The sequence below is a fragment of the Thunnus thynnus genome, chromosome 18, assembly GCF_963924715.1.
Source record: "Thunnus thynnus chromosome 18, fThuThy2.1, whole genome shotgun sequence".
NCBI lineage: Eukaryota > Metazoa > Chordata > Actinopteri > Scombriformes > Scombridae > Thunnus > Thunnus thynnus.
Window position 1 is genome coordinate 22,971,535 of NC_089534.1, and position 253,119 is coordinate 23,224,653.

Below are 253,119 nucleotides of genomic sequence, written 5' to 3' on the forward strand. Positions count from 1 at the left end.
TGTTTGTTTTATTGGTCAACTACTGCAGCAGGTCAATGATTTGCATCATTTCTCAAAAAGGAATTATACAAGTACAAATCAGATCAAATTAAACTCATTTCATGTTGAAAAGGTTCATGCCAACGATGAAATTCTGCATTTGAGTTTGTATTTCACTGTTCATATTAGTACACACAGACTCACTTTTCACAAAACTGCACAGACAGACAATGAGCACAGGTTCATTCACAAAGCACTTTTGCCTCTGAGCAGAACAAAAGGCACAGAGTTTAGGGCGATACATTTGACATTACATCTTAAAAGACAGAAAAGTGCAATAATTTACAACAGCATCACTCATCCATCAGAGAGACATGGTGGTAGTTCAATATGTAAAGTTTAACTTTAAATACCATGTGTCTTGAACTTAACACCTGACATTTAATTCAGTTTTTTTTTTTTTTTTACAGTTATATGAATATTGACGAGCAGAGGTGTGATCCATAAACAATCTCATATGTCATATTATCACTGTGAAACTAATGCAGCTGTAAATGCACAGAAATGTACAGATTAGCCCTTGAACACAAGATCAATTGCAACTGGCAAGATAGAAAAACAAAAGATAAAACATTAAGTAAACACTGATACACACTAAGCAATTTACATATTTTTAAAGTGTAAAATGCAATAGAATCAACAAAATGTGTCCTTCATACAATAAATAACTGTCAAATGTGTAAGTCTACAGTATGTCCTTTATATACAGTGCAAGTGAGCAATAGAATAAAAGAGGATTATGTGAGGTTTAACCTAAAATCATGTATAAATATGTTGCCACCTTCATGTATGGAGGTTGAAGTGTACCACTGGAATAATTAGAGACTTTTAAAGTGTTTAATTATAATATATTATCAACATTGATTGTTGATCAACACTATCATAAATTGGTTAATTAGATGTTCATTTGAATGATGCATTAATAAACTAATATAAAAAACAATAATGAAAAGATCATTAAATTTGCCAGTTAATAATTCCTTAATAATCATCTTATTTTATCTCATTATGATGGATTAACAGAATTTTAAAATGTAACCCAAAAATGAATTTTAAAGAGGCTTTAAAATTTTACTTTTTTAAAAATTCATTTACATATGTGTCTGCCTGGTATATGACAGACACATAATAATAGAAGCCTTTTCATAATGACTTTTGTGATTCCATTTTATTTTAATCAATTAAAATATGTATCATAAAAATAATAAATCATAATCATAAAAAGACAGAATAAAGAAATTGAATTATTAACTGGCTATTTTAATTATCTTTTAAGTTTTTTTTTTGCAACATTTCAATAAAAAATGTAATTCATTAATTCATAATATCTTTTTTTAAATTAATCTATGTATTAATGTACTGTGATGAAACTGGTGGCACACTCTGAGCTCCATATCATGAGATTCAGACAAGGTTTTCTTTTCTGTAATAATCTGGAACAGCAGTTTAAGTGCTGTGTCAGGCTCAGCTCATTTTCCACTAACATGTACTTTAACACAAAAATCACATGCAGCACTTCATGCTGAAGATGACCACTAACTATACAGTAGATCAAGAAAATTCACAAGTGGGCAAAAGCTGCAATAATATTGCAGTGCCACATCAAGTCATTTTATTGTTGACATTTGGGTTCTGTCCACACCAGTACAGCTTGTCCTCGCCTCTCCTCCTCCTCCTCCACTGGCAGAGCAGAAGCATGCGGAAGGTCTTCTGGAAGGTCTTGTTGCAGAGGGCGTAGCACATGGGGTTGATGGTGCTGTTGACATAGCACAGCCAGTAGCCCAGGTGCCAGAGGGTTGGAGGGATGCACTTGGCGCAGAAGGTCGAGATGAGCACCATGATGTTGTACGGCGTCCATGTGAGGATGAAGGCCAGGAGGATGGCACTGAGGGTCTGGGCTGCCTTCTTCTCCTTCACCAGCACCATTCTCTTCCTCTTGGTGATCTGGCTCTTAATGGCAGGGTCCATAGGTTTGGAGGTGGTGGAGGAGGAAGGGGAGGCGTTTTTGGCGGGCTGCTCTGCTTCAGGTGGGCAGGGGGACGCAGTTGTAGGATTGGCGTTTTTACCCTTTGAGCCTGGTTTGAACTTATATGAGATGCACTTTTTGCTGTTCTTCTTTGGAGGAGTGGAAAAAAACTGATCTTCTGTATAATCAGTTACCTGCCCGTTTTTATTACTCTGTCCACTATCTTGATCTTTGAAAGAGCCCTGTGGGGTTTCTATTGAAACATGATGCTCCTCCTCTTCTGAGGAGGTGTCGCTGTTAAAAGAGGTGATCTGGTCTGCTTTTGCCCATGCGTCATCTGACCTAGTGGTAGTTTTGGTGGCGTTACTTTGGTTTGATGAGGACCAGGAGGCCTGACTCCGGTCTCTTCTCTCTCTGGTGAAATGAAAGCATGAGTGAATTATCGTTTTCTGTGGTTTCGTCCCCTCTGGAACATTATCTGTTGTGAGCCCTTGCAGCTCTGCCAGATCCTTTGTCCGTTTCTGAGTCTCCTTGTAGATCCTGCAGTAAAGGATGGTCATAACAGAGACTGGGATGTAGAAGGCAGCAATGGCTGTCCCAAATGTGATCACCGGCTCCGTTAAGAACTGGATTTGGCACTCGTCCGGAGAGTCTTTTCTTTCTCCTACAAAGTACTGCCAGCAGAGAATGGGTGGCGCCCAGAGGATAAAAGACACCAGCCACGCAAGGCCTATCATTATAGCAGCTCTCTTTGGAGTTCTCTTTGCCCTGTAAGTCAGTGGTCTTGTAATGGAGAAGTATCTGTCAAAGCTGATGACAAGTAAGTTCATAACTGAAGCATTGCTGGCTACATAATCCACTGCTAGCCAGAGATCACATGCAAGGTTCCCCAAGGACCAGTAACCCATCAGTATGTATGTGGTGTACAAGTTCATGGACAGCACACCTATGATGAGGTCAGCAAACGCCAAACTCAGTAGGTAGTAGTTGTTGACAGTCTTCAGTTGGCTGTTGACTTTGAAAGACAGCAGGACCAGCACATTACCAACAATAGTTATCAAGCTGACAATGGCAGACACTGTAGCTATGGTGATAGCCTCCCAAAGGCTGTGGGGAGCAACATGGACATGTGACGTGTTACCAAAAGTGCTGTTTGGAGGATCTACATCCATGGTGCTGTGTTATCTGTCTGTGTTGAAGTGGTGCTCTGTGACTCCACGTAGAGTTAAGAGTTTTTCTGAAATGAAAAGAAAAACAGTTATATAACACAATTATTATTATTTTATTGACCATGTTTTGGAAGCAAAAACATCACATGTCAAGTAGAACCTTTTAGTATAATGTTGTTTTGTAATAATTAAGCCACTTCATTTTTGATTAAATTGTATTAGCATTTTTAACTTTGGCTTTTTATCTGTGTTAATATAGAAATACAGATTAATCGACTGAATTGTGATTTTTGCATTTTATTTGCAAATTTTGCTGATCCATAAGAAAAAAGTTGCGACCTCAAATTTCAAGTTCAATCAATGGGATGTATTGGGAAAAAATATGGCTTTTTATGTTTATTATTTTTTTTATTATTTATTCCTTTTTATGATACACAAAAACACACCAGACAAGAAAAACCTGCCCCCCCAAAACAAACAAACAAAATTAAAAAAAATGTTTTTGTAGGTTTAATTTATTTTCATTATTATTATATATTTATTTATTTTAATGTACACTGTATCCACTTATTTTTTATTCCTATTAAGATAAATCCATGATGTAATGGATCATAGAATGATAGTATGATGTTGAAATGTTATATTATTGATGTAATTAGTAAAGGTTATTAAGGTATAATGCTGAAATACAAACTTGAAAAGTAAAATTGTAATATTTTCTGTTTTGTTTTGTTTTGTTTTTTACACTTTTATACTCAATATTTTGGTCAAAATGAGACCTGGAAGAGAGTTTTCGTTTCCTAGAATGGTGACGGAAGTTCAGAGCCAGGGCAGGGAAGGTCTTGGCAGAACAATCCGTCTCCATCCTAGGAAACGAAAATCTGCGACCCGGAACCGTCAAATGCCAACTTTATTGGACGACAACGTTCACGGTAACACTCATTCCCTTCAACTATGGGGTGCAACATGCTAAACTGTCCGGGCTCAGTTGACAGTAATGGAGGTTAGACCTAGCAGAGGCAGAGGAGGCAGCTGGAGAAGAGGTGGCCGGGGTGGACACGACGGCGACAGTTTCGGCGGCGAACACCGGGGCAGAGGGAGAGGAGGCCACCACCGCGGCCGGGGCAAGAGAGACCACTACCGCGGCCGTGGACGCGGAGGAGGAGGCCGAGGAGCGGACTTCCATCACCGGGTGAGGGAGCGTGGAAGTTGCGTCCCACAGACAGCCCCGCTATCCCGCTCTGCCAGACTGCATTGAAAATCTAGTAAATTTAGTTGTTTTCGTCACCAAAAACAAGCACAAAATTACTTGAAGATAATATAAAAGTTAATATGACTTCATCTTCAATTCGGCCTAATTAGCTTCAGTTTTAGTGTAATGTCAGCCGGTGCCACGTCTCTGTGGCACTAAACTACATTGTAGATGTTTATAGCGAGGATTAAAACCATCCCAATATTATATATTTTAGAGAAACCGAGTTTTACATTGTAGATAACATGAATGCCAAGTTTAGGCAATGTTATGACGTCAAGACGTTTGCTGATAGATGACTTTTCCTACATGTTTACAATCAAGGCACAGCCTCAGTCTGCAGTAAAATTCAAGTTGTACAGATAGATATATAGATAGATAGATAGATAGATAGAGCACTTTATTAATCCTTAAGACAAATTCAAGTGTTACAACAGATACTTGACATAAATGAAAATACAAAAAAAAAAACAAAGAGGTAGGCAAAAGAAACAAATGCTAAATGCTAAGTATTGATATTCGAATAATTTACACAATGTATATACATATGATAATAGTATATACAGACAGCACTATACAATGTCTCAAGCATCTTTTTCTCACAATTGTACCATTGCTGTGCATTAAAGGAGTAGGTTGATGTCAGCTTGATCACAACCAAACCTCTCTACTGTATGTGTGTATCTGTCTTTTATGTATGTAATGAGATCCAGATAGCATGTTTAGATTTAGATGGAGAAGAGTTAAGCATTTTTGGTGTGCATCATCAGATCAAGAACTCGAAATATTCTCCACAGCCACTTTAATGTTATCATAGCACAATCTGGGCCTTGGATATAACACTAGAGGGTTCAGCTTAATTTCCAATGGGATGCTCTGTCAGTCGATGCCTCTGCCATGGTAACTACAGCGTTAGAAGGGAGACAATAGAGACTCTGTGATTGCAATCACAGAAATCTCCTTTGGTACATACAGGCTCCTTGATTGCAATCATAAAAATCTCTTTTGATGCATCCGTAGCTACCATGTGGTCTTTGGTGATATTGTCGAGAAAAATAATTAGCACTGTTATGGTTTTTTTGTGTTTGTTTTCTGACAAAAAAACGCTGAGCAAAACCACACTTCACCAGTCTGACACATCCCATGTCACACATTTCCATGACAGCATTATTAAAGGTTTGAGCAGCTGTGTGACAAAACAGGAAAAAAAAAATCTATGACTCAGACAAATTTAATGAGTTGTGTGTTGTTTGTCATACAGTCGGACATGCCATTTAGCTTGACCCTTTTGTTACGCTTAGCAACCAATCATGAATAAGAGCTATGTGGTAATGACCACTTTACAAAATGCTTTTTGAATTATACTTTGTTGAGCAGCATCGGTAGAAGTATTATTTTTTTGTTACAGTTACCAGGACATGCTGGCTAACAATTTAGACCTTTTTAGGTGAGTAAAAAGGACTCAAACAAGTCTGAATGACTTTTTCAGACGATCTCTTCTGTCATAATCTACACTAAACATAAACACCAAAGAAGTCAGTATCAAAATGCTGTTTCCTTTGTCCCTGGAAAGATGGTATATTTCAGAGAGTATAGTGTTCCAGTTGATACGTATGAAATTTCCAACCAACTTTTTAAGTGTCCCTCTTCACCTCATCCATCTGCTGTTTCACCACTTTATAGATGCATCCAGGGGAGGACAGTACAGTTGGATAACACACAAAAATTCCCCAATATGTGGTCAAAATAGGGTCATGTCCATGTAAAATGAAAGAAGGATTGGGAACGAGCTAGCATTATGTGGGTATTGTTTTGTCATTTTATGCAGATAATTGTTACCCAACCCCTTCAAACTTGTTATAGACGTGCATGTGCCTCCTGATTGTTGCAAGTTGGTAGGTTTTTGTGCATTGTGCATCTTTACATTTTTAACAGTTTGATTGTGTGCACTGGATTTTTGAACCCACCCAACATCTTGTTTCAAACAGAAAATTGTAGAAGGCTTTTTGTGGCTTTAAGTATACAAATTTAATACCCTGCTCTTGGCTCACAGATGCTCCTTATGAATTATTGGAATTAGACCTGCCCAAATAGAGTAAAGCTAAAAGCCTCAGTATGCTTTAAACAAACTGCTTGTTGGACTGTTTTGCAATGTTTACGCGTGTTTCCAAACCTGTGTTATTCAGCCTGGCTCAACTGGACTCATTCTCCCCCTTGGCATGATTCATTTGGAAAAAAAGTTTTCCAACTTATCCACTGAATTGGACCAGAACAAATGAACTATAGGTTTGAAAACACCCTAAAACCCTCTCTCTGATGTCAGACTGTATTTGACAATTTTTCTAACTTTCTGAATCTGACACTCCCATGTCACACAGGCAGTTGGCCAGATGTTAAGAGGTGTAAAGGTAGGCAGGGTTTGGACATATTTTTCTTTCTTGATTCTTCACACAACTACGCCCGTCACTTTTTATGTTTACAATTGAGTGCAGCACTAAAAGAGCCTTATAGGACAGACTGTCTGAAAATGTGCACCATTATTCCCATTTGTGAGTGTCATCATGTCTCACCTCGCTTTTTGCCCAGTTTAGCCATTTGAAACAGATGTAAAGACTTAAGACATTGTCTGATGAAGACATGTGTGTCCTAGTTTGTTTGAAGTACAGCGAGCAATATGAAAAGCACTCCTGGTACAGGTATGACTTTAAAGTCACTTAAATTGCACATTTCTCACTGTGAATTCTCCCGTGTTCTTTCAGGATCAAGATGAAGGGGATAACTTTCATGAGGATGACGACAGGATGGAGGTTTTCTCCAGGAGGAAACTGGAGTCAAACTGGGATCGTTATGAGGAGTCAGAGAAGGAGCAGCCCGCTGATGACACGCCCACTCAGAGAGGAACCAACTACCATGTCCTGCTGGAGTCTGCAGGTAAGATCTGGCCACAAAAGACGGGAAGAGTCTCAGTCTGCCCTCAGCTGGAGAACATACTCACACACGAGAGCTCCGCAAAAATGGAAATACTGCTTTAATCCTAAGTGTTTTGTGACTAGATTTGTGCACATTGCGTTTCTCTCAAAGGTTGAAACAAAGAAGTGAAGTTGTTAATTTGTGATCTTGGTCCTGACAATAGAGCTTTTACATTTCCAATTAGTAGGATGAATCGTTTTTGGACATGTACATTAATTTTCTGGGATAGCGGTACAAAGCATCACAAGCAATGAAGACAAAGGCTCAGGCGATAATCTTATTTTCTTGTGTTTTTACTTGTTGGTATACAATTTGCCTCAGTCTGCACAGATTAATGTTTGCTCATTTTTACCAACCATGATGAGACCATCACTGCATTAAAGGAGTGGTGCAAGAGTTTAATGCTTTTGTGTTGACTTTTTTCCATTAAATAAACATCAATTAATTTGTGCATTAGCCTTTTTTGTGTAATAATGACATGGAAATTGACTTGGTGTCAAATACTCCACTGAGTGTAACTGTTCTTTTCTGAAGTTGTCTCTGTATCCTAATTAGTTAAAAGGAAATGTTTGTTGTCTTAAGGGACTTTAATTGCTCTGTATGGACACTGCTGTCAGATAGCTGCAAAAAGAACATCCTTGTTTGTCTTTGTTTGCCAATTTCAGCCTCGTTGGCCAGTGTTTGGCCCTCTGGGCTCTCCACAGTCTCTTCCCTGTTTCTGTTAATATTTCTTCCCCCAAAGGAAAACAAGTAAGAGAGCTCAGTGCCATCTTGTTAGACAAGAGCTCAAGATGTTTACATATATGGGGCTGATCAATCTTTCCAAATGAAAGCCCCAATATGAGACTGTCACATTTAACTCATATCTCAAGTTGGGATAAATAAAGAGAGACATCCTCAAAGTTGTCAATTTTTGTTTTTAAATATGACAGACAGAGATGAAGTCTAATTTTAGCAGCTACCAAGCATGCAGTAATTTAGCCAAAGTAGCTCATGTGTGCCCACACTTGCAATGGCTGTTGGCTTTCTAGCAATTATTAATCATTACTGATTTTGCTGCTGATTATATTAGAAACCATCTAAAATTTAAACCTGCAATGCGTAATTTTTACATATAAACAAATGTCCATTACATTCAAGCCTTTACCATACGAGTTCACACAATGCTGATTAAGCCTATCACCACCAGATAAATCTCTCTGTATTTCACAGTATACAGAGTTTTTAATCTGGTGTCAGGTTTGACATTCCTGTGCTGGCTGGATGAATGCATATTGTGCATGTCTGTATGGGCAAAGCATGCGCACTAGAGACTTCTTCTGGCTGAGCTGGCTAACTTCCTGTTAGCTCTCTGCTAACTTGAATGGGGATAAAATAATTTAATCGTGCAGCTCTTCTACACTTTCCAAATGTTATCAGACCGAATGTATCAAATTCTAATAGTGAAACAAGTCATTTCGTGGGGGTTGTGACTCTAAAAACAATTTATCCACTGTTTTACAGCCACAACAGTAGTGACAGAGCAGGCTACAGTGGAGCCTATGACGTAAGCACAAATTGACAGTGTTTTTGTAATGACTCTCACTGCCAGAAGAGGGAGACTAAAGTCCTGCACTCCAGCTTTAATTCAGTTTCAGTGAGCAGCTTGTCTTGTCTGATTTTTAGCAACATCCCAAGTTTCCAAAATGCTGTGTATAATGTGAAATATGAAACATGTTTTTTCTGGTGGCAGTGAATGTAGTTTTCATGACCTGAAACTTCCCTCTACTTTCAGATGTTCATGATACATTTGCCTCTCATTTACATGACTGATATTTGTGTCATCTTTCTTCAAACACAGTAGCAACATGCACCCCTGGTTGTTTGTTAGTTAGAAGTTTAAGACTGATGTGCATCTCTTTAAAAATACGGGGGATGTGGTGATACCATGTGGAGACTGAAATAACTGTCATTGGTTAGCTTGAGCTGCTTTTGTTTTATCCTACATGTTGCTGATACCTGTAGGGATTGTTGATGGTGAAGACAACAAGAAATGAGTTGAAGAAAGGCTCGGTCATCTTCTACTTGTCAGACAAATTTACAGTATACTTTGTGATTTAGCGAGGCCATTTCCAGTCAATCCTTTTCCTCACTGTGATCATTGCTCTTGATGTCAAAGCAAATGGAATAATATAAACACTCATGTTATAAACTAAAATGCAGTTATTCCAAAATAGGAGTAAGGGGTACTTAAGCAGTTGCCATGAGAAATGGAGAGACTGTGGGGTAGCTCAGCTAATTTGAAAAAAAAAAAATCATAATTTGATTAAAAAATACTTTACATATTTGTGTTTAGGAGGAAAATAAACACACAAATGGGAATAAAAATTAGCATGTTGATCTCTGGCATATTTATCATCACAATAACCAATAAAATGCCAGGTACAATTAGCATAGCAAAAAATCAAATAGCTTTCCCACTAACCTAAATCAGTTGTAACACCATGTGCTGCCATTGAGAATTGAAACTAGTGAAAACTAGTTGGCGTGCCAATAGAGTTAAAATACAAAGATTCAAGTAATGGATAAATGATATAATCAGCTTCTCCAAGTCATAGTAGTACGAATACAAACTTGACCAAACCTACCCTTGATAAAAGAAACCAATATGGAAGCAAATTATTGCCACAGTTATTTAAATTTGAATTATATCAGCAACTGAATATTTAATGTTGAAATTTAAAAACAGCTAAATTTATTGCACTGAAATATTTGACTTTGAAAACCATCTTTATGAATTTATATTGTCTCAAAAGTCACTTTGTGCAATTTCAAAAACTTTATTTACCCCATGGGCTATATCTATTTTAGATAGAATTCAGATAGAAAATTAATGTTCCTAATATTCAAAAGCTTTATTAAAGTTACTTTATTTCAATAAGCTCAATTCAGATCTAAAAATTCAAGTCAAGTTAAAAACTGGCAGCTCAGACACGCTTAAAATCTGGTCTAAAGTGTGCATCGACCCAAGTAAAGTCCAAAGTACCAGAAATGTTCTTGTGTTTTCTCTGCAGTGAAATACTATTGAACAATTTCATGAAGCCATCCTATCTATTGAAGGGGTACTTGAGCCCACCTGATGGGGCTGTTGGGGTACGTCAGACAAAAATAGCTGTAAACCACTGCTGTTGTGAATGCACAACTCATCTCTTCTTCTCAGTAGCTAGACAAATTTGTATTTATAATCTGGCTGCATTTTCAGTGCAAACCCTCCCCTAGTTGAAAGACTGTAAACTTGATCACTTCCTGCATATAAGGAATGCACAAGCAAAGTATTTAATAGTACTTTATTGTACTACTAACAGGTGTTGTGGTTAAGAAGTCTGAAATGTTTGGCTTCATATTATCTAGTGTTAGATCATTTGAATTTCACAAACCAACACGATGTGATATGAAAAGTGATATGAAAAGTAGGGTTACGTAACGTAACCATGATGTAGCTGTAGCGTAGCTGTTGGTGTTCCACAGTGTGTTTCAGTTTCAGTTCATGAAAGTTAATTGGAACATTTTGGTCGCCTAAAAAAGTCTTGTTCAGGGTTTGGTTTTACTAAAAGACCCTCTAAAGAGTCAGCTGTTCAGTTTTTCCGGTAAGTACATTTTGTTTTATTGGTTTAGGCCTGTTTTTTTGCTAGCAACCATGGACTGTAAATGCACCGTGCTAACCAAGCTAGCAGCTAGCGCCAGGGTCAGTTCCACCCTCTCGTCCAAATATGGTCACTTCTGGCTCCAAATCAAAGATGACGATGGTTAAATCATTTAACTCAAGGCTTTTAAAAGGCAGTCCACAAACCAATGGGGGACGTCATGGTGACTATGTCCATATTTTTTTTTACAGTCTATGCGTTGCCCCCAAGTGGCAGAAGAAAATCAATTAATGCAGCAATACATGTTGCTTCAGAGGCTTGGGGTTATACAAGCATAATATCATTACGGGAAGAACACTAATTATCACAGTCAAGTTAAATAGGCCATATTTGGATGAAAACTCTAATCTGTTGAATCCTACATGCTACTTATTAACTGTTTGATAAGTACAGCATATTACTCAGCATAAAGTCTGATCAGATTTCTTTGATCAGCCCCAGTTTGACAGGGTTTTAGCCTAATATCCAGGAGTTCACACTGACAAGCTGTGGAGGACTTACACTTGCATTTGTTTTTGGAGAAAGTTATGAGGCCATTTTTAACTTAGGATAAGTGTTTAAACTGTTTTTATAGGACTGTTTTTTTTTTTCTCACGTCATTAGAGAGTTGGAGAGTGTTGCAGTGCCGTGTCGTTCTCTCCCTTCTCTTGTAGCGTAAATGCCAAAGGTGCTCTTGTGAGTTGTTTGACTCCTATCTCTCGTCTCTGTGTTTTGCCCACATTGTCAGATTAGTCATGCCGTACAGCAAGAGGCTGCCGCTCTCTAGAGGATACTTAATTGTACGTGGGAGGCGATGCTTTCAAGAGTCGTTTTTCTGGCCAATTAAGGTAGCCATGAAATCAGGAATTCGCCATAGAAACCTCCCTTTACCTCTTGGCCAAAGTTATTACAGAAGACTTCTTATTGTGAGGCTTATACTGCCATCACTTTTGTATCCAAGGTGTTGAAGTGTTGAGAGTATTCAGTTTCTTTTATTGGCAAGACTGGGCAGAATGTCAGAAAGAAAGTCAGAAGGTGCTTCTGTTTCCTGTAACTTTTTCATATGTGCAGATGTTATATATTTCAGGATAGAAATGCCCTAGAGCAGTGTTTCACAACCTTTTGTAACGTATCTTGCAATTCTTTCGAGATACAAAATCCCAGGGCAGAGAGGTCGAGAGCGCAGCTTTACCTACAGTGTGGTGGAGGCGTTAAGCACAAGTGAGATTAAAGGCTGATTTTACAGCATTTCAATCAAATAGATGCATTGTCTTTCCTTTGCCACAAGCAGTATGTGATACTCTATGGATGCACTGTCAGAACAGGACATTTTTTATGGTTGTGCTGCCATACAGGGGTGTTAGACCACTAAAATGAAACTGTATATGTACTTTATATTCAGGGGGAGAAATGATTGAAGCTTTGTTAAAGTGAGACTATATAACTTTTCAAAGATCTACCTTTTACACATGACAGGTTAGTAGTGGAAACCAAGTACATTTACTCAAGTACTGTACTTAAGTACAATTATGAGGTACTTGCACTTGAGTATTTCCATTTTTATGATACTTTATACTTCCACTCCACTACATTTCAGGGGAAAATATTGTACTTTCTACTCCACTACATTTATTTGACAGCTTTAGTACTTTTCCGATGAAGTTTTGACACAATGGATAATAAAACAAGCTTTTAAAATACAACACATTGTTAAAGATGAAACCAGTGGTTTCCAACATTTTTGGCTTTTGACATCTTACAAAAAGCAGTGTGTAGTCGGGGTCACATTTCAGATGTCTGAGTTGTTAACAGCTCCACCAAATAGTGATTTTTCCCTCTAAACTTCTCACCTGGTTTCATTTCAATAAATGTTCAAATGATCCAATATTTCACCGAAAACCAAAGATTAGAGAAAAAGTCCAAAAACTGAAAATAATTTTGTGTATCAGAACTTTGTTTTTTCTTCTTCCTTCTGTCATTAATCATCTCACGACCCCTCAGATTTATCTGGTGACCCTTTAGAGGGGCCCAACCCCTAGGTTGGGAACCACTGGACTAAACTAGCTAACTGTATATAAAGTAGCTAAAACTAGCTCCAACTCCAGCAGCTACAACAGTAACATGCTGCTCTAACACTGATGCTTCACTATTAAGAATCTACCAATGTCATATATAATAATATATCAGTCAGAGGGGCCAAACCACTACTTTTACTGCAATACTTTAACATTACATTACATTTGCTGCCAATACTTTTGTACTTTTACTCAAGTATGATTTTTCATGCAGGTTTTTTTTTTTTTTACTTGTAATAGAGTATTTTTACATTATGCTATGCTATACATGGCTCTTTGGACTCCATTGGATCTTTAAAGTAAAAGATCTGAATACTTCTTCCACCACTGTGAAAGGTTAAATTCAGAATTAAACGCACTCTTGCTCAGTTCAGTACACACTGGGGTTTTGCTGTTACATCCTTACTTGGTCTGGTATGACCGGTAGCGTATGGTGACTAATGTTAGATGTTGCTGTGTAACTAATGCAGCGTTCATGTCCTATCAGAGTCACTGTAATCACAAGTTTCCAACTTGTAAATGTGTTCACATTAACCTCCAATTCATAATTACGACTAGGATACTGGGATTTTTCTGAAAGCTCCAATAGGCCATATCCAGCTTGGCACTTAATAATATGGAATTGCCTGAAAACGAGCACACATGGATGCTTTACGTCAGCCAAAGTCCGTTATTGAACATAATTAAACCTAACTTTAATTAAACCTAACTTTTAATATAATGTAATTTTGCCAGTGCACAGTATTTTAAACCCTCATACGACCACCTTGGTTCCCAAACAACCTTCCATGATGTGAACGCTCGCAAGTCCTTAACATGGCCATCTTTCCAATCCTTTCCATTCATCCGACATAGCGTGAACGTGGCAAAACATTACTGAGTCAATTTGTTGATTTAACAACTCTGTTGTACTTGTGCTACTGTTACATTATAACTTAGTATTTAACATGACCCTAGTGCAGGACACCTTGAGAGCCTGCTGGTTACTATGTGTACTTTTTTTTAAAATTCATTTTGTTTAACCTCTATTTTATGAGGCAAGACATTAAGAACAGTTCCTTATTTACAATGACGACCTGGCAAGTAGGCTATACCACATAACCATAACCACAACACCCATGATTCAATTCTGGCTACAGACCTTTGTTGCATGTCATACCCCTCTCTCCACCTCAGTTTCCTGTCTGTCTGCACATAACAAAACTCTCAGATAAAGGCTTAAATGGAGGGGAAAAATCATCTTTAAAAACCATTACCCCATTGTCATTTGTGGCCAGTGTGGCTGCTGTTTAACATAAATTACATACACACTGTAGGCTCATTTAAACCAAAATGGTAAAAGTGATTACTATACATATCTTTACACTGTAGTAAAGAGCTGTAAATAAATGAGACTAATAAAGAAATAAGGTGGCGTCAGTCTTTATACTGTATTTTAGATGGTGAGTTATTAGGATCAGATTGGGCTCAAAATGAGTTTGTTTACTTTATATTTAAATGTAAAGTAATTAGAAATTGCTTTACTGTACAAAACAAAGGGAGGTGACGTTCATCCAGCAAAACTGAGTTTTTGGCAATGGCAGAGGGTTGAAGGAAGGCTGAAAAAATATCACTTTCATAAGCAGCCTGGGAGAGTGGAAATGCACCTTTAACACTAACTTGGTTCAAGACCTACCAAATTGCTGCACACATCACATCTACTCACCTTTTTAACTATTCAAATGTGGAAATGAAAATGTCTGATTATCACTCTACTCTAAAAACAAAACACTTGTGAAAAAGTTCCATTTTAACTAGTGAGAGCTGCTTTTGCTTCACTGCTCCACGTAGCAGATGGAGAGATGCAGTGATTGTCTTAGTAAAAGTGCTCAATAGTAGGCCAGGTTACTGAGGCTTTAGATGCCACTTTTAAAGCTTTTAAAGCTCCCACTGAGGCACAGCCCACAGCTGTCATGCAGGAAACATGGTGTTACAACATGTCATGTTAGAATATGACAAGGTCAGAAAATCAGTTTCACACAGTGAGGGGAAGTCCTTGTATGGTCGCAAAACCAAACGCTTCCTACAGCCCAACAGGATAGGGTGAGAGTGCATGACAAAAAAATTGGATGAAAGGACACCTGTTTTCATTTAAAATTATGATTTCATGTTCACCTTTTTTTGTTTAGATAACTCAGTAAAAAATTTGGATTCTGATCTGAATATCTGGGCCATTATTTTATAGTCTACATCTTTAAAGTTAGGGCTGCAACAATTAATGAGTCGATCGATAGAAAATATTTTAATGATCAAATAATCATTGCAGCATCTTTTTAGAGCAAAAAGTATAAAAATTAATTGGTTACAGCTTCCCAAATGTGAATATCATCTGGTGTTCATACTCCTGCAATTATCTTATTATCTTTTGGACTGTTAGTCAGACTAAACATGACATTTTTGAAAAGTAACCATGGGCTCTGGGAAGTTGTGATGGACATTTTTCACAATTGGCTGACATTTTACAGAACACGTGAATAATTAAATAAATGAGAAAATAACCTGTAGATTATTTTATAATGAAAATGATCATTAGTTGCAGCCATGTTTAGTCAGTTGCAGATCATGTGATATAATTGAAGGCTACAGAACAAAATGGCCCTTGAAATGTGATTGTTTTATTGTTTCAACTACAATCCTAAAATTTGAAATGTACTATAGATAAAGAGGATGAAACAAGTTCAAGATTTTAACTAATTTGTTTGAGAAATGACCCCAAAATGATTTTTCCAAATGTGATAGAATTCAAGCTTGAGAAAATGTTGTGAGTTCATATATTTAGTGTATTCTCCATCACACAACCTTCTCTTTGTCCTTGTACTTTCTGCTGCAGTTAGTTTGCACTGTAATAATGCTGCAGTCCATACATCTCACACTCATTCATTCTATCTAAGACATTCTGCTGGAGAACCTGTCACTGCTGTTTATATAATCTCCATTTATATAACCTCAATTTGTTTATATATCAACTTTTCCTTCTGTTTAATGTATCCAAATGCATGTGCTTCTGCAGTGACTCACAGAGAGCATTAAAGTTTCAACTCGTCTCTGCATGTATTTATTCATGCAATAGAAATAAACGCACATAAAGACAGTGGCTGACTCTCTGTTTGCAAACCCTGTATTGAAAGCTGAAAGCTCTGCTGTACTGTGTGTGATTTGGGAAAAAAAAAAAAGGACCCTGACAGGGAAATTGTGTAAACAGACTGTTTGATTTGAATTGAAGGTCATGTTGATTTCTGTTGTTTCATGGCCTTGTGGATGGCTATTATGTAGCCTCGCTCCTTGTCCAAACATCCCAAGTGCTTTAAGCATTCATGTGTTTTGATTGACTGTGATTACATGTACTATTACATTCAGTGTTAAGAATCTCGGTGTCAGGAGGCGAAAATTCACTGACTCCAGACTGAGGTTTTTTTTTTCAAGAATGAAACCTTGATGCTTTTATGATTCTTGAAATATTTCACAACCAGCGCATTTTGCTTTTGCAGGAAGGTTGTCATTGCCATGAAAACTTAAGTGGTCATGAACCAGAGTGGGATGTGTTTGAACTGCAGGTGAATAAAAACACATCGTTCTGCACCGAGCCTCAAGGAATTAATTGTTTCGTAAGCCTAAGGCATTTTTTTATTTTGTCAGGGTCTCGTCTTGGTCCTTGCATTGTTGGGGGTTGATTGTGCTGTTGCTACGGGTAATGGCACACATGGTGCAATTCCCTTGTTCTGTGTGTGTGTGTGTGTGTGTCCATGCGCCTGTATGACTAGGGGGAATAGCTGGGCAGTTATTTACATCCTAACACGGTCATCTATCTGTACACATTAACACAAGGATCAATCCTCCTCCCCCGCAGCCGTAGTTTACCAAGGTCACTAATGGGCACCTATCAAGGTTCAATCATAATGAGACAAAAGGAAATCGCATTAGAGCTTCAGTGATTCAGCTAACTAGATTGACAAACACAAGGACGTTTTCCTAACTGAGATGAATAGTCTCAATCATACCATTAATTTATATGTTCCGGTGTCGTTATGGATACTTGATTAGCCATCTAGGCTGGAGGAGACTGGCGTCAAAGCAGAGGAATGAGGCTGGTGATGTACTGTCTGGTTGGCAAGTATAGGAAACAAAACATTACAGGTGCTTGGTTTGTTTCCCTGCATTCACTGATTATGATTAAGCTAGTGGAGGATGGAGTGAAGCAGAAGGTAGATCATAGGCACTTCACGAGGCAAAACAGTCTGCCCACTTTCATCCTTAAATTCCTGTCACTGAGTCCCTGTAACTGGGAGATCAGTTTGGAGCTGCAACAATCAGCAACAACTGACTATTTTCATCATTTTTTTTTTTTTACGATTAATCATTTAAAAAATATCAGCAAATAATTGAAAAAAAAAATGCCCATCACAATTTCCCAGAGCCCTACGTGATGTGTTCAGTGCTCATTTTGACCGACCAACAGTCCAAAACGCACATTTAAAATGATATAAAATAGATTTGAGCCATTTGAGAAGCTGAAATTAATGAATGTTTGACATCCTTGATGATCAAAATTAGGGCTGCAACTATTGATTATTATTACTGACCAATAATCTGCCAATTATTAATCTATATAATTTCAGAAAATTGTCACAGATGCCCATTACAGTTACCCAGAAGTCTTCAAAATTGCTTGTCTTCTCTGATCACCAGTACAATTTCTCAAATATATCCAGCATACTACTATCCAGTATCACTGCAGACACAGGAAAGCAGCATATATTAAAATTTAAGAAGCTAGAAGCATTGAATTTTTGGCATTTTTTAAAAAGGAATTTTATCAAAATAGTTTCCAATGAATGTTCTGTTCATCCATTAATTGTTTCCAGCTCTAGTTCAGTTTTAATACTTATTTGCACAAAGCTCACAGTGTTTACACCTCCAAGAATAGAGTGGAACAAGTGTTGGGATGCCAGTCATGTGACTTGTCTTCCCATTAGTTTTTAATGATGCCTTAAATCAAATCATCTCCCTCCTCACACCTCCCACTATTTCCTGAGTAAAAAATAAACACACACAGCACCCCCACACCTCTACACAGAAACTTATTTAAACATATTCAAGATTTAGGATCAGTTTAATAATCTTTGAGGTGCAAAACGCTTCTGTTTTAAATCCACAGTGTACAAAATGTACAGTGCATCTCTGAACTATGAAAGCTCTGGTGACAACTGATGAAGCCCAGCACTTGTTCCATGATTCATTTATATAGTAGTAAGTCAGGCTACATTTGCTATTCAGTAATAAATATTTTATAATGTTAGAATTTGCAGTCTGATTTTACTGAACAAGAGGGTTGCTGCTCTGAACTGTTTAATTTCCTGCCATAATAGCCACTTCAAACAGAATATATACTCACCTCTTGTGGCTCTTTCAACAAAACACGATCCTCCAGCTTTAAACGGGCATTTAGCCAGTTCTTTGATGCGCTGTTTTTTCTTTTACTCCTTCAGTCCAGCAGAGTTCTCTCAGTTCCCCACTCCTTGTATTTTTCTCAGCTCTTTACGCCTTTCTCTTTCTGTAGCTCTGTTTCCCTCTCACAACGTTTTTGCTTCACACCTTCCCTTGCTGGCTCTCTCTTCCCCTCCCCTGTTCCCTCTCGCTGACTTTTTTCCTCTGTGCTCCTCTCTCCAACGAGGTGAAAAACACACTTGTCAAATACAGGTAGGTCATCACACCGTCTCTCATCCTCATCAGTTGCTAAGTACGAGGCGCTTTGATGCAAACAAGTTTTTCAGCATCATCGTGTAGGTATAGCTCCTAAACAGTGCGGTCTCTTCCTGAGGCGAGATGGTAAATGCAACAGCTGTTTAGTGTCAATGTCCATGTGACAAAGCAGCTCAGAAGCCTCGTTGGTACTGTTCAGACCCTTTTAACAGGAGGGTGAATTACTGGAAGCGGCTGCTCGTCCTCAGCTCTGATAATCAAGTGAAGATGTCGTCAAAGCCGTTTCTTTTTTTTTACCGAAGACAAACATGTGAGCTCAACATCCTCTCAGAAGAAGACAGAGTTTGTCACTCACGCTGCAAAGTTTGAGCTACTCCACCGGCTGTGCAAGGATCCTGAAGGCTGCGTAGGTTGAGTTTTCGTCTCCTATGAGGCTTCTTCTCCTGCTTGCTTGGGATGCTGCTCAAACATCCTCGCCAATGTGCAGATTCAACCGTGAGCCACTATTAGGAGAAATTCCCACATGGCCGGAAGCCTCATCCTGTATCAGGGCAACGAGCAACATGGAAGAGGAGGTTGGAAGAGGTGAGGAGGTGGAGGAGTAGGATGAAGCAGAGGGGTTGGGGGAGGAGGAGCCAGAAGGAGGAGTCGATGTGGGTGTCTGCAGCAGTTCAGAGAGGGCCGACTGTTTGTCTTTGCATCAGCAGTGCTTACAGCTGTACGTCTTCAGCAGAGAGTAGATACATTCGTACAACTGCTGGCTCTTCAAACAGCCACACACACGTCCCATTTCATGGTGATTCAGTTAATCCCCAATGCGTATGCCCTCTTTAAAAGCAGGGAGAGCGACAGTGGAAACAGACACTGGTGATTGGCAGAGTTTTTAAACTGTTCGCCTGGCAATCCTAACTGCCCCTATCGACCTCCATAGTAAGTGCTTTCTGTTAAAGCTGCAATAATTAGTCGATGAATCCATTAGTCGATTAACAGAAATTAATCGCCAACTATTTTGGTTAATGATTTTGAGTCATTTTTTGCAGAAAAATATGCAGAAATTTTCTTGTTCCAGCTTCTTAAATGTAAATATTTTAGGTTGCTTTGGGAAATTGTGATTGACTGATTGATTGTGATTTTTATAGTTTTTTGACATTTGATAGACTGATTAATTGAGAAAATAATCAACAGATTAATTGATAATGAAAATAATTGTTAGTTGCAGCCCTGCTTTCTGTTCCTTTTGTATGTAACCCTCCCTGTCCAGATAAGCAAGATAAGGCTGAAATGTAAATTAATTCAGTGGATAGAAGAGAAGAAGGGCCTATGTTGAGAGGGTATGAATAGTTTGGTAACAGCTTTTATGGACCTGGCAGCACAGCATTATTAGTGGTAGTAATTGACATAAAAACTATCTATCTTTTTGGGAGGCAGAATTACTTCTGTGATTTCATCTCCCCAGAGCCATGAAGCATTAGTAATGAGTTGGGAGTATATAGTGTATATCATTATTAGAATGAGAGGAAACATGGGAAAGATCAATAACGAGAGATTGATCTACTATTGACATGAGGTTAGCCAAGGATAATAGCCTTTTAACAACCCAAGCAAATACTCAGCATCCTTTCAGTCCTACCAGTTGCATTTGAATATGTGCTGTGCCTGGTGTATTGTTTTATTGTTTAAAATCACTTTTGAGCCCCTTGTTGATAAAGCCGAACAAATATATGCATGCCAAAGATTCTTTGATATGATTGGGTATGATATGATTTAACAGGCTCATGATTTAAAAAGCTCATCTGTTTCCTGTTTGTTGCTGGATTCATGAGCAGCTATTTGTATCAGTAAGCAGTGTCCACTCCAGTGGAGGACAGCTTGGAGACTGCTGTTGACTCAATGAGACTAACACATTGTCACGTGTCATGGAACATGTCATCAGCACACACCACACTTGTAATGACTTGAAGCCTCATCCAGGTGAGCAGCAAGGATGAAGATGTTTGTGTTACTAGGTGTCATTTTTGCTTAATTTTAGCTTCAAAGTTATTTATAAATCTTATCACCAGTTGTCCTCAGAGCAATATTTCGACAAGGTTTCTCAGCATTTTCTAGCCCATTTCAAATGTTTTAATTTAAAAAAAGATCTAGTTTATGAAACCAGTTGTGTGTATTTGAGTATGCAGTATTTTTTAGGGAACTCTAAATGGAAAATATAAAAACAAAATCCTTTGTTACCATTTACAGTTACAAGACTTTTTTTTAATGGAAGCCTATTTTTTTTTCTCTTTAATCAGCCACTGTGTAATGTGGAAAATGCTCCAGCTAGTAAAGTGTGATGGTACTAGGATGTATGATGTTGATTTTAACACATGAAATGATCAACAATATGTGAAATAGGTCATATATATATATATATATATATATCAAACAAATATGAATATTCCTGAATACCATGGTGGAAATGGCCCTCTTGAAATTGAAATCTTGAAATCAGCCTTTTTACCACAACAAAGGTATTAGCATTGAAAATAGTCGCTGTATTATGCCACTATTATAATGGAGGGTTTGGTGACCACTGCTCATCGTCTCCCCACCCATCAGCTTAAAGGAGGACCCATTGAAGCGCCACTATTTGTCTGGCTGCTTCAGAAATCACATCTAGCCTCAGCATCCTGAAAGGACCACAGCTGTTTCATCCTCACTGTGTGTGATTGAACCTGTCAAGTAGAGTGGGTAATCTGCATTTCTTTGAAATAGTTTTTCTTTCATGTGAATATATCATGCATGTTCCCATCATATTCACCATAGTTCCCTCCAGGCTCGTCACAAAGCTTAAGGACCTGGGATTAAGCACCTCACTGTGCATGTGGATCCTTGACTTCCTGATGGGCAGACCCCAGGTGGTGAAGGTAGGCAGACACACCTCTTCTACCCTCATCCTTAACACCGAAGCACCCCAGCGCTGTGTTTGAGCCCCCTGCTGTACTCCTGTACACACACAACTGTGTAGCCTCTTTCGACTCCAACACCATCATCAAGTTGGCTGACGACACAGCTGTGGCGGACCTGATCACAGATAACATGGCAAAGGCCTACCTAAAGGAAGTAGAGGACTGGACCCGCTGGGATCATGACAGTAACCTACTTCTGAATGTCAGCAAGACCAAGGAGCTGATAGTGGACTTTGGGAAGAAGCAGGAAAGAAACTATGCCCCCCTTATCAATGGGTCCTCGGTGGAGAGGGTGGACAGCTTCAAGTACCTTGGTGTCCACATCACTGAGGGCAGGACCTGGGCACGGCATACTGACTCAATGGTGAGAAAGGCAAGGCAGAGAGTGTTTCACCTCAGGCGCTTGAGGAAATTCTGAGTATCCCCTCAAATGCTGAAGAATTTCTACTCCTGCACCATCGAGAGCATCCTGACAGGGAACATCACTGCCTGGCACAGAAACAGCACCGAATAGGACCGCAAAGCCCTGCAAAGAGTGGTTCCTTTGGCTGAACATACAATAGGTGGTGCTCTAACCTGCCTAAAGAATATTTACACAAGGCGCTGCAGGAATAAGGCTAGGAGAATCATTAAGGATCCCAACCACCTGGATAATGGCCTTTTCTCCCAGCTGCAGTCAGAAAGAAGGTATTTTAGGTATTGGATATTTATATTTAAACTATTTTTAATGCACAAATTGAAGGAACTGGTGGGATTACATTACAATGTGATTGTACCTCATATAATTAAATGTGATAAATAAACTTGATTCGTTGACCGCCAAGCCTCAGGCTCGCTATTGATTATCAGGAGAATGCAATACAAAGGATATGAGGTATTTGTAATGTGTCCCTGAGGGATTTCATATAATGAGGCATACAGATACAGATATGACAGCTCGATTTCTTTAGTTTGGGCACATCACAGGCTTCCACCTACACAGTTGGCCCCTGTGACATCAGCACTTTAAGGTGCTGTTAACCACCACTGTTATTGTGAATAGAGATTACCATTGGCTTAAGTGATTGATGGGAGAACATCACAGTAACCATCAATTATTAGCTTCTCATTATTAGTTTCTTACAAGACAGTGGATTTATTTTGCAACTGAAATGTCATGTATTTTATCAGTTGCATCAGTTCAGTTTTTCAAAAGCGAGAGGAAGGAAGAAACAGGAAAAAGAGATAGAAAGTAGTGTTTCATTCCATCTATGTGCTAATGGGGAGCGAAATAGTCCTTGCCGTTGGATAAATGTGTCCTCATGCTGAAGTGATGGTAATTTGATGCCCTCACAGTTTTGGAGGAAATGTTGGTGATGGGGCCTTTGTCTCAATGCCATCCTCTGTCTTGTTTGGATCTTTGGTGTCTGGTTTGGGATTTTAGTTTGAGAATCTCTTGAGGCTTACGGTGTCCCCCAGCTGATTGCCTTTTTGTTTGGGTATTTCTACAAAAAATGAGAGTCACTTCAGTATGACCAAAAGTTGCAGAGAGTAGTTGTATCTTGGAGTTTGTAGGTGGGGTCTTGGCATAGGGCGATTGGGAGGAATGGCTGGCCTCATTGAACCCAATGCTAGTAATTAGCTGCCTATAACATACACCATGTTTGAACTTCAGGAATTTCATAAATATACCTGGTACCAAACCACTGTATGTCAAAGTTGGATGATTGAATTTGAAGTTGTATCATCTTATTTGCAATTGTATGTTTTGGACACTCGAGTGAAGACCGGAGAAGAGCTGTCTAACTGGTCACCTACCTGGGTAAAGTGACAGGGACGCCTGTTGGACAAAACCCAGTAAACCTAAGCATACATTGAAGGTGTACTCGGAATATGTGGCTAAGTGCCTTGTCCATGAAGTCCTGCATCCAAGCAGTGGCTAGATGGTAATCTTTACCTTGTTTCCAGTTATAGAAGAAATACAAACAGGACAGCAATGTGCAGGTATTTTATGTTCTTTTTTTTTTTGCAGATTTTTGTTACCCAGCACCTGCAAAAGTTAGTGGATGTGCGTGTGGCTCTTGATGATATGATGGTCATCTGTGCCTGTTGTGGAAGCACAAACAGTGAAGAAGGCCATTGAGCTCAAACACGAGGCCTTTCTTTCCCCATTTCTCTGAACAAACTAATTGAAGTAGTCAAAATTGTCAACAAAATACAGGGAGTGGAAAAGATTCACCCTGAGATACTGATACCTAGCAATGTGACATTGAAAAGGGAACCAACTGTGTGCTCCAATTATTGGACTATCTCACTGTTCAGCCTCCCAAGGAAAGCTTATAGCAGGAAACTGGAAAGGAGGCACTGGCCAGTTGTTCAACTTTACAATGTGGCTTCTGTTCTGGTTGTGGAACAGTCAGCAGTATATGGACTTTGGCTTTTCTCAGTTGGGTGAAACAAGTGGAAAATTACCTTTTAAACCCTTTAATCCAATGTATAAGTGAAATCTAGTCTTCTCTTATTATCTGTGTGCAGCCGTCAAAGCTGTCAAAATATTGATATTGAGGTTGACTATTGATTTTTGTCCACAGATGATATATTATTGTGTCAGAGCTGTATGTTCAAATAACCTTTAATTCCCAAAAGCTCAGCCAATTATTTCAGAAGAGTGCGGTTTAGAAAGAAAAACTAAATTAGTCATTTAATGGTGTGATTCTCTGCCTCAATTAAAGATAATTGCTTTGTGTGCTTCACACCTCCCACACTGTGTTGCTTGTCCTGTGGTAAATAACAATAGCCATGCTGATAATAATGGCACACAAAGCTTTCCACCAGATGCATGGCTTCCAAAAGCATTTGGTTGTCATCGTCCTCCTGCCTCAACAGTTTCACATTTAATGTCACGTCAAGCTGCTCATTAACTGCGACCAACCAAACGTAACATGTCATCAGTCAAACGGCCTCTATTCAACAAGTATTTGAACAAACACCAAAGAGTGTGCACCCAGTTCTCTGTAAGCAGGCATTACATACATGAGCAAAACAAGATGACCCTCGTTTAAAAGTAGCATCTGAATGAACTATTACCACTTAGACCACTGATGTAATATTCTCTTCAAATTAGATAGTGTATCCTACAGGTTCATGAGGGATCAGTGACATTTGATAGACAGATTCTAACTGCCCCTCCTTGAACTGGCCCCATTATTCAGGTTTGAGAGTGTCTCTCGTTCCTCCAAAGTCCCTAAGAGCCTGCCTTTTGAATATGAATGTGACTTCAGTTTGCAAATGGTGGGACTAAGATGAATGAATGTCATTAAAAAGCTCCAGCTGGAACACAAGCACTGTGGTGCATTTGTGCTTCAGCATCTCAGCAAGACAGTCTTGAAGAAGAAGGCTAATGGGCTCTTTAATTTATGAAACAGCTCTTGTTTTTATCCGGTCCAGTTTGTCATTTTGCAATATGGCAATCCTACATTCCAGAGTAAAAATATGAGCAAGGAAGTCATAGAGAATAAGAAGTCTGAGAAAGAGATAGACACCTGGGATCATTTAGTTGGACATTTATTCACTGACCCATACTTTTTGACCTTTCTCTGGCTGTCCGCTGTCTATTTGTGCTATGTGGGCATGTAGATAAAGTTGTCAATAGCCCATGAATGCAACAATGCATCTAATGCCTTTATGAATCAAAATGAAATGGTTCTTCACATTAGTGCTGAATAGATTTTAAACTCGCAATTGACATCTTCTTGTAATGGTCCTCAGTTGGCATCTGTAAGACTACTGAGTGATGTCGATATCACACGGGTCCAGCAAATGTGTCTCTGGGTCATGTTAATTTGAGGATGTGTTAGTAAAATGTTACCTCCCTGTGGGCTTATTGACTCAAGTTGTTGATTTCCATGATGCAACCTCTCTGCATGTGTAATTTAAGGATCAGAACTATGGTTCAGTAGTTGCTGTTAAAGTACAGATATATTGGTATTTATCTGATTATCTGCTTGTAAGGAACAAGAAATTGCAGCACAGAAATGCCAAACATATGTTTGAGGTGACGTAGAAACCATGTTCCCATACATAGTTAAGTTCATTTAAGAGCAATGACAGGTATGTTTTGTTTTGTTTTTTTAATATGAAAAATGTCCCGCTCTGTAAATGCCTTGGTCACAACTCTTTGATGACCAAATTTAAGGAATCCTTATCAAAAAATTGGATGTTTTAAACTCTCAAATATTGACATCAGCTTCAAAAATCCAGTATCAGTTGAAACATTTAGTTGACAACAATTTTGATAATCAATTAATAGTTTATTATTTATATTTATTTATAATATTCATAATTGTAAATGCATTTTTAATATTTATAGTTTTGTCATTTATTAAGATAAAGAAAAACAAAAACAATGTGAGGATTTGCTGCTTTTCTCAGTTTATAAATGTAAATTGAAATAGAAATAATATCATATTTTTGGGTTTTGGACCCTGAGTCCATTTGAAGATGTAATTTCGGGCTCTGGGAAATTGTGATGGGGATTTTTCACTATTTCACAATTTTTTGACTTTACATGAACTAAACGATTTATCAACTAATAGAAGAAAATTATTGTCAAATTATTTGAAAATTAAAATGACAATATTTGTAGCCTTAATAGAAGCTTGAACTCATCATTATCATCATGAAACCTACCACCACACCACCCGAGACTGAGGGCTTGGACACATTTGTTCATTCACATTGTCTTTGTTTAGCTACGAGCACAATGAATGATTCCACAAACTGTATTTGTCTTGAAGTGTGTCTTTACAGAGTGCAGGTGGCGGTGGGTGTTTTGTGTCAGACTGCAGCATTATGATTCAGGCAGACTCCAACAGTTTTGAGTGTCTTTTGATGAATTTTACTACAAGAACGGGGAAACTTGGTATTTCTGGAGTGAGTGAATCACCGGGGTGGCTGGTCTGGATATCTTGTTTGGATTTAAGCACTGTGGTGGCTGTCACATCTCATCCGCTCGAGTCTTCAAAGGATTGAAACATTCATGCTTTCTGGCAGTTTTGTGCTTATTTAAGGCAATCCACAGGTCTTTATTTAGCTGCCAGTGGGTGCATTGTTCTTATCTTCCTGCGGCCTTTGAGTGCCTTTTTGTAAAGAGAGAAGAAATGCTTGCAAGGCTTTTTGCCATCCCTTTCCCATTGATTTAATGAATTTAACAAAGGCTTGATTCTTGGTTCTGTTTTCAAATTTCTGTTTTCAATTGTGTCTGATTCTCATTTATACGAAGGTGAATAACAGCATCATCTAAATAACAAAAAGGTTCTGTATGCTCTTGATGCATCTGTGTTTTTGCATCAAACAATTCAGGAGTAGGCTGCTTTTTTCACACACACGGACCTTTTTAGCACAGTGTTGATTACTATTAGTGGTTTACAAGGGGTTATGTGATATGGTTTTTTCAGGGCTGATATCAGCACCAATTATAAGTAAGGAGACTGATAACCGATATTTGGAACCAATATACATTTGCAGTAAAAATGATGGTGTCAAAATTTAGAATAACACAAACTCTAACACAAAACTTTGTTGAAATGCCTTTAAGCATGTAACATGTAACTCATCCTCAAGACAGATTTTTGCCAATGGCTCACCTGTGTGGGGCCGTAGCAGAGACCTCAATGCGGCTATGACAAGTTTTCTGTTCTCTACGTTGCCTTTTGGGAGTTCTGTTTTTCTCATGGGTCCCTTCTGCAGCAGCCTGCTCTTCCTCACTGGCTCCCTCTTTTTGACTAGTCTCTTGTGTAGCACCTTCCACATCCCCTTTCAGCCATTCTTTGGCCTTGGTCAGTATAGCGCCAGAGGAGAATCTTATAATTCGGATCTAAGAGACATGCCGGCACCACAGTTTTTGTTCCTTCTAGTTTTGAGAAATGTTTGAGCAGGCTTTCCCTCATGACTGGCCTGAGTGTTCTGATGCCTTGTGTCGAGAGCCCTTCATCATCTTGAAATAGCATCTTCAGCACGGTCAGACAGGGAATGATGCGGGACGCTGATGAATAGTTATGGCTCACCTCTAGTGTCACTTCCTCCATTGGGGTGAGAGTTTCGACCAAATTGGACACGATGTCCCACTGGTGAGCAGCAGGACATGCAAATCCTCCATGTTCGCTGGAGTAGATGTTAAGCTTTTGCTTGAGCACTCTTTGCAGCATGTGGAGCGTTGTGTTCCACCTTGTTGAAACAGCCTGGATTAGGTTGTGCTGTGGCGGGCCAAGGTCCCTCTGAATGTCCCTGAAATGCTGCTTGGCAAGAATTGAAATGAAATGACCTATATCAGGATATGAGATTTTGGTCATATCGCCCAGCCCTACCATTGGCTACCTATAACATGTAAAAACACCAACTCATAAGGAACAATAAGGAACAGTAATGTCACATTTGCGATATGGTAGCTAAAATAAGTTCCACCAACGTTACTCAAAGATATAGCTATTGCTACATCAAGAAACTCTATAATCTTGTTAGAGTTAAGTGTATATCACTGCAACAAAATGCATTATTTGGACATTTTCAGTGATGTAACTGGGAAACTGGGCATACTTGTCATCATAGAAATAGATCATAAAATTGTGGTATTTTTGGAATTTCAGCTAAGAGGCTTGCAATGTTTATTGCAACTTCACTACAACTCCACTCACTCACCAGAGCTGCTCCAGTCTGCAAATATGTTCCTCTGTCTAAAAAGGTCAAAACTCCAGCAACACTTGTAGTATATAGAACAACTTTATTACTTGACCAACACATTGAGAATGTTCCGTTGTGCCTGTCTGTAGCACAGTAGCCTTCAGTGTTGATAGGTCATTACTCATGACGTGTAACCAATCAGATTGTGCTGTCAGTGGGACATTGCTCAAGACCACAGAGCGATGACTACAGACAGACAGAGGCAGCTGCATCAGTGCCAAATAGCGTATATTTAAATTAATTTATTTTATCGGCAATCAGATTTAAAAAAAAAAAAAAAAAAAAATTCCGATAATTGTAAAAATGCTGAATTTCGGATCCGATAACCAGCCGACCACTATTGTTTACTCATCTATTCAGCTAATCTTATAGCTGAGGCTGCTTGCGTCTGTGTAATGAGAGACCCAGATGTGGCGGCACTCTCAGTCTGATGGTTATTTCAGCCGCAGGGACCAGTGCTGGGAGGTTACATGTGAGCTTAAAGCACACATTCATTCTCACCTGATTAGCCTGCTGTTCCTCATCAGCTCTTTGTTGGTCCAGAGCATGGCTGTGTTACTGTAGACAGCATGAAGAGAACAGCTATCGTTCAACATTATTTGTTTGATACAGAGGAGTGATAATAGACTCTTATCTCTGAAATTGATGAATTGTAGTAGAATATTCATGTGCCTCCACTAGTAGAGGGAGGATTTAGTACACCACATATTTCTTTTGATCAAAGCAATCCCTCATTTCATGTGTACCTTGAAAAACAACACACACTGCTACCTAAGGACGTCTAGGAAACAACCTAATGTGCAAATTAAACTGGACGTCCACATCAGATGTTGGAATATGATCGATTAGATCCCAGGTAAGTGGTGCCTGAGCCACAGCCTCTTACCTCGGAACAAGCTGCAGGCCAGTAAAACACATGCCTAATGAGAACAAGGCCTCGGGTGGATTGGAGCTGTTCTGATATGACTTTGACATAAACACAGCCCCACACAATCACCATTAAAAGTTAAGAGTAAATAGCTTCAGCGGTCTTTATTGTCTCGCCTGGTTTGCTCAGGATTTTAATTGCAATTAGCGCAGACAGTGATTTATCGATGCACAGTGGATTTCAGCAACGTGTCGTGTTGGGCTAATTGGTTTGGTTAAAAAGGCGTGACAGGGAGCATGCTGGAGGTAGTGTAGCTCTCGGAAAGAGGATCAGCTCCACAGATCGCAACAAGTTTCTCTGAAACAGTCTTCCCTGTATTTTGTCTCAGCTCTGTGTATCTTTTTTCCCCATTTTATCCTTCATCCCTTCAGTCTTTTCCTCTTTTTTCCTTTTCTTTCGTATATGTTCCATCCTGTCCCTCTTCTTAAGGTTGCACAGTATAGTAATAGCACTCAATTGCTCTTCAGTTTTCAATGAGCCGTCTTGCTCCATCTCCTCTCTTATTGAGGATCTGCCACGACAGCCAGTTTAAAAGAGAAGTAATCATTCACTGATCACACACCATTACTCTACTAGCAAATGGAAGAGGAAGGGGGAGTGGGGAATGTGTGTGTTCCTCTTCCAGTCAGATAAAATATCAACATTTCAGTGCAGCTGTTACTGGAGACTGAGCAGCGATACTGTTGCTCCTTATATGTCCCTCCTGTTTCTGTTCAATCAATCACCGCTCCAGGAAAGAAGACTAACCAAGGTTACGACCAGACCGCAGCCGTATACAGCGAGTGGACTGCCTCTGTGCAGCAAACTGTATACCAAAGGTGTGGCCCAGTCAGCAAGGGTACACCCTTGTTGACTGGGCCACGCCATCACAGATGCACATGGTGGCGTGTGCAGCTCTGTGAGCTCAGCAACCGACAGGGCAACAGCAGCATGCTCTGGCAAACAGGATGAGAGGGGTTTGGCAGAAACACAACCCAGGATACTTTTTATGATCGTATTTGTATATACACATGATATTCACTGTAATTGTAAACTAAACTAAATATTAATACCAACTTCCAGATGTTGAGTTGCCCATATTAAGTAGCACAGTCCTCATGTTAACAGTTTCAAAGCTTCAAATTCCTTCTCTAACTGAGGCTCTTTAGTTTGAAAAGGAAATCAGTGAGGGATAATCGCTGTTAGGGCTGCAACCAACTATTATTTTCATTATTGATTCATCTGTGGGTTATTTTCTCAATCAATTAGTTGTTTGGTCTATAAAATGTCAGATAATGATGATAAATGTCGATCACCTTTTCCCAAAGCCCAAGATGTAACCTCAGTTGTCTTATTTTTGTGCCAACTAAGAAGTCCACAACCTAAAGATATTTAGTTTACTGTCATAGGAGACTAAAGAAACCAGGAAATTTTTTGAGTCATTTCTTCTTAAAAATATGACTCCAAGTGATGAATGGTGATTCATTTTCTGTCCATCGAATAATCAATTAATTGACTAATTGTTGCAGATCTAATGGCTATAAACGAGAGCTTATGTAATAGATTTTGGTTAGAATTGCTAATATGTTGTGCGAGCATTGTGAGATTCCCTCCAAGATTTTTTTTTATTAAAATTTCTGCAAAAAGAGATTTTTCATTTTCCGTTTCCTGAGGTTTCGTTACTGGTTTCCTGGGAAACCAACAGGTAAATTACGGATGATTACGGGCTATTAGAATAAAGAAAATCTTCCCTAATTATTTTCCCTAATTTAGGGACAAAAATCTTCATTGACAGTATCACATTTATAATCTGTATCTGCTGGTTCTAGCACTTAATTGAAACTATGTCAAACCTACATTGAGTGATGTAGTGGGTGAAGAGTAGAACCCAAGATGCAAGTTTTTCAGTGTGTCTGTTTGATATGTTTGTGTATGGTGAGACTTCAGGTGTAAAACAAGACTAGGTCAAAACCTAGTATATGGCTGGACTGTGTACGGTCAATGTGTGACATTGTAACCAATGTGTTACAGGGATAGTCAGTGTTTGTGCCTATAATGTGAAATCCTGGATATTAAATTTTCATCTGCAATTTTCTGTAGTGGTCCCGGTAATATTTGTTTTTAAAGTGTACTGAAGTAGCATGTCACATGACATGGTTAAGCTACGTTTGAGTTAACAACAACAACAAAAAAAATGAAGTCCCCCCCCCAGGACATAATAAAAACTGATTGCGCCAATTTATTTTGAAAGAGCAACAGCCAATGGGGAAACTCCAACAATGGGCCAACTGACCAAGGGTGTAACTTCATCACTCAGTCAGTAAGTGACAGACATTCAGGGTTATAGGACTGGTCCATGGCCGTTCCAGCCAATAATAAAACCCTTTAGAAATGATTGTTGTCATTATCAATTAACCTTCTGATAATTGTCTACATTAATCAATTAACTTAACAGATTGTCTGAATAGTGAAAAATTCACAGACCAACGTGACGTCCTTAAATGTCTTGTTTTGTCAGACCAACAGTCTAAAACCCCAAAATATTTCATTTAAAATGATGATAAACAGAGAAAAGACTGAAATTAAAACAGTTTCATATTAATTTTCTGTTGATGGACTAATTGTTTCAGCTTTAATGATTGGACTCATAATGAGGAGATAACAAAGATAGAAACTCCTTTACTGCTTAAAAAAACCCCCAGTTGTTCTGACTCGTCATAAACTTGCAGTAAGCTTACAGTTTGTATGCATTTCCTCGATCCCTCACCCTGTTCATCGTGACGTGATGCAGATCCAGCGTGTCTTATCTTCATCCTGACTCCGCGCCAGTTCTAGACAGTCTCGTAGAGCAGAACGGAGGAGAGGGGTGAAGATGAACAGCGCCGGGGTGAGAGCAGAGTGGAGTTGAGTGGAGCAGGAAAAGAGCAGAGCGGAACAGAAAGGCAGGAGCGAGGCCAGCGAGAGCGCACAACACATCCCGATATAAAAGATGAGAGCGGGACTCGGCATTAGCGAGCCATAGATAGCTCAGCAAAGCCGGGGTTGCAAGCAAAAAGCCACATTTGTTAATATGGGGTTCAGCCAGCAAGATGTCAAGAGACAGGATACCACATTATACAGGAGTTACACAATGCCAGCCGAGCCACTTAGCCCACAGCATGAGTAATGCAGTGTTTATTCACTGTGGAATAACTCACTGAGGTTTACCGGCCCAACTGCCACTGACGCACTTAGACAATCATTTTAACTATGAATTGATCTATAATCAGTTCCGTATAGTGAGGTCAGGAGCTTTACTGGCATGCAGTATTATTATTGTATATTTACCAGCATTCCCACACCTGACAGGATGAGACTCAAGAGTTTCTTGGATATGTGAATTGTTTGGGAATGACAGGAAATGTCTGGAAAACTGTGGAAGAATTTGCTGATAAACACATAATGACATAAATGGAAATGGTGGATAACTGCATTTATTTGCAACTTTTTCATTAATTATTCATTCATGAATTGAATATTTGGCAATTAATTGATACTCTGTGTTATGGATGCATTTCAGTCATTACCAAGGAAGAATTTGGGTTTGATATCCAGCTCTGACTACAATCTTTAAATCTAGCTGTAGTGTAAGTGCTACTTCTTAGAGTGTCTATACACAGTTTTTACATATAGGAAACCACATGGCCTGTTTTTCACACAGATTTATGATTTGAAGTGACAGATCCTCTGTAGATGTCAAACTCTGCTCTTAAAACAGTGTCAGCCAAGACCGCGGAGAGGATTTAAGTCTCAGATCTGTTTGGACGAGCAAGTATGAAGAGCCTGCTTTGCTCTCTCTCTCTCTCATTCTTTCATTTTTCTTCATCGCCTTCTCACTTGCTCACTCCTTTTTTTTCTTTTTTTTTTTCTTTACTCCTCCTCCCAACCCGTCGTCTTGTCTCTGTCTTCTGGAGGTTTGACAGAAGTGTCTCTCATCCTCGCTGGCAGCTGTTGCCATGGTTGTGTCAGCGCCTCCGAACTACCTGGGATGGTATTTCCATGGACACAGATCAGGATGACACTGGGCTCCGGGGTGTAGGAGGGAGGCGGTTCACCGGTGTCAGCAATTCTGTGTGTTGGAGACCGAATGAAGGAGACAGAGCAGGAAGAGGAGGAGGAGGAGGAGGAAGAAGAGGATTAGGATCTGAGAAGATATTAAACAGAGAGTATCAGGAGCCGGAAAAAGAGTGAATGTGAGAGTGAGAGGCCGGGGTGATTTCCTGTAGCCACTGCTGAAGGGTAATTTCACCTCAATGCAGGTTTCCCATTTACCTTTTAACACAGACTCATTCCATTTAGTTTCATGAACAAACAACAAAGCAAGAGAAATGAACAGAGGCACCCTGAGGACGTCATGCACTAAATCCTGGAACTGCTCCGTTAACACTGGAGTGGAGATGATAACATTTCAATGGCATGATTATACAGGTTTTCTCTCACTTCATGATAAATCACAAACTATGGCCTAATTGAGAAATGGAGTTTTTAATGCACTGTTCTCTGATTCCATTAGAGGCCAAGAATCACTGGATTTTTTAGACTGATACCGACATTGATATTTGAGAAAAATACAAATCCTAAAAAGTGCTGTCAATCACAGCTTTTAATCAACCCCCACATGGCAGACATCAAAGCCCATTATACGTCTTCAAATCTTATTAACGGAGCGATAATTTCCAAAATTACCATCAGCACACTTAGGGGGCCCGAGTTTAGCGATTGAGACCATAGTGACTCATGGGAAAAACTTATTAACTTAGTATTTCTTGAGAGAAGTTGGTGCTTTTTAAATGGGAGTCAATGGGAGTCTGGGATTTTTTTGGAGCCAGCATCTAGTGACTGTCGGTGGTTTTGCACTTTAACGAACTTCTGCATTGGCCTCAAGCTGTGTTGGTTGCCAGTTGATTAGAACATCATGGGCAATGCTTTCAAATGACCCCCTCCCCCTAAAAATACTATATTAGAACAACAAAAAAAGAAGAAAGTGGAGGTTAAATATTCATAATTAACTGTATTTATTTCTTCAATTTACTGCAATGTAGAGTTTCAGCGATTATTCAGTTCATCAATTAGTTAGTTGATTGTTATTGAACTATTTTAATAATCGATTAATCGTTTCAGGTTACAGATATTTTTCAAGCAAAAATGCTAAACGTTCTTTGGTTCCAGCTTCTCAAATGTGATTTGCTGTTTCTGTCAGTCATATGTGTCTGTGAATTGAATATCTTAAGGCTCTTGACTGTTAGGTCATAGACATATGCAACCTGTGAAGGTTCATATTATTACATGCATGTGAAAACGAGTATGTTGACAAAGAAATTAAGGCTAATGAATAATTCAACTGGGTTTATTAGTGACCTAACAGGTGTAGGAGGTAATGTTGAATAAATTATTGTAAGTGTAGGACAAGATGCATCTCATTTTTGTTTCATTTTAGTGTGACTGGCCTCATGTTCGCCTATGGATTATGTTGACCTGTTTGAAGCTTTGTCGATGTTATCACTCAGTAATGCTGCCATGTTTTCTTAGTTTGAAGGTAAGCTGCTCAGAATATTGTTAGTAAATGATCTGTTTAAGATACTAGCAGCTCTGAATCAGGTGTGAGATCTGGTTTTCGATTTCCTGTCCACTAAAGTCAGGTTTTATATGCCCAGATTACCTGGGAAGGTGGAAGTGAGTCGATCTTACCGATATCAGACACCCAAGGCCGTTCAGCATAAAGGCATCCACCCCCTCACCCGTCACATAAAGCTGACATTTCCATTCCCTTCCCTTATCTGTCTGCCTCGCAGTCATTGTAACCTCGATAATGCTCCTATTCATAAATCATCTTTTCTCTGCCTGTTTGACAGCAGGCCTGCAGACAAAAAGCCCTCCCGCATTCTCTCCTTTTTGACCCCCGTCACTTCCCGTACAGCAAAACAATCAAGGACAACTGCAGATGGTAGCGAGCATCCCGCCTGAAAGACGGCGTGTCTTTAATATAACCCACACAGGGCAGAGGAACAAAGTGAGAGGCTGTGACTGACTGTGGCTCCTCTGTCAGGTCTCCCACTGACTGTCCATCTGTGTGTGGCAGACTGACCTGTGTCTGCTGTTTGTGACTTCACCCTGTAAAAAAATCTCTGATGCTGAGCAGGTGAAGCAGCACTGGAGGATATCAGAGTGCTTTGATTCAAACCAGTGAGATGAAGCCTGTCGCGGGTATATTTTTCTGCTGCTGGCTGAGTGGCGACAACCACTTAAACTGCTTCAGGAAGCAAACTCTGCTGTTTTCTGAAAACCAGAAAATTGCTTGTTTTTCATCCACAGTGCACTAAAAATAATTTATAGGGCATGAGTTGGTGGCCTGCATTCATGTATGCATTTTTTGATAAGTAGTAAAAACATGTAACAGGTTAAATTCTTTAAACAAAACAACAAGAAGTTCTATTTATTGGGGAATATTCACCCTAATTTTTAAAATTTGCTTGATTGATCATTCCTTTAAAAACAATAAAGCAATTCCCCACCTTTGTTACCTCAAAAAAGAAAGATCAACTACCTGTTGCGTCAGCGTCATGTAGCATTTGAGAATTTTTACATCCATGTTTGAACAAAGTTAACCTTTCATTACATTCACATCTGACTCTGTGTGTCCTTGTCGAGCAGATGTGTTGGATGTTGTGTTGTGACTCAGCACTCTTCATATTCAGTTTCCCTCTGTGCCTCTCTTATAACACAAGTTTTCTCTCGTGTTCGTCTGCAAACTGCCGATAGCTCTGAAAAAAATGCTAACATGTCGAGTCTGTCTGCTGAACGCGTGTCACCGCTGCTGTTTGTGCTTATTAATCATGCAGCTTCAGTGGAGAGCCCTCAGGCGGTTGGTGTTTTGGCAGCAAAGTGGCGCCACATGTTAGCACTGCTTTAGCTCTCATACTGATCAACTGTTTACACAAAGTTATTGCCTGCTTTCCAGAGAAACACTGGTTTACCATTTCGGACATCAGAGGTGTGAAAGCCGTTCACTCAGCTTACATGAACAAGAGAATCAATCACACAAAGCCTAGAGATGTCTTTGTATTTAAAATAAATGAACAAACTGGGGATAAGTTTGGATTCAAAGTGGTATACCAAGGCTCTAGTTACTAATAATACTGTAGGGAGTTGACTATAGCACTGATATGTCAAACTCTGTTTCTGTGTGTTTTTCTCAGGGGATTCGTTCACTCAATTCCGGTTTTCAGATGAAAAAGACTGGGAGATGGATTCATTTGCAGCCAATCAGGTAAATCTATATTCTGCCCTGTCTCCACCACTCTGTATTGCTTCTTTTTCTTTCATGGATTTAACCCACTTTGTGAAGTATGGATCCCTCAAGCAGGCATTACATCCGGGTTGCACAACAGTTACAGTAGGAAGCAGCATGGCTCTATGGAAGGTAATGTCTGATGGGCGATTTGTTGGTCAGTTAACCACTTAAGTCCAGATAAACTGTAAGAGGGATTGGTATGAAATTTGGAGCAGATATCCACAGTGCCCAGAGGACTTTCCATTTATAATATATTTATAATTTTGTACAGATATTTATGGTTCCCAAACAGTGAATCCCTCTGACTTTTCCTGATTTGTTTAATCTAATGCCATCATCAGGTCAAAATTTTAACTTGTCCAATGCTTTGATTTATAACCAAATACCTGCAAAACAAATTACCTTCCCATCAGCTTCAAAATGAATGGCCACCACACAAAGCAGTGAAACAAACAGATTATGTAATGGTTCCTGAACTCTTTCTTCTTCTTGTGTAGTCAGAACCACATTGTTTTCTTTCACTTGTGTACTAACGCAAAGGAGTCCTGACCTATTCATGTTTGAATAATGATCCCAATATTTTACTGATATTATGACCTCATATCAGTGTTTTTATATGCCCTATAAACGTGAATGGCTATCACTGACTGACTGACTGACTGAGGAGTCAGACTGGGGAGTGTCGCCACTTCCTGTAGCCGCTGTTTCATATTGAAATCCTTCTAGTGTTTGATACACAGTCCAGCTATATACTAGATTTTGACCTAGTCTTGTTACTTTATATCCTGAAGAAGATCCAGTGGAATTAAAATGTGTCTGTAAATTTTAAAATAAAAGCTACTGTTACAGCTTTATACACATTGAATCTGCCCACACAAACACATGTGGAGCCTGTTTGCAAACCGCTGCGGTTAGACTTTTTTGTTTTCTCTCTAGATGTCTGCAGTGTTTGTGGACCTCCCTGCGCTGGCCCAGAGCCTTCAAGAAGTGCCTCTCCATCAGAGACTGAACCTGGAGGCTGAGCTGGTTCAGGTAGGCAGTTTGACTACTGCACATATGCCCTCATCATTAGACTTCCAGCAGGCTGTGGTCACTTGAAGCTCAAGAGAAAATTCTCAAGAATCTTAATTGTTAAGAGTTCAGCTGTCTTGTCAGGGATTGAACTGAGAAAATCAATTACTGCAAAATTAATTTCTATACATTTCTTATAGAAATAATTGGATATTTGCTTTTTCCTGGTAGTGTGTGAAACATTAAAGAGACTACAGACTGGATTCCCTGATGGAGATTAAGCCTAGTCTGAGACAAAAAACAAATCAATAGCAACAAATCCTTAGACAAGGATTAGGCTAAATCTTTATCCAGGAAACCAGCTCTTAGGATTTTAAATTTAAAACCTTTGTCATCATTTTGCTGTCCTGTACAAAACCAAACACACTTTTGTACAGACCAAATTTTACTGGCATTTGCTGCTTGGAAAATTCTAATTTCAGTAATTGGCTGCAGGATTGTACCTCACAGTATGTCCTGTCAAGAGTGGATTACAAATCAGGCAAAGTCAGCAAATGCCCCAGGGCCCAAAACCCCAAGGCGCCCTAAAAGCCAGCCAGTGTCATTTGATTTGCTGTAATTTAATTAGTTGTGCATTTGTTTTCCAAATTCTTCAACATGCTTCACTAAATGTCAGTTGCTAAAGGCAGAGATTAATTCTGCATCATAACCTATACCTTACCTAACTGAATTCTAGTCTTTTTTTTACCTGTTGGTACCATGTGTAAGTGGGGCAGATTTCTAAATAAAATTGTAATAAATCAAACGACTAACTAAGAACTAACTGACATTCAACAAACACAAGTGGTGCAAGTAGTACTGGTAGTTTAGATTTCCATGTGAAATATGTTTTGTCTTTGTTTTTGTATAGTGTCACTTTATTGGTGTTTGGAGGTAACAAGGTGCATAGTGGACAGAACACAGTAGGGAATGGGGTTGTTAGGAGCCCAACAGCTCCTTTTGCCCCATACTGGGTTAATCCAGCCATGTTTCTTGTTACAGCCATTTACACTTACCCTGCTGTTTCAGGTCTCAACACCAGTAGAGTTGCCCACTATGACCCTCGCACCTAAACAGGAGATACCCAAAACTGCCACATTCACTCCACCGTCCGCAACTTTAAAAGTCCTCAGCACCAACCAGAAAGTCCCCGTTGCTTCAATCCCAGTGTCAGGATCAGACTCTCGGGTTTCCGTAAGTGCCGCTGAGCCACAGGTGGATGATGTTGATGAAGAGCTGGACCAGCTGCTCGGTTTAGAGAAACCAGTTTCAGGAGACCAGTCTGTCAGTGTTGCAGACGAGAAGAGTGATGGTCCAGAGAAATGTGAGTACATTCAGCATGCTTTGAAAATGTGATTATATTCACTATATTTCTCCCAGACTTAAATACACCAAAGTCATCAGAACTTAAATTAAAAAGTTAGTCTTCAAATTGCTGTCCATTTTCAAACCTTATTATAACAGTAAGAGTCACAATCTTCCCTTCATGTGTTCTTTTAATCTGCAGCGTGTGAGGAAGTGGTACCGGAGGTGATACAAGAGAAGATGGAGGAGGTGAAAGACGAAGATGTCACGCCTCCCAAGTCTGCTTCCATCAAACAGGAAATGACAGAGGAGGACCTGGAGGACTGGCTAGACAGCATGATCTCCTGACCATCACCCATCAAGGACACAGAGTTGATTAAAAAACAAAAAAGAGGAGGTATACAAAGGAACCTGAACATTAAAATTTAAAGTTGTAATCCCTAAGATTTCAGTCCTGCTTGATTTGGCAACACCTTTGGTCACCATGGTAACAGCGAGTGCAGTTTAATAGTACAGCAAACACTCCTTGAGCAGCTTCAGAAATACAACACCGGAGCAACTGGTGCATCGGTTTGCAGTGCAGCTTAACAAACTTGCATAAAAAAGATGCCAAAATTGCCTGTTGTTTTGATGAAGGAGTGTGATCAGTGATGTTTATGGAACTTGGCGCAAGCGCGTCGTGCCAACAATGACGGTAAAGCACACCCTCTTGTGTAATATTGCTTAATTGTGTCCTTGGTAAGCTATGTTTCGGCAGGTCAAAGACAAACAGGCATAAATGACCGTAACAGTACTGATATCTGCAGATATTTTTGTAAACAATCTGTTATTGGTATCAGTAATTTTCATAGCAGTGCATCCCTCACATTTTTGTCTGTTTGACTGCTGTATGTATGCAAATTATGTACAATAATTCATTGTGCAAACAGTGACTTGCATCTGACACATCTAGGTTGCCGAAGTGGTACTCGAAAAATTCATCCAGGGTTGACAGGTGTGGAGAAGACACACTGTGTTTTGCCAGTCGAGTGCTCTTACTGTGAAGCAGCAGCAGTACCAAATGTTCAGTTTGCATTAGCAGCAACTTAATACAGCTCTGATACAGTGTGTACAGGAGAGTCAACAGTAAACAGTAAGGCTGGTATCTAGGAGATAAAATTAGAAATGGTATGGCTTGATAACATACATGCATTGTTTCCTGTGAATAGCTTGTGCGTAGTAAAGCATTTTGAAACCGGCGTGGGAATGGTGGTCTCTGCCACCAACAATAAAAACTACTACACAGAGAGGTAATTACAGAATGGAAATACATTGAGTCGCTTTTGTCGCTGAAAGAAATGCCGTCCATAAATAGTATCCACTACGGGGACTATAAGGATTTTAACTTTAATGTCTTCATTGGGTTTAATCTGATTTAAATCCTCTGCGCTTCAACTTTTGTCCTCCAAACAGAACTTGAGTTGAAATGTCTCATAAAGACATTAAGCCTGAAAACCAAATTTTCAAGTTTAAATACTTGGCGGACACTCAAAGGACTTTAGATTGATGGACTTTCTTTCACTTTGGCCCGCTATTCTTTGCTTATTAAAAAGTGGTGGTCAAGCTATGTTTTTTGTCTAGTTTCCTCAGCTGAATGAGGGACAGTATGTTCGAAGGTGTAGAGATGGGACAGAATGTCTTGGACATCTGTGAGAATATGTCAAAATGTTCCCGCTGTACATGTTTCAGAGAAAGAATGCTCTGTTCCTTGTGAGATGGTGAAGGTTACACACCGCGGGAGTGTCGCCATCAGACGGATCCCAGCTGCTAAAGGGACGGACAAAAAGTGAAACAGCGCTCGGGTGACACGTTTGGTTTATTGCGTCAATTACTTTATTCATTTCCTCCCCCTCATCAAAAGAAATGCGGTTTACCAAAGCTACTACATACATACAAATGGCCATACAATAGCTGTTATCCATTTTGTTGTCAATAAATCCTTGAACCAAGCTGTGTTTTTTTTTTTTCTTTTCCTCTGCTTTGTGGGGTTCTTCTACTGTGGAAAGAAGTGCAGGCGGGCAGGACACCACAGCTTGGGAATAAAACCAAACTAAGCAACATTTACACAAGGATCATCTAGATTTTATACAACAAATGTTTTCTCTTTTTCACTTAAAAGCCACAAAACTAGCTCGAGCTAAATCTGCTTGTAACTAATCCAGAACTAGAGCACTGCTTGTGTCAGGAGGGACAAAAAATTAGTTATCTTGCATAGTTTCTCATAAGGCACGTTGGCACTTGATAAACACTTAAAGCGAGTCATCTCTGGTCCTGGAAGAACCATCTTCTGTTAACAACTCATGTCATCTGACAGATTTCAACCAGCTTTGAAAGGCAGATCAGGTCTCACTCATTATATTCGAGTTAACTGGATTGGTAGTGATCAATACTAGCAGCACACATCCATTCAGTTGGTTTGGTAATAAGTGACGCTAACATCCTGGCGTTCATCTAGAAATTGTGCATATTCAGACATTCAGCTGTCACGCTGTAACCCTTCACACATATCAAATGTCTACACACAACAAATTGTGCAACAGGTTGGGGTTAAGCAAGTGAAAAGGCAATGTGAATCAGAATCAAAAGAAGAATTTTCACAAAAGAGGCGCCGTGGCAAGTGACTATTTTCAGTAAGAGGGAAGAGGACTTGGACGCACAAACCTGAAATGTCCAATCATCTGTTGTTAGTCTTAAAATCATTTTCTTCAGATTACGTTTTGTATGTATTTGAATTCAAAATGAATGATTTTTTTTTTTTCTTTACATTTTTTTCAACACCATGGCAGCAGAGAAAGTCCAGCGAGTGTTCAGGTTCTGTTATCAGGGTGAAGTCAAGTTCAGAGTCTCTTTCATAATAGAAGGAGAGTAGAGAGAGGAGCTAAGCAGGGCTGCCTTCTCTAGCCCAACTGGTCCTCATACTGCTTACGGAAGCAGTCTCCAGTAGGGAAGAAGTCCCAGCATCTCTCCTGGTACATCTTCCACACAAATGACTCCTAGAGAGGTAGGAAAAAAAAATGGCAGTTGTAGATCAGTTGATGAAGCTTTAGCAGTGTTACACATATGTTTTTATTATGACTACTAAAAATTTTGACAATGACATTAAAGGAATTCTATTCTATTGAAACGGTGACAGGGCTGTGAGTGAATCGTGGGGCAGACGGATGCTGTGGACATAAATGGTTACACTGAATGACACTTAGGGGTTCAGAAACCAGAGACCAGGGTCCTATTACATTAACCTGATTTGTGAGGACTGTTTCCATGCAGATCACAAATGGTGACAGCATTATCACTTCATTTGATTAGTCAAATGTGTTTAAATGAGCAAGAAGAAATTATCTTATATTGCAAATTGCAGCTTGCATGTTGCCAATTTGGTGAAATGGGCCACAGGATTTAAAAAAGGCTAAAGGACATAGAATACTGTGTAATACTGTAAGAACCCGAGATGCTGCTGTAAATTAAGACATCATAAGTACATCTTATTGATTATTTAGATCAAGACCTAAAATGATTGTATTTCTGCAAAAACTAAAGAAAGGTTTTAAGATCAAAGAAGTGGAGCTGTGAAGCTACAAAAAGCTTTTCTTGCATTTCCTGTGTCTGCTATTTGTGTCATAAGGACCAGTGCCTGAACATCAAATAAACTTGAATCTCAGGTGCAGGACAATAACAAGTTAATATCAAAAAAGTGAAAGTAAACCCACGCATTGTTTCTTCCTCTTGCAAAGCTGTACTTATGCAACATGAAGTGGGTTGAAATGTTGCACAAGTAAAACCTACTGAACCAAGAGTCAGAAACATCACTTCCTTTGCTGTCTTGAGAATGTCACATTTTGTACTGTAAGATACTGCAGAGCATTTATCATCTCATGTCTGTGATCAGAGAAAAGAGCTCTGAAATTCTTGTCACATACCTGACCCGTGTGTTCAGTCTCATCTTTGTTAATCAGGTACATCAGGAAGAACCTGTACAGTGAAGGACATTAATATTGTTCACAAACATAAATGCTGGAAATTAGAAATACCTCAACTAACTGAGTTTGATCATTTTCTGTGTCTTGTTGCTGCACTCACAGGTAGTTAGCTAGGTTGTGCTCTTGTAAGGTGTGGGTTTCAAACCCGTGAGGTGTCCGGTCAAAATAGTCATTCCCAATGCCACAGATGAAGCATTTGGTCTGAAAAAGGAATGAGAGGGGATTAGGACTGCAACTACTAATGATTTTCATTATTGATTAATTGATTTATTTATTTATTGAATGGGACAGTGTGCAGTTTGAAACATTAAAGATGCACTGCACCAGAGTTAGCTTGAAGCTAATTTGCATCTGTAGTCCCTGACAAAAAACATACAACAGCACAACAACAAACAGTAAAAAGCAAAAAACAAACAAAAAAAACACACCATATAAACCCACAATGTCAATTAGAAATAATGTAAACTAAACTCAGCTGTGTGACTAAATGGTCAAATGCCTTGTTCAAACCTCTAAAACTCAAATATATTCAATTTATTATCATAGAGGACCAAGAAAACTAGCAAATATTTACATTTGATATGCTGCAACTTAACTAGTTTTGGCAAATTGCTGCACGTTAACATTTTTTGATCCACTAATAGTTTAACATCTAGAAGGGATGTTGAAATTTTTTAAACAGAGCTTTACTGAACTGTCAACTGACACAACAATCATTTATTTTGTGGCTGTAATATTTCTCCTTATACAGAAAGTCTTACCTCCATGTCCTCCTTCACCTGCTCCTGCTGGTCTCTCAGCTCACCAAAGGCATCAATGATCAAACCTGAATGAGGGTGCAAAAGTCTGTCAGAGTAGCACTAAGCAAAACACGTCTTATAACACAACTATCAAGCTGTTATCAAATACAGAAGGAATGAAAAGGAAACAGTTGTGCACCTGGCAATCAATAGAGATCAAATTTTTCTGTTGTGTTTTTGTTTTTTTAAGGTAGCACATTGACAAATATGATCTGTGTTATAGACCACACAAGTAAGATTGTGTACCCTGAATGATGGCCAGCAAGATGACAATGACAAAGAAGAAGAAGGTAATGTCAAAGAGGATGCGGTAGAGTTCATAGGGGTCTCCAGCTGGGTCCTCCAACTCGTCTCCAATACCACCTCCAGCTCTCACACCCACATACATGTGAAACAAATAGCACTGTCAAGAGAAAAAAGGGAAGAATAAGTTAAAAGATTCAGTCATTCCACATGTATTTAAGGTGAACTGATGAGTAGAGCAGCTGTATTTTATTGTGGTAGATAGAAATGAAAAATGTTGTGGTCTAAATTCAGTCCATGATGCTGCTGAGAGTTCAGTGTCATTTATTGTTAGCAAAGGATTTGAAGCATAAAGCCTTGAAGGTATACTATGCAGGATTTGTCAGTTGGCCCCTCCTTCCGGATCAACTAGTGAGAGAGAGCAGCAGTGGTTGAGCGAGCTAGAGAGTGAATGAAGACAGGGAGTGGCGCTGGCAAGAACAAAGCCATGAATCAGATAAATTATTACATTATTTTCTGATTGTTTCATTGCAGTTACATTCTAAAGCACAAATAAACACGCCCACACTTCTGCACAACCCTGCGGGAAACTGCCTCATTGCTTCATCCTGTCCGCTGTGGCCTCTCTGCTCTGTGTGTGTGTAGTTCAGCCCCACCCTCAGTCAAGCAGACACACAGACCTGCAGCTCTTTATACATCCATGACAGAGAGCGGATCAGAGGAGAGAGATGGAGACAGCGATGTAACCTGGTCCCTACATTACGAGTCTCGACCTCACACCCTGTGCGCTGTTATTAGCTAGGCGCTACACACCCACAGTCCATGGGTTGACACCCAGAAGTGTCCCGAACAAAGCAAAATAATGAGAAAATACAGGCAGAGGGCAAAGTGTCTGCAAATAAATACACCACCACACACTAGTGGGTCCTAAGTGATTATTGAGAGGGATTATTTTTGTATGAGTCTATACATTGTTTTTTTTAGAAAAATCCTGCATAGTATACCTTTTAAGTGGTGTAGGATGTCTCATAAAAAATGACTATACTCTGATAAGTGTATGAACTCCCGAGACTCGGTAAGTAGTTATTCTGAAGGAGGGCAAAGTAAAGTTAATAAACTATTTATGCAGTGTCTCCTCTTCAGAGGCAGAAAATATTTTGAAAAGGAATAACTTTCAAAACCTTAACCAAGGCACAACTTTAACAAATGAAAAATATCAAAGGTTACTAATGAAAAATACTTTCTAATCAGCCCATTAGTCACCTCCTGCATTTATAGACTGATGAGGGCCAGAAGGCTAAAATGTTCAAGTAAACCATAAAGAAGGAAGCCAAAGTAATCCTTTTCATCTCCAAACATTTGCCCTTGGAGAGGGCTGCAGCCTCTTTTTTACTTCCACAAAAGGAAGACATTTTCAATTTCTACTCATTTTTCATGAATGAAAAGATATCAGGGGTGGCCAGACGTACTGTCATCATATCGTCACACTTCATGTCGGGCTCATCTTCATCCTCACTCTTATTGTAGAACCTCCTGAAGAAGTTGAAGGCCACCACGGTGTACAAATAGACGACTACCGCCAGCAGACCCACAGTCAGTACAAGCTACAAGGACAGAAAAAATTCATTAAGATGTGGTATGTGCTCTGAAACCTTTTGTTTGACCTTTATTCATTCCCAATGACAATTTGTGCTGAGAATATTTGGTTCAACAGCCTCCTTGGAAGCACAAATGGTAAATGGACTGCACTTAGATGGCACCTTTCTCCTCTTCCGACCACTCAAAGCGCTTTACGCTGCATGCCAACATTCACCCATTCACACACACATTCATACACTGATGGCAGGGGTGCCAACCTGCTCATCAGGAGGAGAGTTTAATGCATTCTCACACACATACACACACACACACACACACACAGGGAAGGTGGAGCACAAAGGAACTGCAATATTTTCAAGGCTTCCATGTTGTAGCTGTATTGAGGATTTTAGGAGCAGCTTTCATCAGTATTCAATGACTTTTGAGACCTTCAGGAAATCAAATTCAGGCGTTTTTTATGCTCCATCATTTAAAATGGATGTAATTTAACACTTGATTAATAAAAGCAGATATTCATTCAATGTTTTTTTCAGATAATTGAACTGTCAGTGTTTAGGTCCAGTTGATCAAGCCTGCATTCGTACTGCTCACTACCTTAAAGTAGCAGAAGCCGAGTGTTTCAACTATTTATCGTTCACTTTTAGCAAAATATTTCAACAATTTTTCCATCAGATTTATCATCATTTATCTGATACTTGTAGCCGTTTCAATCATTTATCCATTACTCTAGCCTTTTCACCAGTTATCCAACCCTGTTAGCTTACAATTTCAACCATTTGTCCATTACTTTTAGCTACATATTTCAAATGTTATGTTACTTTAAACTATCTATTTAACTGTTGATCCATTTCTTTTATCTGTTTCATTGATTACAATTTACCTTCATTCATTACTTTTCTCTATCTATTTCAGGCATTTATACAAAACTCTTCGCTAACTATTGAGAGAAAAAATCCAAATCATTTCTTATGCTTCTCTATAACTGAAAGTTATTGCACTCAATTATATTGCACTTTTTTTTTTTTTTAAACATAGAATAAGTTTTCTTCAGTTTCACACAACAGCCCATTAAAGTAAGAAAAGTGTGCACAAGCCTGACTCCCAAAAGGTCAGGAGAAATGATTGGTGAAACAAGAATAAAACTGAAAATCCAGCCACCTTAAGTTTTTATGTCTATTTATTTATCCATTAATTTGTTTCTCATGACTGCTTATAGTTATCCTGTGACCTGGATGACTGATAATCTTCGTATCCATCCTTTCTTCCACAAATTAATTTCTTGATTTGATTATGTTGGTGTTCAGAATGAATCACGATGCTTGTTGTTTTGTCCCTATTATCTTTCACTGACCACGTGTAGATTCAGATTATTTGCAGAAACAAGTATCTCAATGTTAGATGAGAGTTTAAAAAAAAAAAAAAAAAAATCAGTCTATCCAGACAGTTGTACATTTCCCCCACACTTCAACCAAGTGTTCTTCAACTACTTCAACCCAATTCAAAACCCGTCATCATATTCTTTGACTTAAGCGTTTTCTAGGTCATTGCAGAAACCGTGACAGAAAAAATGAAATTAGAAAGCTGCTTTGACAGTTGACAGCCATAAAATGTGGAGTGTGGAGTAACTGTTGCTCTGTACTCTGGCTCTCTCTAGTGGTAAAAGTGCTTGCCTGCTTTCCGTTGTGAGTGACAGAAGACAAGATGGTGCGAAGGGTCTTGAAGCCCATGGCGATGTCCAGCAGATGGGCAGCAAAGAAGAAGTTGTTGAAATGTCCAAAAATGGACATAACAGTGTACCAGATCAGATACAGGAAGTACTGCAAGAAAAGAAAGACCATTCAATATTGACAAATAATGGTTTTAATATAAAAACCCATCAGTTTGGATATTTCTAGTATCAGAGCAGTGTTCATAGGAATAAACTTAAGAGTAAACATTAATACTTCACTCCACATGCAGAAAGAGCAACCACAAATCAAACCTCTTTATAGCTTCTTTTGTTTTTTTCACTTTATCTAAGATCACTGATTGTTCCACTGCCCTCAAACTGCTTTTATTCCACATGAACTAAACTTACATTGTCAGTCAAAACAACTCCCATTTTCCAGATGTGGTACTTTGTATCAATGGAGCTCAGCCTGTCAATGAGAAAACAAAAGTGTTGAGTCACAGTAGTGTTGTTACAGTGGTACAGCTGACATGCAAACATAAACAAATACTAACTTTATGTATATAAATATAATGTTATTAGTTCAGTCTGGTTTTCTATAAATCTACTCTGTTAAATTTGGACTGAGAGCAGATATTTCAATCATTCTATCCATGTCATAATAATTACATGTAAAATGGAAATATTGGATTGTGTGTGTTTAAACTCATGGATTGACTTGAATCCATTCAACAACACCGGTTTTTAACCTGCTTAGGACAGGTAATGCTCACACTTTCAGGCCTGAGTCAAGCCCTAAATTAAAAGGCCTTTAAGAACAATTTTGACACTTGATGGTGGCTATTATATATATTCAGTGGTTGTAAACGGGAGTGTTAAGCAATTACTTAGCTTGATGCTGAAATGTGTTGCCTTGAACATTAATTTTCCAGCCACTAGAGTCTAAAACCCCTCCCCGACTGCAAATGTGTGAACAGGTCCGCCTACAGTATGCAGACACCTGATGTAACAGAATCACGTCCACATCCACTGTCCGTGTCTATATTGGAGTATCTCACCAGGAGAGCAGGGAGGCTTCCCTCTCTTCAGTCTCCACTGTGGGGTCAAAGTCCAGAGCGTTCTTATCCAGGCCTAAGAGCTCAGCGATGCGTTCAGCTCCGTACAGGTCACCATATTTGTTGATCACCTACATGTACAGACATCAGCTCTGTCACTTAATATCAAACTGTGAGAAAGAAGTCTGCAGTATGTTGTGGAGAAACTGTAGCGACAGAGAATATATTTATATTTAAATAATTTAAAAGTGGATTCGATGAGGGGGATTCACAGGCATATTACAGGATCAATGTAAATAACTAAACAATGGAAAACTAAATTATAAATGACAGCAATGTTCTGAAATGGTTTCCCTAACTCTCACCTTGCGCTTGATGAACTTGTCCCAATAGTTGCTGGGGAAAGATCTGCAATGGAAAGTGAAGAATAGAGACTAAGTTCAGTTGTTGTGATAAATTGAGATTGATAAAATGCATCTAATGAAGAAACTGTAATAATGCTTCCATAAAATCTGATATCATCTGTTGCAAAACCAGAAATGCTTTTGATCTCATTGAAATCCAATGTAAGTGTAATATGTCTCCCATTCAACATACATCATTAGTAGCTACTAGGGCTCAGGCTATGGCCTTTCAACTCTTGTTTTAAATATATTTGTAAATATATTTAAAAAACACTTAAAATTATCAACTGAAGTCTCCTAATAGATAAACTGGCTCATTTCAGTCAAAGGAAATAAATATTACTAGAAAAAGTGATACGTGTGATAATCTGTGCAAGGAGAAGTTTGATGCATAATAAAGACAGGTTGTAAAATCCAGATAAATCAGATTTAGACAAGTTTGAGATCCATGTTAATGCCGTGATGATGCCAGGTGTGAACGAGGTCAGTGACTCACGGGGTGTTGATGACGAGTCGATCCCACTGGCCTTTGATGTCATCATCAGACGGCTGCTCAGTGATGTAAAGACCATCAAATTCAAGCTTCCTGGCAATCTCTTTCTCCCTCTTGAACACCACCAAAGGAACCTAAAGGCAAAACATTCAGATGAGTAAAACTGCAACTCCAAAACAACACATAGCAGTGTTATAATCTGCAAAGACATGATTCTCAGCTCTGTTGAAGCAGTACTAGTGTGGTGAATATCCCTACCTTCAGACAGTAGTACCCGACCAAACAGACGAGGGAGATGACGGTGTGGAATATAGCCAGGAAGCGCAGGGTTGGTAACATGTAGCCGGTGCTTTCTTGGAGCACAAACTCATCCATGTCGAAGAGTGTGTTCTCCTCACTCTCTTCCTCGCCACCCCAGCCGTTTTCATCATCTGTTTCATCATCACTTTCACCAGTAACCTAAAGAGCAAAGAGTATATACCATGTAAACAATAAATTATCTGAGCTAACTGGAGTATATTTTTTCACATTACACTTCTTACACCTCTGTCACAGCACAGCAATAAACAGAAAATACCCATTTCAGGAAGCTAAATCAGATATCTGATAAGCTTTAGCTGAACTTTTGCATGCATTTTTGCATGGAATGAAGGTTGTTGGCATTGAATGTCTGGTCACATTAGTAGTATTGTTTGAGTTGTGACATATTATTTGATCAGACAGTACCTGATTTAAATCAAAACTTTGTTCTTGTAGGGCTTTTTGTGTTAAGACACATTTAATAGTAACACTTCAAGTCCCCCTATTTAGCATTTATAAGCAGAATATAAATATTTCAACATGTTACATAATAATGTACTTATAAGCAGATATAAAAACATTTTTAAGTGTTAATTAATGTCAACAATTATCTTGTCTCCTTTGAAGACATATTTCACATTATTACAACAGTTTTTTACTATATTGTATATACTGGTATAGTCATATCTGCTTATTTTTATAGTGTGTTACAAACTATTAACAGTTTATATACTGCTATAAATGCTAAATAGGGGGACTTAAAGTAAAGTGTTACAGTGTTAACATGAAGTTTGGCTTCTTTAGTTAAATGAAAAAATGGTTTTGTACAAACACAATTATATTCCTGAAATTGTACCTCTGCTGAAACCTAGCCCTAGTTCATATAGTGGGCTGTTGGTTAGCTAATACTACATGGCATCTATTGAAAGGAAGAAGAAGAACCAAGAACCCTACCATGTACTTTTTAGCATAAAATCCAGATATAAAAAAAATATATAATTCAAAAAATACTAAACCATCTATTAAATGGTGCTACTGATGTCTGAAGAAGGACCAGAGGCTAAATGCCAAACTGTCTAAAGTACCTCTGAATCCTTTGTAATGCTAGTATGATGATACAAGCTGATCAGACAATCATGTTATGAAAAGAAGGACTGAGTTTTATCTTTGGTTACTGTGTTACCTTGTAGAAAAGTAGAATGAAGTTGATGGCAAAACACACAAACAGAGCCAGGAAACGCAGATTGTAGAAGTTACGAGCCAGATAGTTCTGTAAGGAAAAAGGTTTTATTAAGAGTGAGATCAACTGCTGACTGCTTTAAAAAATATATCTCTGTGTTTGAACGAGGAATGAGTGCCAAAACAAATACTAAAAAATTTTAATGAAACTTTTTATAAGACGGAATATGTTGTGCCAGGACTCACCAGCATCTTGTTCATCCACACATCCAGAGCAGCAAAGATATTTGACATGAGGGCAGGCGCCTCCTCTTTAGGCTGATTCGATCTTGCTTTGGGCTTCTCCTCGGCCACTGGCTCCTTAGCATTCTCCTCTTTTGGTTTGTCCTCCTTCTCCTGGTTCTCTGTGCTGTATTAGTCATATTTGTTTTTACTTTACAGTTCTTTTTGTCTTGTATTATGATAATTACTTTACCTATCTCTCAATATTACTCACTCTGCTTTCTCTGGTTCACTTTCAGGGGTTTCGACAGGCTTGGCAGCAGCGCTCTGCATCAATGTGAAAAGAATACTAATGAGCTGAGGAGGACTGAATGGAGGTGATAATAAAAAGCAGATATCTACAGGATTTCAATATAATTCATTAGAGAGATGTAAACAGTTTTTTGAAACCTGTGACCACAAACCTTTTTCTGATCCGTAGTGGAGGTCTCTGCACTCAGCTCAGACACATCACCCAGGCCTGGCTCCACATGTTTTCCAGTTTCCTTCTTAGGCACCGTCAGCAACTCTATCATTATGTCAACCTCTCCTATGTCCCCTGGTGGTGCCATGGCTATGTCTAAGCTTCCTGATGACTCTATGGCCTCCACTTTCTCTCCTTCAATCACATCTCCGTGGATGCCAAACTGGGTTGGGTCAGGCATGTTTCCAAGGATATCTGTCACTTTTATGTTCTTGGCTCCCTCAACAAGGCCACCGCCAAACATGGACGACCAAATGACATGGAAGAAACCAAAGATGAGGCCATAGATTCCCTTAAAGAAGCCGGTGAAGAGCATCCAGAAGAAGGAGAAGAAGCCTGTAAAAATCTCCTTGATGCTCAGGTTCTTGATTTTCTTGAGCTGCTTGCGAACGTTCTTAAGAGAAACAATATGGCGGACATGTCTGAGTTTCTTCTTGACAGAGCGGCATGCAGTGGTGAAGGCTGAGGCAGACTCCAAGGCGGCTTCTTCCTCTGCAGCAAGTTCTTCCAGGATATTGTATCCATCCTCCTCTTCTTCCTCCTCAGGTTGTTCAACTATGTCTGGCTCAGAGATCTGTGAAGCCAGCTGCATCTCAAAGATAGTGTCCTCACAGAAATTAACAAACATTTCCATCTTCTCACTCTCGCCACCCTCGTTGACCACATCAAAGATGAACTGACGCTTTGACTCTTTGACTTGCGGCTTCTCCCACTGCTCCCGGCTGGACTCACTGATTTCAAAGTAAACCCTCTCGATGCGCTTTGCGCTGCCCATGATTTCAATACGCCCCAGATATGGCTCGAAGTAGCAAAGCAAGCTTTCTGCCAGATCTAAGAAGGTGGTAAGTCGGGAGTCGCGCGGCATGTGTTCAGAAAGGTTGGTCAGCAGCACTGCCACATTGAAGCCAATATCTTTGGCCGGCTCGTGGAATCGCTCTACAAACTCCTTGTAATTGAACATGTCATTCTCATCGGTCTCCGCACAGGAGAGCAGGAACTCGATCTCTGACTGGCTGTACTGCTTCTGGCTCTCCATGGACTTCTGGAACTCCTTCTTTGAAATAATTCCCTTACAGTCGGGGTCATACTCCCTGAAGTTGTCAGAGGTCGTCAGGTCCTTCAGCTTGAGGAACATATCGAAGAACTTGAGTATCATCTCAACATTGCTAGAAGACTCCACTAGAGTGTCAACCATCTGCTTTCCAATTGTCCCATTCACCACATTACCTGGGCAGGGAACACAGTCATTTGAGTGATTATATACAAACACTATGCATTATGTATTTCACAACTTGTACTTAAAATAATCCAGACATTTACTAGAACTGTCTCAACATTTGTGTTTTAGTCTGAACTTTTAGAGCAACAAATATACTAAAACCTTCAGCCATCAATGATCATTATTGTCTTTCGTCTTTTTTTAAATTCAGCTTCAGGCTCTTACCCTCTAGCAGAGACAGCAACATGACAACCATGTCCTTCTGTAAATCCATCAACTCCTTCAACAGCTCAATCTGACTGGCGTCCTACAAGGAGATCAGAGCCTTTTTCTTAAAAGCTTTGCTCTGGAGGAGTTTTCCCAAAGCAAGAACAGTTGTTAACATTCCAAACATCCTCCCCAAAGTACAACACTACAAGATTACACCATAGAAGAGTGAAACAAAAAAAAAAAAAGTATATCCATGGTCAAACTTGTTAACATCTTTTTTTTTTTTTAGAATCTAACTAGTCACACATAAACAACATAGGCTCTTTACAAGACTGCAACTCCACACATGTAACCTGAAACAATCAGCTCAATATTAGTTTTTGTTTTAATGTGTTTCCTAATGTTCTATGCTTTCTTTAATGTGTACAACTACACACCTGCATATTTCCTGTTACAACATACTATGTTAAAGCCACAGTGGGTTACTTATTAATGTACTTCATGACATGAGATGGTGGTGTGTTAAGTTATTTGACTGACCCTTTCATTTTTTATTTGTTACAAGACAAGGCCTTATACGCAGAAGAGATGAACGGTTTATTGTACCTGAGATAGCTTCATCTGCATGTTGGCAAATACATGCAAGAAGCCAACAACTGCATCCCACAGTCTGCTGTGAGCCAGACTCTGCTGGTTTCCAATACATGGGCCCTGGAGGAGATGATGCGAGAGGGTAAAAAACACATCATAAAATATTCGATTAAAGTAATCAGTGTCTCTTTACTGTGGATTTAACATTGTTGACTGAGGGCTCAGTGTCTTACCTGAATATACTCAGTCAGTGAGTTGAATATCTGCTTGGCTACAGATAAAGCTTTGGAGAAGTTAACCCTTCCGGTCTCATCAATGATTTCTTTGCCAGAGTAGTACCAGTAGAAGTCACTGATAGATTCCTGAAGAGGAGGATGAAATTAGTAAACTGTTGAAAATAACAATGACCACAAACAACGTCAATAATGACGGTGATGATAAAGATGGTGGTGGTGGCGGCAGTTTATATGGCTTTACATTTGTGTTTCACACACCTGAAGACGGAGCAGATAGTCGACAGTGCTGATAATGATGTTGACTGTGGTTGTGTTTCCAGTTTGGGTTCTCAGGAAATTCTGGAAATCTGACAGAAAGAAATGTTTTGTCATCCTCGTTGTCAATATTTTTGAATTCTTCTTTGGTTGTCTCTTAGAGCAGTGCACAAACAATGTAAAGACTTTGAAACACAGAATGACTCACCTCCATTGTGCCCCTCGCACAGTAGTTGCAAAAACCTGAACAGATCTTTAGTAAACTCATCATTCTGTAGCACCTTAGAACCTTGTGAGAGAAGAGACTTTGGTGAATTCAGCTGCGACATCACACAGATGTAAATTAAACATCTTTATTTATTCCACATGTGGAAGTCTAATAATATGAGAAACTCCCCTCAGAAGCAATTCATGAGGCAAGCAGGTAAGGTTTCATGTTCAAAACATTCTTGAAGTCCAGGGCCTTTAGATGTCAGGTTCAAAACTGAATCCAAAGCGTGTTTTGTAAAAATGCTTTTATATTAACAACAGTGAAACACTAGGACATTTCCATAAGCTGGAGGAAGCCTGATAACTTTCACATGCAGGCCAGGATTGGGCCTGATGAAGGGTATCATTTCCGAAAAGAGTAGGGGGACATACAAGGTTACAATAATTCAGTTTAAAATCAACCAGATAATCCAGTCAACAGAGCTATACAAAATGAGTAAAATACATTTCTGTGAGCAGATAAAAACATGTGAAAGTTAGACATCTATAAGAAAACCAGCTTTGTGAAATAGGCCCCAAATCCAAAGCAAGACAAAGCTTTGATTAGGCTGTGAAAGAGTCCACAAACCTTTAGTCAAACCCTTGGGAGGTGGCACTGATAGTCTTAGAATGAGAGATTAGAGTAATAGGATTTGCATTAGTAAATGTTAACGTGAAGGGAATGGGAAGAATAATAACACAAAGAACAGGCAATGGATTCTGAAAATCTGCTTTCTGTGTACACTCTATCAGTCGGCATGCACATTGAGTCCCAGCAGACATCTGGGTATGGGGGAGGGTGGGGCTGGGTACAAAATAAAACAGGAGTATGGACCACAGATATGGAGAAGACATTCAAGGTGGAAGCATAGCCATATCAGGATGATCTTAATTTGCTATTTACCCCGCTGAGTGTGGACTGCCATCGATGGGTTTTTTAAATGAGAGGAAGGAGACAAACAATACACGAAGACATAAGCAAAAAGAGAGGACATTGAGTTACAATACAAAGAGATATGAACATATTGGCTACGAGTGAAAAACAAAGTCATGCAGTTAAAAAGATTGCTTTTTAGACAAGAAAATCATAGGCCTGGGCTGTGTCTATGCCGCATCTAACGAGATGAGTACCAAATTCATAACAATAACAGAGACACGAGTAGTAACAGTGAATTGTTAAACACAGAGCTCGGTGGAGATGTTTCGCAGAGGACTGAATGATGAAAGACGGACATAGTTTGATGTAAAAAGCGTCAGGTGAAGAGTGTTTGTGTTGCAAATTGGAGAGAAATGGGAGGTCTTTCATTAATGCTGGACCATGTCCTCTATGACTGCATGTTTTGTATTGTTGAAGGCCAATGACAGATCATCACTTTTACATAGATGATGGGATAAATCTTACACCACACGTCTAAATACCAGCACACAAGTTGACAAAAAAGTGGGTTTATACTTGATTTTAAATCCCATGCTGTATAGTACACAGTTCGCTATAATTTTTACAACTCACTCTTGATTTTTAATACCGCAAAAAAGACATTAAAGACAGAACGTTGGCATTTCAGTGACCAATAGGCTGCAGCACAAGGAGCAAACTATTTGTTCTCCCAAAATTCACATTGCTAACAGTGAATTTTGATTATTTTATCTACCAGGGCCATTCAGAAACGAATAATTAGGAACTAGCCTTTATTATACATACAGCTTTGTGGACAATGGACACAGGTTATGCAGTTATCATGGTTCAGCATTAGCTACTGGAAGTGGAGAGAGGAAGGTAAGTTCTTATTCAATTTGGAGTAAAATCAGGTGTCTCAACTGTGGCCATCTACTGAACTTCAAAGTAATACTGTGTCAAAATGTGGATCTTAGAAGGCTAAGAAGAAAAGACTGGTGGAATTTCACATAGCGCATCTAATGAGACATCTTTTCACTTACTTGAACCTTCCTCTGTCACCATGCCGAGTCCTTCTGCTTTGTTCTGCCTCTCAAATGCATTCAAGTCCAGGACACTAGGGGAGGAAATACAAATGTCAAATATAAGCACCTGATATCTATTTTTTGTAGCATGGATAATATCACAGAACCTACCTGCATGACTGCATCAGTCCTGAGAGACTCTTGAAAAAGCCTCCATCTCTTTTCTCTTTCAGGTAATCAAGCATTTTCTGGGAAAACGAGAAAAGAAAAGCATTAAAAATCTTCCTTTCCGGTCTGTTTTAACATGGATGAATCCATTATCACATACTTCTTGGCGAGGGATCGAAGAGGGGCTTACAGCTCCGTTGCAGTTGCAAGATACTTTATTTTCCAATTTCTATATTATTATTCTAATTATAAATGTAGGCTTAAGTTTGGTCCAATTATCTCTTATACACTAGCCAATTTTAGGGTAATTGAGAAAAATGTTGAATACAAACAGTCAGGGTCACGCACCACTGTGGCATAATACATCAATTAATTCAGGCAATAAACCCTCTAAATCCTGGTCCTCTAAAGGCATCTTTACGCTGCGTGATATTTGGGGTACTAATGGTATTTCTAGTTTCCAGGAACTTTGTCAGCGGTTTGATATCCCAGGTACATCTTTTTTTTTTGTACTCACAATTGACATCTGCAATTCGTGCTTATGGAGTCCCATGGGGACAGGGGATAGGGAAGCATACAGTCACAGAACGTATTTTAAAATCACCTTTTAGAGTATTTGTGTCAGCTATACATTTGTGGCTTAATACAATTCATCAGACAGTGCTCAATTTTACAAGGTCATGGGAGAGGGACTTAATATCAGGTGAAGAAGGTCTGGTCAAATATGACTCCTTTTCTAAGGCATAGAATGGGTTTAACCTCAAGTGCAAACTATGATTTACGTTGTATGTACATTCTGGAGAACAGTAGTGTGAACCCTTTCTGAGCTGACAGAGAAAAGGATTCCTTTGTATCCTAAGTTGTTGTTGTTGATTGATGACTCAGATGTGGACTTGGAATAGAGCACAGCGCCGGTCGCTGTTGGCAGGCCTAACAGCAGCAAAGAAACTACTTGTTTAAAGATGGATTCCTCCACACAACCTCTCCAAAAAAAGTGGTTACGATACTTTAAAGATGTGGTCATGATGGAACTGTCCACAGCCAGACTACACAAGGCAACGACTTCAACTTTGGGAAGGTGCTGCACTCATCACATAAACATTGTTAATAATACTCCTTATCGCACTCTAGATTAATTAGTCCCTCTCTATGTTTTTTGATATATATGTATTTATGCTCTTATTTTATTTCAAATGAGATGATTTGAGGTGCAGAAATTCCATAGCCGCCAGGGGTGGGTCGGGGAGTGGAGGTTTTGTTGTCTTTTGGGACCTGTTTTTTTTTTAAAAACAGAAATTTTCAATAATAAGTTGTAAAAAAATATCCTCTTTTCAAAACCATGTTACCCATAACAGCATACTGCAGCTGATGCAGATTCATGTTGAATGACAGAGCAATATGACTTCACCTGCTGAACTTGCACATTGCCTCCATTTAGGATGGAGATGCCCAGTTTGAGGGTGCAGGTGACCATGGGGCCCAGACGACCTGATGACAGAGGAAGGTAAATAGTAAAAGTTGCATGTCAGCCAGTCAAAACCTGGAGGGGTTTCACTGGATTTTGCAAAAAGAAAAAAAAAACAAAACACGTGCATATGCATGTACAGTACTATATATATGTAGGTAGTCCACAGTGCTAATAATAGACTACAAGTGATCAAGAACTTCATGAAGAATTTGATTAATCTGGATTAATTTCAATATATTTTGTGAGAAAACTCACAAGTATTCAATGTTTTCCTGTAAATTTTTCTTGTCAAAACTTCTTTAATGCATTCAGACCATAATATGGTGCTAAAACTCCCCATTGAACACAGAATAATTAAAGTAATTTGGGGTGGCAGTTTTTCAATGCAGGGCCATCCACCATATATATTCAGAAGAAAGAATTTCTGATACATTTAGAATGTTAAACAACAAATAGAATAATACAATTAAGTAAAATTAAATGTCTGACATAAGGAACCTTCATGTCTGTGGATAACATTGGTGGATTTTAATATTTCATAAAATCCACTATCAGTCTGTCAGCTTCAAATGCTTGCAGGAGAATGTAGATAAAGGTTATGGCCATGAAAATATTCAGTGCCTACCTGTTCACTGGTGTAACATCGCTTTGCATAAGACAGTAAATTAGCTGCGTAGTTGACTGGGGCAGAAACAATCAGACCACCATTACCTTTAGTGGCGCTAATCATCTGTAGTACCATCTCAGCAGCCCCACGGGCGTGCAGCCTCGCCTGCTGATACAGGATCTTCTGCTTTTCCATCTCCTTTTCCTGAAGGCCAACACGCGGGCACCACACAAGCACACATGTAGTAATTGGCAAAAAGGGACATTTTTAAGAGTCTGACATTGTTAAGAGGAGCGTACCTCAAATGTCTTCTCTTTCCCGTCCTCTTCTTCTTCTTCTTCCTCATCCTCAGCACAGCTCTGAGAACACAAAGATCAACATCCAAAACCTCATATTTTATGCTACTTAACACATGCTTTAGCAGAAGTATTTATGGATAAACAGAGAATAAAAGGCCACTACCTTTGCCATCATGTCTGCATACGCAATATACAAAGGGTCTTCTTCCAAGTGACTGAAAAGGAGTAGAGGAGTAAAATCAAATCACATTGAATCAATGTGTTTTAATGCAAGAGCAAAGAGATTTTATGCTACATGCAACAAAAGCTGAAATGTTTCTCTTTGTGGTTAGATACATCCTCATTGATGATTTCATATCAACTCCTTGTTGAAAACTTACTTAATTTTCTCTGTCAAGCATTTTTTTTTAATTTCAAAAAGCTAAATAAAGCACAGTAATAGTACATTACTTCTTAACTATGTCTTCATCAAACAAATATGGGACAGGATATGAGAAAAATCCTCAAACATGGTCATTGTAACACAAACTTTCTGTCATGCTGACTTATTTCACTTTCTCACCTTCTCTCTGTCAGAGCGTTGTGGCTGAAGTGGAGGATGAGTTGGTGAAGAGGGTCTGGCTGAATCTCAGCCACCTCCTCTTCCTCTTCCTCCACAATCTTCATGGGGGTTTTCTGCAGGAGTTCACAGGTGCAAACAGTTAGCTCTGCCCAAGTTTTATCTGATCACTATTCATTCCCCTCATGAGAAATCATCCCATCACAGCTTCAGTTCATCAACATTTTCAATATCTGAAAATTGTGCCCATTCACACATTTGTTGAAAACACTGAAATGAATCATTAACATTCAACTAGCATCGGCATGCAGATGAGATTTTGCCATGTCCCGGTGATCCGTGGAGAGGACAGGACGAGGAAGTTAAGATGAGAGTGGATAATGAACAGTGTTGGAACCAGTTTTCAAATACATGCAGGTTACAGCAAACAGATGCAAGCAGTAAGCCATTTGGTGATATGACTTTGAACATGAAAAATGAACCTGACAGTACAGGAGCCTGACAAAGAGCTATCAGAGGGCTATCACAACTACTCCAAGAGTCCAAACTACTCTGACAGTTTTCTAGAATTGAACTAATAATAAAAATCTTCCCGAATAAGGACAGTGAATAATCAGATTATTTGAGCAACTATATCTAAGGCTGTGCTTTAATCTTATTCAATGGCAAAGTTGTAGTGTCTTGATGAATTTGCTGCACATCTGCATACAAAGATCTAATATGAAATGTGATCTTCACATGACTACGCAAGCATGCCACTGACGCCACGGCCACAGGACGTACTGTAACGTCACCTTCACACTCACACTACAGACTTACAGAGTACAGCGAAAAGACAACTGATGGGTTGGATCCAGATCTGACAGCCAAACAGCTAGTGACAGTCTCCTAGTGAAAGGCCCTCCTTACCACTGCTGTCAGAAAGGCATAGCCTGCTTTTCTAGAGCTGCGAGCGCCGGAGCTGGCCCTGTGTCTCCTGAGTTGGTCATGCAGCCTCTGACCCTTGACGGATCTCTGTTTGAGGGGTTTTGTACGCCTAGAGCGGGGGCCCCTGGGTGCTTTGGGCGAGGTCCCCACCCGGGCGCGCTCCCAAGGCTCGACAGGCGCGGGGCTAAAGAAGCATTCGGCAGACAGGACTGGCAGAGGGGTGCCAACGCAGGGCACAAGGGGCGAGGGCAAGGCGAGCCCAGTACTTACTGCCAGATCCTGAACTAGCTTCTCCTCAAAGGAGTAATCCTCTGCCTCTATCCATAGTCTCTGATAGGCCGGGATGTAGAAGTTGATAGCGCGATGCCTGGGGAGGGGGGAGGTGAGGGGAAGTGGGGAGGAATGGAGGGGGGTGGGGAGGGAGGTACAGTGGCATTAGGGTGGGTTCTGGTGAGTTTTTGGAGGAGACAGGAAGGAGAGATGTAGGGGGGAGGAAGGGGTTACAGGAAGTGCAGTTCAGGCAGGGTGGTGATTGGTCAATGTGGGACCCACTGGCTCTTCTGACTGGTCACGTATAGTCTCTAAAATAACTGCGGTTATTTCCATCCAGATGTAAAATTCATCAGAGGAACATGCACACTTTAGGTGGGATATGCAGTTTTCTAACACATCTGTGCATCTGCGACAACTTTTTTTTCTTGCTCTTATCAGATTTAAAAATATTTTTCTGAACAGACACACAGATGTGTTGTAAAACTGCACAACCTTTGAGAAAATGTCAGATGAAAAACAAATCTTAAAATCATCATATAGCAGGAAGTAAGATAACATAAAACAACTTTTTATATAGCGTGTTACTGTTACTAAGCATTATATTGTAAATCTACTGATCAAAGTCAAGATTGTATGCAATATATTTCTTTCTTTCTTCTTCTTTCCTTTCTTCATTCCTTCCTTCAGGGTACACCTGAAATGAAACAGAGGCCTGCAGCTTGCAGTGTGTTTCCACTTTCCAAATAAGTTTGTTTCAGTCAATTCTCGGCTCATTCTAGCTGACCAATCAGAATCAACAGTGCAGAAACAATTGGTTGCTAGGCAGAGATCAGTCCACAGCCTGGTGGATGAAGGGGGGGTTGAACAGATGAAGCATTCGCCCCGTAGTTTCACATTACCGTCAGCAGGGAGAACAGGCGGTCAAAGCTGGAGGCTTTGAACGCCCTTTCCAGCCAAACCTCCCGATAGCCATTCAGGAAGTAATTATTATTTTTGTATCTGAGGGAGGATGAGGTAGTGTTATGCAAGAAAACAACACAGAGGAGAGAATGTCATTAGGGAGGTGATGAGGGGTTTACATGGGTACACAATCAAGAAAGAAAATGCCCCGCCCCCACACAACTATTTGGTGATTGCTTGTTATGTACTGTTAGATTGAAACAAAGCAATGTCTTACTGGGTTTCTTAAATAGTTCATGTCAATATAATTATTGACATTGTGCATCAGTGCGTGAGACAGGTGCAACAGAGACTAACCTGGGTAGATTGTAGAGGGGAGCCATGCGGAAGCAAGCCACCACAGCACGTTTACGCTGTTTGGACAGCAGCTTCTGCCACACACACTTCTTATTCCTCAGAGGTTGCTCCACCTGAGACACAAGGAAATAACAACGGTGAAACACAAAGTTGTGCAGTTAACATTTAAGATATTTTGTGTAGCATTTTATCTAGATTATCACAATGTTTTATCTTGGTATAATGTAAAAGGCATTAAGGCTGCAACTACCGTGCTGACTATTTTCATCATCTCATAATCTGTAGGTTACTTTTTTGATGAATAAATTAGCCTAAAACCCAAAGATGTTCAATTTATAATGATACAAAATAGAGAAAAACAGCTAATCCTCACAGAGGGGAGAGAGGAAATGTTTGACATTTTTCAATTATAAATTACTATAACAATTAATCCATTATCAAAATTGTTGTTGATTGCTTTTTGTGTGACTAACTGATTCATTCACAAATCACAACACTGCTACCCAGTATTACTTTGTGTCACCTATTACAGGCAGCTGCTAGATAGGTCTCATCTAATTTTATATCTAATTTAATTTTTCATGCCCTGCGATGTTGATATGTGAGCTGAAATATAAGTGCAAGTTGTGTTTTTAACCTGATCCAGGTGGAAAACTGCAGCAGAGATGCTCTGAACTCGTTCCACTGTGTGTTCTGGGTTTTCTGGTTCCTCGCTCTTCACCACCACGTCTTTGTACAGGTTCAACTGCCACTGGACGGCTGGGTCATCAGACTACAACACAATAACAATTACATCAATAAATAAACCACAAAAAATTATACTCACCACAAGTAAAATCTATGATTACATCTACTGCTGTTGCTGCTTATTCCCATACAGAAAGCCTGTATGATTAAATATGTAAATAAATATACACATTTTGTAATAACGATTCTTATTGAGTGCATTTCTCCATATTTAACTTACCTTTTCCTGAAGATGGAGATTTTGACGCAGGTGCTCCTTCACCTCATCATCTGTGTCTTTCTAAGATGAAAAAAAACACAGAAAAAAATCAAGTTAATCCACCATTGCTATACATTAAAAGGTTATATTTGTAAAATATTTGTAATTCTATAAATATCTACTGCACAACAGAAAAAGACAATTAATTAAAGACATTTAATTAGCTGTATCCTAACTTAAAATGGTTAAGTTACATACAGTAACCATCTGAAGGAAGTATGGTCATTAAAATAGTAATGTTAGGGTGATTAAACCTGTGGTGAAGCAGATCATATTGACTGGAAGAAGAACTGTGAGTGAAAGTACATAGGTCTAGTAAAACAGCACCACCCTGACATACAATAAAAAATGTATTTTTGATATTTAAGAGATTTGCACTTCAGGAACACTTGCAAACATTCTCTACTTATTCTACATTAACTTTGTTACACGCCCAACTTCATTAACATTATCTCATTATCAGTGAATTACATTATAGGTCCTAAAATAAGTTGATATGGCTGAATATAAGGACTGCCTACTAACAACACATCAGTATTTAGTTAAATGCTGAGGGAACTCACCAGACTATAGCGTATCTTGGCCAGGGAGATGAGCTCCTGGTCCCCTGGGGTGCACATATTGAGGCCAATGGGCAGCATCTTCTTCAGGGCAGCCACGATCAGAGAGGTCTGGATGGAGTAGTATTCTCCACGGCGAAGCTTGTGTTTCCTCTCCTGGTCCCCACCTGACTGCAGAGAGACACCAGAGCAGCTTAATTTACTCTACCATGAGTATAGAGAGCAAAAAGAAGCCAACTCACTCAAATTGTGGACTATAACATGTGTTTCTGTTGTTTGTTTTTCATTTATTTAGTTTATTTAAGAAACTCAGATTTGGTCTTCCCCTCAATCAGGGTTGTAACACTTCCTAAGAAAATCAAAAACAGTCCAACAAATGTTGAAACAAACAGGACAGTTAAGTTTGTGCCATTTATTTTATTTATATTATCTTTTGATAGGGGTTTATTGTGTTTTGTATTGCACTGTATATATAATTTTTATATGTTGTGTCCCATCACACAATAATAATAGTTTGATGCTTTTATGTACTGTACTAATTAACCTTTTCTTAACTAACTTAATATTTCAAATGTAGCACTTAAACCAAATTTGGCTGCCAAATCCGACATCTAATTTACAATGACTTTGCTTTCAGGGCACAAAAAGTGTATTTCACCTTCCAGCCACTGATTAAGATGAATCACGTACTAGGGACTGAAGGTGCTTCAACATAAATCACTTAACAAGTAGAATCCTGCAAGATCAAGAGCTGAGGAGCTTTTTCTTCACTGTGAGCGATTATGTCAAAACCCCCCAAGACTGCAAATAAATTAACTGTCCAGCTCTGCCAAAACAAATAAACAACAGTCTCTCCCAGTGACAGTTAGCTGAGTGCCTGCTGGACCAAACACTGTCAAAATCCAAATATATGACCTGACTTTACTACAACAAATATCCACATGAAATGCCATATGTCGTAAACCCTCGGTGTAGAGGTGAATTTAAGAGTTGTGAACTTATACAGATGATTTGTAGAACATCTCACATCTACATATTCTGCTTGTTCAGCATGTCAGGGCATCTATTAAGAACACAAGAAAACTGCTTAGAAGGATTTTTTTTCTTTTCATTAGCAAAGTCTTTGAAATACAGTGGCAAGAATTGGAGAGCCCGGCGATCCTGTCAGGCAAACTATTCAGGTTGTGCTTTTCCAAAGTGCTGACATAGTGAAGGAGAGAGCAAGAGAGGAGAGATAAGTCCATTTGAAACCTAAAGAGAAGTGAGATGTACTTTGCTCATTCTCCAGGGGTCATTAAACGGGACAGACGTCTCTCAGAATGAAGAGGTCTATTTTCAAAGAGTTATTCCTGGAAGGCCTGCGAGTTACCTCAGCTTTGATGAGAATATCTAAAATACAAATTCAATTCAAATTTTTGATTAATAGAGCTCATTTTCTGGTTAACATGAAGGTCAAGATGACAGGAGACTTGTCTGATTTCTAACATTAACTGAAAAAACTCAAGGAAATAGTGACTCAATGCCTGCTTCACTGGGGTGATTTCTCTGATATTTTATAAAGGATAAGGCTGGTATTTTTTATTTCTCTTATTCTCAAAAAATTGCTCAAAACATCAGAAACCATCAATGTGTTAGTCTGTCTCTCAGTACTTTTTCACTTCTCTGCTCTGCCTGTGGCACTCAGCCCCAAGTTCATTGATTCTTACTGAAGATGTATATCTTTAAAAACAGGACACAAAAATATAATTTAGCCTTTTATAAAGCCTCAGTAATTTCCTAAAAACAGCAGTTTTGGTTTTTTTGGGTTTTTTGACAGCTGTAGTTTCTGGGAAAGGTTACTCAAACAGGAGTAAATAGTCTCTTTGTTGAGGACTATTTTCAGCCATCAATGAATATTCATTTGGTGCTCTAGTGAGTATGTGGCAATGAATCAAAATAAACTATCATTAGCATATCATTAGAAATGTCTCGAATTTTATAGTTTTGTATTCACCCATATCCTATGTATTATCCTATGGTTTACCTTGGACATCTTTGTCTTGCCTTCTCCAGTTAGGAAGCCCAAATTGTTGATCTCATTCTGAACCACAAAGTTTTGCTCCTCACGCTTAAAGTTCTGGGTTCAGAGGAAAGATTAAAGAGGTTAATCAGGGAAGAAAATGAAAACTGATATTAAAACTTACATTGTCATATGAAAATTCAACTGAACAAACAGTTTGGTGTACAGTAATAGTAGTGAGACTTACATGTGACTTGCACCAGAGGATGAAGATGTCAGCTACCATTCTGAAGAGCTCAGTGGAGTCTGCATCAGGCCCTTTCAGCCACCTAGACCTGAAGATACAAGACATTTTTGACTAAGTTACAATATGAGCATGTTCCATCTGTGCAGGACAGGGCATGAAAATATCCAGTTTAAGAAATGATCAATTAATAGATTAAACAGTAATACATGAAAAATGTAAAAAGGAAAAAGGAAAATATTCACTGGAAACTGAACAGAAACATGGAGTAAAAATCTAAATTCTCCACAAAAATCCTTAAATAAAAGCTCATGCTAGCTAAGTGTGTATGTATGTTGTACCTGTTGTTATCCACGTAACGGATGAGCATGGGGTAGAAAGAGTACAGGTCTCTGCAGAGCACAGCAAACTCATCCAGAATGAGCAGTTCCGCCTCCTGGTTGTCGACTTTACTGTCGGCCTTTAGCAACTCCTCTTCAGACACAACCTATGTTTGCAGCACATGAACACCTTGTCTCCTTTAATCTGTTATTATTTTGTTAGTATAAATGTCCTCACACATGAGCCCTTCCAACCCCGTGGTGATAATCCCTTCCCCCTCTCAGGATGTGACACACAGGTATTTTTACTCTCAGTAGATGAGGTGTATGAGCATAATGTTGTCAAGTTAGCTCCTCAGACCACTGACAGCTCATATATACGCCACAAGTTCAGCAGCTAATGATGGAGTCAGCAAAACTAACTACTGGTATCAATGAGCAGTGAATGCAATGTCCAACTGTATTACCATATATACATATTTTAAGCTCACCTTCACAGTCTTTTTCTTTAGTTTGTCCAGTGTGGGCAGGAAGTGGGTTCTCAGCAGATCTCCTCCTGCCTTGCAGATGATTGGCTGAGAGTAAACTAGAGACAGAGACAATGGAAAATACATTCTTGCCTGAGAGACCGATGCTTTCAAGAAGAAGATTTGCATGCCAAGTTTGAGAACATAAGGAGCAAAATTCACCCTGTGTCCCTGGATATCTTTGGCTCTGTTACTCTGTTACAACTGCCAAACTACATCATTCAGGGTCATTTTAGTACTTTTTGAGATCAGCATATTTGTTTTCATATGCCGATCTCTCAAAATATAGTATCATATCTAAATTTCCTTGTAGGTAAATGTTTAAGAAGAACAATTACCTACCTCTCAAATAAGGATTTAAAAACTGAAGTGAGAAAGTGCTTCAGGCTACGTGTCCTCATAGCAGCCAATTATATTATCTGGCCTTTCCTGAACTCCCACTAAGGAATGTGCACTAAAATGCAAATGTTCTACCAAAACTCTGCACCTCCTGTACGTGCATATTCCTACAAAGTGATCATTTGTAAAAGTCTGTGATATTACCTGACATACCCAGAGAATTCTTTACAATCAGAGATTCTTAGTTGGGCTAAAAACACAATCTGACTACCAGGAACCCTGTCAGATCACATTTATCAGTTTCTCTAACAGTCTTGGACCTGGCACTTACCTGCAATTCTCTTCATCCAGGGGGCTTGATCAATGCCCAAGTTGCTGTTGAGGATCTTGAGTATGTTCCCCAGGATGACGCCGAGGTGTTCAGAGGTCACCATGGTGCAGCACTTAGCATCTGGGGGTGAGTTCTCCGGACCTTTCTCCCACCAGTGGGACAGATAGTTACACAGCATGGGAAGGATCACCTCAATCACCTGCAGGAAACAGGCTGAAGGTATGATGATGGAAGAGGCAATCAGGAACTAATTGCTATATGATGTTGGGGACCCAAAGTTCTAAAGGGGATTATAAATCCAACGATATATGCCATATCCTCCAGTAATTATTGATTTTAAGATTATAAAACACTAGATTTGTACCTTTGTTTTGCAAAAATATGTAAATACAGTAAAAATGACAGTCTTGGAACATTATGTATATCTGAAGTGGTGCAAAATCCACTTGCTAAATCTACAAATAAATGTATAATGGAGGCTTGTATTCCTACAGTGATACATTTAAACTTCATGTGCACAATTCAAGGGGTCTCTAAAAGATGGTATAAATACAATTTTTAAATAAAGGATGTAATTTCAAAATGTTCTACATCATTTTGATTAGATTGTAACATTATATTCAGCACTCACTGCAAACATTAACATTTCTTAAATTATTTAGCATTTTTTGAAGGTCAGTCTAGTAGTAAGTAAATAAATAAAGCCTTACTAGTGGTAAATGAAGTAAGGAAAACTAAAACATTAAAGGGGTGCTCTGGCAATTTAGCATTGCACTTCCATTAAGTTGGGCAATTTGCCAAGAGACATTTAAAAAAAAAAAAAGAAAAACAAGGTTAAAATTGATAGAACAAACCCCTCAAAATAGAGCTGTTTGCATACATTCAAATATCCAATCAGCAAATTCAGACCTGTGGCATGTCGCTGTAGCGTGCTCCAGACTCTGAGACATCATTGACATCTTTCAGCAGCCTGTCGAGGCGAGGCATCTCTGGACACATCTCCTCCACTGTGTCAGGCATACTGAGGACTACAAGACAAACACCATCAGTATTTGCAACAAAACAGATATTATTTTCAATATTTCAAAAATCAGATATAATTATAATAATGGAATAATGATCATCAAAGATAGACACTCACTGGCCTTCTCACGGGGGGTCTTGGTGTTGAAGACCGAACGCGGGTTGTAGGCGTTTAGGTGAGGCTCCAGGAACGCTACAGGCATGGCTGCTACCAGGGTGGACAGGCTCTCCCCCAGTGCTGGCAGATGCCTGCATATCAACATGTAAATATATACCGTGTGATATAAAGGTGACAAGCACTATGAAAAAATTAACACATCATAAACAGCTTGTTGCAACATACAAGATAGGAAGTCTTCATATGCTTTTTTTTCTTGGAAAGATCACTGCAATTCCTGGTGCCTACTGGAATTACATCTATCTTTAATACTCTAATGTTTTTTTGACATTGGACTTGCGGTCCATAGAGCAGTCATAGAGCTCCACATGGTATGAGGATTGATTTAGACCACACAGCTAAGGTAAGGTTGTGGTCAAACTTTTTCATTGGTTATTTTACTGCTTGACTCGGCTCAAGGTGAGAAAATTTCAATCCATAACAGTTTTGAGAGGTTTTATGGCCGTGTAACAGCCACTCAGGGAATAATCTCACAGAATCATGGTTTTAATGAAAGACATTTCACAGCTCTCAGTGTTTCTGTTGTGTCCTCTCCCCTGCACAACAAAATCCTTTTTTTCTTTTAATGGATTTTCATAAAATATGATCGTTATCTCGACAGCAAACTGCTGTTTCGCATAGTCCATTGGTCACAAACAGTGATGCTAATTCTCATGGATTATACAAATTACTGCACACATTACTCTTTAAAAGGATTCTTAAAATTAATGATCAACTATACAACCTTGCTCATGAATACAACTAAAAGCCATTTTTTATCCTGCTGCATGATTTCAAAACAGGTTGACCTCTTACCTCTCAACAAAGATATTCTTTCCTGTTCCCAGAGTGTATAAACAGGTCAGAATTCGGTAGCAGGACAGCTGCACATCATCCACTGAAACACACATACTTCATTAAGCACACATCTATTTCTAACAATAAAAAAACTTCTAACAACAAAAAAAGCTTAAAGATGATAAGGGGGAAAAGGCAAACTGCAATCGACAGCATTTACTATTGAAATTACAAACTCACACAGCAGGTCAACTGCAAACTCATATGTTGCGATGTGTTCAAACAGGGCAGTGAGGATGGGCAGCAGCGCCACAGTCACGTAGTTGATGCTCTGACTGACGCTCTTCATCTGCGCACGCGACTGCATGAACTTCCCCAGTTTTAGCATCTCCAGCAGCTTCTCCAGGTCCTCTGCCGCATTCTCAAAGAAAGTGCGAACCCCGGCTTTGACCAGCTCTGCACCAGACTTCATCACTGTTCTGAGAGAGGGGAGGGAACACAAGGGCTAATGTGCACGCAGAAGACTGATTTTAATGATCTCTACTTGATGGAATACTGTCTAACGTCTACAGCTACAATACAAAATCATATGTGCTTACCTTGTGTCAAGTGAGTGAGTGAGGATGTGCAGACAGCTCACCATCATCGCTGAGTCACCTCCTGTGAGAGAAACATTTGCTGTAGATATGGGAAGAGATTTAAAGCAAAGAGGCACACAGGCACACAAACAGAGGTCAACCTTACCAAAGAGAGAAATCCTGTGTCTGACAAGAGCTGCCAGCTTACAGAACAGGCTGGAAAAGAGGGAAGGTAAGAACAGAACTGAATAAAAAGTCAAGACAGAGCAAAGAAAGGCTGAAGAAAAGGAAAGTAAAAGGAAAGAAATAAAGTAGAGGTTTATTATTCACTGAGAGAAAACTTTCTTTGAGGGAGGACATCCTATTTGTCAAAAAACAAACTCTGACCTGCAAAAACCTGACTATTAAAAGAGTGAGGTAAACATGTATTTCTACTGCAGAGTACCTGGTGACCATCTCCTTCTCTTTGTTGGAGGCACATCCACAGCTGCTCAGGTTCTTGCTGGGTGTGGACAGGAAGTAGAGAAAGTGGTTCTTAAAGGTTTGATCTGTCAGTGGGAGCAACACCTGGAGAGAGGAAATACAGCTGTGAGACCAAAACTTCAACAAAAGCTACGTATTAAATGTAAATTTGACAGGATTTCAGTGGCTCATTTCAATTTCAGACTTCCAGACCTTTGCAAAGAACTTGATTTCCTGGTCATGAGGTGATTTGTCTGTCTTCCCACTGGTGGCCATAGCCTCTGGATTAAAAAGTTGAGTAGCAAGGTCAGAGTCATATTTTTTTTCCTTCCATTTTTAAGACTTCAATGTACAGCATGTATTACTACTCAGTGTATCTGTGTTTAAAAAATGCCATAAACTCACCAAGATGTGCAATAAACTCCTGGGCAGAGTCAACATATTTCAGCAGCCTCTTGAGAAACTTGTAGGCAAAACGCTTCTCCATGGATGATGAGTCCTGCTCCATGTCCTTCTGACCTCTGTGACATGAAAGAATCCCAAATGACTACAGTTCATTAACAAAGGTTAAGCACATGTAAAAAAAATACGGGTTGCATGCACAGTAGTGCTACAGCAAGGAGATCAACTAGAATATAATTTTCAACCCAGGTTAAATCAGTACCAGCTAAGGAAAATATTGTGAATAAAAGTATATAATAATCACTTGATTTTGCCTTAAGTATACAACACAGTAAACATTTATACACAACTTTGTGCTGTTGTGACATTCTGCTTATTATTTTTTTTACTTATTTCTACAATAAATAACACATGGGAGTGAGAGGAGGTTAACCTTGTGATGGCATAGCCACTGATTTGCAGGAACTTGATGAGATCCTGGGCCTTCTCTCTGTCTCTGTATTTCTCTTTAGCGGTCAGGGTGTCATAGGGAACCAGCAGTGGGTGGGTCCCTCCTCCTGGTAGGTCAAATCGAATTAAAAAATCATTTAAAGTGCATTTTACACAAATAACAGGCCAGAATTACTGCAGGACTTTCCAAAAAATTATGTATGTATTTTACACCTCCAGAGTAAATGATTATTAGACAAGTGTAATGGTGTATTTTTAACCTGTACATTTGCATACCTTTGCTAATGAGTTCAGTTTTTTTCTTCTTGGACCAGATGTTGTGGTAATTTTCTGCAACCACCTCCACCATGCCCTGTGGACACAGCAAAAATGTATCTTTCATCCATTTTGAATGCTTTCATCCTGGTTTTGTGTTTCAAACACATTTCTCTCACTCCACCTTCTACACTATGGTTCTATTTTTAGCCATGCTAGGGGCAGTCCACCACTTTGGTCCAGACTGAAACAGCTATCATATGAGTTGCCATGAAATTTTGAACAGACATGCATGGTCCCCAGAGGATTAATCCTACAGACTTTGGTGGCATGACCTTTCATTTAGCAGCATGATCAGGTCATAATTTCAGTTTCTACAATACTTTGGTTTATTCCTGCAAAATTAATGGCATTCCAATCAGCCCAAACTTTGTGTTCAGGGCTGATTAGCAAATGTTAGCATATTAACATCCTGAACTTAAGATGGTGAACATTGTAAACATGATACCTGCTTAGCATCAGCATTTTAGCATGGTGACGTTAGCATTTAGCTCAAAGCTGTGCAGAAGTACAGTTTCACAAAGCTGTTTGCCTGGCTGCAGACTCTCAATCCCATTTTTTCTGAGGGTAGTGTATATGTGACAACACTTAAAGAGTCAGATGAAAACCAACCTGTAACTCTCTTGACAAAGTGACATTGTGCAGGTCCATTGGAGCAGGACTGAATCCGTTAACCTACAAAGTCAGAAGCAGAAAATACAAGCATAGAGCAATATTTTAATATTAAAAAATGTTAAATCCATCAAAGCTAATCCACAATATTTCCCTTTAAATCAATGTATTTTTATGAACTTTTTCCCCACTGACACTGAATGATATGCAGCTAATAAAACATTTTCTTTGTTCGTCTTTGTTTAGGAAAAATTCTCTGATGCACAGGAAGACATGTGTTTAATGTCTCTGGATTGACCGACATTTCATGTCTTAACAGAGAGGAAATAAGTGCCACCTGCAGAAAATCAACAACACAATTTAGTTAAGCAATACAGTATATCTTTCTATACAATGTGCCATGTGTATTTTTTTTGTGTGTGGGCAACATATTTGCATGTAGCACATTTTTTGTATCTTTTTCTCTTAGAAATGACCAATTGTCAGATTGTAAAGGCATCTACAACTTTACCACTGACTCCTGAGCTGTCCATGGTGCTGAAAAACCACTAAAAGCAAAAGTTTGTATTTTAATGGTATATAAAAGTGACACTAATTTTCTTAATTGATTTGTGTTTATGGTAATTGTGAAATGGGGCCCCATTATAAAATGATATTTTGCGACTAAGAGATGGAGAAAAAAATTAAAAAGAGAGAATCTTGTGGATTCTGTCAATTACAAATCAGTGAATAAGGTAGTAATACTGTATGTCACATCCGTGAAACACAAAGTATTTGGTTTTTTTGTGTTATCATTAAAAAAAAATGCGGGAATTATATATCAGGATGTTACCTGAGACTCTGAGATCTTTCGTTGTTTTTCACTCTCTCGTTGTTGGAAGATGGCTTCTCCCTCCTTGGTCCTCTCAATGTTCCAGCCCATAGCCAGCATGCTCTTCAGTGACTCCTTCACTGGCCACCGGTATGTTTCTCTCTCCTACCGCAACCAAACAAATTACTTTTTGGCTTAAAATCTCTTTCTGTTTATCCCCTTATCTTCACAGCATCTCTGCCTCTGAGAGAAGTTGTTTTTATAACTAAAACTTTCATCTATCAGTAAAAACTGGTGAAGCAAATGTGTCTTAAATTATATATACAGTATATAATATTAATTATTTCTTAAATATTTAAAGATGTATTCTCTTTCAGGTATCAGAGGTTGTTTAAACACTCCCCAAGCAGCAGCTGTCTGTGTACCGGTGTGCATGTACCTTCTCACTCAGAGCTTTATAAGGCTTCAGCAGTGGATGGGTTTTGGCGTGCTCGTCCATATTGTCTCCATGTTTCCAGCCTGCTGACACCTGCAACAACCAAACAATGTAGACCACAATTAGAAGTCCTCAATTCCCATCATTTTGTTCTGCTTCTTCCACATGTCTCTACTGTATATGTAGAAATAAATCAAATGTCAGACCACACAGGGACTGACCTTCTCTGAGGACCACTTATCATGGGAATGCTCTGCATATTTGTTGGCAATGTACTCGAGTTTTTCAGGAAGGGAGATGCTGAAAAATAGAGATAATGTTTGTCATTATATCATGTAAATTGTAAATCTTGTATATTTAGCAGGTAAAAGCTTTGGTTTGTAGTTTTTAACAAAAATCTTATATTTGGCAAAACACAATCAGTTTAAGACTTAAGATTAATTCCTACATTGTGCCTTTTATCTCCTTGACTCTAAATAAGTGAGTGAGTAGGTGGGTATATTTTCAAACCACTCACTTGGCAGTGTTTATAGGTTTGGGATCAAAGTTGCCCTGTGCATCCACTGATGTCTGTTTCTCCAGTGTTGCCCCTAAACTGGCATCCACAAAGTCAGGAGGCAGGGCTCCAGCGATGGCACACAGGCATAAGTTGGCCGTTTTGAAAAGTTCAGAATCATACTTCTACAGAACAGAAGACAAACAGACAAGGGAGAAGGGTTACACACTGATTATCCAACCATTTTCTCTGCAGTTGTTGAGGCCATGTCTCTTTAGCTATTAGATGGACAGACGGAGCAGAGCAGAGCCAGAGAAAGAAGAGGAATAGGAAAGAAAATGAAAGCCAGAGAGCAGGAAAAGTCTGCACCAAGTGGCAGCCTGTCACAGACTGATAAATGATTCATCTGTTTCGGTTTCGCCTCAGCTGCAGTGCTCACAAGCACTTCATTGAGCTTTCACTTCACTACCTCTGACTACCAAGAACTTTTCTCCTCTCAGGAGAGCCATACTTGAGCGGTGAAAATCCAAGATTTTCAGAGAAAAAGAATATTAAAAAAACAGCAGAAAATAGTGTAAAGCTTTATGAGAGCAAGCACCACTACTAGGCCACTAAAACATTATGCAACAGAGAGTGATTTAAGGTAAACACTTCCTCATCTCCTTATTTATTCTCAGAGATGGAAAATGGGCAAGAAGAAGAACAGATACAGAAAATACAGAGAAGTATTATAGCTTTCCAAAATCATGAATTATTTCCTGGTCCATGCACATTCTGTCATCTTATCTTAATAAATAATCTATAAAACATGGTTTCCGGCTGTACCTTCTGAGACAGGGAGTCAAAGATTCCCCAGAAGAGTTTCTTGGTGAGGAGGATCTCCTCGTCTGAGGCTATGCCAAAGCTGCTCATACCAGACGGCAGACAGTAGTACTTCCAGTTCTGCTCGTAGTGGTGGGTCAGCAGCTGGAGATCACAGATACAAGAGAGCATAAAAAGTCAGGTTCAAATGTATTAAATATTGTTACGTCAATGACTGGACAGTGCTTATTCACTGAGAAAACAAGTGAGATATAAAATGCTTTGACAAGGAGACATTTATATTTATTATGAGTGTTGAGTGTGCTGGAAATGAGGATGATAGATGGGTTGTGAAATACGAGATGCCTCTGATTGCTTGTATTCATAAATCAAACACAATATGGTCAACAGACAGTGTCCAGTGTCTCACCCGGAGAGGTATTTTGCAGTATTCGGTAAGCATGGGAACATCAAACACCAGCCGTCTGAGCAGCTGCTGCATCATGGAGGGACGCAGATGCCTGTAAAATAAATATAGATTGTTTAAACATAAAAATAAAGAAGGAGAAAGTAAAGACTAGATATCAAATAAATAACTAACTGCAGATTCAAGCAACGTTCATTTCAGCAATATGCAGAACTGATCTGATATAATTCTCACTTGTGCAATTAATCCAGTTGGAGCATCTGAGTAGAAATAGATTATCCAAGACTTGGTGTAAACTAGTTTAACTGTATGAAGGACAACTCTCAGTAAAGCCCAGAATGTCAGCTGTAATGTAACCATAAATACCTGGCAGACATACTATATGCACAGAGCTGCATGACTCAGAGTCAACGGAGGTCAAACTTTGTCACAGAAATCCAAAATGACTGGCAAATGTTATGTGGTGAAACTCCTTAATTATCAGTGTGATCACTCTGTAATACTAAGTAGGTTCTTAATTAATGATAATGTTGCTGATGCTAACTTTGGCATCAATAGAGCTGAATTTATAACATGTCAATCCTTCCAAAAGCACAGCATGGCAGTTATTCTTTGTTGAATATGTATGAGGTCCTCAAAAACGACTGGGTTTACCAATAATTAAAGTACAAAATATGTCATATTATTTGTTTCTAAAAGTGATTAAAAGCCAGGGTGCTGGTTAAATTAACCCAAATATCAAATTTGCCTTAATTTAATGTGATTAAATCAATGTTTCCTGGTTGTTCAAGTGAGGTGGAAGAGAGGGCTTTTCAATATGTGTTGTACTAAAGCTTGAGGCAAGCTATTTGACAGTAGAACTGTTTTGAATACAACAGTGTGCAGCCTCTGTCAATCTCCAGCTCTTCTTTAATATTTTCACTCAGCAGAGTCTGAGCAAAGCTTGGCAAGCCTTACTTGCAGATAGCCAGCAGACAGTCTTCAATGGCATCCCTTTGGGCTTTAGTGAGTGAGCGGCCTTTGGACAACCGGTAGATGGTGTGTAGCGTGGAGTCGATCAGCTGTGCGTAGTGCTCTGTGTTTTCAAAGAGAGCGGCACAGCGGGTCAGCAGAGGCAGCAGAGCTGATCCGATGTATCTGTTCATGGCCAACGCCGTCTCACTGGTACTTAACACCTCCTGTTGGACAGAGAACAATAGGTATACAATAGCTGAAGGACGGAGAGGCACGCTACAGTCTTGTCAAGATTAGTGGAAGGTTGGAGTGATTATAGGCTCCTGGCAGGAGCAAAAAGAAATAATATGTGGTTCACTGGCAGATAAAAACAGTAAAGCCCTGTTAAAGTGGAGTTGAAAAACATCCATTTCCCCCTGATGTCACAGTTGGTGAATGATTGAAATGATGCCCAAGATTTGAAAATTGACTGAATATGAATGGTTTTATGAAAGATTTCTGTATGTTCTTACTTTTAAATGTGACTTTTATGGGGGACAGGAGATGGTGGTGATAGTGCAAAGTGCAGTTTACCTTACTATATGTATGCAAATTGAAAAAGCAAACAAACCTTACTGGTGAAAAACTAACTCCAGACTTAATGCCAAACAACAAGTCATTATACATTATACATTATAAACTTAAAATGTTTGTCTTGGAGTAATAAAGCCTGCTGAAGACTTGAGATGACTTTATGGGGACAAATATGACTTTTCTTGATACAAGAACACAGATTCTTTTTCAATAATTCAGTTTTTTATTAATCTAAAAAGCTGACAAGGCAACATGAGCCTCAAACATGTTGAGGAAAACTTCCCTGTTAAATCAGATCAGGTAATTGTGGAGTAACACAAGACTGCTCAAAAAATAAAAATCGAACCTGACACCCCTCATTGAAAATTTCTCATTGACAAACACAGTAGATTCACTGCATGTTTGATGTGAGAAACAGTGAACCTGTGGTAAATGATGGCAATAGTAATCATTTTTACACTAATTCAGCTGATAAGTTATATGGAGAGCAATTATATTTCCTCTAGAGAAATTTGTGAAATATTCACAGTGGTTTACTGGTGATTCTCACATTGCCCCAGCAGGGAGTGTTATGTCTCTAAGTATTAGACCAACATGATAAGTCGAACTACTGATCAGACACATAAACTTACAAAAATATATTGAATAAGCTCATTTCTCATTTTCTGTGGATGAGAAGATGTTTACTGTTTCTAATGGGATGATTTTACCAGTGATTATGTTAATGCATCTAACAACTTGGAGGCAGTCATGATGAGGCTTTGTCCTGATTGTATTACTGAGCAATCAGTGTTCATTGTTTGCTGAGATTATCTGACTCTACACACACACACATTTTTAATGAGCAAACTGGGAACGCAAGCATAACTCTGTGCACTGGCATTATTACTAAATTAAAGAACACCATTTGAGTCAGAAATGTAATAGCCATGGAGATGAGAAAGATGATAAAATAAATAGACACAAATGTTTTGGTAGCTATTGAGTCTAAAATGGGTATTTGAAGGCGTAAGGGTTGCTAGGGATTAAAGTTATTTAGTTTTTTTTTCACACTCACTGTGTCCAGAGACGCCGAGGCTCGGAGGTCAGGCAGGAAGCCGACCTCCAATAGGTGGAGCAGGAAGCTCTGGTCCTCGATGCCATACACTCTGTCCAGGAAGAGCACCATGGGGGCCTTGTGGTCCGGACAGAAACAGGCTGACATGTCGGGTTCTGTCACTGAGCCATCTGAAGGTTTTTTAGAAAAGAAAGTCTCAGATTTATGTTTTTTAAAAAAAAATCAAGATATACACTTTGTAAATGTTGTATTTGTTATTTCTATCTCTTATCTATAATCTGATCTGATCTTTCTAGTATTTCAGACTATTTAAGTAAAGAAAAAACAGGCTTAAACATTGGGGATGGGTAGTTGGGGATGAGTTCAGTCATTTAAGATGCAGCTTGCGTTCTTAAAACATGGCACATAGAAAATTGGATATGTAGTTAATTTTCTGGTGTGATTGCTGCTGATGATAGCTTTTTTTTTTTTAGGTAAGCTGATAACTACACATAAAATTATAAGCAAAGCACAAACAGGAGTGTACAGATATTAACTCCTGAATGATTCCTGGCTGCTACAGTAGAACACAGTTATTTACAATAATATACCTCCAGCAGGCAGACCACCATACCTTTATTAACCACAGGCGTTCTGAGGGGGATGCTGATGATGCCAACCAGGTCTTTAGTGGGAACCAGAGAGCGCAGGATAGCTCGGATACGCAGCGCCTCACCTTTACCCGCATTGATAAGCTTTTAGAGATACAAACAGAGACATAGTCGGCATAAACCTTGCTATTTAATTCAGGTCACTGCAGCAATACCACTGTATATAATGGGTTCTGGATAGCTGAGAGTCTGTGCATGATGAAAAGGCATCTAGTAGGCCTATGGCAGGGGGAAAGTGATGAATGTGTAGTAGAATATGTTACCAAATTTAAATCTAGTAGCACAGCACAGTATTGTAGCTGTAATTGAAAAGTTAAAAATGGGTTTATTCTGTGTTTTTATGTTGTGAATCCTCATAAAAGAGGCGCCTTCAACAAAACACAAAAGGAGGGTCTTCCTGTCTCTTTTTATACAGTATGTTTACCAATTTTAGAAGGCAAACAAATACTATAATTACAGTTATATTTATGACAGATGATGTTAAACAAGCACTATGAAGATACTCTCAGAGGAACCAGACTTATGATGATCCAAATTCTACTCCTTTTGATTTATTTTTACAAATGCAGGATGCTGTCGAGAGCCTCACATGCATCTCTGGAGCACAGCGTCCCAGCAGGTCAATAAGAGCTGAGTAGAATGACATGATGGCATTGCCCATGTGGATAATTTCTTCCTCTTCCTCACCAGACCTGAAACATACAGACACACAAAACACAACTCTGTCACTTGGACAATATCTTTCTTAAATATATGAAGAAATATATGACTATCCATGGTAGTCGGAGACTCAGGAACCATAAATTTATAGGTTTAATAAGGTAGTTTGAGAAGAAAAAAGAGGAGTAACAGAGGAGCAGTAGATGGGTAATTTTGTGAGCATTTGTAACAGTGTTTTTGCACAATACATGATCTCCTTACAGGCCACTATGTTATACATATTGATTTTGACCTGCTTCCCAATTCCTCTCCTCACGTCAGGCAATAATAACCTTACCCATTAAAATGCATCCAGTGTATTACAAGCTTTGCATACTGATGTGAGCAGGCAGGCACCAACACTTTCCACAAACTCGCTTCGATCAATATCAACGCTGCATTAATTTTTTTCTTGAGTCTCTAACCTCTAGTATATCTGCATGATGTCTTTATGTTTAACCTGTGTCCTAAAATTTCTCTGATTTAGCCATTCAAGACTCTACTTCTATTCAAGCAAAGTGTGATGTTCACACACACTGACAATAAGCTTTTCAGAAAAGTAGGAGGCATCTTGCATCCAGCAATTAAAGCTGTGAGAGGAAACACATTTGCATATTCATAGATTCTGGATTTTTCCGTGAGGGAGACTGTTTTTGTCAAAACTATGTCAGATAAATTATTATTCAAAGCAGAGCATCTCTACAGTATTTGTCTTAAAATTTGTCTGGAGGGGAACATTAATCTAAACTGACCTGGTTTAATAAAACATTATGTTGTACAGTGGTTAAATAAAATAAATAATTTCCTCTTTAAAGACTTTCCTATTTTGGCAGGAGACATTTTAGTAAATAATTTCAATAAAATTAAACCCTTCATATTCAAACAGAGCAATGACCTCCTTCTCTTTCCTTTGTGCAGGCTTCCACAAAGAAGTAACCTTCAATATCTTCCCAGTAATGTGAATGAACAATATATCAAATTCATACTGACATGGCACCATTAAAGTGTGTACTAACTAAAGATAATGCAGCCCTCGGAAAGACACTGAAATTCCCCACAAAGACACAGATAATGTGAGACTTAATCACTACTGATTGCTTTCGATCCACTGAATGGGTTTTTGTCATGATGATCTAAATGCTGATTGAGAGGCTTTTCCACCCTCACAAGAACAGAAAATGTGTAAGAGAAACTGGTGTGGATTCTTACGCAGTATTGACTGCAGCAGGGGTTTTAGGCAGGTCCAGAGCTGGATCCTCAGAGATCTTGATGGCCTCCTTCATGGCGGCCAGCAGACCCTGGCCTCCCTCTCCCCTCAGGGCGGGGCCAAAACACTCTGGACGCCTGATCAACAGCTTCACCACCACGTTGGCATTTTCCTCCACGCTCTCACCTGATATGCAAATACAAGAAGGCCAATAGACGGGTATTTAGATGAAACTTTCTCACACATTAGGAGATGATTTAAATAATCCCGAAAGGAAAGGTCAGTGTCAGCGAGAGGGCTGAAATCCTGGAAGTGGTATTCAGTGCTCTGCTAAAGGACTATTTAATTTTTTATCCAGGGAAAGCTCACTGACACTTCCACTTGGGTTTCCCAGTCATGGCAACTGAGCAGCACCACAGTTGTTGGTAAAATGTCTTGCACAAGGTCACTTTAGTTAAGTTTTTATAGTTATGGAGGATTAGGGTTAATGAAGGGAAGGTGATTCTGTGATTTCTGCCTGCTTTTAATTTCTCTACCTATTACTGTAATAACAGTGTCACAAAAACATAACCGTGCAAACACCACATCTACACACCACTCACAAAGACAGATTCACAGGGGTAATGAATCCTCTCAGTTGTATTTGTCTCTACATGCAGGATTTCATAAAGCTGAAATGACTTTTTCCAGTTTTGCAAAAACAAATTGTATTCTTAAGGCCTAACAAACATGTTGAATATATTTTCTGCATCATAAAACATTTGCAAGACCTCATTTTGAAACAGCTCCACAAGTGGACAAAAACTCCGAAGTGTATTTTTAAAACGCTACATTAACTGTATTTTCTTGTTGAACTCAGTATGGAAGTCAACATACCGTTGCAGAAGACAGCGAACCTCAAGAAGGACAGATAACGCTCTCCCTCTATGGGGTTCCAGCCCAGGTCTGGGTAACCCTTGGCAACCAATATGGCACAACTCTGAAGACCACAGCCTGCCAAGTATGTCACCACCTACACACACACACACACAAAATTCTGTTTCACTCCTGGGTGTATTATGATGGCACACAGTCTTTTTGACAGTCAGTTTCAGTAACGGTGATGGTTTAAAAGCATTTGCTCTGTTAGCTTACTAAACTGGCAGAACGTCATACTTAATTTTTCACTGGGAAAATGTATGTGGTATGAAGTTTCTATTTCTATCTGACCTTGTTTCACCATAAGTCAGCTGTGAGAAGTTTTAATAAGAAGTCATCTCAGTAGTTGATAATGAAAATTAATGTGCTGATCATTTTGCATTTCAGACCGTTTCCGTACTTCATTCTAATATGACATAAAAAATACTGATATCACTTGAATATTATAAAATCTCAAGGACAAGCAAGACTAATTTCATCTCACCATCTGAGTACTAAGAGTCTTTTTGACTAAAAGGTTGTTTCAGAGCACTTAATCTACATAAAACTAAATTTACTCTTAAAACGAGAATATCTGGTTCTCTAATTTCAGCATGTTTCATGTAATTTGATTCAAATTCTCTTTAATTCCACAGTGCCTGGAATAATATTTAACACTAAAGTAAATCTATCATAGTCAGATCTATCTGCTACAACAACAAATACCTCAGGGTCAGTTTTAATGAACAGAATAAAAAACTGCATGGTAATCTAAATCAGCCTGAAACCACAAAGTGCAGTGCTTTGTGGCTGAGTTGTGGCATGACAGCATTTAAATAAGCTTTCTGTACAAATTGCACATTTCTGCCAACAAAAGAAATGAGTGACACAGCTCAACAAATACAAGCTGATATTTTTGTACTTTCTATTACGCTGAGCTGAAGCAATTTTGCTGGGTTGCTACATTTTAATAGTGGTTTGAGGATCAATTATGGTAAAATTATAACAAATTTCATTACGTCTCAGATTCTTACGCAGCCTCAGTCCTTAAGTTGCAGTCAAGCGTGAAATGACTACTGCACTGAGCTTCAGATTTGAGTCCTGAAGCAACAAACCTTCTCCAGATCAGGTTCCTCCAGGGCCAGAGCCAGGCCGTTGTTGTCCATCACTGAAGATGCAGCCACATCCAGTGGAGTGGAGCCTCGCATAGCTTCAGAGGCTAAACACACAAACACAAAAACATACAGGCAAGTGTCACCAGCAAAGCCAAAAGGCACTTTATATTTGTTCCATACTAAACAACAGGGGGCAGTCTGTCTACATTTGCTATCCTATTATTCTCTGTCTTACTCAGAATAGCAGGTGGTGTTCAAGTGTTAGTGAAATTGATTCAGATTTACAGTTGATCTTTGGACAGAGGCAGACTTCATATTACAAATGACATACTAATTAAATAAATGTTTTTGGAATATTATTCAAACATTTTACATATTTATTGTTAAAGGAGAACAAAATATTATTTCCAATAGATTTCTTGCAAACCCAACAGATTCTCACACATTTAATAAAAGCACTTAAACTCTGAACTTAGTGTTATTGAGGTGATATAGCAATGCAGTGATTGAGAATTTTCTCAGTTTGAATTCCAGACATAATGAAACTTTTGAGAAGCCATTATGAAAAAAATACATAATTATACATTAATACATATGATCCATTGAATGTGAGCTACATCACTTTCATCTGCGACTCCTCGTGTTCCTAACAATTAGCATTAATATAGTAATCAATGCACATTTTAATAGGCAAATCAAAACATTTCAGCACCACAGACATCGAAAGTTTCTTAAATTTTAATTAATGAATCCTTTGTGTTTCTATATGCAAAAAACACTCCCTGACTATGTCAATGGCTCAAAATAACTGTGCACAATTGCGTGGCAATTATTAATTAAACAATTAGTGATAAATATATATTATTTAATAACAATGAATACATACAATAATTGGCTTATACTTAGAGCAAGAAAATTTAGGTGTGCTGGCAACCTGGCACGGCTGCCCCCCAAAGCATGTGCCAACGCAGGTGACTCGCAGGTCAAAAGGCAAAGAGAAAAGTCAAAGTGCGCCAGAAATGGCCAAAAGGCAGTGCAATAAGGCTGATCGTGTTAATATGTTGAGCAGATGGACAGGGGGTGCATGCGTACCAAGTATTGGCCCCATAATGGTAATAGAAAAGCAGGTATTTAAAAATGTAACTGTAGACACCCAATCTGATCCAAGGAATCCACAACGTTTTCTTCTAGGCCTCAGGATTAATGAGTTATTTGCCAAAAAACAAAAAAACAAAAAACATAACTGTCTGACCACATGGTTGCACTGTTGGTGCCATTTTTTATAGGCTGAAGGCATCCACACAGGGACCAAATGTACCAAGTTTAATGACTGTAAGTGACACAGCTCTAGAGAAAAGGTCAAAGTGGCCAATTGCATCCACATATTGCATTGGGACAGATACAAAAAAAAGGCTACTTAACAACTAATTATGTGAAAACTGTGCATCAGACTGCTACCAAAACTCATAGTATACTTATCAGCTGGGCATGCCATCAGTGTACATGTAACTCCAAAATTGCAGGAGGAGTAACTCACTGAACTTTTGGTGGAAGAATAAAAATAAAATGAAAGGGAATAACAAGTATGTAGAATAACAACATTTGTGCACACTTAACTATGTCTGTCATGCAGGCAAACTTATCATTTGGGACAATCAGCTTTGAAATGATCATTTACCCAAAGAAAACATAAAGCCCATGTCCTGTTCACGCTGTGGTTTACAGAAGTGAGCAAATAAATGTTTCACTTTAGGCATCACAATCTGGTGTTTTTGCATTAATTTATTCTCTCCAGACCATGTGACCCTCCCCTCTTTCACATGCAGGTGCTTTAGTTTACAGCAGCAGCAGCCGGAGCCCAGTGACTCATCAGTTCTGCCCTGCATGCCTAACTAACCGCCGTCCCTCATTTCTCTCCCTCTCTCTCTGCCATTCTTCTTTCTCTATCAGTGACCCCTTTTTCACTCTCACACTGATACCCTGGCATTTTGAATCAGAGGCTGTTATTTTTCTTAACCCACCGCTTGTCATAATATGGTTGATAAGTTTGTGCCGACACTTCAATTAGCTGAAAAACTCATCCAGCAAGTAGCACCTATTGGTTTCAGTGAATTTGTCATTATTTTGGGAACAGAACAATGACATTTTTTCAGTTTCTACTTTGGGGCAGATTGTGGTGAAGAAATTCAAAAAATGTCAAGGAGCCCCTTTAACTTATCCTCAATATTTTTGTTTTTCACTGCTTCCTTCTCCAACTTTTACTAGTCATCTCTTCTTTTACTTTTAAAAAGCCAGTTTCATTCCTCTTGCTTATCCTTTATATCAACATTCTTCCATACATTTTTAAACCTCGTCTTCCTCTCTCAGATTGACAACAGCAAAAAAAAAAAAAAAAGCTGTAAAATGACCGTCTCATTTAGCAAATTCGTTGCTGCTTACCCAGCCCAACGCTGCTGTTTTCCAGCAGGTAGCTCAGGTGGTCAAACATGGCTTTCTGGTTCTGGCGGCTAATACGACAGAAGTAGCACAAGAAACGACAGCAGCTCGCCACCATTTTGGGGAAGGCGATCTCCTGTGGATGAAGAAATGAAAACAGATTTAGAAAGATGTGCTGGAGTCAAAGCCTTTAGTTTTATATGAACTTTTCTGAAGTTGCTCTAGAGACAAGAGTATATTTTTAAAGATGAAATCTAGTGTTTTTCCACAGAAGTGACTGCAGGAGCGCAGGCGGATTGTGATCTATTTTGATATGTCTAGAGGCTGCTGAGTCTTATGTGTTTGGCTCTGATAATGGTCTGCGACTATCAATAAACTCATGGTGCAGTCAATAAATAAAATGCTGTTTCTGTTCACAACACAACAACTGGAAAATCATTTCACTGTCAAGCATTTTTGCATTCTATGCCTTTTCTCTGTGTCATCCTAATTTTTGTAGGTTCTAGTATGGGTTGAGTCCAAGCTTCAGTCAGAGCATAAATCTAACAGTGGAGTAATTTTTGTCCACACCAGAGATGAAAGTAAATTGCAAGAGGAATAGATAGATACTAGAGGGAGGGAAATCTTCCTCTTGCCTCCGGCAAATTACACTCTGCAAATATACACAGCGCAAGTTGCCCTAACTGCTCAACTTTCCATCACACCGAATGCTTCCACCTCTATAACCAGCCAAAGCACTTTAACCTTTAGACTGTGTTTAAGGGCAGTGAGAGGTTTCTCAGTATTCATGCTACCTGTAAGGTAATCCTGTGCAGGACTGGGAATCAACATTTTATTAAAGTCTGGGTTGAAAAATAGCAAACCTTGATTATAGCCTTGATTATATTTTTAGATGATTCTGTGAACAAAGCCATGACTAGAAAATTCATTACCCAACTAAATCATGGCTTGACATTATTCTGTACAGTGCCATGACTAAGACAACATTATAGATAATAAAAGAGTAAATACTGCAAACCTGATCTACAAGCTATGCTTACTGCCACTTTATATGGCTACTGTAAGTGAACTACACATATCAAGTGGCAGTAAACTGGTCTGGAATTTATGTCTGAGACTGTGTGATCAGACTGCCAGCGTCAGATGTGAAGGCCTTAATGTCTCCCTGAGGTCTGTCTGCCTGTCTGAGGTTCACTTCATGCTTGGCACTAGCTGTGGCATTAAATCACAACCATCTCCTTCCAGCTTCTGTCAGCGCTGCCCAAAAAGGACACACTTGAGAGGCCTCCCTCTCACGCCTTTCATGCCCACTCCTTTACCTAGTTTACTCCTCTGACCTCTCCATTACCCTTGTGGTTTTTCTGGGTATTGGGTTGTTGCTCTTGGCTTACTTCACCCTCTTAGGATAAAATGTATTTTCCTGAGATCAGTATACTACAGAAGCACATTGCATAGCTATCAGAATAAAGCATGCAGTAAAGTACAATAAACATTTGCAATGACAATATAGCTGATTCCTAATCAGGTCACAGAATACCGTGTAACACCAGACCTCGTAATTATAAGATAGTAAGTCATAATTACAAGATAAGTTCTCTAATGTTTTTTTTTTCCCTTTGGTAAAAACAGATTGAATTCAGGAACAAAAAAGCCAATCTATATATTTGTGTTTGCATTTACCTCCACATCGAAAGAGTGCTTAAGAGTAGGCAAATTAGACTTGTAATGGATTTAAAAGTGACTGCTGTGTTTGACATAGAAAATTTCTCCCAGTTAGTGACATTTAGTACTGCACACTAAACCCTAATACTTCAGGGTCATCAGATTTTATTACTTTGGGATTAAGGATGTTTTGAGGTGGCAGGAATAAAAGGTTTCCTTGTTCCTGTGCAAATTCCTGTGGGTCATGTAAGCATCCATCAACACTAGAAAGTATATTTTTCCAGTATATTTTTTGGGTCAAAGAGAAAGCCAAAAAGCTGCCACTTACAAGGGTTAAATTAAGTTAAAACTACACCTACCTGTGACTTGTCTCCTCCCAGCACGTTGACCATGACCTCCATTACAGTCTCATGCATTCCCAGCACTCTCATCAGGTTGGGATGCTGGTAGAAAACCTTGTTGTTCATGATGTCACTGGAAACACAAGAAAGTGATTTGTGAAGGTCACAGTATATTGTACATCTCAACATTTTGAGGCAATATACTTCCTTCTTTGTACATGTATCTATGTGGATAGGAATGTGTAATGAGGAACAAATGCCATAATTTGGCCAAAAATCATAATAATTTCACGTTGCCACATACATTGCCTTAAAAGAAATACTTCAGAGAGATTTCACTGCATATATTGCATCATATTTTCTTACCCAAGTCCGTCAATCATGAGTTTCTCCTCCTCTTTGCCCATACGCACTGACAGCAGAGACCTGATCTGACCAAGAGATGCCAGTAGGTTAATAGCATCCATCACAGACGCAGCACTGATGGTGTAGGACTTCTTCATAGCCCGAAGCAGCTCCCCGATGCCGTCATACTGCCTCCTCAGCAGGCTGAACATCACTCTGACCAGCTCTGGGTCCTGGATGTGAGACTCCTGGGCCCAGCTCGTTATAGTCTGGGAGATCAGCTCCTTCAGGTTGGCTGGAGAAGTGAAAATTCAACATCCACACGGTGAATAATGGTACAAAGGGTTGTTAAGATAATGGAGCAACCACACTTCACCACCACTGAACAGAAAGTGTGTTCCTGTATGTCTTGCATTGTTTTTGAATTCCTTTAATACTATTTGGAAATAAAGAGTGCAGCTGCACAGGTAGCAAAAAAAAAAAATGTTGCTACTGCATCTATACAGATGATGATAACACAAACATATATATCAGAATAGATCTGACATAGATAGACACATAATCAGTGACAAACTGGAAGGAAAATCCTCTCATCTAATAATAACTTGAAGAAAAATATTCTCATCTAGATGAAGACAAAGTAAAACATAACACTGAAATAAAAACTGTGTCCTAATCAGCATCTGGTGCACTGTGTGGATCAAACAGGACTCCCCAATGAGATGTGTTACATTTTTTAAATGTTCTCATCCCTTTTGGTATGCTGTGGTATAAAATGTAAAGCTGCAACAATTAGTCAATTAGTTGATCAAATTAATTGGCAACTATTTTGATAATTGTTTGTCATTTTTCATGCAAAAAGGCTGAATGTTCACCTTCTCATATGTGAAGATTTGCTGCTTTTCTTTGTCATATTTTAGGTATATAGGTTATAGGATATAGATTTTGGACTGTTACTTGGACAAAACAAGCCAATTGAAGACATCATTGTGAGCTCTGAGAAATTGTGAATGCCATTTATTCAAAATTTTTAAGACATTTAATTGCACTTTCCTCATCCATGCATTTGAAATTAACTCTTTCTCTGTTCCAACAATGCTATTTGTATATACTTTAATTAAAATATTAGTCAAAATGTTTGTTGATTAAGCAGCATCAAACGGCATCATTCTGCCATTTTTAACAAACTGGAACTCACTGAAGCTTTGTAGGGAATAACAAAAATGCCAGACACAGGCAGCAGACTGCATCTCTAGTCAGTTTTTCTCTGTGCCACTGCACCAACAATACCTTATAATATTGTGCTGTGCAAAAATATCCCAGATTTACAACAGGTGTCCAAGGGTGGAACCAGAATAAGTAATGTTTCTGAGTCTGCAGTCCTATTGTGTTTATTTTTACTGGAGGTAAATCAGGCCTCTGTAGCTGTATTTTATCCTATGTATGAATCAAGGCAACACAAACACACATACACACATAAAAGCTGTTAGAAAAGGTTCAAATCTGTGGTAATGAAATGTGGAATTACTGTGTGAGAGCAACAGCATTTCTCTTCAACACAGACGAGCCTGTCAAGACTCATTAGAATGCAAAACAAAACAAAACATTATTTTCTGTGTATAAGAACAAAGTGCTGAGACTGGCTCATACTACAAGATCTGCTCCAGGTCCAGGAATGCCAGTCTTCAAACAATGACTCACAGTCTATTAACTCAGACTAAATACGTTGAAAATGTACATACACCACAGTAAAGTGATGATACGAACACGAGTCGAAATAAGTATGTTTTACCCTTCTTTTAATCTGTATTTGCAAGTTAAATATTCTCTCAGTATTACAGGAGTATTTTACAGCCATGAGGTACAACTTCTGTATTCTTACTGAAGCAGCTGGGTTCATGTTCTACAGGGCATTTCATTGGTAGTCTCATATATCTATATATTTTTATTACTGATTATTTTCTCCATTAATCATTTAATTATTAGGTCCAGAACATGTTATCACTACTTCCTAAAAATCCAGAGATATTCGATTTACTATCACAGAGTAAACAGAAAAAAACAGCAAATCCTCACAATGGAGAAGCTGAAACTAGATAATGTTTGAAATTTCTGCTTGAAAAGTTACTTTGATTTATTGCTTACAAAAGTAGCTGGTGAATACTTTTCTGTCGATAGACTGATCACTCCATCTCTAAACAGAAATAATTCATGGCCGACTTATAATAACAGAGCTGTTCACATTGCAGGAAAACTCAAGCCATAATGCATAAGGCACTCTCAACCCTGACTCAACACCATCTTACATTAAAACATCATACATTTTACATTTGATCAGAAACCTTGGAGGAGCTCCATGGCTGTCTGTGGTTATTACATTTACATTTCAGAAATTTAATCAGACCACACGGTCAGAAATGACTTACAAAATCTTAAAAGGTAAAGAAGCTTAAACTTATATATCACCCACATGACAATCATCCAAAAAGGAGCTCAAGAGGAACCACAACAGTACCAAAGCAGAAGAATAAGTAAAACATTTTGTGCTATCCATGAAATTTTTCTATCACCAGGAGGGTAAATGTATAACTAAGCAAAAAGAGCTTGGATCAAAAATAGAGCCAAGCACAAGTTTAGTATACTGTAAGTATCATTATTCATGTCAGGAGACATGTAATTTGACTTGATGACCCAACCATATGCATGTGCTGGTCATCATGTACACTGATGACACTGTCATTTATACATCAGGAAATGCTTCAGTGCTGTTGCAGATCCATTAAAAGTGTACATTGAAGAAGTATCTAGTAGGTTTGACACCTTGAGTCTGGAAATGCAGTTTGATCTATCACTATAAAAAAAGTATGAATAAATAAAGAGATTAAATAAATGTACTGCTTAAGCCGTCTCAGCTGAGCACTAGAAAGAGAAAAGGTAATTGAAGCATATTTATAGAATGGCTTTTACACATAGTGTCCACTTATCAAACTGGGAGTTTTGGGAGTTACATGTACAGTATGAGGCTGTAAAGCTCTAACAGTCCGGGATCACTGCTCTGCTCCCCCAAGTCCAGTTCAGGGTTAGAAGACAGTGATTGAATTTTTAAGCAAAATGCAGCTACCACTACTTTTTAAAAAGTGTTTTCCTTTGTGCATTATGTTGTCTATGACATATTAATGGTAAGAGTAAAATTGACTTTTGTCCGTCCTTCAAAACATTTAGACTCCAGCAGGAGTACCTTGGATGGAAAGGTCTGCAGAGACACAACTATGGGGTCTGTCAATTTAAAAAGAGTTTTTCATAAAAAAGAATAAAGTTTGTACTCTACCTCCGTGATTCATTTCACCCACATTTACAGCAGTGAAAATGCTCAAATCTGGACACAGTGGACAAACTGACATGAGATGAAAAATAAAAATGTAGCCCACACTGGGAGAATTTCTTCTTACAAAGTTGTTAAGTCTGGGTGAGGCTTTGAACTGCATCTTAAGGTCTCATGAGACTTCAATCTCAGAGATGACAAGCAACAATAAAAGAAGGCACAACTACAGAGGAACTCAGTGACCTGGACTGATAAATGTAGTGGCTACAGCTAAATGCTGCACCACTACTTCCAAATGATAACATTGTTATTCCAAAGCTATCACTGAACTGTGAGTGTTTAAGTCAAACACTCCAACATCTGTAGCAAACAGAGGGTCGGATTCGTGCAGACTTCTAATGAGAGGCGAGACAGATCCAAACAGAGGGAGCCAGATGCCCTGAAGATGAATGTCCCGCAGCTTTACATCTGCTCTGCATCGTCTCGAACAGTAGCTCACATGGGAGTCATCACAAACACAAAACTACCCTGTCTGCAAGCTAATCTCCAAATGACCACACACAATATGGCGTCATTAATAAACACTTTTAGGTTTACAATTAAAATCTTTTGGATTTTGATTCAATAAACCCCCATCTTTTCAGCAATAGCTGTTAAATTTACATTCTGTAATCACCTCTTTATATATTATTTATTATTGTTAGTGGTGGAGTCTGCCATTCCCGTACTGGATTAAAATTGCCAACCCACGCACAACGGATTCACAGGAAACAATGCATGCATGTCATCCAGTGTTACTGTTTTTAATTTTATGTCAGACTAAAAGGTTAACTGTGAGCTGCCAGAGTGATTAGATAAAGAGCTGCAGACGAAAGGCTGTACACCTCCTCAGCAAGGTAAACAAACTCCTGTTGCCAGTACTGGGCTCTGCTGTGAGAGGAAGACTACTCTCACCGTGTGCAGCATGAAATCAGATCACAGTTATTGACTGACTTCTTTATTAAAACAACTTGAGTTTATTTGGTGTGCTATAAACAGATACATCAGTTGCTCCTCTGTTGTGGTTCTGACAAAGCAGCTGCTCAAAGAGTGTTTGCTGTAGTATTACTTATATTGTTATTATAACTGTACAGAATTTCCTATTCTGAAAGGAAAATCGGAAAATGAAAAACAGGGTTTTTATAAAAATGGTTTTATCACTCAATTTGAAAAAAATGATATCAAAGCATTTTCTGACAAAAAATAGAATTTGCAGAAAAAGGCATGAAATTCTGTTTTTTCATTTCTCAAGTTTCATTTTTTCTTGATAAGGAGCCCCCTATCTAGGGTTAATATTAATCCTAACAGTTCAACATTATTAACAATAGCTACAACATTGACAGTTAAGGGTGTCATCACCAACAGGTGTCACCAAGTCAACCAGGATTGAAATCTTAAGGATTATAACTTTAATAGCTGAAGTGCTTGTGAATTAATCTTCAGCAGAGACGGGAACACTGAGTTGGCCATATTGATAATTGTACTATTACAAAATATCAAATCTTTTTTTTGCTCCTGTTAACTTTTTTTTGTAATATTTGTGGTGCCACAGCAAAAGCTGCAGTGCTTGTCATCACTGACAAGTTAATACTGTTTTATAACTAAAAGACTTTTTAAAAAATCTCTCAAGATGCAGATGGTAGATATGAAGAGCACTGCAAGCTGGTGTATGGATACATAAAATGAAGGATAATTTACAAGTACTGCATAGTAATCACATTAAAGCAACCAACCTCCATTACACACCAAATTCAATCATGTGTTCTAAAACCAATTTAAATAGTTACAACATCTGATATTTAAAATTGTACATATAACCCACTCACTCCCTGAGAGAGTTTAAGAACAAAACAACTGAGATGAGGCTGTCAACAGCAGACAAAACATGGAGCTGCTCCACTGACAATGAACCGCAGACTGATTTTGAAGATGACTTAACATTTCTGTTCTGTTCTGTTCTGTGATGGTGCTAATAGCTCTGAAGCTGTAAGACACTATTCTTTATAAAACCACCCTGCCACAGTGCTCCTCCACAGCCAAAAAGCTCTATGCTGGCAACTGTATTGAGAATGTGTTGAATCTTATTCTCGTAGATTTAGGGACAAACCTTGTTCATATGAACCATTTTCTTTGTTATAAAAATTAGTCATAACTAGGGATGCAGCTAACAAATAACTTTCATTATTGATTCATCTGCTATTATTTTCTCTATTCATCATTTGGTCTGTAAAATGTCAAGAAATAGTGAAAAATGACAATTTCCTAAAGCTCAAGGTGATGTCATCAAGTTGTTTGTTTTGTCAGTCAAAATTACAAAAATATTCAGTTTACTATCTCATAAGACAAAGTAATGCAGCAAATCCTCACATTTAAGAAGCTTTAACAATTAAATATTTGGCATTTTTGCTTGGAAAATAACAAATGAATAATCAAAAATATCAAAATAGTTGCCAATTAATTTTCTGTCCAATCGACTTATTGTTGCAGCCCTACTCATAAAAGTCAGTTATGTTTGTATATTTTTTGTAATAGTGAATGATGAACTCAACGGAACTAATAAAATGTTTTGATTGATTTGGTGTTATTCAGATTATACATTAGGGTGCATAATCTTAAATATACAGATCAGACATTCAGACATTTACATGTTTCAAAAATGACAGAATAATAGACTGTAAGAGCAGCTTGTTTCCTCCACTAATCATTTAGCTTGACTACTTCAATATGATGTAGAGAATGTAATGCATTGGTCTCTCAGAATCATCTTGAATCACATCATCTGTCCACTTATAGAGCTGTTCAATAATGCAGGGTAGGTGTGGGAGGCCAGAGTAAGGCATTAAAATTTATAGCAAAGAGTCTTGCAAAGGCTGTCCATTAGTCTTCTATTATTTGAAACAGAACATACCGTGCCTTCAGCAAAACGCATTAGAAAAGAATATTGAAACCACTGACTCAAGGGGAAAGCAAAGACCTTGTCAAACCAGTCGAATGGCAGTGTCTTTTGCTCTGTATCATTTATGATGAATAAATCCATATGACAGATGTGGCACATCAAAGCTAATGTTTTGTAACATGTACAGTATACAGAGATTTGGATTAAAAGATTTCAGATGGCTTATGGCTTATTGCCTTTCCAGCAAACCTTTTGATATTAAATAGATGCTGATAATGATGGTACGCAACATCACTGAAATCCTGTGTAACTGTTGCACAGCACCAAGATGAAAGTTGAGGTGATTAGAGTTAGTCTGCCTCCACTGCATCTGCATCATTTTATGAAACCAGGATCTTCAGACATCAGTTCAAAAGTCACAAATCTGGGTTCATTGTCCCTTAAGAACATGTTATAATATGTTGTTAATACTCTCATGTGGTTTGACAGTTTACTTGTATGTTGTCTTTTCGCCAGCATTTCCATCTTTAAAATGAGATACATACTTCATATATGTATATATGGTGTGAATTCCTTCATCTCTTAGATGTGATCTAGTGCATCTGAATAAGTTAAAGTGTAATTGAAACGCTGTGCTGTGAGATCTTCAGAAACTCTGGTAAAACCTAAGTGTTTAGGTTAGCAAGAATTATTCCTCTTTTTTTCTTAAAGTGACTTACTGGGAGCTGCCTGTTCCATCTCTGTGGGTTCCACCTCCGCCTTCTGAGGTGGGCCCTTGATCTTGTAAAGCAAAGCGAGGAGACGGCCTTTTATTGAAGTGTCTTGCTCTTCCTCATCCTCCTCCACTGGAATTCCTGCAAGGGGAAAGACATTTCTGTCAGACAGTCTGAATTTCCACCTGTTATTTATCTGCCTTCATGTTCAACCATTTAAAAAGGAGCCAAGTTTTTTTTCTCTTAGTCAAAGGTCAAGAACAAACATGTTGGAACTGAATCAGTTTGCGTGACAAAATACTTCACCTTAACTGAAACATAAGCAGCAAGTATGGACATCTGTGAGCAGTCATGAGCAATATTTATATAAGAAATGTACATTATGTATTGAGGAAGCAGTTGGACTCTACCACAGTGCAGTCGCAGTTCTTCATGGAAGCCAACGAGTTCATCCTGGATGTCTTCGGGACAGGGGCAGTCATCCCCTGCATTGAAATTCAACAGGATGTTGATCTGCAGGAAACAGACAAACAGAACAATACAGTTAGAAGGGGAAGGGAACACAAAAATATGTTTTGGGGAGCAGTGGAAGTAGAAGAATTGATAAATAAGCGCACAAGCATGTGAGAGAATGAATAAAAGAAGAATGGCATAGCAGAGAGCAGTGGAAAGACAGAGGATAGCACAATCATTATTCAGAGTCACGCTCAATAGCTGAATTACTCATGTAGTCTCCTGCAATGAGCTCTCACACGGGCTTTTCAGATTGTATCCGTCTGATCAATGCAGAAAGATAGTCTGAAGCATTTTACATCAAGTCTAGGGACAAGAGAAAGTGAAAACCTTTAAAGTAATTCTTCATCATGTGACATTATTTAGCTTTAATGATGAGGTTTCCTAAATGGTTACAAATCTACTGTGTCTGCTGTATGTCACAAGCTAACTATAAAACAGACTAAATATAAATGAGATGCTTACTCAGGCTAAGCAAATGCAGAGTCCAGTTTAGGCTATTCTGAAGTCTATTTCTAGCAGGACTTTTTAATAAACCATAGGAGGAACATACAGCGATACAGCATACACCTGCTGCTGACCACTACTACTTATTTTTCAATGTAGCTGTAGGCTTGTGCTTATCTGCAAGGTTTTATAAGCTCAGAGGGAGTGCAATTAAATACTTTGAACATAAAAGCTTTCCAGTCCTGCAGAGCTTAACTTTGGCTCACTCTTTGCGATGCAGCTTTGTTGTATGCAGAAGTGCTACTCGGCACAAAAACAAGTGATCTGAAACAGAAACAAAACAGAAAAGAAACAACTGGAACCTTTTGGCTACTGGGCAGGAAGAATAATATTATACCTCTATCTCCCTCCTGTCTTTGGCCCCGGGACACAGAAAGAGAGAAATGGGTGTTGAATGAGGCCTAGTCATTAAGTACAACGATCTGAGCCTCTGGCACGCCGGTGTGCTGACGCAGTTATTACACACTGAGCTGAAAAACACTGAAAGCATGCGGTGTACGGGAGGGCACAACTTACCAATACTTAACCAAAGGGTTATGACCACTCTGTCTATCTAGGTCATTTAGATAATAAATAAAGCAAGAAACAAAAAATGATTTTTACGGGAGCACAGAGGAATTTTTTATTCATTAATTTCGAACCAACAGATATATATTCTCTATAGTCTGTTCACATTAGGGCTGCTAATGGCTGCTTGATTAATAGTTGCTCTATAAAATGTCAGAAAATAGTATCAAATGTTGATTAGAATTTGCGGGAGCCCAAGTTGACAATTTCAAATTGATTTGGCTGATCAACACCCAAAATGTTGTTTAATATCATAGAAGATGAAGAAAAGAAATATTCACATTTGAGAAGTAGAAACCAATGAATTTTTGCCATTTTTGCTTCAAATCAATTATCAAAACCGTCGTTGAATAATGACTTTTTTGTCGATCAACTGATCGATTAATCAGCTAATCGTTTCAGCCCCAATACACATAATGCTGAATTTACTAAAGCATGAGTTTAACTTAATATTATTGCCATAAATGTTAGTCACCTTCATTCATTCCCATTTATGGACCCAAAGGGAGAGTATCGTGGATCCAAATAAACAATAAGGGTAACACAGTCTAGTCTGCCCCCTGGCTGACCATCGCCTGACATGGTGCAACGAAACCTGAGTCTGACCTCTCTGAGTAGCTGATTGCTTCAACATCTGCTGTGAAAGTGAGTCAACCCTGAGAGGAATAATTTGGTCTTAAAGGTTCAGATACCACAGACTGCTCCAGTTTGATTTAGGTTTCCTAGCAGCATCTGCTGTACTGTATGTTCTGGTCAAACTAGTAGTTTTGAACATCTAGCTGAGATGACTTTGCATTTTTGTACTTCCTTGTGCTTTTATAGTCAGTTTTCTCTAGCAACCTGCTCTGAACTCTGCAAAGCATTTTAAGGTTATGGATATATTTTCAGTGCTGGTGTGATTGAATATGTTCACATACTCACAGAACTGCTTGTGTGTGTGTCACACACTGCTTCAATCCTGTCCAATTACATTGTTACCATGATGACGAGTTGTTACTGTCGGTGCCATGTACATGTTAATGCAATGTTCAAGGTTCGCAAACAAATGAAAAAATGATCAAGACAACAGAGAACAGGTGAGTTTTGAGAAATCTTTTCAGAACAGTTTTGGTTAATAAATATTTATGTGGGTACATCTGAGAGGATATGATGATATGATATGAGGGCATTGTTATGGACCTCTGGTCTTGTATAAATCCTATATGGTCACTTAATAAAACATTCAGTAACTCTGGTCTATGCTGTAAATTTCACCTCTGGGACTAATAATGATTTTCTAATCTAAATACGAGCAGTTTGACTTTCACTGCACAGTCAAATCACTGTGCCTTACACATGGCACAATTTACCCTTTGGGAATATCAGCTGAAAATAAAGTTTAGGACCAACCAAAAACCAAAAAGGCACGTAAACTGCAAACCTCTGTTCCATTCAAGGTCATTCTTTTTTTTTTCATCCCAAGGCTCAAGTGATCATTCTGGGCTTTTGTGCCAATATAATACTTCAAACAACCTTGAACATACATTACATTTCAAACAGGATATAAACAATTCTTCATACGCCGCTTGTCTCACTGCAGTATTGTACATTACCTGCTCTTGTGGAGGTGAACGAAACTCTTTGGTCTTCTTGGCAGTGACGGCGGCAGACATGTTGAGCGCCTGCATGAGCTCATTGTAGCGGAACTTCTGGTTGAACTGCAGCTTGGCCACAAAGTTGTCAGAGAACGCGACGATGGCCTCGATGCGGTGCTTCAGCTCGCAGTCGCAGAAGTAGTGCAGCAGCTCACACATCTGAAAAACCCATTTAAAGAGGTTAATTCAGCAGGAAGAAAGAAGTAAATTTTGAATTAAAAGTTTCGTTTCTCTTTCTGTGTCTGTATTGTTTGATATGGTTTTTGAATAACTGGTCATTTTTTTTTAATCATCAAATGATTAAGAGTTTTTCAAGTTGAAACAAAGAGATCTCAGATGTATCACAGAGATTATCTGTCCCCATCATTCATGGATTAAAGCTGTGTTTATTAAGTTTGAATGTTTATTGCATTGGGAAGTTTTTGTCATTGAAGGAAACATTAGTATTCAAACACCGCACTTTCCTTTGCACTCATGCGGTTACTTCTCAGTGAGAAATAAATCATAAAAGCTTTGAAATGCTGACAAATGAGGAATGACTGTACCAAACCAGATGATGGCAAATAAGATGGCTAAAATTAAAATTTAATTAAAACCTTGAAAGATAAATTAATGGACTTAGTCTTGTGCAACTATTTTCAGTCTCACATTTAAATCACTAAAATGCGCATGCATGCTTTCATGATCATTTTCATCACCTGGCGTTTGACAGACTCGGGCAGTGATTTCTCCAGCAGACCTTTAATGGGTTGTTTACTCTCCTTTGTTTCCTCTTCTCCTGCCTCCACGGCCTTCTCCTCATTCTTGCTCACCTCCTCCTTCTCCCCGGACACAGACACTTCATCTCCCTTTGCTTCCTCGCCCTCCTTGTTGTCACCGAACACGTTAGGGTCAATCAGGAGGAGAATAAGTCTCACCTCCTCGCTGGTTAGGACCCCCATGATTAACAGCGTTCCAATCAGCTTGAGAATGGGTACAAATTGGTACTCTACGCTTCCGCCCACCGGGTCGCGGATATGAACACCTCCGCCCTGCACGGCTTCGGTGAGCATGCTGATGGCTTTCTCTTTCAGGATGCCAAGGGGGATCTGGGGGCTGTAGAGATACTGTGGGCGCTTGGTGTTGATGATGCTGACGGGGGAGAAGTTGACCCGAGGTTTCAGGGAGGTGCTCAGGCCGACACCGGGCAGAGAATGCTGCTTGGACTCATCAGAGAACATCTTGATGGAGCGTGTCTCTTCTGTCACGGGGATGATGAACTCATTGTTCATCATTAGGCGAGCCTCCTTAGCTGTCTCAAGATGGATGCTGGAAATGAGAGTGAGAATCAGGTAAATTATTGCATAAGTCTGCTGGTGTTGGCCACTATCAGGAAATACATTTTTCAGGTCTGGGTTTAAAATTTGCCTTCTGGAAGTGGTATAAATGTGCAATTAGTGAGATTTCTGCAGTCCAACAGCACAAAATCATCACATTATATCTCTGGAAGGTGGCAGGTTGTTTATCAATACCAATGACTCAGCGATTACCTGACTAGCTGCTGAGATGCCAACTTCTGAAAACTCTTTGTGGCTTAAAGTTAGTATTTTGAAACAAAACTTCCAAACCACAGGAATGCAAACATGATATTGATTATGCACTATATAAGATTTATCCAAAGAGTGTCTGTCTGCGTTTCAGGTTGAGAATTTACTCCATGTGTGAAAAAACAGACAGTCAACTACACTCAATGTCTGCAGGCAATACAAATACATCACAGAGGCATTATTAAGATTTATATGGCAAATTTACTTGGTGGTTTTGTGTTCCGCTCCATCACTCTACCAGTTAATGCTGTTAGAGTTGAAGTTGTAATAAGTTATAATTCTATCATGGATCAACATTAGATTATCTGATGAATTTAAAAAATATATATTGTAAACTTTTTCCTTTCAATGCAAGAAAGTTGAGGTTGTTAAATTTCAACACTTCAAATATTGTAGACTTTCATTTGTATCACTGACAGCAGCCTTTATTATCTTTCCCCACTACACTTTCTAGTCCTTCATATCTCAAACACAAACAAATTTACCAATTTATCAAATTTACCCAAAAAAGGCATGATGGGTAAATTTGCAAGATATAACAGTTACAACACTGAAGTTATTAATGACTATGTGATTATATTATATTTCAACCAAGTAACTAACAGTGCAGCTAACGGACCTGATAAGGACATTGTAGAAGCCCTCCCTCAACATGCCAGAAAGGTACTGGTTGTCGATGGTATAGAGCAGCTGTGATTGGTCCAAATGGCTGCAGAGGGCATGAGCTACGCGGGTGTTCCCCAGAGCACAAAGGGCGCAGTACAGCTTCAGTGTGTGGTAGTGGAACTTCCTCAGGTCTTCATCCTCAGATAACTCCAGGATATCCAAACACCTGGAACAAGACAGAGAAAGAGGTGAGTAATGCAGAAGGGAGGAGTTAAAGCAGGCAGATGCAGGATTATAAAGGTGTCTGTATTTACATTAAAGCAGTATGTACACGCTGGCAAACTAGATGTGCTTTGTTTTTTTATCAAAAAGGAACTACTGTATGTGATTAGACAACATCAATCTGTCTACTGTAAGATTTACCACACTCGCTTACACTGTGGTCACTATCCCTTTAAATGCTTCTTGTATTAGACCATTGTGGGAAATGTAAATCATTGTGGACAGTGCAATTTTCTCAACCTTTTGCATCACAACAAATAGTAATTACCAAATCACTAGCACATTAGTTTTGAGACAATGGGGTAAAATAACATATTTAAAAAAACATCAGACATAAAACCTTGTTTTTTTTATATATTATGTGCCACTGGGTTCGATTTCACATTTGCAACTGAGAGAGTTCATGGGAATTTTGGTCTTAATATTGACAACAGTTGCACTAACAACACTATTTGTGAGAGGTATAGACTACTAACCATCTTAACTATGCTGTTGCTCAGTGTATTTAGTTATCAGGGTATTTAATAGATTGCTTTTTCATGTAGTAATGCGCATGGGATGTCCAAACCACTTATTAATCATAACTGTAATGGCAACAAGGCAGCACTAATGTATTAGACAATGCTGACCTGTAAGTTTTTTTCTAAACATTATAAATATAACAGTTCAGGGCAGAACTAATCACGTTATATACACCATGTGAATCTACAAGTCTGTGTTTTTATCCTTGTTGCAGACCTGTTCTCCTCAGGTATATGTACGGCCATCATCTGCAGCGGTTCCAGACACTGGACCACCCAGCCGTGCCTCTCGCTGACTCGAGCCGTCTCCACGTTGAGGAAGGTGTTCGGCATCCGGCTCCACAGCACGGCCACGATGGTCTGCACATCCATTCGCAGCGGGCACTGCGGCACCGGGTTCCTGTGCTCGCTCTTAAATATGGCAGAAGAGAGCGGCATGGCATCCTGGGAACAGAGCAAGGAGAAGGGAAATAATATGATAAAAAAAGATAGACAAAAACAACGTTAACCATAAGATTTCCTGTTTTAATATTCTGCTTGCTGCAATAAACAAAATCACTCTCTTCTGAGTGATTTAAATATGTAGTGCTTTCAGTGTAGTTTGAAGACCCTGAGGAATCCTTGAGCAAAATTGTGAAGAGTTTTACTTGATTAATATTTCATTCACAGTAATTATTCTTGCATTATCCCAGGTTGTGTACTGTATATATAAACATATGTATATTGGTCATAGTTTAATTCTAACTACCACTACTCACAATGCAGACAGGGCTTAATATTAAATTGATGATATTAAAAACCTTTGTCCAAACCGGAGTCTTCTGACCAGTGTGTGACTCTTTCAGGATGAATAACATGAAAAATATGAGAAGCTCTCTTCAAAAGTGCTCTGTATCATCGTAATAATCTATGAAATACCATGAGTGAGTGTTTTTTACAGCTCTGGCACCAGTTGAGCAAGTTGAAAAACATTTTTTGAAAATTTGTTGTGGTAATACCAAGATCAACTACCATGCATCATATAATGTTCAAGCATTGCTGCATGTTAGATTCGGAAAGAGACGAACCTTGGTCTTGACAAATTCAAACTGGAACAGGTTTGCACTGGTGGGGCGTACAAACACAGCAGGGAACAGCTTAGTATTCGGTTCCACCTGAAAATAAACAAAGTTAAGTCATAGACATCACGTACTAACTTAATCCTACCTGCTGCATGTTCATGGTAGACGTAACAATACACCAACATGCTGAAACATTGCTCGGAGGAGATTAATAGTCAGATCTGTCTTAAACTAAACCCTTAGAGGAATCTTAAGTCTGTGATAATTGTTGTTATTTTCTTTAATGCGGTCCTGATACTCAGCATTGTGCTTCTTGTTATCTAAGACAGCGTTTGCTCTTTGATTCAAGAAGGTTGTTTAATCTCTAAACCCATGACTTACTGTAGCTTATGTTTTAAATTCAATGGGTATTAGTTGGTGTATCGATGACAAGCATCAGACACAAAAGGTAAATACAAAGAGAAAAAAAAAACAACCAGAGCTCTGATGCGGGAACAGGACAAGAAGCTTTTCATCAGGGTAAAAAGCTTCTTGATTCCGTAAGAGGGCTTCCCCTTTTAAAAATGCCAATTCACGACTAAAATAAGGAGTGAAAAAAAGGGAGAAAAGGGAGGGATGGTAATGAAGAGATAAAGTAGGAGAAAGATTTAGGTGATGGAAGCTTCTCAAGGCACCGATTTTGATGTCTAGTCAGGTATTCAATATGATGCGTTAAAAAGCTGAGACCAGTGAGGCGAGACGAGGATTACTGAGCAAATGTCTGTCTTTGTTATGAAACTGGCATTGAAAACAGATGAGAATTCAGCTGTATAATTTCCTAACTTCCATTCTGCAGGTCTAATTTGCTGCAGTGCAAATTTGTTTACATTACCTGAAGGGAAGATGGATCTTTTGAGCGTGTGCAGGAAATACAAATGAATCTCAACGCTGTCAATGCCAAAAATTTATTACGACAGAAAAACTCAAAAGTTCTCAGTTTCTAAATGTAATAGTTATGGAGCCAAGTGTTGTGGAGTAGTAACCCAAATTTCAACCACACTCAGCTTCTTTTTGCATACAATAGAGAAATAATGACATGCGCACACTGCTGTTTATGAACAAGCCTGTCCTTGTGTCTCAGTCCTCTGCTCCTCACTTCTGTGTTCTGTTCTTATTTACCTGATAAGTTGTGGGCAGCTCCTTGCCGTTGGCAGTGAAGGAGACGAGGCCAGTGGCCAGGTCAATCAGACAGCCGATCTCCAGGTCGGAGTTGGAGCGGCCGGTGGAAGACGGGCTGACTGCGTCTGCTCCACACACCATGTAGCAGTTACTCCTCTGGACACTGCGGCAAGATAAAAGCAGAAAATGAGCTCAGCATGCAGAGATCCATGTGAATGTGAATATCAACAGGACAACAAAGATAATTCAAAATCAAAAGATCTTGTGCTCAGTATTTTTTTCCATTATGTGCCACATTCATTGATCTGTGTTGACTTGTGACTCTTGTCTCATTCATATTCATTCGGTTACACACAGACACAACCTCCCTCCTTTACTCCCCTGAATAATGTAGGAGGATGAAAAGGGATGATAAAAGATAAGTTAACATGTCTTTGGTTGTTCAGCTGAATAAGCGGTGTCATTTCAACACTGTAAATAAATTCTGCCACAAGCAGGTCACCATATGTGTAATTCAGAGGTATGTTCAGAAGATGACTGTTATGACTAACTCTAACAGTCATTGAGGAACACAAGAAAGAAATTATTAAACTAAAGTAACTTGTGAATAACTGTATTTGTTTTTTATATGTTATGTTTTTCATAGAAATGTACATGGGAGTATCGGTCTGTATGTGAAAGTCTATGGTTAAATTATTTTCAGAAGTACTGCTGCCTTTCCTTGCAATAGTTTCTGGGTTCCCAAAAAATAAAGTTTCACAATATTATCACATTCCCATTGATAAATGTTTCAGTATATTACAATGTCTTGCAACACCCAGCAAAACCATGCTATAATGGATTTACTTTAAACTTTGCCTTAAGCATACCAGCACAATGAGGAAAGTGTTATAAAGGGAAAGCAAAAAGTAATGCAAGTGGAACAGAAAAGGTATTGTGAGAAAAGACAAAGTATCTCAAGGAAATGCATTGTTGAAAACACATTCACCAAAGTGTCCTTAGGGGCTCTGTTCATAATAGGATTCACACTGTGGCTGTTAAATACTGTTGTGTGGCGTTCCCTAAATCACAGTAAGGTGGCACATTTTTTTAAATTCCCTGGTATACCCTGATTTCCTCAGAGAACTTGGCAAATCTGCTGACTCTCTTTTACTGCAAAACACTTCTCTAAATTTAATATATCCAATAAACTCCACATATTAATAAAGCAGGTGGCTTGCCTCTCATGGACCCGGCCCCTCTCATCTCCCAGGGTGACGGTGACCGTCCGCGTCTTGCTGAGGCTGAAGTTCTTGCAATAGTAATGATAGTCGGGCGTGACCCAGCCAACCCACACAGACGCAGGGTCCTGTCCAGCGAACACTCTCACTGAGTGGTAGTACTGCCAGGAAAACATACAGCACAACAGGTAACTCTTACTAAATGAAGAGAAGCCATTCATGGAAAAAAAATTTCAGATGTCATGGATATCTTTGAAAATTTGGGTTGATTTACAGTTGTGATGCTTCCATAGTCAATAGTCCCATCTTCTCTCGGAGGATGGCTGCAAAGAACAAATTATTTCAGTTGCCCGACAGAGCAAATAAGCACAAATTAAGACAAAATTATCCCACTGATGAATCTGACATTGCCACTACAACAGTCATTGTTCAGGAAAACATATCCACTGCTGTTCCAATGCAGCAATGATGTCTGACCTGAGTTTCATTGATTCGTCCAATAGCATGTCTGCGGAGTAGAACTCCACAGGCATGCTCAGTCTACAGTAGACCATGTCGTTGTTGCTGTTCTGGGTGCCAAATGTCTTGTGGGTGACTTTGAGGCAGGGAGGACTATCAACCGTTCCATCGATCCTCGTCACCTGAGGAGATTAGGAGTGAAAAGAAGGGGATCAAAATCAAAAGAGAATCAATACCAATGTGTCCATCAACACCAGCTACAATGTTCATAATGACTATGTTTACATGCATAGAATAAGCTGACAACTTTTATGTTAGGTTTTTGTTTTTTTTTCTGTTTGGTTTCAAACCTGCTTCCTGACAGGAGTTGGATCAATCTAGGGATTAGGGTAACACCCTTCTCTGTGTAGATTTTGCCATTATTGGAAAGATTACAGTGTAGATATAGATAAATAAATATGAGGAGAGAAAGACAAGTATGACATGCAGCACAGGTCCCCAGCTGGAATCAAACCAGGGATGTTGCAGTTATATGGTATGCATGATTTTGACATGCAGCCTTTTATCAGTGACTGAGAATCTGAGAACAAAAATAAAAAAATTACAACAACAATAATAATAATAATAATAATGAAAATACTTCTTTACCTCAATAAACATGTGGTCCTGGGGTACAAGTACAAAGGTGGGCAGGCGCTTGCTGAACCACATGGTGATCTCTCGGTTCATGTTTACACCGAAGGGCTCGAAGCCCTCCTGGAGACCACACATGGTGTAGTACTTAAAAGTGCTGGCGTCCTTGCCCAGGTTCATTAGTCCAATCTGAGACATGCCCAGGCTACACACGGGGATGAAACCTGGAGGAGGGAAAGGTGGGTTTGCCAGTTAGCAGGAAATGAACAGCTTGTATATGTGTGCCTGATACTTGAGGTTCCTCTCTTTCTTTGCACATGTAATCACACAGTCACTTGGGTGTTTTCCTACCACTAACAATGTGGTCTGTCTCTCTGCACTCAAGTGCTACATTTATTTAGTCTGGTGGCTCTACCACCCTGGCAAATTCATCTAGGGACATACTAAAAAGGAATATATTATATCTATTAAATGTAACAATTTCAGTACACAATGTTTTACTAAAATATGCATTTATATTAGCCTTGAAAAACCCACATCAGCGTATAACCATGCGTGTAAGCACATAGTTTGAAAACTGTCTACAAAGCAGAATCCATCACACATGAACAATTAACTTAATTCCTATGTGACTTTCTCTCCTGTTTTGTCCTGAAGAATGGTTCATTTACAGTGTAATGAGCCAGTGCCACAATGGACATTAAATTGCAACATCATTAGCATTTTGTTCTGTATTGCTTTGTTTTGTGCTAACTGCCAAACAAACAAAGTCAAAACTCCAGAGACACTGTGGAGGAAACACATACACAATAAATTAACCAATTAGCACTAAGGTTCAGTGGAATATGGACCCCTCACCGTCCTCTGTCTCAAAGTCGGCAAAGCAAAGCTCCGAGCCCTTGTTGGTGATCAGGAGCTCTCCGTTTAGAGTGAAAATCATTGATTTGTCCTCCATATTGATCATGCAACCGACCACATCGCCCTTTTTCCATGGATGTCCAAAGTAGCGGGTCCCTGCATGCATACGTCGACCCTAATGAAAAAAGACAAAGATCTATGTTTTTGCAGCAAACTCTATATTATCATGATGATATAGCTAGCATGATCAAAATTATATTGTACGTGCTGACAAAATATGGTACAAAGCAGTGGTTAAGCTCTAAAATTTTGTTTAAGCAAGAAAAAATAGAACAACGTTGGTATTTATACATGAATCATTTTCCCCACCAACATCTAAGATTTACCTAATCTTGTACTGATTTCTAATTAGCACCACAACAACCATAAAAATTTAATTTCAGGTATATCGAAATTATAATAGTGTCCTTTCAAACTCAAATTCTTTCAAGTAACTTGTTTTTAGGCCAGTCATCTTCCCCTCTATCACTGGTACAGCCATCATTTAGCAAGGATGGGGAAAAGAAACAAACTAAATGTGTTTTACTGTAATGGCTGCTGCTGAAGTGGAGCAGTACAATAAGCCTGACAAAGCTGGTTTACCCTGTATCCATCAAAGACGAAGGCCTGGTTGTCTGTTCCCAGTTCCACATCGGGCCTGCAGCCAGGTCTGGCCCAGCCAACCCTCATATCGCCTCCACTCAAGGCCTCAAACTCAAAGTACCACTTTCCCGTCTTCACAGCATAAGTCTGCTCGACACGGAAGAAGCGGATGGTCTCGATGCTCTGATCATCCACCACATGGACAGCTGGGGTCAGGGAGAGACATGAAAAAAATGATGCTTTTGCTCGACAGATACACTAAATAACAGCTGTCGAGAGACAACAATAGGATATGTATGTAGCATTTTCAGTATCGGTGTCAAATTATACAATAACTGCCCAATGATTACAGCTGACAGGAGTTAAGACTGTGTGGGCAACTGCTGTGGAAAATATGCAGTGAATTATAATAAGGAGTTAATACAATATTCCAGCAAACATCTTGATGTAGAATAGATTTTAACATATTGGCACCCATCAATGTTTAAAATGCTATGTGGTGTCAAAATGCCAAAGGAATATAGAGAATATGGTCAAAACAGTTTCCAATAACTGTTTTATTATGATGTTATTAACCATAACAGCTCATTATGAATACTTGTGGGTGACACTGAAATACAGTAGCATGTCATATACTGTAAGGGTTTGATTTATTCTAACACATCACCATTTGTACATTTTTTTACACTGTATCTTTGAAATAACTGGATATGTTTCACTGAGTTGCAACATCTACTCAGCATACTGTACACAGCACATACATTTTAAATTATGCCAAGAAACTAGGGGTTATAAGGACTTGAAACAGCAGTATCAGTAACACAGCCTTTCTTACTCTCCTGGTCTGGGGGGTCGATGTCATATCCATATCCAACCATTGTTCTGATGGCCTCTCTCAGACTGTCTCTGTTAGATTTCTTTGTGCGCTCATCCAGCAAAGCATATGGCACTAGGCGAGGATTACGCCTGTTCTTCAAATCCTGACACAAACAAAGAAATTACATCCATACGGTTGAGGATTTCTGCCAAGTACAATACAGACTAACATTTATTATTAACCATTAATTCAAAACTTAAAGGGGGATGTATCATGCACATTTCCAGGTCTATATCTATACTGGTGAATCTTTGCATGATTTACAGTTCAAAAAACGTATTTATCTTATACCAGCTCTTTATGCAGTCCCCTCAGTTCAGCCTCTGTCTGAAACAATCTAATGTCATCATGAGGAGGAAGTATATTTCAAATAGACGTCCAACATCATAGCAGTATAAACATCACAAAAAACATGATAGCATGTAATAAAGGGGCAGACCAGTATACTACCAATTCCACTCTTCCTCTCTCTCTCTCTCTATATATATATATATATAATAATAGAAAAATCATTTTTACCTGTTGGATGCCATAGGTCCATCCTTGTTTAATTCTGTCTTTGGCCCACACATTGTGTGCGTTCTCGGCCAGTTTATCAACTAGAACCTCCTGACCTGCAGTCAGTTTCACGTCAGAAAGGTCCAGTGGCGCAGGCTTATATCCATTAGACATCACGTAGCTGCAGACAAAACATGATAAAATAAAAGACACAGCATGAGCATCGTGTTTCAATTTCAATAGTAAACACCAAATCAAATAAGCTGGTATTATGTAACACATAAAATGCATCATATTTTTGTTTCATGACATTCAACAAATATAAAAGGGCTATAACAGGGGAAAAAACTGCTAACTTACTCTTTGGGCAGTTTGATTTTCTTCAGATCGTCCTCAGCATGAACATTAACCTGGGCAACATGGCATCCAAGTGCCAGCAGGGTTCTGAGGATAAAAGAGAAACAGAAGGAGAGATAGAGACCATAACTGATGTCAATACTCAAGCCCCATTACACTTTGTTAGATGAATATGTTTCTGCAGAATCCACTGAGAGACTGCAAAATGTTTAACACAGCTCATTAGACATTGATAAATCTTAGTCGATCAATGCTGTTAGACTGCGAATAATATTCAGTTCTGTCCGTGTGGATCCATGGCAGCTGGGGCCCCAACAGCATGTAATTGACAAATTGCATACCTGATTTAGGCTCACTGTAACAGCAGGAGGCTTTATTGAGCCAAGCCAAATGTTTTTACAGTGAGATGACTCAGTAGTTGTTTCAAATAACCTTTGGACCAAAGATTTCTTAAAAATCGATACTGGAATTCACTCAGGAGATGCAAGTCATTACAAGCACTGCTTTATGCTCTCACACAGCATTCAGCAGAGAGCAGCTGCAACCCCATGAATAGGTAATTGGATTATTTTGCAAACTGCCCGGCCTTACTTAAGCGTTTCACTAGACATCTGTAGGTTGTAGTTCCTTTCAGTTTCAGGCAGCTTGGCGAAATCCACAAGGCAAGGGTGCTGCCTCTTGTTGTCATCACGAACCTGAGGAGAAAGCAGCTTGGTGGTATTATATTTCATCTTACAGCAACAAATCTGGATTCTACCTTCCTTTCTTTTGCTTAATGAGGCTGTCTTTCCATAACAGCAACAGATGTAAAAAGGCACAACACCTCAAAGGAAAATATGACAGTGTGTCTCAGCATTCAGAAAATAAAACTGGAACGCATCCAAATTTATCTGCAGCAGACGTTGGCAAATGCATTTTTATTTGTTTTCCTCTCCGACTAATTAAAGCCTCAGATGTAGGTATTTTAACAGTAATTAAGCCAGAATCAGTTCAGAGGAGAGTTACAGCGGCAAGAGGCTCGGCTGTCTGTGAGCAGAGAAATTTACTCCTGCGCCCAGACACAAAAGGTATGAGCAGTATACAGTTAGGCAAAGCACTCACATACAAAATAATGAAGCCATATCCAACTTTACTATCATCCCGCCTGCCAAGAAACTGCTTCTTGTCCAAAGAGGCTTCAATCATGGATACAGGGCAATGTCACTTTGAGCTCAATGAGGCTTGTTAGAGCAAAATTAAATACGAAGCAGCTGTTTGAACCTAAATGTTGTTCTTAATAAACTATAAAAACTGGGTTCCCCTCTGAGTGGAGCTTTCTCCCAGTCTTAATTAATGTGGATGTCATACTCTTGGAAGGTGAGACACTCATTAAGTTTGTTAAACAGCCGCTGTAGCGACGGCCTCAGAGGAAAATGATTCTGTGATAACCACTACAGTTCAAAAGAGGCAGTGTGTGTGATCAGACTTCTAACTGTCTACCTGTTTTGCAGTGAACAGGAAGCCTTATGGACAGTAAAAACAATGGGATGTAGATAGAGAGACACAGTGGAGGCAGGAAGCAACAAAATACCTTTAGATGTACTGGATGTTAACTACAGTTTACCACTTTACCTTTATTTACATGTCTGAGTGTCAACCTGCTAAATAAGCAGTTTCTTATCTGACATTATAGCTTAAAAGCACTGAAGCTGGATATATTTGCTCCTTTGCAGTGTTTTTAAATTTACAATTGCAGGTTTAGGTAGGTAGGTTTTGTAAGGTTTATTACAGTAATAGGGATTCTTATCTTTGTTTTTTTATTCTTTGTTTTTTTTTTTCCAGACATACTCTAGTTAGAACAAATACTGTCTACTATTTCCTCCAGCTTTCTCTCCCCTTTGTATAACCTGGAGCATTTTCTTATCTGCTGCAAGAGTACCTTGTTCACTGTAAACTGTGCAAAATAGTGTCTTCTTACAGCAGAAAAGATGGCACCTTATGGATATATGGAGACATAAATTTCAAGTGAAAAGTGACTTTCTCTGTGAAAGAAACCAGGTATTTAGAAAATTGCTAAGCTTAACACACTTATTTTTCTGCTTCTGTCCTTCATTTCATTTCTTTCCTTTCCTTCTTCACCTGACCTGAAAACATAATAAATTGTCCAAACTGGAAACTTAATTTCACCTTTCAGCAAAATTAAACTGGACTTTACTTCTCAACAAATAGTTTCATTAGGATACTTTAGTTTTTCTGCTAATTGTTTGTTTCTAATATTTTTGTTATTTATAAGGGATGGCAGTAGAGAGATGACAGGAAATGAGCGGACAGAGAAATGACACGCAACAAAGGTCCCAGATCAGTTCACTATATCAGTCCCCTGAAGAAAGAGCCAAACCCAAGCTGCTGTCATGTAGTTCAAGAGGACTATGATATTGGTGTTAATGGGCCATTAACAAACATTTTACTGGAGAGCTACAGTTGACCTTTGTCACACACTGTTATGTGTGTGACAAATATACCCAGGGTGTGTTTGTGTGCTGAATGTGATGATGAATAGCAGGTTTACCTTGCCATAGGTCCAGCCCAGTTCGATCTTGTTCATCCCCCACAGTTCATGGATGTTTTCTGCCAGCTTGTCCCGGACGTTGTCCAGGTGAGGGGGAAGAACAATCTGCAGTGAGAAGGAGAACAGATGGTAAAGTTGGACGATAAAAAGATGCCAATGGGCCAACAGAATTAAAACTGTGCTCAGCTTTTCTCCTGACTGTGCAATTGTTAGATTCCTGGAGATTGTAGAAAGTTGCACATTATTTTGGCTTTGTTACATGGATGAAGCAAGTCTGCACTCATTTTGCATTGGTGCTTCAGGGCCACTGCAGTACTGAATATTATGTAACAGGTCTGTAACATAAATGGAATTTGTCTCAAATGAGAGATGTTCCCTGAAACCTCTTGATGGCTTAAAAAATAAAAAAGATTTATTTTAATTGAAGACATTCCTTAGAGGAGGAGCAGAGCAGCAATATTATGGAAACACTGAACAACATCAGTGTTTGCAGCAGGTAGATACATGTTTCAACATTTTTTAATTTAATGTCAGAAGAAAAAATATTTTACACCTCGTATTGTATAACCCTTTTTTAAAATTTCTCCAGGTTGTGAATTTTATTTCAAATTTAAATTTTATGTAGAGTCTAATTTTAGGAAGTGGCTTTTCTTAAAAATTGAAATGGTGAAAATAATGTTCTTAATCTAAGTAAACATTTGATACAAAAGTGAAACACTTTTAGTGAAAGCCTTTACAACTAAAATATTGTTAAGTCTTATTGTATTAATGTATCTGTGTTTGCCTGATTTATTACAAGTGTTTCATTTTGTTTTATTTTTATGACACATAATTTTCATTCATACCTCCATTTGCTCTTCTGTTAACTGTATCCAGTTTTCTTAGTTGTATCCTGAACTTAATGCTTAAATCTCACTGACTGACTGAGTTTATCCAGCTCTGCATTAAACTGATAACAGTCTTTTCACCTGGCTGGTGTCAACAGGAGTGGGGATGAAGGAGGCCTGAGAGAGGAACTGGGTGGTTCCCAGCAGGTCGCGGACCCCATCATGGTCCCTCTTGTAATCCTTCACAGGCTCCACATGCATCTTCTCTTTAGGTAACAGTGCCTCATAGCATGGAGAGTAACCAGCGGGTGGCAGGAATTTGAAATCTCCGTGGCGTCCGCCCAACAGGAAACGCACCCTGAGATGAGAAGTCACATAAACATTGCATGACGTTAAGCAATAATATTATGACTCTTTACTTCACTATGGGTATTTTAAGAGTTTATTTTCACTTACTTTTTTCAACACATTTTGAAACCTGAAATTGTCTATCCAAACACAATGTCAGCAAACAGCACTCAACACCTCTGTGGTTACATAATACCAGGGCTGCAGAGGACAGTAAAGCCACCCAGCAGTTTATCCACCCTCTTACAGTATGCTGACATTATTCTTTCTGCCACAAAATCATTTTGTACTTTCTAACACACAGCATTTAAATAATTTAAGTTTTAAGAGGATTTTAAGGAAAAATATTAGTTTTCCTCTTAAAGTATTGAGTTTTTTCTTTTTCTGTGGGAAGTTTTTTGTTCCATGATGATCACTAACTTGAGGTCAGCTCAGTAACCTTTAATTAAACACTCTATCACTGCTTTATATCTAACGCTATGGGGGCTGACAAGATGTAATTGCATCTCAAGTATAAAAACAACCCAGCCAGAAAAACAAGCAATTCCACCGAGAATGCCTCTTCATCTAATTTTCCAATTAAAAATGCAGAGCCTTACTTGACACCTGCAGAGAAGCTGACAACAGGGAAGAAGAACCCGTCGGTGTTGAAGTCCTCGAACATGCCCTGGACAGGCTGGCCGTTGATCCTGAAGGACATACTAGGAGCGCCCAAATCCAGACAGCAGCTGACCACATCCTCTGAGTTCAGCAGGTGCTGGTTAATAGAGGCCACGGCCCTGGGGATTCGGCCTAGACAACATTGGGCAGAGACAGAGAGGGAGAATGGATGGATGTTACAGTTGCAAAGTCATTGCGAATATAGGGCATGATGATGGGTGAGGAGAAGAGAGGGGAGCAGAGAGGTGGAGAGATGGGTGATGAGTGCTTTAAAAGGGATGACATGGAATTGATGAAAGGAGGTGATGGGCCTTTTAGTAGGTTTGGAAAGGAAGAGAGGTGAAACAGGTGCTATGCTTTTAGGGCGAGAGCAGACAACAGGGGGCATTTGAAGGACTTAAAGGCCTAATACACCAAGCCAACATTTTGCTACATGAATACAAAAGTACTGACTAGATATTTCTTGTTATACAGGCGTAGGGCATACCTTGCATATCAAAACAATCAGTTGGCCATCAGCTACAGGTTTTACTATGTGCTGCTAAGTTGTGAGACAACATACCTCAAGTGGTGCATCAAAGCCCATAAAGGAGGTGAGAAGCTTTCCACAGTGGAATTAACAGAGGGGAGGGTGGAAAAAACTTGAGAGGTGTATCAGGTGGAAGTTGGAGGGTGAATTTTGATATCACTGAGTTCTGTGACCTTGCTCTTCACTACTTGGAAAATCAGCAGGCTCCTTCCTCATTTACACTTACTTCTATCAGTGCAAAGTCTTTCCAAGTCAATAAATAGTGTACGTCAGAACTGACTTCACTGCAATGATCCTTATTTTGCACCTACTTATTAGTATTCTAAGATTTTTTCCAATAGATCTGACTCAAAGGAACAGAACATACTTTTACTTATTATTTACTTTACTGTTTAGTTGTTAATTTGACACACAGGAAACTTCAAAAAAGTTACAAAGTTGAGTATTTTACAAATAGCTGCTTTACTAGCTCATGGTTTTAAATGATTAATGCCGTAATGATAAAGATCTACTCATTCCTTGCATACCTTGCTCAAGTACAAAACAAACAGAGGGACCCCTCTGTATTTTCTTACCTCTGTACTATAAGTGCACAGTCATGGTAAGCCCCATATTTGAGCAGCCAGTAGTGAAAACTTTAGCTAGGTTGCCTACCTGACCAGAGGTGAAGTCCATCAAAGCTGTAGGAGTACAAGTCATCCCCGACACCGTTGCCTCCCCATCCCTCTCCTCCACCGGGGTACGGAGCATAGCCTTTAGTGTTGGCCCAGCCTACCCTCAAGTGGGTCGGCTCCCCATTTACAAAGTGGTCCACTTGGTCTATCACCAGCTCAAAATACCACTTCTTGTACTGAGCTGATCCTTCAGCCACACCCAGGAAGATGTTCGGCCTCATGCTAAATGTGAAAACATAGGAAGAAGAAGCTTGTTTGGTCTGAGGTATATTATTATAGTTTACGGTAATTTATTCAAATACATTTGTATATTTACAAATAGTGACACCAAAGCCCAAAATGTACTCCTAACTCATTCTGAGCTCAGTGTTTCAAAACTTGACACAGGAAATGAAACAATAAATCAATTAGTCGATCAACAGAAAATTCACCTGCAAATAATTTGTTAGATTGATGGTTTTGGTCATTTCTGAAGTAAAAATGCTGAACATTCTCAAGTTCTAGCTTGTCAAATGTGACACAATTTGCTGCTTTTTTTGTTATATATATTAGCAAACTGAATGTCTTTGGTTTTGGTTTGATGGTTTGATAAAAATAAGTAATTTCAAGAGGCAACTTTGTGCTCTGGGAAATCATTATGGGTAATTATAATAACCCATCAATATTATTATTAATTATAATTTTTTACAATTTCCTGACATATTATAGATAAAAAATATTAATTAATCAATAAAATAATCAGCAAATTAATCAACAATGAAAATAATTGTTAGTTGCAGATCTACTTGAGACAGCTGCAAGCTTTGAGTCAAAACATCAACAAGGTGCTGTGGGAATATTTTGGGATCAGGAGGTGATGTTTGTACTAGTGCACATCTTGATATCTTGATCATGTTGTATAAAATACATCCAACATGATGGACTCAAATAAGTTTAAGTTTGAAGAAACAAATGTTTCAGAGTTGATGTGTAATGTGAATGCATTTTACTTCATTACCTCTGAACATCATTGACCAGTCGAGTCTGAAGCAGCAGGTCCCTTCTGGGAAGCAGATTGTCACAGATCAGATTCTGATTGGCTCTCACTGCCACCCCATTACAAACACAGAGGGAACACAGGACATCCAGAATCTGATAGAGAAAAAAAAAAGACTATGTTACACTTTTGTTTGATTAATGTGTTGCACAGATACAAGTGTATTCACACACATTAATGTGAAATTCCACACTGTATTTCTCAGTTAAATTAACCGCTGCTCAGTCGGATTCTCTGCAAGTTCCAACGCATGTACCATCCATAGATATAAAAGACCCCCCAAGTCAACAGGGCCACAGACTTCTACCTGTCACTCATGATCAACAGCTATTGTTTACAAGGATGCCCTTTCATGGTACAATTTACAGAGTGAATAATACTGTAACATTTTAACACTGCATGTAAAACACATAGCTGGGAAGAAAGTCATTTGATATGAGTCCTTGATTACAGCCATGACAAAATTTACATATATTGTTTCTTCACTTCTGACTCGTTGGTTTGACTTTTGTTCGACATTGATTGAGGTTTCATGACCTGACAAATAAATCGTTTCTCAGGCCAAAAGTCCTTGTACTGGGTTTAGTTTGGTTGTTGTCACCCAGCAGAGCGGGAGGAGAAAGGATTTGGCAGCTCAGATAAAGGATAAAGCCTGCTACTGTGGGCTTTACACTCTAATTCTGTTTTGTCCACTGAGAATGCACTTGAATTTATAATAAACTAAAAAGAGAATAAAAAAAAAAAAAAAAAAAACTCCACTCAAATTGGGTTAGAATTCAGCAGAAACCTGAAGTAATTGGCTGCATTTCTTGGAACACATTTGCATGTAAAGAGTATTGCTGAAATCACCATTGCCACAGGAAGCTTTGTACATGATATTTGTATTTTACAGCTTTGTGCTACTTCTCTTGATTTAAGGCAAAACTTGAAGTTCAACAAGTTGAAGTTGACCTCTTTCTTCGCCAAGTAATCAGTGTTGTCGCTAGCAGTGTGACTCTTCAGAGGAAACTTTGTTCCAGAGTGAAAATGGCACAAACATTATTCCTAATGACTTTGGTGTTTAACACCCTGAGGTTTCATCTAATGCTACCAACATGTACAAATTTGAACTTGTCCAACACTTCACTTCACTTTCTAACAGAAGAACTATTCCTGTCATTTTACATTGCACTACTCAGATTCATGCCAACACATCATGCTAACATATTAAATTTCAGCCTGCTATAACCTACTTGGCATGTTAGCATACTAAATGTAAACAATACATGGTTACAAGCAAACACATGTAAACATCCTACAGTTGTTAACATGCATGTTAAAATAGTAAAGAAATAAAAATAAAAATGGAGTCAAAGTCACAACCATTCAGCCCAAAACACACTTTGCTAACATTACGTCCTACTGTATTTCCTGCACACACCTTGTGGTTGCGTCCATGCTTGTAGAGCAGAGAGATGATGGACTTAATGTGCCCTTTCTGGATGATGTTCAGAGCCTCTGGGCTTTCAACCAAGATACAGTGGAGAACTTCCAGGATTCCTACAACAACATATTTGTCATTATCAGAACAAATGTATATCAAATAGACCACATTTTTGCACCAGTGGAGCACTTTTTCTTTTTCCAAGTTTTCTATTATACCTGATGACGATTCCAGTCTTTCCAGTTTGCTGACCAACCAGTCCAGGTTTCGAGAAAATTGGGTGCAGTTGTTCCTGTTCCCACGAATCAGTGAGGCTGAACAAAGGGCAAAAATATACACAGCGATTAGGAAGAACATGGATGATACGGTTGAAGATGTAAAATTTGATCCAAGCAGCTGACTGGTAGATACGTGGATGTTGCAGACAGTTTGAGTTTCAACAAAACAAAAAAAAAAACAAAAAAAAAACCAAACTTGTACACCATTTTAGAATGAACATTAAATCATTGTTTGACACCCTTGGTCCACAGGTAGTTATTTAAATGCATTAAATCTGTGGAACCACCTGTCACTTACTATCATTAAGCCTTTCTGATAGGGATAAGATTGCAAAGCCACTGTGAAGTCAGGAGCTCTGTGCTTTATAAAAAGTTCAGGTGCCTTCCCTTGTGCCCTTTCTCGGTCACAGTGGTGACATTACGAAGTCTCATTATTTTACTGTCTCATTTTTCACCATTAGGGTTCAGGGACATTAGATTGATAATGCCTGTGAAACTACTTAACAGCACTTTGTACTAAAGGAATACGGCTGGGTGTCTAATCTCCTTTAATTCTGACTTTCCAGGAAAGCTATCGTTCAATACAAACACATGGATAGAGCCACACCACAAGGCAAAGGCAGGGATGTTTACCATTAATGATGTGAATGTGAAATTCAAAGTCAGATAGAGAGAGGAGAATCTGAAGCTGCACAGACAGTCAATGATATCTGAATGATACTTGGCATACACTATAGAGGGTAACTACTATTATTTGTAGTAGGAAAGACTGAGCTTTTAGTAATAATAATACTGGCAACATTTTCATGAGGTTTAGTGATGTCTGAAATGCATTACAGATACCTACACAATACACAAAAACATAATACACCATCAAGAGTTACTATAAACCTTCACAATGCACTATGGCATCTCAAAAAAGGTAGGTATAGGTACCACAGTACTTTACAGGGTCAAATATTTGAATTGCTCAAAAACTTGATAAGACTTGACTTACTTGAAGCCTTTTGCGCAAAATGGATAAATCATTTTAATCAATTGCAAATTATATTATGTGTATTATTAAAGTATTATCTTCACAGTTGTAATGCCGTATGATTTTTGTTAAAAGGTATCCTGTGGAGTTTTTGACTGTACAGTAACACTGTGGAGCAATGTTTTTACAAGTGGGTGCTTGTTTTCTTGCTATTCTGCTGATCGACAAATGTAGCAATTGAAACCTTGAACCTTAACTCTTGCTATGGATTATGCTTGTGTTCCAATGTATTATATGTATATCTACATAATAATATACTGTAGTTATAGGCTTGTGGAAAATGCTCCTAAATTATTCAATGGCATGCAAATTCAAAATTTAAAAGCACAACAAAATCCCAAAATTTTAAATAGCTGAAGTAACCAGGTTTATTGTCTAACTCGTTCAATTGAACACTCATTTATTTATTTATTTACAGTGGTTTGGAAACCGGTACATTTGGCCCTGAAGAACCAAAATGAATGATTTATCACAAAGGATGAATTTGATGTCCATGTCCTCATCATTTATCAGGTAAGTTTGACCACCCGGACAATTAACTTACACCAATGACTATGTGTTTTTCTTTATAATAGACCAGCAGAGTTACAATAGAAAGGAGAGGAGAGAAGGTCAGGCCTAACAAGACCGCTGCACAATGCATCATACAAAATCCACTTCACCAGACCGCCTTTGCATCCTTGGGGGTGACCCCTTGCTGGGAAGACTGGAGTATACTCAGAGGAGTGTGTTTGTGGGTTTTAGGCGTGTGTGTGTGTGTGTGTAATGTGTGTACATGTGCAAGTACATGCTGGGTAGCTGATGATGAATATAAGGGCAGTCAAGGTGAGACGAAGGGGAAGCTGTTGATGGGAAAGCTCCAATGACAGCAAAACAAACTACCCAAGAAAAAGCTGTCCAAAATAAAACTTTTCAGGGTTGCAGCTTTAGAATTCATGATTCAATAAAGGCCCTGGGAGAACAGGATAATGGCAGCACCTGTGATGGCTGGCATTTAGTTAATGATGCTGTCATTTCTACAAATATGCAGCTGAATACTTTGTAATGTGTCCACACTGCTCTCAGAGAAGAATGTGACCTAAATGGAAGGCAGGACAGATTGCGAAAGAAGCATACAAGAGGAATTTTGTCTTTGTTTCTCTCTACTCTCTCTCGTTACAGATAATTACAAATGAATGTCATGTAAAGGCTGTTACCAGCTGTGATCTCCAGATGTGGCACAGAGGCAAGAAGAGTAGAGCGGAGGGAGGTTATGGAGGAGATAAGAAGGAAGGAGGAGAGGAAAACAAGCAAGATAAAAAGTGTGAAAAATAATGGGAGGGGAGGAGGATGAAGACACAAGGGGAAGATTAATATTGCATGTCTACCCAGGGTCAGCAGCTGACAGCGCTGACAGAAGATATGGATATTTCATGTGATCCATCGCTCAGGCCCACTTACCCAAGAGTTCATAGAGGAGGTTAAGAATGTCCTTCCACGCCGCGCCCGCCTCCTCTCCAGCCATCTCTGCAAAGTGGGCAGCGCTGTTGTACAGGTTCATCCGGTCAATGCATTTGGACAGAAGGGTAAGCATGCCCTGAGAAAAAGACAAAATTATTACCATGAATAATTTATGACTCATCTCATTAGAATAGAAGTTTATTCCCTTTTGCAACAACATGTAAAAAATAGTTGGGTTTTTCAGTTGAGTCTGCTGAAAGTGGTAAAGTTTAAAAACTTTGTTCTCTGACATTGTTCTCAGTTTATTTTTGATGGAATTTACATTACTTACAGTATATTAACTTTGGACTGACCATGATCCTAAGACTGACAGATAAAGACTCTTTAACTAAGGGACAAATTCTTTTGCACATGCAGGGAGCCAAGACCTTTATCATGTGAATTATGTCAGTTCATTTATATAATTAAAGAAGCATAGTGACATTTTCTATCAAAATAATTCCAAATAAAAGTTATAGAGGCTTCTGTTTACTATGAATCATCCTGACTGTTATCTTAAATTGTTATATAAATAAATAAAATGCAGAGTTATATCCACACGTATCCCAACTTCAAAATCGACATCACTTTGTCCATTCTTACCTCATCTTTGAAGAGGTCCTGACGTTTGATGAGAGAACGGAGGAGACACTGTTTCTCCTCATGCTCCAGCTCTGAGTCGGGCTGCTTGAAGTATTCAATCAGGTCGTTTAGCGTCTGCAGCACCTCTTCAACATACCCACCAACCGCCATGGAATCCCCCTCTGCTGTGCTGTCCAAAGCCCTGGAGGGAAAGAAAGGGGAGGCCAAGAAAGACAAGAGAAAGAAAAAAAAAGATAATCAAGCTCTAAAACTTGAAACAGACCCAGTGAGAATTCCCCATTGTGCAGTTGTTTTGTCATGTTGTAGGAGTGTGACAGACAAGACACTTGTCCCTGTCATTACTTGATGAAGTTGGTGAACAGAAACGTGGTGTTGCGGATGATGCGGGCGGCCCGAGACTCCTCATGCTGACAGCGCTGGAGGATCAGCCCGTCATCCATGTGGCCCTCAGAATGCAGGCAAGCCTAGGGTAGGAAACAGAAACGCACATTTTACTATACAATCAAATGTATATAGCAACAATAGGCATCAATACACGCCCTTTGATCCAGTCTGACTCATGAAATTTGATCTATATAATATCTGAGATATTTATGTTACAAATAGGTAGATGATAAAGTGTGTTTTTATGTTGTTTCTATGTTACATTTAATAAAAAGAAAAACATAGAAACAACAGCCTGGTTTCAACAATGCTCTCTGATTATAAAGTCTAATGTTTTAGCAGATATTATACAAGAAACAAGCTATAAGAAAAGCCATTTAAGTATGGAACTTCTGAGTGTGAGGAGTCTCCAGTTGCTAGTGGGTCTCCACCACCAAGGCTCAGTGAAACCTGATTCACTGTAATCAAACAGGATAATCAGGAAGAGGGGGGTGGGTTTAAGTGTAAACTGACCATCACCCCCTATATGTCATGTGCATTGGCAAGCTGACAAGGCTGCAGAGACTGCCTGGCGCCGGCATAAAATGAGGTTTGATGTCCCTGGAGGCATGCCCAGTGATGAGGAGCGCTCCTCATGTCACAATAATCCCACCTGTCTCACCCAAAACTAACTGTCACCTTCCACATGGCCCATTATCGCATTTAAATGAGTTGTTGCCTCATGGGTGCCTGTCAGGTGAGCATCTGAGAGGGGTGAATGGGGTTGTGTCAGTATCCAGAGTACATGAAGATTTAGAGTAGAGTGAAAATAAACATTTGCATGGGTGAGATAGGTTTTTAAATAGCCATATAACCCAGTTGTTTGACTGGGTGTGATTTGCTACTGTACACATGGGCTACAAGGTGTTAGAGACAAGCTATGGCAGGCATTCAGGATCTTACAGTAAGACAGTAGGATGCTGGATAGTATATAGTTACTGTATTTGTAACACTATGCAGCAGTGCAATGATTGAGTCATAATTATACAAAAGGCAGTTCCACCTATTATGTCTAATTAATCTATTTTTTCAATATCAATATATTTTATTACATGCAGTAAAAAAAAATCTTTTGTCAATTTTTAATTGCAATTTGCGGAATGAATCCATAGAATATGAATTCTGGAATTAAATAGTAATCGTAAGAAAGTATGTTGCGGAATGATAAACTAATCTTAAATTCCGCAATGTTAAAGTAATGGTAAGTTCCGGAATTATCCAGTAAAATGTATGCTCCAGAATGATTCCGTAACATGTAGGTTTCGGATTGATAATGTAAAATGTACGTTCCAAAATAAAGTAATCTTTAAATTCCGGAATGATAAAGTAAATGCAAATCCTGGAATGATTTCAGTAAAATGTAAGTTCTGGAATAATTCAGTAAAATTCTTGAAGAAAAGTTTTATTCCATTTACCCGTCTTTTCAGGGGTCCTAGGCGAGACGATTTGGCATCAGGTGCTTGGTAAGACAGCCACAGTCCTGTCGCCACATGCATGATGAAGCAGACAGAGTCTCCATACTTGATCTCTGGCGTCCCCATGCCTTCGATGTCCCTTTTTGGGCCCATGTCGCCCTTTTCCTGTTGTTTTCCCATTGAGAAGGACATACACACACACACACACACACACACACACACACACACACACACACACAGGCATGGAAATATGACAAATGAAGATGCATTGTGATTAGATGGTAATCAGAGAGGCAGGTTGAGGAGAGTACAGTCATTGGCCTGCTGGGAGGTTGCTGCTAGCCTCATTAGCTCTGCTACATTTCTGGCTCAGGAGAGATGGAGTGATGCAACTTATTGCAGTTGACAGCAAGTAGCGGGGAACATATTAATGTCAATGTTCAAAATGGCAAGACATTGACCTTTCTAGAAACAGGAACCAACTGGCACTGGGTGGTGTGGACAAGTGGTGGAAGGGAGCGGTTAAGAAATACAGACAAAATGAAGAATATTTATTTTTCCAAAGAAGTGTGTGTCCTCAGTAATCCTATGCAGTCTGTGGATCCTGCAGGGTAGTGATTACTGGGAGGGCAATCACATTTGTCAGGAGTGGGATTGGATGTGAAAATAAACCCTCAGAAGTGAACAGGACTCAGGAGGATTTCTTACTGTACCTATTGTAGATAAAATAATATCTGCAGAGACACAATAGTACTCTGTGGAGGTGTCTCAAGGTATTGTGCTGTTTATGTGGCTGTAGCTGGTTCAGCACAGGATAATAATGTAGGATTACTTACTCAACAGACAGTGAATTCAGGAAATCTGCTATAAATATTGATGTCTGAAGAATCTCAGTCATACTATAAATACTTCCACAAAAAAAACTAGAGCCCTACAGATGAATAGTTATCACTATTATGCATAAAAGCTTTAGCTTAGTGGTTCCCAAAGTGGGGCCTGGGGACCCCCACCTTGAGGGGGTTCCAGGGGGTCCCCAGCATAAAGGGGAATTAATTTATTTCACTATAATTCCATCCATAAGTAACACAATGGCAGAATGTATGACTATTTTGGTCATGGGTTTCAAACGCAAAAATCTTATCAGATGGGGGTCCGTGATCTAATTTGTGACAGTTTAGGGGTCCTTGATGTGAAAAAGTTTTAGAGCCACTGCTTTAGCTTATTGTATTAGGACCTATCCGGGTCTAATTTTGATAGAAGATAGATTCAAGAAAAGAGTAACTTTAACAGCTAAAATGGGAAATAACAGTAGTATTTTGCATTCAAAGAGGGTTGGGAATCAAAAAGACATGAAACACGATCAAAAACAATCTGACCACCTTCTGTATCTAAACTGCACAAATTAAAAGTACCCACAACATATCTGAGCTTCATCAAAATACCTATTTTCAATTTGAATTTCAAGTACGCCATGTGGTCCTTTCTCAAGGTTATTTTTAGCAGCAAGACTTTATTTTTAGAATACATGCTATTAAAACAGAAGAGCTACACAGCCCTCAGAGAGTTCAAAACAGAGAGAGTGTGGGATAAAAAGGATGGGTAATTGAGGAGAGGCGAGTAAAAGAATATGAAGTAGATATCCTATAAATCTCATTAACTTACTTATACAGTATATCCACCAATGCATCATGAAGAATCCTAAAAAACTGTAGTGATGATAGTAAATCTCTCTTGACCTCCTAATTGTAAATGACCTCGATTAGGCCAGTGGACAACATGAATGTTTACTCCATCATTTACAGTGCTGTGCTGTCTACTCAGCAGCCATGAAAAGGTCAATTTATTGTGGCGAGGCATGAGCTCATTAAGAGCTTACAGATCCGTCTCAAGAGTCTCTGATGAAATCGTCAAGGGAAGATATTTTGACTCCTCTTTTCATGAGATAAGTTGACTTAGAACATTTATTTACATTGGCACCCAGGGCAGGTTTAAAATGGTCTAATTGCCTTGCTCAAAGGGTTTATCACACCTAGTTGTAAAAGTAGGGATTATAGGAGAACTAAGGAGCACTGACCTTGGAAGGCCTGAAGCAGAAGGAAGTGGCCATGGTGTCGGACTTCTCCCTGTCCTGCAGGACCAGTCCACGGTCCTCAGTCAGGGCCAGGTAATGGCCAGTAGAGAGGTGTCGTAGTCGGAAGGCCTGGCCCCAACGAATGTGGCTACCGCTCCAGCTAAACACAGAGAACTGGTGTCACAAACTTTGCAACACTGATAATTCTTAAACACTTAAAACTTTACTTGGCTGCTTATATCTTTATTTTTATTAATTGACAGTAATATCAGAGTTTTCCAGACTTTTCTAATACAGCTGTCTGGAAATTTTTGACAATATACAGTTATTTTCTGGAAAACAGTCAGCAGTTTTAGTTCTAGGGGCATGGCTCTAGGGATGGCAATGTCGGTCTGTTGATCGGTCAGTCCAACTCAACAACTGCTGGATGAACTGGTGCCCAAAGCAAGAATCCTAATGACTTTGATGATTCTCTGATGTTTCCTTTACTGCCACCATGAGATTGACATTTGCAGCTTTGAGTGAAATGTCTCAACAACCATCCGATGGCTTGCCATGAAATTTGGTAAAGACATTTACGTCCCCCTCGGGATGAAATGTAGTTAACTTTGGTGACCCTTCTTCAGGTCAAAATTTCAATTTGTCCAGTTAATTACAATACCTGCAACATTGATGACTTTGTGATTAGTGCTAATTAGCAAATGTCAGCATGTTCAAACACTAAACTAAAACGGTGAACTTGGAGCACATTAGGCCTGCAAAACTTAACCATGTTAGCATTGTCATTGTAGGCAGGCAGCATGCTCATGTTAGCATTTAGCTCAAAGTAGTTCTGTACCCAAGTACAGCTCACAGAGCCATTAGTGTGGCTGTAGACTTGTGTTTGTTATTGACTGAGATGTGTTCATAGCACTGAGCATTAAAACTGTCAAAAATGAAAAGCTGGCATTGAATGGCTGGTTAGATTTTTAGCCTTGTTTACTTATTCTTTGCTCCAGTAGTTCCTGATTGAAATAAACACTTTGACAGTTTTAACTATTGTATTAAGGCAATGTTCTAATAAGTAAAATGAGTTTGGTTCCCCATAGTGAGGCACCTCACTCATATTCTCAGAGTACAGGGGTAACAGGGTAAGTTATCTCAAGTTTATAATTCTCAAAGTAATGTATCAAAACAGTATTGTTTCAGCAGTGGTATCAAAGCATAGCTATCATATTTATTGAGAAATTTGTTTGATATTACCCAGCCCTATTCTGGAGGCTATTCTGGATCCAAATAATCTAGGTATTTGTTTATTATTACATGTTAGCTAGTTCACCAAACTGCTCTCCATGCTATCTAGACTGTTGACCTTCCCCAATCATGATTGCTGAGTTCATGAATTAATGAAACAAGATGCAACTGATTTATATTTCTCTTTTTTACTTGAGGTTACATAGACCATACTCTATCACTCTGTACTGCAGGTTAATTCACCTAAAAAATATACCTATGGAGAATGTCAACTGAGAAATCAATGAAGTTTTAACTTTTTTAACTGTCGATGAAGCTTAACTTTTTCAGTATGGATGACGCAGTTCAACTCCTGTTCAAAATGCCTTCTAAGCCGAAAAGGATACCATGGGCCTTAATAGATGCACCTGCACCATTTCAAAGTGTACAGACTCTGACAGGCAGTCCCAGTGAGAGCTGCCAGACGACGTGACTGAGGGGAAATTGCGTGGGTAGCCAGTTAAAGAAAGAAAGGAGGAAGAAGAGGAAGCGTGATAGAGAAAGAGAAGTAGAGAAATTGAAAGGGATGGTAAACAGAACCTCACCTTCTGGAGGATTCTGCCTACTAATTAGTAGCGACAGCTCGGTGTAGAGAGAGGTGAAGTGTACAGTAACCTACAGTACAGTAGCTGTGAGATAAAGCACCAATTCTTTTTATTCTTTATGAAGAAATCCCACTCAAATAAGACAACTCATCTGTGTATTTCTGAAAGACAACTAGGGTTTTTGATTATTTACTTTACAAAACTTATTTTTATCACTATGAATGTGTATGTATTCATGTCTGATCTCACCTGATCCTGAGAGGCTCCAGTCTCCACAGTGAGCGGGCCTTTGACGATCCCTTACACGCCTCATAGTTGACTATCCTGAGAGCACAAAGACAGAAGTGGGGGGCACCTTTAATTTCTGAGACTTTCAAGTCACAGTGTGAATAAAATAACTTGAAGAGTTTCTGCTGCAGTAGTGGCACAGGGAATACCAATGATCATGATAAAATCTCACTGCTCAAGTACCGTATTCGCTCAAATATAAGATTAGACTGATTATAAGACGATCTCCACTTTTTCAAATGTAATTTCCAGAATAAAATATCATCTTATATTCGGCCAGTACTGTATTTTGATGACAAATTATTCCATGAGACGATGTTTCTTACAAAAGCACCTTTTTTGAATTCAAGAACAGTTATACTGAAGTTATTTACATGTATTGATCATGGAAAATTGACTAATGATTGAAAGGTCAGCTGTCTCATTACTACATGAAATTCTTGCCTAAAATTCACACAAAAAAATGACACATATTTTTAAATGGATATTAAAGGATCTGAAATGAATTTGCCAATAACGCCAATACTTCACTTTACAGAGTTGTAGTGAACTTTACATATACAGGAGCTGCAAGTCCTGTTTGATAGGCCACAAAGCAGATTTACTTTTTATCCTCATCTTACACAAAACTACTTAAATATTTCAGCCATTTGAAGAAGTGACTCTTTGATCACAGGAAAACTTGGAACTGAACTAAAAATGAGCTGAAATTCCACAGTACTAACCTCTGCTCCTCCTCGCTCTTGTCTGCCCCAGGGATGGTCAAGTTCTCATCATGCCCATGACAAAGACGCATCACATGACCACCAGTCAAATACCCTAATAAGACAAAATCAAGAGTAAGACTGGAGTTTTCATCATTCAATATTCATCTTCAATCTTGAAGCTATGATTTAATATTTGTTTAAAAAAAAGCTAATATGAAACCATGAATTCAAAGATCACAACATCAAAAATGTTTGGCAGGAGCTGTTCTGTGGCTTCTATAAGAGTTTTTTGATCTTTAGTTTTTTTTTTTTGCAAATGCCCCACTTTGAGTTATCAGCCTTAATTAAGGGAGGTAATTTGTTATTGTGTATAGGTATAGCCATACATCCAGAAAACCATTAGATACAACTGTATTTAAAAAGTCCTTGAAAAAAAGAGTACGGAGGAGAACTTGCCTACAGCCTTGTTGCCTGAAGAGCAGGTTGGCTGGACGTTCCACAGGGTCTGCATGAAGGACGCGTCCACTTGGATGTTGCCATTGGAGATAGAGAGGTGCTGCAAGAGAGAGGCAGGTTACACAGGGCTTTAGACAGAGGGGTGGAGACTGCCAGTGAAGTAGTTGTGTTAGCAAGAGGGAAACGCATACAGACACCGAGATTCAACAATACTGCACAGATGAGGGAGATGTCCCAGAGTTGGGATTTGAAAAAAAGATTAAAACAACTTTGTGTCTCTCCTCTGGAGCTGCCAAACAGTGTTATAATGCTGTGGGCTAAAAAACACTGCTGCATCAGTGTTTCTCTGTGCGGCAAAATCCAGATAATACTCTACAATAATTCCTTCCAGCAGAAACACTTGGAGCGGCTCCCATTTCCCTACAGGCAGGATTCAGAAATTATCCCAGCCCTCAGCAACATCCTCGCAAGAGCTGATGTGTTGATTGGCGAAGGCATGCAAATGTGGAACATCTTGTACTATCTAACTGAATTCCCCTGAAAACAATGTACTTTTACATGATTGTTGAGCCAAATATAACCATCCATTTAGTATTTTTATTAGTCTGGCTTAGTGTTAGATTTATAGGATGTGTGACTTTTACTGTGACTTTAGACAATGTACAGTATACCATATATTTTACTGCAATCTTGCCTGTGTGTTGACATATAATATGAATTGATGGAGTGCTGAGCATGATATGTATTGCAAACTAGTTTGCAAATTGTATGAAACAAACTTCTTGCTCTCTAATATTCTGACATTCAGGCACTAGGCTGGACAACTAGATGCAGACCAAAAGGGAAACTGCTGACAAAGTTCTGTCTATCTGGACACAAAGCAACAAATGCCAACTTCCTGAAAAGAGTGCATCACGACCTCTGTGATTGTTCACAGTAATGGAGCACTGATTGCTTTTTCCTGAATTTCTGATACGTCCCATTCTTCAAAAGCTGAGCTTCCATCGGGCCGAATCAGGTGAAGATTTCCCATCGGAGGAGATGAAAGTCTGGCCATTTGACAGTTTTGCTTTAATTGCACAATTACTTCCCTGAAAGGCTATAGCAGCCACTAGAAGCATGCACTGCTCACTGCTCACTATCCTATGCTTGGCACGTTGCCGTCCCTCCCTTTTGCCATTTCTGTCTCTACCTCTTCTTCTCCCTCTCACTCTCCCTCTTGAAATCCCCCTCTCCTCTCTCTTTACCAAGTAAGTTAATTGAGGTCGGGAGTACAGCGCTGCGTAAGGGAGGCGGTGTAAGCTCATCAGTCAGATGGATGCCTTCCATAAAAAATATTTTTTAAAAAGAAGGCTGCACAGGAGGGATTTACAGGTAATCAGATTTCCATTACAGATAGCAGTGTTAAGTTTTAAAGATTTCCCCCTGAACTGCCTTGTCACTCTGAAGTTGGATAAGTGAGACGGGTATCCAAGCTATCCTACGGCTATAAAACTTTTCAAAGTGCCTTTTGAGACAGACAATGAACCAAAGCAGATAACTCTGGCTATGCGGGGTGCCGAACCTCCAAAAAACAACCATCCCTTTTTGCATCAGGCAGACTCTCTTGGATGTTTTGAGGCAGACACCTCTGTTCTGACACGAAAACATTTGGCAGAGCAAAAACAAAAGCCCCCCAAAAAAAGAAACAGCAGAGAAAATCTGAATTAAGGGAGATCTGACAGGAAAACCAGACAAAAGGAAAATGAGAGATGATACAATGTGCTTCAAAAACAAGAGACTGTGTCTGGAGCACCCAGAGTGTCTGAAAAACAGTAAATATTCATGAGAAGAGAGAAAATGAGCAGAGGCCTGCTGATTTAATGAGACTCGATTCAGCTGCAGTTAACCAGTCATCTACTTATAGTGAGTAATTTTGAGTTTAGGTCAGATGATTCTCTTTTGTATCACATGTTATCAGCCCAAGCTCAACTACCTTTAAAAAAAAAGATTTACCATGGGAGAAGTTTAATTGTATCAAAATCAGACTGCTACAGAACATAATGTCAATGACCTGGGTTGTTTTTAGCATTTTTTTTTTTAAAATCACACTTTGGAGTAGAAATCTACAGATGAAACATGACTATATGCATAGTGGGGTTTGTGCCTGTATTTGATTTAACATAAGGCAAAATAAATATCACTTTTAAACTAAGTAATTAGTAAGTATTAATTTGAGATAAACAGCATTATAAACTTTGTTCTGAAGTCATTTCTTTATGCTTTTATATTTCTTCATTATTTTGTACATTTTTTAAATGTTTTTGGATATTTATATTATTTTTCAATGTACAGTATATACTACACTGGCCTTTGGTTGTTTTAGCTGATACTTATTGTGTGTGTGTTTGTTGGTCTGGGTGGCAAACTGCTGCAAGGATAGTTGTACTGCCAGTTCTCTAGTGACATAAAGAAAAAATTAAACTTTAAAACTTTGACCTTCACATTTTCTTCACGGTTACATGTCAGTTTGATAGAAGCTAATTTATTGACGAGTTACTGGACATGACATACCAGGTATCTCTCCGTTGATACGCTGACAAGAATCAGGTCGTCTCCGATGCGGACTTTCTCTCCCTCTGATCTCTGCTTGGACGCAGGGTGGATGGTCCACCAACAGGCCTCGCCTATTGACACAAAAACATACACAAAACACACAAAAACATTATTCAGTAATTGGTGATAAAGTGTAATACAGCAATTGAGCAGGTCTCTTGTCAAAAACAGTCACTGACGTTGCCATTTAAAAAATAGTCCTGACTGCTATCTGCTGTTTAAGTGACTGTCTATTCCAAGAGGCAAAAAGCATAAAAATAGCAATCATCTGAGGAAGACTGAAGAAGCACTTGAAATATTGCTTTCACTTGATAAATGGCTTTGAGCATTGTTGTAGTTCAAATGTCAAGTGTAGCACTACTGTACACCCACATGCACACAGACAGTTATGTCTCCTATGGCTACTGATACAATCTCAAGGTTAGGCCGACCTGAAACAGCCATTCAAGAGGACTGGATTCAATTAAAAGCAGTAAAAAGCCATGTGAACTTTGAAAGGTACCCATTAGTCATACTGTACCTATTGAGTCTTCTTGTAGTCCAACATCAAATGACAGCTTGTCTGTCAGAGACCTTGATGTCTTCAAACAGGTCAAGTACTGAATGAAAAATTAATTAGTGTTAGGTCAGAGGGAACAGTTCAGCTGCTGTTCAAATATCTCTTATCTGACTAAAACAGTCAATTTCAAGGACAAAAAAAGTATAATATATATATATATTTAGTGACAAACAACAATATTTACAACACACAATAATTAGTTCCTGCTTCTCAAATGTGGAAGAATTGCAGCCTTTCCAGTTTTTGTATCACTGTAAATGAAATCATTTTGAATTTTGTAACTGTGTGTCAAAGTCAGACTCTTCAGACACAAAACTAATGTAGTCATTTGGCTCTGTGAACTTTAAAATGTCATTATTTTCTGACATTTTCATAAATTGATTGCACCCTTATATACAGTACATGTTTATGTTTTTATCACCTTATCAAATTGCATTCTTAACACTCACCATGCGACTGAAAGAGTGGCGTAATAGGATGGCATGACCGTAGAGCAGGGTCCGGTGTCCGCCCCCCTGACCCGCCTGCCAGAAAATAAACAGGTGACAGATTATTATCATACCCTAACATCCTTCAACCTCTGGACCCTGTCAGGTTTGACACATCACATCTATACTGCTTTTGGCTATGTGTGTGAACTGCATGTGACCGAAGGGGTAACAAAGTGTCTTCCACCACGGACCTCCATTCCAAGTGCAAGCAGGCAGACAAAGAAAGAGGGAGGAAAACACACAAAAACTACAGTCTAAACAGTCAAAGAACCCAACAAACACAAACATGTATAGTACCACACTTATTAGACAGCTTGCCCATTCTTGCGACAAACAAGAATAATTGTGACATACAGTAATACAATGTCAGAGGAAATGTGAAAGAAATAGTTGAGCAAAAAAAGATTGAAGATGAGATTTGTTCTTCATTACTCAGGTGAACAAAGAAAATTCTACTTACCCTTTTAATCAACCTCTAGCGGCAGCAGGAAAAAAAGAGAAGATACCATAAGTAGAGACATCTAAACTATGATCAAGGTAATGGTGCAAAGTACTCTACAGTATGATCTATCTAAAGCTGGCATGCTGGAGCTGGTGCTGAAATGACACCTCCGAGCTCCTTCAGTCAGGGATAAAAAACAGTAAAAAATAGTTTTAGAGCTGGACACCAGGCCTACAGCATTAATGGACTGGACACTTGAGTGTCTGTCAAAACAGCAAATATACAAATACACAAAATTTTACATTAAAAAAGGTCCTAATAATGTTTAATAATGTTTTGTTTTTATTCACTGGACACTTTGGCCATTGGGTTAAATTGTCTTTAATTTTTACCATTAATCCACACACCTGATACTGCTGTTCATACACGGTTAAATATTTCTCAGTGTCATAGCGGAAACTTATTTTTATTAAGGCTATAAACACACACTATTCTTAACTATAGTTGATTTACAGTGTCCAGTCTACATAATTTGAGTGTCATTTGATGTGGCAAACAACATTTAAACTCCTCACACAAACTGTCGAGGACGATCGAGCCCAGGACTGGGGCAGTGCTAACCACTACACCGCTCCCTGCAGTGTTTACCTAATAGGCAATACCATGGAGGCTATCCTGTTTCTTGTCCAGTTGTCACGGTTAATTTGTGTGTTTGCTCGCAGGGTCACATTTAAACTGACCTAAAGGGAACTCCCAACTGGCCCCAGAATATGACCTCAAGCTAATTCTTTCTTGGCTACCAAGTCTCTCCCAAATGGCCTGTATAAGTCAGACAAATAAGGAAACGGAGGGTTTGATCAAAAGAAAAATGGGAAGAGTATCCAGCAACAGCTGGGAGTGAAGGAGGGGGTACGGAGAGAGAGCCAGCCTGTATTTCAGGCCTGCTGTTGTGCTGACACATCACTGCCAGGAATTGTGACCTTTGGTTTGCTGCCCCTCCCGCTGTATAACTGTATCCTAAACAGCTTGGTACTGGCCTGGGAGTGTAGTGTGTGTTAGCTACTGTGACAGAGAAGTTTGTGTGCATATGTTGTCGGAAACGAGGTGTGGTGTAAGTTACGCCTTCGATGATACGAGCCAGAGTTTTTGGAAATTTAATTGTCTTGCTAGTCAGTGTTTCCTGCCAAGTCCCGAGGACATAGCTACTAGGAACCAAAATCATCCTGTGTCATGGTAGACTGCCGGCTTTAATATTGTACATCGTGCTGACTAATATTAAAAGACAATGCAAGAAAATGTACCGTTTAGTTTTAGAATAGCCCCTATGCAGGGCAGTCATTGTCCTTGATGGATTTGCCATCCAAGTAAAGCACCAATGACATGTATTTGTTGCCAATAAGTTGCTTTTAGGAAATATATTTAACACTCAAAACTACCAGGGAGCAGGTGAACTTAACAATTCAACAATTTTCAATAGTGGCCGGCTGCCACTCCATTGTCCACCTGTTTATATCAGTAAGGGTAGAGCATATATTAGAAACACCTCTCAGTATAGCACTCACATTTCTTCACTTATTTTTCTGACATTATACTTACAGTTTCAAAAGTAAACGTTATGCAGAATGGCTAATGTCAATATTATATTATTAGATCACTATTATTGCTGCAACATGTAAGCAGTATTTTCATAGTGTAGTTGTTCAAGGTGGTGTGTGGTATGTATACTGTGGGGTAGTTTCATTTCATTTATTTTTATGTGTAGCAGAAAAAAAAACAGGGGAGCAAAACTGTTGAAAGCTGTGGATCTGACTCATTTTAGAAACGGTTTTCTATCAGGTTTCCTGCAGTTTAACATATAACTATGCATTGCATTTTTATAAAAGAATATGTTTTGTTTGTAAAACTTGATTCTGAAATGTACAGTAACTTCAGCTGTCAAATAAATGTAATGGAGTAGGAAGTACAATAATTCCCTCTGAAATGTGGTCACATAAGTATAAAGCAGCATAAAATGTGAATATTCAAGTACAAATACCTCAAAATGATACTTAAGAAATTTAGTAAATGTACTTTGTTTCATATCATGGTGGAATGTAACTGAGGAGCCAGTGATTGGCAGTTTTACATGAGAAATTACTTATATGTACAGATCAAGTATAACAAATGTCATTCATTTATTTTCTCTAAATTGTTTTGGCAGCAGTGGTAGAATGGTCTAATGGAAAATACAAACTACTTGAAACACATGGATGACTTGGTGTCAATGTTTTAATCACTTACAAGAACCAATCTCCTAAACACTCATTGCTCTTTAATTTTCCTGCCTGCTGGCCTTTACATGAATGAAACAATGTCTGCTTTCTCTTTGCCAGAGCCTGACAGAGCTATTATGCCAAACTATGACTAAGTAATTTACCTAAATGTTGACTTCATATCAATAGCTTATTCTTATGTGGAACAGCCTGAGCGTGGGAAATAGCATACTATTTTTCAAGGCCACAGAGAAGAGATTCATGCTAGACTCATTTACTAAGTACCATCTGATGTATTGATTGATCCTTGTCTCTAGATAATGAGACAGGGATTATGCTCTATTTGCTTTGCATTTACTTCATAACAGTCTATCAAAATACAGTATGATCTGCACTGTGATGAGTAAATAAGTGCCAGTTCGGAGAAAGGAAAAAACTTAAGCACCACCAATCCAGTCATGACACTAAAAAAGGAAACTCACAGATTGGGGATATAAAAAAAAAATACAAACAAGTGTAGTTTGTTGGCAGTATAGTGTGTTGCATGAATACTTACATACTGCATGAATTGCAGAGAGGCAATCCTATAGTATCAAATACAACAGCTTTGCTCAACAACAGTGCGTGTGCACACTCTGAAATCAAAAGGATTTCAGGACATTTCCTCATGTAAATACCCTTGAAATTAATTGATGTTAGAGACCAAACAGAGCAACACACCCAAACCACAAAGTGAGTTTTCTGCCAATGTGTGGGTTTTCAGATCCTTTTGTTTAGATTAAATAAATGTGAAGAATTATGTGAGCTCATTACTACCTTTGGTAAGCAAAATTTAATGACTATATATGCATTTATTTATTTTTTAACAGCACAGACATATTTTAAAGCTATATACTAAGACTTGAATCTTAATACATAAAAATCAAAGAAAAATGGGATAATGAATGCTTTAAGCAAATGAGAAGCAGACACTATCACTTGAAAGTGTTTGCACACTTGCACACAAAGTAGTCTTCAAAGAGGCCAGGCAAAACATTTGACTCATGTGCACAAGATGACAGTCCCAGTGAATGTCTATTTCAAGATTGCCGTAAGTTAAAGTTCGGAAAAATTTGTGACAAGCTAATTGCTTGTCCACAGACTGGCTGAGGGAAAGAGAATATTCAAAGCTATAGTGAGGGGAAAGCTTAATTTATTACCCATGGGGAGTCTACACATAAATAAATGTCTTTTAATATCCTTTTGCACATGTGGTGAAGTGCAGAAATTGAAATGTATTACCATTAACTTAATATCTCCCTATAATGCAGTACCTGTCATACACTAAGTGCTTTACATGCTATAAATGCAACTTTTATGACAATCAAGAAATAGGCATCCCTTCAAGTGAAAGTGCTGAAAGTTCAACCCTTTCATTTGGCAGTCAGTACGTCATGCACACTGATAACATGATGGATGAACGAACTGATGGACCTACCCATTTTTCATGGTCAGCACTCTAGTAACACACAAATACAAATGGAAAGAATGTGTTATTTGGATGTATAGCGGTCAATTCCACAACCTGAGAGCAACAATAGAGAGAAATGGGCCCTTACTATGGAAAGGAAGAGGAGGGAAATTTATTAGCCTTGCTACCAGAGAGTTTGTATTCTAGCCAACATTATGTTGTCTTGCCAAACAAGGCCAGCCAACAATGTTGCACTGTTGAGCACAAAACAAATCTGCTATCCAGGCTAATAACAATGCAGGCCTGATCCTCCAGTGGAGAGGACCCAAGCGGTATACAAAATTGGACACTTAAAGACCCATCTATGCCAGAAGGCTATGTTGTGCATGAAAATGCAGTGGTAGCCAGAGTCATCCAGTACAGCACACATCTAGGTCTATCTTGCTTTAGTATTGTGGGATTTTGTACTTGGTTCATCTTGCAAATAGTACTGTAATGCTCTGTAGTGCTACAACTGTGCTGCACAATGATTCATGCTACCATAGCCTTCTCATCTCTGTTCCTACAATAGCTAATGATCAATTGAGGACTGTTATTAAAATCAACACAGACCAGGGTTATTCATTAGGAACAGTGCTTTAAAAAAAAGAAGAAAAAAATAACACCACTACAAACAAGCAACGTCTTGTATGCAGTGGTTGATTATGTATTTGACAACTAAACAGTGTTTTCTCTTTGTTTTCCCCAAAAATATATTCAGGGGAATGGGTTTAGCAATTCTTATAAACAAGGGTGATGTCATCCCTTAAAATCTGTTGACCTCCTCCTCTGGGTCTGTAGCTAGAAGTGCTGGGTGATGGGATTAAATGACACATGAAATGACTGTTAGAGCATAGCAGCATGAGTGGATATGAGCATCTGACAGGGGTTTACAGACCATACGTAGCCCACCGGAATGCTTCACTGCAGTAGATGAGAACCCCGTGGCAATACAGTGTATCTGACCAATCAAAGATTACTTACCTGCTCTAACAAACATGCCAAACGAGCTGGAGCAGAGCCGTGAGAAAAGGGCTCGCACTGTTTAGTATAAATCAAGAGAGTGGAGGGCGAGGAAAGAGGAGGCTATGGATGCAGCAGAGCACTCACAGATAATTTCCCTTCTTTCTTTGACCCTTGACGGTATTTCATTATCAGAGCCTTCTGATCTCTTTTTGCAAAACATGGAACGTGTTACAGAGAATGAAAAGAGACAGCTTCTATTTAGAATTCAATTACAGTTCTTGGTGTTAAAGCAGCTCCGAGTATTGCTAGGTGTGGTCTCTCTACTTGCTCTGAATGCCTTTGAGGATTTGATCCATCCCACTTAATGATTTTCAACATATTAACTTATCCAAGTCAAAACTTTGTCTAGGAATAGTTTGAAGCATGTGCTAAAATGATTAGTTCAGCATTTGTCAGTTTAGACTGACATCTTAAACCTGGCAACCTTACTCAGTGCAATGCTTAAAGAGAGCCTGGTTTCAGAGGTTTAAGTCTTCCATTTATACACAATTTTATGGTTAATTCAGTAAAGTCCTCAGCCATGACAGTTATTATAGTAATACAATGCAGTGCAGTTATTAGTTACTGCCTCAGACTTGCATTTTGTTCATTTTGTTGGACTTCCAAAAAACCTTTGACTCTTCATAATTTAATTTAAGATTACACTATTTAATACTAAAAAGCCCATTAACTGGAGGAAAACCTAAAATCTTGCATCCATCAGTCTGTCATCAGACACTGCAGAGGACTATGCCTCCAAAAGAAAAGCACCTTTATATTGTGGATTCAGCTAATACTTCCCCTCTGAACTGTAAAAAAGTCAAACTTTAGAATTTACCAGTATTTCTTAATTGTATTGATATTTTAGACTCTGTTTTGGTAGTTTAGTTGATCTGGTTATAACTTGAAAGATCTCAACTGTTACTTTTAGTAGAGTGACTTTGTAACATGACTGATTGTTGTTTAAGTGACACAGTGAAGTTAAATAACTAATAAGATCCTTGTTTCTTGAAGACAATGCTAAAAGCAGACTTTTTGAGTGTTTTGAGTGAAGTGTGCATCCACGCGGGCTAAGTCCACTCAAACAAAGTTGTGCTACATCAATATTTGACGTCCACATCTGACATAAAAGGAGTTTGAAACGCCATTTCCTTCTGAAAAGGTTGTAATCATGAAAAACCTGACAGCATTTAAATGTATCATTCTTGCTGGACTTGGGCTTGATTGGTTGGCCTCAAAAAAAAAAATCCCTGAAATATTTCCAAGCAGGACAGTTGAATTTGATTTAAGAAGCCTTCTCTAAGCAGATTTAGTGTGTTTGTATTTCCAGTACTGTGACTGCTGTGCCTGTGAGGGATTTATTTTAGAGTTCATTCAATAAATATCCCTTTAGATAATTTTAACAGGAAAATAGAAGAATATTATTCCATTATACTCATCCTCGGCCAAAGCACATTTCAAAATTTAAAAATATTCAAGGGCATTTTGTGTTACTGGTAGACTACAGATTGATTTGTGTATGTGTTTGTGTATGAAAGAGTTTTAGTGCGTTTGTGGTATGAGACAGAGAGGTAGGGCGGCTCAGTGGGGAGGAGGAAGTACTCACCCCTTCGCTGTTCTGCCCAGTGTTAGCCAACATCTCCTGCAGGGCCCGCACTGACAGGGACTGCTCCAACACAAACTTACAAACACATAGGTCTGGAGGAACAGACTGCAGGATGGAGGGGAAGAAAGACAAGGAGGGAGGGAGGGAGGGAGAGAGAGAGGGTCAGGAGGAGAGGACAACAAAAGGATGGTAGGAAAGAAACATTAGTTGAATGAAGAGGCAATGACAAGGTGGCATTGACATTGTAAAAGTTTATGAGATTAGTCGTATCCAAGCAATTTGATTGACATACGGGAAGTGGCCTGAATTCATATTGCAATGTCAATCTATAGTAGGTTCAAACTGATTATGGTACTTATAGGAAAAAAAAAAAAATTTTAACATATACATAAACAACTTAAACTGATATCATAATGGCTGACATCAGATATTTACATTCTGATTGCACAAATCTGTCAACATACCAGTTGGGAGTGTGAACAAGTAGACATCTAATTCATTATTTTCTATTTATCTTCATCAAGCTTAAAGAAATTAAACTGAATTGACTTAACACACACGCACACATATGTATATACGCATGTAACATTTTGTCTACATTCCCATATATATTCCCTTAACATTTCCACAGCAGTAATTGGTTACTAAATTAATTACAGGCCCTGCTCTGAGACAAGAGACCAACTGAAATGATTAAACTGCTCAGTGAGGAATGGCACCCATAAATAATTCTGATGACTTGCAACTTCTTTGCCAGACTGGTGTGTTGCTAACGAGTGGCTTGGGATTGGGGGGGTGGCTGTCAAAAGCTGTGCAGCCTGCAGCTGCGATGACCAATAACTGGTTTGGCTCGACCATATCCCTCAGCACCCTGTGCTGCTTGGTTCTCTACTATAATAAGCTTCAGATTGATCAAATTTCAACTATTATGTTTTTCAACTATTTATGTTTGTAAATCTTCATTGCATGGTTTTTATGTTTCAATAAATTCATTAATAATTGATGATCATAAATAATTCAAATATTAAATATATAAACAGACTTTCCACAACACTGAAGTGAAAGTTAGCGGGGATGATTAAAATAAGTAACAATAAAAACAGCTGATACTCACCCAAACAACAAAGAGATAATAAAGAAGGGAAGGTATATTGCTCATTTAAAATAACAATGTCTGTAAATTACTGGCTGCTTAATTGCCATTCAGAGGCAGACCTGTTTATTAATTACATCTGCTTGTCAAACTATGAAAAATTAATTTACTTTGTGATATGCTAGATGGCACTGTTGATTAACACCACACTGCTGATATAACTTGTAAAAAAAATGTAAACAAACAAATTAGCTGTAAGCCGCTGTAACGCCTACATTGTCAGTGTTCATATTCCTGGCTTAATATCTTTGGCTGATTCTAATATGATTTAGTACATATTTAACACTGTTTATCTCCATTTCATAACAATACCGTCACATAATATTCACTGCTATCCATCTCTACCAAACACAGAAGAGGATGAGGAATGATTTAAGGTGTTGGGTGCCTGCCCCAACTCAGTAACACGACCGGCTGACCCCTGACCTCTGCAGTAAGGTGAGAAATGTGAGCAGAAGGGGGGGTTGCTGGGTGATAATGAGGACGGCGCTGCCCTGTAACTCAACACAAACATGCATGGGAACCTCCGACACTGCTGTGTGTGTCTAGTTCTGTGTGCTGCAACCAATATTCTGCACACAAATGTTACACTCAGATATTCATCATTTAATTTCCTTTACACCCAGATAAGATTTTTGCCAGTGACACTAAATCCATTAAATGTCACGGACTAGTAACCTCCCAAATCTAGTTTTCTCACCACAAAACTTCAGCAGGGTCAGTTGAATATTTACTTTTGCCCTCAAGAGGACCATGACATGATGCAGCTCCACCTGTAATGTCATATGACCTTCTACAGAGATAATTCACAACCTGCTGCAGACCTTACACCTCTTATGAATTATTCACCGACAATTTTCCAATTATCATACTTCTTCCAGGGTTGGGCAGACATACTGAACATTCTCCCTTGTCTGGGAATAGAAAAGACTGTCTCTGTGGTCACAGTGACCTTTTAGAGAGTCAAATTTTTTCATGCTCTGCAGGGAGCTTGATACAACACAATATTATGAGCTGTAGAAAGGAGTAAAATGATTAATCCAAAGATCAAAAAAGTATTATTTGACAGTCTAGAGGCTTTCATCATATGCACTCTATTAAAAAGGGATCAAATAAAGTGAAATATAATGAATTCCTCCATCTTCTCAAGGTTAACCTTCTGTTTTAAATCCCAATAACTCCCTCTTATTCACTAACAAAAGGCATGTAAGCGGAAATGAATATTCTCTTATTGTCCACAAATCCCAGAAAAAGACTAAAAACAACAATGAACTGATCCGACTAGCAAGTATTGTCTGCGTAGCCAAAGCCTGATATAGCCTGATCATCTGTGCCATGGACTTCCATTGTTGTCCAAAAACTATGAAAAACACATGATTGAGTCACACTGCTGCACTGGATGCCATGCTCCTTCGTTAGCATGAACATGGGTGCTGTTGTTTATTTTTAGCCAATCCTACTGTGACGGCCACAGCCACACATGGTAATATTCACCTGATTCACTCTCCCACCTCATTAGTTTGCTACCTACACAGGTTCATTTCGTCTGCAGTCAACCACACCCAAACCATTGACATCACAGTCTGATTTTAAATCAGTTTTTCTGCTTTTAACCTTATGTTATTTTATATGAAGTGCACACATTTGTTGTAAGTTGTAGCTGGTGTCCATCTTGTTTTCCCCTTGTGTTTTATTTGATTTGGCCAAGCCACTAAATATGTTCCCTCATGTGTCATTATGTTAGATCAACTTGTTCAATGTGTAGGATTTAGTGGCATCTAGTGGTGAGGTTGCAGATTGCACCCCTCTTCCAAGCGTATAGAAGAACCTACGAAACTCGCAAGAATCGCAAAAGGCCCTCTCTAGAGCCAGCATTGGGTTTGTCCGTTCTAGGCTACTGTTGAAACATTGTGGTGCAACATGGCAGGTTCCATGGAAGATGACCCGCTCCCTCTGAAGACATAAAGGGCTCATTCTAAGGTAACAAAAACACAATGATTCTTAGTTTCAGGTGATTATACACTAATTGAAATATTATGAATATTATATTCCATTTCTGCCAATCGATCCCTCTAAATCTTACACACTGGTCCTTTAACATCTTGTTAGTTGTTGTTATACTGAGCAAAGTACTATTTTGTTGACCTCTTTTATAGGCCTAGTTATTCAATTCTTAGTTTATAATGTTTTTTGCATTTTTGGGGTTAATAAAACCCCAGTTTTTCCATTTACAACCTGACACCATCCTGCTGCCATTGATTTTCACTACAACACCAAATCTGTGGCTGACAAAAAGTCCCCAACAAATGCACTCTAAATCTACTCCTGCTTGGATAGACTTTTTTCACAGCAGACATCTTATGCAAAAGGACAGTGGGAAAAGCATTGGTGCAGTTAATAAAATTAACAATGGCTGAATACCATTGAGTTTTTCCAAATTCATGACCCTGGCATAGTGCATAATGGTTCACCAGTATGGCTTCCTTCGACAATTTAATGGAACGAAGCCATTAGTTCCATCTGTGCTTTTTCTGCTATGAGTCAAGTCAAAATGCCTGCTGTGAAAAAAATCTATTAAAGCTGAAAAGCACTACAGTAAAATGTCCGCTGATTTAGGTAATTAAGCCTTTACACAAAATGAAAATATCTAATAATGACACATTTTTATAGATTTATGTCTTCAGTAGTAATGAATGGGCTTAGGGCCGAGAGCCATGGTAGTATCGAGAGGTGGACCAATACATTGTTTGGTTTTTTAATTGTTTTTTTTTTTAGGGCATTTCTTGTGCCTTTATTATAGTGATACTGGAGAAAGTTGACAAGAAACAAAGGAGAGAGAGAAAGATGGGGGTGACATGCAACAAATGTCCACTGCCAAAATCGAACCGCGGACGTTGTGGTTATGTGGCATACGTAACCAGTAGGCTACTGGGACGTGCTATACGTTGTTGGTTTTGATGTTTTCATGGGATTTGTTAACAAATACAAAATATATATAGAATATTGCCACACTTATCTTTTGAGGAAAAGGAGTTAAAGCAGGTAACACAATTCTAAAAAAGTATTTTTTCTCTGTGGATATTCACATTTATGCAGAAAGTTGTTCCACAAGCTTATCTGATCCTCTACATCATCCTGTATGGAGTTACTGTGTTCACAAGAAAGAATGATAGAATAACAGTTTTGAAAGCTTATAATGTGCCATGAGAGTGCATTATGCTGAACAAAAAAAGTATCCAATTTAAAACACTTTTTTTAATCTGACCCAGTGACTCCCCGTTTCACCTGAGCCTTATTTCTCTCTACCAGCAGCGGCATACAGCTTGGCTTCGTTAGAGTCTAAGAAATGAGGTGTCAACACCTGAGATCAGCCAGCAGATGACAGCCCCTCGCTTTGTGCCAAACCACAGCCGTCACCCTCGACACTCAGCCACATGTCACACCCAAGGAGGCCCGAGGCATTGTCATCGGTACCAAGGTGAGGAGAGGAGAGAGGTGTTTGTGATGGTCCGCCTAGAGCTCTGCCAGCATTGCCCCTTCAACTCAACAACAGTTCCAGGTGGGTGAGTAGAAACATGCCCTCATGTCCTCAAACTTTATTTAAAGCCTTAATGTGAACGGTCTAATTCAATTAGGCTTTACTTGATATGCACAACTCGTGAAAGCATGCCATATGTAAAGTAAGTGTGAGGACAAAAATAAAACAGTATACAGATGCTGCATTGTGTAACCCAAGTACATCTGCATGTATGATTGACAGCAAACTTCCTCTCTCCACTTGAATGTCTCAGAAATATCACTGTGGAAGTGTTGTGACTAATGATGCGCATAATGACATACAACAATTATGTTGCTATTCAGAAGCATATTCTCCAGGGCCAAAATGATCTGCTTCATTTCATCGTCTTTTTTGAGGACCATACAGTACGTCTTGTCAAAAAGAAGATTAATGAGACATATAACAGTAGTGACAGCTCTGTTGTGTTGCAACAACAGCACAGGCAGCAAGAAGCAAACTGACATAATTCAGTCACAATAAAAAAATGTCATCCCTTAATTTCAAGACATTAGTTGTTCAAGACAAAAGTTATTCTCTGCAAATCATATTTTTGTTTGTTGTTGGTTGGGCTGGCTCTGCCCAGGTACCTTAACCAACCAGTAAGAATCACCAGTGCGGCATGATCCCTGACTGACCCCATAAACACTGTCAGTTGTGTTGTTAAGAGTCCAAGCCAAGTTGGAAGCACCGCACCCAGAAACTGAACCTGAATCGCTGCAGTGGTGCCTGTTTGTTTTTCCTCTGCGCCAACCAGGCAACCATTTTGAGACCTATTTCATTTAATTAGCTGTAGTTTGCACTATAGGGGTCCATTGAGAATCTGCACTTTCTAAATCATCCCCATTATTTGACAGGAAAGCTCATCTCAATATGCTGGATGGAAGGGAAACAGAGGACAAACAGATGGGGTTCAGAGAAAGAATTCACAAGTGTCTGTATGATTTATACCGTTGTGAAGAGACATTTTTTCTTTTCTTTTTTGGATGTAACATCATTTGGTGTGTCTATTTAACTACACAGAAGAATTTCAAATGAGGATATCCTAATTTAATTGCTAAAGGATTCACTTCTTGGAAAATGTAATGAACTTTTGGAGAGGGGACACAAACATGACAGGAAAACAGATAGCAGATCAATCTTAGCTTGTAATACAGCTCCAATTTTTTGTGTTGTCACACTACATCAGAATAAGCATACTTTTTCAGATAACAAATGACAACTGTATTTACTATTCATTTGAATTGAACAATGAATGAGACAGCATGTCTAGTTTTCACAAAATTGTCTGAATATTCATATCTGGGCCGGTTTCATGACGCTGAGTAAGCTGCACTCAGTTAATTACATTTCAGGAATATGTCTGCTGGATATAATATCAGCTGTTGTGATTCCTCATGCTGTCATCTCATTAAGAAAGCAGTTCATACATCAACCTGGTGGGTTTTCATTAGCACAGTAACACCCATCCAGGGACCCCATAGTGTACTTGCCAGGGGGTACATGGAAAGATTGTGGAGTAGTTCAACTAATTTGAAAAATTAAACCCACATATTGAGTTAGCTGTAACACCTGAACACCATGTGTTATGACAGAGTGTGTGAAAACCACATGTAAGCAGAAAAGTTAGTGAGTTAGCCAAAGGTAATGGATAAATGGTTGAAATAGATAACTGAAAGTAATGGATAATTGAAATGGTTTGCTAAATGATGGATAAACTTTGCTAAAATTTGGATAAGTAAATAGAAAGCTAAAAGGGATGGATAAAAAAGTCTGAATAGTTATCTAAAGTAATGGTAACAGTTGAAATAACTAAAAATAATGGATACATGGTTCAAGTAGCCTAGTTAGCTAAAAGTAATGGGTAGCTTGAAATAGATAATTGTAGCTAATGTATAGGCTAGACAGTTCACATATTTAACATTAGCTAAAAATAAAGGGCAACTAAAAGAAAGGGATAAATAGCATCAGTTCGGATAGTTAGCTAAAAGTAACAGTTAAACGGTTGAAACACAACTAAAAGTAATGGATAGACAGCTCAAATAATTAGCTAAAAGTAAATAAATGGATTAAATAGTTAACTAAAAGTAAACATTTCAGATGGTCAGCTAAAAGTAAAGTAGCAATCTTTACTCCATTGAAATGATAAATGTAATTCATGTATAGGCTAAACAGTTCACATATTAAGCTAAAAAATAATGGGCAACTAAAAGAAATGGATACATACCCTAGTTCAGATAGTTAGCCAAAAGTAATGGCTAATGGTTGGAATAGATATTATTAGCTAAAAGTAATGGTTAAATTGTTGAAATAGTTAACTAATAGTAAACATTTTAAATGGTTAGCTAAAATTAATGGATAAGCCATGCAAATAGTTAGCTACAAGTAATTTAACTATAGTGTTAAGTGGTTGAAATGTCCAGCTTCTGCCTCTCTAAGTTATATTAGTACAAATGATTAAACTGACATAAGTAGTGTTAAATAGCATCTAGTTTAAAACTGTACACTTTTGAACACTTTTGGGTGGTGTCCAGTAAGGGGTATCTCACCTGACAAGGCTGTGTGAGGGCACAACAGATAAAACAGGTTGGGAAACACTCCACTAACAAAAAAAATAACTTTCAGCTGACGTATTTTGTTAAGTATTATTTAAATATTATATTAAGTATTATAGCAAACTTTCCAGTATACTGCTTCAGCTTAAAGGTCATTAGGGTGCTTTGTAGCTGCTTTGGATGCTTGTCTCTGCCACTGAATTGCAATTGCTCCATTATAATTTCAGGTTGCAGCCTTAAAAATATCAAACTCAAAAAAATCTGTGCTGTCCTCACCTTAGCTTCAGATGTGGGTTCCAGATAACACACACGGTTTCCAAGTCCCTCAGCACCTAGACAGAACTTGCGATGCTCCTTCTGGATGGTGGCCACACTCTGAAGCACCACTTGATCATCCTGCCAGGAGGAGAGAGGAGCGTTAAAGCCAAAGATGTTTGACAGTGACCTATCCAAAATAAACGAGACCAGACAAGAAGAAAGTAACCTATGTTGGCTCAGAATTGTAGCCTCTTTTGCCCCCATCACTTGGAATCAAAATACTATGGTTCAGGTTTTCAAACTGACACCCAGTATACACCACAAGCTTTTGTATTATGAGGTTTGGCAGCCTGGGTTGTTTCAAAATCAATAATCACATTTTCCTGGATATGCAACCAGAGGAGAAAGATCAATCACAGGCATAAAATTGACAAGAATATGGGAAGCGAGATACTGTACACAAAAGGAAGTATTTTCCAAATATATTTGTCAGGTTTTGATAAAGTGGCACAAAACATTCAGAGTCGAAAGGTAACAACATGGAAACAGCTTTTATAATTTCTCGAGACTTGTGGAAATCAAATAAAAAGAATGCAGCCAAAAAGCGTTCTAGCAGTTAAACTAAAGATTAAAAAGGAAACACAAGAAAACATTTTGTAAAAAGCAGAAAAGAAAAGAAAAAAACTGTATTAATCAATAGCAGTAACAACAAACCAGCTTGAGTAATATCATTGCTAAACCCGTTACGCAGCCTCTGGTATCACTGCAGGAGAGAGGAAGACCTCGATTCAATCAGTTCAACCAACAAATGAACGTTTGTATCCATCAGGGGGGAGAGAGTAGGGCTCTATTTGGCAACACACACACACACACAAACACACAAACACAAACACACAGATATTGATTTGTTTGTGTACTGCATGTGTATGTATGTATGTGTGTGTGAGAATGTGTGTGCGTCTCCTGCCAGCTCACGTCACGTCCCACACTAATCTGAGCTGATGGTTGCCATGGTTCTAGCTCCCACCTCCTTCACAGCAGTACTAATTCAATAGATTTAGACACAGGCTGCACAGCACCCACAGACTCAGGAGGCGAGATAACAGACCCTGACAATATTTCAAAACAATGGCACCCTGGACCCAAAACTAAATAATTTGGCGTGATCGTATAGCAGAAGTTTCTGCATGATTGTACTCTGTGTGAAGAAAATAACTTAAAAAGGGTTTTACGGTTTTCAAATCTGCCCCATTGTGCTGTCAGACAAAGAATTCACCACCACCTCCTGTATGCAACAGTCAAGTAGAAAATTGAGTGTCTAATTTGTAATTTCATACCGCTGTACAGTTTTAAATGAATTGGAAACAAGTGAAAGGGTCTTTTTAGCAGAATTCAGCATGGTTTTCTGGGAATTAGGACAGATTTTCTGTTCTTTCAGCAGATGTGAAAGTTCAAATAGATATAGGAGGACTAAAGTCAATCTCTTCCATCATGTGTTGGCGTTGCACCACAAATTAGATCCTCAGTCTTTCCGGTTTCTACATGTGGGAGGTGCTCCGAATCAAAGGTACTGACTCCACTTTCTTCTCCCTCAACACTAACAGAATTCATTAGACGTGTGAATTTGTTGCTTACACTAAAATTAGTTGAAGGCTAGAATTAATTGACACCTGTGGTGCTGCGCAAGTAATAAAGTTGACCCCTGCAAAACATGCAACAGCACTGAGCATTTTATCTCAGTTAAATAAAATTAAAAAAAAAACAAAAACTCAACCTGTAACAGATGAAACAATCATCTAACTTCCAGCACCAACATATTTCTACTTCAAAGATATGATCAATATTATCCCACTGAAACACTGCCTAAAGAGAGAAATGTGACTGAAATCGATTAATAAACGAATTGTGGTTAAAGGGGCATTTACTACTTTATTTATATTGCAGCTAGATAATGCAGAAGCTAATTATCCAATAAAAATACAAAGTACTTTGGACCTCATCAAAGCTATATTTTGGTCAATCAATCTGTGTTGCACTGCAATAAAAATATATCTTGAAGCACTTTTAATGGGTAAAGTGAAGCACAGTAGAGTTAAATGTCACAGTGATTTAAAAGAGGGGCCAAGCTGGCACGACAGTCCATACCAGCAGCGTCTTAAGCACCCCACAACCCGACTTTAGGCTTCAGGGAGGTGGCTACTGATGGCAGAAATGATCACTGTTGGCTCTGAATAGCAGCTGCAGCTTTCCTGGTAGTTCTGTGATGGAGGAAACACTGTTTGTTGTTCCAGGCTACAGATAGGGTAACTCAATATGGCCACAGGAAGACCGAAGACTTGTCACCTCTTTAAAATTGAGTAAATACATCTGTTTCTTCTCAGCTGTTTGGAATACTGGTGGCCTTATGAAACCAGTAGGGTCTGGCACCATTACTGGCATACCAACATGTTTATACATGTGTATGTATGCATGCCTTTTTTAAGTTAATGAAATTGCTAAAAGTCAATAATTAGTGCTAAATTATTCTATAAATGGGACCACTTTCATGAAATGTTCCATTTGTCTGTGTATAAAATCCTGTAAAGCAATAATTAGAACAAAAAGAGATACTAAAAGTCTTCACTGAAAGCCAGGCAACAATAAATATTCATGCTGTCTTCAAAACCACTTGTGGTCACACTGAAAGGCTCAGAAAAAATTGATTTTTGCTCACATTGATACTGCAGCTTCAGAACCAGAAGTGGTCAGAGCTGCAGTGGGACAGAAAGCTACATACTCTACTGTAGACTGGATGACAGACGGATCCATTTTACAAAATGGATGATAATGCCAACATATTTCTAAATAAATACAGCCCGAGGAGATCCTGAGTTTCATATCGCGTGTGGATATATAGTGGTGTTACCCCATAAAAATCCAATTGCCACTATCAGATCTCAAAAACTAATAAAAAGACCATGTGTACCAACAGCCAAGATACTTTCTTAAGACACTTTATGTCTCTCTCTGCACCCCTGACTTGATCCCAAGCCAGAGAATCTGGTGAATCTGAGGCAAAGTGATCCTCGCAGCAGCAGTGTGACCATCTGCTAGACAGCTAAAGAGCAGCATCAGTACTATGTATAGGGCCCTGGCCTGCGGCAGGAGGAGGTAAGTAAGGGGTTCCAAGTGTAGAGCGGGAACTTGACCCTGCCCTCTCCCAACTCGACCCCACCCGTCCTTGCTACCCCCTGATATCCCTCTGGAACCTGCACTTCTCCACTCTAGTAAACCAAAGAGTGTTTGTCACTCTGGTTAGGACTTTCCTTGAATGACATCTGGCACTGCTGGATGTGTGTCACTGCTCTTCAACAGACCCTCAACATTTCCCACCTCCTGCTTTCTTCTTTCTCCTTCTATTTTCTTCACTGCGCAGCCAGCCTCTGTGCGCCTTAACAGACAGCAACAGGTGTGTGTGTGTGGCCCGATGCATCCACCAGTGGAAACCCGAGAACTCCCGATGCTCCGGCGTGCCAAATAAACGCTGCCACCAATGTGAACTTGAGAAAAGGTGAATCTGTTCAATCCCTCAGCACTGCTATTTTGACCCGCATGCTTTGCACATGCTCAGTGGAGATCAACAGGCAGACTTTAGGAAGGGAAAAAAAGCATAGACGAGTTAAAAAAACTTAAGGGAATCAAGCAAATTCCAGCATGTTTGTTTCCTTGTTCACACTGTCACGGTGTGTAGTCTGCGTAAATTGCTCTGATTGCTCAGGAGTCATGTTTCTCATAAATGTCATGCTGGGTGCTAAGTACAGGTTGAGCTACGTGTTTTTAGTGAAGCTTAGCTAACAACATGGAGAGCAAAGGAGATACAGTGTAGATGTGTGAGAACTACAACCTGATAAACCTGATAAGGGCTGATATTGGTGCCTATCAGAGCACTTTTTGCGATCCCACGTCACAAAACCATCACAGCTAACACAGATCTAAAGAATCTCCGCACTCATGAGTGATCTGTCAACCACGAGCACCTGACTATAAATAATGAGGTTATTATTCACAGTGTTCCAACCTTATGTTAAATTTTTAAAACCTTATAGCCTTAGGAAATGGAAGAAAGGGAGTGTGGAGAAAATAAAATGATAAAGGAGAACCTGACAAAGTGCGGTGACAGTGAAAAATAGAACTTGAAGTCCCAACAGAAACAAATGAGGATGTAAACAAGTAACAGAGAGTGAGACAAAGAGGAAGACTGAGAAATGTACTTTTTTTTTTAAAGCAATTTGACATTTTAGTTTTACAAAAGATATTTCAGAGGTTTCAGAGGAAAATATAATCTCAATGGCTGAATAAGAGCTGATGAGCAGACTTTCTGGTTAATGGCCAGGCTATATGAGGTCTGGCCCCAGTCTGTCGCTGCTCTGTCTATTAATCAGATCTAATACATACTAAACTAATCAATACAGTCAGCTCATTGGCGGCTCTTAAATAAGCTGTGCTTCTTTGGAGGAATGAGATAGAGAGAGAAAGAAAGAGCCAGAGTAAGAAATAGGCAGCTTCAAATCCAACAGAAGCTCGCACAATAACAATTCATCATAGAGTCATTTCCTACAAAAGCCAGACTTCCATCATAACTGATTAAGGAGATGTTTAAATGAATGAGATTTGGATCCATGTCTCACCAACAAGCAGCCATTCAGCTTCAGACAACAAAACCAAAATTAAGTCAATATGGAGTTATGTGCTGCTTTAGCAGGAAATGTCATACCACTCTTTGTAAATTATTCATTTGGTAATATTTTATATTAACAAACAGCTTTTTAGAGCACTCATGCATCCTATTGCAGCCAATGACAATGTGTTTTTCAAGTATACCTAGGACAGAAGCAGCCTTTTTTTTTGTTCATCCTTAAGTTTCACAGGTGCAGTGCAGTTCCTCTAGTTTGACTTCCTGCAGCAAGGTGTTTCAATTTCTGACCTTCCCCAAGTGGGATTTAGGTCTATTGTTTTGTTTTGTGACAGTACTTAGTATTTACTTTAGATTTAGTAGAAGTTGGCAGGTAACATTTAACTAGAAAATATTTTATTCAATGGCTATTCTAGGAGGTGGTCTGGGATGGTCAAGGCCTCCTCTGAAATCTCATTAGCCACCCCAGATCCGATAGGTTGTTGGTCAAGTTCATTAACACAATAAGGCGGGACAAATGCTGGTCAATCAATGAAGACAGCAGCCAGCTGATATAGGGCCAGTTTGCCATTTCCAACTACTATAGTGATGGTAGGACTGAGGCCATGAGAGCTGATCTCTAGTCAGCAGACTTTTGACCGTGAGTCAGAAAAAAGCAGGTCTCGAAATCAAAAGTACATGCTGGACATCAGGACTCCCACAGTAGTTTGTTGTCAGTTTTGTTTAATAGCATTTTACTGTGTCATGTAGGTAATTATTTGTATTTAGTGTGTATAAGAGTGAGATTGTTGCTAGAATACAGGCAGTTAACCAGCCAAGTTAAACCTGTGAGCCAGGCTGGAAAGTGAGGTTTATTGTATTTCCCAGCCATTGTTAGACTGTCTAGGTCATTCAATAGACACAGTTAAAGGTGTCATGTGATGTTTTCCATTAGTTAAACTGAGTAAGAGACATCTATGGAACATAAGAGAGTTTTACTCATGCAGATGAGAAAATATGTTTATATGATTATGTATACTTCATATTGTTTCTGTATTGTGTGGAAAATGTTCAGGTGCATCTTATACATGTAGATGTTTGTAGCATTGTGTACGGGATGTTTAAAGTGAGTGAGGTCCATTGAGAAGTTTAAAGCAAGGCTGTAAGCTGAAGCTATTAAAGTGAAGTTCACAGTTCAGAGATAGTAGAGCTGATGCATGCTGAGTTAATGCCACCATGATATGAATAACATTGCTGGCAACTGTTTTAAATATGTGAATAAATGTGTTGCACCAGTTTGGACCAAAAGCTTCATTCTGAACCTGTAACAGATAACAATTCACTCCACTGCAGGGAAAACAGCTCTTAGAAAATGTGTAGCCTATCCTGACCAACTCAACTCAAGTTTTATTGAACACATAAACATTATCAGGACAATGGCAGTGAAATGTTTTCCCACTGTGCCCTCACCTCATCCCACCCCCCCCCCCCCCATAATTAGTGATTGAAAATAGACATATTTAAATAACCACTGCTTCCCAGAGACTGTGAAACATAGAACAGAAAATGTAACGTACACAAAATAGAAAACAATAGAATAGTAGCTGCATGTTAGTGCTGTCCTTGGTTGTAATATTAATTTTAATTGTTGTTGTTAGTTTAATGCTGTATTATAAAATGTTAAAACAACAACCTGGCCTTGAGTACCAACATTACAATGGATGCTAACATGAGTTTTGGAATTCAATTATGATTTATCTGTGCATATGTTGAAACAATGCGATGCATTGAACATCTGTATTTACACATTTTGTTTATCTGCCATTCATTAAGGTTTGCTATGTCATGGCCACCCCACACTAGCTCTGTGTCCCATCTTGGCCACCCCAGTCAAAAATGTCCTAGATACGCCACTGTTGGGGATACACTCCGGACATGTTGTCTTGCACTGTTTTGATGGCATGTTTGAGGACAGAATTTCCAATTATAACACTTGATGGTGAGACATCAGTAAACCGGAAGAAAACTGGAGTAAAAATATTAGAATATTTACTGTTAAAACATGGTTAATCTGTTGGCTTTTGTAGAAAACAAATATGGACATCCCATTTAATCCCAATATGTTCTCTGATATATTTAAATCCATGAATATTTCATTAGAAATATTTCAGAGTAGGGATTTCTGGCACAACTGCACCTACTTCCTAGGTGCATGGAGAACAGAGGTCAAAACACCTGCAACATTTAGCAGTATAAAGAACAGATTTATAACAATTTATAAAGTTGTTATGCAATTTTCAAGTGTTGCTGGAGTTTTAAACTCTCCATAGAAGTATTTCAAACATACAGACAGGTGACAATTAAAGAAAACCAACATAAAGTGTCTTAATAAGGTGTTGGGCCACCAAGTGCCACCAGAACAGCTTCAATGTGCCTTGGCATTGATTCGACAAGTCTCTGAACTCTACTGGAGGGATGAACACCATTCTTCCAAAAGATATTCCCTCATTTGCTGTTTTGATGATGGTGGTGGAGAGCGCTGTCTAACACGTCGGTCCACAATTTTCCCTTAGATGTTCCACTGGGTTGAGATCTGGTGACTGCGAAGGCCGTAGCATATGATTCACATCATTTTCATACTCATCAAACCATTCAGTGACCCCTCGTTCCCTATGGTTAAGGATATTGTCATTCTGGAAGAGACCACTCCCATCAGGATAGAAATATATCATGATAGGATAAAAGTGATCACTCAGAACAACTTGATTTGCAGTGACCCTTCCCTCTAAGGGGACAAGTGGAACCAAACCATGCCAGCAAAATGCCATTACCGAGCCACCAGATCCCCTCACTGCAGGGGTCAAGCATTCAGACCTGTACCGTTCTCTTGGTGTACGCCACACTTGCACTCACCCACTTGTCGACAATATGGTGAAGGATGACTCATCTGACCATATCACTTTTTTCCACATCTCTGTAGACCAGTGCCTATGGTTTTTGCACCACTTGACTCTCTCATGTCCTCTTCTGCTTTTCCTTACATATCGCACTAATGCATGAGCATCACAGTCATCAAATGTGTGCTGTCAAACACAACTTCCGACCCTATGTACTGATGTCTTTCCCATAGATCTAAATGCAGATGTCACTTTAGTCACTGTTCCTATTGAAACACCAGCCAGTTGAGCAGTCTTCGTGACTGAAGCTCCTGCCATCCGTGCCCCAACAATGAACCCTCTTTCAAAGTCACTTAGATCATTTCCTCTTGCCACCTTGAATCAAAATCAGAATCAACTGGGCCTGCTCAGCATTCTTATCCCTGCCACAGAGTATAATTGGATGTGAATTGCTTAATTGTACCATGCAGGGCACCTGTGTGGAAAGATCTGCATTCACTGTTTCTCCACTCATTTATTCAGGTTTTTCCTTTAATTTGTCACCCGTCCATAGCTTGAATCTTGACTGTTGCATCACAAAAGTAGTTGACAACTTTCTGTAGGTGGTCATAACTGTCACACAGCTTCAAAGACAATATGCTTGATCATATTTGAGGATATTTTCACTTAGATCATTATATTAAAGAAAACATCTTCAATATAAAAAGACAAGAAAAGATGTATTTACCATTATACTATCCCAGTCACACATCATGTGCCTACATATGAGCGTCCATTATGTGTGTAGGTGTGCGTATGAAAGTGTGTGTGGGTATGCATATCGGAGATGCTGACATCATGGGTCAAAATGAATAATGCACCGCACATCTGAGCTCTATACTAAAAAAAAAAAAAAAAAAAAAAAAAAAAGAAATAATATTCCACAGTCAAGCAAGTTTTGCCCTGCAGTACACTGCCATGGATCACAGACTCCCAAGATTTATACGGTGTTCCTATAACAAATTGGATTTTCTTGGCTTGGTTTGTATGCATATTGTTTTAGAGCGGCTTCAAATAATAGAGGCACCCATGCGTGCAAGGCCGAGACGTCCACCTCAGCAGAAGCGCTGAGAAATGGGGGACTTTTGGTCAGGGACAGAAGTAGAGCCTCTCTGATGTCCATTATCCTGTCTGATGAGACAGAGCGTACACAGGCAAGATGTAGTAGGGTGTGAAGAGGTAGAGAGGATTGTGTATGTGTGTGTTTGTGGCTGTGAGGTGAAAAATAGACAGACAGACAGACTGACAAGTGCAGATTAGGTGAAGTGAAGACATTCACCTGAAGCTAACTTAAGCCTTCTTTGTATTCCTCTAAGCTTTTAGCTCCTGACCCAGACAAACAGTTGTTTTAACCTCTGTGCTATCAATGCTGTGTCTTGTCTGATTAGATGCAAACTTATGATTTTAACTCTCATGCTACAGAAGCCCCTGAAGACAGCTACGTGATAAGGCAAGCATTTTTCTTCTGAATAGATTTCTCAGAGGTCATATTTTCATTTTTCAGATAGACTGATTTAGCCACGGGTCAATAGAGGACATGCCACAAGATAAATTCAATGAGCATTTAAGTGTTTCACAATACATCAGTAGCAGTCTGTGACAAGGTAAACCTCCCTCCCTACAACGGCTGGGAATGCCTTCCAGATCCATCAAGCTACAAGATGTCATCTCTAGACTGCAGCTGCCATGGCTGGCTGCACACAGCAAATAGAAAATCTTGTCTCTAGGACGTCTGTGGGCTCACTGAAAAACTAAAGTTCATTGAATTATTAGCAAAATGACAAATAGAATCATGTTTTTCCTAAAGTGAAAAATAGTTAAATCCTATCTTGTCAGAAAATAAGTTAGATGGGATCATTATTGAAACAATGGAGCGGTAATCATTAAAGAATTGGCATAAAAGTGATTGATAGCATGAGCGTCCCTCATATCAATATAAAATGCCCTTGATCAAGAAATTTAGCATCCAACTTCAGTGGCCTTCATGTGGGCAGCTTGCTGGTGTGAGTGCATGTAACTTTGTCACTTCCTGCAAAATAGCATTCATGCTCAGCTAACTTCAACCTACATTAACTGATTTTTTTTACCCACTTGGGGCAAACACTGATGTATTATCACCTTTTAAGCTAATATGGCGTAAATAGTTTAGCAAACAGTTGCTTATGTACACATCCAACAGATATGGGGCAGCATTAGCATTTGTGTTGGATTTGTGTCTACCTAAGTAAGTCCAATAATCTCTCTCCTTTTAGCTCTCTTTTGCTCTGCATTGACTTCCTGAGAAAAATATCTGGCTTTAGCTGCTAAATGCTCCTTCACCTGCTAGTAGTGGCCAACTTTGTCTGTCTGCTGTTTGGTATCGGGCAGGTAGTCCAGAGTGGGTTTATCAGAACTTTTTATGGTTAAAATGGCTGCTTGCTGGAAATTACACTGATGAGAGCGGTGAGAGTGAACCAAAATATGTGGACTGTATGAACAAAACAATGAGCTGAAAGACACCAAAGCTACACAGAGCTGAGAGGAACTGCAGAGTCAGGTGATAACTCTCTGTGGTTTGTAACTGCACCTGACACTGTTGTTAACATAAAAAATATTGATTATAGCTGCTTGATTAATAAATAAAACAGGATTAATAATGTTTGCAAACAATGCTAACTGGTTTCAAGAAGAAAACCATTATGGCCACAGAGCTGACAACAAAGAGAACCATGTTGCCATTAAATGAAAATGAACTCACTGACCAGAGGGACACTCAAAATGCTAAGAGTCTCACAGTCTGCACCTTTTTCAGTCCTCAGTTGATTAATGAAGGTAATTATTTGGGTTGAGAGTCCACTCACGCCGACACTGCTGCTCCTTCTGGGATTCTACTGCTAAGTCTGCCTGGACCTTCACAGCAATACACTGCACAATACAATTCTGAAAGTGAAATCAATTCATTTACAACACAAGTTAGACATCTTTATATTATTGTTTGTGACAAGAAACTTGATGCATACAGTATGAAACGATGTTGAGCAAGTGCATTTAGAGGCAATAATTCAAACGAGGCATTGATTTTGAATGTATAATGCTTGCATAATTGAAACAGTATACAGTATATCATTTTGATTTGAACTGTAAGACACAGAAAGCCACTGCCTAACTCACAGCAAAATAATTCATAGTCCGAGTGGAAAAAAATACAATACCAGGTAATTTATAGCTTTTACATAGGCAGGGTAACTGGGTAGTTTTTCCACAGTGATATGGAGTATTTTAGGAATGAACAGGTTAAATATAAAAGACAATCCTATGGCCACAAACTAGCTGCAATGGCAAAAAGCCTTTTCCCACCACTTTCATAATTTATGGGTATTTCAAAACCTTTTCAACACCAGTTCAAGGCAGAAGACACAGAATAATGCAAAGATACTGTAAGACAACCCTCTTTCTAGGAAATAAAAGAGCTCTGAATGCCAAAGACCTTTTCTCCAGGCAGGAGTCACTTCACCTATTGCCTTAATAAATACTTATCACTATTTTTTTTATTATAATGTAATCCATTTTAATCATTTTTCTGCTATATATTATAACAAAGTTTAGTATTTACTAACTAGTTCTTTTTTTATTCAAAACCAACATCATAAAATTTTGTTTATTTCTAAATCTTCATACATTTGAATTGAACTCCAGCAAGAGTTCATCCTGCATTAAATATTTAAACAAAATGTCAAAAACGTCAACTGTGATTATCAGTTAGTGTACTGCTTAACAGGGCCAACTTCAGTCAAAACTCTCACATCTCATCTACAAATGAAAAGCATTGAAGCACAGTTAATGACCTGGGGTCCTGCCACCGTTATGTCAAGGTTGTGTAAATGACGGGGATGGCAGCCGGCTCACTGTCCTTCAGTAGTGATGACTGGAGAGAGATGGATCTGGCAGAGAACACACTGTTGCTTTACTATCACAGTCTGCTCAATCAATGCAGAGGAAATCCTTCCCATTAAATTTAGCTCAAGCTGAGGGAGGTTCACCTGAGGCCGCAGGACAACGCTGCCTTTCTCTTTCCAACTCTCACTGAAGAGGCGAACTTTGCAAGGGCATCAACTACTGCAATATCGTAAATGCAGCATACCGGAATAATGTCTCGGTGACTCAGAGATGATATAGATTTCCTTTTCACGAAGAAAGAATCCACAGCACTTCTCACTTTCTATTATTACAGGTTGGGTCTTGCTCTGAGTGAGCATAGTTGAGATATCTGGGCTCATTTTCCAACAATCATGAGAAGCAATTTGCTTATATTCAAGTATAACTTCTCAGCATAATCTACCCAGCAACTTCTCCACCTGAGACTTGTATGCAACTATTTTTAGTAGATTATGGGCATGCAGCACCACTAGGATGATGGTTTTTATGTCAAGATATCACACAAAACTGAACATTATCACCAAAATGTTTACTTTTTTCCCTACAGTACAGAACTGTTGCAGCTAACATTAAGTTTGGGCAACTAAAAACACATGTATGGTGAAGAAAATATCTTAAAAATGTCTGGTACCTTTGATATGAGGGGGATCATCCACCACCTACCCAATCTTGGCATCCTTACTTGTTCCTGCACTATATAAAGTCACACTCCTTTCTGCATTGACACTAAATTGGCAGTAAATGCTAATGCAGCTTTGTTGCATGCAGAATGAGCATCATTTATAGGAGACAAATGAAGCCCTTGTGGTTTTGTTTCCTCATCATTTCAGTGTATCTGAATTGAGCATTTTCCAATTAATGTCACATTTCAAAACAGTCTGCTAACTGCCAATTACCTGACACCTGCAGAAAGAAATAATCTCCCAAAAACATGCCATAGAAACTATATTGAATTTACTTTGTTAGTATCAAGTTAGATCAGACACTGTCAAGTTTTTATTTAACCCCTGTTCATCTACACTGACATTTGACTCCACTCGTCACACCTTCAACCAACTACATCCCAGAACTTCACGCAATCCTACCGGCATCACAACAATCATCAAACCATAAGTTTTACTCTTCATCCCTTTACACTGGTACTACAGTAGCATTGAATGTGATCTTCTCTGGCTGCACCACATTTATTTGTTTAGTATTTTTGTCCATTTAGTGTAACACTTCCTGTCTTCCACTTTAAAGCTTTATGACACTGTCCATTACTTTGACATATTAAGCTTTAGAAAATGCTGTATATTGCAATGCGGTCTCTAGTTTATCCCTATAAAAATGGTGTTAAAGTGTCACAGGTCTTATGCGGCCCCAGCTGAAGCACTGCCTTTGGTGTGGTTTAGTGCCAGGGGAGCAGAGCTGTATGTGCTGTGGAAGCATCATCTTTAAAAAGGCTAAATTTATACCCCCAGAGTCCTCGCCTTGGTATGCAGAAGGCTTCCAGAACAACATAAGACTCCAAATAAGCCCAGAGGAGCCACTGGTTGACTGCAAGCCCTGATCACCAGGTTTTAAAAAGGTGAAACAGTAGCTTACCTGGACAAACAAACCGGTTTAAAATAATCCTCTGCTCTTGTCAAGTATAGACTTAGTATCTCCAAAATGTTCAGAAACTTAGAGAATGTGACTCAATTATTATTTTCTTGCCTCAAGAACCTACTGTTAATGTTAAAACATTACAGTCACCTGAAGTTAGTTGCACCAACTGTTTTAAGTTCAAATGTTACCAAGTTATAACTTCAGTGCTTACTAAATAGAGATTTACTATGACTAAATTAAAACAGGTTGCACTGTACAACAAGTTCTTATGTAGAATTGAGTTATTACTAAAATATTCACACCAAGTAACTGCCATGTGTAACTGTTGCATTGCTGACCGATCCAACTGACAAAACTATCGTTATCTTGCTAACGATAACAATATGCTAACAATATGACCCATTTAGATTAAAGAGCATCACAAGCAATGTGGAATATGGTCGACATATCTTACACTGTTTAATAATGATGTGAACAGTAAAGATTTAATTTTTTTATTTAACAAAAATAACAATATACCTCAAATTACAAAATGTCAATGTTAAACTTAGCATAAAAATATATTTCAGACTCATTCTAGCTTAACTGTACTAACTCTGACACACATATTTCTCCATGTATGCATGCTGTATACAAAAAAGCATTGCCAGTTAAGTTTAATACATTGTTTAGCCCCCTAAAACCGTTACTTTTGGAAGTTGTGTTACAGCTTGTGATGCTAGGATGACTTCATGTTTACATAGCTGATTAGCTTTTGATTGTACAGTGCTACCAGTGTTTTTTTAAGCAACCAATTCACTCATTACCTAAGTCTTTACTAGCTAAGACATGGTAACAAGGTGTTCACCTGACAATGACAATGCACTCCTGTGTCATAAAGCTACAATATTTCTTCATTGTTTTAGTTATAAGATTCAACAAATAAGTGACTGCACATCATTATCAGATCCCACAGCAATTACCGCTAAGTGTTCTTATAGTTAGCACACTGAGCTTGTGCAGATTTTATGATTCCTGCATATATTAAAGCCAAAACAATGTTGCTTGAATCTCCAGCGTCCTGTGCAGTACAGGCCAAAGCTGTACACTGATTCTTTTTGAAGGTAAGCCCAGCAGCATTTGTTTGGAAACTAAATACTACCAAAAAAAACAAGCCTAATCTGAGCTTAATCTTGAGCTGACAAAGCCACAACATTCCTGTCAGGTTTAATCAAAATCTAAGGAGAGTTAGAGAGCTGACCAAGAAAAGTCATTTCTCAGTGATCACAATTTTTTTCCATTTGCCACATGTTAAGTATTAAATGTAAACATCTACATCTACAAACAGAAAGGTAGCCGACACTATAAAGTTACGGGAGGGGACACCGTCTCCACCTTGCAGCAGAGGTGTAACATTTTCCTCCTCTCACTTGCTTTTCATTGCCGTTTCCTTTGACAGAGAAGCTCTCATCGCTGCCAGCTTTCCCAACGTTACACATCAACAGCAAGGAGAAACCGTGTCCGTGCTGAAATTGAATCACAATGCCAGGACCTCTGTCACCACCTGACAGTAGTATCATGTACAAGCATGGTTTGGGTTACAGATACAATATTAACCATTTGAAATCCATTTTCACTGAATATTTCTTATGAATATAAAGTTATTAAGGTCTTAACAGCTGGAAAATACCACCACAAGTTATCCAGTAACTAATTTCCTTTAAAACTGAAGCTAAAAATCCAAAAACAAGGTTATAAATGTAGCTGGTAGCTACTGTTGTACTCAGGCTTATTCCATAATGTTCAACAGATTCTAATGTAATGAATTTCAATTAGCACTCTTATTTTAGGGCTTCCTGTGAGGGCACGTTTCTCTCACCACTGAAGACTGATAACAAGGCTCTGTGGCCCTCAGGGGAAGACCCCCCTCTCAAATCGCTGTTGTCATCAGATAACCAGGATGCCATTTTGACAGTTGAATCTCAGATGGGTGGCATGGGTCAGCATATCACTAGCATCACAAATAGTAAGAGCTGTTAAGTGCAGAGTCCCCGCCTGCCACTAACAACCAGCCAAGCCTTCAGGGGCTCATGTATAGATTAACAATACTGTATATATATCAACATCTCAAAGCCATGAGAGAGTAATACACTGATGTAAGGGTTCAGCTGAGACACTTGAGATGTGAAAATGGATGTCAGAAAAGGTGATACTGTAGCAGCAGGAAAACATTTTTACCTTCCCTGATACAAAATGATAATTAGTCAAGAATGTATCAGTATGTTTTTGTCTTCGAAACATGTGCACAGCTAGTTTTTCTAACAAATTTTGAATGCAGCTTTTCCAACAGTCACAAGCTACCATTGCTTTCCATTAATTTCTCTACTGTAAGAAAACCTGTAAGCACACATTGGCAGCACAGTAGCTCAGTGGTCAGCACTGTTGCCTCTAAGTAAGAAGGTCTTAGGCCATCTGAACCCTGGTCCTCCCCATGTTTTCATGGGTTTCCACCGGGTGATCCAGTTTCCTTCCACCATCAAAAGATATGTAATTAATACTCCTCTAAGTGTCCCGGACCAAGACACTGTCAAAAAGAGCTGGAGTTAGTCCCTGGGCGCTGCACTGCGGCTGCCCACTGGAGTGTGTAGTAGGGTCAAATGCAGAGGACAAAATTTTGTTTCAATTTATGCAAGCACTGAGAAATGACAATTAAAAAAAATGGTAAAGTTAATATTCTGTGATGGAATGTACTGGTAGATTTTCAACTTGTACAGAAAGGAACGGACATCAGTGTTTGCCTAAACAAAATATAGCAAATTTTCTAAAACAAAGCATGTTTTGCAAAATGGTTGGTTATGTTAAATAGGGCTGCAACTATGACTATTTTCTCGATTAATCGATTAGTTGTTGGGTCTGTAAAATGTCAGAAAATTATGAAAAATGTCAGTCACAGTTTCCCAAAATGACATCCCCAAATGTATTGTTTTGTCCAGTTCAGCAGTCCACAACTCAAAGGTGTTAAGTTTACTGTCATAGAAGATTAAAGAAACCAGAAAATATCCATATTTAAGAAGCTGGAATTGGAGAATTTTGACTTTTTTTCTTAAAAAATGACTCAAAACATTAATTAATTATCAAAATAGTTGGCGATTAATTTAATAGTTGGCAACCAATCGATTAACCGACTAATCAGGGATTTGTAGTAAAAAGGCTAAAACCACTGGCATTGTTGGACATCAACACATTTCAACCAACAGAAGAAAGTCAAAAACAAACTGCTATGACATGATTAAACTTGTGTTTTATAGATCCATGCTGAATGAGACCCATTGGGGTCCTAGAGAGAGTTTCATATTTTAAATAGGACTAGAAATAAAAAATCATTTGACAATTCAAACCAAAATGCACCCACAACCTTTGAGTTATTTGCAGTTAAAAATCAACAAAAAAAAATCTTCTCATATGTGTCTCAGGGGAAAAAATGAAGGTCTTATTCTTTACTATGTGTCATTTTACCAGGTTATCACCCCTGCTGTGCACGTTCCCTGAGTCATAACTGAGTCTTATTGCTCTCCATGCAACACCTGGGTCACAAAGCTTCACGAGGCAAGAGAGAAGAATACGTGCGCGGTCAAACCACCGCGATAGTTATTCCCACCACACCAACATACAAGCTGTCATATCATTTACAGGAGAGCTGCTGTGCATATCCACAGAGCAGGGACACCGTAAGCAATCTGCGTCAAACAACTAAAATAGTAACCGCAGAGGCTGGCTTGCGTGTGAACATAACTTACTGAAACTCTTCTCCTCAAGCAGGAGAGAATATATCCATAAAAGTAAAAAAAAAAAAAGAAAATAGTAGAGGTTAATTATGTAAAAGAGGCGAGAAAATATATGCTTTTGCACAAACTGTTCCCGAGGCAAAACTGATCGATGAAGGGTAGAAATGTGTTATGAAATAGCAACAGAGTGTTTAGTCATTTTTGTCCTTGCACCTGCAGATGAGTCTCATTGAGATTCTCCACATCAAGAGTCCTGTCGACAGGTGCGCCGTGGCCGCGGGGTGCAGCATGCAACCTGCGGCAACTTCCAAAAAAATCATAATTCATGCAGGAGAGAAACCAACATTAACGCCAGAAAATGCCATTTTGAAAGAAAAACTTCCAGCATATTCTCATTCGGATCGGTGATTTGCTTAATTGACGTGCTGTCTGCCGCCTGTGAAAGCGTTAATTGGCGATTGGAAACTGAAGTGCACGGTAAGAAAACAGCTCAGCCCGCACCCGACGAATTTATCTTTACTTACAGTTCTCAAGAACTGGATCTCATCTTCCCCTTCTCCGCCCTCAGCCATGGCTGTGAAGGAGCCTGCTCAGACTCTGGAAGCCACCACTGACTGCCGGCAGAAACGCGATGCTGTGCCTCAAGCCGATATTAGCATAGAGCTCATCCACAGCCATATAGGGCAGCCCGGCCGAGCCCCCCTCCTCCTCCTCCTCCTCCTCCCTCCTCCTCCCCTGTCCTCTCCTCTCCCACCTACCTACCCCCACATCCACCCTTCCTCCTCCCTCCTCCTCATCTTCCTCCCCCTCCTCCCTGCGCCCAGACGCCAGCAGCAGCAGCAGCAGCAGTGCGGACCAGCGGACGGACAGAGACGGGGCATCAGAGGACGTGCTCCCGGTAGTGGTGGTGGTGGTGGAGGTGGTGGTGATGCTGTTGGCAGCTGCTGCTCCTGCTGATCATGGAAATGATGCTCCACGGCTTAAATACTTCTACTTTTAAAATGTTTGCTCTGAAACCTTCTTTGCCAATTGAGTCAGCAGTTTTAACGACTCTCTGTCTGGCAGTGACGCATGGGTAGACTTGAATGGCAGCAATGGAGCTGAATGTTAAGTTATGAATGGCTCTATCAGTCTGTTTGCATCCACAGCACACCGTACACACCTCCCCTTCCTTCCATTCACACACACACACACACCTGACACTACACATTACTGCAAACTCTATGGACAGATAAACTTTACAGATATGTATTTCCATCTGTTTTGGAAGGGAAAACTACTTTCACTTTTATCAAATCAGGACTTGCAAGAAATAGGCTTTTTTTTGGCTTTTTATTGCTTATAAAGCTTATTTAATGGCTTGCTTAATTGATTTTTTGCTTACATTAGGCTATATTTATACACACTCTTATGTTATCTTGCCCACTTCCATATTTACTTACTTGAGCGTGTACTTGCTTGCTTATTCCCTGACTTGCTAATTTAATAGAAATGTGATCAAACAGACCTTGAAACTTGCTAGCTCAGGTTGTTTTTAGAAAATCTTAAAGTAAAGTTTGTTGTTGATCCACAATCAAGCCATGAATGTATTTTTCTCATTGCAATAATAGAAAGTCTAATTTGGCCATCAATTAGGCTGGAGCCCTAATTGACTCCAGCCTAAGATGTGAGTGTAAGTGTCAGCTGCAATGAATAATAAAAGGAACTGTGTTTTTATTATTCTATTCTATTATTAGTCTATAAAGCAGCATGTTGCTGTACATGTATTCACCTGTTACCAGCCATAAATGACTTCAGGCAGGGTGCTGATTTAATTTGAGGTCAATGTTAAACTATAAAATATACTTTTTCTCAATTACAAAGAATTAAGAAAGATGCTACAGGTAATTTATATAAATAGGCTTCAATGTAGAAAACACCAATAAATACCATTAGTCAGGTGTCAATACTACATTTTTCCTTATCCACTCATCTGGAAATACAGGAGATAAGACATCTGCAAAAATTATAATCAGGGTTGCTGCCAAAGACCTTGCTGACATCTAGTGGTCATCTAGTAAAGTCCCATTGTAACTGAGTATACTGCAGAAATATTGTATGTACTGTAGACTAGGTATGTTTTGGTGTAGCTATATGTCTGTGCACTTGTGTTCATTGTGCCTTTTATTAAACTGAAACACTGTAATAACATAGTGAGACATTATGTGCATTTCACTGATACATCAGATTTGTTGCTCAGTCAAAGTATCATTTTCATTGCCTTTGAACTAGAGCTGCAGTAATTAGTCCACTGATAGAAAATTAATCAGCAACTATTTTGATAAATAATAATTTTAGTAATTTTTCAAGCAAGAATGCCAAACAAAATGTGCTGGTTTCAACTTCTTAAATGTGATGATTTATTTCTTTTCTTTGTCATACATGATAGTAAATTGATTACATTTGTGACAATCAAGAAATGTGAGGATGTAACCTTTGACTCTGGAAAAATGTTAGTGTTTGCTATATTCTGTGATTTTGTTCTGTCATTAATCGAAAGACTAATCCTCAGAGTGGTCGATAATGAAAATATAATGAATGATAATAATAATATAACAATGATATAAATAAATAATATAAACATTAATATAAAATCATTAGTTACAGCCCAACTTTGAACTCTGTGTATGAGAATCAAACTACACTTTTCTTTAAGCTTCAGATGTAAACATTTACTCTGTTACTGTCTCCATCTCTTGTCGAGTATTTAAGTGATAACCTGCGTTGTAATCTGTAACAGAATTAACATTACTGAGGGTTAACAGCAGTTAATCCCAAATATTCATTCCCAGTTGCTTTTGGATAACTTAACTTCCTGTATCAATAGAGTTAATAATAATGTTTATGAAATGATGGGAACATTAGATTTACATTTTTCTACATTGTAGTCTTTTGTGTATAACCTTAATGCATCTTTAAAAAACAAATAAAAAAAAACAGTATACTTATTGTTGTGGTTTCAATGACATTAACAGCTGTTTATTCTGTAATCCATCAGAGACAGCTGGGCAGTGGGTCAGATTAGCCTGCATGCACTGACCAGTGTGCAGCTCAGCGTGGTGCACAGCTGACCTACATAGAGTCCACAGTCAGTAGATTGCTGGAAGGTAGATTTGACTTACATATCTCATGATAGCCCTTCATGAAACCTAGCAGACTAACAGAAACTCCTGCAGAACGAAATTAATACTGCTTTGCCGTGGTATTACACCTACAGTATGTGTAAGGAGGTAAGGAGGATTAGATTTATTAGTGCCAAATCCTCATTGAGCCTACCGTCTGTCTCTTTATTTGCTCCCCTTTCAGTACCTGTCAGTCCTCAGGGGGGGACTAGTGGTAGATATTTTTATCTGCTGAGCCAATGGGAGTCCTCCAAATCCCAGCTGACAGCACTGATTGGGTGAAGCTCCTGTCTGTCATTGCAGTGTGCAGGCGGTTGTCATCTGTCACCTGAGTGTCACTCCAAGTGCAACAGAGGAGAAACCTGCTGCTGCACGAAGTACAGTAAGTGAATGCTACTTTTTTTTTTTCTTTTTTCACTATTATATGATGGAATTTCAAAAAAACCCAATGTGAACATTAGTTAAGTATTTGAAAAGCTATGTCGGTGAGAAATTTTCAACATGCTGTGATGACTTTTTCCACGTGTAATTTTGAAGTTTAAATGTGTGGACAAATTGTATAGTTTATGATATCAGCAAAATAATCATTAAAGTTATAAACTGTATTAATACAAGTTGGTTTATTCTTTGATCCAGGAGTTGCAAAACAATGTTTCATGTTTTTCTCAGTTGATTATTCCTTGTCCTACATAATAGAAGAACATTGTGAAGAGGATCAAGACATCAAGACATTTGTTTCACATCATGCATTTTATCTTTGCACAATCTGTACTGTTTGTCTGTTAGTGATGCAATAGTGTTTGTGTGTTTCAGCTCCAGTCTTTTATGGCACTCAGCAGTAGTTTTCACTCTTATGCACACATACACTGTTTAAGATTTTTATGATTTTTATGTTTTGTCTAGTTATCTTAAACCCAGAGAGAAAAAAACATCTCATTCTGCTGTATATACTGTTTTGTTTTGTTTTTTACATGGATTTAGTTATTAAATGTGAAAATTCATTATCTGCAAGTTGCCACATGCACATACGCTTGTTTAAAACAAGTCTGAATTTTTTCCCTCTCTTTTTGTGTCAGGATTCACAAGCTGTACAGTGATGACTGAGATGTCAGTGGTCTAAACTCAAAGAAGCAGCTGGTGTTGTGCAGTAAAGGAACCATCACCTGCTTTATCCGTTATAATCACATAACATCATGAAGGGCACTCACACCACCTTGCCCCTCTACATCCCCATCAGCGAGAGGACCTGTGTGAGTCCATCCCTCTCCCTCTGCAGGGGCCCAGCTTCCCCCTCTAATGCCCCTCTCAGCTACCACCCAGGACTAAGTGCAAAATGCAAGGAGGAGGGTCCAGCTGAGACAGTAAAGCTGGGTCAAGCAGACAAATACGGCCTTACAGACTTTAAAGAAACCCTTAAAGCATTGGATGACTCCTCTAAGATCCACTGGCTGACAGAGTTGTTACTGCTGTATTCAGAGTGCCAGGCTTTCATGAACATGGGCAACCAACAGGGAATGAGGATTAAACCGAACTTTCATAGACATGCAGAGAGCTGGAACACATTACCAAAATCTCCCAGATTCCAGATCCCTCGGAAGAGAAGGAGAAGAACGGAGGGGCTAGTTTATGCTGGAACCCTCCAGCATAACCTCAAGATGACACCCGGGACTCCACGGGTGCCTACAAAAGCTAGAAGGCTAACAAAGCTCCGGATAACGAGCTCTCCTATGTTTGGGGACTCAGAGGAAGAGAGGGCCTTCATTTGTACTCCTGCTGCAAGGAGAAAGAGAGTTTTGGGGAAAGAAAGAGAAGAGAGAAGTGCTTCAAAGTTTGAAGAGAGGAAGAGGAGTCCACAGGGCTCATGGAGAGGGAAGCTGTCTGTGCCCTGTTCTGCAGATTTTCCCAAATGTTTCAGCAAAAAAGGCCCTTTCTGTCACAGAGAGGATTTATCTGTAAAGGGAGAATGTGTTCCTGCTGACTCAGATACTGACCTTTCTGAATATGACAACGACGTGTACTCAATGTATATGTCCCCCACTAGTTTTGAGCCACAAAGGAGGACAGAGGACAGTGATGTGAAAACTCCAAAAGCCCAGATCACCCAGGCAGCAAGAGAAAAACATGAGGAAGAAAAAGCAGAAGGTATAGCAGAAACAGCCTCTCAGCAGAGTTTCGATGAGATGGGGAAGAGGGCTGCAGAACGACGAGTCATGGGCAAGATTGAGGAGGTGGAAGGGATCATACAACGGGTGAGTCTCTCCAGTTCGGACTGGATCAAAGGAGGCAGCAAAGGGGGAGATGAAACTCAGTCCATCTCAGATGGATGTCTGGGTGACGGGGTCACATTAGAAGGTTTGCAGCAGCTCCAAATCCTGCAGCAGAGATGCAAGGCTGAATTCAGTGCTGATCCCCAGTTGGAGACCCAGGACAAGGGGTGCAATGAAGACAAGCCTCCGCTGGTCGAGGAGCTTCGTGCCCTGGGTGAAGCCCTGAGCCAGAGTCTACACCAGGCCCTGAAGATGGAGCGAGAGAGAAAAGACTGGAGGCCGGCAAAAGCACAGAGTGAACTCTTCACAGAGGCCAAGAAGAGCCTCTTGGGATCATCAGGAAGGCCTCTGAATCTATCATCATACCCTCACCGCTGTTCAACAGTGCCAAACAATTCCTCATCAACCTCTCTGTCAACTAGTGCTGCAATCACCCCTATGCCATCGCCATCTCTGTCCGCAATCCTGGATGTTTCCTCGAAAAAATCTTACAGCTTTGAAGGCATGTCCCCAAACCATTCACCTCTGTTTACGTCCAGTCTGAGCCTGACTGATCAGCAAGAAGAAGAAATCTCTGATCATCATATAGAGTGGACAAGATCAGTAGGAGACAGTTTGTTCCCTTGGGGGTCTGGAAGTGCCACCACATTCATGGGTGGGACAGAAAATGATCAGAGTAAGAGGAGGGAAAACTTGGCTCAGGCAAACCTGAATCAGACGCAGACAGACAGATGCATCCGTGAGACAGAGGCCAGTGAAGATTATCTGCTTTCTTCAGGTAAAAATGCTAACAATGCTAATTTGACAACAACAGACAACAACTTTCACTTCTATGTGTTGTTGTTTTACAAAACCCTGCAAATGAAATGAGTCCAAGCTAAAACACAATGAGTTATTGAAGGTTTTGTTTCACACAGTTGAAGAGTTGGTAACATTTCATTTTTACAGTGTCCTATAATGCTGCGTTCATGTCATACCGGAGTTACCATAATTGTTTCTGACTTGTAAATAGCATTCACGTCATCCTCCAACTTGTACTTTTGACTGGGAAACTGGGAAACATGGATGCCTCACATCAGCCAAAATCCATTGCTCAATGTAATTAAATGCAGATTTAATGGATATAATGTAATTTGGCCAATGCACAATATTTTAAACCCTCATATGACCAACTCAGCTATCTTACAGCCTTCCTGAGTTGTCAGATCACGTGAACACTTGCAAGTCCTTAACATGGGAAACTTTCTGAATCTTCCCTTCCATCCAACATAGTGTGAATGCGACATAATCTCCTAGGTTGGTGCTAATTATAGGGAAATATTCCATGACACATTAATATTGTGATATTACCTTCAACCATATACCCCAGTCACTTGAAACCAGGTGTTTTCTAACACACGGTGTAGTCTATAAGTATATAGTCCATTTTTACTGTTACACTTTTCCCTGTAATTGATCAAGAAAATTACAGCCAACAGGTTGTTTAACAGCAGCCAGTTTTCTCCAGAAGTCACTGTATTGGTTAATTTCAAATTCAGTTCACTATTATGAAAGATTTTATGAAGTATTTTAAAGGATTTCATAGCATAGCTGTCACACTGGGTTCAGCCTCCACCATACGTGTTTCATTAAGTGCTCCATGGTCGTTCAGGGTATGGTGGATTAAGGAGGACAAAATATGTTTTCAGCAGTATTACAGGGTGAAAAAGGATGTCTGTTTGCATAACAGCGGAACATCGACTTTCACTGGTTGGTTAGTGAAGTGAACAGGACGAAGAACGGATGACTTTAAAGGTGGTGCATGCTGACTCCTGACTGTCAGATTTACACATTGATTTTAGCTGCTCTGATTTTAGTACCTTGACTTCAGCCTGGTGGTGTCTGGTCTCGTCCGCTCCTGTAGTCTCCTCTGGGGTCGATGAACACACACACACACACTTTTTCTTTTGCTTCCTGTCTCTCATCACAGCTGGTGAAGCAGGCCTGAAGGATGTGTGGTAGTCTGTAAATAATGACCCCTCGCTGGTTTGACATACCACTACATCTGTGTGTGTGTGTGTGTGTGTGTGTGTGTGTGTGTGTGTATGTGGGATGCGTTTATGTGTGTGTATTCACTCAGGCATGAAGAACTAGGTGAGCACCTGACGTGGATAGTCCCGGTTGCACTGGTTTGGCACTGATCCGAGACAGTTTCATTTTAAAGAACAAAAAAGTGTATCTGTATATGTGTGTGTGTGTGTGTGTGTGTGTGTGTGTGTGTGCTCACATGACTCAGAGGAGACTATGGGACACGTGCCTGATGAGAATTAAGCATGTTGGATTCCTTTGTATATAGATGCAGCCTTTACTGGGACAATACATTCAGCTGTGTTTAAAATGAAAATGCAGTGTTGCAGGCAGCTCTCACCTCTTGCATGTTGGTGTATGTTGTTCCACTATGGTACATATGGCGGCACAACATACATGATGCAGCAATTGTGTTTTCATGCTGGCATCTGTGTCTCTATTTGTGTGTTGAAACATTATAAAAACGCAATAACTGAAGAGCAACACAGAAGAGAAACTGAATTAATAACACACACTGTAGGGCTGGGCAGTATCCCACAGATCAATACATATTTAGTGCTCTGTTGAGTATTTATGGCAGCAGGATGGTGTATGTGAGAATAATATAGAATATTGCCACCCTTATCCTTATCCTTTGACAATATATATATATTAAAATATGGTAAAGATTACATCTAAAATAATCAAGTCTTTACATGTGTAAAACTTAAACAACTCAGAACAATTTGCTCAGAATCATTTTAGACAACAGAATTTTGTGAAATGATGGCGCAATTTAGTCATTTTATCACAATACGAATCCAGTGAAAGTTAACATACTCACACTGCAGGTTTCCGTCACAAAGTGGATGATATTGTACAAATTGCGGAGCATTATGATATAGAAATATTTGCAAATGAATGCACTTGCAGTAAGCAGAATCTGGCATTCAGTGAGATCAGGAAAGTCTGATGGCCCTTCCTCACTTTCAAGAAATTAAAGCCGCCCCAGCCTGGGCAGCGGGACGCCGGTCTGTCCAAATAGGATTAATGCTCTGAGCCTTGAGAAATCTTTAGAGGATGGTGATTAGGGTGAGAAGAAGAAAGACATGCAGCGTCCTCTGAGGGCTGCTTTCAAACTACAGTGTTCTGTTCAGTTTGGTCAAATTGAGGACAGATAGCACATTTCCATGAACTGTTTAATCTGGCTTTGAGAATGGTTACGTGTCCACTGGAAGTTACACAACTGAAATCTCTGTTGGCGCTCTTATCTGAAATGATACTGACATACAGTATTTACTGTAGAATAGCATACACTCTGTATCCTGGAGGTGAAAGGAGACACACTTCTCTCCTCAAGGTTGGGCTGCCTTTGACTACATCTGGTAGTAGCTCTTTTTTTTTTTAATCTAAAGTGCTCTACAGGAGCATTTGTGCATACAGTGCATTTTTAGCTTGACCACTGTGAGAATTGAGCTCCAGTAGTGTTAGAGCTACTCTTAAATGTCTCCTCCCACTGTGGCAACTCAGGCCATTGCTTGATAAAAATGAACAAATGAATAGTTTACTTGCTTAAATAATGAATTCCAAATGAAATTTAAAACATGTTTTGTGTGATAATTGTAGTGATTATTGACATTAATGAACCCTCAACTTACCACACAACACATCATCTGTCATACTGTATAACCACATATGTGATTGATAGGCATTGTTTTGCTTATTATTCATGAAAAAAAATCTATAGAAAGTTAAATCTGCACCCTGACATCTGCTCCCATGCATGTGTATGTTGCTGTATGTGCATGGTGTATATATTTATCAACGGATAATCAGTGTCTTAGCTTTTAGTATTCAGATTCTGCTTTTGTGCCTGTTTTTTATTCTGCACTTTACAGGGTTTGGATTTGTGCGTTTTCACTCAAAAAAAATGGAGGCATATATATTAAAAATATAATCAGATTACTGCAGCAGCAAAGGCTACATCTTAATCTGGTGTATTTTCTTCAACATAATGGTTTCATAAATCAGAATCAGTTAGAAATTAATGAGAATTTTGGTGTGCATACCACATACATGTAACCACAACGTCTGTGCTTCACTTCTGGCTGCAGACCTTTGTTGCATGTCATACCCCTCTCTCTACCCCTGTTTCCTGTCTATCAGCTGTCAAATGCAGGCAGAAATATTTTTTTTAAAGGAATGAATCCTCAGTATCACTGTATGTCAGGTTTAAACTAAACTTTGACAACCAGGATGCTAAAGTTGCTTTGTCTTGTTGTGTCTTGAAGTGGCACGTTTTTCTATTTTCTATTCTTAGCTGAAGTTCCTTCTTATAGCCTCATGGTGACACTATAGTTTAACACGCAAAATTTACACTACATGATTAGGGATCAGTTTGTCTTTTAAAGGATCTCTGTGTTGTTTTCTTTAGTATTCACTTTTATTTAAAGGTAGGTTTCCAGTCTTAACTGTGAACAATGATACTATATGTAGCAGATGTATGATTTAAAAGTTGCCCAAATCAGAACTAAAAATGTCATGTTCATGCTGTCATTAAAACACTGTGGCACAATTGGGTCACTTTCATGTGCTTGCTGAGATGTCCCAGTGATATTAATTCTGCTCTAATTGTTATTTGTCTCTCCAGATGAGGCTCTGCAGAGACAGGAGGAGATCTGGCAGCAGGAAGTGGAGGAGTCTCTCTCCTTCTGCAGGTCACTTTCTCATCCATCCAGACCGAAACACGTTGACTTCTTGCGCATCACTGCCGCCGAGGATGACATCACCGACACACCCACAACCACGCCTGTCCCCCCAGAGTTTAGGGTGAGTAGCATAAAAAGTTTAGATAACTGGTTTTAAAAAGATATTTACTATGAGCTAAATGAGCTGCTGTAGTGTTTGACTAAAATGACAATAGCTTATCTTTACCTGCTGGAATGACATACACAAGCACTTTTTCCCCAAAGTGGCATGATGGTTAGCAATGTCAACTCACAACAATAAGTTCCTGAGTTCAATAATCACTGTTTGGTTTTTATTTTGGAATGAGTCCAAAAACCTGAAGTCACATGACTTTAAGTGTAAATTTGAGTGCAGAGTTTTGATTCATATAAAATAGTTAAATAGCAGATTATAGAAATAAGTAGCACAAAAATCTTTGTAGTTTAAAGATTTAAGGATTTCTAAAAATTACTTTGCTATGATCAGCAACGAATTTGAATTTCCTGCACATTTTTCTATTCATCTTCCATTAATTTTCTGAGCTCAGCTGCACTTCCTATACATTCTGCATGTGCTTTTATCGAAAAATTAGAAAGTGGGAACATACATATAAAATATAAAATGTCAAATAAAAACTATAACAAGTTAAAAGACAAGATTCATACAATCACAAGAGAACTAGAAAGTCCTGTTCCAGTGTTTTGCAGTTTACAGTTGAGAGTTTGAACTTGATTCAGATGCACTTTTGTCAGAAGAGAAGCTGCTTTCTATATATTATTTAACAAAGATATCCTCATAATATCTCTGTGTCTGCAGTCAATATTTGAACTTAGTCCTAATCTGAATGATACTGCAGCATCATGACACTAACCTACATTTTCACACTACAGTCAAGACCGCTCTCTTACTTCATGACTTCTGAGCTCTGTGCTGTAGGTCAAGGTTCAAGAAATGACCTCATGCACTGATACTGTACGACAAAGAGTGCCGTGTTCATTGTTCTTACATAACAGAAGGGATTTAATGCAGCTTTGTAGATGCATTGTATAATGTATCTGTATTAGTATGAAATGCTTTCCCTCTGTATGCACGCATGTGTGGAACTGTTGTCCTGCGCTAAAACTTGAGACAAATGACAAGGAGACACATTATATGAGCAAAATATCTTGAGAGTATTAATGTAATTATTATAATAATATGATTTGTATATCACCTTTCATGCAGCCCAAAGTGCTTCATAAGACAGGACTAAAAAGGGGAAACTAAATTAAGCAGAAACAATGATCAAGAATAACAAATAAAATGTTTGAGAAGAGTTTAAAATAACTTTAGAGGGTAAAATATTTCTAAAGATTAACGAAATACCTCTCAACAACAGGACAATTCAAAGCGCTTTGCAAAAAACATAAAAGGCGTTAAGACGAAATGTAAAAGAAACACAAGATATTATAAAAAGACAAATTTAAATAGAGTTAAATATAAACTAAAAATAAGATAAAATAGAATAAGACAGATAAAACAGGAGAATTTACACAGGTTTCTCTCTCTATAATCAGTCCTCCTGCTCATACTGGCCATTAGAAGATCTTCTTCAAATACTCTTACAATGTAAATGATGGGAGACAAAATCCACAGTCGTTGTTTTGAGCAAAAATGTATTTAAAAGTTTATCTGAAAATAATATGAAGCTTCGTAACAAAAAGATCGACTTTGGCACTAAAAAGACTGTAACTTTGAAGGATGTTGACTTGATTCAATTAATCTGGATGACTGAAGCTTCATATTATCTATCAGATAAACTTTTAAATATATTCTTGCACAGAGGGAGGATTTTGTGGATTTTGGCAGGAGGAATGATTACAGCAAAAAAAAAAAAAAAACATTTGTCAGTGTTCAATTGGGCACCTGCTTGTTGTTTTAGGACAAACTTGAAAAACTGTGAACCTGTCTTTTAAATATTGATTTAAAAGAGCTGAGAGTAGGAGCAGACCTCAAGTTTTCTGGGAGTTTGTTCCAGATCTTTGGTGCATAAAAGCTGAATGCTGCTTCTCTATGTTTAGTTTTGACTGGCAGATGAGAGGTCTGGACAATTCACAAACCACAATGGCCCTAAACCATTCAGTGCTTCGTAAACCAACAGTAGTAACTTACTATTCAGCTTAAAAGAATTGAGAATCAGTTCCAAAACTGGAAAATATTTCCATCCTACACAGTTAATTTCTTACGTAGCTGTAGACATTTACCATGTCTGGTTTAGGAGACAGAGTTGAATGTTCTTTAATGTGGAACTAATTTTTTAGAAAATCAGAGGGATGGCAGTGTGTTCGGTGGATTAGTTATTGTATGATTCTATGACTGATGGAGTCAGTCATGGCATGGTGTAGTTTAATGCTTGATACAGTCCAGCCTGTTTGTTCAGCAGTGCTGTGTGTGTTCTGATGCTAATGCTATTTCATAGGATTATCTGGATTCATTCCCATTACATAAACACAGCTTGCATAAAGGCCACAGTGTCCCACCTGCGGAATGCAAAAGCACTTTATTAGTATTCATAAGATTAAGTGTAGCCACAGGGTACAGCCAATATCTCCAGACACGGAGCGTACTATCACTCTCCCAGAGAAAGTTACACAGTGTAATGACAGGAGGTAAAAATGTTATCAGTAATGTGATCCGTCTCTCACCTGCTGGCTGTGATAATTAGCAAACAAGGGTGGAACTGAGTGAGAATAACCCAAACATGAACCGGTGAAGTTGTTGGTTTAGAGTCTGAACAAATGTATCCGGTTAAGTCCCACCGACGTGACCGGCTGTGTGTTCTCACAAGCTACATTTTTAATCTCACGTTTGTTTTTAAAAATTATATTCAGTGTATGTTTTTGAATTTTTTCCACAACAATTTTTTATATATTAATTTATATTTTTCTCCCCTTTACCTAACTTTACCATCTTCTGTATTTGTTTACACCTGACTTTGTTTTTTACTTTTGAGATTTGTTTTATTCAATCAATCAATCAATCTTTATTTATATAGCGCCATATCACAACAGAAGTCATCTCAAGGCACTTTTCACATAGAGCAGGTCAGACCATACTCTTTAATTTACAGAGACCCAACAGTTCCCCCATGAGCAAGCACTTGGCGACAGCGGTAAGGAAAAACTCCCCTTTAACGGGTAGAAACCTCAAGCAGACCCCGGCTCTTGGTGGGCGGCCATCTGCTTTGACCGGTTGGGTTGAGAGAGAGAAAGAGAGAGGGAAAGGGGGAGGGGGGACAGAATTATTTGTATAATTAATAAATATAGTATTATATATAATTTCTTATAAATTGTTCCTTTTTCATTGTTCTGTATCACCAGCTTGCTCTTGATTGTTGGCTGTTTTGAAAATTTACTATTTTTATATTTTTCTGGTTTTGTATTGATCTGTGGCACCATCTTATGTTTACTGATAAACAGTTTGTACCTTTGTTTTTTTTATTTAAATATTTTTATTTAGATATTTATACATTTTTGTGTCATTTTATCAGTTAGTTTTCATTTGTTGTGTATTGATCTGTGTCACTTGATAACTCTTGATTGGGACATTATTTCTCTGTTTGTTTTGAGAACCTATTTATTTATTTATTGATCAATCTCTTGTGGTTTAAATCACTTTTCAGTACCTAATTTATTTGTTTTGATTTGTGACATTATCTTACTTTTAGTTGGGAAACAATTTGTCTCTTTATTTCATTTATTTACTTATATATTTATTCATGCATCCATGCGCAAATCCAAAGGCTCATGACAGCACAACATAGTTACAAATTTGTGTTGACAAAACTTTTCTCTCTGTCAGGAGTGTATGTTAGATGTAATGTGAGCAGATTAACAGCACAGTGTAGGTGGGGTTAGACCACTAAGACGCCCAGATTAGCCACGTGTTGCTCAGAACCTGCAGCGGAGCTGAGAGACCTCCCTGTCACGATGGATTTACAGGCCAAATGTTTAGCAAGTGATCCCTTGCAGGCCTATTTACCCTCCTTCAGCTCTGGGTGTGGTGTCCCTCCATCTGTTCTGGGTGGCTTCCTTCTCCTTACAGCTCACGGATCTGTCAGGGTGTTGTCAGAAACAGTGGCAGCCACTGGAGAAATGGCTCAAGACACCATCTGCTTCCAATTATATTGTGACAACCTGTAGGATGACGTCCAAAAAGCTGCTGGAAGCTGTCGGTACAGCAGGTATAGAGGAAACTAGAGGGAATGTGAGACAGAACTTGGAAGCTAAAGCTGGGACTTGGATCTGACTGTATCTGTGGTTGAGCTCATGCTGAGTCACTTCAGCTAACAAGGCCATGGAGCCGCACTCAGAAACCTCCACTTTTCCATTACTCTGTGAATTTCTCTCCTGCCATTGGTTACTCTGAGAGACTAAATGCTGCTTCCACTTTTAGGTTTGGAAAATCAGCTCTCTGGTAAGACATGACGGAACTGGTGTAACAGAGAAAGGATAAATCTGTTTCTTTTCAACAAACTGGAGCGAAAAAAGGTTGGGTTTTCAGAAGTGATGATATGACTTTAATGAGTAAACCTTTTCTTGCATTCATTGACTGATAGTAAAAGGAAAGTTGCATGATCCTGGAACCAGTTAGACATATTAGTGCATGCCATACAGACGCCTAAGCTCTAGTTACACCATATTAGACTGCATTTTTTCTGATGTAAGATAACACAATGTTGCGTTCAAGCTTGACGTCTCAGATATGAGCAGTTTTATGGTAACCACAACGTTGACATTGTGGGAAAAGGTTTTCAAGAACTTCCTGCTCACTCCACTTTGGATAACTTCACTGCTTTCTTTATGAGTAACTCTGAGTCCCGGAAAATGGAGCCACAAACAGCTGTCCTAACATTTTTCAGGAGCTTACCAGAGGAACAAAATGTGGACATAATACTGGAAGATGCTGAGCTGAGTTTCAATCAAAAGAAAAACAGGGATATGACTTTTGAGGATACTCTGGAACAGAAAAGAGACTCCTTATCGTATGTTATATTGCCTGTTAAAGGAAAGAAGACAACCTCTAACCAAGAGGGACATATAGTTATGACGGAAAAAGAAAATGACTCAGACACAACAGAGGAGGAGAGGAATCATTTTAACCTAACAGAGCAAGGTAGTGATAGAATAAATACTGGGCAAGGCAAGGCTGTAAACACTGAAAACGGCTCCTCAGAAAAACACAATGTTGGAAAACAGACTTTTGTACTGAATCAGCACAGTGAACATGGTAACAATGTTCACAGTTTCACCAAAGACTCACATGGAGGTTGCAACATGGCAGAGATGTCACCGGATGAATGTGTCTTGAATGAATCTCTGCAACCAAATTGTCAACACATTTCAACTGAGTGCACAAATACAGATTGTGATTGTGTTGCACAAATCGACCACAAGCAGAGTGACACTGAAGGACCCAACCAGGAGGTGACAAAAGATTATGAAAATGTTCAAACTGCAGATTTAATCAGAAGTACTGCAAATTTTGATGGTGTGGATTTCGACGCTGAGGAATCTGCAACTGAAACCGAACGTGCAGCAATAACTGTGACTCGGACAAGACCTGCTGTTGAAGAAGAGGTTGAATCAACATCGGAGCAAGATGTGGAGCAAACAGATGAGCCATCCTGCTTAAAAAAGGAGGATGAAGAGGAGCAGACAGGTGCAGAGGGTGACAGCAAAGAAGAAGAGAAAACAGATGTATTTCCAGACTCCTCCACCCAGCCCCACCATCCTCTAAACCCACAAGACAGTTCACCAAATTTTGCCAATGACCCTCCACCTGGATCCACCTACACCAGAGCCACCTTCTCCCCAGGCTCCCCCACGGACAAGCAGATCCAGCTCCCCGCCCTCTTCAGCGGCCTGAGGGTCCTGAGGAAGGGCGTGACCGGGCCTGAGCATGACACCGTGTCCCAGATCAAACCTTCATCTCAGGGAGCAAGGAGGGCCATTTTCCCAGAGAAACAGGGGGATACAAAGGTTCAGGGAGGATTCCTGGACCAAATCTCCCAGTTCCTGAACCGCGACAAGAGAGGGGAAGAGAAAGAGGAGAAGCTGGATGAGAGCTTAGAGGGAGTCAGCGGGGAGGCTGAGGAAGACCAGGATGACACCAGAGAGAATGAGAATGAGGAAAGTCAAGAGCAGGAGAAGGAAGAGGAAGACATTGAAACAGAGTCATTTGAATCTATAAAACCTCCCGTGTCCAGTGCGGAGGCGGCCTTTGATGCCTTTAAGGCCTTCTTCACCCCAAAACCTTTGAAGAAGGACCCAGCAGAGAAGGTGGACCTGGACGCAATGAGGAAGAAGATAAGGGGTGATAAAGATGTGCTGAAAGCTCTTTTTGAGAGAACGTCCAATAAGACGCCAGTGAAGAAAGATCCATCTGATGGCAAAGTATGAATCATGTTATCAAAAGAGAGCATAAACATATATTTCCTGTGTGATTAACTGAAATATTTCAGTCATTAGTTATTTTTATTGGCCTTGTGGAAAACAGACTTCTGCTGTTTTACTGCTTATTGTCATTTGTCAAGCCACTATAGAAGAGTCATTATTGGAATACTGCAGGTATCAAGGTATGTACAAGCACTATTTTTGGAGTTAAAAATGTCCGTTATGAATCTGTTTTCCCCCCAGTCAGAAGCGTCCACCCCAGGAGAGGGAGAAGAACGAACTCCTGGTCGTCTGCAAGCCGTCTGGCCACCGCTCAAGGAGGAAAAAGTTGGGCTGAAGTATACAGAAGCAGGTAATGACAAATTAATAAAGATTAATATGTTATCATAAAAATATTCTCACCAAAATTGACCCCACTGCTTTGTGTGAAAAAATAATAACAATAATTTATTAATCAACATTTTTCTATCTCTCAAATATGGTTTCTCTCTCTTTTGACCCAATTAAAATCCAACATTGTATTGAAAGTACAAAGTATTGAAATGGTAACCCTGTAATGGAGGTGACAAAATACAGAAATGAGCATAAAGCACTGTTGTTACACCAAATAGGAAGGAATTATTTAATGTTTAATATATTCTATGGGTTCTTCATGAACCAATATATATAGTAGTACTTTTGTTTGCAAAAATCATTCATAGATAAAGAAATGTGCAGTATGTCATCCTAGATAGGGACATGTTTTCAGTCAATTAGACCCCAGAGAGGTCTAACTCTCTGTTAAACCTCTTCTGAAAACTGTTACAAAACTCCAAGAACAGATATATAACTTAACTACTCACATTATTTGGGGTTTTGGAGAGCTGTTTGGTAGTGCTGTGTAAAAAAGCATAGTTAAAACCAATCATAGATATAGAGCTTCTGACAGTCCACTGTATTTTGACCATGTCAACAGCTGGAGTCTGTGAGACCCCAAACAAAAGTAATATATCATTTTCTATAGCAGATTTCTGAAACCTATTATGAGTTCACAATCTCAAAAATTAAGAAAAGTCATGACATATAAACTGGAGGAAATAAGTGGAAATTGTGCTAAAATTAATGCACTAAATGAATTAAAAGACAGACACAGAAATACTATTGTTATATTTAACACTGTCCTGTCAATGTCCTGATTGTTCATGACAAATGTTAATTTTAGACAAAGCAGTAGAAAGAATAGTAGTGTTTGCTCTGTGATATCATGTGACAGATATAATATTAAACTCTACTGCTAAAGTAAACACAACTCCACCCTCTGAGGACAGCAAACCAGTCTGTAAGACTCCACCTGCCATATGTGGAGGGATTTAGATTGCAGACTGAAGTTACATAAAACACTGACAATTGTGCTTTTTAACAAATCATTTTATCTTGTTTTGGTGTATAATTTTCAATTTTTCAACACTGGTGCTCCCCAATGGTAGTATTGTGGCAGACAGCAATGCTTGCTGCTACAAAAACAAAAACTGAATAAGCTATTATCAATATATTTGATATTATTATGACCCAACTCCGCAGTTCAGCTCTACAGAGCATTATTTTGGTTTTTACAGCCTACAACTTGTTGTTTTGATTCATTCTCACCATTCACATAATTGTTCTGATGAACACAGTGTTCACTACCTGCTCAGCACCAAACAGACAAACTTAGTGACTAGGTGATGACCATAGTGGAGCATTTAGCTGCTAAAGAGACAGATATTTCCCTCTGGAGGTGTTGAAGAGCAAACCAGAGGTAAAAGGAGAGAGTGAACATTCTACATCTATCAGGTGGCCTCTGAATCCATATGTACAGTATGTTGCTCTGTATCTGTCAGTATTATGTTTGTAGCTTGATTCTGCTGCCCCCAAGTGGCTGGAAAAGTTGCAGGTCTAAATAAAAACACTCATATCCTGTATTATCACCACTTATGCTTTTTATCTTGAACTAGGTGCATCTGGGAGTAGGCAAAAAGCTTTCAGCTCAGAGAGAGAAGATTCACATTTTGAATATCTGTAATAAGTACTAGATATCTCTAAACAGTTTGTTTTAACTTCCATGAAGACTACGCGGCAAGTTTAAAAGTTTAAAACATTTTAAATGGCCATTTTTAAAAGAAAAATTAGGTCAAACACTATTTGACATCACACTTTGCTCACAACTTTTTAAAAGCATTGGGGCGGTCATGATTCCTAAGGCGTTTCAAGACATGAGTAATCTGTAGTCATCTGTAGGATTATCAAATGTTTGGGCAGCAAGAAAAACCATGTGCTCTATGTGTACACACCCACTTTCCTAAAAATATTCTTACTGTAAATACTGTCAGGCAGGTGACAGTAAATATACTTTATAACCAACCATTCAACAGGTGTAGTCATCCATTAGCAGATAAGTGTTTGATTAAATAGTTTGCTCAAGATGCCAGTCAGCTGTGTGTTTTTGTGACCTTTTAGGCTCTGCTGTCATCATCTGGTACACTTTGGTATTGTTTTTGAGCAAGTTTGTCCTCAGTATATCCTCAAACACCCCTCAACCTCTTGCAGTGGTTAAAACATGAATTTGATTTGTTGTGCAAAATTAGCCACAGTTCTCTCGTGTCTCGCAGTTGTTGTAATTTGTTTGTCTGGGGTTTGTTAACCAGCCATACTAATAAAGTATCCATCATGGTAAAGAAAACGCCCTCGGGCACCTCTGCTGTAATAATAGACATCTGTTGTGGTTCAAGAAAGAACACAAAGCTATTGTGATGCTCTTCTCCTCTGTTTCCTTTCAGAGCACCAGGCTGCTCTGCTGCAGCTGAAGAGAGAATGCAAAGAGGAGCTGGAGAAGTTACAGGTTAGTGTGAAGGATGTGTTCAACTGTGGTATGATGTTACATTACACATGACATGTTGTCTGTGTAATTTTGTACTATTTAGGAAAAATACAGACCGTGTTCAACTTGCACACTTTCAAATAATACATCCAAAATAATCTTCAGCAGACAGAATTGTTTTTTTTATCCTAATTCTGGAAATATCTTTAAAATGAATTATGATTGCCAGGGATCAACATTATATTCCAGATAAACTGATGCGTGGTTCTGTGTCTTTGAATGTCATGATAATACACACACAGCACAAAGTGTGGCTGAAGTCTGATGAACATTATTTCAGGAGGATTATGGCCAGGAACTCTCCAGACTAAGAGTGGAAAACGAGGACAATGTCGCCCGCCTGAACTTCACCCTGACAGAGCTGCAGGCCAAGCTCTCCCTGGTTGGGAGCCTTCATCGTGGAGAACCTAAAGACGTTGCTGTATCCACAGGAGACGACTTTTTACACAAATCATTCCGCACTGTCTGCATCCAGACGGACAGAGAGACCTTTGTCAAGACTCCTGAGGATGGAGAGGGGACGGGGAGAGCATGCATGAGCCCTCAGCAGCAGAAGGTGACCCCCAAAAAGCTAGACCTGGCTTCCATCAGCTTGAGTCTGGCCGGCCAGCGCGAGGACACAGTGTCCTCCTTTTCATCATCACACCCTCCTTCCCAAACTCCTGCTCCTCCTGGACTGCCGCTACCTCTGTCGGAACAACAACCAACACCAGCTGCCCCTCCTCAGACCACGCTACCAACCAAAACAGACAATCTGCTCCCTCCTCCACCCCCTCTGCCATCATCAACCTTGAACCACATGCAGCCATCAAATAACCCTCCACCACCACCTCCACCACCACCACCTCCTCCACCACCTGTGCCATGTTTGTCATCAACCCTGAACCACATGCAGCCTTCAAGTAACCCTCCACCACCACCTCCACCACCACCTCCATCCATGCCAGGTTTAGCTCCCCCACCTCCTCCTCTAGCTGGGGGTTTCTTCATGGATAAACCTCCCAGGAAACCTGCAGTGGAGCCTTCACGACCCATGAAGCCTCTATACTGGACCAGAATCCAGATCCAGGGCAACAAGTACGTTCACAGCCGCAACAATCACTTATTAAATAAAAACATACACGACCAGATATGTTGAACCCATGATCAAATGCTTTGATCTTATTTTCTCTTAAGTTTAATATATAAAAAAATGTGTTTGACAATTAAAAGAGCCTCTGGGAAGGATTAACTTAGAGCCAAAATGGCAAAAGAATTTGCAAAGGTCCGATCTCCAAATGGCCATTAAATAAATATATGAATAAGACTAAATGACACAAATGATCATATGAATAAAGACAGAAAAATACGTAGATGAACAGATAAATTGTGAAATAATTGAATAGTTTATTAAGACTCAACTTAGATAAAAAAACAAAACAAAACAAATCTCACTATAATCTGACAGACAGATAAAAAATTAAAATATGAGTTATGACATAACATTTGATGATAGGTGGAATTTTAACAATTTATTAAATCATTTTACAATTTATTGGTATAGTTTGTGTGGATTCATTCATTATTTATCTCATGATGACTTATTTATTTCTTTAATATCGGCCATTTTGGAGTTCTGTACAGATCAAACCCAGGTTTTATTGTGGTGATTATATTATATATTTAAGTAAAAGCCTCATTATTAACAATGATTTATTTTAGATGGTGGAGTTACAGTGGATCTCCCTCCAACTCAATCACTCAATCACAACACAGTTTAGACTAGAAACTGGGCTAACTGTCAGGAACAATAAATGTCTTGGTGAAGTTGGCGTAGAGCTGGCTGAAATTAGTTTTAATAATTTTATATACTGATACATGAGATAACACAAGTAAAGACTTACTGCTTTAGGAGACATTTGTTTGTTAGCTGTCTTCCACGGCTGTCCTGCCGAAAAACCGTCCTCTCCTTCAGAACACAAACTCAGACGTTCATTTCAGTTCAGTAGTAGCAGCCAAGCACGCACGCACGTTAACCACAGTCTCTGATAGTTGGTATGTGGCTCTGTCCGCTTCAAATATCATCCAAAAAGACTGTTTCTAATCCTTTCAGTTTTGGACAGAGAGATAAATGTTGGCAGAGATGTGAGCGGTTTTCTGCTGGTGTTATCAGATATTCTCAAAATGGGCCCACACACATTTTACCGAGAAGTTCCCACAGCTGCAGAAATTCTGTTTACCTATCATCATTTTTAAGCTTTAACAGTGAAAAACTGCTTGTTTACACCTTTATTCGTGTATAATTATCTCTGAATGACAGTGATGTACATATATTATTTAATCATTACTCAGAATCATTCAGGGAGAACAAGTTTACAGTAATATTCATTGATAGATTATACATTTACAGATTGCACCCACCACATGAACTTTATGGATTTAGGGTTTGATTAAATTGTGTTTATAAAGGTTGATACAACTATTTTTGAACAGTATGATGTATTTTTTGCTAATATTACATATGTTAAAGGTATTCAATGTTCAGATTATGTGTATCTAATTCTAGCCAGGATAAAGAGGCCTCTGTGACACCATTAAAACATTAAAAATCTTTATTTAACTCCAAATATGGTACAAAGTTTTGAATACTTGAGAATAATTCAATAAAAATTTCACATCACAATCAGTTCTAGTTGAGGCCATGCAATAGATGGTGTTGATCAGCAATAAATACAGAGTTAAACATAGAAATGATTCTAATTTGTCCAGTTTTCGTTTTGTTAAATTGCCATTGCTGATTTCAAGTATAAAAATAACCAATACATCTTTTGTGTTTCCATTCTTTCGAATCGTATACAGCACAGCTGCTACACAGCAATAGTATCACTTACTAATCAAAGGATAATTAAGAATTATGTGTCTCTCTCTCCCAGTAACAAGACACTGTGGAACATTCTGGAGGAACCGCATATAATTAATGCCGTTGAGTTTGAGGATCTCTTCGCCAAAACCACCACAAAGACTAAGAGGAAGCCGCTGTCAGAGGCGTATGAGAAGAAAGCCAAAGCCAAGAAGGTAACACGCAAAGTACTGATAATATCATGCAAGACGCTATGCAGCTTTTGGGAATATTTGCTACTGCAGCTGAATATTATTAAATAAAACTACAGTACATATCAACAGTACAGTGTGTAGTGCAGGGAATAGATTGCAATCTGTCCCTTGATCAGCAGAGGGGGTTAAAGTCATTGAATTTACAGATGCAACATCATTATGAATGTGTCAAAAGAGCATTATAAATCTAGATTTACTCTCTCCACACTAGCAGGACATTTCCTCACAGTTCTGTTCATTTCCTCCAAAATCCTGAAACTCTGAAACACTTCAATTTCTCACCTGAGCTGAAATTTGGTTTGCTGCATTTGCATTCAGAGAGGACACTAATGCTATAAACTTAATGTATCACACCTTTCAAACACACATGCAGTTCAAAGAACATCTCGTAAGGCACATTATCACATTAAAACATTTAGAATATTGATTAAAGATTTAAAATAAATAGAATACAATAAAATAGAGAATAAGGCCACATTTGTATGCGTGCAGATACTTATTTAACCAGAGTCAACTCTGAGCAGCTGTTCAGATAAATCAATCCTTCATTCCTGACAACTCTGGTTACAGAAGCCAAAAGTGCTGATGCATTATGGTGAAGCAGACTGTGACCTGCGTTTGTTTTGCTCCATCTTTTCACAATAGACTGTCCATTAATGACTCACTAATGGTTTCAAGTTATAAGGTGGTCATGGTAACTCTAATGTGTGTGTGTGTGTGCGTGCGTGTATATGTGTGTGTTAGCTCATTAAGCTGCTGGAGGGTAAGCGTTCTCAGGCTGTGGGAATCCTCATATCAAGCCTCCACCTGGAGATGAAAGATATACAGCAAGGTGAGTCATAGAGCATTTCACTCATTCACATGTGTTGCTAGGAAACCATCTCAGGTCACAGCTCATTTCCTGTTAGCTGCTGATATGGACAGGACATAAAGTTGCAGTCATTTAGAAAGTTTATGTCTGAAAATGATAAATGGACAGTATACAACATGCTAAGATAAGGTACCACATGTTGGTACAACACAGTAAACATTCAAGTTTATTCAAGTTTAGGTTATATGTGTTTTAACCATGAAAAATACAGCTGAGTAAAATATATTTATTCAGGAGTACAAAACAAACACATATCATAACATCTAAAGTGTATGAGCGCATCAGAAATCTGAGTACAAGTTTGAATTTAAACTTTAAATGTCAAACTTTTTGCTGTTTTTGCTGTTTCCTTCATCATAATTTGTAAAAACAAAAGCCTTTTGTAGTCCATTCTTTTAAAGCAGTTTAACTCACAAATATAAGTAACCCTGTTCCAGCCTCACAGCATGTAGAACAGGGCTGCAGCCATTAGTCGATTAATTGATTAGTAGATCAAAAGAAAAGGAATCTGTTCAGTCTTTTTTCTAGCAAAACTGCCACAAATTCTCTGATTCTAGTCTTTCAAATGTGGGGATTTGCTGGTTTTCTTTATCATATATGACACTAAATTTAAATCTATTGGTTTTGGACTATTGGTCAGAAAAAACAAGTAAATTGAAGACATCACCATGGCCTCTGAGAAATTTTGAATGCCATTGTTTCACTATTTTTTTAATATTTCACTGACTAAATGATTAAGTGACTCACAGGTCAGGTTTCTAAACGTCGATTTTTCTAGATTAAACATTCAAACCTACATATCTTATACTGTTGACAAAGCAACTGGTATTTTAAAAATATAGATATCTTTAGATGTTTTCATTTTATGCGCTAGTGTTTTTCCAAATTTTGCATAAAGATGTATACTCTGATTATGATGGAAAAGCCTCTGTAATAACATTTAGACCATCATGAAAATCACTACTGCAACCTCAGAGAGTCTATGTAATCTAACACACATCATCTCATCTATCATATAAGACTTGAATTACTGTATATATCTTTCATCTGTAAACATTCAGGTAACCACAGCTCCCTGAACATCACCTTGTTTAACTTGAACCCCGGCATCACACTGAATCTACTCTGTATTTCACTCTGAATATGAGCCGTCGATATATTTCGAGTGGGATTAAAGGCTAAAACACACACCACAATGTCAGCAAGATAGTGACAGAGAAGCAATCTGCAGTACTAATCCCTAACTCACAAACCTTTGTAGCAAATAGTACATTGTGTTTCCCAGTGAGAGGAATGTGTTTCTTCTGGGAGCTGCAGTTCTCTGTTTGGCATCATCGCTTGACCTTATTTGTTCTTTCCAATAAATCAAACCCAACATCATCAGAGACCTTTTAAAGGACGTTTTATCTGAAGCTGATATGAGACTTCAGAAGTCCGAGTTAGTCAAATCATCTGATAGACCAGCTATTTAATTGGAGATACTGTTCCTTAAATTACTGCATATCTGCATAACACATCTGTGACATTTCTGCACTGCAAACTCTTGTTAATTACCAGCTGATGTACAGTATGTGAAAAATGAACAGCTGCAGGTGGCACTTGTGGGTGGTCGTCTTTTTTTGTTTTTTCGTCTGTTGATCTATGGCAGCTCTTTCTGCTCATGCTATTTACCCTGCTCTTTTATTTAAATTGATCATTGATCTTTGGAACTGATAGAAAAGTTCTGATGAACATACAGTGCAGGCTAAATCACTTGTGTTTAGTTGCTTTTATATTATTATTTAATTTTTTATCTTTTTATGAATCCGCTTGTAGCTGTACTGACTGTGGATCACTCTGTGGTGGACCTGGAGACCATTGAAGCTTTATATGAAAATGTATGTATGTTGGCACATGTTTGTTATATACTTTGAGTTTAATACATGTGTAGTAATACAATTATTAACCACTTATTAATGTCTTGTTGTCAATGTGTCAGAGGGCTCAGCCAGACGAGCTGGAGAGGATCAAGAAACACTACGAGACCTCAGAGGAAGAGGAAGTTAAACTGCTGGACAAACCTGAACAGTCAGTATCTCACCTGCTAACGGAAATGTTTAGAGACTCCACCAGTCATTGATAGTGTTTGCACTGGACAGGACAGACTGGACAGACAACATCATGACATTTTACAGGTTAACTGTTTGTGTGATTGCATTCCAGGTTCCTGTATGAGCTCTCTCAGATCCCAGACTTCGCAGGCAGAGCTCACTGCATCATCTTCCAGGCAACATTCATCGACGGGATCGCATCCATCCAACGCAAGCTCAACACAGTCTCCTCTGTCTGTAAAGTAAGAGGCAACACCTGACGGCAAACACACTCACCTTAAGAATGTTCATCTTGTTCTTATTTAGCTAGATTTGATTTAATGTGTTTTTGCTCTGTCTGATTACAATCAGATCATCTTCTGCATTTTAATTAAAAGGTTAAAATGAATAAAAAAATAAATAAAATTTAAAAAAAATGTATTTACATTTTATCACAAGGTATATACAGTGATAATACTTAAACCTCTCATTTGATATTATCGTCACATCTGTTAGTGACCACCAGCTGTGCGTACACCCTGTTAAAAAAAACCTGTTAACCTTGTGTTTGTGTTCTGTCTTGAGGCTCTGCTGGAGCGCGACGATGTGAGGGAGGTAATGGGACTGGTGTTGGCTCTGGGGAATCACATGAACGGTGGCAGCAGGACCAGAGGGCAAGCTGATGGCTTTGGCCTGGACATCCTCCCGAAACTCAAGGATGTCAAGAGCAGGGTAAGACCTTGAACACTGTAGGATTCTTTTCCTTGTCTTTTATCATGCTTTAGTACTTTGGAATTTACTTTAAGGGGTCATAATGTGCTTTTTGTGATTTTCTGTTATTTTGGTACTGTTATAATGTTGGATATCTATATTAAACATGGTCAAAGAGGTGAATGTTTGTAAAAATGCCACCTTCAAGTCAACAGCCCAACCTGCTCTGAACTCTCTGTTTGTAAAGTTACCTCTACTTCCTCCTTGTGATGACATCAGATCTTTCGCATGCCCACAAATCATCATCTGTTCTGTAACCTTTGTTGCTATGGTTGTTGCTGGGTTTTTTTTTTTTTCGGGTTGTTCATGTTGTTCAGTCTCATATTTGGGATCAGATTCATGTACAGATGTATTCTAGAAGTTTCCATTTTGAGTAAAGAATGAGAAAAAGAAGTAAAATCCTACTACTATTGTTTGTTTATGAAGTCTGCCGAAAAGCAGCTTCCTGAAGTTAGCCAATGAGAACAGAGTAGGCTCATCAGGAGGGGGGCCTTAAAGAGACAGGAGGTAAAACGGCCTGTTTCATACAGAGGCTGAACTGAGGGACTGCATAAACTGCCAGTATAAGATAAATAAGGAGTTTTTTAAACTGTAAATCATGCAAAGATATTCCAGTAGAGCCCCATAATGTAAATATAGACTTGGAAATGAGCATAATATTTCCTCTTTAAGATAATTTCCTCTGGAGCAGAGCAGAAGGGCAGCATACACGCTTACAGGAAAGGATACTTGTTGCTCATTGGACATTAGAATTGGCAATACAACCTTTGTTTTTCCACTTAATCACATGCTGAGTCAGCCTACTGGTTAAGACGCATGCCATATAACCGCAACATCCGGGGTTCAAATCCGGCTGTGGACCTTTATTGCATGTAACCCTCCCATCACTCTCTCCTTTCAATTGCCGCCATCTCTCCACTCTCCCTATAATAAAGGTATAAAATGCCTACATGCCAAGTCATCTGTCTTATGGCTGATACCATTTTCTCTGTGCATGCAATCCTATAGTCATATCTATCTCATCTATCTGGAAAAGGGAAAATACATGTTAATGCATGGTTAGCAGAGGCAGTGAACTCTAATGTTTTACTTTAAACTGCCGCACTTTTGAACTGCTTACTGCATTTTTTCTTTAGGACAATCGCATCAGCCTGGTGGACTACGTGGTGTCGTACTACCTGCACAATGTGGACAAGGTATTGAAAAAGAAAAAAAAGCACAGTTATTGACATGTTGTTTTGTATAACTCTACATGAATTTGATGCATTTATATTGTTTTATTTGAATATTTGTTATTCATCAAATTCACAGAAGAACAATGGTTGGGTGTGCTTATAAAAACAAACTGTCACACAAAATGAATTTCAAGCCTATTATTGGTGTTCACCAACATGAAAGAAGTTCTAGCTTGTTTCCTGTGTCCTGAGATAACAATGAATTTTTTCGTCCCTGATTTAAGAGTGATGTTTTGTTGCTTTGTTATGATTGGATTCCACCAGAATGCCGGCACAGACAAGAGCATGTTCCCCCTTCCTGAACCTCAGGACGTCTTCCTGGCAGCGCAGGTCGAGTTTGATGACCTCAGCAGAGACCTGAGACTGCTTGGACGAGATCTGACAAGTATGTGATGTCACTACCGCAACATTTACAGCTCCTATCTACTCCAGCTCCTTTTTTTGTGAAGACTTGCAGAGTAATGAATACCTATACTTTTCTCCCCCTTTCGGTTTATTATATTAGTCGGTTACACACATTCCCCAAAACATGAAATCCACATTGTGCAGACAGACGGTGAGCTTCAGCATCCATGTGACTTTGTGACCTGTAATAGTCTCGCCTTGTGGTCATTTTGTTGTGTGTTTTTGTTTGAAAACCTCAGCCAGCCTGTGAAACTCTATCACTGTGATTTTTGTGTTGCTCTTGAGAGGTTCCCACAGACCAAACCTCGGCCTAGTCTGGCATCGTTTTTCCTCAGACAACCCCCCATCCCTCCCCACATCTCACCACCCTGGTTTCCCATCACGGGCCCCAGCCATTGAGTAACTGTTTATACTTTGTGCTAAAGGCCTGCTTCTTTGACCAAACTCGCGTTAGCTAAAGCCCCAGAACAAAAGATTTCCTCTCGTCTTTCTTATCCTTCTCGCCTGTTCTCTTCTCTTCCTTAAGTGTGCCCATATGACGCCATTCAGCATGCCAGCCAGTTAAACCAGACAAGTCATGCTGAGGACAATGCTTACATGTACAGTATACGATTGTGAGTGAGTGCATTGTTGTATCTTTATGTATACATGTGTTTTTGCATGCATTTCATTGCATGTGTGTTTATTTGTGCACTGCATGCGCGTGTATTCAGAGACTAGTAGGAGTCTTGCTGCTGATACTGGCCTGGCGCCTTTCAGATCCAGCTCCTAATCCTCCTGCCCATCAGATCTCCCATCGTTGTGCCTTTGTGCCCCTGTCGCCAGAGCAGGGAGACCATAGCTTCCCACTTATGTAATCTCCAGACCTCTCATATCTGTAGTATCTCTGCACGGGCCTCTGCAGAGATGCACGGATCCTTAACCTGCTCGGCTGTATCACCTGGGCTCCAGTGTGGCCCCCAGATGTGTGCCACAGATAGGATTCTTTACCTCTCAACACAGATTTGTCTTATCAGCCCGTCTACCCAAACCACCGTGTAATCTGGATCGCCCCATCGCAGGTTCCTTTTGTTCTGCCCGTTTGAACCGCCCTCATGCCTGCTTTTGTCGTTCTTCACTCTCCCTGTGTTCTCTCTTCGGTTGATATGAAATGTTTCCCAACATTCATCTTGAATGAAGACTTTTAAGGAAATGAGACCTTAAGACTCCAAAATGTATGACTTTAAAAAGGTGTCAGAAGAAGAGAAAATATTTAAAGTTTAAAGGGTCAGTTCACCCAAATCACTACTAAAAAAAAGTGGTAAATTGAATTAGATTTGGTTTTATTTTATTTCTGCCTCCACCCTTAGATAATAGAAATGAATAGAATTTGACTCTTTTTATTGGAACTAGTTATAACTGAATAATACTTGATTTTTGAGGTTGATTCCAAAACTGATATGTGAGAGTTTACAGCAGTATTACTTTATTTTTTTGGCCACCGGAGGGCAGTGGAACACACTCTAAACACAATATTGACATATTATCACCTTATATATACCGATATGTTAGTAGACACATCCAGCAGACACAGAGGAATATTATCATTCATTTCGAGTCGTGTTTCTGTCCAGCTGATGTATGTAAGTCTCCTCTCAGCTTTGTTTTGGTCTTCATCAACTCCTGAGAAAAATATGTGGCTCCACTGTGGTCACTAGCTAGTTGTCTGCCTGCTCTTTAGTGCTGGGCAGGTGGGCTTAATAAAGCTTTTTGTGAAAACTGTAGCAATATGTCTATGACAGGCTTTAGAACAAATTTTTCAACCAAAAACATAGTCCCAACTGCAATGAATGACGTCAAGCTGTGTGGCGTAAACACAGGTACTGTTTCTGAAAAGAGATCTTGATGTTTTAGTTTAATTTTTCATTTTCATTTGGGTGAAATGACTCTTGAAAAACTATCACTGTTGTTGGTGAGATTCTGTTTTATTCCCATTAACTTTGCTTTTGATATATTGCTTTCATTTATTTCTATGATCATACAGTATTTAGACTACATATACTCTAAGTTTTAGTCAAGTTAAGCCACTTTTATTTATACAGTATAGTTTAAAATCATAATCAGTAAATCATCTGACACCCTCAGTCCTTAGATCTTTTGTTCAGATTAGTAAAATTCAACTAGTTTTCTAGTTTGTTGTTGTATTTTTTATGTCATGCTCACTTTCTGTGAATTAATAACTTTTAAAAGATTTATGTATCTGTGGAATCTTGTTATGCTATTGTGATTTATGAGGTGACTGATAATCAAAACCTTGAAACCTCACTTCAGTATGCATCCATCCTTCACTATGAAACCAAATCACCACTTCAGGGCAGTTTGTGTAATTTCAGTCTCACATCTGAAAGCACCCGGCTCTGTTTATGAGAAGGTCTGTAACCCTCTTCAGTCAGAAATAAGCAAACATTTTTCAGGCACAAAAGGCAGACAAAAGAAAAGAACGGCTCGCCACACAATATAGAGAGAGATACCCGCCTCCAAAGTTTACACAAATCCTGAATGAAAACAGTATTCTTTTGTAATCTTATCTGGGAGATGTTGATCGAGCGTCGGGGCGGGGTGGTGGAGTGGGGGGCCAGGGGCTCGGCTCCCTCTCCAGCCTCTATTATGACTGGCTCAGCAGACTGGCTCCTCTGATCCACTGATTGGACACAGAGCAACACGGAGCCACAGACTGGCAGGGGAAGAGAGAGAGAGGGAGTAGAGTTTGCAGTCGCCATCTCAAGGTGAATCTCAATAAGTGATATCTAAAGAGGAAGCTGTGCTGATAACCTCCTGCTCAGGCACAGGTGGAGTTAGTTTAACCCAGCACTCTCTCTTCTTACTCCGTCTGTCTCTCTTTCTGTCCTTCATGGGGAGGGGTTGATGCTGCTCATTCAAGTTTAAAAAAAAAAAAAGCAAGTGACTTATCAGTTTAAATCTCAAACACTGGAGAGACTGGTGGGAAAATGATTCAGTTCACAGGAGGCGACATCTCAAAACTTAGGAATGAAATCCAAAAGAGAGAAAGTTTTCTGTCCACTGAAGGCAGGACTGAATTTCTCCAACAACACTAAGAACAAAACGTGATAGTTCAAGCAGTGTGCAGTTTAAAGGCACTTCATTTTATTCACCATGAGGAGTAATACTCAGCCTGTGAAAACAGTTTTCAGTGGCTCTGGAGGGAACTCTCTAAAGTCTGAGGAAAAACCCTTGATGTTGTCATAGCGATGTCATTGGTATAGGCTTGGTGACTACAAATTTATACTGTAAATCCCTCCAGACATGTTTTAAGACATATGAAATGCTCTGCTTTGAATAATAATGTGTTTTTCACTGAAAAGTTCAGTTAAGTAGATAAAAATTCTTAAAATGTTATCTGCTCCTTCTCCCTCATTGAAAAATCCAGAATCTATGAATATGCAGACATCTTGTTTTTAAAAGTTGAATAGCTGGATATGAGATGTTTCCTACTTCACTATTCTCAGTGTATGTGCGCTGGAGGTTTCAAGTTTCCACATCACACTTGTGTAAGGGGAATCAGACTCTGGTTTGTTTTCCCCCTTGGTGCGATTCGTTTGGGCAGATCTGAACACAGCAATCATACTTTCGTGTGGCTCAAAGCAACTGTACAGTGACCCTTTGAGGAATTGCCCCGGTTTGATCCCACACACACTCTGGAGCGGTTCGTTTGAGGTGGGTACGTGATCTGACCCAACTACAAGGCGTAGTCTATAAGTTTGAGCTCAGTGGTTGTCATAGCGAAGTGTTATTTGCCTGCTGGGATGAGGATGAGCAAAATCAACAGCTGCTAGCTGGAGAATTAATGAAGGTCACTAGTCCAACCTGGACTAGTGCAACAATATGTTTCATTTTTGACATTTGGCAGATAGGACCTTCTTCAGGACCTTCTTCCTGTGTTTGTGTTCTTGCCCCCATCCCAGACACATCTGATCCATATGTGGAGTGAACATTCTCACGTGGCTTGTTGTAATGAATTTTGGTTCACTTGGATTTTTCTGTGTTAAACGAAACAAGCCAAGGAAAATGCACCAAGTTTACCAACTCATCCACTGATATAGACCAGAGCAAACAAACTACAAGTTTGAAAACACCCCAAGTTGCATACTGGACCATGACTGGCTCCAAATGAGTTGTGATGTCACAAATATGCTTGTAGGTACACACCTTAAACTTTCCCCCTTTGGCAAATGAATTTGAAAACAGCCTTCTAGTGTAAAACTTGTGTCTTTTAAGTGTAAGTGGACTTTAGGAGAAGTGGGTGTTTACCAGGCAGGGAGATTCTAACAAAAGATGATGCGTTATGGGAAATATTATGGACTATAAATCTGCTTTACCAATTTTGACAATTAATCTGTCTCTCCAGGTCACCCAATTTAATGAAAGTGCAATACTAGGTCATATGAGTGACCTTTAAGGATCCACTTCTGGGTATCAAAGTCCCACAAGTAAATAATGTCTTTCTATCTAAACAAGCAAAACAGCAAAATTGCCTCATTCTGGTTTAACCAGTTGTTTACTTCTGTGTGAGATCCTTTTTTCATGAGGAGCAGACATTGCTGTGATGCTTCTGCTCTACACTTCACCTGTTCAGCACTGTAATGTCTTCCTTCTTAGATTTTCTGTTTGTTAAGTTTGGGTTTCTGTAAGTGGCTGAAACTTCACCAATGCAGAAGTGTTTAGTCTCTCGTTCCTGGTTCATCAAAGTCCTCTAATTGCTGCAAACACACAATAAACTTACTGCTTACATCCTGGGCCTACAGGAAATCTGCAACAGATTACATTTTAGCAGCAAATGTAAAAGACGTTCAAGATTTAGTGTGTAAACATAAGTTGAAATCACTACTGTGTGTTGTTTCATCACTACTGTTTGTTGTTTCATTGCTACCATTTCCTCCATTTCTTTAAGAAAAGATAAAATTTAGTTGTGGAGGAAAAACTCCACAACTAAACTTTATCTTTTCTTAAACTCAATGACTGAAATTGAAATACGGTTTTCAATTTTCTAAATCCTTGTTTGTTTGTTTTTTCTTTTAGGATGTGAAAAGGATGTACAGAAGGTTTGCTCTGACTCTCCTGAAGAACACCTGCAGCCGTTTAAGGACAAGATGGAGGCTTTTGTTCTCAGTGGTGAGTAGTTGCAGTCATGTTCTCTGCATCCAAAAAAAGTACGTGTCACTTTTAGCGGGTCTGTAGTTTGGGTCAATATCTGACTAATACAAACTAGACCAAAAGCATGAGATGTGTTGAAAGTAACACACCAAACTTATGTACCATTCAGAGTGACTACAGGTTTTTGCTAGTTAGGTTTATGACTTTCAAGTTACTTTTTGGTGTAACATTAAAGATTAGTTTCATCTTTGATATAAAACTGAATAGAGAGAATAGAGAAGGCAGAACCTGCATCAGACTTTACTTCTATTGTGTTGAAACACTTGGGGGGGAAACTGTTTGTAAGGCAGCACTGAAGATATTTTACTCTGTGGATTCAGATATTTAGATTTAAATGCTTTTGAGTCTTTTTAAGAATCTGTTAATCCTAATTTTATTCAGTTATAAATAAATGTTAATGCAAATTTCCCAACAATGGCTTTGAAATAGTCTTCTTCCAGAAACCTGCAGCCCCCATCAGTCAATATATGGCTCCTCTAAATGATTCTGTTGTCTCTACTAGTTGTCAGAAAAACATAGGCTTCATCCTGTTACTTGCCTGATTATCTACATTATGTCCCTTTTGCTTTTTCATGGAGTGTTTTTGGTATCTGTGTGTCTGTGTGTGTGGGAGATAGGATGGATTCAGAGTAATGGCTAGACGCTCAGATAGGGATCAGACAGATTTGGCAATGATTGAGACACTCAGGCACTGGGAGTCTGTTCGCCCACTGCAAAAAACACCTTAGTCATCCAGCTAAACTTATCTAAATCAATGGCAATAGAGAAGAGTCTCCCATCCCCTGTTACTCAAATCATGTGGATTTATGATAATTGATTATGTTAATTCATTTTTGTGACACATTTAAAGCTCTGAAGCTCCTAAAGTGCAATGTGAGTGCTCCGTTCAGACAAAGATGGACTCATTAATAGTTGAGCTTTTGGCATAAAACATAATTTTACTGACAGATTTCTCACAACCACAGTTAACTAAATCACTCTATTTTATCAGAGAATAAGTTTTAATTGAAAAAGATTCAGGAAATTCCATTTAAATTGTACTGGAATAAAGTGAAAAGATCTCAGTAAAGTGGACATTTTTAAACATTTGCTTCAACAGAAATCAGAATTTGAGTTAAATAACTTTGAGTAAATGATTTGTTGATGTTGAACAGAATCCGACAACATTACAGGCAGAGAGACATAGTCAGTGATTTACGTGTTATGCTGTGATAATGACATTGCAATTTGAAAGTGGCAGTAAGAATGGCTCCATAGCTGTTTTGAAGAAGCTAGATGGTTGTCTGGCTCCATTTGACAAGGTGATCATCATCATACAAGAGGTTCTTATTGTGGTCCTATGAGTATTTATATCATGGGGATTATAGCTGTTTAAAATATAATCTGTCTTCTTTGTCTCTTTTTTTCTTCCAGCACGAAAAGAACACGCTGATGCTTCCTATGAGTTGATGACTGCACAAAAAAGGTTGGAGAAATAAATTATTCTGTCCTTTGTATGCTTCACACTCACACAAATTGTTTCTGACATCAAAATCTCCTCAAGCAAACACATGATGGTTGGAAAAAGTTTGGAAACCTTTAAACAAACTTTGAAGTGACATGAAGATTTTTAGGTCCTGATTTGATGAAGCGAAGCAGGCAGCTGCCATGAACGAATATGGACATCAATGTCAACTTTTTTTTTTTTCTGACCATATTTCACCATAACAACTTTTTCTAAACTAAACTAAAAGCAAAGTTTTTCTCTCTTCCCCGACCCCTTCTTGCTGCTCAGTTTTCAGGACTTGGTTCTGTACTTTGGACTGAGGCCTAAGACGGGAGACAAGGAGGTGACAGCTGGTCATTTCTTCATGCTCTGGTTCGAGTTTTGCGCCGACTTCAAGACCAGGTGGAAGAGGGAGAACAAGAACATCTCTAATGAGAGGTATCTGTCTGTATATGTGTCTAGAACCACCATGTTTTTGAAATGATCACTTCAACTTATTCAATTCAGGAAATAGGTGCTCTTTCTTCATCTTATCAATTTATCTGGAAAAAGTGGGAATGCATAATCCCCACAGAGATTAAGCAATTATTATTATTATTATTATTATTATTATTATTATTATTATTATTATTATTATTATTATTAATGTTATTATTACTACTACTACTATTATTATTATTGTTGTTGTTGTTGTTGTTGTTGTTGTTGATATTATTAATAATTATATCTGTTTGTATTACTGTTTATTGCTTGTTGTCAATGTGAGCCAGGTAACAGTTTCTCTTTAGAATATAAGGTTAACCTTAATCTTGGACCTCTATGCAATTTTGTTGTGGCTGATGTATGAACTACAGTCAATATTGCGTCTTTGGAAATAATTATTTTTGATCAATCAAAACAAACTTGTATCGGTGCCAGTTTTATTCATATGTTTCTGTTTGCATAGGAGTGATGAGAGAAAGATGCTCATCTTACACAAATTAATAACTTACACACTGGGAGGGATTGATTCATTGACGCTCTGAAGTAATAAAGAGATATTTTTAAATGCTGTCCTGTTAATAATCTGACACATATAATTTCAGGTTAAAAGAGGCTCAGCTATCCGTGAAGAGGATCACAGGAGAGAAGAAAGTTGAGACCAGAAAGATTAACCCCAACAGTCTGGTAAGATAGAGTTCATAAAGGCACAGAAATGTGTCTAAATTCACAATACAATTCATGTGAAAGGACACGTTCACAATTTTTAAGACAAGTCTGTTTTCAGTCAGTCAGGAGCCCAAATGAACATATTCACATGTTTTTCTTGTTGTACTCATTCCTCCTGTTCATACTGAACATTAGAAGATCTCTTCATAATGCATTTACAATGTAAGTGATGGGGAACAAAATCCACAGTCCTCCTTCTGTGCAAAAATGTTTATCTGAAGCTAATATGAAGCTTCAGCCGTCCAAATGAGTCAAATCAAGTAGATATATTTCAACATTACAGTGTTTTTAGTGCCAAAGTTCCTCTTTTTGTTACGACACTTCCACCACAGCTCAACAGGGAAACACTGTCTGAGGAAACACAAAGAGGGAATTTGATGCTAAAAAGACTGTAAATGTGGCAAATGTCCACTTTATTTTACTAAATAAAGTGGCTGAAGCTTAATATTATCTTCAGATAAACTTTTAAAAATATTTTTGCTCAAAACAAGATTTGTAGATTTTGGCCCCCATCACTTAACATTGTAAGTGCACTATGAAGGGATCCTCTAATGGTCAGTATGAACAGGAGGAATGATTACAGAGAACAAAACTTGTTTCATTGTTCATTTGGGCTCCTGACTGTTGCTTTAACTGTTGTTTTAAGAAAGACTTGAAAAATGTAAACCTGTCCTTTAACACCAGGTGCACTGTTTTAAGTAGAAAATATGACTTTATTTAGACAGCACATATTACAAAATCCTAGTCCGTCGTGCTGCATTTAATAAATTAGTACAAAATTCTGTGTAGTGTTTTTGTCCGTGTTGATAAGTCCTTTCATGTTTTTCTACCAACAGAAAGAGCGACTGCGCCAGAAAGAAGCCAGCATGTCCTCAACTTAAACTCAGGAGGTATAAATCTGTAACATTAAGAGGATCATACAGTAACAATAATACAACAATCCTCGCCAACATTTCCTCGGTGGACACAACATAAACCTTTTATATTTTTAATATGTTCATGGACTAATGCCATCTATTAACTGGCAGCTTTATGTTATATAATTTACCACCCAAAAATGTATTTAAATTATAAAGACTGAAAATAAATCTTTTGTGCAATATGTAGACATTAGTGATAGTTTCAACTGTGTATAGATTCTTACATTTTGCATTGATTCTGACATGTGTAGTCTAAGATTTTGCAATATTTTTCCACAAATAAAATCACCGATCAGAAAAATTGTGATGTACAGTAAATAGCTTGAAAACGCTTTTATTCACAAGCAACTTTACAATACATGATACACACATTATACAAAGTTGTAAAATGAAGTGGCATTTAGCAGTGCAGGTTGTAAAAAAAAAATAAAAAAAAATCTTTATATCATCAAAGCCCTCAGCTCACATCCCACACAGTGGAAACAATACAACCATTCAAAGTCCTTTGAAGATCCTCACACATTATCTGATGAGGTTGACATTTCTGTACACGTCTTGCACTCCCACACCATCTTGTCTGTTGCCAGATGTCTGCAACAAATATTATGAATTGTTACAGCCTCAACCTAAAACTTGCTTTCACTGACACTCAAAGAGTTCACTAAACTAAAACTTTGTCAAAGTCCAACAAATCTGTTAACACAAATAAAATGACTTTCTGGTTACGGTATATTTGGTATTTGGTTGGTGTGATAAGTTATTAGTTGCAGGTGAAACCATCATCTCAGAGGAAACATGACACCTGAATCAATAACTTTGTTTATCAGCAGAATTAGTGGTAAATTCAGTATCTTCTCTCCTTTATAATGGTAAAAAGGACAAGATGTTTGATCTCATTTAAGTTCCTCACTTTCTCATTCCCACTTCATTCTCATGTGTCCCTTTTTTATTTTTTGCAAAGCTGCACTTTCCTTCACACAGAAGGGAATATATATTATCGGCCAGCATGTGTTAGTTTGCGTCTAGTCCGTATCTATTGTTGTGCAGCGGCACTGCTTTACGCGCTGGACCCGTTTCTTCCTGGTACTGGGCGTCTGTCCCGGGCAGAAGAGGGTGTAAGTGACGGTGCTGAAGGTTTTGGGTTTGCAGGCGGAGCAGGACTGAAAAGCGTTTCCGTCCTGGTAGATATGCCGCGGGATGTAGAAGGAGTTGCACTGGCCGTAGCAAAACCGGTTGATGATGGTGCGGCTCAGGCATCCTTCCTCGTGGATGGTTTGCTTGAGCGGCTGTGTCTTGCACCAGTCCAGCCGCAGGTACCGACGCTCCGTGACGTGCAGCGCCTCCTGACTGGACTCCAGCACCTCATCGGTTGTGGTCGCGGGCCCATTCCCGCGAGAAATGAATCCACTGATAGGAGGTTGTTGACACCTGTCCGATTCATTCGGGCTGTATTTGTTTGGGTGTGGGAAAGCGCCTTGAAAGGTCGCGGCATCTGTACTCCTCGGCGGGCTGAGCAGCAGCGCCAAAACTATGGCAGAGGTCATTAGACACGACGTTCTCATCGCTGAAGCTGAAAGAAAAACAACATACAAGTTAATCACTGATGGGGAGCATTTTACGCACCAATTTTACGCGCGCATTACGCATTTTCCAAACGCGCTGTACATGATTATTTACGAATTAGGTTTAACAAACTAATAGTTACCTGTTGTTTATCCAAACTCCTTACAAGAAAACGTGATCCAGACAGACAGTTTACAGCATGTGTTTCTTCCGCAGGTCCTGCGTCCTCTGTAGTGGCTTAACGACTGACACTGTGAGCGGTTTTCTAAACTGTCTTCAGTTTCAGAGCTTCTGAAGAACACGCCCCCAAACCCTCATCCTCACTTTATCTGTCTGAAAGGGGAAAAAATCTGAAAGGGGGGGAAAAAAACTCCAAACTTTTTCTCAATGCAGATAAATCGTTTATTTGACTTTACAGAACAAAAACACAAACATTTTGGCAAGATCAAGTGACTCAAAACAGATTCAGTGCTGCCTGTAGAGATTCATATTACTGCGGTATGGTGACGTATATAAATACTAGTCAGAATAAGCTCCAAGTGTCATGTGAAGTAGTTCTGGTAACTTTTTTTTTCATAGAAGTCATTTCTTCTACATAACAAAGCAAACCTACAACTGTTTAACTACTAAGGATATGATTTGTATTGAATTCTTGCTTCAAGACACAGAGGTGATTAACTGGTCATATCAAGACATACAAAAATTAAACCTCATACTGTGAGAACCTCAATTTCTGTACAGCGATTAATAAGTAAATTTTCTGATTCAACATTCCCTCAAAATCAATAAAGCTCTATAAAACGTCTTATGATACAGTCGATAATACTGTACACTGCCAGGCAAATTTTTAACACCTCATATTTTAGCTTTTTGGATTCAATGGTGGAATCTCAGGGTTTCTGGTCATTCATGCCTTAAAATTAAGACTAAAAGAGAAAAGATAAGGGAACTAAGAATGTTTGTGACTTTTTATTTGACTGGAAATGGATCTTTATTTCCCTAATCAGACACCTGTAGCAGATATTTGTCTTAGAATTGAAGCTATTCTACAGTATGTTTTTAACCTACAGTAGGATCACTTTTTACATGACTTTTGACTTTTTTAGGGTATTTTATCTCTTATTTCTACTCTGACATTTGCCTCCCATTATGGATGCTGAGTGCAAACACCAAAGATCCCATTCTTTAACATAATGATCCAAACTCAAGGTCCACTTATAACACAAACTGAACACCACACCAAAACCAGGAGTCAGTAGACAGCCGGAGAAAGATTAAGGAGGCTGTTCACATCTGACAACAAAGGCCATCCTTGAATGGAAACAGGGACCTGAGCCCATCTCCATGACAACTAACCAGACAGCATTCACTGATGAGATGCAATTAAAAGCTCTGGAGAAACCAACCAACCAACCAACCAACCAGACCTTGGTTTAAGATTTTGTCAAACTATTTAAAAGGTCAATGATTGACCAACATTTTCATATTTATTTACCTGTTATGATAATTTGCAAACTCTCAGATCATATTGTTGCTGTCCTGTCAGAACCACGTATCTCCAAAACATTAACTTCCTGTTTTCAGCTTTGTGGCGATGCATATTTCAGATAATCTACTGAGTTTTTTTAACTGTTTGTTTAGTTTAAGATGTAGGAAAATTTTATATTAGGGGTCTATCTGAAAAAATTAAAATCACCAAAGTTGGAGATACATGGTTTTCACTGAATGGTATACTATGAAGGTATATGACTATATGTTGCAAATATAATAATATTAATATGTTTTAGATTCAATAAAACCTTTCTCTATTGTCTTCTTACATTTTCTTATTCATCAGTGAGATTCCATCGCTTGAGATGTAAACAAAAATGATGAAATATATGGTGTTAAAAACTTTTTCCAGTGTACTTTAATATTACAGTGAGCAGTTTCAGGTGCAGGAGTTTAGGTTGTGGATTTGGTGGCAGCAGAGATGGTTGGCGCCTCTTCTTCCTCTTCCTCAGAGAAGTGAGGGACAGATTTCTTGGCAACCACATTGTCCAGCTTCTGGCCCATTAAGTACGGGTTGATGCTCTGCAGACAGACAAAAACATATTAGAATATTAGTAATGTACCTCAAAACTTAACATCTGACCAAATCTCAAAATGACAATATCAGAACAAACAAGTAAAGTTTCATTAAAGCTTGTTCAGAATATGAATTTATATCCAAAGCAGTGAGTTTAAGAGTAAATCGGTTCCTTCAGGGGTGAATCTCAGTGCTGGCGATGTGGTTTCTCTGAAATAATCCTACAAAAGAAAAAACAAGAACACAACCAAGAAACACTATACCCTTTTTCTCCTTTTTGGTCCTCCCTTCAGTTTTTGGTACAAAAGCTCCTTGTTCTGAAAGAAAAATTAGAAGGAAAAAAAACAGTTTTCAGACATAAAATCATGTATCTGTTGTTTTACAGCCTCTTTGTTCATAAATTACTGTCAAAAAATTGTCTGAATGCATTTTCAGGGAATAAAAACATTCGCAAACGAAGACTGATGGATGAATCCTTACAAATTACAAACAAGTTTGATCTTTCAAATGGCAAAAATCTTGTCTTCATTTAAGTTTTAAGCAGTCGCCAGCATGAGTAGACAACGAGAAACCACAGCTATGACTACTGCTGCTGAGTTTCCTGTCTCCAACAACCAGAGAGGGTGAGAGATTTGCTCTTTTTCAGATGTCAGGCGATAAAATTAAAATAAATTATTGCCATATCATAATAGTACTACTAATATTAATGCAACCTTTTTTGTCTGACACCCTGCAGCCCTGTCAGATGAGCGCAAAATCTTTATCAACACCACCCTGTCATATGCCTACTGTGTTTATTTAAAACAAATAATGGTATAAAAGTGGAAATTGTCACAGTATCTTGCTATAATAAGACGTCATGATCATGCAGTTGATGATGTTTAGGCTTGGTCTCTTTTTTCCAGTAGGTTTGGTTTAATATTTGTACTACTACAGACATTTTCAGCCATTTATTCAGCACTATTAGATCTCTATTGTGACTTACTAACTAGTTTTTAAGCAATCTCAAACACAGGATGTGGTGTTCGGGTGTTACAGCTGATTCAGGTTGATGGGAGATGCAATAGCCGGTAGTTTACTGGAAGATCAGCATCACACAAATTTGTCATCTTATTAATGAGTTTATTTTCCTCCTACACACAAATATATATTTTCTACCAGATAATAATTTCCATTTAAAAGACAGTGATCCACAATCTTTGCACATACCCGCTGGTAACTGCAGAAGTTGGGAATCAAATGTTGAAACGATTGACTTGATAATAAATTGATTGTTTAAAACAATAGTTTGACATTCTGGTGGTTAATACTCTCATTTGCCTTGTTGCTGAGCGTTAGATGAGAAGATCGATACCACTCTCATGTCTGTACGGTAAATATGAAGCTACATCCAGGAGCTGATTAGTTTAGCAAAAAGACTGGAAACAGGGGGAAGCAGCTAGCCTGTCTCTGTGGTAACAAAATCCACCTTCCAACCCTCTAAAGTTCACTAATGAACTTGTTATATCTCATTTGTTTAATCTGTAAAAAATAATACTAAGTACAAAAACCACATGTTGTTTGACAGGGGATTATATGTCGGACTATTTCTTGGCCAGAAGGAGCAACCTCCTGGAGTAATGTTGTCACCCTGAGGTTGCCAGGCAACCAGCGGAGACCTCTAGACAGGAACAGGCTTATTGTTTCCCTTGTTCATATAACTCTCATTAAGAAAATGAATAAGCGTATTTCCCAATATTGAACTATTCCTTTAAATTGTCTATCAGACAAACATTTGTTGGTTCCAGCCGCTCAAATGTGAGGATTTGCTGCTTTTCTGTGTTTTATATGATTGTAAATTGAATGTCTTTAGGTTTTAGAGTTTTGGTTGGACAAAAAAAAGACAATCTGAAGATGTGACCTTGGGCTCTGGGAATTTGCAATTGCTTTTAAACATTTTCTGACATTTTACAATCTAAATAAGGATCACTTGAACATTCAAGTGGTTAATCTGTAATAATACTAATCATTTGTTGCAGTCCTACTCTGTACTCACCCACTTCGCCAGCGCAGGGTAATCATGCTCCGGGTCAAACAGGTGCTGGTGTTTTTGGAACTCTCTGCTGAACTCGGCTGTGTCCGGAGCGTTTTCCAAACACCGGTCTGCTGCTGCAAATGTGACAAGGAACAGACAGAGAAGACTGAGGATGCAATTTATCAGACAGGCTCTAAATTCTGGTTAATCAAAAAGTGGTTAATGTATTCATTTGTGTTACTATGTTTTGTCTCTCACTAATTCTGTGACAGCATTAAAAGCAACATTTTCTGTGATTCTAGTGAATTTTAAAAGTACCTGTTTTTCCTTGGGGACAGGGGTTTGGGGGGTCTGGGTAGCCGTGGTCATCACTGAAGTCTTTGGGAACATTATCACCAGTCAGCTCAGCCACAATGTTTGGGATGTTTCCATAAGGACCGAGGTGCTGCAGCCCCTCATGAGCACCACCTTGTGGGAAAAAATAAGCACTTCAGTTATCATGAAAACAACAGAAACAGCAACACCAGCTTGACAAATACTACATGTCACAAAAGCCTTTTATCTTGCAAATTTAAAGTTTTTTCAGCTGTAAATGAAACCTCAACTAAAGCAAACTTACAGTGTTCTTCATATTGAGATAACCCTTAATTATTCTGATGATATTACTTGAAATAAACATTTGAATGGGTCTGAATAAATTAATTTAATACAACTGAGGTAATCTACAGTATGGAGGGCTAGAAAATATTGGGAGCAATGTCCTGAAATGTAACTGAACAAGGGCCACATTTATGAAGTTTAACACAGCATTATGGTAATATATTGTGAAAATGAAAATAAACAAATGGAACACAGCTCTGTGCCCAGAAGCATCGCATATGAGCATTATAGAATTAAAATTAGAAGAAAAAAGGGGAAACTAGAACAAAAAAGAAAGAAAATAAATAAGGATTTAAGACTGAGTAGAATTTTGAGTATGAGGGTCAAGTGTAGAGAATATTGTAACAAATAGATATAGATTTGATTCCTCACGTACTTCACAAACGCTGCCATCCTCCACATCTTTCACCTTAACTCACCTGATTCCTCAATGCTCCTAATCCTCCTCCTCACAATAACATTACAGACCCTCTACAGCCCACCTTGTATAAAATCACCCAACATACCCTGTATGCTCTGAGGCCCGACAATGTTTGTGGCCTGGTGTGCGGGGTACTCCACCCTGGGCCGAGCGATGCCCAGCTGCTCCATGACACCGTGCAGGAGCCTCTGGATGTCGGCCTCAGACACCTGGTCTGCCGTGCGGGGGCTGCGGGCTGAAGCCCTGCTGAGCTGCAGGCACAGCAGGAGGCCGAGCAACGATAACCGCACCGCCGCGCACATTTCTGTCATCTAAACACACAACAGACTTCACTGTAGAAAATGTACAAACACAGCTGTTTTTTTTTCTATCTAATGGGCTAATTAGATGATGACGGATGGAGTGAGTAACAACATTACGTCACCTAGAATTATAGTTAATAGAAACCTAAAGAAAGTGTATCCAAAGAAATATGAAAGATGTGTAAATTGGATAAAACCTTGGTGCGCCATCTGTAAACAGAGGGTCGATGTGAGGAGCCTATAAATAGCCTACATGATGTCTATGAAACAGAAAAAGACCTTAATGTATGTTATAAACTGTATTTTATTACATTGATACGATAATAAGTGTAATTTATTACCTGAAAATATCACAAATTGTCAGAATAAGGGTTGTGATGTGTTTTTCTTACCGTGTCTCTGATGGAGGGACCTGCCTACTAAGCGATACCTGCCAAGATAGCCACAATTACAATATCCATTTCCTGTCTCCAAAATAAAAATCTTGCTTTACCAACACGACGATAATAAAAAATAAAAAACGCAATGTTTCCACCTAATACAAATCCTGGTATAAGTGAACTTAGCATTTATTCAGATATTCATGTTTTTATGGCGTTGTGCATTAACTGGATTATCTTCAGGACTTTTTCTACGACTTTATTCTGAAGGAAAACACCCGATTTCCGGTATCATCATTGCAACCTTTATTCAACCATTATGCAACTTCGCAGAAAGATGCAGTCCGCCTCCCTTCACGGTTCAGACGCAGTTGCTAGGAAACCAAAAATCCTCTCGTCTCATTGGCTGTTGCATTGTGCCAATTATGAGCTCACCACGCGAAGCGTGGAGAGAAATGAGAAGAACCATCATCACCACTAACAGACATATTTGGTCTTTCTTCAAAAACGCCCATTTTCTCTGTAATCCGCATCATACATCTTATATCATTATATATATTATTCTGCTGTTGGTTGCAATATTAAATGAGTACAAATCAGAATACAAACTAGATATTTTGTCCTTTCTATCCAACTTCAGTTTTATTATCATATTCCTATATTTAGGTTCTTAATTTATATATTTTTCCCCCTTTAATACTGCCTCTATAAAGCTCAGAGGTTTCAATGATGTAGGCCAGAAAATAGGACCACAGAGAGTTGTTACCTCTCTAATGATGATATATGTATATGCTGGCCTTTATTTAATGTCTATCATTAGCCTATTAATTCTCCATTATTGGCGTTGTGCTTATTTCTGAGTCTGTACTCTTAGTTTATTGTTGCTGACTTGTTAAATGTCTCTTGTGGATTGATTATTATTATTATCATCATCATCATCATCATCATCATCATCATTATTATCATTATTATCATTATTATCTATTTCTGGCATTTTGACTTTGGATCCTTGCTTTGCATTAAAGATGTGAGTGAGAAAAAGTGAGGAAAAAAAGTTTAAACATTTTGATAAAAACAGTGAAATACATAAATTTATTAAAATGTAGACTGTTAAAATATTACTAAGTGCTCTGATCTAGGACAATGTACCAAAACTGATCTATCAGCACTGATCACGTCGGGCAATCAACATGACTACTTAATACTTTAGAGAGAAGAGCGTCTCCTCCAAGGTGTGAGCTGCAGTTTCCCCATAGCGGTGAGTACAGGAGAGCCATCTGCATCGTGTCCTCTGGTGAACCTAGAGAAATTAGCCAAACGCAGATCTCTGCCAACAAAACAGACAGAAAACTGTAAACATCAGATTATGTGAATTAGAATAGTGATGTTGTGATGTTTTTAATATGAAGCCACTGAGATAGTCAACACAAAGGCACAATTTCAGAATTCCTTAATGCTTAAAAACCAATATTTGTTGATTAATTCAAAAAAAACAGAACATGTTGTGCATAATGTGATGCTACCTGGGTTATCACTCACAGCTGTGGTATTTAATATTGTGATCTTTAGCGTGATACCTTTGACTAAAAAGTGACAATATTTCAAAATTCCATGAAGCATTGGCCAATTTTACATTTTGTAATTTACATTCTCAAGTTTTAACTCTGATTCCTTGTAAATCTTGTGAAATTGCCATTTTTCACAGCAGATATTTTGACTTGTCATAGTAGGAAAAGCACAGGAATAACATTAACAATGGCTCTGCTCTATTCTAGTGTCTCATCAGCTCATGACAGACAGTCAGCATGCAACACACCAGGACCCTGGACTGAAGCAGCAAAATGGAATTGAGGCATCATTACTTTTATTATTTACACATTTGCTTTTCCCACTGCGACATAATATGTCTTCTGTGTAAAAAATTCTAATTAACATAATTTACCTTTTTAATCTCTCATGTGGTGTCTTGCATCCCTCTTTGCCAGGAGGACTGGAGCCATCCAAGGCAGCTGCTGCAGGTCTGAAACCGTCTTCTATAAACAATTTATTATAAAATCACATTTCATACAAAAACAAACATTCCCTTCCACTGCTGTGTGTTTCTATCTTCATCTTGTATATACCTGCACAAGGCATGCAGGTCCTAAATAGCAGTAGATTGGGGAAGGTCTCCAGACCAACACTTCTCCTGAGGGTTGGTTTTTCTGTTGATGTGGACCCCTGGCTCTGCTCAGAGACTGGTGGTCTGACCTTTGACCTCCCTTGAATCCATGGTACGGTCTTCACGGACCGCATCACTATATGTATTTGAGAAAATACAATTACAGAGCTCACAGGAGGCTTTCAGGGGAGAAACAAAGATAATAATACGGTTTGTGTTGTTTATCTACATGTTTTACCTCTAAAACTGTGTCTCTTTCTCTGTCCTTTCTTTGTGTCTTTCGGAAGATGGAAGTTCGTCAGAAATTCCATACTATCCATGACAGCCTTAGGAATCACACCTAATAAATATAGTTGAGATCATAACATTGCAGATGTCCAAAACATAAAAATACCATTAATTACAGAACAGTGTCAACACCGACTGATTGGTTTGTTACCAAATAAATGTGGATTCTCAATGAAGCTGCGCAGGACGAGAACTCTGAGTTCGAGACGTCTTTCAGACATCTCTGCCTTGTTGGGAGGCGGTAAAAGACATGGAACAAAGACTGTAGCGAGGTTGGAGCTGGTCATCAAGTTTTCAGTGCATCTGAGCAACACATGAAATGGTAAAAGTCTGTAGAACATCCAGTAATTTTTAGTAATAAAAAAGGGAAAAGGAAATAATTTTAAGCCAAACATGCTAGCTGCTAATTAGAAATAAATAGCATCACGGGCCTGCAAAGCTTAAAACTCCCACTCAAATCAATTGTTGACATCAGTAAATCTTTTCATGATCATGGCTTTGAAGCCATGATCATGAAAAGATTTTAAAAGTCACTGCCGAATGCTTTTCTTCTTTATCAATCAAGGACCAATGAATCATTATTTGTCAATACCTCTCAGACAGAGATGAAGAGGCCACTTTTTGAAATGTGCTCCAGTGATCCAACAGGCAAAAAATGTATATCATTCATATGATGATATTATATGATATGATATTCATATAATTCATATAACATATCAATGACATCTTTTTTACTAGTTAGATAACCTAAAAGTACAATTTGGATGAGTGCTGATTGTACTCATGATTCACCTTTTTGTCTAAAAAATAGCAATAATGTGATAATTTCTGAAACAGTTCAGTGATGCACTACCACTACATACAAAAATAATGATAGATCCAGACTTTTTGTGGAGTTTTTCCTTCTAATTGAAAGGTCTAAGGACAGTGTTGTGCTATGTTGTACAGATTATAGAACCATCTCAGTGAAACATGTGAATATGAATAATACTACTACTACTGAATAAAACTGATTTTACAGTACTTTTAAACTGGGTTACTAAAAGATCATTAGACACTGCGAGGAAAGCGATACAGAACTGTCAGTCTGAATTATGGGTGATATGAAGTAGTTCAGCTACTTAAAATCCAGTTTTTTCTGACATTAAGTAGTTAAAGTTTTCACTTTGCTGGTAATATATAACAACAGGGCAAAGCTACTGTACATCACTGACAGGTTTGGTCACATGTTGGCACAGCAGAGATAGCAGTTAGTGATAAAACAATAATTATTTCTTAAAATTCAAAACTTCAGATTCTGTTTCAGGCATTAAGCTGTAAATTTAGCTTTGTTCCATTTGTGGTGAAGTTGACTTCCTGTTTGCCTGGTTGTGATTTGCTCTCATCTATTCCAGTGCACTGATAAAAGTAGACTACAGATACCCAGTCTGAAATTTGTATGGACTGGAGTACTTTCTCTTAATATTCCCATATCATTAGTATTGTCTCAAACCTTTTGGAAACTTTGGAGAGAAAGTCAAACAGGTAATGCAGACAGGAGGAGTTTCTGGCAGGTAGCAAACAGGACAGCAGCTGGAGGGCAGAAGTCCTGTCCTGTGGGGCGGGCAGCGCCTGGGCCTTGAGAAGAGCTGCATGGAGCTCAGAGGGGAACAAAGGCTCAGGCAGCTCCCTGCAAAACTGTTTGATGAGAGTGGCCACGTCATTAGGGAGGGCTGTGGGTAGACAGCCTTCTCCGCAATTCAGCTTGGCCTGAAACCAGATACAGGAAAGATGATTTATGTCTGGCAAGAATAAACTGTCACATCAGTAATAACATGTTGCATCACAGAAATTTGTTCATATTATCTCATTGAGATAAAGTTTGAGCGCAAACCACTAGATGGTGCTGCTGCTCAAGTAGAGATTATATTTATACAATTTAAAAAGGTCAAAATCCTACCCTGAGGGTCTTAATGCGAGGAAGAGAGCCTGGTTTCCTGAACAGGCCCACAGTCCCAGCACGCTCCAGAAGAAATGAGCAAGCATCCACCAAAAAGCTGAGACACAAAACATGTTCAAAACTGTTGTCTGAGGTAATCTCATAAACATCCTAATCCTGCTGTTCACACTCACCAGGGTACCAGACCAAACTCAGGAATGTAGCGTCTTGCTAAATTTTCCAGAGGAACACCAAAGATCTTTGTGCCACTGATGAACAGTCTCTCCTTTTTCTTCTCAAATGTCTTCACAGTTATCCCATGAATGTTTTGAAGGTGAAACCGAATTACATTCCTATCTGTAATCGTCATGATTTAAATATCACTAAAACTATGACTGTGACACCATAATCTCTGCTGCTCGCTCGGTAAACTAGTGAATCAAGGAGGCGGGCTTTATTATGCTCATCTATATCACCTGTGGCACAGGTGGCAAAGTGCTGCATTCAGGTCACGCAGAGAAGGTGGTGGAAATGAGCTTTTAACTAGGAAATTACTTTCACCACAGATTTCATTTCTCAGATTTGCTGAATGTACTGGGAATGATATGGTAAAGGACAAAATATGTAACTCCACCATAGTAAACTGTGAGACTTTTGTGAAAAAGATGATTGTGTCCACACTAATCTGGCTGAATCTGAAAACGCATCATTTTCTCTCTGTTGTGTATGTATGATTTAATTAGAGTGGGAGGGTTCCTGGTTCATTTCCACCTACTTGCAAGGTGCATGGAGAAGGAAACACAGTTTTAAAGGGTAAAAACTCCAGCAACACTTGTAGTTTTCATTAGGAACAACTATTTTTTGTGACATCAACTTGTTCTTAATACTTTAAGAGTTTTTATCCTTTAATTATAATCTAATCTCAGCACCTGATTTTATGATATTTTCATCTAAACAGGTTAATAAATAAAGGATTTTTTTCACACATGGTATTAAGAAAAAAAAACTTCATATAAGGAATAGCTTGACACTTTTGGAAGCACAGTTGCAAAGAGTTTGAAGAGAAGAGAGAATATCAATACCACTGTCATATGTATCTATTAATATGAGGCTGGATGATAGCTCAGCTTAGTATAAAGACTGGAAACAAGGGGAAACAGCTAGCTTTGCTCTGTCCAAGGTGTAAAGAAAAAAAAAAATCTGCCTTCCAGTGCCACTAAAGATCACAAATTAACATGCTATATCTTGTTTTTTTAATCTGTGCTAAAACTGAAGTGTAAAAATGACAAGTTGGACTTTGTCTTGGAGCAGTAACATCCTTGAGCCTCTGCTGGCTGCCTGACAGCCTTCAATGACGACAAGACTCCAGTAGCTGCGTCCTTGAGTTAAAAAAAACTTCAGTTTTTGTATGAATTAAACAAACAAGACAAAATGTGTTTATTTGTCAGCTTTAGATGTGCTATTAGATGGATTTTTGACCTATGGACTGCATGTTTAGTGCACAATTATCAATCTTTTCATCTAACCCTGCAAAAAATTGAATGAACGCACTACTCAAGTGTCAAACTTTAAAGTAACTTGTGTTCTGCTGACAACTCCATTTGTGTTGAAAGTGTATTCTTAATCATTAACAGTTTGGGTCAGAATTCAAATTGGATGTTGAAACAATGTAAAGAATCAGGAGTCAACAGGCCTGTAGACATCTTAAAGTATGTTCATGGAAAAGCTTGTTACCTGTATATTGAGTCAGACTCCAGCACTTAAGATTACTGTTAAAAGCAACTATTTTTATTACAACAGTACATGTATATACAGCAAAGGGCACAGTAGAAATACAGATGGAAGGAAAGCTGGTGCAGTTGGTATGGGGTTGGGCTGTTTCGTTTTGTCTTTTTGGTGCTGCTTGGAGATTTAGAAGCACTTCCTGTGGACGATGGAGGGGCCTGCCTCATCGTACTCCTGCTTGCTGATCCACATCTGCTGGAAGGTGGACAGAGAGGCCAGGATGGAGCCGCCGATCCAGACGGAGTATTTCCTCTCAGGGGGAGCAATGATCTAGATAGGAGAAAAGAGCAGAGGTAGAGGTTGGTAGGAGAACCAGGAGCAACATATTGAGATTTTGGGCACTTCTTGCCAATTTAACCAGTCAGTGCTGCACTACAGGGGCTCACCTTGATCTTCATGGTGCTGGGGGCCAGGGCGGTGATCTCCTTCTGCATACGGTCAGCAATACCAGGGTACATGGTGGTACCACCGGACAGCACATTGTTGGCGTACAGGTCCTTACGGATGTCAATGTCGCACTTCATGATGCTGTTGTATGCGGTCTCATGGATGCCGGCAGACTCCATACCTGAGCAGGTGAGATGAGAAAAGGTGAATGTGGGCTACAGAAGAGGTCAAAACTCCGGCAAAACTTGCAGTATAACGAACGCCTTTTTGGCTTTTCTGTCATCATCAGGGTCACAATACAACATATTACAAAAACATTGAGTGTGTATATGGCTGGCGGTAAATGTGTGCGAACAGGATGGAAATATTTACAAGAATGGATGGGCTTTCTTGGAAAAATAGAATCAAATAAAAACAAAAAATATAAAATAAGTAGAGTATGTGATTTTTTTAACCACTTATACTTTTCATCAAGTCAACTTTTATTTCTATAACCCAAAATATCGCAAATCACAAATTAATCTCAGGGGGCTTTACAGTCTGTACAGCAATACATCTTCTATCTTTCAATTCTAACTAGTAGTGGAAAAAATCTAATAGGGAAAAAAACATTTAACTGGGAAAAAATGGAAGAAAGCTCAGGAAGAGCCACAGAGGAGGGATCCCTCTCCCAGTTGTGTGTAAACAATAGACCAACAAGCAAAATTAATTAACATTTTTCAGTCGAATTGTTTTTATTGTCTCATAAAATGTTTTGTGTACTAACAAGGCTGTTACCTCCTTTTGGCCACTAGGTGGAGTAAACTCATGAGTTGCAACAAATCTATTCAGTTGTATACATGTAACATAATCACTTATGAATATGACTTGCATAATGTGAGGCGCTCAGGGGGAGTCAGTAACTCTAGATGCTGGGTGTCATGACTCACCGATGAAGGAAGGCTGGAACAGGGTCTCAGGGCAGCGGAAACGCTCGTTGCCGATGGTGATGACCTGACCGTCGGGCAGCTCGTAGCTCTTCTCCAGGGAGGATGAGGAGGCGGCGGTGGCCATCTCGTTCTCAAAGTCCAGGGCGACGTAGCACAGCTTCTCCTTGATGTCACGCACGATCTCACGCTCAGCTGGAAGAAGGAAGGTTTCAGTGAATAAATGAGTCTGCAAATATGAACTGTGTGGCAGTGATGGAAGAAGTACATAGATCCTTAAGTAAAAGTAGCAATACCTCAATGAGAAAATACTCCATTACAAATAAAAGTCCTGCATTTAAATTATACTTAGGCTAAGTAAAAGTGCATAAATATTATGTTACTTTTACCAGCTAAGTATTTAAAGTAGAAAATCGTTAATTAAACAAGTGTAATAAGGTACATTATTAGTTCGGAAAGTAATTAAATTTTTGCTTCCAGTTAATTGTCGAGGTGTCCTGTTGGGGCCCTCTTACCAGTTGTGACGAAGGAATAGCCACGCTCAGTCAGGATCTTCATCAGATAGTCAGTCAGGTCGCGACCAGCCAGATCCAGACGCATGATGGCGTGGGGCAGAGCATAACCCTCATAGATGGGCACATTGTGGGTCACACCATCACCGGAGTCCAACACAATACCTGTCAAGAAAAAAAGAACAATTGTCAGATGATGGAACAAAATGAAAATGTTTATTGGACGAGTTTAAGTTCTTGGCGGAAACTCACCGGTGGTACGACCGGAGGCGTACAGGGACAGCACAGCCTGGATGGCCACGTACATGGCAGGGACGTTGAAGGTCTCAAACATGATCTGGGTCATCTTTTCCCTGTTGGCCTTGGGGTTGAGGGGGGCCTCAGTCAGCAGGGTGGGGTGCTCCTCAGGGGCCACACGGAGCTCATTGTAGAAGGTGTGGTGCCAGATCTGTAACAGCAAGACAGGGGATCAGGAACTTGTCAGTGGATGTAAAATAACTCAGAATCCAATCACAAACTAAAAGAAAAACCTATTGAGGTGTTTTTCTACATATCCCCACTTCTCACCTTCTCCATGTCGTCCCAGTTGGTGATGATGCCGTGCTCGATGGGGTACTTCAGAGTCAGGATACCCCTCTTGCTCTGAGCCTCATCTCCCACATAGCTGTCCTTCTGACCCATACCCACCATCACACCCTGAGAACAAAGCAAACACATCTCAGAATCTCAGGAACCAGACAGACACACAGACAGCCTGTGATATAACTACAAAGAAATGTATCTTTCAGAAATCTCTTGTCTTTTCAGTATTCTAACCTGGTGACGGGGGCGTCCAACAATGGATGGGAAGACAGCGCGGGGAGCGTCATCACCGGCAAACCCAGCCTTGACCAGGCCAGAGCCGTTGTCGCACACCAGGGCGGTGGTCTCGTCGTCGTCACACATGTTTGGTCTTTTCTGGGGTGGCCTTCTATATGAACAACGAGATGGAAACACAGGCAAAATCTTAGTTTGTGATAATTTGATACGCTGGACATCACCACACTCAGCATTGTAAGCTACTTTTAAGCTTTTAACAAGATTTCACTTTTATTGACCATGGTGGTTTGCAAAACACACAATCAGGAAATAAGACCTCTATCAAGTTTAAATGCCTAATACTTCCATCTAAAGTCTATGTGGAAGATCATTTCACATCATAAAACAAAGTAATGCAATGCTGAGAAGCAATGTAGCACTATGTTTAGTATGAAGACACTTCTGAGTGCTCTAATCTCCTTTCACTTGTCTCACAGCTGCCTGAAAAGCCAAAATGGGACATGGCTCAACCCCCCGCACACACTCACTGTTCTATTTTCAGCCTCGGGACCCTTGTCACCCCCTTCTGCCCCAACAACCCCTCCTCTGTATCTCATCGTTAAGCCCGAGCCAGTTAACAGCTGAGGCGGTGTGTCTTTTGACAAGTGGCAGTGGTTGGCCTGGGACTCTCCTCAGCTGTCGCCACATAGATGACTCCTCTGTTTGGAGCCAGACCATGTGCTGAGATCTTTCCAGGCTTTCTGGCCACAGCCTGCATCCCAAGTGCCAGCATCAGGCTTCCCCATGAAAATCAACATCTGTAAATTCATTTATTGCAATGTTCTTAGCCTCAGTGCTCTGCATGAAACTTTTAAAGCAATAGGACAGCATCAATGTGTCTCAACGAGCTGACAATGGTTTTACTATAGAAGATACCATTAAAATCAAAATGTTCACCTTCCGTTCACTCTATAATCGCATCTCTGAAGTTGTCCTACAAGGCTTATTCACATATATTGGGCCAATATAGTTAAATATTTATCAACTATGAAAAATATGCCAATAAATGGCATCCATTGCACAAGAAACTCATAATCAAGTTTGACTTGTGATACATTTTCTCCAGTTTTCACACTTATGTTGCTGGAAACTCACCTATGTATGAAGTGTTCTATCCATTTGTCAATATTTTGTCCCGTCAGGACTACGGATGCAAATTAGCTATTGAGTTAACCCTGGCACATTTACACTGATGTTGTTAAAACGTCAGTGTCAATTAATGCACATTGTCCCCTATGAATAAATACAGATAAATAAACTTCACTTTGTAGGCATATTTCATTCATTAATTTAATTCAACTAAGTTCAGTTCAACTTTATTGACAATATACTTGCATACAACTAAACATAGTCTTTTCATTCAAAAAGTTGTGCAAGTTATTTAAGAAGCCATTTGTGTCCTAAGTTTCCACCCTGCCATTAAATAACTTATTTAACCAAGAAAGCCCCAATGAGATTAAAAATCTCTTTGTCAACAGTGTCCTGGCCAAGATAGGCAGACTAGATCTAAATTAGTGTGGGTTTCAGTGCGAGTTTTCAGCCTCCAACAGTACAACAATGCTATTTCAGAGAGTTTTCATCTTTGCTATGGAAAATATTGTGTCACACATTGCTTTTGGTATAAAAGTGGTCAAATTTAATATGAACTAATCTAAAACTCAATCAGAATTCAAAAGCTCTTCTTCAGGCTGTATCTAAGCTGAGTTAGAGCTGTATGCCTGCAACTCCACAGCATCCTAAACCTCAGATCCTCTCCCAGTCTGCTTAGTGAAGGTCACTGTCTTGAATCTGGATGACTTGTCAATCAATTGCAACAATCTAAATTATTTCACACCACCAATTTTCCTGTGCTCTCTCTTTCTCTCTTCTCTTCCTCCTCTCTTATGCTCAGCCCTCATCCTTCTCCCACCAACAAATCATCTACTCTGGTCACAGAAACACAGAACTTTCCCCTGTCTAGTGACCACACTGTAAAATAACTCCATGTTGCAGCAGTTATATGTCCTACAGCAGCAGCAGCAGCAGCAGCAGTATCTACCCATCCTCCCCGTTCCCTTCAGTCCAAAAAGCAAAACAGCTGAAACACAGCAATGAGATTGCAAAGGGACTCACCAAGTTGTAACCACAAGACTGGAGTTTCCACTGGGACAAAGGGCGAGGGTGCAAGGGGGTCCTTAAATATGTCTCGGCGTCCTGAGGTTGAGGGCCAGTGGGCGGGCTCAGGAGTTCACACAAGCCCAAATAAGTGCTGCTGAGTAAAATGGTTCAGTAAAGTGGATCCTGTGTCAGGGACGCCACCAAACTGGAGAGGTGTTGCCTTGGAGATGGATGGCCAAGGAGAGAGTGGTGGGAAGTTTCATGAAGACTGTTGCCATTACAGATGGTTCAATGATAAAACACTGAAAAGTTGGGTTATATTTTACAAATATTCCCACTTTGATATTAATTTCAGTGTGACTGAGCTCTGTGATATCTTTAAATCACAATATTGACATTTGAGACGATATATCAATGGTTTGGATATATTTTTTGTGGATTTTGAGTTTTATCAACCAGTTTTTTAATATTACTTTAATGCATTTTAAATTTAATGCAACAGAAAGTTCAGGACACTTAGAGAACTTTTTAGCTGCAATACCATCAACTACAGTAGTTTGAAATCCTGTGTCATACATAGCAGCATCTTTCTGCCACTTGCACTTTCTGGTGCTGCCCTTCAGGATCCCTAAGGATGTGCTAATATGACTAAGCTCAAACTGGGCACTGGGGATATGGGTGATAGGAGGGGTGTGATTGTAATGTGAGATCTTGTCTGAGCAATCTGATTAAGGAGCCGTCGAGGGGGACCTGCCTGTCACAGTTTGCCGGTGTCATGGCATGTGGAGGGGGGCCAAAAACATGCCAGACAGCTGAGAGGCGATATTGTAAGAGGAGGGATGGGGGGGTGGGTAGATGGGAGGGAGCTAAGGCCAGGGACCAGACCTCCACCAGACGACAGATCCCTGGGATGGCCTGTGCAGGCTGCGATGAGGCTGGTTCTCAGCTCTGATTGGCTCCAGTCTCTCCTTTTAGGGAAATGGAGTCTAACAGGTGCCAGTGGCTGCCTGTAGCTACAGACTGCCGTTAGATCAGCCAGAGCTCAGGCTCCATATTCGTCATCTTGTCGGACCTGTGTCTCCATGCTGGGGCAGTATCAGGCCAGTGGGCTGGTCTGGGAGCGTAATAAGAATGTAAATACCCCCCACACCATCAACATTTTGAAATATTCCATTTGTAGCCATGTGTGAGGTACATTACAGCACACGCTACTAACCTACTTGTCTATTTCTATTCCTAGCTTTTATGTAACAGCATTTCCTTTATATCTTATATCTTGACTGTTTGATCATTTTGTTTAAGAAAGTTTCAGGTGACTTTCCTGGTGAGTTGCTAGAGTCTGCAAAGGATTTTGTGTCTTGTAAAGAGGGGCATGTAAAAATCAATTGACCCTATGATCTTAGTCACCCAGAAAAAGACAGACAACATATGAAACATTACACGATACGACAATATTGCAAAAAAGAGAGAACAATATACACACTAAAAATCAGTGGGTTCAAATTTTACCCAGTCTGGGTCAATATAGCACCTAGACAACATAGAGTTAACTTTATCCAGCAGTAATCTGTTATTTTGATCCAATCTTCAGCTAAAAACTGTCACAAATGTAATATTTCTTGTACAAAACGATGTGCACATGACATACAAACGATACACAAGTTATTAACAATCAATAACAAACTGCGATGTAAGTTTAAAAAGAGTAGAGCAGATTATAACAAGCTTTAGTTTGGGTAAATTACCCAACAGTAAAATAAAAAATAATACTAAAGCTGGGTTAAAAGAATCCCTTGTCTTGAGTGGCTTTCTGGGTAATATTAACCCCATACAGTGTTGGTGCTGTATTGACCCAAACTGGATAAAATTTTAACCCAGTAAGTGTGCATAGCTTCATAAACTGTAGTTTTAGGTAATTTAAGCTGAAGTCAACACAGGAATGGTGTATTAATTGCATACCGGACATGAAGCTTTGTGTATTTTCTGCAGTGATGAAGTCACCCAGATATCAGCCATACCAAAGAGAAAGATGAGGAAACCAGAGATGGATGTACTTCACATGGATTATGTCTGATCATATCACTCAATGTTGTTCTTCTGGCCACACAGAGGATTCTATATATACCTTTTTACAGCAGCAGCAGCAGCAGCGGCGGCAGGAAAGAGTCAGTCAACACAGTCCTGCAGGATTCCTTCTACCCTCTGATGGTCTGAAAAAACTGTTTCTACAGGTCATGAATTTCCAGTTGATCGCAAAAGAGCAATCTCATAAAATACATCATCATAAAAAACACGTATGTTCAAAAAAAAATAGAACATCTTGGTATCATTTACAGCTTGCTTGACTGATTTTTATACTGCTTGGTGACGCCTTGACTGCTGTTTCACATTTGATTTTCACATCAGTCACAGTCCAATGTTGATTTGAATTTACACCAAACCAAACAAATGCAAGATTGAAGTAATTGCTATAAGTGTTATAATAGTTTGCTTGGCACAGCTTCTCTCTTCAGTAAAGGGACAATTGCTTCACATTAGTGAGGAAAAAGCAGTGTCGCTCTGGCTGAAAATGGTTCTGTGTTTTGTCAACAGCTCCCTTCAAGTCAATGAAGCACCTTTTGGCAGAGCCCTCTCTTTATCACCAAGTCTTTATCAGGATAAAGCAGATTGCTCTTAAATGGGTCATGATTTTGAGGGATATTTGTCCTTATATGGGAATGTAGGAAGCACACGGTTTGTCTGTCTGGACAGCTGCCCCCCCCCATAACTCTCCTCCTCCTCCTCCTCCTCCTCCTCCTCCCACACATACACACACATGTACACACTTCAGCTGCTAGCAACAATTGCTCTTTAACAGTCAATCCTCCTTAGGCAGTGGTTTGTTTACCATTTACACCATGTGTTTTTACAGAAGCTCGTGTAATTTGTACCACGTTTTCTGCACATTTGGCACATCAAATCTATTGCTTATTGAATCTTTTGGTTAAAACTTAAGACATTTTTCTATTTTTTCTTTTTAATCCACCTCATAACCTTCTATCACATCATTACACTACCACAAAGATAAATGTCCAAATGACGCAACCTTCAGACTATGAGATACTACAGATTGAAGTGTGTTTGCTTTTTAACAAGTTCCAATTTCTTTCTCTAGTTCTTTGAAAACCTTTGACACCTGTTGTCTGACTGCTCTATATCATAACAGCAGATGATTAATTATAAACTGTCACTGCAGAGGAGTGAATTTCACAAACAGTCAGTGACAGTGAACAATCTTGTTGAGCAGCGTTGTCCTTGGCACTAACAGGCGTCATCGTAATTTGCCACATGCCTGCTGTGAACAGCTGATGGATCAGCAGCATTTGACAAACTGCATGCTGGTTGACATGTTAATCAGAACAATCACATCAGAAGCCATTTTGCATTTGTAAATAATTACACAACGAGGATGAGAGGAGATATGAGAAATGTGACAGCAGTTATGACTCTTTAATGTATTTTAAGTCAAAATGCTGTCATCACCCCATAATTTTCGTCTTCTCTGGTTTGTTTGGATGAACTACTGTATCTGCTTTCTATAGAACCATCACATATAAAATGAATGTGTGAATACATTTTGTGAACAACCTGTATGTTGTAAAATACATTTAAATTAGTTGATTAATCAATTGATTAATGGACAGAAGATTAATCAATGATCCACACATTTTACAAGTTATTTATTAAAGCAAAATTGGCAAATATAAATAAACATTTCATAGACTAAATGATACATTGAAAGAATAATTGAGAACTTAATCCATGATGAAAATAATCATGATTTGCAGCCTTTTCCCAAAAAGTGACCCATTTGTAAAATGTCCTGTTGAAACTGATGAAATTCCTTTATATGCCCTGTTTTGAAACCACCTCTCAGAATTCCATGATATTCCAGGAATTCCAGGAATATCATTGCCTTGATGAAACAAATCCTATAATAGTCAGCTAAATGGTCAACACTGATCAAAAAACAACTAGTTACCAAACATTCAGAGGTTTACTATACATGGCAAGAACCAACCAAACATCCTCTGAGCAGCTTTCCTCAGTATCTCTGTGCTTTGAATATATGACAGGGTGTGTTTTACTGAGTGCTGAGACCTGTGTAGAGCAGACACCATCAAGCACTGCCAGCAGTTTCTCAGATAATGTCAGCTCTATAAATATATGGGGTGCTTTGAAAGTTTCCATGTCAGTGCTCCATTGTCTTGCACCATGAGGGGTCTGTGGTTTTAAATTTGCAGTTCATACAGGAGAATTACAGCAGCATTACAGGAATACCATAGTGACACTGTATAAAATAAGCACAATAAGGGATATACAGATATTACACAGAGTACACAAATTTCATATTTTAACTCCTTATATCATCCTTAATTTAGTAGGTATATCAAGACTGTAAATTGACAATCTAACTGTCACCCTTGGAACAATCTTCAATTAATGCCAGCATGGCAAGATGGTAAAACAAGATGGTAAGCCCAACTTTTCAATCTTGGAGTTCACATTAGACTCAGTATAAAGAGAGCGGAGCAGGTGGACCCAAACGCAGGAGACTAGGCAGAGCAAAGCTGAAAAATAACTTCTTTATTCTACGTTGGTGCAGGCAAAGCAAAGTTGACAGAACAAACCAGAAAGAGAAGTATACAGAACAAGACTGAACAAAGAGAACAGAGGATCCAACAAAACCTAACTGAAAACCAGGATTTAAATATAAACTAAACTGATGAGGGGATGAGATGCAGGTGAAACAGGAGAAAAAGAAAGGAGCTGATTGGCTGGGAAGACACAGGGAGCAGGCCAGGGCGAACGAGGCTTGATGCAGAGCAGGTGTGGAGCACAGGAACACAAAAGGGAAACTCAGAGCAAACAAAAAATAAAAAAGACCCAGAAAACACAATATAACCATGCACAAACCGTCCCAGAACTCACATGAACACAACTTAAATAAGTGCACAAGTCACATCGAGCACACGCAGCAAAATAAACTCCAGCATACATTGCTGTTGACAAAAACATGAATAAATCAGTCTGTCAAGCAGAGTGGTTTGCATATTAAGGCTGTTATAACAACGTAAATTGGACTAAAAGACAACTGCAGCTCTGAATAACATAACTAGTGTTTCAATTCACTTTAGCACTTAGTTCCTACAAGTCAATATAGCGAGCAACAGTATCTCAAGTGGTCCTTAAATATAAACTGCAACCTCTTATCTGTCCTTCTTCCCGCTCAGTCCAGTATTAAACAGGCAGAAAAGTCTGAGGGCATCTGGTGGACTGGTGGAGGGACACAGAACCAGACTTGGACAGAACCATGACATCAGAACATGATGTGCCACAGTGAATGAATGGTATTTACCATTTCTTAATAGAATCAATAAAGCACTCTATCTACTGATAAATGAATTAATGAAACCTAAGTCGATTATTGCATAATAGGTACAGTAAGTTATATAACTATCATCATAATCAGAACCAACAGGCTGGTTGTCCTTCCTTGACCTTTGTGCTTATTATGGTGGTGGAATGTAACTAGGTACATTTACTCAAGAACTGTACTCAAGTACAATTTTGAGATTCTGCTTTACTTGAGTATTTCCATTTTATACTTTATACCTCTACTCCACTAGATTTCAGCGGGAAACATTGTTGTCTACTTTTCATGGAATTACTGGTTACTTTACAGATTAAGATTTTACATACAAAACATCAGTGGTGGAAGAAGTATTCAGATCCTTTACTTAAGTAATAATAGAAAAAGTCTAAAAATACTCCATTACAAGTCAAAGTCATTAAAAAAGTATGGCAGTATTATCAGCAAAATGTACTTACAGTACCAAAAGTAAAAATACCCATTCTGCAGACTGGTTTCTTTAAGAGTGTTATAATATTATAGTATATTATGTTGTTTGTTTGTTTTTATCACTAAAAAATATACATAAGAGCATTTTAAGGTTGTAGTTCATCAATGTGGAGCCAATTTTAGATACTTTGGATAGATTACTAATAAAGTTACTGCATCATATTATATAGGTTTATCATATGTTTTTTCAACAACAACAACAACAATAATAATAATAATAATAATAATAATAACAATAATAATACATGTGTTTATATAACACCATTCACACACTAATGCAGCTCAAAGTGCACAACAAAATTTAAAAGAAAAGAGCAGACTATTTAAACAAAAGTGAGAATACTTAAATATATAATTTTATGTAAAATCTTTATCTGAAAAACAACTAGTGGCAAATACAAGTAGTGGATTAAGAAGTAGAATATTTCCCTCTGAGAAGTGGAGACGTACAAAGCAGCATACAATGGAAATACTCAAGTAAAGTACAAGTACCTAAAAGACCAGCACTTGAATACATTTACTTAGTTGCATTTCACCACTGCAAAACATGTTATCAGTTTATAAAATATGACACATTTGATGGAACACTATCAAACAGTAGGCCTATATAAGCTAGATCATTTAAATCCAGGACATATTTGTAATAGGGTATTTTTAATGATCTGAATATTACCACTGGCCTTTACAAAAAAAAGTTGGTTCAGTCTGGACCAGGTCTGGACGAGAAAATATTAGTTCATATCTGTGGGACCATGAAGTGGGACTGATGATGTCTTTAACACGTTACGTGATGTGACGTGATGATTACGTTTCAACCGAATGGAGCATTTCATTGGCTGCGACCTTAGCAACCACAGGAGTCCATAGTAACGGAGAAGAACACAGCAAGGAATAAGTTCTGATGTTTTTTAGCCACAAATCTGTCATTTCTACTAATGTACTTAGACTATTAGTATTACATTCACAGTTGTTATAGATTTAATCATTGCTACAAAAGCTCAAAGCACCACTGCAACCGTCATCTTTTTAAAATGGGAGACAAAAACCAACAAACCCGTCCCAAACGTATTTTTGTCAACGACGTCGACAGGTATTCCTCCAAGCACATCGCTAAGGTAAGGTAAAAAAAAATATGTATATTGTTCGTTTAAACTGAGCGGTCTTTCGCCAGTTAACGCTAAAACTGCAGTTTGTCTTCCACAGTTTTTATCAACATGCGGAGAGACATCTGAAGATGCCGAAGCAGAGGAGCCGTCAGCCTCCCCTGGAGGTCAACCAGCTTTCCAAATAGTCGCGACTGTGTCCTCTTCCTCCACAGACGAGAGAGCAAGCTCTCTGCTAGAGCAATACACGGTGAGTCTAAGAGTAAAAAACTAGTATAAAACTATTAACAGTTAAGCTGTTTCTCTGCTGAACTGTAACAAACTCTGACAAACTGAACTATTAACCCACCACAGCGCCATAATATAACAATATAAGATTTAAGAAGGGGCTAGTCTGCAGAATAAGAACTTTTACGTCTGAATTCTTGAGTACTTTTACTTAAGTAAATATGTAATGTAATGTGTAATGTAAATATGTTTTACTTGTATTTAAGTATTTATATTGTGGCATTGATACATTTACTTAAGTAAAGGGTCTGAATACTTTTTTTCACCACTCCGTACAGGGACTACAGTATAACAGAGTTATGTATGTCTATCTCTGGAAGATGCAAATAAAAGACAATGTTTAACAGGGTGTACAATGTTCTCTGCAGTCACCAACCCGAGATGAGCTTCTTCAGCACCTGCTGGAGTGTGATGTGGTGGTGTACAACATCTCAGAAAATGCAACACAACAGCAGATTGAAGAGGCAACATGGGCACTCACAGGTAAGGGAGTGAGGTGAGCTTATAACTTGGAGGCCTGGCATACTTATAACAATAATGATAATAATAATAATAATAATTATAATAATAATAATAATAATACATTTTATTTATAGAGTGCTTTTCAGGGCACTCAAACACACTTTACTAAAGCTAAAATGATCATAAAAACAGCACACTAAAAACATATAGGCTAACACAACGTTAATCACACTCTAAAAGCAGTTCTGAAAAGGTGAGTTTTGATAAGTGATTAAACATGGACAGATCGGTGCAGTTTCGGATGTGTTTGGGAAGAGAGTTCCAGAGTGAGGGGGCAGCTATGGAGAAGGCTCTGTTGCCCCAGGTCTGGTGCTTGGTTCTGAGTGGTGGAGACAGGAGGTTGGCATCAGAGGAGCGAAGGCTGTGGGAGGGAGTGTGGTGGTGGAGTAGGTTGGTAAGGTAGGAGGGGGCCTGGTTATGGAGGCTTTGTGAGTGAGGAGAAGGACGGAATTGGATTCGTTGTGGGACAGGGTTAGGGTTAGGGTTAGGCAGTGGAGGTTCTGGAGGACAGGGGCGATGTGGTCACAAGAGCGGGGGTGGGTGAGCAGTCGAGCAGCAGCGCTCTGGATGTACTGGAGTTTATTAAGTATGCCATAAAGAATGCAGTAGTCAATTCTGGATGTTATGAAAGCATGGGTCAAAGTTTTGGGAACAGAGAAGGAGAGTGATGGGTGGAGCTCTGTTTTTTAGGTGGAAAAAAACAGTATTGCTGTTTCATGTATCCTCCCTGTACTTTTTTTCTTTTTTTTAATAAACAGCTCTTCAGGCTGAGATGGAGAACTTCAAGAGTCGGAAAATGTTCATCTTAGTCTCGACAGTGATGACGTGGGCCATGACCAAGCCACAAAATCCGGTAAGCCTGGAGAAAATTTTCGCTAATTGCCCAATGCATAAAGTTTCACTAGCATCATTACAGTTTCTCTCCTCAGGATGAAACAGATGTTCTGTTAACAGAAGAAGAGTACAGAAGAAGAAGGCCGCATCCCAGTTTCAGAAACCACAACAACCTGGAGAAACTTGTGCTCAAACTGGGCAGAGGTGTAAGTAGGTTATTGTGATAAAAAATTCAATATACTCAAAAAATACTCCAACACTCCCAACTTCATCATTAGCAATATTAAAATGTTCAGAGAATACCAGCACCACAAACATGAGTTAAGCTGAATTTAGCTTCTGTTCTTTGATTTTTACAACCTTACAGAAAAAGGCCAAGCTTACTGGCTATGTTGTAGCTGCTGGTCTTCAGTATGGAAAGGGAGAGAACCTCTTCCACTTCTTTTTCAAGGTAGATATTAACCTAATCAATGTGACACAGTATTTCTTTCTGTACTGTCTGTATAATTAGCATTTTGTATTTTCTAACAGGTGTCTTGGTTGATGCTGTATCCAAAAGTTCCTGTATTTAGAGAGGGCACAAATTTCATCCCCACAATTCACGTATATGACCTTGCAGGGTGATCTTGATTTACTGTACTTCGGCATATATAATTTGTTTGTTGAGACAATTAGTGCAGCGCTGGACTGACTGTGATCCGTTTTCAGGGTGATACAAAACATCATCCAACTCAAGCCAAAGTCAAAGTACATTCTTGCCGTCAACGATTCCAAGAACACTTTGGAGGAGATTGTAAAGGTAACCTCGTCATGAATAAGAATGTACATTAAAGTAGTAGTGTAGTAAAAATATTACTGTAGGGTACACTGGTGACTCTTTCTCTCCACATGTTTCTTATCACTCTACTGTGAACTAACAAGCAAAATGACAAAAAATAGAAAAAAAAACTGATAAATAACTCTCTCTGACACTTGACCCTTTAGATGATAAGCGATGTACTTGGGCCAGGGGAAATTAACAAAGTACCAGAACAGGAAGCCATCACCATGATGGCCTTTAAGGTGCAGTATGTGATTATTTTTGCTTATTTCATGTAACTTAGAATCTAGTCTGGGTTATCATTCATGAGTTTTTCCATGCCCAGTTAATATTTATCACTATGATCAAGCATCTCCAGGCTTCTTTTACAGACTCTTTTTTTTTTTAGTTAGAATACCCAACTGAGCTTTAGAGTACAGTCTAAACTATTCTGTGCAATCCATTTGCTAGATTTTATATCCAGGATGACAATGCTGGCTCTAGGCTCAGAGTTTTTCTCTGGCTTTGACTGAGAGTTGGTCAAGGCCACAAACATAAAATTGACTGGGTTGTCTGTGCTAGTCATGAAACTCTGCATGCTCTTGGCTCACTAAGGCAGACAAAGTTTGTGTTTCTCATCTCAGCCAGAGGAACTGGAATACCTAAGTATCAACCTCCGCCTGGATGCTTTTATTATAAAAGACTCCTTCAACCTCAGCTGGACGTCTGAAACTGGGATGGTTGAGAACATGGAGAGTATTGTGGAAGAATACAAAGACACTAGGCAGCTACTTGTAAGTGTTCAAGTCCATCAAATGAAGAATTGAATTGCTATTAGATACATATAAGCCTTAATAGCAGCCACTGTTACACTGGAAAACCTGTTCAGCAAGTCTGAAAGGCCAGAGTGTTCAAGAGATGTCCCAACACTGGTACACAATAAAAAAGGTCCCATGACTCATGAATTAAACCAGATATCCCCTTTTCTCATCTACTGTATGTCTGTAGCCAATTAGGATCTGCCTTGTTGGACCTCCAGCTGTGGGTAAAACCACTGTTGCAGAGAAGCTCTGTAAGCATTACCAAATACACCACATCATGATCAAAGAGGTCATTGAAGAAAAGACTGCACAACTGGTTAGTGAATGCAAAGATCTTCATTTGTCTCTCACTGCTGTAACATAATAAAAGGAAACATGCTGCCCTCTTGTGGAAATTAATTATCTTTTAAAACTAGATGCATTTCATATTTGGCTGTATTTTGAAATTTGCACGACATCTGTAATGTCATTTTTTCACATTTATTGTCCTTTTTTATGTTTCTCTCTATATGCTACAGAAGGAAATAGTGAATGGAGCTGACCCTGAATATGTCAGTGAAGAGGTGGTGGCTGCTGCACAGACACAACTGGAAAATATCAACAAAAGCATGGAAATGAATGCAGGTTAGATATAAAAGCACAGAGTGGTGTTACCAGTCTCTCCTCATCTCGTCTGTTGTCTCCTCATACAAAATATATGTATATATGTACATATATGTTCTGTTGGTATTGTGCCAGACTCAAAAAACAACAAAGTAGAAATTTTATTTTGGTTCATTAACAGCATTTAAAAAGTTAAGTTATTACTCCATAAAATGTGTGAAGGAAACATGACCAGAAAAACTTAACCCATTTCTATAAGGTCATTTTACTAAGTTGAATTATTGATGGGTTGTTATTCCACAGAGTCTTTTAGTGTCTCACTATTTTGGTCCTTTAGGTCGACTCGCTGACCATCTAGTTTTTGACATTTTGCAAGAAAAGCTGAATTCAAAGCCATGTAGGAACCATGGATTTGTTCTCGATGGCTTCCCTAAGACTTATGAGCAAGCAAAGTTGATTTTCTCTGGTGAGTTTAATCCATTAATCTAATTGCAGTATAATATTTAATAATATTTACTGCCCTAAAGTGTATGAACCGTTTTTATTGTTCAGATGAAGAAATGGAGAACCGAGATTTGATGTCCAGAACCCCTGTGTACAACAAGAAGATCACTCCAGGTTATTAATTTACTCATAATATTAATTCACCACAACAGTCTAACTAACTTACCAATACTCTCCTCATAATTAATAATACAAAACATTTTGGTTGAAGCATCATCTGATCACACTTGTTTTATGTTTTACAGAGCATGTATTTGCATTAAATGCCTCTGATGATTTCCTGACAAAAAGAGTACAAGGACTTCCACAGAGTGTGGCAGAGAAAATGCGCTACACCCAGGACGAGTTTATCTCTCGTCTGATGAGATACAAACAGCTGAGTGACGCTGAGGAAACCCTGCTGGACTACTTTGATGAGCTTGAGATTCACCCAGAACATATTGGTAATGTCCTTAAAGCCATGATGTATATATCAGAGCAAAATGGGATTCAGACTGCAATAAAGAAACAATTTTATTATTACAAAATGCATAAATAGCAATGCACAAACACGATATTTAAAAGTATCTCAGATCTAGAAAATGAAATGAAAGGTAACAGTGTGATCGCTGAGAGTATTTGTGTGTTTAACAGTGCTTTGTTGTACATTTTACTGTGTGACTATGACAAATGTGAGGTTATTATTGCACTGGTGGTGTTGTTGGTCTTGAAATGACTTGACAAGATTTTCCATAAACCCCACTGCTTCATTTTTCAAAGACATTTTCTGTTGAAGATGATAAACTTGTTGTAAGTGATGTTTCTGACAGTATCTGGCGTATTAAGATTAAAGATTGGTGAAGATTCAGCACTGGTGGCCCTGGAAACACAGCCATCTTCCTTTTCTGTGTCATTAATCAATCTGAGTTTGTACCATAAGGCAATATGCAATTGCAAACGACATAAGATGCAGTTGAGAGATTTGTAGAAGCTGCCACTCTTAGCGATGGTTCTTTACAGTGAGTGTGTCTTGTTCCTCTCCAGAAGTCAACACAGATGATCCAGAGTACATAGACATTATGAACAAGATCACTGAGATGGTGGGGATTCCCAAGAACTACGGCCTCAGTCCAGAGGAGCAGGAGGAGGAGGACAGACGACAAGAGGAAGAGAGGAAGCAGAAACTGGCCACTGAAGCTGCTGAGAAGAAACGCAGGAATGAGGCTACACTAGCTGAAATGGCTGCTCAGTATGAGGAGTGGGTAAGAGAGATACATGTTGCATGATACAATCACAGATGGAAGTGATAAACTGATTGCCATGCGTCATTGGGATAGGTTACACAATACAGTACAAGAGAGAGGATGTGTAATCTAAGAAGAAGAAGAGATAGAATAGATGCATTCTTTACTGGAGTGGCTACTAACTGTGGTAGAAGTAGATTTCTAGAATGAATTTATGCAAAAAAACAAAAACAAACAAACATACAAAAAAATGTACTCCACTGTGATGCAGTAAACTTTTGGGGCAAATCAATATTCAATTACATTCAGTTATATAAATGTGAAACGATGCAGGGTTTCAGGACCATATAAGTCACAAACAACAAAATCTAAAACACAGAGAAAAATGCATATATAATATCTAATATTAAAATATAACCCATATAGTAGGAACAAAACACATGAGAAAAAGATAAAAGAAAACTGTACAGTATGTATGTGTGTGCTTATACATCAATAATTATGTATCAGTGTCCTGTGGAGGGAAGAAAAACTTTACTTTAAATTAATATATTAATTTCTACTCAATTATTCAGTTATTCTTATATTCATATGATCCCATAAGTTTATATATTGTTGATGTAAAGACGTTTCTGTTGTGATCAGGCTGTGATCAATGACTTATGTGAACACACATAAGCCATTGATGAAATTTAAAAAAAAAAAAAAACTTGCTTTGGCCGTTTAATAAGTCAGTTTAATAAAAGCAAAGTAGGTGTTACTAATAACATTAACAATGGCTCTGTTATGTAACAGTGATCCAGCATGCAGAACACCAGGGCCCTGGAACTGAAACAGTTAGATTGAAGGCAACCATTATTTGTTATTGATTACACCTGTGCTTTTCCAACTGTGACATATCAACGTGTTGTCAGTTCTTTTATTATTCTTCATTAGCAGAAGAATTTGTCTGAGGTGAAGAGGCAGGAATACGAGCTGCTGGAAGCTCGCTGTCTTCCTCTGAGGAACTACCTGATGAAGTATGTGATGCCCTCGCTCACTGAGGCCATGTTAGAGTGCTGCAAGATCAAACCAGAGGACCCTGTCGACTTTTTGGTATCAATACACCTTCTTATATATTGTAGATCCTCAGCTGATGTTTAACCAAACTGGCTCTTTTAAACATCAGGGAATTGACGCAGCTGTTGTATTTTGTTTTCGCAGGCTGAACATCTTCTTCGAAACAACCAACAAGATTAAAAATCAATCTCACAAAGACATGATCCAACACAAATATTGATTTCCAGCATTTGAGGCTGTTTTTATTCTACAGTAATTAACATATATCAAGAGATAATTGTACCAAACATTGTTATGTAAAATGAAAAGAGTGATGCATCAGTGTTACAGGCTTATAGTAAATATGAAGAAATGTAATCAGTAAAATTGATGCATTGTAGGTATACTGTGATTTAACAGAAACACATTTAACAAACTTCCTATACTAAAAACTACACTCTCAGTGTGAGAAACATATTTTTTAAATGTCACTTTGTGTGGGACTTGGCTGAGGATGCATGTCAGAGCTCTATAGTTAAGCCAGGTTTCCTCTCATTAGAGAATTTGACCTCTTAGGGCATCCATCTGGGTTATGACTCAGCACCCTGCTGTAGAGTCAGCGCTTCCTGGAAGAACCACACTCATACTGGTCTTATTCCAGCAAAGATGTAAACACAATGTGCACAAGCTCTTCTGTTGCGGGAGAGATTAACGAATAATAAATAAATATATTAAAATATGTAATGATGAATATGATCCTTTCATGGATTAAATAAGAAAATCACTGTGGTTCCATATTTTATTCAAACTTAAAAGAAAATCTCATGTCTTATGATCCATACATTTATGAGATTAATAAAAAATAAAAAAGGTCAACAATTGTTTTGCTTATGAAAGAGTCTAAGTCAGTCTAAGTACAAAACTTAAAAGCCTGCGTACATACATAACAATTATGTAAGGTAATGGGCTTTAATTGTGCATTCACTTACAGTAGTTATACAGTTTGAAATCTTTGTTTCAATCCAGTCATCTTTTTTTTTATTAAAGTCTGCTCTCTCAACACTAGGTGGTGCACAAATTCCTTCTATAAACTACACAGGAAAAAGAGAGACCAGCAGATGTTTTTTTAAACTGAGTACATTTTTCTCATCTTCAGTCAAAGGCATGACAGTGTTCTCTAAATAAAATGCATTGAGTTCCGAGTGCTTTGCACTGCTGTGCTAAGTAATTAGTCTGCTTGTGGAAAGGGCCTTTGTTCTGATATCGTTGTAAAGTTTTCATAAAATAGGAATGTGTCGCTCCAGTTGGTGAGGATATTAAAGTCAAACGGGTGTCTGGAATTTGCTTTGTAGCTTGTTCGTGACTGAGGAACTGAGCTTCTCCAGCTAATTAGATGCTGTCTGCAGGCTGCGTCGTATGGAAAATAAATCACAACATAATAGGAATACTTTCACAGTCATAGTTTGCACTAGACTTTTATTTTAGTAGATGGCATAGTTATTCGTAGCTGTCACAAAACATACTGCAAAACTGTATAATGGTTCTTTTGATAGCTTTGTACATTTTAATAACTCAAATAGTTATTCATACACATCTACACAAGACTCAAAGTCTGAGCTTCATCTCAGTTTTTCACAGAGAAAAAGGCGACACTAGACTGTAAAAGCAAACTGCTTTTATCTGGCTTTTACTGTACTCTTTACTATGTTGAATTATTTCTTGTTTCATTCGTTCGAGGCCAGAATAGCTGTGACCTAAAGCAGCAAAAGACACTGCACACCTGCGGCTCACCCACACAGGTTTTTTCACTTATTTTTCCTGATTAGACTTCTTCCCAGGACAGGGATAGGGTTGCATCTTTTAAGGCAGAATCATCTTACACTTTTATCATTTTTATTGATATATTGAGTTTAGTGACATCACATAATTCAAAGCTTGGCTCCGCTCACCTTGAACCTGATGCCACCCATGGCCGCTAGATGCTCCAACTGACTCTCATTCAAAAGGTGTCAACTTCTCTTTACAAATACTAAGTCAATCAGTTTTTTCAATGAGTCATTGTGGTCTCAGTTGCTAAATGTGGGCCCTCTAATTAGTGTGCTGGTGGTAATTTTAGAAATTATTGAGCCTTTAATAAGATTTGCTCTTCCCGGCTCCGGGACTCACTGAGTCGGGCTATTGTCACAATATTTCACTAAGTTTAATGTCACTTGATTAACATATCTGCTGTGTTAGCACAATTTAGCTAAAGTAGCTAACATTACACTAAGTGTGCACTGGTCGGAGGTTTTCCCAGTAAGCTAGCGTTAACTTCTGTCCGAGGCATAAAATGTATATATAGATGGACGTAGTGAGATGTGACATCACTCATTGGTTTGCATTGCAGTCATTGTGAAGCCCAGAGTCGCAGTTTATGGTCGGCACCATCTTTTCTATTTGGAGCCAGGACCTTCCAAATAAGGAGTGTGGCGTGTTGCCTTTCCCACTCTGGAAACACGCCCTGCTACCTCAGACCCAAGCTAATGCTAGCTTACTGGGAACACCAAGCAGTACACACTTGGCTAACTAGGCTAACATTAGCTACTTCAGCTAAATTGTGCTATCAAATATTTCGACAACAGTCTGACTCAGTGCGAGTCCCGGGGCCGGGGAGAGCAGCAGGTGAACCAGCTGCCAATCACAGCTGTCAATCAACACCCACACAGCAGACATCAAAGCTACTATAAGTCTTCAAATCTTATTAACGGAGCAATAATTTACAAAATGACCACCAGCACACTTATTAGAGGGCCTGACTTTAGAGATTGAGACCATAATGACTTGTTAAAAAACATACTGATTTATTATTTCTGGAAAGAAGTTGATGCATTTTGAACAGGAGTCAGTTGGAGTATCTGGCAGCCGTCAGTGACATTGCACTTACTTCCGCACTGGCTTCGACCTCAAACCATGGTAATTGCCACTTCGTTTTCAAGTAGTGGGGCATGTTTCCAGAGCATGAAAGGCAACACCCCACACTCCTTATTTGGAGGGCCATTTTCTAAACAGAAAAGATGGCACCAGCCATAAGCTGCAACTCTGGGCTTCAAACCAGCTCCAAGGCAAACCAACAGGTGACATCACACCTCACTACGCCCATCTTTGTATAGAGTCTATGCTTTGAACAAATGACAAATTACTTAAAGAGACCAGTAATAGCAGTAATTCTTATAGTAATACCTGCTGTTTACCACCTGGTCAATAAGGTGAAGAGCTTGTTCACAATAGATTTTATGCAGTGTATGTGTGATAGAGGATAAAACATTGGCAAATGACGCTGTAATGTGCAGGAGGGCAAAAGGCCGACCCATTCAGCCAAAATAACAATGTTAGCAGTGACACTGAGAGCGCCAGAGCGGTCTGGCAGAACAAATCAGGACAGACTTCCCCTGCAGGGAGCAGTTCCAGCTCTGTCACTGACATTCAATTTCATATTTATGGGGAGAAATGACAGGATGTCCTGCCAAACACCCACGATTCCCATAACTCATGTATTCAATGTGTGGTTGGTTCAGCTTTTACTGGACCCCAAACTCAGACAGCCCCCTCCTCACTTCAAGTATTTTACTGCTTGAATAGTGAAACTGCATATTTAAGGTTATTTTTCTTGCTATGTGCTGGAGCAGGTTAGTGGTAGAAAACAGTAATGGTAGCAGTACATAGACTAAAAGTAACAGTTGTGGTGGAAGATGTTTGTTAACCTTATTGCAAACTGATCCTCACAGTACTAGCACATGCATTTTATTGCTTGCGGTGCCTGCCAGGTGCAGATTGAAACTTCTGTATCTGAAATATCTTAAAGCACTAAACTCCACCTGTCTGTCCAAAAAGTTTCGAAGAAATGTTGAGAATTCACTGTAAATCACCAAAGCTGTATTTGCTCTCAAGTCTGTTTGGAAAACATGAGTCATCTTTCCAGATGGTCAGGCTTCCTCTGTTGTGTTGAAACTTCTCACCTGCTCCAAAGCATGCTGGGAAAAAGACAACTGAACAGGCCCATTATTGTAACCCTCCTAGAGTCTCCTGGTCCTGCTATATAATATCACTGCTATTATCATACCATTAACATTTCTCCTGCTACTATTACTGCTGCTACTTTAGCATTAAAGCAAGTATGACAATCACTGCTACAATTTTATTACTATCACTATTTCTACTTATTACTAGCTACTGTTAAAAAGTAAAGTGATAACAAATACTGCTGTAACATGTAATTATTGGGTTTTACCCTTTACCAAATAATTGGGCATGGTGAACAAAATATGAATTGATCATTTTGGTGAAGTCACTTTAAAGTCAAGTACATTTTTATTTGTATAGTCCAATATCATAAATCACCAATTTGCCTCGGGGCACTTTACAATTGTTAGAGCCTCGATTCAGATAAGGAAAACCTCCTCCAAAAAACCCTTTAATGGGGAAAAAAGTTGTAAAAAGTTATGTTTCTGAAAACGTTCTAACATCTGATAAAGGTCAGCAACACTAGTTGCAAGTGAAGTGTTTTAGCCTAATGACAGTGTTATAGAATACATCCAAATATGGTCAAATGTCTATTTAACGCTTGAACAACAACATGCATCATGGGATGTTTTTCATTGCCTGTGCACCTTATGTACCATCACGTACAGTACTGTATATCTGAGACTGCATGATTGCATGCATTTAGCAGTCCAGAGGGACCAAATTATTACAGGAGACCCATATATAGATCATATTTTATTTTTTTTTACTTATATTTATTCTGGGATTTTTCAGTGAGAGGAAATCTCTCTTTTGCAGGAACACCCTGATCACATTCACACAATTAAACACATTCACACCTGGAAGCTGCCCAGTACAACCACAGTCTGACCTGCTGGCTTCTGAGAGACTCCACTGCAGCAGTTGGGGTTAAGGGCCTTGCCCTTGGTGGTAATAAAGGAGGGGCAAGCACTGCTTTTTCACTTTCCCCACCCAGATTTATCCAATTATTTGCTTAAGTGATCCTTTAAATTGTGTTAACCACATTCATGAGGCTGCTCAGATACCATCATTCCTGAATAATTTCCCAGCTTTTTCCAAAACATTTCCGAGAAAAGAATATATGAATTGATGTTTATTATACGGAAAAAAGACAGTGTCCAATTAGTGCACTTCTAATTGATTAATTCCAATTAATTTCTAGCTTTACCACTGAATCACTGAAATCTTAGCAAGTGTACAGCAGGTCAGCTGAACATGAAAAATTTGAAATTTTTCAGCAGCTAAGCACACAATTCAATATATATGAAGAATAATTTTTTATAATAAATGAATAATTATTGATTATTTAGTTAATATATACTTAATATATTACTTATATACCACATATCTACATCACATATAAGCAACTGATCAATTAATGAATATCATCCACCTCATAAAATGTGTTTAATTACACTGTGACTCACTGACAACATTATGAGTCATCTGGTGAATGCCCTCAGTACCCCTCCCCCCAAATATATAGCATAAATACACAACGAAATAAAAACCCTTCAGTATTGGACTTTAAACTCCCACATTGGTCACAGCCAGAGGTCACAGTCTGGTCTACCGTAATGGCCGCTCTCCAACTGAGAACCTTTAATTCAGGATGCCAGAAATAATGTAACAGTGAAGACTTTCACCTGAACAAGCGAGGAACAAGGAAGAAAAGGTCTCATTCTGTGGTGCAGGGCGGCGGCTCCAACAGCTGAAATACAGAACAGTTATAGTGAAAATATAGTCTTGTCTTCCTGTTTTATTGAATTCATCTTTCATTTGAGCAGTTTCCCTTTGGGTGTTATCGCCTCCTCATGTTGTCTCTGCTTTGCCTTTGTAAACTCTGCTTTTGGATACATGCTGTAGCAATAAACTGTCTTCTTTTAACTTTGTTTCTGGAGGTATTATCCATGACAGCAAGTAGGACTTTCTTACTAGTAGCAGACTGTCAGTCTGTGCTGCTGTTTTTTTCATTTTCATTGATATGTGTGTTCCTGTGTGAAGAAAATATGATGTCATCCTCTCCATAGTCCATCCTCCGTCTACAACACAGTGTGTGTATAGGTGCACGCGCATATGTGTGAGAGAGAGGGAAAGAGGACTTGTGTAAAAGGGAAAGGGAAACACATTTTTCCTCTCTTGGTTAAACAGTAAAGTTTAAGTTTAGTTTACTGTTAAACAGTAAAGTTAACAATGGTGGCAAATGGTCTGCACTCAGCGAGTGTGTGTTTGTGTGTGTGTGTGTACTAGGTATTCCTCATGTTGTGGGGACTTAAATCTGTTTACACAGTCATATGTGGGGACTCGCCTCCCTTTTTAGGAAAAAAACAAGTCCCCATCATGTAAATAATTAAATTTTAGGGTGAAGACTCGGTTTAAGGTTAAGGTGAGGGTTAGGCAAGTATGGTTAGTGTAAATCTCCAGGAAATTAATTTACGTCAGTGTAATGTCCTCTGAGGTCATGTGATGGAAACACGAGTGTGTGTGTGTGTGCGTGCGTATAAGACATAGAGTGAGGTCTGTGGTGGTCCCGGTTAGCCATGTTGTTTTATCTGCTGGGCTTCCAGTCACAATAACCTCTACCACCCTTGTAGTGGTCACACACAGACACACGCACGCACATACACAAAGACACACAAGATGGAAATAGCATCCACTGTCTCCTGTGGTGGTCACCCTAACATCTGCTGGTGGTTGAAAATGCTAGAAAAGGACCACACACACACAAACATCTACACACACACACACACACCATGCTATGGCCGTAAGAAGACTGTTTCTCATTGTTATAACACACACACACACACACACATACACACATACCATGGATACCACAAGTAGTACTGCATATCATGTTGTCAAACTCCAAGTAAGAAATCATTCATTCCAACCCCATGTGTCTGCCATATTGACCTACCTCACACCAGAACATGGTGTCACATGTTAATGTGCGCGCTAACACACACATGCACTTTACCAAGTTGTGTTTAACAGCAGTGTTTGCTTTTGTTGGATAATGAACCTGACATGTCAGTCTGAAGTGTGTGTGTGTGTGTGTGTCCTTGCATACAGACATGCTTCATCATGCGTGCAAACCAGTCACCCACAAGGAGTCCAAAAGGTTAACCCTCATTTGTTTCAAACACTTTGTAGACCAACTTGTGGTATCTGTGAGCTGCTGCTGGTGAGGACAGTTTTCCACATGACATTGTCCACATCAAGACAGATTAGAGGTCTGTAACCTGGCAACAACAATTACTATGCTACCTTGTAAACAGCCCAGGAGAGGATACAATGTAAAATAACATCATGTGACATGATAAATGTCTAAAACTTCTCACAATTTGCTTTGAAATTTGTCTTCTCCAAGTGTTCTGAGAGGCTTAAGAGCTTTACAGAAGTTGCAAACTATAAGCTGGGAACCAACCATAAGGCTTTCAAGACATACAGTACTACTATTTCCACCATGATACACATATGTTTTTGAATCTTGACAGCCAAAAAGAGGCATATATTGTATGAATGGGTATAATACAGAGGTAACTCACTACATGACAGGTAGACCACAATTAGAGTCATGTTGTTGGGCTACCCTCGAAATAGAGAGAGATCACACACCCTTGCATATTCCTGAACTAAAAAACAGTTTGGTTTGTTCATTTATACTGCAAGTTGTGTTGGAGAAGCAAAAAAATGGGGAAAAAAGTGCTCAGTTTGGATGAAATGGTGGATAGAGACACTATGGCAACCGTGGAGACTGTCCTCCTAAGAGAAACGAGACAATAGATCAGTAGGTAATGTCAGTCAGTCGTAATGAGTGACAGATGCTATCTAGTCACCATAATAATTATGACTTGGAGCAGTGACACAGTTTAGATGACGACAAATTTCCTCATTTGGAGGGGGAGGGGTGGATGGAGGATGAAACCCAACTTTACAACAGGAGGCCGCTGTTCATTTCCTGTTTCTAAGTAACTACAATCGCTCTCCAACCTTATCCCTGTAATTATTGTTGAAGCCATGAGGACGGAGGTCACCCAACTTTTGTGCCTAAACCTAACCAGACCTTAACCACAGCATTGTCAGATTATAAAACATCATTATTTTTTAACGAAAGTACAGACAAATTATGTTGTCCTGCTGATTACTGCTGATAGTTGAGTCAGATTAGAAAATACTTCTATGTGTTGTTCTGGAGAGCACATGGTCAAACGACGCATTTGGTCGTTTAATTTGAAGGACTTGTTGCAACCAGGACTGTAACTTGCAAAGAGAGCTGGAGGAGAGTGAACATAAAAGAGAGGTCAACCAGTTGAGCTGTGGACTCTGTATTAAAACCTGATGTAGTGGATTATGAATTTTCACTCCCGGCACACATCGCCATTTTATTGTTTTTAAAATTATAATCTCTCCTGCTCACACACATGATGACGATGGTCCTGATTCCAGTAAAAGTATGATTTTATTTCCAGGCTCAGACTGCAGACACACAGGTCTATTTTTCAGAGCCATTTGATTCCTTTTTACTTGGCAGAAAGGGAAAAAATATGATCAATGACATCTTTACTGCTCTGGACACAAATTCAGCCACATTCCCCTCCCATCACCTGTTGATAAATACTGTTTTAATACAATTTATATAATGAAATATCCCAAAATAAGACTACTTTAGAGACCCCACGAGCTTGATTTTTAATTAAAGGAGCACTTCATAGTGTTAACTGTACCATCCACTAAATATCCATTATAATTACATGAACAAAACACTTGAAAAGCAACATCACCCTCTTAAAAACGCCCCTGCAGTGCCTCTACCAGGTCAGTGGCATTCTCCTCATTTATTCACTTTAGTTCCAATTATTTTCCTTTCCACATTTATGATCAGTTGACAGTTATTAATATCTTGCAGCTAACACATACCAGGTGATGTTCTGCACTGAACTCCTGTGAGATCATTCGTCTTTCCAGCATGTGGACTCCTGCTGATCAATCTGGCAGGCGTTTGTGTTTGTGTGCGTTCGCCTGCGTGAGTGAGTTTTGCATGTTTATGATCATGTGCATATTTACGGTAAGAGATGCAGAGGAGTTTCTGTATAAAACAGCTCTGCCAAATTAAATGCAGTACTTTGATGTTAATGTGCTGAGCAAATGAGACCATGGAGTTGATGTTCGAAAAACAAATACATGAAAACAGCATTTACCGTAAATCCTGTTGCTTCCTGTTGCAACATGGAGTACTAGAAGGACAAAAAAATAACACAATGCAATGTAATGAGTGGTTTTATGTTTCAGAATAGGTCAAAAACCTCAAAACAGTGCACGAAAACTACTGTTCTGATATCCAAATACTGTACCTGATGCTGCCTGCGTGCCTGTGTTTCCATCCAAAAATCTTCCCTCTCTCTGCTTCCATATCTCTCTCTGTGGATATATGATCTTGTGAGTGTATCAGCCAGTTAGTGATGTGCACTTCTAACATGACGGCTAAAATGATACACTCATTTACTTCTTGACAGTCTAATAAACCCTCTCCGGGTCAGGCAGGGGCTAAAAAACTTTGGCCGACATTTACTTTAATCCTCTTGGAGCATTAATTCGAGTAGAGGAAGTGTCAGCAGTTTTACTCGTGACTTCTCAGCAGGCTCCAGGGTAAACAGGCCATCTCAATCAATCACAAAAATATCTCATGGGTTTCCAAATGCTAATGGGAGCCAGGTCTACTCAAACCCCGCCTGACGGAGGAGAGATTCCTGCGAGTCTGAAAAAGGAATGTTTGGACAGCGAGACGATGCCGTTTGAATATAAAGGAGAGCAATGTGATGCAACGCAGAAATAATTACCTGTAGAAAAAAAAAGTCAAAGTTTGGCTTTCCATTGGCCATTCCATTCTGCACAGTGGATTTTCAGTGGAAATCCATCATCCTGAAGAATGAAAGGCTCTTCTGGATATGAATACTTTGAGCTCTTAAGAATCTTGAGGACTTAGGCCTTAAAATCCCTAAAAACCATTTGAGATTTTCCTAAAAGGGAGGCTCTGACTCCAATCTTGTGTATTTTTTCTGTGTTTACATGAGTGTGTGTGCAAGAATGTGTTGTGTAGGTGGGTGGTTGCGTGTGCGTGTGTGTTTGTGTGTTTCAGGCAATGACATTATAAACATCCCATAATTATCTCTGATTGCCTCTGGGACCCCTGTCCTCCTACAAACCCACAGTTGTACGTCTATTATGGTGACATTTGAGTCGCTGTCATGTTTACAGCTTCACCATAATCTGCTCCCCATGGAAACGATTATCTGTATCGAAATCTATTTGTTTAAACAAGAAGACTCTTTGTTTGTCACATTTCACTGTGTCTATTTTGCAACCAAACTTTTCTTAATTTGGAAGTGTTGCATTTGAAATACTACTACGCGTCGCCATCATGCTGTGCAGTGCATATACTGTCCTGACACCAACACACATCTGGTTCCACTGTAAATTATATACCATATACTACTACTCACAAATAAACACACATATACACGTGAAAGTACAGCATCCTCTACAAGAAAGACTTCAAGCTGAAACCCTGAAGCAAACAGTGTCAGTTGCAATTTTTTTTTTTTTATCATATTGCAGCCCTATCGCCTAGTGTTAGGCAATTTACTTGAAAATTGTAATTGATTACTGATTACACATCACTCATTGTAAAAGTCATGACATTACTCATTACTCAGCAGCAAAAGCAACGCGTTACTTTACTTGTCACTTTACTTTGTTACTCAGTCATCAGCTCCATCTAAGTTGCCTTTAAACAACTCAAAATCCTCCACATCCACATGTTGCATCTTCTGTATTTAATACATGTAGTTACAGAAAATGAGATGTAGTTTAACAAGCAGGCAGGATACAGTTTGTAAGGATTTACTGACCATCCAACAGCTAGCGTTAGCGTAGCCTCAGCGACTGCACTCAGCACTCTAGAAGTCCCGACCTCAGCTGCACGATTCACACACCCTCCAATTCTATACAGGGTAACTCCTGAATGTAGGCGTACCCGTGGCTAATGTTAGCAAGCTAGCTAAGAACACACAACATGTGAATCACACATTTCCTCCGAAGTACTCTGACAGCTGAACAGAGATCACATTGATATCGATCCTCCATTAATCCCAGTGAGACAGCCAACATTACTGAATTTCAAATTGTAATTCCACTACACGTTACTGAAAAAGGTAATTATATTACTTCTCAGCTCTGGTTGCTTAGAAATTATATTTATATCCAAATAATTTGCAACAGCAAATATGTTTTGAGATGTATGTAATGCTGCCAAATTATGTTTTATATCAACATAGCGTGGAATCCTTAAATGAATTCATCTCCCAAGCCGCAAAATGTTCATAGCCTACAGAACATATCCTCAAAATGCTTAGAGTTTGGGCTTGCAAGACAATATCACTTGTAGTGACTAAAACATGATTAATGGTTTGCATGGCTATGTTTAAGCACTCAAAGGATTTGGTTAAGGTAAGGGAAAGATACTGAGGAAGTCAAAGGGTTGCATGTCCTCAATTCATATTCCAACCATATAAAAAGATTGTGTAAGTAGATTCACAGTGGTGTAAAATTCCGAGTTCATTTTTTATGTTTTTCTGCAAGTTTTTTTCATTTGGCATATCGACTGCTGTTGTTTCCTGCAAAATGTTTGATCATTCAGCTGTTGTCTACTATGTTTTTGAGGTTGGCAAGGTGTGAGAGAAGTGTCTTTAGCTCCTTTTCAACCAAAAGGTTCCAGGAACTAAAATAAAAGCCTAAAAGTCTCTGTTGTTTGTGCAAGATGCTGAATCATTACCTGCTCCAGAGCTGCTGCTTATTAGCTGACTTTGACTCATTACATTAATATGGTGATATTATTAAGCACACATGATTTCAGTTTTCCTGTATTTTTAAATTCCCTACATGCAAGTAAACTCCAGATAATGAAGCAATTTTATGCACAGTGGTGTTTCTGCTTGTTTGTATGTTCAGTGTGTAGTAATAAGGGCAGTATTACACTATTGCATGGTTGAAAAACAGACATAATCTCAGTGTATGGCAGAACCTGGTTGCTTAACACAGATGGGAGGTTATTTAAATTTATAATGACCAACATCCCCTTTCTGGCAGAGCTGCTGCACTGAATCAACGAGGCTTTGCTTCACTTGAAATAAAACAGAAAGGAAGAGAGCAAAGTGTCTGAAAGCAGCAGTTTCCATTCGGTGCAGCTGGACTTCTGTTATTCTAAACACAGGGAGGGAAATGAAGAGAGGATTTTTTTACTGCAGCTCCTCCCAGAACCACTGGGTGAGGGTTAACCAAGAGTCTAACTGTCCAGGGTCATGTGCTGGGTGCAGATTTTAAAGAAACACACCATGTTTTAGGTAAACTATCAATTAACCCATTAGGTGATAACATAAATGTATTGTCCATTTGCTAGACTGCTGAATTTTGAAGTCAGTAAGTTAGTAGAGTTCTTCTAGAGTTCTTTTATTGACAATACTTTTTGTTTTTGTCTCATAAATTTTTGAACAACATTTATTCGATGTAGATTGTAGACTGATGTTTTGCACAATCTCTACTTCCTCACCAAATTCACTGTGGAAACAATGAAAAGGTTTTTTTTATAATTCAAAACACTGCATGGTTTCATTATTTTCTTTGCAAGAAATCTGGTATGGCTTCAAGTTCTAATTTTCCTTAGTTTTATTTAATCCTGTTGATAATCGTCTGTCATCAGTCAAGGTAGTGTTTGTTAAAACAATAAACAGGGGCGCTAGATGATCTGTGGGGATTACAAGAGTATTCTTGCTGTGAATTAGGGATGTGCAGAGAGCCGAATAAACGTGGAAAAAGGCATAACAATCCTGTTTTTGTTTTTATTACACTTCTAATTTTAGGATATTAAAGTATTAAAATAAGTGTTCTTCAAACTATTATAATAATTATGAACACTTAAATGTAATATTAGTTTATGGCTTTCATAAACCCAGCGATAAACACGTATAAACATAAACACCATTGAAAAGACACTTATTTTAAAACTAACACTCAGATCCTTATCCATATTCAAACCAATAAACTAAACTCAAAACTAATATGTAATATATAATAATGTGAACATTGTGAATATATGCATTGCATGGCTAACGTTTAAATTTACTGCCTCGCAGTGCTGCACGTACACAGGACAGCTATAAGGACACACTGTGCAAGCTAATCCATATTGCCATGAGCTATAATTAGTGAAACAGCAGAACAAAACATAATTTTCTCTGCACTCCTGTTTTCACAACAGAAGAAAATAGTGTTAGCCGAACCGGGAATTGTGTCACACTGAGCTTATGACTTGAAATCACCAACATATCACTGTAATTCACTGTAAGTAACTGTAATTCATCTTCAAAAACATGAAAAACATGAACATGAAATATACTGTAAACTTTCTACACCGTCACTCAGAGACTAACGTTAGCAGATCAGAGCAGCAATCGGCAGTAACACACAAGACCAGCTGATGAACACATACTGCAGCATTAAACAACTTAAACCAACTCTGAGGTGAGAAAAAGAAAAGAGAATAGAAAATAAGAAGAAAATAACTCAGTGCTCAGTCTGTTTCACTTCAAAAACCCTGCGCCCGCTCAGTATCTTGGACAGCAAGCTTAAAGACAAACACAATGGACCAGAATGGACCACAATGGTGCAGCAATGAGGCTGCTCTCCACTGCTGGAGACATGAGGTTAATAACACAGCGGAGCACTCCACCTCCCCTTCATTTTGTTATTCTCATACAGACGGAAGACTGTACAATGCTTTCAAATTAACTAATTCATTTATTAATGCAGTTAACTTTTGGTTGTGGACCATTTGTCTTATCTTCTAGTTATGTTTCATATATTCATCAGCATGCAAGCTCATTGACAGACAGTGGAGATAATAAAGTGACACTGAATGCACTGACAGGATTAGGAGAGAAAAGCTTAAAGACAAACATAATGGAACATTTTTATTGCTAAAGCGTATTGTAATTTATTTGCATAATCAGGGAGGATGGAAATCCCCGAAGTGTGGTAAATTTTTGCAGTTTATTGATGAGTTTTTAAACTGTCAAAAGTGTTGGAAAGAAATATGTTTTTACTAACAAAATTACTGGTTTTTAATGATGAGAAACTGTCATGGCTTGTGTTCTCGGGTCACACAGCTGTCTGCCATGTGGTTCCTGCATGACACGTACAGAATCTGGCCTAAATGCCTGCTTTACCAAACAAGAAAAAAACGAGAGAAAACCCACCAACCCACAACAAGACCACCATCATGTTACTGCTAAATTGCAATGACGATATCCTAGACAAAGAGCTTCAGCTGTTCCATTCAAAGTGGTTGTTTGGCAAAGCTGAAGAACAAAGAAGAATGTAAAGATGTGAAATGTAAAGATTGCAAAAGTTGGGATCAGATGACCAATTTCTACCTTAAGGGCCAAATCTAAGAGTTTATAGAAAAGCAGCCTTTCCACTGACAAACTGAACACTATTCCGGCATTTGATCCATCCCTGAACCTATTTGTGGTGATGTTGTATTGGACATGATTTCGCAGGGTAAAGGTTTGGATTATTGCACTCTTGTTTTCACGGTTTGTAGACAAATGGCAATACCAAAAAAATGACGCCACATGCGTGTTATTGCAATAGTCTGTCTAAAATTGCTGTCATTTTTCTGTTGTTCATAAAAAAACATTTCATTGGAATTGGAATTATTGCAATAAAATAGGCATTTTTAAACTGAACCATTTCATACAACTTTTTCTTGCTGGATCAATGTGCCAAAAATAAAACGAAGGAAAACAAAATAGGCCAATGTTCTACAGCTGGTAACTGCGAACTAATCTTCCTCACTGGGCTGCAGTCTCACTCCAAACTCCAAACATATGGTTATAATAATACAAGACCTCATTTTTTCCCCTGCTGCCATGCAAAGCAAACAAACATATACTTTAATTTAGTTTTTGTATTAAACGCTAGGTTACTTATTGAAACAACTTGACTTCAGAGTGTCTGAGGGAAGTTGTTTTCCAGGAGAGCCATTTTTCCTCTGGTGGAGGAAAACAGTCTTAGAAGGCGGATTAGGAGCTGGGCGAGTGCTCAAGGTAAACAGGTGTGTGACATGAAAACTGCAAGTCTGTATTTTTATGTGTATTATTAGTGTTTTTGTGCATTGATGTTGGTTTTTCTTTGGCCAGCTCTCCACCATAGTGAAACTATCTTTCCACCCAGGTACATATTCCATATGTATGGAGAACTTTATCCAGTGAAATCTGGCAAGAGCAGGTGCTGCTAAGTAGATCTCAAGAAAAGAGTATCCAATCCCCCCTTAGTGTCAACATTCTGTGGATCGTGGTAGCAGGCCAGGCAACATTGGTGCCTCTTTCTGCTGCTTGGTCTTTGAAAATGTCTTTTTTAAACAGTTCAACATTTGGGTAAATACACTTATTCACTCTTTTTCGGTGCTAGGTGAGAAGCTTGATACCACCCTTGTTTGTGTGAAGACTTTTGTGAAGACTTGAAACAGGGAGAATCAGCTAGCTTGGCTCAATACATGTACAAATGAGTTTTAGAGGTTTACACATGTAAACCTCTAAAAATCACTAACTAACAAATTATATGCTAATCTCTATAAACAGATATCTGCATAGGAACACAGAATCTGTAGGCGACAGGACAAGATTTTGGTACCGGAAGCGTTCTGGTTTCCATTTATAGTCTGTTTGTAGTCCGAGTAGTATTGACCAAGCGCGTTTGAGCAGGCTTTGGTTGCATGCAGGTAAACAGTCCGTGTGGAGAACAAAAGAGGCGGAACACATTGGCCGAAATGCAATCTCAGAACCCATTGGCTATCACTTAGCTTTTTATTAGCTTTTTTAAAAAAAAAATTATTTATCTGCATTCATATGCATATATCTGTTTATAGAGATTAGTCAAAATGTCATCTGGACCATCTCAAGTTGCTAATCAGACTGTAAACAAAGACCAGAACACAGAAGTCCTGGCCTGGATATCTGTTATCTAGACATCCACTGGCTACACCTGAAGCCCCGTAATATTGGCCATTGCCCCCAGAGGTTTAATCGTCATCACACAAATAGCCAGTGAGTTCCAAGATTGATTATATGCTGATTATTAAATCTTTACATAATCAGAAAGGAAAAAAATATAATTTGTGGTTTTTGGCAAGAGTTATATGGTGTAACTATTTATTGGCGAACAACAGTTTATCCATTCCTCCAGTACTTCTGTGAAATGTCTCGGTTGATGGCAACCTCACTGACTACAAGACTCAAACAGTTACATCACGTAACTCCCTGTAAAACCACAAAATATTCATTTTACATTTGTGTTTTTGTATGAATTAAACAACCTTGATGTTAATAAGTGGGCTTTAGAAATGTTGGTAGGCATATTTTTTAACTTTGGAAAGAGTCAGGCTACCTGTATCCCCCTGCTTCCAGTCTTTATGCTAAGCCAAGCTAATCACTAAGGTAGGCTAATCGCTAATCTAGCTCCATAGCCTATTCAATGCACTGACATGAGAGTGTTATAAATCTTCTCATCTAACTCATGGAAAGAACGCAATAAGGTCCAATTTAAAACAAATAAGCTGTTTTACTGTGAGTTCATGTATAGCTAATACATCTGAAATGCTCTAGCTGCATTAACAATGACCACACCCTGTTTAAGGGTGTCAAACTTGTAGGGTACCTCAGTATAGGGACAAAGGCAGGACTCACAGGCACAACTCCTCCATCATCTGACAAAAATCTGCAGACACTCTCCTGCAGCTCTCCCACCCTCATCGCTGCAGTCACTGCCAACAGAAACAGTGCCGCAAGCTGGATTACTGAAGGGGTTCAAAAGGTCTGTGCAGGAACTTTCTTAAAGTCCAAGGCAGAACGTCTTGTAGCCCACGCACAATCTAAACACTACAGTCAGGAAATATCAATATCAGTGTGCTAGACTTTGATTACAGCCACCAGGTATTTTAGAACCAATAGAGACTTCCTTCCAGAGCAGTACTCATACTTAAACAATAAATAAAGTTTGTCTTTCAACCATGATGACATTTTTTTTCAGTTGCTTAAAATATACTTCTGGTAGTAACAATGATTTGATCCTACTAACAAGTATTAGTTGTATAGTCCAGACCTGATGTTGCATATTCCTCTGTGCCATAGAGCTCTATTGTTGTCCAAAACCTATTAAAAACTCATCAGTCATACCGTTGCATTACGATGAATAAGGGCACTGTAGTTTACTCTGAGTCAATCCTGCATACATCATGCTGGTGCTCTACATACTCACAAGAGCACTGAATGTGTGGTAGTATGCAGCTGAAAATAGTCCCCACAATTTCACTATTTATTCCCATAGTGCTCAGCTACTGTTTTAGGAAATTATTAAAAAAACAAACTTTGTTCTTTTACAATTACAAGTATACATTTGTGACCAGTTTTTAAAGATTGATGTCTTCAGTAGGAACAAAAGAGGCTTGGGGCTGAGAGCCACAGACCGACTGGGGAAGTCAGAAAGTGTTAAGAGACGAACAAACGAATTTTAGATTTTTGTCTTTTCATCGTGTTTGTTAACAATAAAATCTGCCTAAATCTTATGATTTAGAGTTGTTTATTTAGAATGGTCTGCAAAAAAGAGGCTGTTAAATGATCTTATTTTGTTGCTTAATAGCAAGAAACCTGTAGGCTAAAAGCTTGTCCAAGCATCAAGTGCAGTATTCTGGAAACCAGATGTGTTTGTGGGCAATCTGTGGCACTATAGGGACCTTTATACTGGGTGCATGTGAAGGAGGACAGGTGGATCTATCCTAACTGGTGCTTTGACCAGTCTCAAGTTTATTTGCTCTGTGATATTAGAAATCTATTATTCTTCTATCAAAGTGCTTGGTTAATTAATGGTTACAGGGAGATCCAGTTGCAGGCTATGAAAGCCATAATTATTCAGATAAGAGTGAAAATCTCAGCCCAAAGTGAGGTTCAGAGCTTTCAGAGACTCATGACGCCATCATGCCAACCTATTTTGTACTTTTCAATCCTAGACCAATCTAATGTATTTATTTTTGGAGTCACTTGCTGACTCACTACACACATTGCAGCAGGTGTGATCCCTGTCCTCACACACACACACACACACACACACACACACACACACACACACACACACACTGAATAATAGTTACCTGCAGGGAAGTGAAAGGCCAAGTGTGTTTTTACAGCTGTCTATATAATGAGTTCTTTGGGGGCCTGTCAAGTCAACGGTTAGCTAACGTCTCAAATTGTGTATGTGTGTGTGTTGCTCTGGGTTAGGTAATGTCTCTCTGTGCCACCCCCCTCTCCAGGCAGATCTAATGTCATTATGCTGAAATTACACATCCTGACCAGGGAATCAAAGTGACAGAGGTCTGAGAGAAAGCATGAAATTTATAAAGGGAATATAAGTCCATTGCAAATCAAGTCAGTTTTATAAGACTTGACTTTGTGATTTCTGCCCAATATTACAAGTCACAAATTTGTCTCAAGGGGCTTTACAATCTGTACAGTATCCTTAGACCCTCGATGAGGAAAAAAACCTCAAAACTAACTACAGTAACTACTTTCTGTCTCTGTTCAAGGATGGTCTTTTTCCTCAAATGTAAGTACAGTTTATACATTCTGTATATGTACATGTAAATATTATTTTCATTCTGACAAGAATAATATTCTGCATGAGAAAGTAATTAGTTGTTCTTGGAATTAAATGTGTCATTTTAAATAAAATACTGGTTATGAGCAACATCAGTTAGACTCCATCCAGGTTCACAATTTTTAAGTCTTAAAACAGCCAGGTGTCCATATGAACAATTTTAGTAGGTTTTGCTTTCTGTAATTATTCTATTCATACTGACCATTAAAAGATCACCTCCGCGTGCGCTTACAATGTCAGTGATGGGGGACAAAATCCACAGTCCTCGTTTTGAATAAAAATGCATTTAAAATTTGATGTGAAGCTTATATGAGGCTTCAGCAATCTGAGTTAGTCATATCAAGTGGATATCTGACACATTTACAGTCTTTTCACATTCTCTCCCTTTGTGTTTCCCTGTTGAGCTGTGGTATAGTTTAGTATAGTAAATATAGTAACAAAAAGAGGGACTTTGGCACTAAAAAGGCTGTAACTTTGAATGATATTGACTTGATTTGATTAATTTGGACAGCTGAAGCTCTATATGAGATTCAAATAAAGTTTTAAATATGTTTTTTCTGCACAGAAGGAGGACTGTGGATTTCATCCCCCATCATTTACATTGAAAGTGCATTATGAAGGGATCTTCTGAAGGTCAGTATGAACAGAAGGAATGATTACAGCACGAAAAATGTGTCTGTGTTGATTTGGGAACATGACTATTGTTTTATGACTGAAAAATTGTGAATTTATCCTTTAATGCCAGCACGCTAACATGCTGGATAAGGTTAACCATGTTCACCATCTTAGTGTGTTAGCATGGTAAAATTTGAGAGCTAAACATGAGGTACAGATGGGAATGTCATTAATTTTGCAGGTATTTGGTCATAAACTGAAGTATTGCGCAAATTAAATGAATGTCTGTATCAAATTTAATGGCAATTCATCCAATAGTTGTCAAGACATTTCCCTTAACATCACAAAATGTCAACCTCATGGTGGCAGTAGAGCAAAAGTCAGAGGATCACCAAAGTCAGTATGATTCATCCTCTGGGGACCATCAATGTCTGTAAAACATTTAATAGCAATCCATTCAATAGTTGTTAAGATATTTCAGTCAAGGTGCTGGACCAACAGACTGACATTGCCATACCTATAGCCATGGTGCTAACATAGCTAGTAAAAATATTAAAGCTGTAACAGATCAACAGAAAAGTAATTGGCAACTATTTTGATAATCTATTAATTGTTGCAGTCATTTTTCTAGCAAAAATGCCAAATATTTGATGGTTTCAGCTTTTCAAATGTGATGATTTTAGACTGCCAGTCAGACAAAATAAACAAAATTGACTTTACAGTGGCCTTCACTGTCTTTTATCTTGTTTATTTAACAGACTAAACAATTAGCTAACCAAGACAATAATCGGCAAACTAATCGATTATGAAAAAAATTATCATTAGTTGCAGCTCTAAAAACTATTGGTACAGTTCAAAATTCAATATCCATCAGTACAGCTTCATTGCTCAGAGTGTGTGGCATTTAATACATTTTTCAAAACCATTCAAGTGTGCTCAGTTTTGAATTATAGTTGAAGTAGGATCATTTGTGAATTGCAGACACCCAGCACTCCCTCACTTCTCAGTTCAGTCATGTGCAGGCATGACATCACGTCACTGAATCATCAGAAAGGTCCTGTGGGGCAAGTTAGGCAACAAACCATAACTCCATTACCGCACATCACAGCTACTCAATCCACTTCACAGTCAATCAGCCCTTAAGTGTTCATGTGGAGAGAGGGAGAGAGGTGTTACATCCTGGTAATTAATAGCTTTAAAAAAAACACATAACAGGTAAATTATGATGTTAGAGCTTTCAGCTTGTTGCTTAGCCAGTGGAGTGAAAGAATTATACATATATGAAATGGTGAAAAATATTCCACCTGGGAAAGTCAGACCTGGCAGAGGTTCCAGAAAGCACATCTGGCCCCAGGGTTTATGCTGGCCAAGCCTGGTGTTTTTCAGCACAGCTAAAACACACTATGCCCTCCTCTCATACTTTCTCACTTCATTTGACAAAGAGCTGCTCTCTTTCACTCTGTTCACGTTGAAGATTTTTATGTTCTAACTTCATTCACTGCTGTATTTTTTGACAAAATTATACAACCTTCAGGTTAACGAAACCCTTTCAAAAACCCACTCGATAAACTCAAAGCTGCAAGATAAAAACACTGCTGCTTTTCTGAGTCACCAAAGATGACACTTTGGAGGTTTCCACCTGACAGTAACTCTTGATGAACATCTGTGTAGATTTTTTTTGTTTTCTGTGGGAGTAGGTTTACAGGAGTCCAGGATTAGATATGCTGACCCACTATAATAAGGAGAAAAAACAATAATTAAGCTCAAATATACCTTGTATGATGCACACAGAGGATGTGGTGACATTTTTGTTAATGTCCTACCTACTTCAAGGGATGATAATTGTATGTATTCCAGCTCTTGCTGATGATTTATTACAAGAGGCTCTCTTGTCATTCTGCTACAAGGTGTCAATGCAGCGACTGCGACGTTTCCTTGTCTGCTAATTTAAACTTTGTATTAGAATAACTGTTTGCATGGTCTCATGCCTGGGACCTGCAACACTCGCAAGTAAGTGTGCGGTGTACAGAGCAAACCAAAATTCACAAGTGATTCCTGCCAATTTAAACAGGCCTAGGTTCCCCAGCCCTGTTTCCCATATTATTCAAGTGAACCTCAAGTTTGATTGTGGCTGCCTGACAGTCTGAAACAGAATCGCAGCATATTGCTGTAAGTGATATGAAGGTCTGGATGGTTCTGAGACTGGTAAGATGAAAAAACAATGCATTTATCTCCACAGTGACAACCTAATAAACATAAGTTGTAGTTGTGTCTGGGCCAATTCTGTTTAGCAGTTATAGGATGGTATTAACTAAAATATAAATATATATATATATATATATATATATATATATATATATATATATATATATATATATATACACATATAATGATAATGCTTTTGCAGAGTTGTGCAAATAGTATTGTAGTTGTGGTGTTGTAGCTTTGTGAATTGTCACTTTCCACATTCCCACTCTCAAAACTGCTTAATTTACCTTTTTTGAAAACTTGGGCACAGAAATAAGTTGATAGCCCTGACATATTATTGTTTAAAAAAGTCTTTAGTGTTAGCTAAAGTGGTGAATGTACAATACCAATCAAAAATTTGGACACACCTTCCCATTCCCCTGAATGAGAAAGTGTGTCCAAACTTTTGACTGGTACTGTACATTAATCCAACACACATTATAGTCACTTGGAAAGGTAGCAAGTCACCACCTAGACCAATGAGACTGAATAGCAGTGTAGTTGAGAAGTTGGAGGAGCCATGGGGTTGAATTAGCCCCCTTTTTTTAAAGGGGACATATATGCTCTTTTTGATTTTCTGTCATTTCTATGCTGTTATGATTTCGGATGTTAAATATGGTCAAAGTTCCAAAACCTGAGGTGATCGTAGGTAAAAATGCTCCCAGTAAGAAGAAAGCCCAGGTTTCAGCCTGCTGCAAGCACTTTGTTTTTTTTTTAAACTTTAACGTCGGGATGATATCAGCACGTCCGTAAATAGCCATCCACTATCATTGTAATCACTATCATTGAATACGCTGTGTTTTCTCCAACACTGCTGATAGAGGTTCATTGTTTCCACTTAAAACATCCAAGGCCAACTCCTGTCTTGAAACCTTGTTGGAACTGTGTTTAGCTCACTGTAGAGCCATACACCATGATGCATAATGAGTGAGGGAAGAAGTATCATAATAAATAATATTTAAATAATAGTAATAATAGTAAATAATATTTTGTCAGTCTTCTATCCCTTCCTTCTCTTTTTTACTATTTCTGTCATGTTTCTTTCTTTCTCCCATTGTCTCTTTGCTTTCTCTGTGTCTGTTTGTGGCTGGATGTGGTGACATCTATAATACTCTGCCCTGCAAATTAGCCCTCCAACAGTTTAGCCACAGCGTCGGTGATTCATGGCTCCGCATGTGGGAATAGTTAAGATTGATCTGTTGGAGGTCTACTCACCACAAAAGAGCAGAGAAATGGCGCAAGTCAGATAGAAGGATATAGTATAAGCATTCAGCTTAGCGTTAGCCTGGATTTTATATCAGCCATATTTCCCTGGCTCACAGATCAGAAACGGCACCGATTTTACGCTTTTGCTTCAGGTTTTTGAGGTGAAAATAGCTAGTGATTTAGAG

The 253,119-nt window shown here is 38.8% G+C and overlaps 10 protein-coding genes and 2 long non-coding RNA genes across 21 annotated transcripts; 5 read left to right on the plus strand and 7 right to left on the minus strand.

The window, feature by feature from the left end:
* Positions 1 to 1,303: 1,303 nt before the first annotated feature.
* chrm5b (cholinergic receptor, muscarinic 5b) lies at positions 1,304 to 18,877 on the minus strand. Its single transcript, XM_067571835.1, has 2 exons — positions 18,565 to 18,877; positions 1,304 to 3,242 (listed from the first exon to the last, which is right to left on the minus strand). Exon 2 carries the CDS (start codon positions 3,175 to 3,177, stop codon positions 1,642 to 1,644), a length of 1,536 nt encoding a protein of 511 aa, XP_067427936.1. The 5' UTR covers positions 3,178 to 3,242; positions 18,565 to 18,877; the 3' UTR covers positions 1,304 to 1,641.
* Positions 4,127 to 41,191, plus strand: aven (apoptosis, caspase activation inhibitor). The gene is made up of 6 exons (XM_067571836.1): positions 4,127 to 4,366; positions 7,186 to 7,357; positions 36,677 to 36,747; positions 37,708 to 37,803; positions 38,851 to 39,145; positions 39,329 to 41,191. Exons 1-6 carry the CDS (start codon positions 4,172 to 4,174, stop codon positions 39,472 to 39,474), a joined length of 975 nt encoding a protein of 324 aa, XP_067427937.1. The 5' UTR covers positions 4,127 to 4,171; the 3' UTR covers positions 39,475 to 41,191.
* ryr3 (ryanodine receptor 3) lies at positions 40,964 to 161,942 on the minus strand. 7 transcript variants are annotated; one of them, XM_067571827.1, is made up of 108 exons: positions 161,806 to 161,942; positions 144,444 to 144,563; positions 136,904 to 137,008; positions 134,281 to 134,301; positions 130,570 to 130,584; positions 130,068 to 130,142; positions 129,580 to 129,658; positions 129,018 to 129,130; positions 126,465 to 126,564; positions 126,027 to 126,120; positions 125,263 to 125,337; positions 123,200 to 123,356; positions 121,126 to 121,290; positions 119,630 to 119,751; positions 119,288 to 119,468; positions 118,646 to 118,781; positions 116,110 to 116,205; positions 115,889 to 116,007; positions 114,430 to 114,563; positions 113,413 to 113,654; positions 112,169 to 112,361; positions 111,363 to 111,579; positions 110,395 to 110,499; positions 108,438 to 108,541; positions 107,850 to 107,933; positions 107,511 to 107,670; positions 106,950 to 107,094; positions 106,115 to 106,320; positions 105,473 to 105,647; positions 104,630 to 104,838; positions 104,000 to 104,163; positions 103,797 to 103,845; positions 103,523 to 103,683; positions 102,303 to 102,465; positions 101,151 to 101,237; positions 100,301 to 100,527; positions 99,294 to 99,506; positions 97,787 to 98,396; positions 97,047 to 97,247; positions 94,278 to 94,380; positions 93,874 to 94,008; positions 86,919 to 87,192; positions 86,571 to 86,685; positions 84,553 to 84,685; positions 82,114 to 82,217; positions 80,978 to 81,113; positions 80,104 to 80,287; positions 78,785 to 78,887; positions 78,159 to 78,279; positions 77,546 to 77,715; positions 75,919 to 76,139; positions 74,965 to 75,055; positions 74,559 to 74,699; positions 73,755 to 73,918; positions 73,459 to 73,537; positions 73,241 to 73,330; positions 72,823 to 72,966; positions 71,991 to 72,053; positions 71,340 to 71,415; positions 71,047 to 71,170; positions 70,617 to 70,732; positions 70,425 to 70,492; positions 70,195 to 70,316; positions 69,916 to 69,965; positions 69,771 to 69,831; positions 69,412 to 69,650; positions 69,190 to 69,271; positions 68,335 to 68,465; positions 68,103 to 68,221; positions 67,194 to 67,392; positions 66,488 to 66,582; positions 66,018 to 66,163; positions 65,680 to 65,767; positions 65,457 to 65,549; positions 63,437 to 63,604; positions 62,835 to 62,894; positions 62,505 to 62,639; positions 61,868 to 61,980; positions 60,608 to 60,704; positions 59,414 to 59,526; positions 59,015 to 59,066; positions 58,852 to 58,911; positions 58,657 to 58,756; positions 57,886 to 57,965; positions 56,481 to 56,557; positions 56,328 to 56,401; positions 55,294 to 55,308; positions 54,349 to 54,429; positions 54,144 to 54,232; positions 53,883 to 54,011; positions 53,665 to 53,769; positions 53,074 to 53,155; positions 51,571 to 52,856; positions 51,381 to 51,433; positions 51,131 to 51,293; positions 50,889 to 50,975; positions 49,664 to 49,864; positions 49,409 to 49,539; positions 48,874 to 48,916; positions 48,512 to 48,639; positions 47,862 to 47,922; positions 47,455 to 47,601; positions 45,655 to 45,789; positions 44,189 to 44,345; positions 43,904 to 43,968; positions 43,243 to 43,343; positions 43,083 to 43,134; positions 40,964 to 42,158 (listed from the first exon to the last, which is right to left on the minus strand). In XM_067571827.1, the coding sequence occupies exons 1-108, from the start codon at positions 161,851 to 161,853 to the stop codon at positions 42,063 to 42,065; spliced, it is 14,586 nt and encodes a 4,861-aa protein (XP_067427928.1). In that variant the 5' UTR covers positions 161,854 to 161,942; the 3' UTR covers positions 40,964 to 42,062. The 7 variants fall into 7 exon arrangements, with proteins under 7 accessions (XP_067427928.1, XP_067427931.1, XP_067427930.1 ...); XM_067571830.1 differs by lacking the exon at positions 134,281 to 134,301; XM_067571829.1 differs by lacking the exon at positions 130,570 to 130,584.
* On the plus strand, positions 161,100 to 162,997 carry LOC137168945 (uncharacterized). Its single transcript, XR_010924367.1, has 2 exons — positions 161,100 to 161,758; positions 161,850 to 162,997. It is a non-coding gene; the product is annotated as an uncharacterized lncRNA (long non-coding RNA).
* A 1,640-nt stretch (positions 162,998 to 164,637) lies between these two features.
* On the plus strand, positions 164,638 to 198,383 carry LOC137169306 (formin-like). The gene is made up of 19 exons (XM_067572388.1): positions 164,638 to 164,824; positions 165,519 to 167,487; positions 171,406 to 171,584; positions 178,160 to 178,268; positions 180,712 to 180,773; positions 181,093 to 181,889; positions 183,725 to 183,866; positions 184,650 to 184,737; positions 186,592 to 186,653; positions 186,755 to 186,843; positions 186,979 to 187,108; positions 187,431 to 187,577; positions 188,753 to 188,812; positions 189,116 to 189,236; positions 194,333 to 194,425; positions 195,881 to 195,932; positions 196,242 to 196,391; positions 197,039 to 197,120; positions 197,999 to 198,383. Exons 2-19 carry the CDS (start codon positions 165,636 to 165,638, stop codon positions 198,041 to 198,043), a joined length of 4,260 nt encoding a protein of 1,419 aa, XP_067428489.1. The 5' UTR covers positions 164,638 to 164,824; positions 165,519 to 165,635; the 3' UTR covers positions 198,044 to 198,383.
* LOC137169857 (formin-like) lies at positions 175,265 to 177,922 on the plus strand. The gene has a single exon (XM_067573260.1). It carries the CDS (start codon positions 176,324 to 176,326, stop codon positions 177,920 to 177,922), a length of 1,599 nt encoding a protein of 532 aa, XP_067429361.1. The 5' UTR covers positions 175,265 to 176,323.
* Positions 198,384 to 198,656: 273 nt separating the features above from the next.
* grem1a (gremlin 1a, DAN family BMP antagonist) lies at positions 198,657 to 199,889 on the minus strand. Its single transcript, XM_067572393.1, has 2 exons — positions 199,788 to 199,889; positions 198,657 to 199,652 (listed from the first exon to the last, which is right to left on the minus strand). Exon 2 carries the CDS (start codon positions 199,642 to 199,644, stop codon positions 199,105 to 199,107), a length of 540 nt encoding a protein of 179 aa, XP_067428494.1. The 5' UTR covers positions 199,645 to 199,652; positions 199,788 to 199,889; the 3' UTR covers positions 198,657 to 199,104.
* A 134-nt stretch (positions 199,890 to 200,023) lies between these two features.
* On the minus strand, positions 200,024 to 206,459 carry scg5 (secretogranin V). Its single transcript, XM_067572392.1, has 6 exons — positions 205,503 to 206,459; positions 204,894 to 205,119; positions 204,046 to 204,195; positions 203,749 to 203,861; positions 201,977 to 202,030; positions 200,024 to 201,718 (listed from the first exon to the last, which is right to left on the minus strand). The coding sequence occupies exons 2-6, from the start codon at positions 205,117 to 205,119 to the stop codon at positions 201,590 to 201,592; spliced, it is 672 nt and encodes a 223-aa protein (XP_067428493.1). The 5' UTR covers positions 205,503 to 206,459; the 3' UTR covers positions 200,024 to 201,589.
* A 94-nt stretch (positions 206,460 to 206,553) lies between these two features.
* Positions 206,554 to 210,307, minus strand: LOC137169307 (rho GTPase-activating protein 11A-like). 3 transcript variants are annotated; one of them, XM_067572390.1, is made up of 8 exons: positions 210,052 to 210,307; positions 209,879 to 209,975; positions 209,432 to 209,688; positions 208,091 to 208,269; positions 207,890 to 207,991; positions 207,614 to 207,787; positions 207,433 to 207,520; positions 206,554 to 206,817 (listed from the first exon to the last, which is right to left on the minus strand). In XM_067572390.1, exons 1-8 carry the CDS (start codon positions 210,225 to 210,227, stop codon positions 206,697 to 206,699), a joined length of 1,194 nt encoding a protein of 397 aa, XP_067428491.1. In that variant the 5' UTR covers positions 210,228 to 210,307; the 3' UTR covers positions 206,554 to 206,696. The 3 variants fall into 3 exon arrangements, with proteins under 3 accessions (XP_067428491.1, XP_067428490.1, XP_067428492.1); XM_067572389.1 differs by having other exon boundaries at positions 207,433 to 207,523; positions 210,052 to 210,306; XM_067572391.1 differs by having other exon boundaries at positions 207,433 to 207,523; positions 208,091 to 208,242; positions 210,052 to 210,305.
* Positions 210,308 to 211,623: 1,316 nt separating this feature from the next.
* actc1a (actin alpha cardiac muscle 1a) lies at positions 211,624 to 216,596 on the minus strand. The gene is made up of 8 exons (XM_067571850.1): positions 216,438 to 216,596; positions 214,284 to 214,437; positions 214,035 to 214,163; positions 213,720 to 213,915; positions 213,471 to 213,632; positions 212,959 to 213,150; positions 212,029 to 212,210; positions 211,624 to 211,912 (listed from the first exon to the last, which is right to left on the minus strand). The coding sequence occupies exons 2-8, from the start codon at positions 214,410 to 214,412 to the stop codon at positions 211,769 to 211,771; spliced, it is 1,134 nt and encodes a 377-aa protein (XP_067427951.1). The 5' UTR covers positions 214,413 to 214,437; positions 216,438 to 216,596; the 3' UTR covers positions 211,624 to 211,768.
* A 6,575-nt stretch (positions 216,597 to 223,171) lies between these two features.
* LOC137169560 (adenylate kinase 7-like) lies at positions 223,172 to 230,803 on the plus strand. Of its 2 annotated transcripts, none has more exons than XM_067572828.1 (18): positions 223,172 to 223,439; positions 223,528 to 223,677; positions 224,084 to 224,198; positions 224,996 to 225,090; positions 225,167 to 225,277; positions 225,439 to 225,522; positions 225,603 to 225,691; positions 225,780 to 225,870; positions 226,056 to 226,133; positions 226,515 to 226,664; positions 226,879 to 227,007; positions 227,210 to 227,315; positions 227,632 to 227,760; positions 227,847 to 227,912; positions 228,044 to 228,241; positions 228,822 to 229,039; positions 229,958 to 230,116; positions 230,225 to 230,803. In XM_067572828.1, exons 1-18 carry the CDS (start codon positions 223,356 to 223,358, stop codon positions 230,258 to 230,260), a joined length of 2,088 nt encoding a protein of 695 aa, XP_067428929.1. In that variant the 5' UTR covers positions 223,172 to 223,355; the 3' UTR covers positions 230,261 to 230,803. The 2 variants fall into 2 exon arrangements, with proteins under 2 accessions (XP_067428929.1, XP_067428930.1); XM_067572829.1 differs by having other exon boundaries at positions 229,961 to 230,116.
* An 8,154-nt stretch (positions 230,804 to 238,957) lies between these two features.
* Positions 238,958 to 239,718, minus strand: LOC137168919 (uncharacterized). The gene is made up of 3 exons (XR_010924364.1): positions 239,455 to 239,718; positions 239,302 to 239,337; positions 238,958 to 239,122 (listed from the first exon to the last, which is right to left on the minus strand). It is a non-coding gene; the product is annotated as an uncharacterized lncRNA (long non-coding RNA).
* Between the last annotated feature and the right edge of the window lie 13,401 nt (positions 239,719 to 253,119).

Bases quoted from the DNA above. Each gene is read 5' to 3' on its own strand.
- chrm5b (XM_067571835.1), bottom strand. From the start codon at position 3,177: ATGGATGTAGATCCTCCAAACAGCACTTTTGGTAACACGTCACATGTC.
- aven (XM_067571836.1), top strand. From the start codon at position 4,172: ATGGAGGTTAGACCTAGCAGAGGCAGAGGAGGCAGCTGGAGAAGAGGT. The intron at 4,367-7,185 runs GTGAGGGAGCGT...GTGTTCTTTCAG, and splicing joins GAGCGGACTTCCATCACCGG to GATCAAGATGAAGGGGATAA. The intron at 39,146-39,328 runs GTGAGTACATTC...TTTAATCTGCAG, and splicing joins GAGTGATGGTCCAGAGAAAT to CGTGTGAGGAAGTGGTACCG.
- ryr3 (XM_067571827.1), bottom strand. From the start codon at position 161,853: ATGGCTGAGGGCGGAGAAGGGGAAGATGAGATCCAGTTCTTGAGAACT. The intron at 137,009-144,443 runs GTGAGGACAGCA...TCCATCCTGCAG, and splicing joins AACCCACATCTGAAGCTAAG to TCTGTTCCTCCAGACCTATG. The intron at 54,233-54,348 runs GTGAGTCATTCT...TCTTTCTGTCAG, and splicing joins GTGCGAGGGGCACAATGGAG to ATTTCCAGAATTTCCTGAGA.
- LOC137169306 (XM_067572388.1), top strand. From the start codon at position 165,636: ATGAAGGGCACTCACACCACCTTGCCCCTCTACATCCCCATCAGCGAG. The intron at 183,867-184,649 runs GTAACACGCAAA...TGTGTGTGTTAG, and splicing joins AGAAAGCCAAAGCCAAGAAG to CTCATTAAGCTGCTGGAGGG. The intron at 197,121-197,998 runs GTAAGATAGAGT...TTCTACCAACAG, and splicing joins AGATTAACCCCAACAGTCTG to AAAGAGCGACTGCGCCAGAA.
- LOC137169857 (XM_067573260.1), top strand. From the start codon at position 176,324: ATGAGTAACTCTGAGTCCCGGAAAATGGAGCCACAAACAGCTGTCCTA.
- grem1a (XM_067572393.1), bottom strand. From the start codon at position 199,644: ATGAGAACGTCGTGTCTAATGACCTCTGCCATAGTTTTGGCGCTGCTG.
- scg5 (XM_067572392.1), bottom strand. From the start codon at position 205,119: ATGACAGAAATGTGCGCGGCGGTGCGGTTATCGTTGCTCGGCCTCCTG. The intron at 204,196-204,893 runs GTATGTTGGGTG...TTTTCCCACAAG, and splicing joins CGGGCCTCAGAGCATACAGG to GTGGTGCTCATGAGGGGCTG. The intron at 202,031-203,748 runs GTGAGTACAGAG...TTTTTCTTTCAG, and splicing joins ACCCTGCGCTGGCGAAGTGG to AACAAGGAGCTTTTGTACCA.
- LOC137169307 (XM_067572389.1), bottom strand. From the start codon at position 210,227: ATGACGATTACAGATAGGAATGTAATTCGGTTTCACCTTCAAAACATT. The intron at 207,788-207,889 runs GTAAAACATGTA...AAATACATATAG, and splicing joins AAAGAGACACAGTTTTAGAG to TGATGCGGTCCGTGAAGACC. The intron at 207,524-207,613 runs GTATATACAAGA...AATTGTTTATAG, and splicing joins GACCTGCATGCCTTGTGCAG to AAGACGGTTTCAGACCTGCA.
- actc1a (XM_067571850.1), bottom strand. From the start codon at position 214,412: ATGTGTGACGACGACGAGACCACCGCCCTGGTGTGCGACAACGGCTCT. The intron at 213,916-214,034 runs GTGAGAAGTGGG...TTGCTGTTACAG, and splicing joins ACTGGGACGACATGGAGAAG to ATCTGGCACCACACCTTCTA. The intron at 211,913-212,028 runs GTGAGCCCCTGT...TCTCCTATCTAG, and splicing joins CCAGCACCATGAAGATCAAG to ATCATTGCTCCCCCTGAGAG.
- LOC137169560 (XM_067572828.1), top strand. From the start codon at position 223,356: ATGGGAGACAAAAACCAACAAACCCGTCCCAAACGTATTTTTGTCAAC. The intron at 227,008-227,209 runs GTTAGTGAATGC...TATATGCTACAG, and splicing joins AAGAAAAGACTGCACAACTG to AAGGAAATAGTGAATGGAGC. The intron at 229,040-229,957 runs GTAAGAGAGATA...ATTCTTCATTAG, and splicing joins CTGCTCAGTATGAGGAGTGG to CAGAAGAATTTGTCTGAGGT.